Source organism: Tachyglossus aculeatus, chromosome 3 (genome assembly GCF_015852505.1).
Source record: "Tachyglossus aculeatus isolate mTacAcu1 chromosome 3, mTacAcu1.pri, whole genome shotgun sequence".
Lineage (NCBI taxonomy): Eukaryota > Metazoa > Chordata > Mammalia > Monotremata > Tachyglossidae > Tachyglossus > Tachyglossus aculeatus.
Window position 1 is genome coordinate 18851336 of NC_052068.1, and position 255239 is coordinate 19106574.

General features: G+C 45.5%; 1 protein-coding gene and 1 non-coding gene across 5 annotated transcripts; both read left to right on the forward strand.

The window, feature by feature from the left end:
* Window positions 1-6707: 6707 nt before the first annotated feature.
* On the forward strand, window positions 6708-238640 carry MARCHF8 (membrane associated ring-CH-type finger 8). 4 transcript variants are annotated; one of them, XM_038743686.1, is made up of 9 exons: window positions 6708-6795; window positions 38603-38679; window positions 74187-74363; window positions 177950-178000; window positions 199984-200063; window positions 200335-201153; window positions 207620-207800; window positions 213376-213523; window positions 234903-238640. In XM_038743686.1, exons 3-9 carry the CDS (start codon window positions 74262-74264, stop codon window positions 235205-235207), a joined length of 1686 nt encoding a protein of 561 aa, XP_038599614.1. In that variant the 5' UTR covers window positions 6708-6795; window positions 38603-38679; window positions 74187-74261; the 3' UTR covers window positions 235208-238640. The 4 variants fall into 4 exon arrangements, with proteins under 4 accessions (XP_038599614.1, XP_038599617.1, XP_038599615.1 ...); XM_038743689.1 differs by lacking the exon at window positions 200335-201153; XM_038743687.1 differs by lacking the exon at window positions 38603-38679 and having other exon boundaries at window positions 6733-6795.
* On the forward strand, window positions 121473-121609 carry LOC119926428. Its single transcript, XR_005450304.1, has one exon. It is a non-coding gene; the product is annotated as a small nucleolar RNA SNORA7 (small nucleolar RNA).
* Window positions 238641-255239: the final 16599 nt, after the last annotated feature.

The following is a 255239-nucleotide window of genomic DNA, read 5'->3' on the forward strand; positions in this document are numbered from 1 at the left end:
GGGTTCTAATCCCGGCTCCGCCACATGTCCGCCACAGAGAAGCAGCGTGGCTCAGTGGAAAGAGCACAGGCTTAGGAGTCAGAGGTCAGGGGTTCAAATCCTGGCTCCGCCAATTGTCAGCTGTGTGACTTTGGGCAAGTCACTTAACTTCTCTGTGCCTCAGTTACCTCATCTGCAAAATGGGGGTTAAGATTGTGAACCCCACGTGGGACAACCTGATCTCCTTGTATCCCCCAGTGCTTAGAACAGTGCTTTGCACATATTAAGCGCTTAACAAATATCATCATTATTACTATTATTATATCTGCTGTGTGACCTTGGGCAAGTCACTTAACTTCCCTACCTCCTTCCCCTCCCCACAGCACTTGTATATATTTGTACAGATTTTTTACTCTATTTATTTTACTTGTATATATTTACTACTTTATTTTGTTAACGATGTGCATATAGCTATAATTCTATTTTATTCTGACGGTTTTAACACCTGTCTACATGTTTTGTTTTGTTGTCTGTCTCCCTCTTCTAGACTGTGAGCCCATTGTTGGGTAGGGACCGTCTCTAGATGTTGCCGACTTGGACTTCCCAAGCGCTTAGTACAGCGCTCTGCACAGAGTAAGCACTCAATAAATACGATTGAATGAATGAATGAATGAATTCTCTGAGCCTCAGTTACCTTATCTGTAAAATGGGGATTAAGACTGTGTCCTATGTGGGACAACCTGATCACCTTATATACTTCCCAAGTGCTTAGTACAGCGCTCTGCACAGAGTAAGCACTCAATAAATACGATTGAATGAATGAATGAATGGATGAATTCTCTGAGCCTCAGTTACCTTATCTGTAAAATGGGGATTAAGACTGTGTCCTATGTGGGACAACCTGATCACCTTATATCCCTCCCAGTGCTTAGAACAGTGCTTTGCACATAGTAAGCACTTAACAAATGCCATTATTATTATTATTATTATTATTATTAAACAGGTTTAGGGAGAGTTCAGCTGCATGACCTTCTCTCTGTGAAGGAGGGGGGACTGTGAGCCTGTTGTTGGGTAGGGATATGTTGCCAACTTGTACTTCCCAAGCGCTTAGTACAGTGCTCTGCACACAGTAAGTGCTCAATAAATACGACTGAATGAATGAATGAATGAATGAATTGTCTCTGTTGCCGAATTGTACTTTACAAGCGCTTAGTATAGTGTTCTGCACACACTAAGGGCTCAGTAATTACGATTGATTGAATGAATGAATGAAATGCTTTGCATTAACAAATTTGCATAACAATTTGCTTAACAAATTTGCTTAACAAATGCCATCATTATTATTATTATTTTTATTGGGGGCTGGGAGGAATCTGTGCTAGCTGAGAACCAGAGAGGGGTCAGGATCGCTTCACTCCAGACGAAGCATCATGGCCTAGTGGATAGCCCACGGGTCCGGGGGTGAGGAAGGTCATGGGTTCTAATCCCGGCTCTGCCACTTGTCTGCTTTGTGACCTCGGACAAGTCACTTCACTTCTCTGGGCCTCCTTTATCTCATCCATAAAATGGGGATTGAGTCCATGAATCCCATGTGGGACAGGGACTGTGTCCGACCCGATTTGCTTGTATCCACCCCAGTACAGTGCCTGGCACATAGGAAGTGCTTAGCAAATACCGACTTGTACTTCCCAAGCGCTTAGTACAGTGCTCTGCACACAGTAAGCACTCAATAAATACGATTGAATGAATGAATGAAATACCACAATCATTATTATTATTATTATACCAGGGGTGAAGTGGGGTGGGGAGAGTCTCAGAGTTGAAAGGCTACAATTGAAGCCCTGCCCCGGACTCAGAGTCACCAACCAATCAATCCATTGTATTTATTGAGTGCTTACTGGGTGTAGAGCACTGTACTAAGCGCTTGGGAGAGTACAACAGAACAGAGGTGATAGACAGGTTCCCTGCTCACAACAAGCTCACAGTCTAGAGTGGGGAGAACTACCTAGAGAAGAAGTGTGGCTTAGTGGAAAGAACGTGGCCTTGGGTATCAGAAGTCATGGGTTCTAATCCCAGCTCCGCCACTTATCGGCTGTATGACTTTGGGCAAGTCACTTAACTTCCAATGACCTCCTGCTTGCCAAATCCAATGGCTCCTACTCTATCCTAATCCTCCTCGACCATCCAAACTGCTACCCTGCTCGTTCAAGCTCTCATCCTATCCCGCCTGGACTACTGCATCAGCCTTCTCTCTGATCTCCCATCCTCGTGTCTCTCCCCACTTCAATCCATACTTCATGCTGCTGCCCGGATCGTCTTTGTCCAGAAACGCTCTGGGCATGTTACTCCCCTCCTCAAAAATCTCCGGTGGCTCCCAATCAATCTGCGCATCAGGCAGAAACTCCTCACCCTGGGCTTCAAGGAAGTCCATCACCTCGCCCCCTCCTACTTCACCTCCCTTCTCTCCTTCTCCAGCCCAGCCCGCACCCTCCGCTCCTCTTCCACTAACCCCCTCACCTTGCCTCGTTCTCGCCTGTCCCGCCATCGACCCCCGGCCCACGTCATCCCCCGGGCCTGGAATGCCCTCCCTCTGCCCATCCGCCAAGCTAGCTGTCTTCCTCCCTTCAAGGCCCTACAGAGAGCTCACCTCCTCCAGGAGGCCTTCCCAGACTGAGCCCCTTCCTTCCTCTCCCCCTCGTCCCCCTCTCCATCCCCCCCATCTTACCTCCTTCCCTTCCCCCACAGCACCTGTATATATGTTTGTACATATTTATTACTCTATTTATTTTACTTGTACATATCTATTCTATTTATTTTATTTTGTTAGTATGTTTGGTTTTGTTCTCTGTCTCCCCCTTTTAGACTGTGAGCTCACTGTTGGGTAGGGACTGTCTCTATATGTTGCCAACTTGTACTTCCCAAGCGCTTAGTACAGTGCTCTGCACACAGTAAGCGCTCAAATAAATACGATTGATGATGATGATGATGACCTCTCAGCTGCCTTCGACACTGTGGCCCACCCTCTTCTCCTCAACACGCTATCCAACCTTGGCTTCACAGACTCCGTCCTCTCCTGGTTCTCCTCTTATCTCTCCGGTCGTTCATTCTCAGTCTCTTTTTGCAGGCTCCTCCTCCCCCTCCCATCCTCTTACTGTGGGGGTTCCCCAAGGTTCAGTGCTCGGTCCCCTTCTGTTCTCGATCTACATTCACTCCCTTGGTGACCTCATTCACTCCCACGGCTTCAACTATCATCTCTACGCTGATGACACCCAAATCTACATCTCTGCCCCTGCTCTCTCCCCCTCTCTCCAGGCTCGCATCTCCTCCTGCCTTCGGGACACCTCCATCTGGATGTCTGCCCGCCACCTAAAGCTCAACATGTCGAAGACTGAACTCCTTGTCTTCCCTCCCAAACCTTGTCCTCTCCCTGACTTTCCCATCTCTGTTGACGGCACTACCATCCTTCCCGTCTCACAAGCCCGCAACCTTGGTGTCATCCTCGACTCCGCTCTCTCATTCACCCCTCACATCCAAGCCGTCACCAAAACCTGCCGGTCTCAGCTCCACAACATTGCCAAGATCCACCCTTTCTTCTCCATCCAAACCGCTACCGTGCTCGTTCAAGCTCTCATCCTATCCCGTCTGGACTACTGCATCAGCCTCCTCTCTGATCTCCCATCCTCGTGTCCCTCCCCACTTCAATCCATACTTCACGCCGCTGCCCAGATTGTCTTTGTCCAGAAACGCTCTGGGCATGTTACTCCCCTCCTCAAAAATCTCCAGTGGCTACCAATCAACCTATGCATCAGGCAGAAACTCCTCACCCTCAGGTTGTCCCCTGTGGGGCTCACAGTCTTAATCCCCATTTTACAGATGAGGTCACTGAGGCACAGAGAAGTGAAATGACTTGCCCAAAGTCACACAGCTAAGTGGTGGAGCTGGGATTAGAACCCACGACCTCTGACTCCCTAAACCCGGGCTCTTTCCACTAAACCATGCTGCTTCTCAGTAATAATAATAATGATTAATTACAATAATTAATAATAATAATTCTTAATAATAATAACGGTGGTTTTTGTTAAGCTGTGCCAGGCACTGTATTGAACGTGGGACAGGGACTGTGTCCAACCCCATTTGCTTGTATCCACCCCAGCGCTTAGTACAGTGCCTGGCACATAGTAAGCGCTTAACCAATACAGCAATTCTTATTTTCCACTGGGGTAACTGAGGCTCAGAGAAGTGAAGTGACTCGGCCAAGGTCACACAGCAGACGAGCGACGGGATTAATAATAATAATAATTAATAATAATGTTGGCATTCCTTCTAGACTGTGAGCCCACTGTTGGGTAGGGACCGTCTCTATATGTTGCCCACTTGTACTTCCCAAGTGCTTAGTACAGTGCTCTGCACACAGTAAGCGCTCAATAAATACGATTGAATGAATGAATGAATGAATTAAGCGCTTACTATGTGCAAAACACTGTTCTAAGCACTGGGGAGATTACAAGGTGATGAGGTTGTCCTACGTGGGGCTCACAGTCTTAATCCCCATTTTACAGATGAGGGAACTGAGGCCCAGAGAAGTGAAGTGACTTGCCCAAGGTCTCACAGAGCTGACAAGTGACAGAGCCGGGATTCGAACCCATGACCTCTGACCCCAAAGCCTGGGCTCTTTCCACTGAGCCAGTTGTGTCTCCTCTGCCCGGCCTCTAGCTACTTGGTCGGCATTGGCACCTGGCACATAGTAAGTGCTTAACAACGACCATTATTATTAGCAGCGTGGCTCAGTGGAAAAGAGCCCGGGCTTTGGAGTCAGAGGTCATGGGTTCAAATCCCGGCTCCGCCACTTGTCAGCTGTGTGACCTTGGGCAAGTCATTTCACTTCCCTGGCCCTCAGTGACCTCACCTGTAAAATGGGGATGAAGACTGTGAGCCCCATGTGGGACAACCTGATCACCTTGTAACCTCCCCAGGGCTTAGAACAGTGCTTTGCACATAGTAAGCGCTTAATAAATGCCATCATTATCATTATTATTACTATAATTAGTTGGTCTCCAGGATTGATCTGAGGAGGGGGCATGACTCGGGCTCCGGGTTCCAGGCTCCGGCTCTGGCTCCGTGTCCCGGGCTTTAATAATAATAAATAATAATGGTATTTGTTAAGTGCTTGCTATGTGCTGAGCACTGTTGTAAGCGATGGGGTGGATATGAGGTCATCAGATTGTCCCACGTGGGGCTCACAGCCTCAATCCCCATTTTACAGATGAGGGAACTGAGTCCCAGAGAAGTTCAGGCTCCAGCTCCGTATGCCGGGCTCCGGGTTTTAGGCTCGGGGTTCCAGGCTCCAGCTCCGAGCTCTGGGTTCCTAGTTCCGGGCTTTGGGTTCCGGGCTAAGGACTCTGGGCTCCGGCTCCGTGTTCCAGGCTCCGGGTTTTAGGCTCGGGGTTCCAGGCTCCAGCTCCGAGCTCTGGGTTCCGAGTTCCGGGCTTTGGGTTCCGGGCTAAGGACTCTGGGCTCCGGCTCCGGGCTTTAGGCTCCGGGCTCCGGGTTTTAGGCTCGGGGTTCCAGGCTCCAGCTCCGAGCTCTGGGTTCCGAGTTCCGGGCTTTGGGCTCCGGGCTAAGGACTCTGGGCTCCGGCTCCGGAATCCGGGCTCCGGCTTTTAGGCTCCGGGTTCTGGGCTCCGAGTTCCGGGCTTTGGGCTCCGGGCTAAGGACTCTGGGCTCCGGCTCCGGAATCCAGGCTCCGGACTCCGAGTTACGGGCTTTGGGCTCCGGGCTAAGGACTCTGGGCTCCGGCTCCCAAATCCGGGCTCCGGGTTTTAGGCTCCGGGTTCCAGGCTCCGGACTCCGAGTTCCGGGCTTTGGGCTCCGGCTCCCGAATCCGGGCTCCGGGTTTTAGGCTCCGGGTTCCAGGCTCCGGACTCCTAGTTCCGGGCTTTGGGCTCCGGCTCCGGGTTTTAGGCTCCGGGTTCCAGGCTCCGACTCCGGGTTCCGGGCTCCGGCTCCGGGTTCCAGGCTCCAGCTCCGGGCTCTCGGCTCCAAGCTCCGGCCTTTGGGCTAAGGATGCTGGGCTCCGGCTCCGAATTCCGGGCTCCGGGCTTTGGGCTCCTGGCTAAGGACTCGGAGCTCCGGCTCCGAACTCCGGGTTTTGGGCTCCTGGCTAAGGACTCGTAGCTCCGGCTCCGAACTCCGGGTTTTGGGCTCCGGCTCCGAATTCCGGGTTTTAGGCTCCGGCTCCGTACTCCGAGTTCCGGCTTTGGGCTCCGGCTCCGGGTTCCAGGCTCCGGGTTTTAGGCTCCCGCTCCGGCTCCGGGTTTTGGACTCCGGCTCCGGACTCCGAGTTCCTGGCTCCGGTCTAAGGCCTCTGGGCTCCGGCTCCGGGTTTTAGGCTCCGCTCATTCATTCATTCATCCAGTCGTATTTATTGAGCGCTTACGGTGTGCAGAGCGCTGTACCGAGCGCTTGGGAAGTCCAAGTCGGCTCCGGATTCCGGTGTCCGGGCTTTGGGCCGCGGCTTTCAGAGTCCGGCTCCGCGGAGTCCGGGCTCCGGGCTCGGGCCGAAAGCTGCCGTTGCCCAGGCGACCGTCCTCCCCCTCCGATTGGGCCGCCCCCTCGGCCCCGCCCCTTCGGGGCCCGCGGATTGGCCGGGCGCGGGGCACGTGACGCCAGTCACGTGACGGGACGAGGACCAGGGCGGGCCCCCCCCCACCGGGGCCAACGGACCCGCCGCCTCCGGGCGGGCTGCCGGGCTACCTACCTCCGTCCGTCCGTCCGAGCAGGAGGAAGAAGGGATTGGGTGCGGTGCGGTGCTGTGCGGTACGTTGCGGTCATCATCATCATCATCATCATCAGTCGTATTTATTGAGCGCTTACTGTGTGCAGAGCACTGCCCGGAGGGCGGCCAAGCCCTGCCCTGAGCGCTTCGCACAGGGCCGCGCGTCGGGGCTCTGTATTGAGCGCTTCTTCCCGTGTGTGCGGAGCGCTGCGCTAAGCGCCCCAGAGAGGGCCGCGCCTCGGGGCTCTTTATTGAGCGCTTACTAGTCATTCATTCAGCCGTACTGAGCGCTTCTTCCCGTGTGTGCGGAGCGCTGCGCAAAGCGCCCCGGAGAGGGCCGCGCATCGGGGCTCTGTACTGAGCGCTTACTCCTCATTCATTCATTCATTCCGTCGTACTGAGCGCTCACTGTGTACGAAGCACCGGAATGAGCGGTTGGGAGAGGGCCGCGCATCGGGGCTCTGTACTGAGCGCTTACTAGTCATTCATTCATTCGGTCGTACTGAGCGCTTACTGGCCATTCATTCATTCAGTCGTACTGAGCGCTCACTGTGTACGAAGCACCGGAATGAGCGGTTGGGAGAGGGCCGCGCGTCGGGGCTCTGTACTGAGCGCTTACTAGTCATTCATTCATTCAGGCGTATTGAGCGCTTACTGGTCATTCATTCATTCCGTCGTACTGAGCGCTTACTGTGTCCGAAGCACCGGACTGAGCGGTTGGGAGAGGGCCGCGCATCGGGGCTCTTTACTGAGCGCTTCTTCCCCGGTGTGCGGAGGACTGCGCTCCGGGCTCCTTATTGAGCGCTTCCCGTGTGTGCGGAGCACTGCGTTAAGCGCTCCGGTGAGGGCCGTGCATCGGGGCTCTTTACTGAGCGCTTCCCGTGTGTGCGGAGCACTGCGTTAAGCGCCCTGGAGAGGGCCGCGCATCGGGGCTCTGTACTGAGCGCTTACTACTCATTCATTCATTCGGTCGTACTGAGCGCTTACTAGCCATTCATTCATTCAGTCGTACTGAGCGCTCACTGTGTACGAAGCACCGGAATGAGCGGTTGGGAGAGGGCCGCGCATCGGGGCTCTGTACTGAGCGCTTCTTCCCCGGTGTGCGGAGCGCTGCGCTAAGCGCCCCGGAGAGGGCCGCGCCTCGGGGCTCTTTATTGAGCGCTTACTATTCATTCATTCAGCCGTACTGAGCGCTTCTTCCCATGTGTGCGGAGCGCTGCGCAAAGCGCCCCGGAGAGGGCCGCGCATCGGGGCTCTGTACTGAGCGCTTACTCCTCATTCATTCATTCATTCCGTCGTACTGAGCGCTCACTGTGTACGAAGCACCGGACTGAGCGGTTGGGAGAGGGCCGCGCGTCGGGGCTCTTTACTGAGCGCTTACTAGTCATTCATTCATTCAGGCGTATTGAGCGCTTACTGGTCATTCATTCATTCCGTCGTACTGAGCGCTCACTGTGTACGAAGCACCGGACTGAGCGGTTGGGAGAGGGCCGCGCGTCGGGGCTCTTTACTGAGCGCTTACTAGTCATTCATTCATTCAGTCGTATTGAGCGCTTACTGGTCATTCATTCATTCCGTCGTACTGAGCGCTCACTGTGTACGAAGCACCGGAATGAGCGGTTGGGAGAGGGCCGCGCATCGGGGCTCTTTACTGAGCGCTTACTAGTCATTCATTCATTCAGGCGTATTGAGCGCTTACTGGTCATTCATTCATTCCGTCGTACTGAGCGCTCACTGTGTACGAAGCACCGGAGTGAGCGGTTGGGAGAGGGCCGCGCGTCGTGGCTCTGTACTGAGCGCTTACTAGTCGTCATTCATTCATTCCGTCGTACTGAGCGCTCACTGTGTACGAAGCACCGGAATGAGCGGTTGGGAGAGGGCCGCGCGTCGGGGCTCTTTACTGAGCGCTTACTAGTCATTCATTCATTCAGTCGTATTGAGCGCTCACTGGTCATTCATTCATTCCGTCGTACTGAGCGCTTACTGTGTACGAAGCACCGGACTGAGCGGTTGGGAGAGGGCCGCGCGTCGGGGCTCTTTACTGAGCGCTTACTAGTCATTCATTCATTCAGGCGTATTGAGCGCTCACTGGTCATTCATTCATTCCGTCGTACTGAGCGCTTACTGTGTACGAAGCACCGGACTGAGCGGTTGGGAGAGGGCCGCGCGTCGGGGCTCTTTACTGAGCGCTTACTAGTCATTCATTCATTCAGTCGTATTGAGCGCTTACTGGTCATTCATTCATTCCGTCGTACTGAGCGCTCACTGTGTACGAAGCACCGGACTGAGCGGTTGGGAGAGGGCCGCGCGTCGGGGCTCTTTACTGAGCGCTTACTAGTCATTCATTCATTCAGGCGTATTGAGCGCTTACTGGTCATTCATTCATTCCGTCGTATTGAGCGCTCACTGTGTACGAAGCACCGGACTGAGCGGTTGGGAGAGGGCCGCGCGTCGGGGCTGTGTACTGAGCGCTTCTTCCCCGGTGTGCGGAGGACTGCGTTCCGGGCTCTTTATTGAGCGCTTCCCGTGTGTGCGGAGCACTGCGTTAAGCGCTCCGGTGAGGGCCGTGCATCGGGGCTCTTTACTGAGCGCTTCTTCCCGTGTGTGCGGAGCACTGCGTTAAGCGCCCTGGAGAGGGCCGCGCATCGGGGCTCTGTACTGAGCGCTTACTACTCATTCATTCATTCGGTCGTACTGAGCGCTTACTGTGTCCGAAGCACCGGACTAAGCGGCTGGGAGAGGGCCGCGCATCGGGGCTCTTTATTGAGCGCTTCTTCCTCTGTGTGCGGAGCACTGCGCTAAGCGCTGCTGACAGGGCCGCGCATCGGGGCTCTGTACTGAGCGCTTCTTCCCCGGTGTGCGGAGCGCTGCGCTAAGCGCTCCGGAGAGGGCCGCGCATCGGGGCTCTTTACTGAGCGCTTACTAGTCATTCAGTCGTACTGAGCGCTTACTGTGTACACAGCACCGGACTGAGCGGTTGGGAGAGGGCCGGGCATCGGGGCTCTTCACTGAGCGCTTCTTCCCGTGTGTGCGGAGCACTGCGCTAAGCGCCCCGGAGAGGGCCGCGCATCGGGGCTCTTTATTGAGCGCTTACTAGTCATTCATTCAGTCGCATTGAGCGCTTACTGTGTCCAAAGCACCGGACTGAGCGGTTGGGAGAGGGCCGCGCATCGGGGCTCTTTACTGAGCGCTTACTAGTCATTCATTCATTCAGTCGTACTGAGCGCCTACTGTGTCCAAAGCACCGGACTAAGCGGTTGGGAGGGGGCCGCGCATCGGGGCTCTTTACTGAGCGCTTCTTCCCGGGTGTGCGAAGCACTGCACTAAGCGCTGCTGAGAGGGCCGCGCATCGGGGCTCTTGAGCGCTTACTATTCAAATATTCAATCCTGTTGTGCGCTTACTATGTACAAAGCACCGGACTAAGCGGTTGGGAGAGGGCCGCGCATCGGGGCTCTTTATTGGGCGCTTACAATGTGTGCAGAGCCGCGCATCAGGGCTCTTTATTGAGCGCTTCTTCCCGTGTGTGCGGAGCACTGCACTAAGCGCTGCTGACAGGGCCGCGCATCGGGGCTGTTTACTGAGCGCTTCTTCCCGTGTGTGCGGAGCACTGCGCTAAGCGCCTCGGAGAGGGCCGGGCATCGGAGGTCTTTATTGAGCGCTTACTAGTCATTCATTCAGTCAGTCGTATTGAGCACTCACTGTGTACGAAGCACCGGACTAAGTGGTTGGGAGAGGGCCAGGCCTCGGGGCTCTGTATTGAGCGCTTCTTCCCGTGTGTGCGGAGCACTGCGTTAAGCGCTCCAGTGAGGGCCGTGCATCGGGGCTCTTTATTGAGCGCTTCTTCCCGTGTGTGCGGAGCACTGCACTGAGCGCTTCGGAGAGGGCCGCGCATCGGGGCTCCTTACTGAGCGCTTACAATGTGTGCGGAGCACTGCGCTAAGCGCCCCAGAGAGGGCCGCGCATCGGGGCTCTTTATTGACCGCTTACCATGTGCGCGGAGCCCTGCGCTAAGCGCTTCGGAGAGGGCCGCGCGCGCATCGGGGCTCTCTATTGAGCGCTTCCCGTGTGTGCGGAGCACTGCACTGAGCGCCCCGGAGACGGCTGCGCATCGGGGCTCCTTATTGAACGCTTACTAGTCATTCATTCAGTCGCATTGAGCACTTACTGTGTACAAAGCACTGGACTAAGCAGTTGGGAGAGGACCAGGCCTCAGGGCTCTGTATTGAGCGCTTCTTCCCGTGTGTGCAGAGCACTGCGCCAAGTGCTCCGGAGAGGGCCGCACATCGGGGCTCTTTATTGAGCGCTTCCCGTGTGTGCGGAGCACTACACTACTCTTCTAGACTGTGAGCCCACTGTTGGGTAGCGAGCGTCTCTATATGTTGCCAACTTGGACTTTCCAAGCGTTTAGTCCAGTGCTCTGCACATAGTAAGCGCTCAATAAGTGCGATTGAACGAATGAATGAACACACTAAGCGCTTCTGACAGGGCCACGCATCGGGGCTCTTTATTGAGTGCTTCCCGTGTGTGCGGAGCACTACACTAAGCGCTTCGGAGAGGGCCGCAAATCAGGGCTCTTTATTGAGCGCTTCCCATGTGAGCCCTGCACTAATAATAATAATAATGATGGCATTTGTTAAGCGCTTACTATGTGCAGAGCACTATTCTAAGCGCTGGGGAGGATACAAGGTGATCAGGTTGTCCCAAGTGGGGCTCGCAGTCTTAATCCCCATTTTACAGATGGGGGAACTGAGGCACAAAGAAGTGAAGTGACTTGCCCAAAGTCACACAGCTGACAAGTGGTGGAGGTGGGATTTGAACCCATGACCTCTGACTCCAAAGCCCGGGCTCTTTCCGCTAAGCACCGTGGAGAGGGCCAGGCATCACGGCTTTTTATTGAGCGCTTACCATTCATTCATTCATTCAGTCGTATTTATTGAGCGCTTACTGTGTGCAGAGCACTGGACTAAGCGCTTTTCTGTGCGGAGCACCGGACTAAGTCGCTGGGAGAGGGCCAGGCATCAGGGCTCTTTATTGAGCGCTTACAATGTGTGCAGAGCACTGCGCTATGATTCGGAGAGGGCCAGGCATCAGGGTTCTTTATTGAGCGCTTACTGTGTGTGTTGAGCACTGCACTAAGCGCCCCGGAGAGGGCCGCACATCAGGGCTCTTTATTGAGCGCTTAAAATGTGTGTGGAGCCCTGCACTAAGCGCCCCGGAGAGGGCTGCGCATCAGGGCTGTTTATTGAGCGCTTAGAGAAGCAGCGTGGCTCAGTGGAAAGAGCCCGGGCTTTGGAGTCAGAGGTCATGGGTTCGAATCCCGGCTCCGCCACATGTCTGCTGTGTGACCTTGGGTAAGTCACTTAACTTCTCTGAGCCTCAGTTACCTCATCTGTAAAATGGGGATTAAGACTGTGAGCCCCACGTGGGACAACCTGATCACTCTGTATCCCCCCCAGCGCTTAGAGCAGTGCTTTGCACATAGTAAGCGCTTAACAAATGCCAACATTATTATTATTATCACCATTCATTCATTCATTCATTCAATCGTGTTTATTGAGCGCTTACTGTGTGCAGAGCACTGGACTAAGCGCTTTTCTGTGCGGAGCACTGGACTAAGCCGTTGGGAGAGGGTCAGGCATCAGGGCTCTTTATTGAGCACTTCCCGTGTGCGCGGAGCACTGCACTAAGCGCCCCGGAGAGGGCCGCGCATCGGGGCTCTTTAATGAGCGCTTACAGTTTGTGCGGAGCACTGTGCTAAGCGCTTCAGAGAGGGCCGCGTATCAGGGCTCTTTATTGAGCGCGTGCACTGTGTGCGGAGCACTGATCTAAGCGATTCAGAGAGCGCCAGGTACCAGGGCTCTTTATTGAGCGCTTCCCCTGTGTGCGGAGCACTGCACTAAGCGCCCCGGAGAGGGCCGCGCATCAGGGCTCTTTGAGCTATTGCCGTGGGCAGAGCAGGGGACTCATTCATTCAGTCGTATTTCTTCATTCATTCATTCAGTAGTATTTAAGTGCTTACTGCGTGCAGAGCACTGTAGTAAGCGCCTGGAAAGTGCAATTCGGCAACAGAGAGACAATCCCTGCTTAAAACGGGCCCAACAGTCTAGAATAATAATAATAATGGTGGCATTTGTTTAGTGCTTACTATGTGCCAAGGACTGTTCTATTCATTCATTCATTCAGTGGTATTTATTGAGCGCTTACTGTGTTCAGAGCACTGTACTAAGCGCTTGGGAAGTCCAAGTTGGCAACATCTAGAGACGGTCCCTACCCAACAGCGGATTCACAGTCTAGAAGGGGGAGACAGAGAACAAAACATATTAACGAAATAAAATAAATAGAATAAATATGTACAAGTAAAATAAATAGAATAAATAGAATAAATATGTACAAGTAAAATAAATAGAGTAATAAATATGTACAAACATATACATATGTATATGTATACATATACACAATGTATATACATACATATATACATGTATATATGCAGGGCTTAGTGTAGGGCTCCACACACATTGTAAGCGCTCAATAAAGAGTCCTGATGGGTGGCCCTCTCTGGGGCGCTTAGTGTAGGGCTCCACACACATTGTAAATACATATATATATATATATATATATATATATATATATATGGGCATATATACATATATGTGTATACATACATACATGCACATATGTACATATATATGTATATATACATATACATATATTTGTATATATACATATACATACATGTGTATATATACATATACATATATGTGTATATATACATATGTGTGTATATACACATATACACTCATGCGTGTTTATATGCATATGCGTATACGCATACATACATATATGCATATGTATATATACATATACACATACGTATATATGTACACATACATATATGTGCATATATGTACACATGCATATATGTGCACACATATATATGTACACACATATATATGTATATGTATATCTACACAGGAAGCAACGTGGCTCAGTGGAAAGAGCCTGGGCTTTGGAGTCAGAGGTTATGAGTTCAAATGCCAGCTCCGCCGCTTGTCAGCTGTGTGACTTCAGGCAAGTCACTTCACTTCTCTGGGCCTCAGTTACGTCATCTGTAAAATGGGGATTAAGACTGTGAGCCCTTCGTGGGACAACCTGATCACTTTGTAACCTCCCCAGCGCTTAGAACAGTGCTTTGCACATAGTAAGCGCTTAACAAATACCAAAATTATATATATATATATAATTTTGGTATATATATATACAGGTGCTGTGGGGAGGGGAAGAAGGTAAGGCAGGGGGATGGGGGGAGGAGAGGGACAGGAAGGAGGGGGCTCAGTCTGGGAAGGCCTCATTCATTCATTCATTCAGTCATATTTATTGAGCACTTACTGGGTGCAGAGCACTGGACTAAGCGCTTGGGAAGTCCAAGTTGGCAACATATAGAGTCGGTCCCTACCCAGCAGCAGGCTCACAGTCTAGAAGGGGGAGACAGACAACAAAACAAAACATATTAACAAAATAATATAAACGGAATAAATATGTACAAGTAAAATAAATAGAGTAATAAATATGTACAAACATACATATAGGTGCTGTGGGGAGGGGAAGGAGGTAAGGCTGGGGGGGAGGGTGTTCTTAGCCATGGAGACTCACCGCTTGGGAGAGGACCATTCATTCAGTCTTATTTATTGAGTACTTACTGTGTGCAGAGGACTATACTAAGCGCTTGGGAAGAACAAGTTGGCAACATATAGAGACGGTCCCAACCCAAAAATAGGTTCACAGTCTAGAAGGACCAGGCATCAGGGCCCTTTATCGAGCGCTTACTATGTGTGCCAAGCACTTCACTAAGCGCTTCTGAGGGGACCAGTTATCAGTGGTATTTTCTGAGTACTTACTATGCATGGAGCACTGTACTAAATGCTTGGGAGAATACCATGACACGGAACTGGCAGGCACATTCCCTGCACACACCAAGTAAACAGTGCAGAGTGGGAGGCAGGCATTATTCATTCATTCATTCATTCAATTGTATTTATTGAGCGCTTACTGTGTGCAGATCACTGGACTAAGCGCTTGGAAAGTACAACTCGGCAACATATAGAGCCGGTCCCTACCCAACAACGGGCTCACAGTCTAGAAGGGGGAGACAGGCAACAAAACAAAACATGTGGACAGGTGTCAAATCATCGGAATAAATAGAAATAAAGCTAGATGCACATCATTAACAAAATAGAATAGTAAATATGTACAAGTAAAATAGAGTAATAAATCTGTACAAACATATATACAGGTGCTGTGGGGAGGGGAAGCTGGTAGGGTGAGGGGGATGGGGAGGAGGAGAGGAAAAAGGGGGCTCAGTGTGGGAAGGCCTCCTGGAGGAGGTGAGCTCTCACCAGGGCTTTGAAGGGAGGAAGAGAGCGAGCTTGGCGGATGGGCAGAGGGATTGGGGGCATTCCAGGCCGGGGGGAGGACGTGAGCCGGGGGTTTAATAACGATGGTATTTGTTAGGCACTTACTATGTGCCAAGCACTGTTGTAAGTGCTGGGGTAGATACAAGGTCATCAGGTTGTTCCACATAGGGCTTACCGTCTTAATCCCCATTTTACAAGATGAGGGAACTGAGGCACAGACAAGTGACTATAGATTGTTAAGCAAACTGTGGGGGGGGCGCACCCCAAATTCGGACTGGAAGCTCCTTGTGGACAGGGAATGTGTCTACCAACTCTGGTGTGTTGGGCTCTCCCAAGTGCTTAGTGCAGTGATCTGCACACTGTAAGGGCTCAGTAAGTACCCTCGATTAATTAATGAATTGGTTGGTTGATTTCCCCGGCATCCGGCCACTGCCCAAGCTGGGGGAAACCACAGTTTGTAGCATGCTGTGGGCAGGGAATGTGTCTGTTTAATAATAATAATAATAATAATAATAATAATGGCATCTGTTAAGCACTTACTATATGCCAAGCACTGTTCTAAGCGCTGGGGAGGACACAAGGTGATCAGGTTGTCCCACGTGGGGCTCACAGTCTTAACCCCCATTTTACAGATGAGGGAACTGAGGCACAGAGAAGTGAAGTGACTTGCCCAAAGTCACACAGTTGACAATTGGCGGAGCTGGGATTTGAACCCATGACCAGGGACTCCCAAGCCCGTGCTCTGTCCATTGAGCCACGCTGCTTCTCTTTACTGTTCTCTTTTCTCTTTACTGTTCGATTGTACTCTCCCAAGCGTTTAGTACAGTGCCCTGCTCACAGTAAGCACTCAGTAAGTACAAACGAATGAATGTGCATTGACACTTTGGGGTTGGGTGCTCAGACCTTTCCAGAGGGCCCGATTTGACCCCCCCAAACCACGACAAAGCTTGTCCATCGTTTTGAATCCCTTCCCAGGGAGGCCGCGTCAGGAGAGGTAGGTCATGGGCAGGGAGTGTGGCCGTCCATTCTGTTCGATTTTATTCGGCGCATCCATCAGTCGCATTTATTGAGCACCTATTATGTGCAGCACACTGTACTCAGCGCTCGGGAGAGTACAGTGCAACAGAATTAGTGGACACCTTCCCAGCCCCTAATGAGCTTACAGTCTGGAGGGAGAGACAGACGTTAATATAAAGAAATAATATTTAATATATCATTTAAAGACACCTACATAAGGGGTGTGGAATTGGGGTTCAGGGGGTGAATATCAAGTATCCATAGGTCACAGATCCATTCAGTCATATATAAAGGTTTATATATACATATATATATATATATACATATGTATATGTATATATGTATATATGTTTGTACATATTACTCTATTTATTTTACTTGTACATATCTATTCTATTTATTTTGTTTTGTTAGTATGTTTGGTTTTGTTCTCTGTCTCCCCCTTTTAGACTGTGAGCCCACTGTTGGGTAGGGACTGTCTCTATATGTTGCCAATTTGTACTTCCCAAGCGCTTAGTACAGTGCTCTGCACACAGTAAGCGCTCAATAAATACGATTGATGATGATGATTATTCATTCAATCGTTTTTATTTAGTGCTTATTGTGTGCAGAGCACTGAACTAAGCACTTGGAAAGTACAATTCGGCAACAGGTAGAGGCAATCCCTACCCAATAACGGGCTCACAGTCTAGAGGGGGAGCCAAGTGGATTCATTCTTCCAAGCGTTTAGTACAGTGCACTGCACATAGTAAGCGAGCTTACAGTCCAGAGGGGAAGGCGGGCATCGATATAAATAAATAATTTCTAATATATATCTTAAACACATGTATATAAGTGGTGTGAAAAGGGGAGGGGGGTGTAAATATCAAGTGTCCAAAGGTCACAGATCCAAGTGGACTCATTCTTCCAAGAGCTAGGTACAGTGCTCTGCACAGAGTAAGCACTCAGTAAATGATGATGATGATGGCATCTGTTAAGCGCTTACTCTGTGCAAAGCACTGTTCTAAGCGCTGGGGAGGATGCAAGGTGATCAGATTGTCCCACATGGGGCGCTCAGCCTTAATCCCCATTTTACAGGTGAGGTAACTGAGGCCCAGAGAAGTTAAGTGACTCGCCCAAAGTCACACAGCTGACAAGTGGCAGAGCTGGGATTTGAACCCATGACCTATGACTCCCAAGCCGGGGCTGTTTCCATTGAGCCACTCCATCGACTGGTTGAAGTCTGGATTCCCAGACTGAGCCCCCTCCTTCCTCTCTCCCTTCTCCCCCTCCCCATCCCCCGGCCTTACCTCCTTCCCCTCCCCACAGCACCTGTATATATGTTTGTTTGTATTTACTACTCTATTTTATTTGTACATATTGATTCTCTTTATTTTATTTAGTTAATAAGTTTTGTTTTGTTGTCTGTCTCCCGCTTCTAGACTGTGAGCCCGTGGTTGGGTAGGGGCCGTCTCTATATGTTGCCAACTTGTACTTCCCAAGCGCTTAGTCCAGTGCTCTGCACACAGTAAGCGCTCAATAGATACGATTGAATGAATGAATGAATGAAGTCGACCCGAGGGCGGCCTAATGTTAAGGCAGGAAGTTGAATAAGTCGTCCAACTCTTTGGGACCAACGGGTGGCAGAATAATAATAATAATAATAATGATGGTATTTATTAAGCGCTTACTATGTGCAAGGCACTGTCCTAAGCACTGGGGAGGTTACAAGGTGATCAGGTTGTCCCCCAGGGGGCTCACAGTTAATCCCCATTTTACAGATGAGGTAACTGAGGCCCAAAGTCACACAGCTGAGAATTGGCAGAGCCGGGATTTGAACCCATGACCACTGACTCCAAAGCCCGGGCTCTTTCCACTGAGCCATGCCGCTTCAAGCCCAGGAAAGGGGCCGGGGGTGGGTGAACCCCTGAAAAGCAAACGCAGCAGGTTAGTTTAGTGTTTAGTGGAGTTAGCTTGGTTGGTGGGGCAGTGCTTCTTCTCGGGGCAGGCCGAATAATCTCGCTCCTTTGAAGGGCCAAATGCCAGTTTATCTGGAAATTTTCGAGCAGCAGTTATTAGAGGCCGATGGCTGGTAAACAAGAAGGTCATTGCAGGGGAAGAAGGTGAACGATTTTGTGCAGCGGAGAGACCCAGGGGACGTCGCCTAGGAACAAACCCATGAAGTTGAAGGAAATCTAAGGCCACAGAAATGCACTGGGTCCGTTTCTCTCTCCAAATTATATCTGGGGGCAGGAGTTAATGAGATGGCCAGATAGTAGTGTGACTCTCTAGATATTGGTATTTTTTTTAATTGTTGTTGTTGTTGTCTCAGAAGCTTAAATGAGGATTCTTTGCTCGAGTCAACCTGTATTTGCTGACTCCTGAAATCAGACCCAATATTGAATGTACCATTCTCCTGTTTAAAAATTAAAATGCTTTCCTCTTTATGTGCAGTGCACACGAAAAGAGGAGCTTGCAGAGTAAATGCAGCTTTGGGGTGAGCCAGTGGGTGCCCCTCCAAATTGCCCTGGAGGTACAGCTTCACTGGGGTGATGATAATAATAATAATAATGATAATAGTAATTGTGGTGTTTAGGTGCTTAATATGTGCCAAGCACTGGGGTAGATACAAAGTGATCAGGTCCCACTTGAGGCTCACTGGGGTGATAATAATAATAGTAATGATAATAGTAATTGTGGTGTTTAGGTGCTTAATATGTGCCAAGCACTGGGGTAGATACAAAGTGATCAGGTCCCACTTGAGGCTCACAATCTAAGTACGGGGTATTGAAAAGCCATTTTACAGATGAGGGAAGTGAGGCACAGAGATGTTAAATGACTTGCCCGAAGTCACATGGGAGGTAAGCGGCGGAGCCGGGATTAGAACCCATGACCTTCTAGAGAAGCAGCGTGGCTCAGTGGAAAGAGCATGGGCTTGGAGTCAGAGGTCATGGGTTCAAATCCTGGCTCCGGCAATTGTCAGCTGTGTGACTTTGGGCAAGTCACTTCACTTCTCTGGGCCTCAGTTCCCTCATCTGTAAAATGGGGAGTAAGACTGTGAGCCCCTCCGTGGGACAACCGGATCGCCTTGTAACCTCCCCAGTGCTTAGAACAGTGCTTTGCACGTAGTAAGCACTTAATAAATGCCATTATTATTGTTATTATTATTATTATTATATTATTATTATTATCATTCTGACTCCCTGTTGTTGGGGGAGAGATGCAGGGAGCCCTAGGGGTGGTGGAGAGGGACAGAAAGAGAGACCAAGCAGGGATGGGAGAGGTTAGGAAGAGCTACAGGGAGACAGCTAGGAGGAAGTGAAGAAAGGACAGACAGTGGGGAAACCCCAAAATCAATCAGTGGTATTTATTGAATGCTTACTGTGTGCAAAGGAGTTTACAATTTAGTGGGGCAGACAGATAATAAGATTAGAGAGGCAGCATGGTTCAGTGGAAAGAGCCCGGGCTTGGGAGTTGGAGGTCATGGATTTGAATCCCGGTTCTGCCACTTGTCACCTGTGTGACTTTGGGCAAGTCACTTCGCTTCTCTGGGCCTCAGTTCCCTCATCTGGAAATTGGGGATGAAGACTGTGAGCCCCACGTGGGGCAATCTGATTACCTCGTATCCCCCCAGCCCTTAGAACAGTGCTTGGCACATAGTAAGCGCTCAATAAATGCCATTAAAAAAAGGATTAGTTATAGCTGGGTGAAGCAGCAGAGTAGAAGAATGGACATAAATGCTGAGGGAATTGGAGACGGGTGCGTATCGAAGCGCTTAAGGGGAAGAGGCCCCAGTGCCAAGGTGATGTGGAAGGGAGAGCTAATAGGGGAAATGAGGGCTTAGGGAAGGCCTCTTGGAGGAGATGAGCTTTGATCATCATCATCAATTGTATTTATTGAGCGCTTACTGTGTGCAGAGCACTGTACTAAGCGCTTGGGAAGTACAAGTTGGCAACATATAGAGACAGTCCCTACCCAACAGTGAGCTCACAGTCTAAAATGATGATGGAGAGGGGTGGCCTGTTGGATGTGAAGGGGGAGAAAATTCCAAAACTTCTAAGTGGGAGTACTTGGGCAAGGTGTTGGCAACAAGATAGATGAGATCGAGGTACAGTGAGTATGTTGGTGTTAGAGGAGCAAGGTGTTCACCTCCCTGTATACCTCATTCCCCTAACTGGGCTTCATTCTCGCCTATCCCGCCGTCGACCCCCGGCCCACGTCCTCCCCCTGGCCTGGAATGCCCTCCCTCCACACATCAGCCAAGCTAGCTCTCTTCTTCCCTTCAAACCCCTACTGAGAGCTCACCTCTTCCAGGAGGCCTTCCCAGACTGAGCCCCCTTTTTCCTCTCCTCCTTCCCATCCCCCCTGCCCTACCTCCTTCCCCTCCCCACAGCACCTGTATATATGTTTGTACAGCTTTATTACTCTATTTATTTTACTTGTACATATTTACTATTCTATTTATTTTGTTAATGATGTGCATCTAGCTTTACTTCTATTTATTCTGATGACTTGACACCTGTTCGTGTGTTTTGTTTTGTTGTCTGTCTCCCCCTTCTAGACTGTGAGCCCATTGTTGGGAAGGGATTGTCTCTATCTGTTGCCGAGTTGTACTTTCCAAGCGCTTAGTATAGTGCTCTGCACACAGTAAGTGCTCAATAAATACGATTGAATGAATGAATGAATGTTGGGTAGGGACCATCTCTATATGTTGCCAACTTGTACTTCCCAAGCGCTTAGTGCAGTGCTCTGCACACAGTAAGCGCTCAATAAATACGATTGAGAGAATGAATGTTCACGTTGGATTAGGGTAAGAAGTTCCCGTTTGATTCAGAGATGGATAAGTAACCACTAGACACATTTGAGTAGTCAGTCAATTGTATTTATTGAATGCTAATGGTCTACAGAGCACTAAATAATAATAATAATAATAATGGTGGTATTTGTTAAGCGCTTACTATGTGCCAAGCACTGGGGTAGATGCAAGGTCATCTGGTTGTCCACTGTGGAGGTCACAGTCATAATCCCCGTTTTACAGATGAGGGAACTGAGGCCCTGAGAAGTGAATGGACTTGCCCAAGGTCACAGAGCAGACAAGCAGTGGAGCCGGAATTAGAACCAAGACTTCTGACTCCCAAGCCTGTGCTTTTTCCACAGAGCCACGCTGCTTCCCCAAACTAACTCTATATGTTGCCAACTTGTACTTCCCAAGCGCTTAGTACAGTGCTCTGCACACAGTAAGCGCTCAATAAATACGACTGAATGAATGAATGAATGAACGTAACAGAATCGGGATTAGGGCCCAGTTCCCCCGACTCCGAGACCTGTACTATTTTCACTAGACCACGTATTTAAGGAATAATACCCTTTTCATGTTTTTGGTACAAAAATCTTAGAAACTCTATGCCAACACTCTTTTCCACATAAAACCAGCCAGGCTATGTCGCCGTCTGATGTGGCCTTGGTCTTTCAGCAGGTGTTATGTTTGAACCCATAACACTCAAATAGCAGGCATTGCAGCGGGGGAATTGGGCTTGCAAAGATCGGCGGAATGGGGTTTCAGGCGGTACCGTCGTGCTTTGGGTGGGACATAGCGTGACTGGAGAGAAAGGCCGTCTCTGAAGGAGATGACCGGCCCAACCTGGAAACTGTAGTGGATTGCTAAAACCTGCTACTGTTTGGGTAACTCTGGAGAGAAGCAGATTGAGGAATAGGCAGAAACAGAACTGAGGCTTCCTGCAAAGTCAGTCTTTTTTTTTTGGTTTCCGACCTGGTAGAAAGCGGCAGCTGTTGATGATTTTCCAGGGCCCGAGTGGGCCACCTTAGCATGTGGTTTTGTTTTTGGGCACCGTAAATATACAGCCTGTAGAACTAATCAATCATATTTATTGAGCACTTACTATGTGCAAAGCACTGTACTAAGCGCTTGGGAAGTACAAGTTGGCAACATATAGAGACGGTCCCTACCCAACAGTGGGCTCACAGTCTAGAAGGGGGAGACAGAGAACAAAACAAAACATACTAACAAAATAAAATAAATAGAATAGATATGAAATAGAGTAATAAGTACATACAAACATATATACATATATACAGGTGCTGTGGGGAAGGGAAGGAGGCAAGGCGGGGGGGATGGAGAGGGGAAGGAGGGGGAGAGGAAAGAGGGGGCTGAGTCTGGGAAGGCCTCCCGGAGGAGGTGAGCTCTCAGTAGGGCCTTGAAGGGAGGAAGAGAGCTAGCTTGGCGGATGTGGGGAGGGAATTAACCCTAGAATTAGAATTAACCCTAACAGTGGTTGTAGGTGAACAAAGGTAATTACTGTTTGCTCGGGTAGTATTCCTTCAGCTACCAAACTAGAATCACAACTTCATTTCCCTCTATGAATAATTCTGAGGCTTAGTAGTAAAGCAGATGAGTGAAAAGAGATTACTGAGAGAATATATTGTCCAACGAGTGCTGAAAAACATTTAGGGGGTGCTTGGCTCCTTGTCTGGTATTTAGAAAAGAGGATCATAAGTAGTAGCAGCAGCAGCAGCAGTGCTCAGTGGAAAGAGCAAGGGCTTGGGAGTCAGAGGTCATGGATTCTAATCCCTGCTCTGCCACTTGTCAGCTGTGTGACTTTGGGCAAGTCACTTCACTTCTCTGTGACTCAGTTACCTCATCTGTAAAGTGGGAATTAAGACTGTGAGCCCCACGTGGGACAAGCTGATCACCTTGTATCCCCCCAGCGCTTAACAGTGCTTTGCACATAGTAAGCACTTAGCAAATACCATTATTAGTAGTAGTAGCAACATTCACTGATTTCCCATTTCTATAGAAAGCACTTGGGAAGTAAAGAATAAAGTGACAGGATTCCTATCCACAAAGAGCTTATACTCTAATGGAGGCGGTAAACATGAAAATATCTACAGCTAGAGTGGTCAAAATGAACAACTGAAGAAACGTGTGTGTGTGTGTGTGTGTGTGTGTGTATTCAAACATATATATTTTTAAATGGTATTAAGCATTTACTGTGTGCCAGGCACTGTACTAAGTACTGAGCTGGTTACAAGCAAATCGAGTTGGACACAGTCCCTGACCCTCATGGGGTTTGCGGTCTTAATCCTCATTTTTGAAATGAGGGAAGTGGGGCACAGAGAAGTGAAGTGATTTGCCCAAGGTTGCACAGCAGACAAGTGGCAGAATTGGGATTAGAACTCAGGTCCTTCTGACTTCCAGGACTATGATAAAGTCACATAGCCAACAATTGGTGGGGCTGGGAATAGAACCTAGGTCCTTCGGACTCCCAGCTCCTTCCTTTGTCCATTAGGCCAAGCTGCATTGTATATATACTTCATCATCATCATCATCAGTCGTATTTATACTTATATCATTCTGCGTATCAATCAAAAAATTCTCACTTAAAAGCTCTCCATCACCTTTCCCCCTCCTACCTCCCCTCCCTTCTGTCCTTCTCCAGCCCAGCCCGCACCCTCCACTCCTCTGCCGCCACTAACCTCCTCACTGGCCCTCGTTCTCACCTCATTCTCGTAGTAAGCACAGGGGTGGATACAAGCAAATCGGATTGAACACAGTCGCTGTCCCACATGGGGTTCACAGTCTTAATTCCCATTTTATAAATGAGGTCACTGAGGCACAGAGTGAAATGATTTGCCCAAGGCCACACAGCAGACAGGGGGCAGAGCTGGGATTAGAACCCGTGAAATTCTGACTCGCAGCGCAGAGAAGTAAAGCGACTTGCTGAAGGTCATACAGCAGACAAATGGCAGAGGCAGGATTAGAACCCAGGTCCTTCCGACTTCTAGGCCCATGCTCTATCCACTAGGCCACACTGTGTGGATCTTCTTTATAAATGCTGACTTTCTCCAACCCCCTTTCAGGATCTTCCCCTACCTCAGCTCCTTAGCCACAGTGTTGCTTTGGGGTTAGCACCAGCAATTCAATAACACAAGAAGAGAGCGAGACAAAAGACAAGCAGAGGTGAGGCCAAAAACGATTTTGCAAGAAAATGAAATGCAAAATTTCGGGTATAAATGGTATGCAGGGTGTTAGAAACACTTGTGAAAAATGACTTTTCCCCGCAGACTGAGACCCTGGAGTCTGTGCTCGTTGTAAAATTTTAATTGGTTTATTTATAAGGAGCCGTAGTTATTAAAATATTAATGATCATAGCTCTCTGATGGCCACTTAGTGTATGGGCAGCGAGTTACTTGTCTTGGGTAATGCCAATTCCTGTTCCGTACATTAGAGTGTTCCTTTATTGATAGGTTGCCTAGAAATGTTCAAGAGGGAAGAGTTATTGAAACAAAATTACCATTTCCTAGAAGGGGTTTCCCTTTTCTAGGTTGGAACATGAACTGAGGTCGGGGTGGGGTAAACCGGATTCGTGCTGGAGTCCCCAGGTTACACAGTCCTACTTGCTTTCCACTAGTGAAACACACACACCCAGAAATCCCCAGAAAGGCCTACTTGACACCGAAAAGGAAGCTCCCTTCCCTTCCCTTCCCTTCCCTTCCCTTCCCTTCCCTTCCCTTCCCTTCCCTTCCCTTCCCTTCCCTTCCCTTCCCTTCCCTTCCCTTCCCTTCCCTTCCCTTCCCTTCCCTTCCCTTCCCTTCCCTTCCCTTCCCTTCCCTTCCCTTCCCTTCCCTTCCCTTCCCTTCCCTTCCCTTCCCTTCCCTTCCCTTCCCTTCCCTTCCCTTCCCTTCCCTTCCCTTCCCTTCCCTTCCCTTCCCTTCCCTTCCCTTCCCTTCCCTTCCCTTCCCTTCCCTTCCCTTCCCTTCCCTTCCCTTCCCTTCCCTTCCCTTCCCTTCCCTTCCCTTCCCTTCCCTTCCCTTCCCTTCCCTTCCCATTTATTGAGCACTTACTGTGCAAAGAGCACTGTTCTAATCGCTTGGGAGAGTATAATATAACAATAAACAGACACATTCCCTGCCCACAATGAGCTAACACTGTACTAAACACTGGGCTAGATATGAGACAGTCAGGTCTCGTATGAGAAGCAGTATGGCCCAGTGGATAGAGCACGGGCCTGGGAGTAAGGAGGACCTGAGTTCTAATGCCGACTCCACCCCTTGTCTGCTGTGTGACCTTGGGAAAGTCGCTTCACTTCTCTGTGCCTTATGTCATCTGGAAAATTCATTCATTCAGTCAGTCGTATTTATTGAGTGCTTACTGTGCGCAGAGCACTGTTCTAAGCACTTGGGAGGTACAAGTTGGCAACATATAGAGATGGTCCCTACCCAACAAAGGGCTCGCAGTCTAGAAGGGGGAGACAGACTACCAAACAAAACATGTGGACAGCTGTCAAGTCGTCAGAACAAATAGAATTAAAGCTAAATGTACATCATTAACAAAATAAATAAGATGGTAAATATGTACAAGTAAAATAGAGTAATAGATCTGTACAAACATATACAGGTGCTGTGGGGAGAGGAAGGGGGTAGGGCGAGGGGGGAAGAGGAGAGGAAAAAGGGGGCTCAGTCTGGGAAGGCCTCCTGGAGGAGGTGAGCTCTCAATAGGGCTTTGAAGGGAGAAAGAGCTAGCTTGGCGGATGTGCGGAGGGAGGGCATTCTAGGCCTGGGGGAGAATGTGGGCTGGGGGTCGACGGCGGGACCGGAGAGAATGAGGTTCGGTGAGGTGGTTAGCAGCAGAGGAGTGGAAGGTGTGGGCTGGGCTGGAGAAGGAGAGAAGGGAGGTGAGGTAGGAGGGGGCGAGGGGATGGACAGCCTTGAAGCCGAGAGTGAGGAGTTTTTGCTTGATGCGTAGGTTGATGGGCGGCCACTGGAGATTTTTGAGGAGGGGAGTAACATGCCCAGAGCGTTTCTGCACAAAGATGATCCGGGCAGCAGCGTGAAGTATAGACTGAAGTGGGGACAGACAGGAAGGTGGGAGATCAGAGAGGAGGCCGATGCGGTAATCCAGTCGGGATAGGATGAGAGATCGAACCAGCACGGTAGCGGTTTGGATGGAGAGGAAAGGGCGGATCTTGGTGATGTTGTGGAGGTGAGACAGGCAGGGTTTGGTGACGGACTGGATGTGAGGGGTGAACGAGAGAGCAGAGTTGAGGATGCCACCAAGGTTGTGGGCTTGTGCGATAGGAAGGATGGTAGTGCCGTCTACAGTGATGGGAAAGTCAGGGAGAGGACAGGGTTTGGGAGGGAAGCTAAGGAGTTCAGTCTTGGACATATTAAGTTTTAGATGGTGGGCAGACATTCAGATGGAGATGTCTTGAAGGCAGGAGGAGACACGAGTCTTAAGGGAGGGAGAGAGAGCAGGGGCAGAGATGTAGATCTGGGTGTCATCAGCGTAGAGATGATAGTTGAAGCCGTGGGAGCGATTGAGGTCATCAAGGGAGTGAGTGTAGACCGAGAACAGAAGGGGACCAAGAACTGACCCTTGAGGAACCCCGACAGTAAGGGGATGGGAGGGGGAGGAAGAGCCTGCAAAGGAGACTGAGAATGAACGGCCGGAGAGATAAGAGGAGAATCAGGAGAGGACGGAGTCTGTGAAGCCAAGGTCAGATAGCGTGTTGTGGAGAAGGGGGTGGGCCACAGTGTCGAAGGCAGCTGAGAGGTCGAGGAGCTTTAGGAAAGAGTAGGAAAATGGAGATTAAGACTGTGAGCCCCAAGTGGGACAACCTGTTAACCTTGTATCTACCCCAGCGCTTAGAACAGTGCTTGGCACATAATAAGAGCTTAACAAATACCATTATTGTTATTATTATGATTATTATTATTAGAAGCAGTGTGACAGCGGAAAGAGCACGGGCTTGGGAGTCAGAGGTCATGGGTTTGAATCCCTGATCCACCACTTGTCAGCTGTGTGACCTTGGGCAAGCCGCTTCACTTCTCTCGGCCTCAGTTCCCTCATCTGGAAAATGGGGATTAAGACCGTGAGCCCCTCAGGGGACAACCTGGTGACCTTTTATCTACCCCAGTACCTAGAACAGTGCTTGACACATAGTAAGTGCTTAACAAATGCCATTATTATGATTACTATCATAATAATTATTATGATGAATTGTACTTTCCAAGCGCTTAGTACAGTGCTCTGCACACAGTAAGCACTCAATAAAAACGTTCATATTACTATCATCATTATTAATAAAAATAATTAGCATTATTAATATTTTTATTATTACTGCCCTATATTATTACAATATTTTATGTATTATATATTATATCATGACACATTTAATATTATATATGGATATATAACATTATATATCATAATGCATAATATTACATAGGCATATATCATAATATATATGCATACATACTGTAAATCATATATTATTATGATTATTATTAATATATGCATATATACTGTATAGCAGCATGGCTCAGTGGAAAGAGCCCAGGCTTGGGAGACAGAGGTCACAGGTTCAAATCCCAGCTCTGCCAATTGTCAGCTGTGTGACTGGGCAAAAGTCACTTCACTTCTCTGGGCCTCAGTTCCCTCATCTGTAAAATGGGGATGAAGACTGTGAGCCCCCCGTGGGACAGCCTGATCACCTCGTAGCCTCCCCTGTGCTTAGAACAGTGCTTGGCACGTAGTAAGTGCTTAACAAATGCCATTATTATGCTTATATATACTGTATATCATATATGGGTTCAAAGCCCAGCTCTGCCAGTTGTCAGCTGTGTGACTTTGGGCAAGTCACTTCACTTCTCTGTGCCTCAGTTAACTTATCTGTACAATGGGGATTAAGACTGTGAGCCCCACGTGGGACAACTTGATCACCTTGTAACCTCCCCAGCACTTAGAACAGTGCTTGGCACATAGTAAACACTTAATAAATGCTATTATTATTATTATAACTGTGTCAATTTAGTTAGCTCATATGTATCCCAGCACTTAGGACAGTGCCTGGCACATAGTAACGCTTAACAACTACCATTTTTAAAAAAATGGTCCTCTGTCCTATACAGGGTTCACTGTCTAAGGGGGAGGGAGAACATGGCTCTTATCCCCATTTTCCAGATGAGGAAACTGAGGCACAGAGAAATGAAGTGACTTGCCTTAGGTCACACAGCAGAGCAAGTAGCTGAGCTCGGATTAAAACTCGGGTCCTCTCACTCTCAGGCCGTTGCTCTTTCCACTGGGCCACGATTCTTCCCAATCAGGTTAATTTTTCCAGAATATCTTTTATCAGACAATAGTATTTATTGAGCCCTAGCTCTCGGCAGAGCAGTGCACTAAGGTCTTGGGAAAATTTGTAGGATTTCTCTCTTGTACTTTTCCTCTCAGAAATGATCATACTGCCTACTGAAACGTGAAAAAGAATTATTGAAAAATATGTTTATTTCCCAAGGGGGCAGAGGATACAACTTTTTACGTAGCCCAATTGAATGAGCATTTTATTCTTAATGCCCTTTGCTCTCGTCAGTCTTAGTTCTCAGCTTCCCTGGCCTTGCTGAAGTATAAAGTGAGTTATTAAAACGTCTGAGAACACTGTCTTCTCGAATGATTCACTAGGTAAGCAGTCCGGGACGACCCTTGGTTCACTGACTCCAATTCTGTTGCAATGCTGACAGGTTTCTTAGGGTTGAAAATCTCAACTTCCCATCTCAATGTAACCTGTTACTACATTTTAGAAGTGACTTTTAGTTAGCTGTTGGTAAAGTCACTTCCTTGTGCCGCAGTTCCCTCATCTGTAAAATTCATTCATTCATTCGATTGTTTTTATTGAGCGCTTACTGTGTGCAGAGCACTGGACTAAGCACTTGGAAAGTACAGTTCGGCAACAAATGGAGACAATCCCTACCCAACAACGGGCTCACAGTCTAGAAGGGGGTAAACAGACAACAAACAAGTGGACAGGTAGCAGTAGCATAATTGTACTTTCCAAGCGCTTAGTTTAGTGCTTTGCACACAGTAAATGCTCAGTAAATATGATTTGAGTGAATGAGTAATGGGAACTCAATACCTGTTCTCCCTCCTACTGAGTTTGTGAACCGCTTGAGGGACAGGGATTGTGTCCAACCCATTTATCTTGTGTCAACCCTAGTGCTTAACAAATACACTCTTACTATTATTATTGCTATTATTGTTATTATCGTTAGTTCTTTTTTGAAATCTTATGTATATGTGGCAGTTCCTAACTGGTGTATTTGAGGAAGAGAAAGGAAAATTCATTCATTCATCCATTCAATCGTATTTATTGAGCGCTTACTATATGTGGCAGTTCCTAACTGGTGTATCTGAGGAAGAGAAAAGAAAAATTCATTCATTCATTCATTCAATCATATTTATTGAGCGCTTACTGTATGCAGAGCACTGCACTAAACTCTTGGGAAGTACAAGTTGGCAACATGTAGAGACTGTCCCTACCCAACAGCGGGCTCACAGTCTAGAAGAAAAATGTATCTCTTCCACTTCCGAGGCTGGTCCTTGTGGGCTTTGACTAGGTTTTCCAGTGGGTTAGAGCAGGGGCTGGGACATGTGGTTTCGGTTCTAAGATGGGCAATTAAATTTGTAACCCAGATGTGGCTTGGTGCCCACACACTTCCCTTGAGCTCTGGCCACTCTGCAAAATTTTGATAATATTATCTCCTTCCCAGTGGTGCTGGGTGGCTCGGTTTACACCCTGAGGTGAAGAAGCTTAAAAACAGAAAATATTCTTATCACCAGCATTCATTCCTAATTATGCAAAGTCAGGACTTGTTTTTGCCTTTTCAAATAATAATAATAATAATAATGATGGTATTTAAGAGCTTATTATGTGCCAGACACTGTTCTAAGCGCTGGGGTGGATAATAATAATAATAATAATAATGACGGTATTTATTAAGCGCTTACTATGTGCAAAGCACTGTTCCAAGCGCTGGGGAGGTCACAAGGTGATCGGGTTGTCCCACGGGGGGCTCACAGTCTTAATCCCCATTTTACAGATGAGGGAACTGAGGCCCAGAGAAGTGAGTGACTCGCCCAAAGTCACACAGCGGGCAATTGGCGGAGCCGGGATTTGAACCCATGACCTCTGACTCCAAAGCCCGGGCTCTTTCCACTGAGCCACGCTGCTTCCCTGATACAAGCAAGTGGGGGTGGACACAGTCCCTATCTCATGTGGGGCTCACAGTCTCAATCCCCATTTTCCAGATGAGGTAACTGAGGCCAAGAGAAGTGAAGTGACTTGCCCAAGGTCACCCAGCAGACTGGTGGCAGAGCTGGGATTAGAACCCACAATCTTCTCACTCCCAGGCCCCAGCTGTATCCACTACACCATGCTAATCCTTACTAATTTACCAGTCAATAATATATGTGTATATATGATGACTTTTGTAAATTTTATATTGGATCTAAATGTAGGTGTTTGGTTTTTTTTTGTTAGGATAGCTTTCATATTGAAAAGCTTTCACAGTCTGGAGGTGTGAAGGATTTGTTCACTCTTAATTGAGCAGAGTCAGCCCTGTCACTAATCTTGAGTCTGCATATATGACTGAGGTCTTCAGCCTCTCTAAGAACCTCAGCAGGCAGTGATGCTGTGCCTTCTTGATATAGAGGAACTGAAAGTCTTAGAGCCGGTGCCTTGCCTGTGAATTCTGGAATCGTCAGTGTGTTTTGATAGAGTGTGCCTTCCTTGAATGATAGTACAGGAGACAAGTTCTTCCTTTTTTTTTTTTTTTTTTTTTTAGAGAGGCGATGGAAGGAAGTTGGTTTAATCTTGAACAATTAGCTCAAGGTTTGTTTTCAGAATAGGCTAACATTGATTTAGTGCGGCTACGTTGCTTTTCTGAATGAGTCTTTCCTGTAATGAGCACGCTTTTCAGCTTCCCTCTAGGGGGGACGTTCAATCCTCATGATACTGATGATAATAATTGTGATATTTGTTTAGCAATTACTATGTGCCAAGTGCTGGGGTCGATTCAAGCTAATCTCAGTCCTTACTTGGGGCTCACAGTCTGAGTAAGAGGGAGTAAGTAAGAGTAAGTAAGAGGGCCTGGAATGCCCTCCCTCTGCCCATCCGCCAAGCTAGCTCTCTTCCTCCCTTCAAGGCCCTGCTGAGAGCTCCCCTCCTCCAGGAGGCCTTCCCAAACTGAGCCCCTTCCTTCCTCTCCCTCTCGTCCCCTTCTCCATCCTCCCCATCTTACCTCCTTCCCTTCCCCACAGCACCTGTATATATGTATATGTGTTTGTATATATTTATTACTCTATTTATTATTTATTTTACTTGTACATATCTATTCTATTAATTTTATTTTGTTAGTATGTTTGGTTTTGTTCTCCGTCTCCCCCTTTTAGACTGTGGGCCCACTGTTGGTTAGGGACTGTCTCTATATGTTGCCAACTTGTACTTCCCAAGCGCTTAGTACAGTGCTCTGCACACAGTAAGCGCTCAATAAATACGATTGATTGATTGAGTACAGTCATTGAATCCCCATTTTCCAGATGAGGAAACCAAGGCCCAGAGCTGTTAACGTGATTAGCTCTCGGAAGGTCAGATTTGGTCCTGGGTCATTCCCATCCGTGGGATTTTTAGGTGGCCAGTTGGGTTCCTGAGTCACATGGGGGTTACAGAGTGACTTCTGGGGGCCCGGATAGGTTTGAGCCCGTGGAGCCAACTAGGATGGAGTAGGAGCTGGCCAGGGGAAAGCCCCCAATTAACCCAACCTCCCATTAGCCCCCTGGTCTGGAGGAGAAAGCCAGAGCTAAGCCCTCCCCTCCAAACCTCCCCTAGAAAGGTTGTATTCCCCAGGGCCTTCCCCAGAACTAGGCAGGAACACTCTCTAGACTTTACCTCACCCAAAGAGTGCTTTAAAACCATGGCAAATGCTCAGCGTGACTGTCCTGTGATCCTATTGTATGTTCTTGACGTGCTAGCCCACGGTTACTGATGTAGTGACAGATCCCTACACGAGGAAAGAGTCAGGGGTTGTGGGTTCTAATGCCGGCTCTGCCATTGATCAGCTGTGTGACTTTGACTTATCTGAGCCTTACCTGTGTCACTTGACTTATCTGAGCCTCAGTTCCCTCATCTGTAAAATGGGGATGAAGACTGTGAACCCCACCTGGGACAACCTGATGACCTTGTATCTACCCCAGCACTTAGATCAGTGCTCGGCACATAGTAAGCGCTTAACAAATGCCATCATCATCATCATCCGAACTCTAGAGGCTTCGCCACCCGGCCCCGAGCCCAGTGAAGTCGGTGATGAGGTTCGCTCTTCAGGGAACCCCGTTTGAACGGGGTTCATGGCCCCAGATCCGCTGAGGTGATCGGTCCCCATTCCGTCTCGGTGATTCCTGAAGGGGTGGAGGCAAAAGCAGCAGCAACCTGCCATCCAGAACAGCTCATGGCCACGGATGGGCTGGGCTGCCTGGATTCCCCGTGAAAAGACAACCTCCCACTCATCTTTTCCTAGACTCTTTTTTTCTTGCTTTGTTTTTAGTGCGGCTTAGTGCAAACAGCCTGGAACTGCCTAAGCTTTTAATTCCCCCACCTGCCATCCCTTCTGCCTCCATTGTATACTTGGCTGTGTAGCCCTTCAGCACCTGGATACCCACCCCAACCCAATGGCACCTTCATCCATATCCTTAGGCTCTACTATTTCCAGAATCTGGAATTGAGAAGCGGAGTAGCCTAGGAGTCAGAAGGACCTGGGTTCTAATTCCGTCCCCGCCACTTGTCTGCTGTGTGACCTTGGGCAAGTCACCTCACTTCTCTGTTACCTCATCTGTAATAATAATGATGGTATTTATTAAGTGCTTACTATATGCAAAGCACTGTTCTGTATAATGGAGATTGAGGCTGTGAGCCCCATATGGGCTGTGACTGTGTGACCTGATTGGCTTGCATCCACCACAGTGCTTAGTACAGTGCCTGGCATAGAGTAAGCGCTTAACAAATGCTACAGTTATTGTTATTATTAGTAGTATTATTTTAATGTCTGTCTCTCCCTTTAGACTTCTTGTGGGCAAGGATGGTGTCTACCAGCTCTGTTGAATTGCACTTCCTTAAACGCTTAGTTCAGTGCTCCGCACCGATTAAGCACTCAGTAAATACCAGTGATTGGTTGATTGAGTCAGGAGACCTGGGTCCAGTGCTTAGAACAGTGCTTTGCACATAGGAAGTGCTTAATAAATGCATTATTATTATTATTATTCTAATACTATCACTGTCACTTACCTGCTGTTTTATCTTGGTAAAGTCACTCAACTTTTTTTATGGTATTTGTTAAGCACTTAGTGTGTTCCAGGCACTGCTCTAAGCACTGGGGAAGATACAAACTAACCAGGTTGGACACAGTCCCTGTCCCACATGAGGCTCACAGTCTTAATCCCCATTTTCCAGATGAGGTAACTGAGGCACAGAGAAGCAAAGTGACTTGCCCAAGGTCACCCAGCAGAAAAGTGGCAGCGCTAGAATTACAACCCAGGTCTTCCTGACTCCCAAGTCTGTGCTCTATCCACTAGCCCACACTGCTTCTCCGTGCCTGTTTCCTCATTAGTAAAATTGAGAATAGTAATAATAATAATGATGGCATTTATTAGAGAAGCAGTGTGGCTCAATGGAAAGAGCCCGGGCTTTGGAGTCAGAGGCCATGGGTTCAAATCCCGGCTCCGCCACTTGTCAGCTGTGTGACTTTGGGCAAGTCACTTCACTTCTCTGTGCCTCAGTGACTTCATCTGTAAAATGGGGATTAAGACTGTGAGCCCCCCGTGGGACAACCTGATCACTTTGTAACCTCCCCGGCGCTTAAAACAGTGCTTTGCACATAGTAAGCGCTTAATAAATGCCATTATTATTATTATTATCATCATCATCATTATTATTATTATTATTATTATTATTATTATTAAGCATTTACGTTGTGCAAGGCACTGTTCTAAGCGCTGGGAAGATACCTGTTCTCTCTCCCCCGTAGATTGTGAGCCCCACATGGGACAGGGATTGTCTGATCTGCTTATGGTGTATCAATCAATCTTATTGAGCCCTTACAGAGTGCAAAGCTCTGTACTAAGCATTTGGGAGAGTACAACATAACAGAGTTGGTAGACACATTCCCTACCCACAGTGAGCTTTCATCTACCCTAGAGCGTGGCGGAGAGTCAGTGCTTAACAAATCCACTTGTTATGATTGTCTTGTCTTATGCTGTTGTCGTCTCCGACCCGTGAACAAATACCACTTGTTATTGTTGTCTTGTCTTATGCCGTTATTGTCTCCAACCCGTGGAGACTCCATGGACACATCTCTCCCAGAACAGCCCATCTCCATCTGCCGTCATTCTGGTGGGGGATCCATAGAACTTGCTTGGTCACAATACGGAGGAGCACGGGCTTGGGAGTCAGAAGTCGTGGGTTCAAATCCTGGCTCCACCGCTTGTCAGCTGTGTGACTTCGTGCAAGTCACTTAACTTCTCTGAGCCTCAGTTACCTCATCTGTAAATTGGGGATTAAGACTGTGAGTCCCACGTGGGACAACCTGATCACCTTGTATCCTCCCCAGTGCTTAGAACAGTGCTTTGCACATAGTAAGTGCTTAACAAATGCCATTACTATTAATACGGAAGTGGTTTACCATTGCATTCTTCCTCAGAGTTAACTTTAAGTATCCGCCCTTGACTCTCGCCCAGGTCGCTGCTGCCCAGCAGCGCAGGTGAGTTTTGACTTGTAGCAGATTGCCTTGCCCTTTTAGACTGTGAGCCCACTGTTGGGTAGGGACTGTCTCTATATGTTGCCAACTTGTACTTCCCAAGCGCTTAGTACAGTGCTCTGCACACAGTAAGTGCTCAATAAATGCGATTGATTGATTGATTGCCGTCGCTAGCCACTGCCCAAACTAGGAATGGAGTGGGTGGGCCTCTGCTTGACTCTTCCTTGTATAGTCAAGACTGGTAGAGTCTTGGAGACACTCCAGGTGTGATCCTGAGAGGTGAACTTATTACTGCTATTATCATCATCATCATTATTATTATTTGCAACTAGGACTCATCAGTTGCATTTTCTTTAGCCTAGCGAATTGTGGCTTTTTTTTCCCCCTTCCAATTATGATTTCCTTAAACTGAGTCACACAGAAAATAACAAATGATGCTTTGTTTGGTGATCTCCACCTTGGAGAATCGGAGCAGTCAGTCAGCTGGCTCAGTTCTGTGCTAATGAGCATCTGCTGAATTGTCAAGGAGCTGGGCGAGACCTGCCCTAGGCTTATGCTGCTCTGAGCACCTTCGCCAAACGTCTCCATCATAATGATGGCATTTAGTAAGCGCTTACTATGTGCCAAGCCCTCTTCTAAGTGCTGGGGTAGAGACAGTATTATCGATTTGGACACACTCCCTATCCCACTTGGGGCTCACAGTTTAGGTAGGAGGGAGTGAGATTTAATCCTCATTTTTACAGATGAGGAAACTGACGGACAGAAAATAATAATAATGATTGTGGTACTTGTTAAGTGTTTACTGTGTGCCAGCGCTGGAGGAGATACAAGTTAATCAGGTTGGACCATGGTAAAAATGCAGTTAATCAGGTTGAGGCTCACACTCTTAATCCCCATTTTGCAGTTGAGGCCCAGGGAAGTAAAGGACTTACCTAAGGTCACACGGAAGGCAAGTGGTGGAGCTGGGATTGGAAAGCAACAATGGAGAGCCCTTTCTCGATGATGATAATAATAATAATAATAATAGCATTTATTAAGCGCTTACTATGTGCAAAGCACTGTTCTAAGCGCTGGGGGGGATACAAGATGATCAGGTTGTCCCACGTGGGGCTCACAGTCTTAATCCCCATTTTATAGATGAGGTAACTGAGGCACAGAGAAGTGAAGTGACTTGCCCAAAATCACACAGCTGACAAGTGGCGGAGCTGGGATTTGAACCCATGACCTCTGACTCCAAAGCCCGTTCTCTTTCCACTGAGCCACTCTGTCTGTTGACCTTATAGGCCATTTAACCCCTTTTAAAAGACTGTTGAATCGGTTTAGAGCCCACACAGGCTCATACTGGGGAATGAGAATCTGTAGGGATCCCCCACAAATGCTCAAGAGGGAAATAGTGTCTTTGAGCTCTTTATCCCATTTATGTCTTCAAGCTCTTGAATTGTTTGTGCAGAAATAACCAGCCCTCCTTGCACTTGGGAGGTAAGGCATGAATAAAAGTTGAGACATTCCTTCGAATCTCTGAACAGTGCAGTTCTCGAATCCCCTCTTCCCCTCACCCCCACCCTGTGGAACCAGTAATGAAACTTAACGATCTGTATCTGCTTTTAAAGAGAAGCAAACCTGTTTTCTCACTACTTAGAAAACAGAAGCGGGCTGCAGTGGTGACTGTGGTGGCTTTAAATTTCCCAGGATGTTGACCCTCTGATTAAAAAGTGACAAACCCGGATTGCATTCTTGGAATCCTTGGGGTCACTGGGAAAGGAAATGCACATCCCACTTCTCCAGACATATTTAAGGGAGATCTTAATCTCCCGGACTCCAAAGCTACTTGTTTAGAAATGATCTTAATGCCTTAGTCTGCAACTGCACAGTTGTCTGAGGGAGTGCCTTGTGAAAGATGAGGCTATGATTGTTATGTTTACTGATATTTGAGAGAGATGTAGAGCAGTGAGAAAGCAAGAATGTGTTTTGTGAAACGCTTAAACTGTTCCGGTATTTAGTTGGCCTTTCGTACATCATACTTGCACTGCAAAGTCAAGTGAATAATGAGGACTGAAGTTGTGCAGGAAGTGTTTCCTACTCTAGTAACCATTTTAAAGTAACACCTGACTCCTCCTTTTTCTGGTTGATTGGAAGAGAACTGGCTTTTTAATCTATATAATGATAATAATTCTGGTATTTGTTAAAGTGCTCACTGTGTGCCAGGCACTGTACTAAGCGCTGGGGTGGATACAAGCAAATCGGGTTGGACACAGCCCCCATCCCACGTGGGGCTCACGGTCTTAATCCCCATTTTTCAGATGAGGAAACTGAGGCCCAGTGAAGTGACTTGCCCAAGGTCATACAGCAGACGAGTAGCGGAGCAAGGATTAGAACCCATGACCTTCTGACTCCGTCTTGATCCACTATGCCGAGCTGCTTCCCTATATCTACAGCTACACCTCTGATAGCAAAATTCTTGTGTGTTTGTGTCTCTGTGTGTATAAGAAGAGGCCAATGTGGGATCCAGAGTCTCAGCCACATATTGGGTACACAAAAAAGTTGTCCCTTTTGTGTTGTGCTTTATGTTTGCCATTCCTGTTTTCTCTTTTTCCTCCTTGTCTCTGTGTCTCATTACCTGTGAATAAAAGAGTAATATGTATTTTTTTTTATTCTAAGAGTTCCTGAAGTTTTTTGGGATAGTTTGGTCTTTTATGAGGTTTGGGCTCCTGCTCATCTCTTTGTCTTTTCCCTAGGAGAAGAGTAAATGCGATCTCTGCTACGTTTGGTATTCAGTTCTGTGACGAGCATTCAGTATAGAGTAGTTTGAATTAGAGCTCAGCCGTAGTCCCGTATTTTAATCCTTAGATCTCCTAGCAAAGTATTAAAGTGTTTGCTTTTTTTTATTCTAAGAGTTCCTGAAGATTTTTGGGATAGTTTGGTCTTTTATGAGGTTTGGGCTCCTGCTCATCTCTTTGTTTTTTTCCCTAGGAGAAGAGTAAATGCGATCTCTGCTACGTTTGGTATTCAGTTCTGTGACGAGCATTCAGTATAGAGTAGTTTGAATCAGAGCTAAGCCGTAGTCCTGTATTTTAATCCTTAGATCTCCTAGCAAAGTATTAAAGTGTTTGCTTTTTTTATTCTAAGAGTTCCTGAAGATTTTTGGGATAGTTTGGTCTTTTATGAGGTTTGGGCTCCTGCTCATCTCTTTGTTTTTTCCCTAGGAGAAGAGTAAATGCTATCTCTGCTACGTTTGGTATTCAGTTCTGTGACGAGCATTCAGTATAGAGTAGTTTGAATCAGAGCTAAACCGTAGTCCCGTATTTTAATCCTTAGATCTCCTAGCAAAGTATTAAAGTGTTTGCTCACCTTTGAACAGAGAAAACTGTTTAATGTAAAAGTCAGTTTTAGTTTCTGATTCTTCTAGAGATCAGGGGCAAAGTTGAATTTGACGTACGATATTTGCAAGAGAAATGTTTGTGAATCAAAAGTGGAAAAGCTGGGCAAAGTTGTTTATAACTGGGCTGAAGGATGCTGCGCAGATACAGGGATACAGTCAGTCCAGCCTGATTATTTTGTATCTACCCCAGTGCCCTGTATAGTGCTTGGCACATAGTAAGTGCTTAACAAACATCAAAATTATTATTATCATTAATCTCTCTTGAGGTTGGGGGAAGGGATTGTCACAGTTTATTGCTGTATTGTTCTTTCCCACGCGCTTAGTACAGTGCTCTGCACACAGTAAGTGCTTAGTAAATGCGACTGAATGAATGAATTTGTTGCACCGCTGACCAATGCACAACCGTGCACTAAGCCCTTGGGAGAGGATACTTCAGGTCAGAGACATCATCTTTGTCTTCACAGGGTTTACGGTCTTCAGGGGGACAGAAATGTTAAAGGAAGAGCTGAAGTCCAGTCTCCTGATCAATGGGAGGAGTTGTGTACGTATCCTTTCATTTGCCATAATAGTAATAATGATAAAAATAGTAATTGTGGTCTTCGTTAAGCCTGGTATAGATACAAGATAATCAGGCCTCAACTGGGGCTCACAGTCTAAATAGGAAGGAGAACAGGGTATTGCATACCCATTTTGAAGATGAGGGAACTGAGACACAGAGAAGTTGTCAATCAGTCGTGGTTATTGAGCCCTTACTGTGTGCAGAGTAAAGCACTAAACTTGGGAAGGTGAAGCCCAACAGAGTTGGGAGACACATTCCCTGCCCACAGTGAGCTTACAGTTTAGAGGAGGAAAGAGACATTAAGATAAACAAATAAATTACAGATATGTATATAAGTGCTGTGGGGTTGGGGAAGAGGTAAAAAGTTTGCAAATCCCAGTGCAAGGTCGATGTAAAAAGGAGAGGGAGAGGAAAGGACGGCTTAGTCCGGGAAGGCCCCTTGGAGGAGATAAGCTTTTAATGAGGTTTTTGAAAGTGGGGAGAGTGATCATTGTCGGATATGAAGAGGGAGGGCGTTCCAGGCCAGAGGCAGGGCGTGGGCCAGAGGTCGGCAGCGAGGTAAAGAAGATAGAGGTGCTTTGAGCAGGTTGGCATTAGAAGAGTGAAGTGTGTGGGCTGGGTTGTAATAGTATAGTAAGCTCATTGCAGGCAGGAAATGTGTCTGTTGATTGTTGTATCATAGTCTCCCAAGCGCTTACTACAGTGTTCTGCACCCAGCAAGCGCTCAGTAAATACGATTGAATGAATGAATGAAGGAGAGCGGCAAGGTAAGGAGGAGGAAACCAGGTGACTGAGTGCTTTAAAGCCGGTGGTAAGGAGTTTCTGTTGGAGGTGGAAATGGATGGGCAGCCACTGGAGGTTCTTGAGGAGTGGGGAAACCCGGACTGGATGTTCTTGTAGAAAAATGATCTGGGCAGCAGAGTGAAGTATGGACTGGTGTGGGGCGAGACAGGAATCTGGGAGGTCAGCAAGGAGGCTGATGCAGTAATCAAGGCTGGATAGGATAAGTGCTTGGATTAATTGGTAGCAGTTTGGATGGTGAAAAAAGGGTGGATTTTAGCGATGTTGTGAAGGTCGAACCGACAGGATGTGGTGGCAGATTGAATCCTTGGGTTGAACGAGAGTAACGAGTTTGGGATAACGGCCAAGGCGACGTGCTCGTTAGACGGGGAGGATGGTAGTGCTGTCCACAGCGATGGGAAAGTCAAGGGGAGGACAGGGTTTGGTTGGGAAATAAAGAGTTCCGTTTTGGACACGACTTGTTCAAGTTCACCCAGCAGACAAGTGGCGGTCCTGGGAGTTGAACACGGGTCTTCTGACTCTGAGGCCCGTGCTGTTTTCCCTTGGTCACGCTGTTTCCTAAGAGTAATTAGGCAGAGGTGCAGCACATTGTGAAATGCGTGTGCTGGCTTTGCTCATGTTAACCTGCTCCAAGCAGAGCAAGGACTGGAATCCAAGTCTCCTACTTCAAGGCAGGGGCCTTTCCATGGCTCCAACAGCAGGGCTGCTTCATGGGGCGCTCGGCTATCTCCTACGTGGAGAACAAGATTATACTAGTAGCATTTCTATCTCCCCAGCCCAGACGTTTTTCTTAGGTCTTCGAGCTTCAGACTGTTGGCTACTGGGTATGATCAAATGCGAGCTTGGGCACCGAGCGTAATTTGGCAGGAACCATACGTCCTGTTTTTCTGTCGGAGAAGGAAAGCACTTCTCTCCAAAAAAAATTAGAATAACAGTTGGAGCAGCCGCGAGAAACACTGTTTCCTCAAGTCTTCCCTGATCTCTGGGTGCTGCTAGGTCATGGAATCTACTTGGGCAAGCAACTAGTGTTCCCTGTGGTAAATAACCTCCCGAAGAATACTTTTTCCTAATTGCCTTAGTTCGTAAAGTGTTCTTCCAAACTATTGATGATGTATCATGGTCATGTTCATCTTTGCTTTCTTGGAAAGAATTGCTTGGGGAAATTAATGGGTCTGTGTGTTTCCTAAAATCTAAAGCTGCACGATCCATTTAATTCATTCAGTTGTATTTCTTGAGTGCGTACTGTGTGCAGAGCACTGTACTAAGCAGAAAGGAGGCGTGAGAAGCAGTATTGCCTTGGTGAAAAGAGTAATAATAATAATGGTATTTGTTAAGGGCTTACTGTGTGCCAAGCACTGGTCTAAGTGTTGGGGGAGTACAAGGTAATCAGGTTGTCCCGCGTGGGGTTCACAGTCTTCATCGCCATTTTACAGATGAGGTAACTGAGGCACAGAGAAGTGAAGTGGCTTGCCCAAAGTCACACAGCTGACAAGTTGTGGAGCCAGAATTAGAACCCACCACCTCTGACTCCCAAGCATGGGCTCTTTCCACTATGCCACACTGCTTCTCCAATACAGTACAGGACTGGGAGAAATGAGTCCTTATCCCACCTCTGCCCCTCTGCCACTTACCTGCTGGATGCCCTTGAGCAAGGCAGCTAACTTCTCTGTTCCTCAGTTTTCTCATCTGGAAAATGGGGGATGAAATGCCTCTTCTCCCTCCTAATTAGACTGTAAGCCCCATGTGGCATAGGGACTGTATCCTATCTGGTTATTGCTTATAGACCATTCACTTAGAACAAAGTATGGGGCACAAACACCTATTATACACTGTTGTTAATAATCAATCAGTGGTATTTATTCAGTCAGTCAATCGTATTTATTGGGTGCTTACCGTGTGCAGAGCACTGTACTAAGCACTTGGGAAAGTACAATACAGCAGTATTCATTCATTCAGTCATCTTTATTGAGTGCTTACTGTGTGCAGAGCAGTGTACTAAGCGCTTGGAAAGTACAATTCAGTAATAAAGAGAGACAGTCCCTGCCCACACCGGGTTTGCAGCCTTCGAAGTGGGGGGACAGACATTAAAAGAAGTGAGCAGGTATCAATATAAATAAATAGAATTATAGATATATACACATCAAAAGAGTGTGAGCCCACTGTTGGGTAGGGACTGTCTCTATATGTTGCCAATTTGTACTTCCCAAGAGCTTAGTACAGTGCTCTGCACATAGTAAGCGCTCAATAAATACGATTGATGATGATCAAAATAAGTAAGCAGGCATCAATATAAATAGAATTATAGATACGTATACGCATACACAAGTGCTGTGGGGCAGGGACGGGGGGGGTAGAGCAAAGGGAGGGAGTCGGGGCGATGGGGAGGGGGAACTGAGGAAAAGCAGGCTTTAGTTTGGGAAGGCCTCTTGGAGGAGGTGAGCCTTCAGTGGGGATTTGAAGGGGGAAAATTGGTGAATTTGAGGAGGCAGGGTGTTCCAGGTCAGAGGTAGGATGCGGGCCAGGGGTCGACGGCGGGACAGGCGAGAACGAGGCCCAGTGAGGGAGTGAGCGGTGGCAGAGGAGCGGAGGGTGCGGGCTGGGCTGGAGAAGGAAAGAAGGCAGGCAAGTCGAGAGTGAGGAGTTTTTGATTCATGTGAAGGTTGATAGGCAACCACTGGAGATTTAGTATATACATTAATACAATATTAATTCATATTAACATACTAATATAACAGACACATTTTCTGCCCACAATGAAGTTACAGCAGAAGTGGATGGGCAAGCACTGGAGGTTCTTGAGGAGTGAGGAAACACGGACTGAACATTTTTGTGGAAAACTCATCTGGGCAGCAGGGTGACGTATGGACTGGAGCGGGGAGAGACAGGAGGCAGGGAGGGCAGCGAGGAGGGTGGATTTGGTGACCGACTTAATACGCGGGTTGAATGAGAGAGACGAGTTGAGGAGATCTGTTGTCTGTCTCCCCCTTCTAGACTGTGAGCCCGCTGTTGGGTAGGGACCGTCTCTGTATGTTGCCAACTAGTACTTCCCAAGTGCATAGTACAGTGCTCTGCGCACAGTAAGTGCTCAATAAATGCGATTGAATGCATGAATGAAAACAGTCAAGGATATATGCTTGTGAGACAGACAGGGTGGCGGTGCTGTCTACAGTGATGGGAAAGTCACAGGGAGGACAGGGTTTGCGTGGGAGGATAAATTAATATAAATAAATTACTGAGCACTTACTGCACATCCCCCCCATCTTACCTCCTTCCCTTCCCCACAGCACCTGTATATATGTATATATGTTCGTACATATTTATTACTCTATCTATTTATTTACTCTATTTTACTTGTACATATCTATTCTATTTATTTTATTTTGTTAGTATGTTTGGCTTTGTTCTCCGTCTCCCCCTTTTAGACTGTGAGCCCACTGTTGGGTAGGGACCGTCTCTATATGTTGCCAACTTGTACTTCCCAAGCACTTAGTACAGTGCTCTGCACACAGTAAGTGCTCAGTAAATACGATTGATTGATATAGAGCAGTTATATGATTAATGTAATGTGTATATCTAAAATAGTACAGTGCTAAATGCTTAGTACAGTGCTTAGCACACAGTAAGTGCTCAAATATGATTGAATGAAATAGATAATAGGAATTTGGGGCAGGTGTGATGTATTTAGTACCACTGGAGTGAGTTTTCATCAGGTGAGGGCTGAGGGAGGGAGTGCAAGAGGGGGCTGACGGGGGTAATAATAATCATAATGATTATGGTATTTAAGCCGTTACTATGTGCCAGGTACTGTACTAAGCGTTGAGGTGGAGACAAGCAAATAGGGTTGGACACAGTCCCAGTCCCACATGGGGCTCACAGTCTCACTCCCCATTTTCCAGATGAGGTAACTGAGGCCCAGAGAAGTGAAGTGACTTGCCTGAGGCCACACAGCAGACAAGTGGTGGAGTCAGGATTAGAACCCATGAGGTTCAAACTCCCCGGCGTGTGCTCTGTCCATTAGGCCATGCTGCCTCTAGGTAAGAAGGGATGGAAGGGAGAGATGAGCCACTCCAAGCTGTTTCCTGGCCAGCCCCCTTAGCCGCCTCACTTCCCTCCTTGTCCCCAACTGAGGCACTGAGCTCAGACCCCTGAGAAGTTCCTCCGGAGAAACAGGCTAAGAGCAGCCATCCATGATTTTCCCATAATTCCTGCTCTACTGCCGCCCCTCTCCCAGTGGTACTTAATAATAATAATGATAATAATAATAATAATAATAATGGCATTTATTAAGGGCTTACTCATCATCATCATCATCAATCATATTTATTGAGTGCTTACTGTGTGCAGAGCACTGTACTAAGCGCTTGGGAAGTACAAGTTGGCAACATATAGAGACAGTCCCTACCCAACAGTGGGCTCACAGTCTAAAAGGGGGAGACAGAGAACAAAACCAAACATACTAACAAAATAAAATAAATAGAATAGATATGTAAAGTAAAATAAATAAATAGAGTAACAAATATGTACAAAAATACGTACATATATACAGGTGCTGTGGGGAAGGGAAGGAGGTAAGATGGGGGGATGGAGAGGGGGACGAGGGGGAGAGGAAGGAAGGGGCTCAGTCTGGGAAGGCCTCCTGGAGGAGGTGAGCTCTCAGCAGGGCCTTGAAGGGAGGAAGAGAGCTAGCTTGGCGGATGGGCAGAGGGAGGGCATTCCAGGCCCGGGGAAGGACGTGGGCCAGGGGGTCGACGGCGGGACAGGCGAGAACGAGGCCTAACGGTGAGGAGATTAGCGGCAGAGGAGCGGAGGGTGCGGGCTGGGCTGGAGAAGGACAGAATGGAGGTGAGGTAGGAGGGGGCGAGGTGATGGACGGCCTTGAAGCCCAGGGTGAGGAGTTTCTGCCTGATGTGCAGATTGATTGGTAGCCACTGGATTGATTGGTAGCCACTGGTACCATTGGTAGCACTTATTAAGCACTTACTATGTACAAAGCACTGTTCTAAACGCTGGGGAGTTTACAGGGTGATCAGGTTGTCCCACAGGGGGCTCACAGTCTTAATCCCCATTTTACAGATGAGGTAACTGAGGCCCAGAGAAGTGAAGTGACTTGCCCAAAGTCACACAGCTGACAAGTGGCGGAGCCGGGATTTGAACCCATGACCTCTGACTCCAAAGCCCGCACTCTTTCCACTGAGCCACACTGCTTCTCTGTTGGCAGGGGTCAGACCAGCATCCCAGAGCTGTACTAAGCTCCACCGGTTTTAACCTGGTACCGTGGCAATCAATCAATCAATCAATCGTATTTATTGAGCACTTACTGTGTGCAGAGCACTGTACTAAGCGCTTGGGAAGTACAAGTTGGCAACATATAGAGACGGTCCCTACCCAACAGTGGGCTCACAGTCTAGAGCAACCCAGCTTCCCCCCTCCTGCCACCCCCCGACCTCAGTGCCCCACACCACCGGGCCGTATCCCCAGCCAGGCCCCAGGTGGAAGTAATTGATGGTATTTATTATTATTATCAATACTACTACTACTACTAATAACATTAATTGTGGTATTTGTTAAGTGCTTTCTATGTGCCAGGCACTGTTCTAAGCGCTGGGGTGGATACAGGCAGATGGGGTTGGACACAGTCCCTGTCCCACATGGGGCTCACAGTCTCAATCCCCATTTTACAGATGAGGTCACTGAGGCCCAGAGAAGTGCAATGACTTGCTCAAGGTCACCCAACAGACAAGTGGCAGAGCTGGGATTTGAACCCATGGCTTCCGACTGTCAGGCCCGTGCTCTGTTCATTTATTCAATCGTATTTGTTGAGCGCTTACTGTGTGCACAGCACTGTACTAAGCGCTTGGGAAGTACAAGTCAGCAACATATAGAGACGGCCCCTACCCAACAACAGGCTCACAGTCCAGAATCCAAAATCTTGGTTTGCAAGAAGATAAGCTTGCTTCTTGAGCAGACTCAATATGGACTGGTTAAGTTTTTCTGGTTCTCCCCTGCCCCCAGATGTCTGCAGTACATCCAACGTCCATAATTCATTTTTCTCCACGCTATTAATAAGTACATGAGTTCTGATGTAAACAACTTTTGTGTCACAATTTTGGCAGATCCCTTCAAAATATGGAATTAAATATGTTTCATAACTCATCTTCTACAGGTCTGACCAATTACATGCCACTCCCTTTCACATCTAACAACAAGGAAAGCATTTTGAAAAAGATGCCCAAAATCTGAACTTTCACCTACTGGATTCCACCAGAATGGAAACCACTATGTTTTCCCAATTCCATATAACCTTGCGCATACTATCTATGCCATTACTACTATATTTGCTATGTGTTTACTATATACTGAGCATTCTTCTAAGCGCTAATGAAGATACAAGGTAATCACGTTGGACACAGTCTCTGTCTCACGTGGGGCTCACGGACCTAATTCCCATTTTACAGATGAGGTAACCGAGGCACAGAGAATTGAAGCGACTTGCCCAAGGTCACAGAGCAGACATGTGGCAGAGCCAGGATTAGAACTCAGGTCCTTTCTGCCAGGCCTGTGCTCTTTCCACCAGGCCATGCTGCTTCATTTGGACTGTGAGCCCACTGTTGGGTAGGGATTGTCTCTATATGTTGCCAAGTTGTACTTCCCAAGCGCTTAGTACAGTGCTCTGCACACAGTAAGCGCTCAATAAATACGATTGATTGATTGATTGATTTGGAGTCAGAGGTCATGGATTCAAATCCTGCCTCTGCCAATTGTCAACTGTGTGACTTTGGGCAAGTCATTTAACTAGAAGCAGCGTGGCTCGGTGGAAAGAGCCCGGGCTTTGGAGTCAGAGGTCATGGGTTCGAATCCCAGCTCCTCCACTTGTCTGCTGTGTGACCTTGGGCAAGTCACTTAACTTCTCTGCGCCTCAGTTACCTCATCTGTAAAATGGGGATTAAGACTGTGAGCCCCACGTGGGACAACCTGATCACCTTGCATCCCCCCAGCGCTTAGAACAGTGCTTTGCACATAGTAAGCGCTTAACAAATGCCATCATTATTATTATTAACTTCTCTGGGCCTCAGTTCCCTCCTCTGTAAAATGGGGATTAAGACTGTGAGCCCCCGTGGGACAACCAGATCACCTCATAACCTCCCCAGCGCTGAGAATGGTGCTTTGCACATAGTAAGCACTTAATAAATGCCATTATTATTATTATTTAGCACTTACTGTATTTAGAGCACTGTACTAAGCACTCAAGAGAGTAGAATATGACAGAATTAACAGACACATTCTGTTCCCGTAACGAGCTTACAGTCTGGGGTTAAAGGAGAGGCCACGGCATTCCCGAACTGCTGAGGGCCGTGAGGAATCAGAACCGTGTCTTAGCCGTCCTTCATCATCATCAATTGCATTTATTGAGCGCTTACTATGTGCAGAGCACTGTACTAAGCGCTTGGGAGGTACAAATCGGCAACATACAGAGACAGTCCCTACCCAACAGTGGGCTCACCGTCCTTGCTTTCGGTAGCCGGGCCCCGAGAGTGGCTGAAATGACTGAGACTTGGGACGTTTTCAAGAAGACACTGATCTGTACTGTGTGGGGAAAGAAGCCATGGATTGATTGGAAATGCAAACATGCTTTGGCTGTGTTTCATTCTTCTGTAGCAACTTTTGGGTGCGGGAGCCGGATAAGCAGCACTTTGTCTTGGGATTGAGACACGTCTCAGTTCCTTATTTTCTTACGGTTGAAGTACATAGGGAGCCAAGAGCTAGTCAGAATGCCACGAATGTTTCCACGCTCTTACTTGGAAGAATAAGCCTTTAATAAAAGAGAGATGAGTTCAGGGCTTCTGGTACGTGTTGGTGTCAGCCTTGGCTTCTGCGGTTTGAGCTCGAAAGGCACACGCTATTTAACAGCTCTTTGTGCGAGTATTTCATATTATTAAAATCACATAAAAAAGCTTTTGAGCTTGGAAAAGAATGCCAACCTTTTTTTTAATCTTTGCTTAAAATATTTTATGTAAAGGACCACAAAGAAGCGTGTTGGTTACAACAACTCTAAGGAAAAATTAATTCCGCGTGGCGTGTACTTTGGCGTTGACTTTTACTGCGTCTTTTTGCTTTTTCATTTTTCTCTTTAATGCTGTAAAGGGCAGGGGGCAGGAACACTGGGTCCTTTTTTCAGAGTTTGGAACTTGGGTTCGCTGCGCATCTGAACATCACGTTGTAGCCACTCTGTCCATCCACTTGCATTTTCATTAGTCTTTCAGAATGCCATGCGACAGGGACAAAGAGTCTCTCTGGATGGAATATGCTGTAGATGTAGAATATATGTTGCGTGAATATGGGTATGGTCACAGTGAAACCAAGCGCATGATAGTGCAGGTTTTCCTTACTGCACAGTTGGTTGGGATCAACTGATCGATCAGTGGTATTTATTGGGCGCTTACTACGTGCAGAGCAGTCAGTCGTATTTATTGAGCCCTTACTGTGTGCAAGAAAACTGAACTAAGCACTTGGGGGAGGACAGTAAAACAGACACATTGTAATTCATCTATTTATGTATGTATATTAATGGCTCTCTCCCCCTCTACACTGTGGGCTTGTGGGCAGGAAATTTTTCTGTTTATTGTTATCATCATCATCATCATCATCATCAATCGTATTTATTGAGTGCTTACTGTGTGCAGAGCACTGTACTAAGCTCTTGGGAAGTACGAGTTGGCAACATATACAGTCCCTACCCAACAGTGGGCTCACAGTCTAAACATATAACATTTGTTATAATGTACTCTCTCAAGCACTTTGCACACAGTAAGTGCTCAGTAAATTAGATCGAATGAATTGAGGAGCATTCCCTGCCCACAACGAGCTTACAATGTAAAAGGGGAGAAAAACTTTGATATAAATTAATAAAATTACATGTATGTACATAATTGCTGTAGGGCTGGGAGGGGCAGGAATAAAGGGAGCAAGTCAGGGTGACACAGAAGGGAGTGGGAGAAGAGGAAAGGTGGGCATAGTCAGGGAAGGCCTCTTGGAGGAGATGGGCCTTCAACAAAGCTTTGAAGCAGGGGGCGAGTCATTGTCTGGCAGATATGAAGAGGGAGGGCATTCCAGGCAGGATGTGAAGTACTTTTCTAAGCCTTTGAAAGAGTACAATACAATATAAGATAGTTAGTAGAAACGTTCCCTGCCCATAATGAGCTTACGGTCTAGAGGGGGAGACAGACATTAAGATGAATAAATACTTTATAATAAATACCGCATAACCCTTGTGTTATAGGAGAACTGTAATGTATTCCCATTAGGACCTAGCAATCTTACGATTTCCCAGTGCTGGATAACCCCATCAGGTGTCACCTGACACTGGAGAGCCCTTGAGTCTCATGGTGATGAACATAAACATATGTAAGTGCTTACTATGTGCCAAGCATTGTACTAAACACTGGGGTAGGTACAGGTTAATCAGACCAGACAACGTCCCTGGGGCATGTAGTCTAAATGGCAAAACAGCTAATAATAATAATAATGGCATTTATTAAGCGCTTCCTATGTGCAAAGCACTGTTCTAAGCACTGGGGAGGTTACAAGGTGATCAGGTTGTCCACGTGGGGCTCACGGTCTTAATCCCCATTTTGCAGATGAGGTAACTGAGGCACAGAGAAGTTAAGTGACTGGCCCAAAGTCACACAGCTGACATGTGTGTGTATTTGAGTATTATGCTGAGTATTATTTTATTATGATTGTTATTAAGACTCTGGTCCCCGCTGCCGAGACTCCCTTGAGTCCCCAGTCTGGTGCCGGCTTTGGTGAAGGGGTCGATCCCCCTTCTAGACTGTGAGCCCACTGTTGGGTAGGGACCGTTTCTATGTGTTGCCAACTTGTACTTCCCAAGCGCTTAGTACAGTGCTCTGCACGCAGTAAGCGCTCAATAAATACGATTGATTGATTGATTGAAGTGGTGGCCATGACCTCTGACTCCAAAGCCCAGGCTCTTTCCACTAAGCCATGCTGCTTCTCTAATGATCCCCATTAAATGCTAAATACCTTGTGGGTTGGGACTGTGTCTTCTACCCCTATTGTTCTCTCCCATGTGCTTAGTACAGTGCCCCGCACACAGTAGGTGCTCAATAAATGCCCATGATAGCAATAATACTTACTGTGGGATCTGCCAAGCAGCATGTGTCAAGTACTGTACTAATCACTGGAGTGGGTCCAAAGTAATCAGGTTAGAAATAGTCCCTGTCCCACATGGAGCTCACCTTCTAAGGGAGGGATGGAGACCAGCTATTTAATTCCCATTGTACAGATGAAGAATTTGAGCCACAGAGAAACTGTGATATGCCCAGTGCCACACAGCAGGCCAGAAGGTAGAGCCCACATGTTCTGGGAGGCCTGGGCTCTTTCCACTAAGCCACACTGCTTCTCTGATGGGCATTGACTTGGAGGTATCCCAAGTAGTAATAATAATAGTAATCATAATGGTATTTGTTGGGTACTTAATAATAATAATAATAATAATGGCATTGATTAAGCGCTTACTATGTACAAAGCACTTTGCTAAGTGCTGGGGAGGTTACAAGGTGATCAGGTTGTCCTACGTGGGGCTCACAGAGTTAATCCCCATTTTACAGATGAAGGAACTCAGGCCCAGAGGAGTTAAGTGACTCACCCAAAGTCACACCACTGACCAGTGGCGGAGGCGGAATTTGAACCCATGACCTCTGACTCCAAAGCCCGGGCTTTTTCCACCGAGCCACGCTGCTTCTCTTACTTGGTGCCGAGCACTGTACTAAGTGCTGTGGTTACAAGCAAATCGAGTTGGAAACACGTGGGGCCCACAGTCTCGATCCCCATTTTACAGATGAGGTCCAGAGAAGTGAAGCGACTCGCCCAGGGTCACACAGCAGACAAGCGGCGGAGCAGGATTAGAACCCGTGACCTTCTGAGTCTTAGGCCCGTGCTCTATCCGCCACGCCAACAGTGCCAGCTTGTACTTCCCAAGCGCTTAGTGCAGTGCTCTGCACACAGTAAGCGCTTAATAAATACGATTGAATGAATGAATGCCAGTGGGGCTTGGGGCACCGACTCCTGACTCAATGAGTCCTGGAGACTTCTCTGTTGGCCAGGGCAGGTTTGGGGATCTCCATGTGAGTCATTCAATAAATCAGTGGTATTCATTGAGCACTTAGCATGTGCAGAGCACTGTGCTGAGCACTTGGGAAAGTCCAGTACAACAGAATTAGCAGACGTGTTCCCTGCCCATGTCACCTGGAGTTGTTCCAGGCTCTCCCGGATTTCAGCTAGTCCTGGTTGGGTCCGGAGTGCCTGGGTTCCTTATCCGGTCATAACCGCTCAAAAGAAACTGCTTTAGTTTCTGTTGGGCATTTCGTCATGGAGCCGTTTCCACTAGGAGCGACCCCCACTTCATCTTGCCTTGTCTTAGGCTGTCGAGTCAATCAATCAATCAATCGTATTTATTGAGCGCTTACTATGTGCAGAGCACTGTACTAAGCGCTTGGGAAGTACAAATTGGCAACACATAGAGACAGTCCCTACCCGACAGTGGGCTCACAGTCTAAAAGGGGGAGACAGAGAACAAAACCAAACATACCAACAAAATAAAATAAATAGGATAGATATGTACAAGCAAAATAAATAAATAAATAGAGTAATAAATATGTACAACCATATATACATATATACAGGTGCTGTGGGGAAGGGAAGGAGGTAAGATGGGGGGGATGGAGAGGGGGACGAGGGGGTCCCTCGTCGAAGTCGTCTCCGACCCATAGCGATTCCATGGACACACCTCTCCCAGAGCATCCCACCTCCATCTGCAGTCATTCTGGTTGTATATTCGTAGAGTAATGAATTTCCACGCGGTAAAATTGAGTCTCCATCACTGACTCTCTCCCATGATGCTGCTGCCTGCCCAACACAGGTGAGTTTTGACGTGTAGCACATTGCCTTCCACTCACTAGCCACTGCCCAAGCTAGGAATGGAATGGGTAGGCTTCTGTTTGACCGTCCCTCCCGTAGTCATGACTGGTAGAGGACTGGAAACTCGCCAGGTGCCATCCTGAGAGGGGCCCACCTCATTGGGCATTTTTATATTAGCGAATTTGGCACGTAGGATTACCTCAGCAGTAACATATGGCAAGTCATGGCTTAGTGGATAGAGCTCTGGCCTGGGCGTCATAAGGTCATGGGTTCTAATTCAGGCTCTGCTGAGCCCCTTCCTTCCTCTCCCCCTCGTCCCCCTCTCCATCCCCCTCATTTTTCCTCCTTCCCTTCCCCACAGCACCTGTATGTATGTATATATGTTTGTACATATTTATTACTCTATTTATTTATTTATTTATTTTACTTGTACATATCTATTCATTTTATTTTGTTAGTATGTTGGGTTTTATTTTGTTAGTATGTTGGGTTTTGTCCCCCCCCTTTTAGACTATTTATTTTATTTTGTTAGTATGTTGGGTTTTATTTTGTTAGTATGTTGGGTTTTGTCCCCCCCCTTTTAGACTGTGAGCCCACTATTGGGTAGGGACTGTCTCTATATGTTGCCAACTTGTACTTCCCAAGCGCTTAGTACAGTGCTCTGCACACAGTAAGCGCTCAATAAATATGATTGATGATGATTTGTCTGCTTTGTGACCTTGGGCAAGCCAACTTCACTTCTCTGTGCCTCAGTTCCTTCATCAGGAGAATGGGGATTGAGACCGTGAGCCCCACGTGGGACAGGGACCGTGTCCAGCCCGATTTGCTTGTATCCACCCCAGCGCTCAGTACAGTGCCTGGCACATAGTAACTGCTTAACAAATATGATAATTACATAGCAAGTAACATTTAGCCTGAAACAAATACTTTAAAAAAAGATAAGGATTTTCCCCCTCCCTCCACCAAGTTCTGGCCCGCTCATCTGTCCGTCAGTTACTACTTGGATTAGTCTTGTCTCATACAAGGAGAGACTGTACAACTCTCTCTTCTTTCACTTTTTCCATGTTTTTTTCCTGAATTTATTATTCTTCTAGACTGTGAGCCCACTGTTGGGTAGGGACCGTCTCTGTATGTTGCCAACTTGTACTTCCCAAGCTCTTAGTACAGTGCTCTGCACACAGTAAGCGCTCAATAAATACAATTGATTGATTCGCTGTATGCTATTCAGTGGTATTTTGCCTCATACCCTTATTTCGAGGGCAGTAAATGTTCCTGTAGCAATTTGTCAGGTGGATCCTTGACCTTGGTTCATTTTATGACCCAGAGGTTGGGGTTTTACCTCTGAGAATCTCCAAATCCTAGTTGACTCTCTTGTTTTGTTGTCTGTCTTCCCCTTTTAGACTGTGAGCCCGTTGTTGGGTAGGGACCGTCTCTATATGTTGCTGACTTGTACTTCCCAAGCGTTTAGTACAGTGCTCTGAACACAGTAAGTGCTCAATAAATACGATTGAATGAATGAATGAATATTTTATTCTTGCTGAGCAGTAGGTTCTTAGGACTTTGGATTTATATTCTGTCTCATGCAATAAAGGTTCATATCTCTCCTCCAGTGGAGCCATTTTACAATCGATCACTAACTGGCCCCAGTTGGCAAACGTTGGACAAGAGTTTACAGAGCATGTGGGCAGGAAACGGTTCTGTCAACTCCGCCCATCTAGTGCCAGCTTACTCGCTGTGCCCCAATCTTGCCTATAATAATAATAATGATGGCATTTATTAAGTGCCTACTATGTGCAAAGCACTGTTCTAAGCACTGGGCAGGTTACAAGGTGATCAGGTTGCCCCACATGGGGCTCACAGTCTTCCTCCCCATTTTACAGATGAGGTAACTGAGGCACAGAGAGATGAAGTGACTTGCCCAAAGTCACACAGCTGACAGTTGGCGGAGCCGGGATTTGAACCCGTGAACTCTGATTCCAAAGCCCGTGCTCTTTCCAGTGAGCCACGCTGCTTCTCCTTACCAGCCCCTTTCCCACGTCCTCCCCCTACCCTGAAACTCTCTTTCCCTCCATATCTTCCAGACCACCACTCTCTCCACCTTCAAAGCATTACTACAATTACATCTTCTCCAAGAGGCCTTCTTCAATCAAGCCATCTTTTCCCTGGCTCCGTCTCACTTCTGCGTCGTCTATGCACTTTAATCTGTGTCCTTTGGACGTTTGATAGTTGCCCAAACCCACAGAACGTCTGTACATATCTTTTGAATTGGGTATTATAAGTTACTTCTCTTCCCACTCCTCAAGAAACTCCGGTGGTTGCCCATCTACCTCCACATCAAACAGAAACTCCTCACCATTGGCTTTAAAGCTCTCAATCACCTTTCCCCCTCCTACCTCACCTCGCTACTCTCCTTCTACAACCCAGCCTGCACACTTCGCTTCTCTAACGCTAACCTTTTCACTGTACCTCGATCTCATCTGTCTTGCCGCCAACCTCTTGCCTACATACTACTTCTGGCCTGGAATGCCCTCCCTCCTTGTATCTGACAGACATTTACTTTTCCCCCCTCAAAACCTTATAGAAGGCACATCTCCTCCAAGAGGTCTTCCCTGACTAAGCCTTCCTCTCCCTTCTGCGTCTCCCTGATTTGCTCCCTTCATTCATCTCCCGCCCACCAGCCCCGCAGTACTTATGTACATATCTGTCATTTATTTCTTTATACTAATGTTTGTCTTCCCTTCTAGACTGTAAGCTCTTTGTAGGCAGGGAACACATCTGTTTATTGTTGTCTTCCCAAGCTCTTTGTACAGTGCTCTGCACACAGTGAGCGCTCAGTAAATACGATTATAATGAGTGAAGGAATATTAATGTGTTTCCCACCCTCTAGACTGTAAATTTGTTATGGGCTGGGAATATGTCTGCTAATTCTATTGTACTCTTCCAAGTGCTTAGTAGAGTCCATTGTTTAATTGCTCTGCACATAGCAGGTGCCCAATAAATTGATTGATTGATTAATGCTTTTTGAGAGGAACTCAGTAAACATCTGTGATATGTCTAGACTCACCCCACATTTCCTTTGAGCCTCCCATTGCCACTGTTGGAGACCAAATAAAGGGCAAGATGAACCACAGGATGGGCCAGTAATACCTCTTCCTATATTATAAACATGGCGGCCACCAATGGTAATTTTTCAAAAGATACATTTTAAGGACTGACTTCTCCTTTAGACTGTAAGCTCGTTGTGGGCAGGGAACATATCTACCAACTCTTTTGTACTGCACTCTCCCTGGCACTTAATATAGTACTCTAAACACAGTAAGTGCTCAGTAAATACCATTAATTGACTCACGTTTCCCTTCAACCCCACTCTTCAGAACACGAACCGATCGCACGGCTCAGGCAATGACATGCTCCTTGAGCCTTCAAAATACTGGAAGATTTTAAAGAATCCCGTTGATAGCTTTTTTGTTCCTGTGGGTTAGAAAGTGTTACCATCTGCTCTACTGAAAATAATGAATGCATGCCAAATTGTACTTTCCAAGTGCTTAGTACAGTGCTCTGCACACAGTAAGCGTTCAATAAATGCGATTGAATGAATGACTTTCCTAAAAGGACATCATTGTCAATCGTGTGCCGGCCAGAGTTTTCCATTGTCTGTGGTGACAATGTCTGCTGCTTTTCTTTTGAGTAAATAGTTCTAATTAGAGGACATTTAGTGAACAAAAACTTTATCAGACATTTAGTTTTTGTGTTACAGTTTTGGAAGGAGGTGAAGCAAAAACCAACCAGCAACCTCAAGGACCTATGCAGTTATATAAGCTAGAGGATAGTCACTTGAATTTTCAAGTAATAATAAAAATAGTAACAATAGCAGTATTTAAGTGCTTTCTATGTGCCAGACACTGTGCTAAGCACTGGGGTGGATGCAAGCATTGGTTTGGACACAGTCCATGTCCCACGTGGGGCTCACAGTCTTCACTCCCATTTTACAGTTGAGGTAACTGAGGCATAGAGAAGTGAAGTGACTTGCCCAAGGTCACAAAGCAGACAAGGGGCGGAGCCAGGATTAGAACCCATGATCTTTTGACTCCAAGGCCTGTGTTCTATCCACCACCCCATTTCTATGTCTGTCTCCCCCCATTAAAGTGTAAACTCTTTGCAGGCAGGGGCTGTGTCATTTGTTTTGTACTTTCCAGCTGCTTAGGAGAGTGTATTGCCCACTGTGAGTGCCCAGTCAGTCAATCAGGCATATTTATTGAGTGCTTACTCTGTGCAGAGCACTGTACTAAGTGCTGGGGAAAGTTCAGCACAACAGAGGCGGTAGACAGGTTCCCTGCCCACAGTGAGCTTATTCATTCATTCATTCATTCATTCATTCAATGTATTTATTGAGCGCTTACTGTGTGCAGAGCACTGTACCAAGTACTTGGGAATTACAGTTCAGCAACAGAGACAATCCCTGCCCATAACGGGCTCACAGTCTAGAAATGAGTTCTAGATGGGGAAACAGACATGAATAGGAATAAAAAAGTTATTGGTATAACGTCCCCCTCGTCCCCCTCTCCATCCCCCCCATCTTACCTCCTTCCCTTCCCCACAGCACCTGTATATATGTATATATGTTTGTACATATTTATTACTCTATTTATTTTACTTGTACATATCTATTCTATTTATTTTATTTTGTTAGTATTTTTGGTTTTGTTCTCTGTCTCCCCCTTTTAGACTGTGAGCCCAATGTTGGGTAGGGACTGTCTCTATATGTTGCCAATTTGTACTTCCCAAGCGCTTAGTACAGTGCCCTGCACATAGTAAGAGCTCAATAAATACGACTGATTGATTGGTATGTACATAGTTCTGTGGGGGGGAGGGAAGTATGGTTAAAAGGGAGCAAATCCAAGAGGAAGGGCAACGCACAAGGGAGTGGGAAAAGAGGAAATGAGAGCTTTACTTTGGGAAACCCTTTAGGAGGAGGTGTGCTTTTGAGAAGGTTTTGAAGGAGGGAGAGTGATTGTCTGTCACATATGAAGAGGGAGGGTGTCTCAAGCCAGAAGCAGGACGTGGGCGAGAGGTGGGTGGCAAGATAGATGAGATCAAGGTACGTTGAGTAGGGTGGCATTAGAGGAGTGAAGTTTGCAGGCTGGGCTATAATGAGAGGTAAGGCAGAAGGAGGCAAGGCGATTGAGCACTTTCAAGCCGATGGTAAGGAGTTTCTGTTGGATGTGGAGTCAACCTCCTCTCTGATCTCCCATCCTCCTGTCTCTCCGCACTTCGTCTATACTTCACTCTGCTGCCTGGATCATCTTTGTACAGAAACGCTCTGGGCACGTCCATCGCCTTAACCACTCGGCCACCTTGTCCCAGGCTATAATACTAGTGGCATTTATTAAGCACTTACTATGTGCAAAGCACTGTTCGAAGCGCTGGGAATGTTACAAGGTGATCAGGTTGTCCCACATGGGGCTCACAGTCTTAATCCCCATTTTACAGATGAGGGAACTGAGGCCCAGAGAAGTGAAGTGACTTGCCCAAAGCCACACCGCTGATAATTGGCAGAGCTGGGATTTGAACCCATGACTTCTGACTCCAAAGTCCGTGCTCTTTTTCACTGAGCCACGCTGCTTCTCTTTTATTATATTTTTAATGATTTATATTTTATTATATATAATCTTATATATTTTATTATGATGATATTGTATCTATTATATGCCTACCACGTGGAGGAGCTAAGAAAGGAGAAGGCGTATGTGCTGATTAGGAACTCTACCTTTACTGTTTAATTTGAATTTACAATGAGGCATCCAGTCTGAGCTGTCTTGTGGACTGCACATGGGATTCAGTGCCTGTTCTCCCTACTTAGACTGTTAGTCCCATGTGGGATGGAGTCTGAGTCGGACCTGATTAATAATAAAAATAATAATAATGGTATTTGTTCATTCGTTCATTCAATCTTATTTATTGAGCGCTTACTGTGTGCAGAGCACTGTACTAAGCGCTTGGGAGGTACAAGCTGGCAACATGAAAAGACGGTCCATACCCAGAAACGGACTCACAGTCTAGAAGGGGGAGACAGGCAACAAAACAGAACATGTAGACAGGTGTCAAAGTCGTCAGAACAAATAGAATTAAAAGCTATATGCACATCATTAACAAAATAAACAGAATAGTAAATATGTACAAGTAAAATAGAGTAATAAATCTGTACAAATATATATACAAGTGATGGGAGGGGAAGGAGGCAGGGTGGGGGGGTGATGGGGAGGAGGAGAGGAAAAAGGGGGGCTCAGTCTGGGAAGCCCTTACTATGTGCAAAGCACTGTTCTGTGATTAACTTGTATCTACCTATACATAGATACTTGTATCTATGTATATATGTTTGTATGTATTTATTACTCTATTTTATTTGTACATATTCTATTTATTTTATTTTGTTAATATGTTTTGTTTTGTTCTCTGTCTCCCCCTTCTAGACTGTGAGCCCACTGTTGGGTAGGGACCATCTCTATATGTTGCCAACTTGTACTTCCCAAGCGCTTAGTACAGTGCTCTGCACACAGTAAGTGCTCAATAAATACGATCGAATGAATGGATGAATGAATCTACCCCAGGGCTTAGAACAGTGCTTCTCATGTAGTAAGAGCTTCATGGATACCATCATGATACCATGATATGGATACCAATAATAGCAGGGAGTTGTGTGTGAGAGATTCAGGTTGTAGAATCATATTATTGGTGGGCAAGATGCTGAAGGTTGAAGTGTTTTTCCACTTTTTAATTTCCACATCCTGGTTTTTAGTTTGGTTTTTTTTGGTCCGTTCATGCATTTAGCTAAAGCCTCCATCCTCTGAGACTCTCCCTTTTGCTTTCTCTTGGAATATTGTTGTAGTCCAAAACTGGATTACATCCAGACCTGGGATCCGTATTTTAGAATCAATCAATCAATCAATCGTATTTATTGAGCGCTTACTGTGTGCAGAGCACTGTACTAAGCGCTTGGGAAGTACAAGTTGGCAACATATAGAGACAGTCCCTACCCAACAGTGGGCTCACAGTCTGAAAGGGGGAGACAGAGAACAAAACCAAACATACTAACAAAATAAAATAGAGTAGTTATGTACAAGTAAAATAGAGTAATAAATATATACAAACATATATGCAGGTGCTGTGGGGAAGGGAAGGAGGTAAGATGGGGGGGATGGAGAGGGGGACGGAGAATCAACATCTGTCATCTCCAGAAAAGGATTATTTTCAGCATTATTCGAGAGGGCCAAAGCTGGCCGAAAAGAAAATGTTCTAAACTGAAGTAACAACATCTGTCCAGCCGCAGTTGGAGTTTTCCGAAAGGCCGGAGAAATAAGGCAGAGTATAATTCAACCCGCAGGGTTAAGCAGGCAAGCGTATCTTTTCCAGGGTTCAGTAGGAGGGGTGAAATGCTTATCTGCTCTGAAAATATGTGGAGATTAATTTTTGAAATTCCTAACTTGCTTTCTTCTATTATTTATTTATTTTACTTGTACATATCTATTCTATTTATTTTATTAGTATGTTTGGTTTTGTTCTCTGTCTCCCCCTTTTAGACTGAGCCCACCGTTGGGTAGGGACTGTCTGTATATGTTGCCAATTTGTACTTCCCAAGCGCTTAGTACAGTGCTCTGCACATAGTAAGCGCTCAATAAATACAATTGATCATCAATCATATTTATTGAGCGCTTACTATGTGCAGAGCACTGTACTAAGCTCTTGGGAAGTCAGCGTAGGGACAGGCTGCACCTTTTGCGTTGCAGTTCCTCATTGCTTCGTTGCGGGCGTCTAGGCAGCTGTGGGTGAGGGCGCCATCTTTGGATCCTTGGAGGAGACCGTTCAGTGAGAACGCCATCTTTGAATCCTCCGAGGCAGCTGTTGGGTGAGGGGGCCATTTTTGAATCCTCTGAGGCAGTTGTTCGGTGAGAACACCATCTTTGAATTCTCCAAGGCAGCTGGTGGGTGAGGGCGCCATCTTTAAGTCCTTTGAGGCAGCTGTTCAGCGAGGGTGCCATTTTTGAATCCTCTGAGGCAGCTGGTGGATGAGGGTGCCATTTTTGAATCCTCTGAGGCAGCTGTTCGGTGAGGGCACCATTTTTGAATCCTCCGAGGCTCCATATTTGAATCTTCCCAGGCAGCCGCTCGGTGAGGGTGCCATTTTTGAATCCTCTGAGGCAGCTGGTGGGTGAGGGCGCCATTTTTGGATCCTCTGAGGCTCCATACTTGAATCTTCCCAGGCAGCCGTTCGGTGAGGGTGCCATTTTTGAATCCTCTGAGGCAGCTTTCGGGTGAGGGCGCCATCTTTTAATCCTTTGAGGCAGCTGTTCAGTGAGGGCGCCATTTTTCAATCCTCTGAGGCAGCTGCTTGGTGAGAACGCCATTTTTGAATCCTCCGAGGCAGCTGTTGGGTGAGGGCGCCATATTTTAATCCTTTGAGGCAGCTGATGGGCGAGGGTCCCATTTTTGAATCCTCTGAGGCAGCTGTTGGGTGAGGGCGCCATATTTTAATCCTTTGAGGCAGCTGATCAGCGAGGGTGCCATTTTTGAATCCTCTGAGGCAGCCGTTGGGTGAGGGTGCCATTTTTGAATCCTCTGAGGCAGCTGTTGGGTGAGGGCGCCATCTTTTAATCCTTTGAGGCAGCTGTTCAGTGAGGGCACTGTTTTTGAACCCTCTGAGGCAGCTCTTCAGTGAGAACATCATCTTTGAATCCTCTGAGGCAGCTGTTTGGTGAGAACGCCATCTTTGAATCCTCCGAGGCAGCTGTTGGGTAAGGGCATCTTCTTTTAATCCTTTGAGGCAGCTGTTTGGCGAGGGCGCCATTTTTGAATCCTTTGAGGTGGCTGTTTGGTGAGGGCGCTGCTTTTGAATCCTCTGAAGTAGCTGTTTGGTGAGGGTGCCATTTTTTAATCCTCTGAGGCATCTGTTCAGTGAGAACCCCATATTTGAATCCTCCCAGGCAGCCGTTCGGTGAGGGTGCCATTTTTGAATCCTCTGAGGCAGCTGTTGGGGGAGGGCGCCATCTTTGAATCCTCCGAGGCAGCTGTTCAGTGAGAACGTCATCTTTGAATCTTCTGAGGTAGCTGTTCGGTGAGAACGCCACCTTTGAATCCTCCGAGGCAGCTGTTGGGTAAGGGCACCATTTTTGAATCCTCTGAGGCAACTTTTAGGTGAGGGTGCCATTTTGGAATCCTCTGAGGCAGCTGTTCGGTGAGAACTCTCTTTGAATCCTCTGAGGCAGCTCCCGGGTGAGGGCGCCATTTTTAAATCCTCCGAGGCAGCTGTTGAGTGAGGGGGCCATTTTTGAATCCTCCGAGGCAGCTGTTCAGTGAGAACACCATCTTTGAATCCTCCAAGGCAGCTGTTGAGTGAGGGTGCCATCTTTGAATCATTTGAGGAAGCTGTTCGGTGAGAACGCCTTCTTGGAATCCTCTGAGGCAAATGTTCAAAGAGGACAGTATTCGATGAGGGTGCCATCTTTGAATCCTCAGGGGAAGCTTCATTTGTGACTGAGAAACACCCCTGACTCTCCAGATTTTTTCTGGGTCAGAATCCAGCCAGACCTATACTAAGCTCCTTAATAATAATGGCATTTATTAAGCACTTACTATTCTGTTCTGCATTGTTCTAAACACTGGGGAGGTTACAAGGTGATCAGGTTGTCCCATGTGGGGCACTCAGTCTTAATCCCCATTTTACAGATGAGGTAACTGAGGCACAGAAAAGTTAAGAGACTTTCCCAAAGTCACACAGCTGACAAGTGGCGAGCTAGGATTTGAACCCATGACTTCTGACTCCAAAGCCCGTGCTCCTTCCACTGAGCCACGCTGCTTCTCACAGGCTCCTTGCGGGCAGGGATCATGTCTACCCACTCTGTTGTAGTGTACTCTCTCAAGTGCTTAGTTCAGTGCTTAGCACACAGTAAGCGCCCAATAAATGCCATTGATTAATTGATTGAGCCACCTTGTGATCTGTCCCCAACTGCACTCCTTAGTTGAGGGGTGAAAGAGTTCAAGCTTACTTACGGAACTCTATAAATCTGGACTTGCTTATTAAATAGTTTCAAGTAGCCTATGGATTATGATCAATTTCTTAATTTTTTTTTCTTCCTACCCGTGATTTCTAAGGATAAGAATCTTGGCTCTTCTTTTGTGTAGTATTCCCTAAATTTGCCTTGGGTCTAGGAGGAACTTTCTCCTCCGCAGTAAGTATAATCCAACATTTTCTTTCTTGAATTCCTCAGTGAACCCATATCAAGAAATCATAGAAATGGGAAACATAAGAGAGCAGTTTCATTTCAAACAGAGACTGAGAGTAATAGTGAGAGCTCCTAGGAGTGGAATTCTCTCCTTCCTGGATTTCAGCAAATCTTCAGCTTTTTCATTCATTCAGTCGTATTTATTGAGCGCTTACTGTGTGCAGAGCACTGTACTAAGCGCTTGGGAAGTACAAATTGACAACGTATAGAGACAGTCCCTACCCAACAGTGGGCTCACAGTCTAGAAGGGGGAGACAGACAACAAAGCAAAACATATTAACAAAATAAAATAAATAGAATAGTAAATATGTACAATTAGAATAGAGTAATAACTATGTACAAACATATATACATATATACAGGTGCTGTGGGGAGGGGAAGGAGGTAAGGCGGTGGGGATGAGGAGGGGGAGAGGAAGGAGGGGGCTCAGTGTGGGAAGGCCTCCTGGAGGAGGTGAGCTCTCAGTAGGGCTTTGAAGGGAGGAAGAGAGCTAGCTTGGCGGATGTGCGGAGGGAGGGCATTCCAGGCCAGGGGGAGGACGTGGGCTGGGCGAGAACGGGGCCCGGTGAGGAGATTAGTGGCAGAGGAGCAGAGGGTGTGGGCTGGGCTGGAGAAGGAGAGAAGGGAGTCACTAGAACAGGGACAAATAGGTGGCCTGAACAGGACCTCTAATGGGAGTCCAAAGGAGCATGGCCTATAGCTCGGGCCCGGGAGTTACAGCGACCTGGGTTCTAATCCCGGCTCCACCACTTGTCTGCTCTGTGACCTCAGGCAAGTCACTTCCCTTCCCTGTGCCTCAATTACCTCATCTGTCAAATGGGGATTAAGACTGTGAGCCCCACATGGAACAGGGATTGTGTCCAAGGCGAGGTGATGGTGCTTATGGGGATAGCAGAGCCATGTCCTAGGAATCCAAAGACCACCAGACTCACCTTCATCATGCCAGTGCTGGGTTTTAGGGTAGCAAACTATATTCCACCTTTAGAAAGCAGTGTTGGTTATTTTCATGATAAGGTCATTATGGTCAGGAAACTTGTCTACCAACTGTGTTATATTGCACTCTCCCTAGCGCTTAGTGTAGTGCTTTGCACACTATAAGCGCTCAGTAAGTACCATTGATTGATATTGCATGGCTTGAAAACTCACTCTGTGGGTCAAGTGCTGTTCTAAGCAAAGGGGTAGAGCACTTGAGCCCGCTGTTGGGTAGGGACCGTCTCTATATGTTGCCAACTTGTACTTCCCAAGCGCTTAGTACAGTGATCTGCACCCAGTAAGTGCTCAGTAAATACGAATGAATGAATGAATGCACAAATCTGTAGTTTTATTTATCCCTTTGCTCTTCCCCCCTCCCAGCCCCAAAGCACTTTTCATTCATTCATTCAGTCATATGTATTGAGCGCTTACTGTGTGCAGAGCACTGTACTAAGCACTTGGGAAGTACAAGTTGGCAAGATATAGAGATGGTCCCTACCCAACAGTGGGCTCACAGTCTAGAAGGGGGAGACAGAGAACAAAACAAAACATATTAACAGAATAAAATAAATAGAATAAATATGTACAAGTAAAATAAATAAATATTTATATTCTATACATATACATACATATACATTCTATACATAGCTGTACTTTTATTTATTTGTATTCATGTCTGTCTCCCCCACTCTGGACTGTGAGCTCTTTATGGGCAGGGAATGTCCCTGTTTATTGTTGTATTGTAATTTCTTAAGCACTTAGTTCAGTGCTGTGCTCACAGTAAGTGCTCAGTAAATATGATTGAATGAGTGAATTGAAAATGATCAGGATGGACCCTGTCCCAGATTGGGCTCCCAGTCTAAGTAGGAGGGAGAACAGGTATTTAATACCCATTTTACAGTTGGGGAAACTGAAGCCCAGAGAAGTGAAGTGACTTGTCCAAGATCACACAGCAGACAAGTAGCAGATCAGGGATTAGAACTCAAGTCCTCTGACTCCCAGGCCTGGACTTCTTCTGGTAGGCTGTGCCGCTCTTTAATTGATCGGATTATTTGGAATCACACAGATGGCAATTTCAAGTAGTGTCTCAATTCTGGTGCTTCAGATTCTTACAGAAAGTTCGCATATTTTGCTAGAGAAGGTAAGTAACCATAGTCACCTCTCTCCCACTGACTCTTCCCGGAGCAAATCACTCAAGTCTCTTATTTACACAGCAATAAGAGCATTACTTGCCTCTCATCCATCTTAGATGTTGAGTGTGAATGAAGTCTGTAAAACTCGTGAAGTTGGTCAATAAGAGCTCTAGAGATGAAAGACATAAGATTAAAAAAAAATGAAAATATGCCCAGACACTGAGAAGAGTAAAATTGCTATTTTAAGAGCTTTCTATTTTTACATCATTAGTATTCTGCAATACAATCAATCAATCAATTATATATATTGAGTGGACAGAGCATTGTACTAAGCACATGGGAGAGGACAATAGAGTTAGAAGACCCAATCTCTGTGACCTCCAGGAACTTAGAGTGAGCCCACTGTTGGGTAGGGACTGTCTCTATATGTTGCCAACTTGTACTTCCCAAGCGCTTAGTACAGTGCTCTGGACACAATAAGCGCTCAATAAATACGATTGATTGATTGATTAGAGTGTAGCTTCGGAGACAGATATACTGTACCTAGAATGTAATCTCATTGTGGACGGGAATGTGTCTGTTTATGGTTGTACTGTACACTTCCCAGGGCTTAGTACAGTGCTCTGCACACAGGTAAGCACTCAGTAAATACGATTGAATGAATGCTATGCACACGGTGAGTGCTTGATAAATACTATTACTACTACTACTGATAGCACGAGTTTGGAAGCTCTGAGCCAAAGGGCAGCCCAGGTCCTCTACCCCTTGATTAGCTACACTGATTTGAACATTTTTCAAGTTCCACTAATGAGTGATGATATAATCTGTGAGGTAGTACTGTTTAAACTTTGGGTTGAACCCTGATGTCCGCTTGGTATTTGGGAGTGAAAGGCAAAGTGGGTAATTATGAGCTGATGTTTGGCACTCCGGTCATGTGCTCGTGCTGTGGAGGACTGCTGGGCGGAGGTCCGGCCACCTGGCTGACCCCGACCACCTGAAACTCATCTTCACCTGCAATAACACTGCCCAGCAGTCAATCACCTTGCCCCCTCCTACCTCACCACGCTACTCTCTTACTATAACGCAGCCCACAGACTTCAATTCTCTAGTGCTAAACTTCTCACTGTCCCTCAACTTCATCTGTCTCACCGCTGACCTCTCGCCCATGCCCTGCCTCTGGCCTGGAATGCCCTCCCTCCCTCATATCACCTGTATATATGTTTATATGTTTGTACATATTACTCTATTTTACTTGTACATATCTGTTCTATTCATTTTATTTTGTTAGTATGTTTGGTTTTGTCCTCTGTCTCCCCCTTTTAGACTGTGAGCCCACTGTTGGGTAGGGACTGTCTCCATATGTTGCCAACTTGTACTTCCCAAGCGCTTAGTACAATGCTCTGCACACAGTAAGTGCTCAATAAATACGATTGATTGATTGAAAGAGCACAGACTTGGGAGTCAGAAAGACCTGGGTTCTAATGCTGGATCTGCCACTTGTCTGCTGTGAGCCCACTGTTGGGTAGGGACTGTCTCTATATATTGCTAACTTGTACTTCCCAAGCGCTTAGTACAGTGCTCTGCACACAGTAAGCTCTCAATAAATATGATTGATTGATATCAGACAGATAATTGCTCTCCCCACCTTTAAAGCCATATTGAAGGCACATTTCCTTCGATTCCTTCCCTGACAAAGCCCTCCTCTCCTCTCCTCCCACTCCCTTCTGCGTCACCCTGACTTGCTCCCTTCATTCATTCTCCCTCCCAGCCCCACAGCACATATGTAAATATTTGTTATTTATTTATGTATATTAATGTCTGTCTACCACTCTAGAATGTGAACTCACTGTGGGCTGGGAGTGTGTCTGTTGTAGGGTACATAACAATTGTATATATTGAGTGGGCAGAGCATTGTACTAAGCACATGAGAGAGGACAATAGAGTTAGAAGACCCAATCGTTTAGTGCAGTGCTTTGCAGATAGTAAGCACTCAATAAATATGATGGAATGAATGAATGAAAATACCATTATTATTACTATTAGAATGGATGGGGCAGAAGCAATCAATCAATCAATCATATTTATTGACCGCTTACTGTGTGCAGAGCACTGTACTAAGCGCTTGGGAAGTACAAGTTGGCGGCATATAGAGACGGTCCCTACCCAACAGTGGGCTCACAGTCTAGAAGGGGGAGACAGAGAACAAAACAAAACATATTAACAAAATAAAATAAATAGAATAGATATGTACAAGCAAGAGCATAGATAGTCAAAGGAGGGAGATGAAGACAGCCGGGGTACAAACCGTGCTTGAGAGTTGGGAGAGGAATAGTTGGAGATGCGTTTGGGTGATGTAGTGGGGATGAGAGAGGTTTTTTTTTCTTAGGGCTTGGGACACATGGTTATGTATTAAGGCACAGGAGAAGGGACCGTCAACAAAATTCATTCAATCGTATTTATTGAGTGCTTACTGTGTGCAGAGCACTGTACTAAGTGCTTGAAAAGTACAATTCAGCAATAAAGAGACAATCACTGCCCATAACGGGCTTTCAGTCTAGAAATGGGCTGGCAGTCTGGAAGAGTGATAATAGTATTTATCAAGTGCTTACTTCGTGCAGAGCAGTACTAAGCATTGGGGTACGCGGGTGAAAATGAGTGAGAGGTTGAAGACAGCGATCGGGAATGGAAGAAGAATGGTCACAATTGATTTTTAAAGGTGTGAAGGGATTGAATCAGAGGTGCAACCAGGAGATATCCTCTTGAGAGATGATAAGGCAGAAACACCTCCTTCCTTTCCATGACTACTCAAGGTGGAAGTCAGTGCAATTTAGGGGTCCAAATAGAAACGTCTGTTGCCACTTTCTTGGGCTTCTCCTCAGTAGACTGGAAGCCCCTTGAGAGCAGGGATTTTGTGTACCAGCTCTTTTGTGTTATACTCACTTGAGTATTTAGTGAAGTGCTCTGCACACAGTAAGCACTCAGTAAATAATCATTGACTGATTTATTGACGGAGGGACACATGGCCTAGTAGAGAGCACAGGCTTATGAGTCAGAAAAACCTGGGTTCTAATCCTGGATCTGCCATTTTTTCTGCTGTGTGATGGTGGGCAGGTCGCATAACTTCTCTGTGCCTCATCTGTAAAATGGGGATTGAGACTGAGTCCCACATGAGACATGGACTGCATCCAACCTGATTATAATAATAATAATCGTGGTATTTAAGTGCTTACTATGTGCCAGGCATTGTACTAAGTGTATCTCCTTCAGTCGTTAGTACAATGGCCTGGCCACTTAGTAGCCTCCTAACAAATACCATTAAAAAAAGAGGGGGGAAGTAAGGACAACCTAAGAGCCCTGTGACTTCTGACCCATTTCAGGGAATCCTGTAAAGATTTGGGAGGAGTGCATTTTAAATTCTGGCTGAAACCCCAGGACATGTTCATCTGTTATAGTGGAATGCTCTATATGTTGTTGTTGTTATTTATTTTAGTAGTATTTGTTAAGTAATTATTTTGTTCCAAGCACTGTAGTAAGCACTGGGGTAGATACAGAATAATCGGGGGGGACGGACACAGTAATGCATGGAGCTCACAAATCTTAATTCCCATTTTGCAGATGAGGTAACTGAGGCACAAGGAAGTGAAGGGACTTGCCCAAGGCCACACAGAAGACAGGTGGCGAGCTGGGATTTCTTGGCTTTAAGTGCCTTCATGGAGGGATGTTTGAAGAAGGAATTTCCCTTCCTCATGTGTGGATGTGTGTTTGGTTTACCTTTTAAGGTTGAGTGAGCAGAAATGGATTCTTTTCCCAGTAATTTTGGGCAACACCTTGGGCACCTGGTTGCTCAGTATTATTTGATTCGTTCAAGGCACATGTATTAGGTTTGGATGGTGTCCCTGAAAGCTTTCTCAGATTATCATCTTCAAGGACTAGTTCCCTCTTGTCCATTTAAGAAGGAAAAAAGGAAGAAAAGACATGGAAAAAAATATGAGGTCAATGCTCCTGACTGCTTTATCTGAAGGATCACAATACTGGGAATCATGGGTGCAATAAAATATACGAAAAGTTATTTCAGCATTAATTAGTGTTTATTATGTGCCAAGCCCTGGGCTTAAGTGCTGGGGTAAATACAGATTAATCAGATTGCATCCAGTGCTTATTGAGACTCACTATCTGAGTAGAAGGAAGAACAGATATTGAATGCCCATTTTACAGAGAAGAAAACTGAGGCCCAGAGAAGTGATGTGCCCAACATCACACAGGAGACAAATGGCAGAACTAGAACCCAGGACCCTTGACTCCAAGGCTCATGGCTTGCTACCTCTCAAGGATGTATAGCAGAGGTTAGTGGAGAGAGCATAAACCTGGGAGTCAGAAGGTCATGGGTTCTAATCCCGGCTCCGCCACTTGTCAGCTGTGTGACCTTGGGCAAACCGATTCACATCTCTGGGCCTCAGTTACCTCATCTGTAAAATGAGGATTATGACTATTAGCCCCCTGTGGGACAGGGAATGTGTCCAACCCAATCACAGTCCTGTAGACTGTGAGCTTGTTGTGGGCAGGGAATCTGTCCATTCTTGTATTATACTCTCCCAAGTACTTAGTACAGTGCTGTGCACACAGTAATAGCTCAATAAATGCAGTTGAATGAATGAATGACCCTTGTATCTCCCCCAGTGCTTAGTACAGTGCCTGGCACCTACTAGGAGTTTAACAACTACCACAATTATTGTTATTGTTATTATTAATAATAATGTGATTACCATTATTCTTAATAATATGGCATCCCTTTTAAAAATATAGGATGGACTTTCCCTGGATTTAATCTAGATTGTAAGCTTCTTGTGGGCAGAGAACATGTCCAGGAACTCTGTAGTATACTCTCCCAATCACTTAGTACAGTGCTGTGCACACAGTCGGTGCTCAATAAATCCCAGTGACCAAATGATTCATTCTCAGAATACCAGTCGTTGAGTTGTCAAACGGGTACAACCTTGTTCAAAGCAGGAAAGGTTTCTGCCTAATAACATTGAGCCTTCTAACCTCGACACAAAGGGCCCTTCACACAGGAGACGAAAGGTCAGCTTTCTTCCCTTTTTCCCAGAGACAGATGCAGTGGTTGGATTCACTTGCGCTTTGGGCGAGATCTCTAATTTATCTCAGGCCTTTGGTGACAGTGACTCTCCCTGATTGCCGTCGGCCAGGGAAATAGGAGTCATTCGATGACTGTTCACCCACTGATTTATCAATTCCTACCTTAGATCATGTTTGGCTGAGGAAGAGCCGCCGGTTTTGGCACAGAGACGTTAGGAGCAGGAGAAAAGCTTAGATGTATGGTGTTCCTGTTTCCTGTTACCTGTTATACGTGCTTGGAAAAAAAGACTCCCCAGTGGCTGGGTGTCAGATGTCTTTACTGGGCTCTCTTTGAAGAGTCATTAACCGCAATCCTCCACTAGTATGTATTTATTGAGTGGGGAAGGGGTGTTTGGTTAATAGGGGAAGCCCAGTTATCTGAAACGATACAACCACTGGCTCTCTGGAGTTACAGGGTGATGGTGCCGTCATTCACTCGTCACCCTCCGAAAGACAGAAGTCTGGTAGAAGAGAAGGATCTGGGGCCCGGACCCAGGTCCGGGCTTGTATGTTCGCTTGAGGTTGACAGCCCATCATCATCAATTGTATTTATTGAGCGCTTACTGTGTGCAGAGCACTGTGCTAAGCGCTCGGGAAGTACAAATTGGCAACATATAGAGACAGTCCCTACCCAACAGTGGGCTCACCGTCTAAAAGCTCAGCCCATGAGCTCTGAGGGTTGGTTCAAAGCCCTCTTAAGCGGGTTGTTATTTTTTTTTTATAGTACTTGGTAAGTGCCTACTGTGTGCCAAGCACCAAACTAAGCGCTGGGGTAGATACAAGATCTTGTTGGATGCACGTTCCATGTGGGGTTCACAGTCCAAGTAGGAGAGAGGAGGATTCAATCCCAGTGTGAAGATGAAGAAACGGAATGTAGGTCCTCTGACTTCCAGACTTCGTTTCAGATAACTGGGCTTCCCCTATTAATGACTCTCCTTACTTTCCTAATGGTTAAGACATTTGTGGCTTAGTGGCTAGAGCACGGGCTTGGAAGTCAGAAGGACCTGGTTTCTAATCCCGGCTTGGCCACGTGTCTGCTGTGTGACCTTGGGCAAGTCACTTCACTTCTCTGGGCCTCAGTTACCTCATCTGGATAAAGGGGGTTAAGCGTGTGAGCCCCATGTGGGACGGGGATTGTATCCAACCTGATTAACTTGTATCTCACCCGATGCTTAGAAAAGTTCTTGGCACAGAGTAGGCGATTTACAAGTACCCTAATTATTCCTATTATGAGTCTGTGAGTGAAAGGGAGGGGTAGTAGTGGTTGTATTGGGTCAATGGTATATATTGAGCGCTTACTGTGTGCAGAGTACTGTACTACTACATGCTTGGTAAGAAGCAGCATGACATAGTGCATTCCCCCGGGCCTGGAATGCCCTCCCTCTGCCCTTCCGCCAAGCTAGCTCTCTTCCTCCCTTCAAGGCCCTGCTGAGAGCTCACCTCCTCCAGGAGGCCTTCCCAGACTGAGCCCCTTCCTTCCTTTCCCCCTCATCCCCCTCTCCATCCCCCCATCTTACCTCCTTCCCTTCCTCTCAGCACCTATATATATATATATGTATATATGTTTGTACATATTTATTACTCTATTTATTTATTTATTTATTTATTTTACTTGTACATATCTATTCCATTTATTTTATTTTTTTAGTATGTTTGGTTTTGTTCTCTGTCTCCCCCTTTTAGACTGTGAGCCCACTGTTGGGTAGGGACTGTCTCCATATGTTGCCAATTTGTACTTCCCAAGCGCTTAGTACAGTGCTCTGCACATAGTAAGCGCTCAATAAATACGATTGATGATGACAGTGGATAGGCCACGGGCCTGGGAATCAGAAGGTGCGGGTTCCAATCCCGGCTCCACCTCTTGTCTGCTGTGTGACTTTGGACAGATCTATGGCCTGTCTGTTCTGGGATGGGGGGAGTTCCAAGCCAGGCGGGAAAGCCTGAGCTGGGGAGGGCGGAGGCAGAAGAGTCCAGAGCAAAGTACAGTCAGAAGGGTTGGTTTGGGTGTAGCCATGCTGTCGTGGCAGGCCATGGCGGGCAGGTGAAGAGAGTGGAAAGGTAAGGTGGGCCCAGAGATGGTGGTCTTGTAGCCAGTCTTGAAGAAACTTCTTTGGATTCCAAGACACATGGGGAACCAGAAATGTGGGTCCAACTGTTCTTCATAGAGGGGTCCTGTGCAGCAGTGTGGAAGGTGGGGGAGAAGGAAAGCATTTGGAGGCCGGGAGAAGGGCGAGGTGGCTAATGCAGTAATCTAACCAGGCCGAGGCCATAGCTTTAACCAGGGTGGCAGCCGGGTGGGAAGATCCAGGAGATGTTATGTGGAAAGAACTGGCAGGATTTGGTAGTAGACTGAAAGGGAGATTTGGAAGATGGTGGTTGTCGAGGATGACACCAAGATGGCAGGCTCTGGGAGGTGGAGGGTGGAATGTTATGGAGAGAAATGGGCTTAGGGGGAAGGAAAGATGAGTTTTGTTTCAGGCATGGATTTTGTCATTTTCAGTTACTCAGTGTGAAGCTAATTTTTACCCACTCTTCACAGCCAGGGATCGCCACTAACATTTGGCCTTAACTTATTATGTGCCATCATATTGAGGAAGTTGGAAGCAGTAGTCTTAATTGTCCTCTATAGGCAGAATTTTCTGTGTCAGATCAGATTACTGTGACATGAGCAGTTGAGAGGTCCACTAAGAAGCCTGTGTGTGATGTCCCTTTCTTTCCCATACCACCCACTTGTAGTGGGGGATCCAGGTTGCTTGACCTTTCAAGCCCTCCAAGAGATCCTCACCCTTGGCTGAGGAGACCACCCAGGGCTTAGGGACAATGAGCAAGGTGGGCAGGGGAGTTTTCTTCTTTTTTTAAAACTGCATTCCTTATCATGGCTGAAAATTGGTTAGGGCAATTGGCTGATGTCTTAAGGCAGTCCTGACACTTCAGAAATACCTTAGATGCTCTTCAGAATTGGCTTATCCTGCTGTCATAAGTCAGTCCTTCCACTACAGAAATATTTTCCATGCCATACAGAATTGGTCAATCCTGATGTTGTAAACCAGCCCTTACATTCCCAAAATATCTCAGATGCTCTATAGGTTTGGTTTATCACAAAGATTCCCTTGATAGAAAGGCCCTTTAACTTGAACAACAATAATAATAATAATGATACTGGTATTTGTGTGCCAAGCACAGTTCTCAGCACTGGGGTACGTACAAGTTGAGCAGGTTGAACACAGTTCTTGTCCCACTTGGGGCTCACAGCCCAAGTATAAGGGAGAACAGATAGCGAACCCCCATTTCAACATTGATTAGAAAATGATCAGGTTGTATTCTGGTTAATGCAGCTTGGTAGATAAATAGATGCATTTATTGGATTTGTGGTCATACTTTTTCTTTTATCATCTCCATTATGAAGCTGTTGACCCACCTAACAAGCATTCAAACAGACCGAGGCTTCTTTGTTGTAGCTTTCTTTCCACCTGCTGCTCAACTTCATTCTTCTTGCATAATTATGTAAATGGAATCACCTGTTTTTCAAGTGGCATATGGTAATAATGGGGAAAACAGTTACCTTTCCAGAGAATCGAATCTCATTTTCATTAGGGAGATACCAAATTTAAACTACTGGTGCTGAAATCTTTAATAAAGTCTTTGTCCTATTTATTTCAATTGTTCATATCGTCAGTGGGGGGCCTGCTAAGGAGTGATGCAACTGAAATCTGAACAAGTAGATGCCAAAATTACCCCCTTCATTTATGTTTTTTTCTGGTATTTTTGAAGTGTTTTCTATGTGCCAGGTCCTGTACTAAGTGCTGAACAAGTTAATCAGGGTGGACACAGTCCATCTCCCACATGGGGCCCACAGTCTCAATTCATTCATTCAATCGTATTTTTTTTTTAATGGCATTTATTAAGCACTTACTATGTGCAAAGCACTGTTCTTGAGCGCATACAGTGTGCAGGGCACTGTACTAAGCGCTTGGAAAGTACAATTCCTGTGAGCTCTTGGGCAGGAATGTGTCTGTTGGCATGTTGTAATCTCCCAAGCGCTTAGTGCAGTGCTTTGCACACAGTAAGCGCTCAATAAATGATTGAATGAATGAATCCCCCATTTTACAGATGAGGTAACTGAGGTACAGAGAAATGAAGTGGCTTTCCCATGATCACACAGCAGAGAAGAGATGGAGTTGGGATTAGAACCCAGGTCCCAGGCTCTATCTACCAGGTCATGCTGCTTCTCTGGGGTTCTAGATTAACTCCAAATAAAATCTTAGTAATAATGATAATAATTGTAGTATTTATTAAGCACATACTATGTGCAAAGCACTGCTCTAAGCGCTGGGGGGGATACAGCTTGATCAGGTTGTCCCATGTGGGGCTCACAGTCTTAATCCCCATTTTACAGATGAGATAACTAAGGCACAGAGAAGTTAAGTGGCTTGCCCAAGGTTACACAGCTAAGTAGCTGAGCTGAGATTCGAACCCATAACCTCTGACGCCCAAGCCTGCGCTCTTTCCACTGAGCCACGCTGCTTCTCTGCACTAGGGCCAAAGTTTCACTATTGTGTATTTACCTGCGACAGGGTCTGTCCCAAAAACATGACTGAAATTTACACTTGTCCCTCTGACAAAAAAGCATCTGCTGAGTTCTGAATCATGAGTCATATTAAGTGCTTACTATAGGTCAAGCTCTGTGCTAAACACTGGGATAGAGACATGATAATCGGTTCAAGCACAGACCCTATCGCACATGGGGTGTATAATTAAGAAGCAGCATGATGTAATGGATAGAGCAAGGCCTGGGCGTCATGGGCTCTAATCCTGGCTCTGCCACTTGTCTGCTGTGTGACCTTGGGTAAGTCCCTTCACTTCTCTGGGCCTCGGTTATGTCATCTGTAAAATGGGGATTGAGACTATGAGCCCCACATGGGACAGGGACTGTGTCCAACCCGATCTGCTTGTATCCACCTCAGTGCTTACTACAGTTCCTGGAACATAGTAAACGCTTAACAAATACTATAATTATTCTTGTTATAATTTCAGTGGTAGGGCTAAGTAATTTACTGGAAATGGAGCTAACTACTTATGATGCGTAAACCTGATCTCTTGCCTCTTTTGGAGGATGCCTTATTAAAGATAAGGTCAGTCTTCCAGCTTCATCTAGCCTTCAAACATACTCGCTTTAAAGTTTGAAAACTATCTGAATTAAGCCTGATTTTTTTTTCTGTTTCTTTTCCCCCCACAGCTCTGCAGCCACTGCGCAAAATGCATCCTTTGCAGACTCTCTGTCTTCACTAAGGAGACCAAATAGAAGGCTGTAATGAACACGCCACTGCATCAGATCTCTGTCATTCCAGCCCGAGACATTTCCGCTGTCAGAGGCTCCAGGAGTAAGACCAAAGAAAAAGAGCGGGAAGAACAGGTAGGCCGAGATTGTTGTTTGAGTTGGCTGGGAGTTTTCAAAACAGGTTTCTAACCACTGAGTCATAATGCCTACTTAAGATTCAGGTGGTGTTATGGCTTCAGAGAAGATGGAATTTTCATGATTGCTTATAAACTAGTTATTGTTGTGCAGGACGTAGCATCTTACCTAAAATACAGTGAAGATTTGGAGTGATAATTAAGTGCCTTGTGTTTACAGTTCATTGGTCTCTAGAGGCTGGATTGGTGAAATTTTCTGAGTAAACCAACAGAATATTTACCCAAGTTTGGTTTCATTCATTGCATCTCTTTTTGTTGGTTTTGACTACTAACTAGGTGGGGGACCAAAGATGGAAATTCTCTTTATTATCTTTTGACCCCCCAGTTTTGAGAAGGTATGCAGAGAGCTGCAGTTTTTGATTCTAGTTAACTCTTGGTATATCAGTGCAAAAAGATTCAAAGGAAGAATTCTACATTTCAGGAGAGTGAACCACCAAATGTGTTTCATTCACTCACTTTACTTTGCTTTATAATTGTTTTTCTTTGGGATGGCCCTATATCCGAAGGCACATCTTCTCCAAAAGGTCTCCCCAGACTAAGCCCCACTTTTCCTCATCTTCCACTCCCTTCTGCGTCGCCCTGGCTTTCTCCCTTTGCTCTTCTCTCTCTCCCATCAGCATAGCACTTATGTGTATATCTGCCATTTTATTTATTTGTACTGATGTCTGTCTCCCCCCTCTAGACTGTAATATCATTTTGGGCAGGGACTGTCACTCTTTATTGTTGTATTTTACTTTACCAAGTGCTTAGTACAGTGTTCTGCACAGGCTAAGCACTTAATAAATACAACTGAATGAATGAATATGGCATTATTGTATCCATCCAGCTACTAGTCCTTACCCTTCTCATTTTTATTTTTATGGTATTTAATTCATTCATTCAGTTGTATTTATTGAGTGCTTATCAAGTGCAGAGCACTGTACTGAGTGCTTGGAAGAGTACAGTACAACAGTAAACAAACACATTGCCTGCTCACAACGAGCTTATAGTCTAGAAGGGAGAGATAATGAATAAAATAAATTACAGATGTGTACATAAGTGCTGTGGGGCTGGGAGGAGGAATGAATAAAGGGAGCAAGTCGGGGTGATGCAGAAGGGAGTGGCAGAAGAGGAAATGTGGGACACTTAGGAAAGTCTCCTTGGAAGAGGTGTGCCTTCAGTAAGCCTTTGAATGATAGGGGAGTAATTGTCTGTATTTAAGAGCTTACTGTGTGTCAGGCACTGTAATAATAATAATGATAATTATGGTATTTGTTAAGTGTTTACCAAGTGCCCAGCACTGTTCTAAGAGCTGGGATAAATACAAGATAATCAGGTTGTCCCACGAGGGGCTGACGGTCTTAATCCCCATTTTACAGATGAGGTAACTGAGGCCCAGAGAAGTTAAGTGGCTTGCCCAAGGTCACAGAGCAGACAAGTGGCGAAGCTGGGATTAGGACTCTTGTCCTTTGTCTCTCAAGCCCGGCCTCTTTGCACTAAGCCAAGCTGCTTCTCCACTGTACTGTACAGTGGGATAGATAGAAGATCATTAGGTTGGATACAGTTCATGTCCCACAAAGGGCTCTGCAGTCTTAATCCCCATTTTCTTGATCAGGTAACTGAGTCTCAGAAGAAGTTGTGAGGTGCCCAAGGTCACACGGCAGGCAGGTGGTGGAGTCAGGATTAGAACCCAGGTCCATTAATCAATCAGCTGTATGTAGTGAGTGCTTACTGTGTGCAGAGCATTGTATTGAGCATTTGGGAGAGTACAGTATTACAGGGTTGGTAGACATATTCCCTGCCCACAACAAGCTAACAGTCTAGATGATACAAAGACATAAATTACGGGTATGTACGTAAGTGCTTTGGGGCTGAGGAAGGGGTGAATAAAGGGGGCAAATTGTGATGCAAGGGTGTCACAGAATGGAGTGGGAGAAGAGGAAATGAAGGCCCATTTGGGGAAGGTCTCTTGGAAAAGATATGCTTTTAATAAAGCTTAGAGAAGCACCATGGCTCAGCGGCAAGAGCCCCATCTGTAAAATGGGGATGAAGACTGTGAGCCCCATGTGGGACAACCTGATCACCTTGTATCCCCCCCAGTGCTTAGAACAATGCTTTGCACATAGTAAGCGCTTAAATGCCGTCATCATTATTATTAAGATGAGGAGAGGGATGGTCTGCCGGATAGGAACGGAGAGAGCATTCCAAGCCAGAGGTAGGACCTGGGCGAGAAGTCCGTGGTGAGATAGGTGAGATGGAAGTACGGTGACTGTGAGCCCACTGTTGGGTAGGGACTGTCTCTACATGTTGCCAATTTGTACTTCCCAAGCGCTTAGTACAGTGCTCTGCACATAGTAAGCGCTCAATAAATACGATCGATGATGAGCGGGTTGGCATCAGAAGAGCGAAGTCGTCAGGCTGGGTTGGAATAGGAAAGCAGTGAGGTGAGGTAGGAGGGGCCAAGGTGATTCAGTGCTTTAAAGCTGATGGTAAGAAGTTTCCTTTTGATGCAGAGGTAGATTGGCAACCACTGGAGTTTCTGTAAGCACTTAGTACAGTGCTCTGCACACAGTAAACACTCAATAAATACGACTGAACGAATGGAGGAGTGGGGAAACGTGAACTGAATGGTTTAAAAAAAAATGATCCGTGCCACAGAGTGAAGTATATTTTGGAGCGGGGAGAGACAGGAGACAGATCAGTGAGGAGGCTGATACAGTAATCAAGGCAGGATAGGATAAATGCTTGAATTAACATGTTTGCCATTTGGGTCCTTCTGACGCCCAGGCCTGTGCTGTATCCACCAGGCCGTGTTGCTTCTGTTAATTATTTTCAAAGTGCTTTGGGAATATTAGCTAATTAGGTCTCAGCATTCCCTCTTATAAATGTGGAAATGAAAACAGTCTGGGAAAATGACACGTTCAGAGATGCACTATTAATCAGTTGTGGTCTTGGTAGGCCTTTGTCTCATATTTTGGTCACAGCAATGGACTGGACATTTCCTTTTCCAGGATTTTAGGGTCAGGATATTTTGGAAAGAGATGTAATCTCTTTGGGTTTCTCATTCCCAGTATGACAGGAAGTTTGTTTATAAGAGCTTTTGCAAAGTATTTTTGGCATAACAGTGAAGTCTCCCATTTCCCAAGAAGTGCCAAGTGTAAGCGTGATGTGCTGAATGTAAAAAAAAAAATGGAAATCAGTTAATTAGCGAATATTCAAAATCACTCTAGCTGTTTTCCCTCCCTTTTGCATCACCCAAGAGCTTGAGCTCTTACCTCCTAAGCACTTCTGTTACCCACCCCACACTTGCACAAAACTTAGGTACATGAATTTATACTCGATTCCTACTCCTACCTGTAATTCATTTTTGTGACTTTCTCCCCTGCTAGAGTTTAAGCTTTTTGAGTGCAGGGATTGTGTCGACTTACTCATTTGTACTCTCCTGTGTGCTTAGTACAGGGCTCTTCACAGAGTCGGCACTCAATAAATTTCATTGATTGATTCCTTTTAGATTTTAGTAGGATAAACGTTTGACTTCATCGATAAAGATCTCCCCGCAATCTTACCTGCTGTCAACACTATGGACTTTCCCTTCCCTTGGAAACATGATCTGATCTCGGTTTCACTGACACAGGCCTCTCCTGGTTTTCCTCCTACCTCTCAGTCTCTTTCACACGCCCCTCCTCTGCCTCTTGTCACTCTTTATTGTTGTATTGTACTTTCCCAAGTGCTTAGTACAGTGCTCTGCGCACAGTAATCACTTAACAAATGCATATAATAATAATAATGTTGGTATTTGTTAAGCGTATATGAATGTGAGTGAATGAATGAATGACTGCCTCCCATCCCCTGAGGCCCAGAGAAGTGAAGTGATTTGGCCAAGGTCACACAGCAGACATCTGGCTGAAGTGGGATTAGAACCCAGGTCCTTTTCATTCATTGTCGTACAGTTGAGCTCGTACTGTGTGCAAAGCATTGTAGTAAGCCCTTGGAAAGTGCAATTTGGCAACAGAGACAATCCCTACCCCACAACGGGCTCACAGTCTAGAAAGGGGAGACAGACAACAAAACAAGTAGACAGGCATCAATAGCATCAAAATAGATAAATAGAATTATAAGTATATACGCTCCCAAGCCCATGATCTATCTAGTCCGCCATACCACTTCACAAGCACATCTTATTAAAAGATAGGCTTATTAACAGTACCTCTTCTCTCAGATTCTGTCCCTGACCAGGCCCCCATTTCCTCTTCTCCCACTTCCTTCTGCGTTACCCTTGCACTTGGATTTGCATCCTTAATTCACCCTTCCCTCATCCTCACAGCACTTATGTGTACCTAGCCATAATGATTGATTTATATTAACGTCTGTCTCCCCCTCTAGACTGTTATCTCCTTCCGAGCAGGGAACTTGTCTACCAACTCTGTTAAATTGTACTCTCCCAGGTGCTTTGTATAGTTCTCTGCACTATAAATGTTAAGCCCTCAATAAATATTATTGATTGAGGAATTACCCATTATATGGAAATGTGCCAACTTGTACTTCCCAAGCACTTACTTAGTACAGTGCTCTGCACACGGTAAGTGCTCAATACATACGATTGAATGAATGAATAAGCCGATCACTTAAACTCTATACCTTTTTCTGAAATTAATCATGATCTTCACAGAGAAGCAGCATGGCGTAGTGGATAGAGCACAGGCTTGAGAGTCAGAAGGTTCTGAATTCTCATCCTGGATCTGCCACTTATCTGCCGTGGGCAAGTCCCTTCACTTCTCTGTGCCTCAGTTACCTCATCTGTAAAATGGGGAATAAGACTGTGAGCCCTAGGCGGAACAGAAACTGTGTCCAACCTGATTTGCTTGTATCCGCCCAGCACTTAGTTCAGTGCCCGGCACATAATAAGTTGCCAACTTGTACTTCCCAAGCACTTAGTACAGTACTCTGCACACAGTAAGCGCTCAGTAAATACGATTGAATGAATAATAAGTGCTTAACAAATGCTGTAATTGTTATTATACATTTGATGGCACCTGGAAACTGTAGTTCTATTGATTTTTATTTTTATTTTTATTTCTTTTCCCCTTGAGAAATGGGAATTAGCTTTGGGTTAGGGGAAATTCCATGCTGTACTTCTGTGGGGCTTCATTTGATGAATATCTGTCACACATTCTCTTCAAGTGAACGGACTTGGGGTTTCCACGTAGGCAGTTTGATGTGACATTAACAGTCAAGAAGCAACAAATAAAACCAGTTAGATCTTGGTGCTTTGGCTGAAACCCCTTGGCTACATGGTAGCAACCTTGTCCTTGAAGACCTAGATGAGAATCCCTGTTAACCGTGCAGAGAAGCAGTGTGCCCTAGTGGAAAGAGCACAGGCCTGGGAATCAGAGAACCTGGCTCTAATTCCGGCTCCACTACTTACCTACTAAGTGACCTTAGGCAAGCCATTTAACTCCTTGGTGCCTCAGTTTCCTCATCTGTAAAATGGGAATTAAATCCTCCCTCCTACTTATACCGTGAGCCCTATGTGGGCCCAGCACTTTGTCCAGCTTGATTATGTCATTGTTTTTATTATCCCTTACTAAACAGTGCTTGACACATAGTAAGCATTCATTCAATTCTTTCAATCATATTTATTGAGCATTTACTACTACTACTACTAATAATAATGATGGCATTTATTAAGCGCTTACTATGTGCAAAGCACTGTTCTAAGCACTGGAGAGGTTACAAGGTGAACAGTTTGTCCCATGGGGGGCTCACAGTCAATCCCCATTTTACAGATGAGGGAACTGAGGCATAGAGAAGTGACTTGCCCAACGTCACACAGCTGACAATTGGCGGAGCCGGGATTTGAACCCATGACCTGTGATTCCAAAGCCCGGGCTCCTTCCACTGAGCCACACTGCTTCTGCATTTACTATATGCAGAACACTGTACTAAGCATTTGGAAAATACAATTCAGCATCAGAGACAATCCCTACCCCCCAAAGGGCTCACAGTCTAGAAGTGGGGAGACAGACATCAAAACAAGTGCTTACCAAGTACCGTAATTAATAAATTAGATAACCCGACACAGAACTTTAGTTATAATTCTGTGACCCAGATGCAGGGGGTGATATTTATAGAGAGCCTTTCTACCCATAGCAAACTCTTTCCCTGTAGGATGCATTGATCCAAGCTGAAATTTTAATCACACTTATTTGACCGTGGAGCCAGGGTAGATTGACAGATTTTTGAGAGGCATGAAGGCAGCCCCTTCTAAGGTTCTTATTGGCAGAACTTCTAGACTTCATATGGACGCCAAATGCCATTTCATAACAGGACAAGACTGAATGAATGGGATCCTGGGCTGAATGCACGATAGGCAAAGTTTTTTATTTTGAGTCATACCTTAAAAGATTAAAAAGCAAAATATGCCATCTAGCCATCAGTGAAAGAAGTAACTTCAAAGCACCTCTTGTTTTTTTCTGAAAAGCAGTTTTATGGTTTCAAGGCCAGTATAAACTTTTGAAAATAATCACAACCCCTATCTAAATCAAATAGATACAGCCAAATATAGTAATCCAGAATGGAATATCCCTGAAGGTTACGTGAAGGGAACTCTTGTTTTCCTATTTTTCTTACTGACAGTGATTTTATTGACATATTGAAAAAAAAATCATGCGACTGTAACAGACTACCAGTAGTTTTTTTCATTTGTACGCCAGACTTTGCCTGTATTAATGGTTAATCAATCAATCAATCAATCGTATTTATTGAGCGCTTACTGTGTGCAGAGCACTGTACTAAGCGCTTGGGAAGTACAAGTTGGCAACATATAGAGACAGTCCCTACCCAACAGTGGGCTCACAGTCTAGAAGACTGTTAAGCAAGATTATTTCAAGAAAATAGCTAGCTGTGCTTCCATTTGTCTTCCTGAGATTGAAGTACATGAGTACATATCTAAATTTACGTTCCGCTTATTTAAAATCGAGAAGATTATTATTCATCTTTATTTTTCTGTCAGAAGCATTTTTGCTCCTATTTGCTTATAATTATTATGACTTCCAATTATACGTTGATGAGCTGGTCATAAAAAAGTCTTTTTCTTGGCACCTAGCAGTCTTTGTAATCAGAATTCATTTTATTGGATCTTTATTTTTATTTTGACTGCTTGTTCACATTTATGACTAGTGTGTGGTAGATTGATATAGAAATTTGTAGTTAATTATTTGAGCTGTGTGCAAGCCAACTAAAACTTACAGACCTTTCATTAAGTTGGATCTGTAGTCACCACTCCGGCTTATTAACACATAATCAAATCTGTCCAGCCTGAATTATTTATACAGTTGTCTGGAACAAATTGGAATGTAAAATTTAAAAATATTTGCAACTCAGCCTTTTCAAAAGAGGGCATGTAATGTGAGTTTTACAGTGTGAATCCTTGAATTTCTAAAATCCTAATACCAAAGAGCCTTCCTAGAGCTCATATGTAGTTGTTAATCCAGTAAAGATTCCTTCCCACTTGCCATATTTTGTTATTATTCCTGCGGGAAAGATGAGGAATCTTAGGCATATTTGGAACCTGTTACTTGCCCAAGGTCTTTCAATAAGTGACTTACGGGGTCTGGCATAGTCTCCGTCTCTCGACTTTGCTCTCTTAGGTCTTGTTGCCTTATAGGTAGCTATTTTTCATAATTCCAGTTTTCTTGAGGTTTATTCAGATGTGAACAAATTGCCCCATAAAGATCAACAACTGTTTTATTCCCATTTTGGTAATGCTCCTTAATGTCACTTAACAGCCTCCTAAAAATGTGGTTGTAGAATTTTATTTCATTCATTCAGTCGTATTTATTGAGCGCTTACTGTATGCAGAGCACTGGACTAAGCACCAGGGAAATACAAGTTGGTAACATATAGAGACAGTTCCTACTCAACAACGGGCATTTCTCTAATAGATCAACCTTTTGGGAAGACCTGATGTATTTTTTGTTTCACTTTAATAATAATAATAATGATATTTGTTAAGCACTTTCTATGTGCCAAGCACTGTTCTAAGCACTAGGGTAGATATGAGGTAATCAGGTTGTCCCACATGGGGGTCACAGTCTTAGTCCCCATTTTACAGTTGAGGTAACTGAGGCTCAGAAAAATTAAGTGACTTGCCCAAAGTCACACAGTTGATAAGTGGAGGAGCTGCGATTAGAACCCACGATCTCTGAGTCCCAAGCCTGGGCTCTTTCCACCAAGTCATACTGCCTAGACTGTAAGTTTCTTGTGGGCAGGGAATGTGTATACCAACTCTGTTATATTGTACTCTCTCAAGTGCTTAGTACAGTGCTCTGCACATAGTAAGTGTTCAGTAAGTACCATTGATTGATTTTTATAAGGGCCCCACTGGACCAGATGTTATGCCGCACTTGCTTACATATCTTTTTACTCGGTTGTTTTCCCTACCTGTAAATTTTTTTAATGTCTGTCTTCCTCACTAGAATGTAGGCTTCATGAGGGCAGGGGTCATATTTACTTAATGTTTTGTATTCTCTTAAGCACTTAGTATAGTACTCTGCACTTAATAAATACCATTGATTGACTGATTGGGGAATCAGACGCATAGTCAAATTCGGCAGAGAGGCAGCAAGATCCAGTGGATAGAGTACGGACCCGGATTCAAATGCCGGCTCCGCCGTTTGTCTGCTTTGTGACCTACGGCAAGTCACTTCACTTCTCTCTTCCTCATCTGAAAAGTGGGGACTAAGACTGTGAGCCCCACATGGGGCAGGACTATTCCCAACCAATTTGCTTTTGTATCCATCCCAGCGCTTACTACAGAGCTTGGCACATAGTATGCACATAAGAAATACCACAATTATTATTAGCTCCTCGATCAATAAACAGTATTTATGAATCACTTTGTGTAGAGCACTGTACTCAGTGTTTTTTGGGGGGTACAATAGTTTTGAACAAGAATAAAATAGTGGAAAGAGCATGGGTCTGGGACTCAGAGGACCCGAGTTGTAATACCAGCTCTGACACTTGTCTGCTTGTGTGACTTTGGGCATGTCACTTAAGTTCTTTGGGCTTCAGTTTCCTCACTTTTAAAATAGGGGTTCAGTACCTGTTCTCCCGCCTACCTAGACTGAGAGCCCCGTGCGGCACAGGGACTGTGTCCCGCCTGATTATCTTCTTTCTACCCCGGCAACTAGAGCTGTGCTTAGCACATAGTAAGAGCTTAAGAAATATAGCAGTTATTATTATTGCAATGGAACTAGTAGACCCGATCCCTGCCCTCTTGGATAGTACAGTCTCCTGGCACTTGCGCTATCCTGAAATAAATGGATATTTGTCTTCTCGTTTGACTCTCCAAATAATGCTTCTTTTCTAAGCCAGCTTTCACTTGGGGGACTTTGTCTGCGTGGCTATTCTCACCACCTCCTGGCCCCTGGAGGCTGATTTTCTCTCACCTAGAAACAAATGTTGACCGTGTTTACCTTCACCAGGTCCTAGGAGCATTCCACCCAGGACTGATTTGAAGCCTTTTTTTCAAGCGCCGTAGTTTACTCTGCCCCCGGAAAGTAGAGACAGACATTTTCAGGCAGAGAGCAAAGCAAGATATTTTTCACTCTTTTAGAGAAGTGATTCTGATAGCTCTATTACAGTCTCACATTCCGCCTCGTAGATGATCATTTTCTTTGTGCATTCGGATCTAAAGGTTGGCATTTCCAAGCAGTAAAATGAGGATCCTCAATTGTGATTTTGTCCCCCGGGAGGCTTTTGAGCTTTGCATTAGAAGTGCTGGTATTTATTTTGCTTTCCTTCAGTTTGAAGCCAGTGTATCCCTAAATCTTTGTGCGTGGCCAGTTCCCTGGAGTCAGTAGTCATGTGTTCTAAGTTAGTACTAAGAAATGTGTTGTAATATTTTAAAATAAAAAAGTATTTTATTGCTTATGAACTGCCTGGGAAAATGAGTGAGCTAGTCAATCTGTGTGCAACGTGGTTTTCCTTTAGTTCCTATCTGCTGGGGTTTGGGGATGGAAAAATGCCCCAATATGTAGAGACATGGAATAGTAATAATAATAATTGTGGTATTTGTTAAGCACTTGGTGTGTGCCAGACAGTGTACTAAGCACTGGGGTGGATGCAAGCAAATCGGGTTGGACACAGTCCTTGTCCCACATGGGGCGTACAGTGTCAGTCCCCCATTTTACAGATGAGGTAACTGAGGCTCAGTGGCTTAGTGCAAAGGGCATGGGCTTGGGAGTCAGAGGTCTTGGGTTCTAATCCCAGCTCTGCCACTTGTCTGCTGTGTGACCTTGGGCAAATCACTTCAGTTCTCTGGGCCTCAGTTACCTCATCTTTAAAATGGGGATTAAGATTGTGAGCCCCACGTGGGACAACCTGATTAGCTTGTATCTACCCTAGTGCTTAGAACAGTTCTTGGCACATAGTAAGCACTTAACAAATACTATTATTATGAGTATTATTATTATTATTATTATTATTATATGAAGTGACTTGCCCACGGTCACACAGCAGATGAGCAGCAGAGCTGGGATTAGAACCAGGATTTCGTGTGCCCCATGGAGGGCAGGGACAGGCGGGCACAAAGCCAGCCAAAGCTGGGTGCTTTGTTTGGCTCTTTGGTTTGGCCATGACAACCAGAAGGTGGAAAGTAAGCTCCCACAGCTCCGTGGGGCTGTCCACTGCCCTGGAACACCCTCCTTCCTCATATCCCACAGACAGTGACTCCCCCCCCTCGCTTCAAGGCCTTATTGAAAGCACATGTCCTCAAAGAAGCCTTCCCTGACTAACCCTCTTTTCCTCTTTACCCACTCCCTTCTGCATCACCCAGACTTGCTCCCTTTATTCATCTCCCCTCCCAGCCACATAGCACTTACTTGCTTATCTGTAATTGATTTATTTACATAAATTACCCTCTAGACTATAAGCTCATTGTGGGCAGGGAATGTGTCTGTTGTTATTTTGTACTCTGTCAAGCATTTGGTGCAGTGCTCTGCACACAGTAATAATAATAATAATGATAGCATTTATTAAGCACTTACTATGTGCAAAGCACTGTTCTAAGCACTAGGGAGGTTATAAGGTGATCAGGTTGTCCCACGGGGGACTCACAGTCTTCATCCCCATTTTACAGATGAGGGAACTGAGGCCCAGAGAAGTGAAGTGACTTGCCCAAAGTCACACAGCTGACAAGTGGTGGAGCCGGGATTTGAACCCATGACCTCTGACTCCAAAGCCCGGGCTCTTTCCACTGAGCCACGCTGCTTCTCCGTGGTGCTTGAGTAAGCGCTCAATAAATAATAAAAATAATGGTAATATTATTATTATGGTATTTTTAAACGCTTACTGTGTTCCAGGCACTGTACTAAGTGCTGGGGTGGATACAGGCAAATCAGGTTGGGCATAGTCCCTCTCCCTTGTGGGGCTCACAGTGTCAGTGCCCTTTTTACAGATGAGGTAACTGAGGCCCAGAGAAGTGAAGTGACTTTCCCAAGGTCACATAGCAGACAAATGGAGGAGTCAGGATTAGAACCCATGACCTTCCGGCTCCTAGGCCTGTGCTCTGTCCGACTGACTGGAATAATAAACTCCAGGGACCACTACAATGATGCCCAAATACTAGGCCTGTGCACATTGGCCCCATCTAGAAGGGGTGGGGAGAGGAGAGGGAGAGAGAGAAGAGTGTGTGTGTGTGTGTGTGTGTGTGTGTGTGTGTGTGTGTGTGTGTGTGTGTGTGTGTTTGGGAGGATGAGGGGTGTGTTTGTGGTGAGGGGTGGTTTGGGAGGGGAGTGGGGCCCTCAAACGTCCTCCAGGCTGGACTCAAACTAATCCATGCTGATCATACAAGCGGGAGGAGCATGGCACTGCCTGGTGATGTTTGTAAATATAGTAAATCCTTAAGGGGTTGGGTGTGACCTTTGTAAACCTAGGAAACATGCACATATGTAACCCTTAAACCTCCTTGGGTTAAGTTGCCCTAACCTTACTGTGACTTGGACATTTGGCTGGCCAGAAACCAGGAACTGTATTTGGAGGCTTGAATAATGCACCCTCAATGGATTTTACACAGATTGTACTGTACTAAGCGTTTGGGAGAGTACAGCATGACAGAATTAGTAGATATATCCAATATTTCTTCTCCTTTCAATCTTCTCAAGGAAATTGCTTCAGCATTATCCAGGATTTGTGTGGGGGCATTTTTTTTTTTTTCCACAGCTGCTTCAACAAAACCCACGTAATACCAAGCTGAAGCCTGTTTTGGTGGAAAGAGCACAGGCCTGGGAGTAATAATAATAATAATAATAATGTTGGCATTTGTTAAGCGCTTACTATGTGCAAAGCACTGTTCTAAGCGCTTGGGGGGATACAAAGTGATCAGGTTGTCCCACGTGGGGCTGACAGTCTTAATCCCCGTTTTACAGATGAGGTCACTGAGGCTCAGAGAAGTGAAGTGACTTGCCCAAGGTCACACAGCAGACATGCGGCGGAGCCGGGATTCGAACCCATGACCCCTGACTCCAAAGCCCGTGCTCTTTCCACTGAGCCACGCTGAATCAGAGGACCAGTGCTGCAATATGCTTGCTGTGGGACCTTGAGCAAATCACTTAATTTCTCTGTTCCTCAGTTCTCCACTTCTCCCTCCTTCTTAGACTGTGAGCCCTACATGGGACAGGGACCGTGTCCAACCTAATTTACTTGTATCTATACCAGTGCTTAGAACAGTGTTTGACACATTGTAAGTGCTTAACAAATATAAAAAAAATCCCGTACTGTGCCATAGGCAGAGAAGACAAGGGTGTGGGATTATAAGGAGGTCCTCACACTCTATGTAAACCTGGTCGGTGCAATTGGAAGGAAATTATAATCACAGCCACTATGTCACAAGAACCCAGGCTACTAATAGGAGTCAGTCATGAGCTAATTAAGGTGTAGTTGGATTGCTTCAGTAGTTCATTAGCAGGATTTGAGCCACACCTGGGTTTCTTGTTGATGCTAGATGACAGAAGACCTGTGGTTCTACCACACTTCTTAGCCTGCCTCATCAGGGTTAACGTCTCTTTTTTGAGAGCAAAATGATGTCCCTATATATTAAGGCAGGACAATGGCCATAAACTTGGCAATATTCTTGGTGCCCCTCTCTGTTTCAACTGAGAAGCATCTTGGCCTAGTGGGCAGAGCATAGGCCCGGGTGTCAGAAGGAAACTGCAGTGGGAGTCTGCCTTTATATTAAGACAGGTTAATGGCCATAAACTGGGCAGTGTTCTTAGTGCCTCTGTTTCAACTGAGAAGCAGCGTGGTCCAGTTGACAGAGCCTGGAAGTCAGAAAGACCTGGGTTTGCAGTTCTGGTTCCTCTTTGCTGTGTGACCTTGGGTAAGTCACTTCACTTCATCTGGGAAATGGTGATGGAGATTGTGAGCCTCATGTGGGGTAGCGACTCTGTCCAATCTGATCAGCTTATATCTACCCCAGCACTTAGTACAGTACCTGGCACACAGTAAGTGGTTAACAAATACCATTAAAAAAATCAAAAACCTTACATATTCAGTCAGTTACCAAGCCATGTCAGTTCTTTCTTCACATCGTCTCTGAGTCTGCTTCTTCCTCTCCAGCCACTGTTTGTTCATTCATTCCATCATATTTATTGAGTGCTTACTGTGTGTAGAACACTGTACTAAGCACTCGGGAAAATGCAATATAGCAATAGTGACAATCCCTGCCCACAAGGAGCTCACAGTCTAGGCGGAGGGAGACAGACAACAATACAGATAAACAGACATCAATATAAGTAAATAAAATTACAGATCTGTGCATAAGTGTTGTGGGGCAGGGAGGCGGGGAAGAGCAAAGGGAGCAAGTCAGGGCGATGCAGAAGGGAATGGGAGATGAGGAAAAGTGGGACTTAGTCTGGGAAGGCCTCTGGGAGGAGATGGGCCTTCAGTAAGGCTTTGAAGGGGGGCAGAGAGAAAATATCTCTCAGGTTTGAGGAGGGAGGGTGTTCCAAGGCCAGAGGTAGGAAGTGGGCTAGGGGTCGGCCGTGAGACGGGCGAGATGGAGGCCCATTGAGAAGGTTAGCACTGGAGGAGCGGAGGGTGCGGGCTGGGTTGTGGAAGGAGAGAAAGGAGGTGAGGTAGGAGGAGGAGAGGTGATGGAGAGCTTTGAAGCCAGTAGTGAGGCGTTTTTGTTTATGAAGGTTGGATAGGCACTGCAGACTGCCGTCATGCTGGCCAAACTGGACTTGACTGTTCATTCATTCAGTCATATTTATTGAGCGCTTACTGTGTGCAGAGCACTGTACTAAGCACTTATAATGACGGCATTTGTTAAGCGCTTACTATTGCAAAGCACTGTTCTAAGTGCTGGGGAGGATACAAGGTGATCAGGTTGTCCCACCTGGGGCTCACAGTCTTCATCCCCATTTTACAGATGAGGGAACTGAGGCCCAGAGAAGTGAACTGAGTTGCCCAAAGTCACACAGCTGACAAGTGGCGAGCCGGGATTTGAACCCATGACCCCTGACTCCCAAGCCCGTGCTCTTTCCGTTGAGCCACGCTATGTATGTGTATTCATGTCTGTCCCCTCCTCTAGACTGTGAGCTTGTTGCGGGTAGGGAATGTGTGTATCTGTTGTTGTACTCTCCCAAATGCTTGTACAGTGCTTTACACACAGTAAGGGCACAATAAATATGATTGAATGAATGAATGACTACTGTGTTGGTTTCCTCTCTGGTTTCCCTGCCTCCAGGATCTTATTCCCCAAATGGACTTGTCCTTAAAAACTCGTTAAAAAGGATTTGAGCAACTCCCTGGTGTAGAAGGGGCATAGGAGAGCTGGATGGACCAAGTAGTGTACAGCAGAAGCAGTGTTGCCTGGTGGATAGAGCATGGGTCTAGGAATCAGGACCTGGGTTCCAAATCCAGCTCTGCCACTCGCCTGCTGTGTGACCTCGGGAAAATCACTTCGCTTCTCTGTGCCTCAGTGACCTCATCTGTAAAGTGGGAATTAAGACTGTGAGCCTCACGTGGGCCATGGACTGTGTCCAGCCTGAGCTTATATCTACCCCAGCTGACACATAGTAAGCATTTAATACCATTTTTAGAAAATGGTGTGAGAGGTCCTGTTCATAAATATCTTTGAATTCAAACAGCAGGGTTATGAAAGCAGGGTGGCTTAATGCCTTCTCTTGGAGCCTGTGCCTGGAAGTCAAAGGATCTGGCTTCTAAACCCTGTTCCACTACTTGCCTCCTGTGTGACATGGAGCTAGCCACTTAACTTCTTGTGGCCTCAGTTTTCATAAGGAAAACTTTATGGATTATACTACCCAAATGATTGCAGATGGAGGTGGGGCGTTCTGGGAGAGATGCGTCTATGGAGTCGCTGTGGCACAGAGATGACCGAGAGCGTAAAACAAGACAAAAGTGGGGATTCAGTCTCTGTTCTTCCTCCTATTTAGACTGTCAGCCCCAAGTGGGACAGAGTCTGTGTGTGACTTGATTATTTTGTATCTACCCCAGCACTTAGTACATTGTTTGGCACATAGTGAGAGTTTAACAAATATCATAATAATAAAAACTTTGGTCATCATCAACATCAGGGAAGAAGAGTTTGAGTCCCGACATGCTCAAGATCCCATGGCAGGCCTGGGGTAGACTGGGCCTCAGTTCTGTCAGATCATGTGTTTTCCCTACATTTTGGATAGAAAGTGTCAGCAGAGTTTGTAGGGTTTTTTTTTTTAATAGTATTTGTTAAATGCTAACAATGTCCCAGGCACTGTACTAATCCCTGGGGTAGATACAAGATAAATTGGTCATAGTCCGTGTCCTATGGGGGGATCACAGTCTTAATCCCCATTTTGCAGATGAGGAAGCTGAGGCGCAGAGAAGTTAAGTGATGTGCCCAAGGTCACACAACAGACAAGTGGCTGAGCTGGGATTATTCATTCATTCATTCAGTCGTATTTATTGAGTGTTTACTGTGTGCAGAGCACTGTACTAAGTGCTTGGGAAGTACAAGTCGGCAACATATAGAGACGGCCCCTACCCAACAGCGGGCTCACAGTCTAGAAGGGGGAGACAGAGAACAAAACAAAACATATAAACTAAATAAAATAAATAGAATAAATATGTACAAGTAAAATAGAGTAATAAATATGTACAAACATATACATATATACAGGTGCTGTGAGGAGGGGAAGGAGGTAAGGCGGAGGGGATGGGGAGGGAGAGTAGGGGGAGAGGAAGAAGGGGGCTCAGTCTAGAACCCTAGACTAGAACCCAGACCCTTCTGACTCCTAAGCCCGTGCTCTTTCCATTACGCCACGCCGATTCTCCGAACATCCTGCGTGTGCCTGGTTCTGTTGTGATACGGTTTCTGACGGAACAGCTTTTTCCATGTACTTGGTGTAGGAGATGGACTGAGAACTGTGAAGCCAGTGTTCTTTCACCCCCACTTGGACCACTGGGTGAACAAGAAAGCATTTGCGATGCTTTCTGCTTCAATCAGTGGTATTCATTGAGTGTTTACCATGTGCAGAACACTGTACTAAGTACTTTGACTTCATGGGAAAATGCAGGCTCTTTGCCGCCTGAATTATTTTGATCAGGAGCACCTTACAGGGGCTTTATATTTAATCACTCCACTGTAATGCTTTGATTCAAAATAGTGAATTTGTCATTTCTGAGGAGATAGAACTAATGTCTTTCAATCTGCTGGCTGCTTCTGAATCATGGGGGGATGATTTATTCTTTTGTTCTTCAGTTCAATTATCTATAACGTGGGGTTAACAATCCAGCCAACCTCTTAGTGTGCTGTAAGGCTTAATTAATGTTTGTTTAGGGATTTGAGATTTACAGGTGAATTTAAACGTGATTATTCCTTAAGGCCCCCGAGAGAAGCCTGTTGAGCCAAACACCTTAATAGATGTTCTGCTGTCAGAGAAAACTACTAGCGCACCCTTTTTAGAAATTGAATTGTGTACTAGATTGCAGATATTATTATGATGGTATTTTTAAGCACTTAATATGTGCCTTGAAGGCACTGTTCTCCCTGGCTTCAAGACTGTGAGCCCGTTTTGGGCAGGGATTGTCTCTATTTGTTGCTGAATTGTACTTTGCAAGCGCAAGCGCTTAGTACAGTGCTCTGCACACAGTAAGCGCTCAATAAATGCAATTGAATGAAAGAATGCTCTGCACGCAGCAATAATTATGATTGAACGGATTAAATGAATGAATGAGTGTTCTAAGTGCTGGGGTGGATACAAGCAAATTGGGTTGGATACAGTCCCTGTCCCACGTGGGGCTTACAGTCTCAATCCCCATTTTACACATGAGGTAACTGAGGCATGGAGAAGTGAAAAGACTTGCTGGAGGTCACATAGCAGACAAGTAGCGGAGGTGGGTTTAGAACCCAGGTCCTCTAACTCTCAGGCCTGTGCTCTTTCTGCTACGCCATGCTTCTGCTAGATCACCATTGTGTTTGGGGCATTTTTCTATCACCTCTCAAAGCATTGGAATGGATATTCAGTACTAACCATCATGCTTAAATCAGTGCATAATAATAATAATTGTGGTATTCGTTAAGGGCTTACTGTGTGACAGGCACTGTACTCAGCACTGGGGTCGATAGAAGATGATTGGGTTGGACGCAGTCCCTGTCCCACATGGGACTCACAGTCTTAATCCTTATTTTACAGATGAGGCAAATGAGGCCCAGAGAAGTGAAGTGATTTAAGGTCCCACAGCAGACAAGTGGTGGAGCTGCGATTGGAACCCAGGCCTATGCTCTATCTACTACTACTACTACTACTACTACTCCTACTAATAATAATGATGGTATTTTTTAAGCACTTACTATGTGCAAAGCACTGTTCTAAGCACTGGGGGGGGATACAAGGTGATCAGGTTGTCGCAAGTGGGGCTCACAGTCTTAATCCCCATTTTACAGATGAGGTAGCCGAGGCACAGAGAAGTTAAGTGACTTGCCCAAAGTCACACAGCTGACAAATGACGGAGCCGGGATTTGAACCAGTGACTTCTGACTCCAAAGCCCAGGCTCTTTCCACTGAGCCACACTGCTTCTCTAACTGCTTCTCATCCATTACATAAGAACTACATTCGGAGGCTGGGACAGCTCTCCAGGCGTCACAGCTCGCTGGAAGCCCAGCATTCACACTTTACATTTTCCACATTATTTTTTTTAGCTTTTACCGTTTCTTTCCCAGCGGAATTCTAAAGAATGAAACGTATGCATATGCATATCCATATGATTCCTCATAAAATGAAACAATAAAGAGATATGCTTAAAAGCCTACTGAAGCCTGATTGATTTTATTGTTTTATTGGTGTTTCAGGCCTGTAGGAAAGACTGATATCGACCATCCAGGTTTAAATAAGTAGAGAAAGAGAAGCAAGGTTGCTTAGTGGAAGGAGCCATGGGCCTGGGAGTGTGAGTTTATGGGTTCTAATCTCAGCTCTGGCACTTGCCTGCAGGGGAAACTTGAGTAATTCACTTCTTTGGGCCTTAATTTCTGATTGATTGAAAATAGGATTGATTTCCTCATCTGTAAAATGGCAATTCAGTACCTTACTTAGACTGTAAGCACTGTGTGGGAGAGGTACTGTGTTCATTATTCTTAATAATAATTATGGCCTCAGCACTTAAGTACATATCTGTAATTTATTTATTTGTTAATAATAATAATAAAATAATGGCATTTATTTAAACGCTTACTACATATTTATTACTCTATCTTGTACATATCTATTCTATTTATTTTATTTTGTTAGTATGTTTGGTTTTGTTCTCTGTCTCCCCCTTCTAGACTGTGAGCCCGCTGTTGGGTAGGGACTGTCTGTATGTGTTGCCGACTTGTACTTCCCAAGCGCTTAGTACAGTGCTCTGCACACAGTAAGCGCTCAATAAATATGATTGATTGATTGATTACTATGTGCAAAGCACTGTTCTAAGCGCTGGATAAGGTCTGTCTCTAGACTGTAAGCTCGTTGTGGACAGGGAACGTGTCTGTTTATTGTTGTATTGTACTCTCCCAAGCACTCAGTACAGTGCTCTGCCCACAGTATGCACTCAATAAATATGAAGGAATGAATGAATTTAAAAAATGCCATCATTATTATGATCATCATCATCAATCATATTTATTGAGCGCTTACTGTGTGCAGAGCACTGTACTAAGCACTTGGGAAGTACAAGTTGGCAACATATAGAGACAGTCCCTACCCAGCACTTCTTAAGTGCTTACAATGTGTCAAGCACCGGTAGATTCAAGTTAATCAGGTTGGGCACAGTCGTGGACCACATGGGGTTCACACTCTTAATCCCCATTTTACAGATGAGGTAACTGACACCAAGAGAAGTGAAGTGACTTGCCCAAGGTCACACAGCAGTCTGGTGGCGGAGTCAGGATTAGAACCCAGATCAGTCAATCATCAATCAATTGTATTTATTGAGTGCTTACTGTGTGCAGAGCACTGTACTAAGCGCTTGGGAAGTACAAGTTGGCAACATATAGAGATGGTCCCTACCCAACAGTGGGCTCACAGTCTAGAAGCCTTCTGACTCTCAGGCACATGTGCTATCCACTACCTGATTATTTTATATCTATCCACCCTAGCTTTGTGGCACAGTGATTGTTATTATGGCCCTGGCAGGGTTTCCTTTAGGGTCTCCCCCTTGCAGGACTGTACCCCTTTTGGGAGGGGTGGAGGGGATGGTCTTTTAGAGGACACCCCTCCAGATGGGCCACCCCAGGGACTTCCAGCTTGATTTGCCCACTGTTGGGTAGGGACCGTCTCTATATGTTGCCAAATTGTACTTCCCAAGCGCTTAGTACAGTGCTCTGCACACAGTAAACGCTCAATAAATACGATTGATTGATTGATTTGGCCCTAGAGCTGGCTGTGCCATGACTGCCGGAGAAGCATCCCGGCGTAGTGTATAGAGCATGTCTGGGAGTCAAGGGACTTGGGTTCTAATCCTGGCTTCACCGCATGTCTGCTATGGGACCTTAGACAAGTCTCTTCACTTCCCTGGACCTCAGTTACCTCATCTGGAAAGTGGGGACTGTGAGCCCCATGTGGGACATTGGCTGTGTCCACCTAGATGATCTTGTATCTTTTAGACTGTGAGCCCACTGTTGGGTAGGGACCGTCTCTATATGTTGCCAGCTTGTCCTTCCCAAGCGCTCAGTACAGTGCTCTGCACACAGTAAGCGCTCAATAAATACGATTGATTGATTGTATCTGGTCCAGTACTTAGTACAGTGCCTGGCACATAATGAGTGCTTAACAAATACCATTAAAAGCAAAAAGAAGGCCGAGAACAAATAGCTGAGGCTCTCCCGCTTCTATTTTTCTCAGAGGCTGGGAACATTGTGCATATTGTACATATTTATTCTATTTATTTTATTTTGTTAATATGTTTTGTCTTGTTTTCTGTCTCCCCTTTCTAGACTGTGAGCCCACTGTTGGGTAGGGACCATCTCTGTATGTTGCCAACTAGTACTTCCCAAGCGCTTAGTACAGTGCTCTCCACACAGTAAGCGCTCAATAAATATGAATGAATGAATGAATATTCCTCTTAACTTCTCTGTGCCTCAGTTACCTCATCTGTAAAATGGAAATTAAGACTGTGAGCCGCACATGGGACAACCTGATCACCTTGTATCCCCCAGCACTTAGAACAGTGCTTCGTACATGGTAAGCACTTAACAAATACCATTATTATTACTATTATTCCCAAGCACTTAGTACAGTGCTCTGCACACAGTAAGTGCTCAATAAATACGACTGAATGAATGAATGAATGAATGAAGTCAGAGGCCCTGCCAGTTGCCTGCAAAGTGATCTTGGGCAATCCATTCATTCAGTTGTATTTACAGAGCGCTTACTGTATGCTTTGCTAAAGCACTGTACTAAAATGCTTGGGAGAGAACAACAATAAGCAGACACATTCCCTGCCCATAACGAGTTTTCTCTGTGCCGTAGTTTCCTTATGAGAAGCAGCGTGGCTCAGTGGAAAGGGCCCGGGCTTTGGAGTCAGAGTTCATGGGTTCAAATTCCCGGCTCCGCCAACTGTCAGCTGTGTGACTTTGGGCAAGTCACTTCACTTCTGTGGGCCTCAGTTCTCTCATCTGTAAATTGGGGATGAAGACTGTGAGCCCCCCCCCCCCCCCCCCCCCCCCCATGGGACAACCTGATCACCTTGTAACCTCCCCAGTGCTTGGCACATAGTAAGCGCTTAATAAATGCCATTATTATTACTATTATTATTATATGCAAAATGGGCATTCGGTGCCTGTTCTTTTTCTTCCTTCAAAGCCCTACTGAGAGCTCACCTCCTCCAGGAGACCTTTCCAGAGTGAGCCCCCTCCTTCCTCTCCCCCTCCTCCCCCTCCCCCCGCCTTACCTCTTTCCCCTCCCCACAGCACCTGTATATATGTATATATGTTTGTACTTATTTATTACTCTATTTATTTATTTTATTTGTGAGCCCGCTGTTGGGTAGGGACTGTCTCTATGTGTTGCCAACTTGTACTTCCCAAGCTCTTAGTACGGTGCTCTGCGCACAGTAAGCGCTCGATAAATACGATTGAATGAATAAATGAATGAAAATCCCTCTGCTCGTAGTAATGGTGTCAGCTGTGTGACTTTGGGCAAGTCACTTCACTTCTCTGGGCCTCAGTTACCTCATCTGTAAAATGGGGATTAAGACTGTGAGTCCCCCATGGACAACCTGATCACCTTGTAACCTCCCCAGTGCTTAGAACAGCGCTTTGCACATAGTAAGCGCTTAATAAAATGCCATCATTATTATTATTATTATGAACCTCTCTGAGCTAATGAGTCCGTTCACTAAAAGAGTTGAGTATATTAGCCTAAGGATCGGAGGCTGTAGCAGATATCCATTCCATCATCACTGGTGTCATCATTGTTATCATTGTTTCAGTGGGATGTGTTGAGCTCTTACAATGCACAAAGAATGTTCCGTGTGAGTCAGTGGGAGAATAATAATAATAATAATGGCATTTATTAAGCGCTTACTATGTGCAAAGCACTGTTCTAAGCACTGGGGAGATTACAAGGTGAGAATATTCAGAAGGAGAGAGCATGTTCCTTGTCAGTCAGTCAGTGGTATTCTTTGAGTGCTTACTGTGTGCAGGGCACTGTATTAAACCCTTGGGAGAGTACAAAACTTTGTCCTTAAGCAGTTTTCTATCTAATGGGGAAGAGAAGTGCCCAGTAGAAAATGAACATACAGCAGACCATCCAGATAATAATAATAATAATAATGGCATTTATTAAGCTCTTACTACGTGCAAAGCACTGTTCTAAGCACTGGGGAGGTTACAAGGTGATCAGGGTGTCCCACGTGGGGCTCACAGTCTTCATCCCTATTTTACAGATTAGGTAACTTAGGCACAGAGAAGTGAAGTGACTTGCCCAGAGTCACACAGCTGACGAGTGGTGGAGCTGGGATTTGAACCCATGACCTCTGACTCCAAAGCCCATGCTCTTTCCACTGAGCCACACCGCTTCTCTATGAACAAGGAATAGAGAAGGAGAAACCGCATGGCCTAGTTGATAGAGCGTGGGCCTGAGAGTCAGCTCTGCCAGTTGCTTGCTAGGGGACATTGGGCGAGTCACTTAACTCCTCTGTGCCTCAGTTTCCTCAACCGTAAAATGGGATTCATTTCCTGTTCTCCCTCCCGTGTAGACTGTGAGCCCCATGTGGGACAAGGACTATGTCCCCAGCTGATAAACTCGTATCTACCATGGCTTAGTGGAAAAAGCACGGGCTTGGAAGTCAGAGGACAGGGGTTCTAATTCCGGCTCCACCAGTTGTCTGCTGTGTGACCGTAACTTCTCTGTGCTGCGGTTACCTCATCTGGAAAGTGGGGATTAAGACTGTGAGCCCCAGGTGGGACAGCCTGATTACATTGTATCTATCCCAGCACTTAGAACAGTGCTTGGCACATAATAAGCACTTAAATACGAATGCAATTATTATTATTACCACAGTGTTTGACAGATTTTGTCTGTTTTGAGTCATCTCCAATCCATAGCGACACCATGGACAATTCTCTCCCAGAACACCCCACCTCCATCTGCAATCGATCTGGTAGTGGATCCACAGAGCAAGGTCTTAAGTGCCCACAGATCTTATGATCATAGCACTTACGTGCATATCTATAATTTATTTATATTAATGTTTGTACCCCACCACCCCACCCCAGACTGTAAGCTCATTGTGGGTAAGGAACGTTTCTTGTTTTATCATACTCTCCCAAGCACTTAGTAGGGTGCTCTGCACACAGTAAGCGCTCAATAAATATGATTGAATGAATGAATTAACAAATACCGTAAAAACAGTTAGGGGAACGTGAGACTAGGTAAAAATAGCAGGCGCAAGATTTTTGAAGTTACAAATTAATAATCGAGGACATAAAGTGAACCACGATCACCGCTGGGTTAATCGGGGATGGCACATTGAGAAGGTGACTGTGTCTCAGGTTTGAAACGCATCGGTGTTGGTTTTCTAGCCGGAGCCTCCTTTATGATTCTAGTTCTGGAAATGTGGGAGTTGAAGGGGAGTTGAAGGTACATGAGAGCAGAGAGGGAAGGGAAAGTAATGGAAGAATGTTTAAATTGGGCTGTTGGAGATGATGTTGCCAATTTTCTAGACCAAAATAATTACAATTAATCTTCCAGTTAGTGGTACTTATTATATTCCTACTATATTGTAGTATATTGTATACAGTATTATAGTATGTAGTATACTGTTGTATATTCCTACTATATATTGTCTCCACAAATTGTCAGCTGTGTGACTTTGGACAAGTCACTTCACTTCTCTGGGCCTCAGCTCTGGGCCTCAGTTCCCTCATCTGTAAAATGGGGATGAAGACTTTGAGCCCCCCGTGGGACAACCTGACCACCTTGTAGCCTCCCCAGCGCTTAGAACAGTGCTTTGCACATAGTAAGTGCTTAATAAATGCCATCATCATTATTATTATATGCTTGGGAAAGTACCGTACATTAGAGTTGGAAGACACGATCTCCATTCATTCAATCGTATTGAGTGCTTACTGCGTGCAGAGCACTGTACTAACTGCTTGGAAAGTACAGTTCAGCAACAGAGACAATCCCTGCCCACAACAGGCTCACAGTCTAGAAAGGGGAGACAGACAATAAGACAAAGGAAGTGGACAGGCATCAATTGCATCAACGTAAATAAATAGAATTATAGATATGTACATATATACACAAGTGCGGTGGTAAAGCAAAGGGAGCAAGTCGGAGCGAGGGGGGAAGGGAGGGGGAACTGAGGAAAGGGGGTGCTTATTCTGGGATCCGTACCCATGAGAAACTTGCAGGATACAGTCTATGTTTAGTAAAGATTTGGGGAAATACTTCAGAGAAATTGTAAAATGTGAGTAGCATTGAAGAATGGCTCCGCATTTAACTCCTCATATTATGAGACTTGGTTACAAGTCTTGTATTGATTGTTGCTCTCCAAATTGAGTATTATTTTTATATATTCATAGACAGAGTGGCCCATTAAGAAGCTTGTTCTCGAAGGAACAGGCACAGTACATACATTTTTTAATCTTAGGTGCTTTCCGTGCCAGTGAACTACCTTTTGTTACAAAAGGACAGAAAGCATATTTGCCTCCCAAGACCAGGTATTTCACCTCTGCCTCTCTGTGGGAGTTTGACATCAGGGGCCAGGACAGTGGGATGTTGTGGAGATAGGGATATTCTGAAAGGGTGAAAATGTAGTTACGGGCCCAGTGTGATACGCTAAGCTGATACTAGTGAAACAAATGTAGCACAGATGTTCCCGGGTGGGAGATAAATCCCCACCGCAAGGCGACTGCGTTTTGTCTCTGTTGCCGAATTGTACTTTCCAAGTGCTTAGTACAGTGCTGTGCACACAGTAAGCACTCAATAAATATTGTTGAATGAACTTCAGTTCTCTGGGCCTCAGTTACTGCATATGTAAAAGGTGGATTAAGACTGTGGCCCATGAGGAAGGCCTGGGGTGCGGGGCTTGTCTCCGGTCCTCAGGGCAGCTGCTAACAGCCCGCCCTCATGCCAGCCCAGTTGATGGTCAGGTTGCCAAGCGCCCATGCTCTGCTGGGCCCGCAGCATAGGTCGATGATGCTATGGGCGTTCTCTTCCTGAAGTTGGCCACTTTGGTGCACACCTAGAATGTTTCTTCTGGGGTCTCTGAACCCAAGGTGCCTCCACGCTTACTTCAGAGCCAGCGCGATTTCCCCCTCCCAGGTCAGAGTGAGGTCCGGCCCATTGCCTGAGCCACAGAAACTTGGGGACTGGAATCTGGGTGGAGGGAAGCTTGACACTGAAAATAAAAAAAAAAGCAGGAATTGTCTCTCTCTATCGCTGAATTGTACTTTCCAAGCACTTAGTACAGTGCTCTGCACACAGTGAGCTATTGAGTGAATGAGTTGTATTCTCTGGGCCTCAGTTACCTCATCTGGAAAACAAGAGATTAAGATTGTGAGCCCTATGTGGGACAGGGACTGTGTTCAAACTGATTGGCTTGTTTGTACCTCAGAATTTAGTACAGTGCTTGACACATAAGTAAGCACTTAACAGATACCTTAAAAAATTTTTGGTTGGAGGCTGAGCAAGGGGGAAGAGTCTGACTGACCCTGGGTCCACCTTGGGCCATAGAGTCCCCTGATGACTAATAGTAGTAGTACTGATGAAATGCTCACTGTGTGCAGAGCACTGTTCTAAGGCTGAGTAGGCAATAATAATAATAATAGTATTTGATATGCGCTTACTGTATGTCAAGGACTGATCTAAGCACCGCACACAGTAAGCGCTCAATAAATACAATTGAATGAATGAACTGAATGAATAAGCCCTGGGGTAGATTCAGTCTAATCAGTTTGGACACAGTCCCCTTTCCCAAGTGGAGCTCACAGTCTCAATCCCCATTTTATTCATTCAGTCTTATTTGTTGAGCGCTTGCTTTGTGCAGAGCACTGTACTAAGCACTTGGAGAGTGCTTAGTTTGGCAACCAATAGAGGCAATCCCTACCCAACAATGGGCTCACAGTCTAGGCCCAGATAATTGAACTGACTTGCTGAAGGTCACCCAGGGGACGAGGAGCAGGGCTGGGATTAGAACCCAGGTCTTTCTGACTCTCAGGCCTGTGCTTTATCCACTAGGCCACGCTTTGGAAAAGTCCCTGTCCCTCATGCGGTCCCAGCCTAAGTAGGCAGGTGACAGGTATCTACTTTGTTGAACTCTTTCAGGTTGTCAAATCAGAAAAGCTTTTCTCAGGTGAGGGCTGGCGAGCCATAAGCAGGCATCCCCCAGGGGATACAATCCATCGTGCTTGGTGCCGTAACCCAAACATAATCCACTGGGGCTGAGATTAAGCAGTCAACAAATAATGCAATCGGCACCTTGGAGGAAGTTCTGCCTACTTGTTTTGGGCAGATTTTCAAGGTTTCGTAGAGACCATCAAGCGGATAACTAAACAAGTTGTCGAACTGGAGAGGCAGTTTCATTTAGAAATGTATGGGGCAGGTTTCCATGAATTAATTGGATCCCCTTCAGAGGAATTGTCCGACGACCTCATTGAATGCCCATAACAAGCCACGGCGTATCATTGCAGGATGCCAAAACAGATCAATTGGTGGTATTTATTGAGAGCCTACTGTGTACCGAGCACCGTACTTAGCTCTTGGAAGAGTACAATACGACAGATGAAAACTTGATTTTAGGATTAAAAAGTCTTGCTTCAGTTTTCAAGAAAGTGAGTGAAAGTATGTGATATGTTTGAAGCATCAATCACTCCGTGGAATTTATTGAGCGCTTACCGTGTGTGCGGGTGTGTGTTTGTGTGTGTGTGTGTGTGCATACTGTAAGGTCCTGATGGAGAAAAGACTGTGGGCCCCTTGTGGGTATAGACTGCGTGTACCAACTCTGTATTGTAATTTCCCAAACACTTAGTACAGACCTCTGTACCCAGTAAGCACTCACTAAATAACCTCGATTGATGGATTGATTGAAGAGTTCAGAGGGACTCATTTGTGTTCAAGTAGAGGTCACCTGCTACAATTTGGTTTAAGAAGAAACAAAGATGATTTCCCTTCAACCCAAGTTGGACAAGTTCTCCACAAAAGATCTCATCCTCTCCTGCCTAGATTACTGCATCAGCCTCCTTTCTGACCTCCCAGCCTCCTGCCTTTCCCCACTTCAGCCCATGCTTCACTCCACTGCCCGGATTATCTTTCTACAGAAACGTTCAGGGCATGTCACCCCTCTCCTCAGAAATCTCCAGTGGTTGCCTGTCCATCTCCGTATCAAAGAAAAACTCTTCACCATTGGTTTTAAAGCTCTCCATCACCTCACCCCCTCCCACTTCACCTTGCCTCACTCCTTCTACAACCCAGCGCACACACTTCACTCTTCTGGTACGAACCTTCTCACTGTGCCTCCATCTTGCCTGTCTCTGGCCCACATCTTACCTCTGGCCCGGAATGCCCTGCATCCTCAAATCCGCCAGACAATCACTCTTCCCTCTGTTCAAAGCCCTACTGAAGGCACACCTCCTCCAAAAGGCCTTCCCAGACTAAGCCCCACTTTTCCTCAGCTTCCCCTCCCTTCCATGTCACCCTGACTCGCTCCTTTTGGTCTTCCCCTCTCTCCTCGCCCCAAAATACTTATGTATGTATGTATGTGTATATATATGTATATATACACACATGTATACACTATATATACACTATATATGTATATAGTATGTATATATATGTATATAGTGTATATATATAGTGTATATATATGTATATATACACTATATATATATATATAGTTCTATTTATTTATATTGATGCCTGATTACATGTATTGATGCCCGTCTCCCCCCGCCCCCACACTGTAAGCCCATTGTGGGCAGTGATTGTTCTCTTTATTGCCGTATTGTGCTTTCCAAGCTCTCAGTACAGTGCTCTGCACACAGTAAGCACTCAGTAAATACTATTGAATGAATGAATGAATGAAAAGATGACAAACTGCAGTCAGTGAGATGAGCTTCTGTTTAATTAGTTCAGTTGTATTTAATTGAGCGCCTACCGTGTGCAAAGCACTGTACTAAGCACTTGGGAAAGTACAGCAGCAAACAGCTTCTGCAGGAACCTATAAAGTATTTTTAGTATTTATTGAGCACTTTCTCAATGTGCTCACCATTCATTCATTCATTCAATCATATTTATTGAGCACTTACTGTGTGCAGAGCACTGTACTAAGTGCTTGGGAAGTACAAGTTGGCAACATATAGAGATGGTCCCTACCCAACAAAGGGCTCACCATCTAGAAGACTACCATGTGCGAACCACTGTACTAAGCGCTTGGGAGAGTGCAATACAGAAGCAAACAGCTTCTACTGATGCCTTTAAAGTGTTATTAGTCTTTATCAGGCACTTTCTCAGTGCATTGTACTAGGTGCTTGGGAAGTACTAATAAAGGAAGTGGTAAATTCCCTGCGCATGAAGAGTTTACTCTCTAATTCCTGAGACAGACGTAACATTATTTGCAGGCATAGAAAAGACAAATAATTGAATGTACATTTAAATGAACATTTACACAAGAGGGCTGAATATGGGTATAAATATGTTTATAAATAGTGGAGTTTTTTGAAAGTTCTGGGAAATTAACCGGCAAAGGCATGTTCCAGGAAGAGGGTTGTTAGGAGAGCAAATGAGGGCCATGACTCATAATCCTATTATATTGTTATCTGATAACTCATTTAATATTGTGAAATGATGCTTTGAATTACTTAAAGGTTAAACAACAGTTTAGTGACATTCAGCATCACAGTGGGAGTATATCATGTAAAGGAATTTCATATTCTTTTTCTTGTGGTTCTGGAACAGTTTCCCAATGGATGCCATGTAAATCTATGGAAAAATTCATTCATTCAGTCGTATTTATGAGTGCTTACTTTGTGCAGAACACTGTACTGAGCGCTGGGGAAGTACAAGTCGGCAACATATAGAGACGGTCCCTACCCAACAATGGGCTCACAGTCTAGAAGGGGAAGACAGACAACAAAACAAAGCAAGTAGACAGGTGTCATATCCCCTTCATCCCACGATGCAGCACATCCCATGAGTCGTGAACTGGTCTGTGGGGTAATGCCAGTGTGGGGTAAGGCCAAATTTTGTTCGCTGCAACAACCATGATTTTCTGCTGTCAGATTGTGTTTGAGAGAAATTCACGTAGAAATTGGTAGAAAAATCCATGATGGTGTCTTCAGGATATTAAAAGTTTTTTTTGTTTTTTAAAAATAATATTTAAGTGCTGACTGTGTCAGGCACTGTACTAAGCAGTGGAGTCCACATCCCACATGGGGCTCACAGTCTTAGTCCTCATTTTCCAGTTGAGGTAACTGAGGCCCAGAGAAGTGAACTGATTCACCCAAGGTCAGCCAGCGGGCAGGTGGCAGAGCCAGAATTAGAACCCATGGCCTCTGTGTCCCAGGCCCATGTTCTTTCCACTGGGCCAAGGGTCTTCTCTTGATACCTGGTCAAGGTGGGTTTACGAATGCCACCCCGTCAGCCAGATCCTGCCTGGGATCTCCAGGCTTGAGAGGGGCCCGCTGTGGCTTGAGCGCTGACGCGATGCCCATCTTCCACTCCAATCTGGGCAGCAGCCTCTTCCCGGGCATTTGTAAATTCCCAAGTCTGCAGAAGAGCAATTAGGAATCCCTTTTTGAATCAGATGATGCCCAATAGAGGGAGAGCCAGGCCTTTAATATTCGGAACACAGATCTAAGCAGCTAGTTATGAGGGTGAGAGGCCGCGTCGCCTGGTGGGACGAATACAGGCCTGGACGTCAGAAGGCTCTGGGTCACTCGTCTGCAGTGTCACCTAGGGCGAGTCACTTCACTTCTCTGGGCCTCAGTTACCTCATGTGTAAAAGGGGGATTAAAGCTGTGAGCTCCGTGTGGGACATGGACTGTATCCAAGTCCTGTTAGCTCTTCTCTATCCAAATTCATTCAGTCGTATTTATTGAGCGCTTACTGTGTGCAGAGCACTGTACTAAGCGCTTGGGAAGTACAAGTGGGCAACATATAGAGACGGTCCCTACCCAACAGTGGGCTCACAGTCTAGAAAGGTTTAGTACAGTGCCTGGCACATGGTAATCAATCAATCATATTTATTGAGCGCTTACTGTGTACTAAGCGCTTGGGAAGTACAAGCTGGCAACATATAGAGACAGTCCCTACCTAACAGTGGGCTCACAGTCTAGAAGGGGGAGACAGACCAAACATACTAACAAAATAAAATAAATAGAATAGGTATGTACAAGTAAAATAAATAAATAAATAAATAAGTAGAGTAAAAGGGCTTAGTAAATACCACAAAAAAAGTCACTTACCTTCTCTGTGCCTCAGTTACCTCATCTGTAAAATAGGGATTAAGACTGTGAGCCCCATATGGGACATGGGCTGTATTCAGCCTGATTATTTTTTTTAATGGCTTTTGTTAAGCTCTTATTATGTGCCAGACCCTGCACTAAGCATCGATTAGCTCGTATCTACCCCCGCACTTAGTACAGTGCCTGGCACATAATAAGTGATTAACAAATACCATGAAAAAGTCAAAAAAGGCTGTGGAAAAATGCTCTGTGAAGCAAGTCAGGCCTGAAATCTGGGTCTAATAAAAGTTTCCGATTGACGTTACCCCGATTCCGGGGAAACTGCAGGTCTGATGCAATAAAGGTGGAGACGTGTTTGTCTATGAAATGAAATGCCCTGGAGGCAGCCAGTGATGCCAAAAGAAGACATTCATTACTCCCACTTAATTTCATTTCCAGGAAACCAGCATTTTTCATGTCATTTTCTTTGCCAAATCCAACCACCATTTTTCTTCAGATTGAAGGAGTAAATTTAAGAACAATGCAGCAGTAATTGATTTTTAAAAAATTAAGCTAAAGTTTTGCAGATCTCATTGATTGATCCCTTCACTTCAACCTTCGAAAGCTCTATAATAATAATAATAATGATGATGGCATTTAAGTGCTTACTGTGTGCCAAGCTCTGTTCTAAGCGCTGGGCTAGACACAAGGTAATCAGCTTGTCCTGCGTGGGGCTCACAGTCTTAATCCCCATTTTACAGATGAGGTAAATGAGGCACAGAGAAGTGAAGTGACTCGCCCAAAGTCACACAGCTGATAAGTGGCGGAGCCAGGATTAGAATCCGTGACCTCTGATTCCCAAGCTTGTGCTCTTTCCACTAAGTCATGCTGAACCCTGAGCTGTGAACAGTAAACTCATTCTGGGCGGGGAATGTGGCTGCTAATTCTACTGTGCTGACCTCTCCCAAATGCTTAGTACAGTGCTGTGCACATAGGAAGCTCTGCACTGCTACCATGTTAGTACAGTCACTCATCATCTACTGACTGATTTACTGCATCAGCCTCCTTTCTGATCTCCCAACCTCCTGTCTCTCCCTGCTTCAGTCTGTACTTCACTCTGCTGCCCGGATTATCTTTTTACAGAAATGCTCTGGGCATGTCATCCCCCTCCTCAAAAATCTCCAGTGGTTACTTATCAACCTTCACATGAAGCAAAAGCTCCTCACTCTTGGCTTCAAGGCTGTCCATCCCCTTGCCCCCTCCTACCTCACCTCCCTTCTCTCCTTCTCCATCCCAGCCTGCACCCTCCGCTCCTCTGCCGCCACTAACCTCCTCAATGGGCCTCGTTCTCGTCTGTCCCGCCGTTGACCCCCTGGCCCGGAATCCCCTCCCTCCTCACATCAATCAATCAATCAATCGTATTTATTGAGCGCTTACTGTGTGCAGAGCACTGTACTAAGCGCTTGGGAAGTACAAGTTGGCAACATATAGAGACAGTCCCTACCCAACAGTGGGCTCACAGTCTAAAAGGGGGAGACAGAGAACAAAACCAAACATACTAACAAAATAAAATAGAATAGATATGTACAAGTAAAATAAATAAATAAATAGAGTAATAAATATGTACAAACATATATACATATATACAGATGCCATCCGCCAAACTAGCTCTCTTCCTCCCTTCAAAGCCCAACTGAGAGCTCACCTCCTCCAGGAGGCCTTCCCAGACTGAGCCCCCTTTTTTCTTCTGCTTCTCCTCCCCTCCCCATCGACCCTACTCCCTCCCCCTGCTCTACCCCCATCCCTGCCCCACAGTACTTTTCTATATATGTACATATTTATTATTCTATTTATTTTATTAATAATGTGTATATATCTATAATTCTGCTTATTTACTTTGATGCTATTGATGCCTGTCTACTTGGTTTTTTTGTTGTCTGTCTCCCCCCCTTCTAGACTCTGAGCCCGTTGTTGGGTAGGGACCGTCTCTATCTGTTGCCGAATTGTACTTTCCAAGTGCTTAGTCCAGTGCTCTGCACACAGTAAGCACTCAGTGAAAATGATTTAATGAATATTAAGGGCTCAGTACACACAATTGATTTAAAAACAAGTCACTCCTATGAGGTGTTAACCCAAGTTTGATTAATATTGGAATCTTTATGGTCTCTCTGAGCTAGAGTGATAATAATAAAAATAACAATGATAATAATGGTGGCGTTTGTTAAACGTTTGCTATGTGCCAAGCACTCTTCAAAGCACTGGGGTAGAAACAAGGTAATCAGGTTGGATACAGTCCTTGTCCCGCTTGAGGCTCAGAGTCTTAGTCCCCATTTTACAGAAGAGGTAACTGAGGCCTAGTGAAGTGACTTGCCCAACATCACACAACAGACAAGTGGTGGAGCTGAGATTAGAACCCACCACCTTCTGACTCCCAGGCTGAGGCTCTATCCACCATGCCATGGTGCTGTAGTGCTTGCTGTGGATTTCACAGCTGTGATAACCAGTTTTAGTTTCCTTATCTTTTTTTTCTTAAGCCCTTACTTTTACCTCATAGATCCCTCTCTTTAGTAACCTTTTCGAAAGGTTTGAACTCTCTTCAAGCCATTTTGAGATGTCAGATCCAGAACTGGAATCATTATTCTCATAAAAGTCGAATCTCTGGGGAATACAAGAGAATTGTTTTAGTGGTCCTGCATGTTATACCCCAGTGAATGCATTGTGGTATTATACTCCCTAGATTGTGAACTCCTAGAGAGCAGGGATCGTGCCTACTGACTCTTTTCATTCAGTCGGATTTATTGAGCGCTTACAGTGTGCAGAGCACTGTACTAAGCCTTAGGGAAATTAAAATACAGCAATAGACACGTTCTCTGCCAGCATCAAGCTTACAGTCTAGAGGGTATTCTCCCAAGCACTTAATACAGTTAGTGCTCAGTAAATACCATCGACTGCTTGATGAATTTTCAAGGTTTTTAAAAAGAAAGTGCATTGCTCACTCACGTTTAGTTTAATTATCCATATTGAATTCACTTATGGTATTTATTAAGCTTACTGTGTGGGTAAATACAAGATAATCAATCAATCAATCGTATTTATTGAGCGCTTACTGTGTGCAGAGCACTGTACTAAGCGCTTGGGAAGTACAAGTTGGCAACATGTAGAGACAGTCCCTACCCAACAGTGGGCTCACAGTCTAGAAGGGGGAGATAGAGAACAAAACCAAACATATTAACAAAATAAAAGAAATAGAATGGATATGTAAGTACTCTGGTAGGTACCGGGAATCAGGTTGGGCACAGCCCTGTCTAATATAGGGCTCACGGTCTTAATCCCCATTTTACAGATGAGGTGACTGAGGCACAGAGAAGTTAAGTGACTTACTCAAGATCACACAGCAGACAAGTGGCGGAGAGGGAATTAGAACCCAGGTCCTCCGGTTCCCAGGCCCGTGCTCTATCCACTGGGCAACAATGCTTCTTTACATGGGGCGTCCACTTTTACAAAACTGGCTCTGACTGAGACCCCAAGGCTGAGTCCCATGTAGGACAGGGACCGTGTCCAATCTGTTTATCTTATAGCTACCTCAGTGCTTAATAGAGTGCTTGGTGCATAATAAGCACTTAACAAATGCCACAATTATTATTCAGACCCCAGATGGGGTCCCTCAGGACTATATCCCATCTGATTATCTTATATCTACTCCAGCGCTTAGCTGGAGAATAACAATAATTGTGGCATTTGTTAAGCGTGCAACACTAAGCGCTAGGGCAGATACAAGCACATCCGGTTGGACGCGGTCCCTGTCCCCCGTGGGGCTCCGTCTTCAGCTCCGTTTTAAAGAGGGGGTAACTGAGGCACAGAGAAGCAAAATCACTCGCCCGAAGCCACACAGCCGACAAGCGGCGGGGCTGGGATTAGAACCCAGATCCTTCTGAATCCCAGGCCCCCGCTCCAGCCACACCAGTTGTTAGGCCACACCGCCTGCTGTGGCCCCGTCCCATGACGCTCCAGTTGGTCAGAGCGTGGCAGCTTCTTATGAAGCATAACCACCCAAGACATCAATATCCAGTCACATACGGGACAAAATGATTTCCTCCTCAAAGGGTTTTAATAGTCACCCATAAGGAATCACATACTATCAATCAATCGTATTTATCTGGCATCAGATCTGGCATAGTCTCTATCCCACCTGGTGCTCACAGCTTAAGCAGTGGAAGGAGACAGGTATCTTCTTCCTGGTTTTCAGGTCAGGAAACTGAGGCCCAGAGAGGTTAAATGATTTGCCCAAGCAGGTCAGTGAACGAGAATCCAGGCCTCCTGACATCCAGTTCCATTCTCTCTCACTAGGCCACAGAATGAAAGTTTGTGCTCCACCCTCGGCAAATCTTAAACGCTTCATTTTCAGAAATAGCTCTGACATTTAGCAGGGTAGGCTTTTCTACAAACAGGAGGGAAAAAAAGTACTATCCGGAGATTCATTTATGTAATTTCTTTATATTAATGTCTGTCTCCTGCCCTGTGAGCTCGTTATGGGCAGGGAATGTGTCTGTTTATTGTTGTATTGTACTCTCCCAAGCACTTAATATACTGCTCTGCACACGGGCTGTGCTCAATAAATATGGTTGCGTGAGTGAGTGAATTCATTAAAAGGTTATTTATTGTATACTAAGACTTGTTTGGTGGCTCAAGTTGGAGCAAGGAACATACCCAAAGGAATACGTTCCATTTTTACAGAACCTTAAGTGCCAACACCAGTTGTAAATCTCCGCAGTGGGCTTTGCTTGCATCAGGCCTGTTTTTACCCCACGAGCTGTATCAGCGATGTCTGCCAAGCCAGCAGGAGCAGACACACCTCTGGTCGTCTAGTCCCTTTTTACCTCGAATTTCCCCCCTTGTAGGTAGTTTGTCTTGTTATGTTCTCCCCCATCACAACTCTTTTCCTCACAAGCTCCTAGAAAGCAGGGATCATGCCTGACAAACTCTTTTACATTCTCCCAAACGCTAAATGCAATGTTCTGCACATGGTAAGTGCTCAGTAAATAACCATAAACTGCTGGATTGATTTTCACCCACATTTAACTGTGCATTTTGAATTTAATTATGGTATATATTAAGTTTATTATCTGAGTAAATACAAGATAATCAGATCTGGAGAAGAGAGAATAGCAGTGTGGCGTAGTGGCAAGAGCCTGGGCTTGGGAGTCAGAGGACGTGGGTTCTAATCCCGGCTCTGCCTCTTGTCTGCTGTGTGACCTTGGGCAAGCTACTTCACTTCTCTGAGCCTCAGTTACCTCATCTGTAAAATGGGGATTAAGACTGTGAGCCACATGTGGAACAACCTGATTACCTTGTATCTTCATCAGTGCTTAGAACTGTGCTTAGCACATAGTAAGTGCGTAACAAATACCATAATTATTGTTATTAGTGGAGATATGAGGATATGTTGGTAATGGGAAAAATAGAGGGAGAGAAAGGGGGCATGAGAAGGAGAGAGGGGTGGTGGAGAAGGGGAGGGGCTCACCATAGGGAGAGAGGGACTGGGAGGAGAATAATAATAATAATGATGGCATTTATTAAGCACTTACTATGTGCAAAGCACTGTTCTAGGCGCTGGGGAGGCTACAAGGTGATCAGGTTGTCCCGGGGGGCTCACAATCTTAATCCCCATTTTACAGATGATGGAACTGAGGCCCAGAGAAGTGAAGTGACTTGCCCAAAGTCACACAGCTGACAATTGTCGGAGCCGGGATTTGAACCCATGACCTCTGACTCCAAAGCCTGTGCTCTTTCCACTGAGCCACGCCGCTTCTCTTAAGAGACGTGAGGGAGAGTGGCAGAGACAGCGCAAAGAAATAAAATAGTGTCCTCAAACATGGTAGTTATGAAAAATGTCCCCTTCAAAAACTCACGGTAGGCTTCAAGGTTGTGTGCCGCCTGGCCCAACTGTATCTCCCTGCTCCCTTCACTGGTAAATCCTGAGCTTCCTGAGTTTGTCCCTCCTAAGCCCACCTTCTCATCCTGCCTCACTTACCACTCTCTTGCCTCCAAGCCCTCGCTCATAGTGTTCCTGCCGTTTGGCACCTCCCCAAATCTGACAGCCCACACCGCTCCCCACATGCAAATCACTCTCCCAATCCCTCCTCCAACAAGCCTTTCCCGATCCATTTCCCACCACCCTAGGCCAACTCATCCCTCTGGCCAGTAATAATAATAATAATAATAATAATAATAATAATAGACATTTATTAAGCGCTTACTATGTGCAGAGCACTGTTCTAAGCGCTGGGGAGGTTACAGGATGATCAGGTTGTCCCACAGGGGACTCACAGTCTTCATCCCCATTTTACAGATGAGGTAACGGAGGCTCAGAGAAGTGAAATGACTTGCCCAAATGTGAAGTTGTATTTAGTACGTCTCTGTAATTTATTTATTTGTACCTCTAGACTGTAAGCATGTCGTGGAGAGGGAATATGTCTGTTTATTGTTCTGTTGTACTCTGCACACAGCAGGCGTCCAATAAATACGATTGATTAAAAGAATGAAGGAATTTAATGCAATTTTAGTACTGGACTCAGCCATCAGTGGCAAGAGATCAATCAATCAATCATATTTATTGAGCGCTTACTATGTGCAGAGCACTGTACTAAGCGCTTGGGAAGTACAAGATGGCAACATATAGAGACAGTCCCTACCCAACAGTGGGCTCACAGTCTAAAAGGGGGAGACAGAGAACAAAACCAAACATGCTAACAAAATAAAATAGATAGAATAGATATGTACAAGTAAAATAAATAAATTAATAGAGTAATAAATATGTACAAACATATATCCATATATACAGGTGCTGTGGGGAATGGAAGGAGGTAAGATGGGGGGGATGGAGAGGGGGACGAGGGGGAGAGGAGTGCTGTTTCACCGAGAATCCTGAGGTGATGGAAGCCGTGAATGGATGTGGTCATCAAAGCACTTCCAGCTGCAGTTGGCCCAGTGGTAACTCAATTAGGCAAGGAATAATGCGAGTGGGGCCTGGCAAACGCATCCATCACATGGCCTAGTGGAAAGAGCACGGGCTTGGGAATCAGAGAATGTGGGTTCTAATTCCGGCTCCACCACATGTCTGCTGCTTGACTTTGGGCAAATCACTTCACTTCACTGCTCCGTGCCTCAGTTATCTCCTCTGTAAAGTGGGAATTAAGACTGTGAGCCCCACGTAGGATAGGGATTGTTTGCAACCTTATTATATTGTGTCTACCCCAGTGCTTAGTAGTAGTAGTAATAATAATAATCAATCAATAAATCAATCGTATTTATTGAGCGCTTACTGTGTGCAGAGCACTGTACTAAGCGCTTGGGAAGTACAAGTTGGCAACATATAGAGACAGTCCCTGCCCAACAGTGGGCTCACAGTCTAAATAATAATAATTGCGGTATTTGTTAAGCGCTTACTATATGCCAAGCACTACTTTAAGCACTGGGGTAAGCACTGTACTGTACTAAGCGCTTGGGAAGTACAAGATGGCAACATATAGAGACAGTCCCTACCCAACAGTGGGCTCACCGTCTAAAAGGGGGAGACAGAGAACAAAACCAAACATACTAACAAAATAAAATAGATAGAATAGATATGTACAAGTAAAATAAATAAATTAATAGAGTAATAAATATGTACAAACATATATACATATATACAGGTGCTGTGGGGAAGGGAAGGAGGTAAGATGGGGGGGATGGAGATGGGCAATCAGGTTGTCCCACATGGGGCTCACAGTCTTAATCCCCGTTTTACAGATGAGGTAACTGAGGCACAGAGAAGTTAAGTGACTTGCCCAAGATCATCCAGCAGACAAGTGGCAAAGCCAGGATTAGAACCCACATCCTCTGACTCCCAAGCCCATGCTCTTTCCACTAAGCCATGCCGCTTCTCTGTGCAGTACAGTGCCCTGGCCCACAGTAAGTGCTTATGGCTAGAGCATGGGCCTGGGAGTTCACTCATTCATTCAGTCGTATTTATTGAGTGCTTACTGTATGCAGAGCACTATACTAAGCGCTTGGGAAGTACAATTTGGGAACATATAGGGACGGTCCCTACCCAACAGCGGACTCACAGTCTAGAAGGGGGAGACAGACAACAGAACCAAACATATTAACAAAATAAAATAAATAGAATAAATATGTACAAATAAAATAGAGTAATAAATGCATACAAACATATATACATATATACAGGTGCCGTGGGAAGGGGAAGGAGGTAAGTCGGGGGTGGGTGGGGAGGGGGAGATGAAGGAGGGGGCTCAGTCTTGGGTTTTAGTCCCAGCACATTCATTCATTCGTTCATTCAATCGTATTTATTGAGCGCTTACTTTGTGCAGAGCACTGTACTAAGCGCTTGGGAAGTACAAGTTGGCAACACATAGAGATGGTCCCTACCCAACAGTGGGCTCACAGTCTAGTAGGGGGAGGCAAACAACATAACAAAACATATTAACAAAATAAAATAAATAGAATAAATATGTAAAAATAAAGTAGAGAAATAAATACGTACAAACATATATACATATATACAGGTGCTTTGGGGAGGGGAAGGAGGTAAGGCGCAGGGGAGGGGGAGAGGAAGGAGGGGGCTCAGTCTGGGAAGGCCTCCTGGAGGAGGCTCTACCACTTGTCTGCTGTGTGACCTTCGGCAAGTAACGTCACTCCTCTGGGCCTCAATTCCCAAGTAACTTCATTTCTCTGGGCCTCCGTTCCCTTATCTATAAAATGGGGATCGAGACTTTGAGCCCCACGTAGGACAGGGACTGTGTCCAACCCAATTTGCTTGTATCCACCCCACTGCTCAGTGCAGTGTCTGGCACGTAGTAAGCGTTTAACAGATATCATCATCATCATAGTGGGGAATAAATGACTGCCTCTCCCTTCTACTTATGCTGTATTGAAGTCAGACACAGTCCCTCGACTGTGTCTGACTTCAATATCTTGTAGCTGCCTCAGCACTTAGTACTTTCCTTGGCACATAGTAAGCACTTAGCCCATACCACTATTATTATTATCACTACTATGTGTGGAACATTGTACTAAACGCTTGTGAGAGTACAATAGGGTGAGCAGACATGATTGCTATAATGCTCTGCACACAGTAAGCGCTCAGTAAATATGATTGAATGAATGAATCATCAGTTCTTTGAAACCAAGACAAAGCCTCCTGTCATTCATTCATTCATTCAATCATATTTATTGAGCGCTTACTGTGTGCAGAGCACGGTACTAAGTGCTTGGGAAGTACAAGATGGCAACATATAGAGACGGTCCCTACCCAGCAACAGGCTCACAGTCTAGAAGGGGGAGACAGACAACAAAACAAATCACTTGGGAGAGTACAACACAGTCAGGACATCTCCATCTGGATGTCTGCCCGCCACCTAAAACTCAACATGTCGAAGACTGAACTCCTTGTCTTCCCTCCCAAACCCTGCCCTCTCCCTGACTTTCCCATCACTGTTGACGGCACTACCATCCTTCCCGTCTCACAAGCCCGCAACCTTGGTGTCATCCTCAACTCCACTGTCTCGTTCACCCCTCACATCCAAGCTGTCACCAAAACCTGCCGGTCTCAGCTCTGCAACAGTGCCAAGATGCACCCTTTCCTCTCCATCCAAACCGCCACCCTGCTTGTTCAAGCTCTCATCCTATCCTGTCTGGACTACTGTATCAGCCTCCTCTCTGATCTCCCATCCTCTTGTCTCTCCCCACTTCAATCCATACTTCACGCCGCTGCCCGGATTGTCTTTGTCCAGAAACGCACTGGGCATGTTACTCCCCTCCTCAAAAATCTCCAGTGGCTACCAATCAACCTACACATCAGGCAGAAACTCCTCACCCTGGGCTTCAAGGCTGTCCATCACCACGCCCCCTCCTACCTCACCTCCCTTCTCTCCTTCTCCAGCCCAGCCCGCACCCTTGGCTCCTCTGCCGCTAATCTCCTCACCATGCCGCGTTCTCGCCTGTCCCGCCATCGACCCCCGGCCCACGTCCTCCTCCTGGCCTGGAATGCCCTCCCTCTGCCCGTCCGCCAAGCTAGCTCTCTTCCTCCCTTCAAGGCCCTATTGAGAGCTCACCTCCTCCAGGAGGCCTTCCCAGACTGAGCCCCCTCCTTCCTCTCCCCCTTCTCCCCCCTCCATCCCTCCCATCGTACCTCCTTCCCTTCACCACAGCACCTGTATATATATATATATATATATAAATATATATATATGTTTGTACGTATTTATTACTCTATTTTACTTGTACATATCTATTCTATTTATTTTATTTTGTTAATATATTTTGTTTTGTTCTCTGTCTCCCCCTTCTAGACTGGGAGCCCACTGTTGGGTAGGGACCGTCTCTATATGTTGCCAATTTGTACTTCCCAAGGGCTTAGTACAGTGCTCTGCACACAGTAAGCACTCAATAAATACGATTGATTGATTGATTAATAAACAGATGCATTCCCTGTCTCTCCAACCATCCAGAAACCAGGAATTTTGAATATTTAAAATGATTAAATGTCCCTAACAATGGGGCATAAACTTTTTACCTAGACACTTGCATAGATCCATCAATGGAATGTACTGAGTGCTTACTGTGTGCAGAGCACCATACTAAGCATTTCAATATAGATATATCCCAGGTGCAATCTACTAACCAATTGTGATATTTGTCAAGCATTTAGTATGTGTCAAACATTGCGCTAAGTGCCGGCATAGTTATGGTTTAATCATCCCATCCCATATGGGGCTCACAGTCTAAGTAGGAGGGAGAACAGGTGTTAAATTCCCATTTTCCAGATGAGAAATCTGAGGGCCATTGAAGTGAAGTGACCTGCCCAAGGTCGTACAGCAGGCAAGAGACAGAACAGGTTTTAGAACCCAGATCCTCTTCCTCTCAGGTCCCTGCTCTTTCCATTAGGCCTCACTGCCTCTCCTCCTAGAATGATCTGATTTGTCTTTAAATCTCTGAATACTGCATCGTGTTCCCTGTCTGCTTCTCCCTGTTTCATCCCACCTTTATTATTGACTGACAGTTCATTTCACTTCCCTGGCAAAGAAGAATGGGATTGAAATGTATTGCGGAAACACCGGATCCCTGCAGCCCAGTGTGTACATTAACCTTTTGGCTTTGGTTTTCTGGGTTTAAAGGAGGCAGACCTGATGATTTACGTATTTCTCATGATTGTGTCACACCCTCGGGGTTTAACGTTCCATTAGGAAATAAAATGTCTTAACTTGTACGGAGAGGCGGAGTGTTTAAGATCTACACAAGTAGCATTTTGAGAAGTTTTAAGTTGTGCCAAAGTGTATAGCCTGGCTTTTTTTTAAAAAAAAAACAAAAAGTGAAGTTGGTAACTTATAGCTGGGAAAATCAGGGAAATTCCTCCCCTTGAGACCATCTGTTACCTGGCATAAACAGCAAATATTGCTTTTTCTCCTCTTCTCCTTCCTCTCCCTACCCCAACTTGAAAAATTCTACCAGACACTTTTTTTGTGGTCTGTAGGCTCCCAATTCATCTCTAGTCTCTAAGCCCCTGGTGGGCTGGGATCATGTCTACCCTACTCTGTTGGATTGTACTCTTACGAGCATTTAGTACAGTGCTCTGCACACAGTAAGCGCTCAATAAATGCCAGTGATTGGTTGATGATTTCTTAAACAGTTGATTTGACTCTCTAGCTTTTTGCTTGCCTTCCTCTCTTCCTTTAGGAAATTCATACGTATTGCTGCCCAAGTGATTTTATTAATAGCGTTGTATTTTAGTGGGAAAAAAACAGCAAACAGGAAGCATCTCCTCTGTAGCTGTATTTCAGAGGGGAATGAATACATTAGACTAACATGTAATAATTGTATTATTTGTTAAGCGCTTGCCACACGTCCAGCACTTTACTAAGTGTTGGGGTAGATGCAAGTTAATCGGGTCCCACATGGGAGGGAGAACAGGTAGTGAGTCCCCATTTTGCAGGTGAGGGAACTGAACTTCAGAGAAATGAAATGACTTACCCAAGGTCACACAATTTACAAGTGGCTAGAACCCAGGACCTTCGACTCCTGGTCTTGGGGTCTTTCCATTAGGCCACACTGCTTCTCTTAAGAGCGGAGTGTGGCTCCCAAAACCTATCATTCATTCATTGTTGTATTTTTTGAGCGCTTACTGTGTGCAAAGCACTGTATTAAGAGCTTGGGAGAGTACAACAACAAACTGACACATTCCGTGCCCATAAGGAACCACGGTCTAGAGGGGGAGACAGACATTAATATACATAAGTAAATAAATTACAGATATATATATGTATACACACACACACACACACTCACATATGTGCTGTGGGGATGGGAGGGAGGTTGAATGAAGAGAGCATCCTTTATTCTATCCTCCTCCTGCCTAGAGTGTTGTGAGCTCTTCTGGATTTCTTGGATGTTCGGGAGCATGGTTTGGGATCTGTACATTTGGGAACTGTACTAAGCTCTGAGTTGGATACAAGCAAATTGGGTTGGACACAGTCCCTGTCCCACATAAGGTTTACAGTCTTCATCCCCTCAGAGGCAGTGTGGCTTAGTGGAAAGAGCACGGCCTTGGGAGTCAGAAGTTGTGGGTTCTAATGCCGGCTCCACCACTTGCCTGCAGTGTGACCTTGGGCAACCCTCTTAATTTTTCTGTGCCTCAGTTCCCTAATCTGCTCAGTGGGGGTTAAGACTGTGAGCCCCACGTGGGACCACCTGATTACCTCAGTGCTTTAAACAGCTCTTGGGAGCGAGTAAGCACTTAATAAATACCACAATCATTATTATTGTTATTGCAGAGGAGGCAATTGGGGCCCATTGAAGTGACTTGCCTAAAGTCACGCAGCGGTGGAGTCGGGATTAGAACCCAGGTCCTTCAGACTCCCAGACCTGTGGCAGACTGCTGTTGAGGGTTTGCAGGAGGTGAAGGAGTAGATGGGGGCCGGAATGAGCTGATGATGAATTATTCATTCACTGCCACTTTCAGCTGGAACCAGTTGGAGGAAGCAGTTAGTTCAGTTTGATCACAATCAATCAATCGTATTTATTGAGCACTTACTGTGTGCAGAGCACTGTACTAAGCGCTTGGGAAGTACAAGTTGGCAACATATAGAGACAGTCCCTACCCAACAGTAGGCTCACACTAGTGGGCTACTTGGGACCTTCCTCCGGCAAGCCCAAACGAGCAGACCACCAACTTCCTTGCTTCAGCTGCAGGCCAGTGAAGGGCAGACACCAGAGCTCATACAAAACTACCAGCGCCTTAGTCTGGATTACAGGAGTCACGTAACCAGGGAAGTCTTCGATCAGAATAGACAGATGCATTTGTGCTGGGAAATGAAGCTTCAGGTAGGAGAGAATGCATTGTCAGCCAAGTATTGTAGTTTCACATTTAGCAATAATAATAATGATGATGGTATTTGTTAAATGATTACTATGTGCCAAGCACTGTCCTAAGCGCTGAGGTAGATACAGGGTAATCAGGTTATCCCACTTGGGGCTCACAGTCTTCATCCCCATTTTACAGATGACGTAACTGAGGCACAGAGAAGTGAAGTGACTTGCCCAAAGTCACACAGCTGACGTGGAGGAGCCGGGATTGGAACCCATAAACTCTGATTCCCAAGCCCGGGCTTTTTCCACTGAGGCATGCTGCTTCTCCCCCTCGTCCCCCTCTCCATCCCCCCATCTTACCTCCTTCCCTTCCCCACAGCACCTGTATATATGTATATATGGTTGTACATATTTATTACTCTATTTATTTATTTATTTATTTATCTATTTATTTTACTTGTACATTTCTATCCTATTTATTTTATTCTGTTGGTATGTTTGGTTCTGTTCTCTGTCTCCCCCTTTTAGACTGTGAGCCCACTGTTGGGTAGGGACTGTCTCTATGTGTTGCCAATTTGTACTTCCCAAGCGCTTAGTACAGTGCTCTGCACATAGTAAGCGCTCAATAAATACAATTGATTGATTGATTGATTCTCTTAGGGGATGCCTTTAAGCGGTGCCTGGTAACTTGTTTCGATGTCTGTCTCCCTCCACTCTAGACTGTAAGCCCGTGGTGGGCAGGGATTGACTCTCCTTATTGCTGTATTATACTTTCCAAGCACTTAGTACAGTGCTCTGCACTCAGTAAGCACTCAGTAAATACGATTGAATGGATGAATGAAAGAATGAAGTGGTGCTGAATAGGTAGGGGTAAGGCTGATCCTTTTAGCAGGTTTGGTCCACTATAGATTAGAGAAACAGCAGCCTAATTTCATTTCCAGTGTGTATTTTGGTGTCTCTCTTTCTAGCAAAGCTGCTTTTCTAAGTTGGGTTTCAATATGCACTTGTGGGGAGTAGCCCTATAAAATAAAAATGATACTGTATGATTTTTAGTAATCAGTGGTATTTATTGAGTGCTTCCTATGGGTAGAGCACTGTATTAGCTGCATGGGCAGTGTAGCGCAATAGAATCGGTAGAGATGAATCCATTGGCACAAAAAAGGTGTGTACTTCCTGACAACTGAATTTTTGCCCAAATATTTTTAAACCGAGCTTAAAAATCAAATGGAAAGTGAATAATAATAATAATAATAATATTAATGGCATTTGTTAAGTGCTTACTATGTGCAAAGCACTGTTCTAAGCTCTGGGGAGGATACAAGTGAATAATTTTACAGCTAAAGTCAAGACTGTGAGAACAGCCCCAGGCTCCTTCCAGAGTTTGTATCTGTTTTCAGGCTTCCACACCTAGCTTAATGTATCTCTATCTGAGCATCAGTGTGTGTATTAATTCTGTGAGGATCAGCCAGGTCCAGTGGGAATAGAGATTGGATAAAAGTTGGAACAAGAACAGTGGGTCTTTGTTTTCTTTCATAGTACTTGCAGCTCTGTGGAGTTCTCTGGTCGAAGAATGGCTTGTAATTTAATGTAGTAATAATAATAAAAATAATAATGGTATTTAAATGCCCACTATGTGTCAGATGTCCCGGATCCACCAATTGTCAGCTGTATGACTGTGGGCAAGTCATATAACTTCTCTGTGCCTCAGTTATCTCATCTGTAAAATGGGGATGAAGTCTTTGAGCCCCTGATCACCCTGTACCCTTCCTAGCGCTTTGAACAGTGCTTTGCACATAATAAGCGCTTAATAAATGCCATCATTATTATTATTAATGCTGATCTAAGTGCTCGCTGGGAGAGGTTCAAGATTATCAGGTTGGACACAGTCCATGTCCCACATGAGGCTCACAGTCTTAATCCCCATTTAATAGATGAGGTAACTGAGGCCCGGAGAAGTTTAATGATTTGCCCAAGGTCACACGGCAGGCAAGTGGCAGAGCCAGGATTGGAACCCAGGTCCTTCCGACTCCCAGGCCGTGCTGTAGCCACTAGCCCGTGCTGCTTCTCCTGTTTCTATTTGCTCTGCCTGTTTAACAACTGTTGCTGCTTCTTGCGCTAATTTTGCTGGAATCATAATATGTTCCTGAAAGGTCTGAGAACCAAAGTCAAAATGCCATCGTGTTGTGCTCTTTCATCTAGTGTATTATTCTATGTTTAGCAGATTTAGCGTTTGGAAGAGTAAGTGCTGTATTTTTTTTAAATGTCTGTTTGCTAAAGAAATGGTGAGCTTTATTTGAAATTCCAGAAGAGATTAATGATTCCATGACACACTCCGGTTTATGTATTAAATGCATCCCCATGTCCTTTCTGAAAATATGCTTTATTCATGCAGTATTAACCATTTTCTATGGTATTTGTTAAGTTCTTACTATATGCCAGGCAGTATTCCAAGTGCTGGGGTAGGTAGAGCTAATCACGTTGGGCACAGTCCAAGGCCTATGGCTCACAGTTTTAATCAATCAATCAGTCGTATTTATTGAGCGCTTAATAATAATCCCCATTAATCCCCTTAATCCCCATTTTACAGATGAGACAGCTGAGACATAGAGAAGAAAAGTGACTTACCCAAGAGCACACAGCAGAAACGGCAGGTCAGGAATTTAGATCCAGGTCCTTTTGACTCCCAAGCCTGTGCTCTATCCACTGGGCAACATTGCTTCTCTTGAACCCTTTCTATGGCTATTGAATTCTATAACACAAACCCTCTCTGATTTATTGGAGAATGTTTTATTTTCAGCAGAGGGTCATTTTTGAATCATTGGATATGTGGGGACCCAGAAGCAATTGAAATAAGTATCTGCTTCTCCTTTGCAGCTGTTTATGGTACTTTATGGCCCAATGTCAACAGTGAAAGCAGTAGGTTCATAGTGAATTATTACTTAGAGTGTTACAGATCATGATCATGGTCATAAAATGATCAAGACCCAAATATTTCATTGAGCGAATTTGGAACAACTATTTTCCCACATATATCACCAGAACTGTTATGTTCTCAGTTAAAAGTCATCTCCATGCAACAGTTTAAAATTATTTAACAGAACTGAGTCAAAAAGAGATCAACCAATTGAAACCTGACGACTTCTGACTGTGTTTAAGAATACTGTGAGTTGCAGTACTCGACGGGAAATGATCATATAAGATTTCCGTAATGTAGTAGGTCGTCGCTGCCTTGGGTTCTCTAGTTTTAAAGCAATGATAATATAAATAATAGTAGTGGTATTTGTCCCCTCTCGGATTGCATCTAGAGAATTTCAAGGACTCTACCAATCTTGGCTACGGGAGGGAGAGTCGAGCAGAGGCCTACCCATTCCATTCCTAGCTTGGGCAGTGGCTAGCGAGTGGAAGGCAATCTGCTACAAGTCAAAACTCACCTGAGCTGGGCAGCAGTGGCATGAGAGAGGATTGAGGGCGGAGACTCAAACTGAGTGCGTGGAAGAAGGCAGTGGTAAGCCCCTTCCGTCTATTTACCAAGTAAACTATGGCTACACTACCAGAACGATTGCAGATGGAGGTGGGGACTTCTGGGAAACATTCATTCCTTCAATGGTATTTATTGAGCACTTCCTGTGTGGAGAGCACTGTACTAAGCGCTTGGGCAGTACGAGTTGGCAACATATAGAGACGGTCCCTACCCAACAAACGGGCTCACAGTCTAGAAGGAGGAGACAGACAACAAAACAAAACATGTGGACAGGTGTCAAAGTCATCAGAACAAATAGAATTAAAGCTAAATGTACATCATTAACAAAATAAATAGAATAGTAAATATGTGCAAGTAAAATAAAGTAATAAATCTGTACGAACATATATACAGGTGCTGTGGGGAGGGGAAGGAGGTTGGGGGGGATGGGGAGGAGGAGAGGAAAAAGGGGGCTCAGTCTGGGAAGGCCTCTTGGAGGAGGTGAGCTCTCAGTAGGGCTTTGAAGGGAGGAAGAGAGCTAGCTTGGCGGATGTGTGGAGGGAGGGCATTCCAGGCCAGGGGGGAGGACGTGGGCCGGGAGTCGACGGCGGGACAGGTGAGAATGAGGTACAGTGAGGAGGTTAGCGGCAGAGGAGTGGAGGGTGCAGGCTGGGCTGTAGAAGGAGAGAAGGGAGGTGAGGTAGGAGGGGGCGAGGGGATGGACAGCCTTGAACCCGAGAGTGAGGAGTTTTTGCTTGATGCATAGGCTGACAGGCAGCCACTGGAGATTTTCGAGGAGGGGAGTAACATGCCCAGAGCGTTTCTGCACAAAGATGATCCGGGCAGCAGTGTAAAGTATAGACTGAAGTGGGGAGAGACAGGAGGTTGGGAGATCAGAGAGGACGCTGATGCAGTAGTCCAGTTGGGATAGGATGAGAGATTGAACCAGAAAGGTAGCGGTTTGGATGGAGAGGAAAGGGCAGAACTTGGCGATGTTGTGGAGGTGAGACTGTCAGGTTTTGGTGATGGATTGGATGTGTGGGGTGAACGAGGGAGCGGAGTTGAGGATGACACCAGGGTTGCAAGGCTTGTGAGACGGGAAGGATGGTAGTGCCGTCAACAGTGATGGGAAAGTCAGGGACAGGACAGGGTTTAGGAGGGAAGATAAGGAGTTCAGTCTTGGACATATTGAATTTTAGATAGCAAGCAGACATCCAGATGGAGATGTCCTGAAGGAGGAGGAGACCCGAGTCTGAAGGGAGGGAGAGAGAGCAGGGGCAGAGATGTAGCACATAGCAAGCACTTAATAAATACCACAATTATGTATATCGTGTATTATATAATATTGTCCCTTTTAGTTGAAGATGGTATCATCAAGGGTGGATTGCTCCTATGTATTTTAATACTATTTCCAGAATCTGCTTCTCCTTCTCTATTCAAGTGGCTACCACACTTGTCCAAGTGCTGTCATTCTGACTTGATGTCAGCATCAGCCTCCTCACTCACCTCCCTGCCTCCAGTCTCTTCCCTCTCTAATCCATTCTTCACTCTGCTGCCCAGATCATTTTGCTAAGATGTTATTTTTGAAAGGTATTGTTTAAGCGCTTACTATGTGCCAAGCACTGTACTGCAAATCAGGTTCTGCATAAGTCTTTGAACCCCTCAGAAACCTCCAATGATTGTCTATCCATTTCGCCATTGGCTTTGAGGAACTTAATCAACTCTCTACCTCCTTTCTTACCCCCTCTTCTCCCATTACAACCCAGTTCATAGTCTTCCTTTCTTTCCAGCAAACCTACTGACTGTCCCTTGTTCTCATCTTTCCTGCCTCCTAATCATCCCCTAACCGTACTCCTGCCGGGAATTCCCCCTCCCTTCATCAGGGCCACTCTTCTAGGAGGTCTTCCTCGATTGATTCCTATTCACCGAGCAGAGTGCAGTGTTCTGTGAACACAAGTAAGTGCTCGAAAAATACTAAAAACAGTAGCAGCTTGACCTAATGCATAGAGCCCGGACCTGGGAATAAGAAGGAACTGGGTTCTGATCCCAGCTGTGCCGCTTGTCTGCTGTGTGACGTTGGGCAAATCACTTCACGTCTCTGGGCCTTGATTACTCTATCTGTAAAACGGGTTGAGACTGTGAGCCCCCTGTTCTTTTTAGTATTGCATATTCATTCCTCCTGTTTCCATTGTAATCAGTTAGTGCTTACTGTGTACAGAGCATTGAACTACCAACCGAATTTGCTCGTTTGCGTAGTACAATGTGTGGCACATAGTGCTTGACAAATACCACAATTATTATTATTATTACTGTTTTTACTATTGATTGAATAGCAGCCAGTGTGATTCAACAGTGCAAAGGAGTGGGGGGTTGGGAGAGGGTGGCCATCTGAAGGGGGTAAGTGCCCATCGGTTCATTCAGTCATATTTATTGAGCACCTACTGTGTGCAGAGCACTGTACCAAGCACTTGGGAGAGTACTCCCCCTTGTCCCCCTCTCCATCCCCCTCATCTTACCTCCTTCCCTTCCCCACAGCACCTGTATATATGTGTATATGTTTGTACATATTTATTACTCTATTTATTTATTTATTTTACTTGTACATATCTATTCTATTTATTTTATTTTGTTAGTATGTTTGGTTTTGTTCTCTGTCTCCCCCTTTTAGACTGTGAGCCCACTGTTGGGTAGGGACTGTCTCTATATGTTGCCAACTTGTACTTCCCAAGCGCTTAGTACAGTGCTCTGCACACAGTAAGCGCTCAATAAATGCGATTGATTGATTACAGTACAACAATAAACAGATGTATTCCCTGCTCACAATGAGCTTACAGTCTAGAGGAGTGAGGGTGGAGTGGTGTCTATTCACCCCTCACCATGCTTTCTGCTAATAACTAATAAAAATGATGGTATATGTATACTTACTATTTGCCAAGCACTGTTCTAAGCGCTGGGCACTTTGCTAGCCACAAGGCTCAGCGGCAGGATGGTTTGCGGGCAGCAGCAGGGTGGAGGATTTCTGATTTCTGGTCTTCCGAGCCACCCCTGTTGGCTGCCATTCTTGTGGGTATGAGCAGGGTTGGAGTTTTTGATAGGACCAAGGACGTTGGTGAGGGGTAGGAGGCAGGGGAGACAAGAGCTAGCCTCAATGGTCATTTTAGCCTTAAAGGAACTAAAAGGGCAAGCCGGGCTTTCAAAAAACTGGGCAGTTTGGGTCTCTTCAGCATGACTACTGTACTACTGTACTTGTACTTCCCCAGCGCTTAGTACAGTGCTCTGCACACAGTAAGCATTCAATAAATACGATTGATTGACTACTGGATGAGTCAAACAGCCCAGCTGTTCGTAATTTGTCTTCACAAGGAAAAAACCCTACATGGTTGAGGTTCACTTGGCCTCTTTTCTTAATAATTTAATTTTATAAAGTATTTCATTCATTGAATACCCACGCCAGCCCCACAGCGCTTATATCATTATACTTTACTATTTCTCCTAGCTGTCAGCGGTGTGGTCTAGTGGAAAGAACAGAGGACTGGGAATCAGGGGACCTGAGTTCTAAACCCAAACCGCCAACTGTCTGTTGTGTTACCTTGGGCAAATCACTAAACTCAGTGCCTCAGTGCCCTCGTCTGTAAAATGGGGACTGGATACCTGTTCTTCCTTCTGTTTAGACTTTGAGCCCCACGTGGAGCAGAGACAGCGTCTTAAACCTAGCCCAGGACTTAGAAAAATGCTGGAGCCCCCCCTTTTCCTCTGCTCCTCCTCCCCTCCCCATCACCCCTACTCCCTCCCTCTGCTCTACCCCCTCCCCGCCCCTCAGCACTTGTGAATATATCTGCGTATTTATTATTCTATTCATTTTATTAATGATGTGTATGTATTTACAATTCTATTTATTTATATTGATGCCTGTCTACTTGTTTTGTTGTCTGTCTCCCCACTTCTATACTCTGAGTCCGTTGTTGGGTAGGGATTGGCTCTATTTGTTGCCTAATTGTACTTTCCAAGCGCTGAGTACAGTGCTCTGCACACAGTAGGTGCTCAATAAATGCAATTGAATGAATGAAGGAATGAATAGTAAGCTCTAGCAAATACCATTTATTATTATTATTATATTCCCCTATTCTTTTTAGCACTGCATATTCATTCCTCCCCTTTCCGTTGTAATCAGTCAATGGAATTTAGTGCTTACAGAGCATTGAACTAAGCACTTGTAAGCTCTTCAAGGATGGGGTTCAATTTCTGCTGCTGTGCAGCTCCCAAAAACCCAACACAGTGAGCTCTGTCCTATGGGAGACAGCTGGGGAATGGCCAGAATGGCCAAGCATTATCTCCCGCTGACCCCCTCGACCCCAGGGACGGTCTTGTCGCGGGCAGGCCGGGGCATAATACCGACATGGTTTCTCCCGGGGCGGAGTTCTCCTGTTCCTGTCACTGACATCGTTGAAGATCCAGGGAGAGAGGTTGACGTGAGCCCCCTTCAACGCCCTCAGATGCCCACTTTAAGGGACCTCATTATTTGCCTGATGAGAATCTGAGTACTATTGTTTGAGTGGATAATAAGGCGATGTGTTCCAACTTCATCCACCATCCATACATATATTCATGGAATTGATGAATGCTTTTTTATACCATAATGCCGCTTCTGGGGGATCTGTATACTGAATCCCAGTTCTGTACTGTAAGGCACAAACCATTCGGAGAAATCCACCCCCTCACTATTCAGACATCATAAGCATCTGGGGGTGAGTGCCCTTCTCCCCCACATACAGCCCCTCACCCCCACAGTCCGTATGTGCACATCCCAGTGTGGCCCAGTGGAAAGAGCATGGGCTTTGGAGTCAGAGGTCAGGGGTTCAGATCGCGGCTCTGCCAATTGTCAGCTGTGTGACTTTGGGCAAGTCACTTAACTTCTCTGTGCCTCTGTTACCTCATCTGTAAAATGGGGATTAAGACTGTGAGCCCCCCATGGGACAATCTGATCCCCTTGTAACCTCCCCAGCACTTAGAACAGTGCTTTACATGTAGTAAGTGCGTAATAAATGCCATTATTATTATTATTATTATTCCCTATAGTCTGTTGCTTTGGTTTTGCTTTGGGGCTCATGCCCTTATTCCATCCCTTTGGAGGGAAAAAGATGAAAAAGTTACAGGAATCTGAGTTTGTTCTATTCAGATTAGTTTCCTCTGCCTAATTTCTGAATCATCCAATTGAGAAGAAGAATTTTAAATTCTTTCCTTCCCCCTTTTGCTAAAAAAATGACTTTCAATTACTAGGAGGTTGATGGTTTAATGGTAAATTGCAGGAATATAGATATAAGGAAGAGGGGGTTGTTGCAGTGGTTTAAGAGTAAGTACCTGTTTTAGCTCATTGTAATGTAGGACACTCGGCAGGGTACTTGGAATTTTTTTTGATGGTATTTCTTAGGTGCCTACTATGTGCCAAGAACTTTACTAGTTGCTGGCTAATCAGGATTGACATAGTCCCTGTCCCATATGGGGCTCAGTCTTAATCCCCATTTTACAGATGGGGTAACTGAAGCACAGACAATAATAATAATTATTATGGTATTTGTTAAGCACTTACTATATGCCAGGCAGTGTACTAAGCTCTGGGGTGGGGACAAGCAAATCGGGTTGGACACAGTCCCTGTCCCACATGGGGGTCACAGGATTAAAACCCATTTTACAGAGGAATCAAGTGACTTGCCCAAGGCCACAGAGCAGACAAGTGGCAGAGCCGGGATTAAAATCCATGACCTTTTGACCCCCCAGGCCCATCCTCTCTCCACTTTGCTATGCTGCTTCCTAAGCAAGTGACTTGCCCAAGGTCACTCAGCAGGCAAGTGGCAGAGCCGATTAGAACTCAAGTCCTTCAGGGATGGGGGGAAGGCTTACTCTCCTTCCGTTTTTTATGTGTTAACTATAAGCAGAAGGAAAGTTGAATTAATAGAAGCATGGCTTTTCTTGAACCCACTTTTATCTTGATTTAACTTTGAGATGGTTAAAAGAAAAAAAACCCTTAGGATTAGTAATAATAATATTCTATTCATTCTATTTATTTTGTTTTGTTAATATGTTTGGTTTTGTTCCCTGTCTCCCTCTTCTAGACTGTGAGCCTGCTGTTGGGTAGGGACCGTCTCTAGATGTTGCCAACTTGGACTTCCCAAGCGCTTAGTACAGTGCTGTGCACACAGTAAGCGCTTAATAAATACGATTGAATGAATGAATGAATTCTCTAAGACTGTGAGCCCCCTGTGGGACAATCTTGTACAATCTTGTACATATTCTATTTATTCTTGTACAAATTCTATTTATTTTATTTTGTTAATATGTTTGGTTTTGTTCCCTGTCTCCCCCTTCTGGACTGTGAGCCCGCTTTTGGGTAGGGGCCGTCTCTATATGTTGCCAACTTGTACTTCCCAAGCGCTTAGTACAGTGCTCTGCACACAGTAAGCGCTCAATAAATACGATTGAATGAATGAATAATAATGATGGTATTTGTTAAGTACTCACTATGTGCAAAGCACCGTTCTAAGCTCTGGGGAGGTTACAAGGCGATCACATTGTCCCATGGGGGGCTCATAGTTTTAATCCCTATTTTACAGATGAGGTAACTGAGGCACTGAAGTTAAGTGACTTGCCCAAAGTCACACAGCGGACAGTTGGTGGAGCCGGGATTTCAACCCACAGCCTCCGACTCCAAAACCCGGGCTCTTCCCCCGAGCCACGCTGCTTCTAAGAAGTGGTCTTAACTTTTTTATTTTTTAAATAAAGCAGATGCACTAATGAATCTGGCAGCAGCACTGGGGATAATTTTTCATTTTTCATGTCTGGATCTGGCCCAGAATGTTGAACTGAATACCCAAAATGATAATCATCCAACTAGCAAGCTGCCTGTTGCCGAGTTGAAGATGTTTGGTTTTGAGTGAAGCAGATCAGGCAAGTCTCTGACAGAAGGAGAAAATTCAGAAGTAAAGTATTGGTTTTGCAGTGATTGGGTTTGGTAGTGGAGTATTACGAAGTCTAGTGAGCCCCTTTCTTTATTCCTATCTTCAAGTAATAATAATAATAATAATAATAATAATAATAATGATATTTGTTAAGCGCTTACTATGTGCAAAGCACTGTTCTAAGCACTGGGGGATACAAGGTGATCAGGTTGTCCCACGTAGGGTTCATAGTCTTAATCCCCATTTTACAGATGAGGGAACTGAGGCACAGAGAAGTTAAGTGACTTGCCCAAAGTCACATAGCTGAAGTAATAGTAGCACTCCCCAATGCCGCTTTCACCCCATTCCACCTCCCCCATCCCTTTCTTTCCCTTCCTTTGAGGACCATATCTTCCACCTCTTCCATCCACTCCATATACTAGTCCTGGTATCTACCGCCCCCAAGGCCCCGCCTCCAACTATTTGAACTGTTTTGATCCCTTTCTCACATTCCTTCTCTCTTACACCATCCCTACTTAGTCCTTGGGGTCTTCACCATCCCCATATCCCCCAGCGAAGCAGCGTGGCTCAGTGGAAAGGGCCCGGGCTTGGGAGCCAGAGGTCATGGGTTCTAATCCCAGCTTTAGGCAAGTCACTGAACTTCTCTGGGCCTCAGTTACCTCATTTGTAAAATGGGGATGAAGACTGTGAGCCCCACGTGGGACAACCTGATCACCTTGTATCCCGCCCCAGCTCTAAGAACAGTGCTTTGCACATAGTAAGCGCTTAACAAATGCCATTATTATTATTATATCCACAGATGTTCCTGACGACCCTTCCGCTACCCGCTTTCTGTCACTCCTCAACTCCGGCGACCTCCTGCTCCACCCCTCCTCACCCACTTACCAACCTGGACTCACTCTTGGTCTCATCATCTCTAGTCACTGTACAATCTCTGCCCTCACCAACTCTGAAGTTGTGGTGTGATTCTGACACAATCTCCTCACTTGCCTTCTCTCCCACACACCTCCTCCCCACAGATAGGTTCTGTCCCCCCCCCCCCCCCCAGAGACCTCTGAACTTTTGACACCTTCCAGTTTTCTCAAGTCTCCTGCCTCATTTAGTCTCCATACCCAAACTACCTTCTCTTGATGATCAAATTGGCAATCAGCACCACGCTCTGAACTCTCTGAACTTGCTCCCCTATCTCTCCGCCGATCTCATACCACTAACCCACAGCCCTGGATCACCTCCCCAGCCCTGTTTCTTCGCTGCCGGGCATGAGCGTAGAGTGCTGCTGGCAGAAATCTAGATACCAGGCCGACCTCGTCCACCTCAAGTTCGTTCTTGCTGGCTTTAACTCTACACTGTCCTCTGCCCAGCAAAATGATTTCTCCATCCTATTGACACCTATGCCCATCACCCTCACCAGTCGTTCCAGGTGTTTTAGCTTCCTCCTCAAACCCCCTGCCCCCTGGCATCCCCCTTCCCTTGCCCCTAAAGACCTGACTACCTATTTTATTGAAAAAATTGAAACCATCAGGCATGATCTCCCTGAAATCGCCCTTGCTCCTCTCCAGTCCTGGCCCTTTTTCAACTCTCCCATTCTTCCCAGCAGGATCTCAGTAGATCTCCTGCTTTCTTTCAAATCCACCCCCTTCACCTGCACATCCAACCCCATCCCTTCACACCTTATCAATACACTTGTCCTCCCTGATAGCCATCTTCAACTGTTTGCTCTCCAGTGGTTTCTTCCCCACTGCTTTCACTCCTATCCTAAATACACCCTCCTTTGACCCCATGGCTCCCCCCAGTTATCTCCCCATCTCCCTCCTACCATTCCTCTCCAAACTCCTTGAGCAAGCTGTCTACACCCCTGTCTTAAGTTGCTCCTTGTGGGCAGGGAATGTGTCTGTTATATTGTTTTGTTGTATTCTCCCAATCGCTTAGTACTGTGCCCTGCAAACAGTAAGCACTCACTAGATACGATTGATTGATTATTGGGCATCCACAGTGTGATGCACTGTACTAAGCACTTACACAAGCCCAGGAAGGAATGTGTTCCCTGTCCACAAGGGGCTTATTCTCTAACAGGGGACATAGACTTCAAAATACTTGTTTTGACTCCAAGGAAGAATTAGCATGGGGATTTACAAGGCGATTCTCTTCAGGTCATTTTAGCAGTCACTGCCTACATGTTCTATGGGAATTAGTCCGTCCCTGAGCTGTCAGACTCTGAATTAGAGAAGTACCATGGTGCCTGGCATTGTACACTCATTTCAAAAATACAGAATTACCTGGGATTTAGCGTAAGTGACTTTCCTGGGACAAATATGCATTTATATCCCTCTACCACGTGGGGATTTGAAATGAAAATTTGGGATTCCAGAGATCAATTAAGCCACCAATCAGTGGTACTATGAGAAGCACGGCCTAGTGGAAAGAGCACAGGCCTGCCTAGTCAGAGGACCTGGGTTCTAATTCCAACACTGCCTTGTGCCTGCTGTGTGATCTTGGGCAAGTCACTTCCCTTCTCTGTGCCTCAGTCAAATGAAGATTCAGTACCTGTTCTCCCTCCTATTTAGACTGTGAGTCTGTGTAGGACAAGACTGTGTCTAACCTGATCATCTTGTATCTTCCCCAGCGTTTAGAACAGTTTTTCTCACATAGTAAGCAATTAACAAATACTACAATTATTATTATTATTTATTGTGTGCAGAGCACTGTACTAAGCACTCAGAAGAGTATACTGCAACAGAGTTGGTAGGCATGTTCCCTGCTTGCAGTGTGCTTTCAGTCTGAAGAGAGCTAGATAATAAGAAAGGGTAAGCCCCGTGGAAATAGAGGCAATGCCTTTCATGTATTCTGCCTGATGTCCTGGTAATGATAAAAATAATAATTATGGTGTTTAAGCACTTTATATGTGCCATGGGGTAGTTACAAGGTAATTGGCTTGGACAGGCCCTGCCCCACATTGGGCTCTCAGTCTTAATCCCCGTTTTCCAGATGAGGTAACTGAGGCCCAGGGAAGTTAAAGTTGAGAAGCAGTGAGGCTTGGTGGAAAGAGCACGGGCTTGGGAGTCAGAGGTCGTGGGTTCTCATCCCGCTCCGCCACTTGTCTGCTGTGTGACCTTGGGCAAGTCACTTACGTTCTCTGTGCCTCAGTTTCCTCATCTGGAAAATGGGGATTAAGACTGTGAGCCCCACTTGGGACAACCTGATTACTTTGTATCTATGCCCCAGTGCTTAGAACAGTGCTTGGCACATAGTAAGCGCTTAACAAAGCCCATCATTATTATCGTTATTATTATTAAATGACTTAACCAAGGTCAAAAAGCAGAGAAGTGGTGGAGCTGGGATTAGAACCCTGGTCCTTCTGACTCCCAGCCCCTGCTCTGTTCACTAGGCTATGCTGCTTCTGGTCGGAAGGCGATAGTCTACCCAAAAGTATGCTGATGGTAAACCTTCCAAAGATGCTATTGTTGAGAACAGAGTTGAGGATATTTTGCGATAATCTGGTGGGCCAGACCGAAGCTAGCTTGGTTGTCTCTACTAACCATGTTCTGACTTGGGAACAGTTATCCGAACTGTGAATATTTAAGTTTATACAAACCACCAGATATTGGTGTTCTTTTGTGATAAATCAATTGATTGTGTTTATCGAGCCCTGAGAAGAGCAGTCATCATCATCATCAATCATATTTATTGATCGCTTACTATGTGCAGAGCACTGTACTAAGCGCTTGTACTAAGTCGGTAGTGTTTATTCAATCAATCAATGGCATTGATTGAGCACTTACACGGCGCAAAACACTGTACTGAGTGCTTGGGAGAGTACAATGTAACAGCTCATTCATCCAGTCATATTTATTAAGTGCTTACTGTGTGCAGAGCACTATACTAAGCGTTACGTAGCTTAGTGGAAAGAGCATGGACTTGGGAGTCGGACGGCATGGGTTTTGATCCCGGCTCCGCCACCAATCTGCTGTGTGATTTTGGGCAAGTCACTTGACTTCTCTGTGCCTCAGTTACCTCATCTGTAAAATGGGGATTCATTCATTTATTCAATCGTTTTTATTGAGCGCTTACTGTGTGCTGAGCACTGTACTAAGTGCTTGACAGTTAAGACTGTGAGCCCCACGTGGGACAACCTGATAACCTTGTATCTACCCCAGCACTTAGAACAGTGCTTGGCACATAGTAAGCACTTAACAAATGTCATCATCAACATCATTATGTTCCTTGCTCACAAGAAACAGGAGACAGTCGCTAGTACAATCTAGGAGGATAGAGGCATTAAAATAAATTATGGATACGAACGTTAGTGCTGTGGCTTACTGTTTTCAGAACACAGTACTAGGGTGCCTGGAACAGTAATAATTGTTGTATTTATTAAGCACTTACTGTGTGCCAAGCACCACATTGTGCTGGGGTATATGCAAGATAATCAGGTCGGACACAGACTTACACTGCGCTATTGATGAACCCGTGGTTCTGGTATTCATTGTAGTTACAGTAAATCTGATTTTTAACTCTCTGTTTATCCTCCCTGCTCAAAGGCCAATCCACCTGTCTCAGCATAATAAACTGTGGTATTTATTCAGCTCTGGTTCCGTGATTTTTCACCCTTTGGACTCTTAATGCCGTAGGATTGGTAGGTGTGAAATCTATGGGTTTTAATTGTTTGTTTGTTTTTTTGGTCTTCATTAAAGAGTTTATGAGAGAGGCCCAGCCTCTTCAAATAGTGCAGAATGCTGGTCTGGTCTTCACGTTGACCCAGACCTTCCCATTTTCTTTTATCCCCTTTTTGAACATCCTCAGGGTTTTGTATTAAACGCTTAGTATGCTTTGAGCTCTGGGGATTTAAAATAATATGGCCAGTCAAGGTCTCTGGTATAGCTTTAGCTCTGTATTCATCTATCTCTCAAGATCTGGGGAGTCAGAAGGACTTAATCCCAGCTCTGCCACTTGTCTGCTGTGTGACCGTGGGCAGGTCATACTTCAATTCTCTGTGCCTCTTGTTATAGACAGGGAATGTCCCTGCTAATTCTATTGTATTGTAATAATAATGACGGCATTTGTTAAGCGCTTACTATGTGCCAAGCGTTGTTCTAAGTGCTGGGGGAGAACAAGGTGATCAGGTTGTCCCACGCGGGGCTCACAGTCCTAATCCCCATTTTACGGATGAGGTCACTGAGGCCCAGAGAAGTGAAGTGACTTGCCCAAAGTCACACAGCTGACAAGCGGCAGAGCTGGGATTAGAACCCATGACCTCTGACTCCCAAGCCCAGGCTCTTTCCACTGAGCCACGCTGCTTCTCTGACCAAGCACCTAATACAGTGTTCTGCCCATAGTAAGCATTCAGTAAATGAAATTAATTGATTGCCTGCCTCAGTAACCTCATCTGAAAAACAGGGATTAAGACTGTGAGCTTTTTGTGGGACATGATCTGTGCCCCATCTGATTAGTTTTTATGTACCTAGTGTTTAGTACAGTGCCCACACATAGTAAGCACTTAACCAATGTCCTAACAAAAAAGAAACCTGGGGATAAAAATGTGTCCTCTTCAAAGGTCTTTAATTGGGTATTCACTATTCATGTTGTGTCCGGAGAAACCACTCGAATCGCGTTTTAGGAGAACTTCCTACTGCTTTTTCCTCGAGTACAGGGATTGGCAACGTTTTTGGGCTGATGAGCCAACCGAAATGAAACCTCTGCGCAAGACGTGCACAAAGAGCCAATTATGCCAATTAAACACATACTAATGTACTTTATTTCAGTGTGCAGTTAATGGTTTAAAAGTGCTTTTTTGCCCACCCCGTCCTAGACAGCTCCAAGATCAAATTAGCAGCTCCCTCAGCCCCAATCTGGGACCCAGGGCTCTTTGGTTTTTTGGGGTCACCATGTGACATCAGTTCATCATCTTGCAGGTGGCACGGGGCGCTGATGTCATTGTGTCCTGCGGCTGCTTCTAGCAACAAACCGTCCATAGCAACAGTGGTTGCTGCCAGCAGGAAAGGAGGGAAAAGCAGAGAAGCCGCGGCGTGGCTTAGAGGATAGAGCCCAGAGCTGGGAGTCAGAAGGTCACGGGTTCTAACCCGGCTCCATCGCTTGTCTGCTGTGTGGCCTCGGGCAACTCACTTCACTTCTCTGTGCCTGTTCCCTCATCTGTAAAATGGGGATTAAGACTATGAGCTCCATGCGGGACAGGGGACTGCTGTCCAACCCAATTTGCTTGTAATAATAATAATAATAATAATGATGATGGCATTTATTAAGCACTTACTATATGCAAAGCACTGTTCTAAGCCCCGGGGAGGTTACAAGGTAATCAGGTTGTCCCACGGGGGGCTCACAGTCTTAATTCCCATTTTACAGATGAGGTAACTGAGGCGCAGAGAAGTTAAGTGACTTGCCCAAAGTCACAGCTGACAATTGGCAGAGCCGGGATTTGAATCCATGACCTCTGACTCCAAAGCCCGGGCTCTTTCCACTGAGCCATGCTGACCCCAGCACTTAGTACAGTGCCAGGCACATAGTAAGAGCTTAACAAATACCACAATTGTTATTATTATTATTATTATTATAGAAGAAGGCTGGGAGCAGTGGCTTGTCTCTTCCTCCTTCCCTTAATTCCTTCCTCCCCACCCCACAGCACTTATGGACATAGCTGTAATTTATTTATTTATATTGATGTCTGCCTCCCCTGCTCTAGACTCTAAGGTTGTTGTGAGCAGGGAACGTGTCTGTTCATTGTTATATTGTACTTTCCCAAGCACTTAGTACAGTGCTGTTCACATAGTAAGTGCTTAATAAATACAAGTGAATAAAGGAATGGAACTTGTCTGGCAACACTATGGGATTGAACACTCCCAAATGCTTAGTACAGTGCTCTGCACAGAGTAAGAGCTCAATAAATACCACTGATTGATCGATTGATTACCCCGGGCACTTTATAGTAAAACAGCCCTGAGAAGATTAACAGTCACCAAAGGGATCAGCAAGGAAATTCATTCATTCATTCATTCAGTCGTGTTTATTGAGAGCTTACTGAATGCAGAGCACTGTACTAATAATAATAATAATAATGGCATTTATTAAGCGCTTACTATGTGCAAAGCACTGTTCTAAGCGCTGAAAAGCGCTTGGAAAGTACAAGTCGGCAAAATGTAGAGACGGTCCCTACCCAACAATGGGCTCACAATCTAGAAGGGGAAGACAGACAACAGAACAAGAGAGTCAACTAGGATTTGGAAATTCTCAGAGGAAAAACCCCAACCTCTGGGTCATAAAATGAACCAAGGCCAAGAATCCACCTGACAAATTGCTACAGTGGGAATGAGCATAAATCTGAGTCAATTGTTTTAAAAAGCATGAATTCTGAACTCATGTGGTCAGGTAATATGGCATAAACTCTGTGGTATCGCCCTCTCCCAAGCACTTAGTACAAGGCTCTACGCACAGTAAGCTCACCACTGATTGATTCAAGATTAAAAGCAACATCACCTGTCTACATGTGTTGTTCTGTTGTCTGTCTCCCCCTTCTAGACTGGGAGCCCGTTGTTGGGTAGGGACCGTCTCTATATGTTGCTGACTTGTACTTCCCAAGTGCTTAGTACAGTGCCCTGCACACAGTAAGCGCTCAATAAATACGATTGAATGAATGAATGAATACAGTGACTTCCAACTAGTTATTCTTTAGAGAGTGTCCTTGCTCAAAGCTTTTAACTGCAAAGGATCACCCTGATCTCTTTCCCAATATTAAGCAGAGGGAGAAGAGCCGTCTCGGCCTCTTTGCTTCACTACCAATACTGACGACGCTCACCAGATCGAATTCTATTGGATGTCTTCTCTGATTTATTTACTACCTGTTTCCTTTTTATTTTTGCTGCAGAAATAAGACATTTCTGTAGCTAAATAGTGGAATTTTTAAAGAGCTAACTACATGCCAAGTACTGCACTAAGTGCTTCGTTCCTACATGGGGCTCACAATCTAATTAGGAGGGAGAACAGGTATTGAACCCCCATTTTGCAGGTGAGGGGACTGAGGCGCAGAGAAGTTAAGTGACTTGCCCAAGACGGGATTAGAACCTAGGTTCTCTGGCTCTCAGGCCGGTGCTCTCTCCACTAGGCCACGCTGCTTCCCATAGGTAGGGGCCGTGGAAGCAGCACGACGTAGTGGGTAGAGCACAGGCTTTGGAATCAGAAGGTCATGAGTTCTAATCCTGGCTCCATCACTTGTCTGCTGTGTGGTCTTGGGCAGGTCATTTCACTTCTCTGTGCCTCTGTTACTTCATCTGGAAAATGGGGATTAAGACTGTTAGTCCCATGCAGGACAGGGACTCTGTCCAACCCGATTTACTTGTACCCACCCCAATGCTTAGTACAGTGCTTGGCACATGTTAAGCGCTTAACAAAAACCATTAGTGTTATCATTATTATTATTAATACTAGTAATAATAAAAATTGCTGCTGCAACCATTATTCAGAGAAGCTAGCCTTTTATTTCAACTAGTTTTACTTTGGTTACCAGTGGGTGGCTTCCCCTTTCTACCATATGACTCTCCTTATTCATTCAGTCGTGTTTATTGAGTACTTACTGGGTGCGGAGCACTGTATTTAGCACGTGGGGGAGTACAATACAACAATAAACCAACACATTCCTTTCCCATATCATCTCTGACTCCAGTAGAGTTTTACCCATCACTTTGCCCTCTTCACATCCGTCCCCACATTTGTGTATGTTTTTTTTTTAATGGTATTTGTTAAGTACTTATCATTATCATCAATCGTATTTATTGAGCGCTTACTATGTGCAGAGCACTGTACTAAGCGCTTGGGAAGTACAAATTGGCAACATATAGAGACAGTCCCTACCCAACAGTGGGCTCACAGTCTAAAAGGGGGAGACAGAGAACAAATCCAAACATACTAACAAAATAAAATAAATAGAATAGATATGTACAAGTAAAATAAATAAATAAATGAATAAATAGAGTAATAAATATGTACAAACATATATATATATATATATATATATATATATATATATATATATACAGGTGCTGTGGGGAAGGGAAGGAGGTAAGATGGGGGGGATGGAGAGGGGGAGAGGGGGAGAGGAAGGAAGGGGCTCAGTCTGGGAAGGCCTCCTGGAGGAGGTGAGCTCTCAGCAGGTCCTTGAAGGGAGGAAGAGAGCTAGCTTGGCGGATGGGCAGAGGGAGGGCATTCCAGGCTCGGAGGCATAACGTGGGCCGGGGGTCGATGGCGGGACAGGCGAGAACGAGGTACGGTGAGGAGATTAGCGGCGGAGGAGCAGAGGGTGCGGGCTGGGCTGGAGAAGGAGAGAAGGGAGGTGAGGTAGGAGGGGGCGAGGTGATGGACAGCCTTGAAGCCCAGGGTGAGGAGTTTCTGCCTGATGCGCAGATTGATTGGTATTATTATGTGTCAAACTGTTCTAAGCGCTGGGATAGAAAGAAGTTAGATAGGGTGGACACAGTCCCTGTCCTCCATTGGGTATACAGTCTAAGTAGGAGGGAGCGTAAGAGAACCGAGGAACAGAGAAGTTAAGTGACTTGCCCAAGGTCACACATCAAGCACTTGTCAGAGTGGAGATTAGAACCCAGGTCCTCTGACACCCAGGCCTGTGCTCTTTCCACTAGGTCATGCTTCTCCGTGTTTCCCCCCTTTAATACTTCTGCATTTAGTGTTCTTATAGCCCTCTCTCCTGCAGTTCTGAAATTGGAAGCAAGCTTCTCGACTTTTAGCTAGAGATACCCAATTCACCAGTATAGGACAGAATCTATGTCAAGCGCACTACCTATTCTGAATTGATTTATTTAGCCTGTAAATCTAGTGCAGAAACATAGGATAGGGGCTGTTGAGCCTTTTTTGTCTTAGTCTCAGGAGAGGTTCAGTTTCACCTGAATAATCTTTATTCTTCCCCTGAGTTTCCTTAATCTACTCAGTTGGCAGTATTTCCCCAATCCAGACGTGGAAACTTTCACTCTCAAAGGGTCATTTGTGAAAGGCCAAATCAATCTTCTCAAGTAATAGCTGCCACAGGAATGGAACTTCCCCAAGTGAAATAGAAAGCTGTTATTATATTCCTCCCTTTGATTTTGTGAGTTTGAATTCATGGGTCTCCAGTGGCTACCAATCAATCTGTGCATCAGGCAGAAACTCCTCACCCTCGGCTTCAAGACTCTCCATCACCTCGCCCCCGCATCTTACCTCCTTCCCTTCCCCACAGCACCTGTATATGTGTATATATGTTTGTACATATTTATTACTCTATTTATTTATTTTACTTGTACATATCTATTCTATTAATTTTGTTTTGTTAATATGTTTGGCTTTGTTCTCTGTCTCCCCCTTCTAGACTGTGAGCCCACTGTTGGGTAGGGACTGTCCCTATATGTTGCCAACTTGTACTTCCCAAGCACTTAGTACAGTGCTATGCACACAGTAAGCGCTCAATAAATACAATTGATTGATTGATGGGTCTCCTCTTTCTCAGGTGCCAAACTTCACTTAGTTGTTTTGGAACTTAGACTGTTTTTTGATCTAGGAGGATCCCAAGATGTCCTTATCAAATATTTACTTATCAAGGGGCTTATATTAGTCACTAAGCCAGATGTCTGCTGTCTGCGGTTGTAAGGGAACAGTTCCCCTAGTCCTAGAGATGACAGTTTCCCAATCATGGAGCCTGTTTTTGTGGATTTTAGGTGTTGAGTTGCTTAAACTTCCCAAGTGCTTAGTACAGTGCTCTGCACACAGGAAGCGCTCAATAAATACGATTGATTGATTAAGCACTAAAATTCTGCTCTACCATCTTATCTGTTTTTTTTTTTTTAACCTTAATTTGGGAGTCATTCCCATTCTTCACTGTTCCTGAAGTCTTTGGCTTTCAGTTCTTTATCAAATTTGCACCCTTTTGAGATTTTCTATCTGGACACATCAGGGAATTAGAAGTTAATGCAGTGTCCTTGGTGGAGATTGGAAAAACAAAAGAAGTCTTTTAAGTTTTCATTTGACCCGTTTCTCATTAAATTTCCATTTGATTCCCAGACGGCACTTCCTAATTCTTACTGGATGGAACTGCTGTAATCAATCATACTTATCGAGCTCTTTCAATGTGCAGAGCACTTCACTGAGCGCTTGGGAGAGTACAATTCAGCAGAATTAGAATTAGTCTAGAGGGGGAGACTGACACTAATATGAATAAATAAGTCATTTATGATGTATAATTTAAAGATATGAACATATGATGGTGATGATGATGGCATTTGTTAAGCGCTTACTATGTGCCAAGTGTTGTGGGGTTGGAGGTGAATCTACAGGGAGGCATCTATAACTGCACACTTAGTTATGGGTGAATTCCCACTAAAGCGAGAGCAGCAGCCAAGAAATGAACACTAGTCATGTTCACTGCCACCGTAGCAGTGAGCCAGAAGGAGGTTTTCACTATAGACCATTGTTTCTCTATTAATAATAATTGTATTTGTAAATACTTACTCTGTGCCAGGCACTGCATTAAGTGCTGGGGTGGCTACAAGCAAATCGGGTCGGACATAGTCCCTGTCCCAGGTGGGGCTCAGAGTCTCAATACCCATATTACAGATGAGGTAACTGAAGTCCAGAAAAGTGAAGTGACTTGCCCAAGGCCACACAGCAGACAAGTGGCGGAGCCGGGATTAGAACCCATGACCTTCTGACTCCCAGCCCCGTGGTCTATCCACTACACCATGTCACTTATATAAATATTTTACCCCTTTGGCTGGGTGACCAAAAGTGACAAAGTCTGGGTGTTTGATAGGATGGGTGAATCGTAACCATTTTCCACTTGCTAACTTTGTTTTATTCTATGTAAAATATATGACATAACAAATAATATTATACATTAAGAATACTCAGTATTGATCATTAATATTACATATACGACATGTGTGTATTCATTCATTCAATCGTATTTATTGAGCGCTTACTGTGTGCAGTGCACTGTACTAAGCGCTTGGGAAGTACAAGTTGGCATGTGTGTATGTACATGTAGTTGTCTTTCATAGTTGAAAAAGTTGAGCAGCAGCATGGCATAGTGGATAGTGCACAGGCCTGGGGGTCAGAAGGTCACGGGTTCTAATCTCGGCTCACGCCACTTGTCTGCTGTGTGACCTTGGGCAAGTCACTTCGCTTCTCTGTATTTCTGTAGAATACGCTAAATTCCTGCGGCATTATCCACCACCAGGAAATAACAAGACGGGCCAGAGAGAGGGTGTGGAAGAAATAACTAGAGAAAACTGGCTCTAAGGTGCTGGAGAGATGTAGACAAGAAAGCCAGTGACAGACTGACCCTAGGGAAGCTCTGTGATCTCAGCCTCCCCCAGCCCCCTGAGCTGACTCCCTCCTTATGGCCAGGACCTCCTTCCTCACCATGCTTGTCTCCGACTACAACACACTCCGCTCCTCTCATGCTAACCTTCTCACTGTGCCTCCATCTCACCACTGACCCCCGACTCAAGTCCTGCCTCTGGTCTGGAATGCCCTCCCTTCTCAAACTCATTCATTCATTCAGTCGTATTTATTGAGCACTTACTGGGTGCAGAGCATTGTACTAAGCGCTTGGGAAGTACAAGTCGGCACCAGATAGAGACAGTCCCTACCCAACAACGGGCTCACAGTCTAGAAAGGGGAGAAAGGCAACAAAACGAAACATGTGGACAGGTGTCAAGTCATCAGAATAAATAGCAGTAAAGCTAAATGCACATCATTAATTGGAAAGTAATTTGTACTTCCCAAGCGCTTAGTACAGTGCTCTGCACACAGTAAGCGCTCAAGAAATACGATTGATGATGATCATTAACAAAATAAATAGAATAGTAAATATGTACAAGTAAAATAGAGTAATAAATCTGTACAAACAGTAGTAAATCTGTACAAATAAATCCAGCAAACGATTACTCTCCCTCACTTCAGAGCTTTACTGAAGGCACATCTCCTCCAAGAGGCCTTCCCAGACTAAGCCCCCTTTGTCTCAGCTCCCACTCCCTTCTGTGTCGCCCTAACTTGCTCCCTTTGCTCTCCCCCTCACAAGCCCCACAACACTTATGTACATATCTATCATTTTATTTAATTGTTTTAATGTCTGGCTCCCCCACGTTAGACTGTGAACTCGTTGTGGGTAGGGAATGTCACTGTTTATTATTATTAATAATAACAATGGCATTTATTAAGTGCTTACTATGTGCAAAGCACTGTTATAAGCGGTGGGGAGGTTACAAGGTGATCAGATTGTCCCATGGGGGGGCTCACAGTCTTAATCCCCATTTTACAGATGAGGGTACTGAGGCCCAGAGAAGTGAAGTGACATGCCCAAAGTCACACAGCTGACAATTGGTGGAGCCAGTATTCGAACCCATGACCTCTGACTCCAAAGCCCGGGCTCTTTCCACTGAGCCACGCTGCTTCTCTATTGTTCATTGTTTTATTAAACTTTCCCAAGCTCTTAGTACAGTGCTGTGCACACAGTAAGCACTCAATAAATGTGATTGAATGAATAGTCCTTGATCGGAAATTCTTTTACCATGTGCAAAAGGTTCCAATGACAAACTACCACCTTGGCTGCATTATGATAAGAGGTACGCATCCATCAATCATCAAGTGATATCTATTGAGTGCTTACCATGTGCAGACCACTGTGCTAAGCCCTTGGGGGAGAGTACATCTAAGAATACTTTAAAAACTCAAGATGAAAATGTATCCCATCCTATCTAATTGGTCCTCAGAACATCTTCCTGAGGTTACGGTCTCATTCCTAGCATGGCTTAGTGGAAGAAGCCTAGGCCTGGGGTCAGAGGCCATGGGTTCTAATCCTGGCTCTGCTACTTATCAACTGTGTGACTTAGGGCAAGTCACTTCACTTCTCTGTGCCTCAGTTACCTCATCTCAAAAATGAGGATTAAGATTGTGAGCCCCATGTGGGACAACCTGATTACCTTGTATCTACCCCAGCTTTTAGAACAGTACTTAACAAATACCATCATCGTTATCATCCCCATTTTTCCACCTGGGAAACTGAGGCGAAGGGCAGTGAACAATCTTGCCGACAGCCCCAACGGTTTAAGATTAGAACAAAAGAGACTTCCATTTCCTTGCTTCACACCTTTTTCCCTCCCATTTTTCCAGGGCGGGCTGGAAAGGGAATTATCTTGTCTTTAACTGCAAGCATCAGGATTCTGATCCTGGTATTCCAAGCTGTCTACTTCCCAGAGAGGAACAGTGTGTTCCAGCAGCTAACTAACTGTTGAAGCAACCAGTAAATATCATAAGACTCAAATGGAAATTGTAACGCTCCTTTTCAAAGTAATCGAATAAGCATTAAGGAAAAGAATACAGTGGATTTCGGTGTAAAGCCTGTTTTACTGGAAGGGGTGACCTTGTCGAGCTTCCTTCCTCTCTCTCCTAAAATATCCGGGGCAAGAATTTTAATTTCCACAGTATTAAACCTGGCTGTTTCTTGCCTTGTAGGGCAGAATGTCCAGGAGAGTCAGGGGCTGGCTTATCCACTTGTTGTTTCTTCACCTCTCTTTACTTTTTGGGTCTTTTGGGATTCCATTTACAAGGGCTTTATTTCTGAATTTCCATGCGAGGTGGCAGAAGTGAGATTCTTATCCATTCGCTGAGGATTAGCATTTGATGAGAATGAAATGGTAAATGTTTTGACAGCAGCCGCCAAATATATTTTTGTTGGAACACCCTCCGTTACAGAACCGATCAATCAAACTAGAGAAGCAGCGTGGCCTAGTGATTAGAGCACAGGCCTGGGAGCCACAGGGGCCTGGGTTCCAATCCCGGCTTTGCCAATTGTCTGCGATGTGACATTGGGCAAATCACTTCCCTTTTCTGGGCCTCTTTTACCTCATCTATAAAATTGGGAATTAAGACTCTGGGTCCCATGTGGGACATGGACTCTGTCCACCCTGATTAGCTTGTGTTTTATCCAAGAGCTTAATACAGTATCTGGCACATAGTAAAGCACTCAACAAACACCGTTTAAAAAAAATCAGATCACCTAGCCAGTTAATAGTTAATTTTAAGTTCACTAGGGTCAAGCTGATTTCCTATGTCCTCGATTCAATCGGTCGTAAACTGTCAGTGGCTGAAATAGGGCCCAAAATCCAGGGAAGCTTTTTGGCTACACTGAATTCTCCTTAGAGACTGGGGTAAGGCCCTAGAAATTAGGACTGGGATCTTGATAAGGCGTAGAACTAAAGCCCACTAGAATCACATCTTTTATTTTTAAAGTATGGAAGGCACATCTCCTCCAAGAGGCCTTTCTTAACTAAACCCTCATTTCCCCTTCTCCATCTCTTCTGCATCTGCACCCTTGCACTGGGATTTGTACCCTTTCTTCACCCCACCCTCAGCCCCGTAGTTCTTTTGTGCATCTCTAGACTGTAAGCTCGTTGTGGGCAGGGAATATGTCTGCCAACTCTGTTGCATGGCACTCTCACAAGGACTTAGTGCTCAGCTCATAGTAAGTGCTTAATAAATATGATTGATTGATTGCTGGACTTTTGGTGTCCCTTGGTTTTGCTCAGTGGATATTAGGTCAGGGTGCACCATTAGGGACAGTATTGGGGAATCTGTATATATCTGTAATTTATTATTCATTTATTTATTTATCTATATATTTATATTAACACCTGTCTGCCCCTCTGGACTGTGAGCTCGTTGTGGGCAGGGAATTTCCCTGATGTTATATTGTGCTCTCCCAAGCACTTAGTACAGTGGTTTGCACAGAGTAAGTGCTCAGTAAATACAGTTGAATGAGTGACTTTCCCAACCTCTACCAACATCTTTTGGAACGGTACAAACTCTTTGTTACATTTATGCCAAATGAAAATGATGCTAATAATGATGATCATAAAATTGTGGTATTTGTTAAGCCCTTGGTGTACTAAGCACTGAGGTAGAAACAAGATAAGCAGGTCAGAGAGGGCCCCTGTCCTTCTTGTGGTTAACAGTCAAAGCAGGAGGGCCAACAGGCATTGAATTCCCACTTTAAAGAAAAGGGAACTGAGGCACATAGAAGTGACTTAGCCAAGGTCATACAGCAGCCAAGTGGCAGAGTTGGAATTAAAACCCAGTCTGTCAGTCGTATTTGAGTGCTTACTGTGTGCAGAACACTGTACTAAGCACTTGAAAGAGTACAATATAACAGACACGTTCCCTGCCTACAACGAACTTACGGTCTACAGGGGGAGACAGGCATGAATATAACTAAATAAAAAGACAGATAATAATAATAATAATGGCATTTATTAAGTGCTGACTATGTGCAAAGCACTGTTCTTACGGTCTACAGGGGGAGACAGACGTGAATATAACTAAATAAAAAGACAGATAATAATAGTACTAATGGCATTTATTAAGCGCTTACTGTGTGCAAAGCACTATTCTGATATGTCCCTAAGTGGTGTGGGGCTGGGAGCGGAGATAATAAAGGGAGCATGTCAGCGAGATGCAGAAGGAAGAGAGAAGAGAGGAAAGGAGGGATTAGTCTGAAGGCCTCATGGAGGAGATGTACCTTCAATAAGCCTTGTCTCCCAGGTCCATTCATTCATTCATTCATTCAATCGTATTTATTGAGCGCTTACTGTGTGCAGAGCACTGTACTAAGCGCTTGGGATGTACAAGTTGGCAACATATAGAGACGGTCCCTACCCAACAGTGGGCTCACAGTCTAGAAGGGGGAGACAGAGAACAAAACAAAACATATTAACAGAATAAAATAAATAGAATAAATATGTACAAGTAAAATAGAGTAATAAATATGTACAAACATATATACATATATACAGGTGCTCTGGGGAAGGGAAGGAGGTAAGGCGGGGGGATGCAGAAGGGGAGGAGGGGGAGAGGAAGGAGGGGGCTCAGTGTGGGAACGTCTCCTGGAGGAGGTGAGCTCTCAGCAGGGCCTTGAAGGGAGGAAGAGAGCTAGCTTGGCGGATGGGCAGAGGGAGGGCATTCCAGGCCCGGGGGATGACGTGGGCCGGTGGTCGATGGCGGGACAGGCGAGAGCGAGGTACGGTGAGGAGATTAGTGGTGGAGGAGCGGAGGGTGCGGGCTGGGCTGGAGAAGGAGAGAAGGGAGGTGAGGTAGGAGGGGGCAAGGTGATGGACAGCCTTGAAGCCGAGAGTGAGGAGTTTCTGCCTGATGCCTAGGTTGATTGGTAGCCACTGGAGATTTTTGAGGAGGGGAGTAACATGCCCAGAGTGTTTCTGGACAAAGGCAATCCGGGCAGCGGCGTGAAGTATGGATTGAAGTGGGGCGAGACAGGAGGATGGGAGATCAGAGAGGAGGCTGATACAGTAATCCAGATGGGATGGGATGAGAGCTTGAACGAGCTGGGTAGCTGTTTGGATGGAGAGGAAAGGGCGGATCTTGGCGATGTTGCGGAGCTGAGACCGGCAGGTTTTGGTGACAGCTTGGATGTGAGGGGTGAACGAGAGAGTGGAGTCGAGGATGAAACCGAGGTTGCGGGCTTGTGAGACGGGAAGGATGGTAGTGCCATCAACAGTGATGGGAAAGTCAGGGAGAGGGCAGGGTTTGGGAGGGAAGACAAGGAGTTCAGTCTTGGACATGTTGAGTTTTAGATGGCGGGCAGACATCCAGATGGAGATGTCCTGAAGGCAGGAGGAGATGCGAGCCTGGAGGAAGGGAGAGAGAGCAGGGGCAGAGATGTAGATTTGGGTGCTGAAAGCAGCTCTATCTGCATTTAGAGCTGCAGACCTTGCTAATTGGGAAACTGGAATTTTGTGGTGATTCTTAACCCCTCATTTCCCCATTTCCCCAACCTCTTTGGACTCTTCCCCTCTGTGTTGTCTGTACATTTATGTCTAGTTGATTCTCACTCCAGCCCCGAGAACTTGTGAACATGTACTTTGTCGCTTCTCCTGCCTGTACTTTATTTGAACGCGCATCTCCCCTACTGTGTTGTGAGCTCCTTGAGGGCAGGGATTATGTCTACCAGCTCTGTTGTACTGTCCCAAGTGCTTAGCACAGTGCTCTGCACCCAGTAGGTACTCAAACATCATTGATTGATTGAATATAATGTTTCTGTCCCCCACCCCACATTATTGTTGTTACATAAATCTGAATTTAATAGCAGACATTTACATAGCTCCCTCAAAATGCTGTATTATCACTGGATTTCACTGAAAGACCTGGTTACGTATGTTCAAATCATTAACGATATTTCTTGAGTTCCTGTTATGTTCAGAGCACAAATGAGACCTAAACCCTGGATGAACTGTATTCTCTGCTGTTAGCCAAATTATCCTTTCTTGATTCCATAACAATGATCTTGAAAACTAAACTGGAATGTTGAAAGTCAAAAGCAAGTGAAGCCTCTGCCCTGAGGGTTACCTGGCATCTTCTTTGGATCAACCCATTAATCAGTGGTATTTATTGGGCGCTTATTATGTGCAGAGCACTGTACTAAGTGCTCAGGAGAGCACAATAAAAAGGAATTAGCAGACATATTTCCTGCCATAATGAACTCACAGTCTAGAGCTGAAATCAGGAGAATGCGCAAGTGCGTTGCTCTTTCAGGGTGTTACAGATGATAAAGATTCAGGGTTCAGGCCCTGAACTTGTTCATTCTCAAGAACTTGTCACTATCAACTATAGCCCCCCTTTTCCTCTTCTCCCACTGCATTCTGCGTCGCCCTAACTTGCTCCCTTCGTTCTTCCCCCCTCCCAGCCCCACAGCACTTTTGTACATATCTGTCATTTATATATTCGTATTGGTATCTGTCTCTCCACTCCCACGTCTGTAAGCTTGTTATGGGCAGGGAATATGTCTGTTTATTGTTATTTTACTCTCCCAAGCGTTTAGTACAGTGCTGCACACAATAAGTGCTCAGTAAATACAGTTGAATGAATGAATGACTCCAGTAGTGCTCAACAAAAAAACATTTTCCGGTGGCAGATTTTAGGGAGAAAGTTCAGTGTACCTGTCATCTCCCTCCCCCTTCGTCTGGGTCTTCTATGTGGGACAGGAACTGTGTCCCACTTGATTAACTTTCATCCATCCCAATGCTTTTTGTAGTTCTTGGCACACAGCAAACACTTAACAGATATAATAATAATAGTAATGATGGTATTTGTTAAGCGCTTACTATGTGCAAAACACTGTTCTAAGTGCTGGGGGGGATACAAGGTGATCAGGTTGTCCTGCGTGGGACTCACAGTCTTCATCCCCATTTTACAGGTGAGGTCACTGAGGCACAGAGAAGTGAAGTGACTTGTCCAAAGTCACACAGCTGACAAGTGGCAGAGCCGGGATTAGAACCCATGACCTCTGGTTCCCAAGCCCGGGCTCTTTCCACTGAGCCACACTACTTCTTTAGCAGCATAATAGCAGCAACAATAATGATAACGGTAATAATTTACTCCCCAGAGTGCTTAGGGAGAAAGATAAAAGTTAAAATATTTTTTACCATTATTAATAATTATCATCATTATTATTATTCATCTGACTTTATGCTGTCTACTTATGCACTTTAGGGATCAAATGCCTTATAATCAGTCAGCTTTCACATTGGTGAGTATTTATCTTTAAATGTCTGCACATATGTTCAAAAAAGAGAACAGATGTCTTAGCTTGCTTACCTGAAGGACGAAACAGCTACAATCTCAACTTAGTGACGGTCAAATGTCTGATTGAAATAGGTCGTCATTGGCTTTTGAAATGCAGAAGGAGAAGTTAGGGAGAACCAGCTTCTGGTTTCAAGAGTCGATATTATTGATGATTATGAACACTCCCCCTGCCCGACATGGGGCTTGTAGTCAAAAGTTCAGGGAAATTTTCAGACTCTGCTGTGGACAGGGAATGTATCTGTTATATTGTTGTGTTGTATTCCCCAGCACTTAGTACAGTGTTCTACACAGAAGAAACTCCCAATAAGTACGATTGAATGACTGCAATAATGAAAAGGGCATTAGCATATGCCAAAGGGGAAACATTCATTCAGTTGTATTTATTGAGCACTTACTGTGTGCAAAGCACTGTAATAAGTGCTTGGGAGAGTATAATATAGCAATAAATAGACACATTCCTGCCCATAATGAGCTCATAGTCTAGAGAGGAAGACAGATGTTAATATAAATAAATGAATAAATTACAGATATGTATTTATGTACTATGGCGATGGGAGGGAAGATGAATGAAGGAGCAAGTAAGAGCAGCACAGAAGGGAGGGGGAGAAGAGGAGAGGAGGGCTTAGTTAGGGAAGGCTTCTTGGAGGAGGTGTACCTTCAAGCACTGTGGCCTAATGGATAGAGCACCACCCTGGGAGTCAGAAGGATCTGGGTTCTAATCCTGCTCTGCCACTTGTCTCCTCTTTGACGTTGGGAAAGTCACTTTACTTCTTTGTGCATAAATTACCTCATCTGTAAAATGGGGACAAAGATTGTGAGCCTAATGTTTGGTCAGGGGCTGTGTCCAAGCTGATTAGCGTGTATCTATTCCAGCTCTTAGAACAGTGCTGGACACGTAGTAAGTGCTTAACAAATATCATCATTATTATTACTATATGCAGATAGAACCTGATATAACAATTGGGTACACAGATTAGTACATTTGCTTTGCTTTTGACATGACATGACGAGAAGCAGCGTGACTTAGTGGAAAGAGCCCGGGCTTGGGAGGCAGAAATAGTGGGTTGTAATCCCAGCTCCGCCACCTGTCAGCTGTGTGAATTGGGCAAGTCACTGAACTTCTCTGTGCCTCAGGTACCTCATCTGTAAAATGGGGATTAAGACTGTGAGCCCCACGTGGGACAACCTAATTACCGCGTGTCTACCCCAGTGCTTAGAACAGTGTTAGGTACCAAGTAAATGCTTAACAAATACCATTATCATCATCATGTGAACAAAACCAAAGGCCCACCTTTTTTCAGTCAATAGTAAGAATAGCAATAACAATAATAATAATATAATTAGCTATTTGTTAAGTGCTTAATTGGTACCAAACACTGTAGTACGTGATGGAGTAGATAGAGGATGATCAGATCAGGCAGTCCCTGTTGCACAGGGAGCTCACACCCCTAAATGGGAGAAGGAACAGGTCATTTTTCCCACTTTACAGATGGGAGAAACTCAAGCATAAATCAGTTAAGTGATCTAAGCGCTTAGTACAGTGCTCTGCACACAGTAAGCAATCAATAAATATAATTGATTGATTGATTGATTTATACAAGGTCACTCAAGTAAGAGGCACAGCTGGGATTAGAACTCAGGTCCCCTGACTCCCAATCTTGCTGGCTTTCCACTAGCCATGCTGCTTCATTAACCTTCTCTTGCTTCCCAGAGGGATAAAAGAACAGCTGGATTAAGCTTGTAATAATAATAATAATAATAATAACACTGACAGTAATGGCATTTATTAAATGCTTCCTCTGTTCTAAGCATTGTACTAAGTGCTGGGGTAGATACAAGATGATTAGGTGGGACACAGGCTGGCGAAGAAGTTGGTGTTTTAGGAGGGCTTGTGTGGAAAAAACCCTTTCAAAATAGAACGTTAGGGTCTACCTTATCAGTCAATCAGTGTTTTGTTTTGGTTTTTTGAGCAATCACTGAATGCAGAGCACTGTACAGAGCTCTTGAGAAAATACAATACAATAGAGGTGGTAGAAGCTCTCTCTACCCACAAGGAACTTGCAGGGGGAGACAGATGTTAAAATAAATGACAGATGGGGAAATAGAGTATAAGGATATCTACATGATTAGTACAGTGCGCACACAGTAAGTGCTCAATAAATACCATCGATAGATGATGTTTCATTTTTGTGGCTGCTTTATTTATATTAATGTCTGCCCCTCTAGACTGCAAGCTCATTGTGGTCAGGGAATGTTATCCGTTTATTGTTGTATTGTACGCTCCCAAGTGCTTAGTACAGTACTTTGCACATAGCAAGCGCTCAATAAATACGATTGAGTCATTGAATGCTTGGATTGGAAGGGGCTGAACTTTCACCTGATTATCATTGGAATGAGATAACTGAGTATTGTACTTGCCTCTGTTCTGTCATGAGACCTGGCGTCCATGAATGAAGCTCTACTCTTCTGCTTCCATATATCAGTCAATCAGACATAATTATAGAGCACTTATTCTGTGCAAAGCACTGTACCAGGCACTCAGGAGAGTACAGTATAGCCGAGTTGGCTGACATGCTCCCTGCCTGTAACAAGCTTGCAGTCTAAATGGGGAGACAGAGGTTAATATAAATCAATATGCTACAGATTTGGACATCTGTGCTGTGGGACTGAGGGAGGGGTGACTAAAGGGAGTAAATCAGGGTCATGCAGGAGGGAGAGGGAGAAGAGGAAATGAGGGTTTAATAATAATAATAATAATGATGATGACATTTGTTAAGCATTTACTATGTGCAAAGCAATGTTGTAAGCACTGGGGGGGATACAAGGAGACCAGGTTATCCCATGTGGGGCTCACAGTCTTAATCCCCATTTTACAGATGAGGTAACTGAGGCTCAGAGAAGTGAAGTGACTTGCCGAAAGTCACACAGCTGACAAGTGGCGAAGCCGGGATTAGAAACCATGACCTCTGATTCCCAAGCCCATACTCTTTCCACTGAGCCACGCTGCTTCTCAGCATTTAGTCAGGGAAGGTCTCTTGGAGGAGATGTGCCTTTAATACGGCTTTCATTGTGGGGAGAGGGATGGTCATTTTGTATCATCCGGCTGAATTTGGGGAGCCCTTGCCTTCCCACCTTGTCAGTGCATCTCAACTTCCCTCCAACTGGGTGTCTCCCCATGGCATCTTGTTTGCTGTAGGCTTCCCTTTCCCCCTGCCAAGTTTCATCCTCAGATACCTTGTAAGGATGCCCCTTGTTTGTGAGAAAGTCATAATAATAATACAAGTGCTGGTATTTAAACGCTTGCTATATGTCAAGAACCATACTAAGCACTGGGGTAGATAGACGCTAATCAGGTTGGGCACCACCGCTGTCCCACATGGGGCTCACAGTCTCAGTCCTCATTTTACAGATGAGGTGACTGAGCACCAGAGAAATTAAGTGACTTGCCCAAGGTTACACAGAAGACAAGTGGCGGAGCCAGAATTAGAACCCAGGTCCTCTGAGTCCCAGGTCCAGGCTCTACCCACTAGGCAACACTCCCAATTCCTTTTACCACCAGATCTTTTTATCTCAGTGCCATTTGTCACTCAGGCTGGCTGCGTCTATGTTTGTGATCAGTCAGTCATTTATTTTCAAGCATTTATTGAATGCTTACTTTGTGCTGAGCACGGCACTGAATTCTTGGGAGAGTATAACATAGCAGTGTTGGTGGACATGTTCTCTGCCCACAAGAAACTTACAGTCTAACTACTGCCATGTGGAATCCGCCACTGAGCCACTGAGCAGCGTGGCTCAGTGGGAAAGAGCCCGGGCTTTGGAGTCAGAGGTCATGGGTTCAAATCCCGGCTCCGGCACTTGTCAGCTGTGTGACTTTGGGCAAGTCACTTCACTTCTCTGGGCCTCAGTTCCCTCATCTGTAAAATGGGGATGAAGACTGTGAGCTCCACGTGGGACAACCTGATCACCTTGTATCCTCCCAGCTTTTAGAACAGTGCTTTGCACATAGTAAGTGCTTAATAAATGCCATCATTATTATTATTATTATTATTATTATTCCCTCTGACTTTTTTTTTCTTTAAATGGTGCTTGTAGAGCACTTACTATGTGCCAGGCACTGTACTAAGCGCTGGGGTAGCTAGAAGCTAATCAGGTTGACCCTCATCTCAAATTGTCTTAGAGGGAGGAGGATTTAATCCCCAGTTTCCAGATGAGGTAACCGAGGCCCAGAAAAGTGAAGCGACTTCCCCAAGGATACACAGCAGTCAGGAGTCGGAGCCGGGATTAGAACCCAAGTCCTCTCCCAGGCCTGTGCTCTTTCCACTGGGCCACCCTGCTTCTCGTTGTGCCTGCGCTGCTTCCCCCACCCCACAGCCCTTCCGTCCTCGCTCCCTGAGATGTTAGCTATGGGCCCTTATGTGAGACCACCAGCTTTTCACGCTTCCATTCAACTCTCCCAAGTGTTTAGTACAGTGCTGTGCGCAGCCTTCAAAATACCCGGATTGGCCGCTGGAGTTTGAAACATTTCCACGCGCATCAGTTTGGGTAACGAGGTCCTCTCTTAGATGATTTAAAAGAAAATAGCACTTAGCCAAAGAAAGCCATTAAAGCGTCTAGTTTTCTGGGCTTTCAGGTTTGTTCATTATGGGTTGCCGACTTGTACTTCCCAAGTGCTTAGTACGGTGCTCTGCACACAGTAAGCACTCAATAAGTACGATTGATTGATTGATTGATTAGAAGTCTGTCAAGTAATTGCACTGATGAACAGTAAAAAACCTTCCATAAAGCTGTGGACCATTTTTCTCAACCAGCCTCACCAGACCAGCTGAAAGTGACCGACTGACAAAGGTGATGGAGAGATGGGAGGTTTTCCAATGCATTGAATGAATCTTCCCTCTTCTCTCTTGTCCCGAGAATGGGGATTTAGAAAATGCTCTGTCAGTTTAGACGGGTGAATTAAGTCTTGTGACAGAGAGGTCAGCGCCCTGTCTGACAGCCCCAGTTTATGTTGAAGAATAAATAAATGAGCCAAACAGAAGAGGCCCACTAAGTTAATTGCTAAATTCCACGAACTTAATATTGGCATCTGTGAAGTAATTCACCTAGGTCTCAGTTTAAATGTGAAAGCAAATCAAATGAAATTGGTTGCAATGAAACCAGCGACAGTTAAAAGGGGATAACGAAGGAGAAATGCCGACAAAATAAAGCTGCCCAAAATACTGAGCTAGTTCTGTAGCCCACCCCTCCATCTCCCAGTGACCCTAGAAAAGCCAGTGTGGCGGCACCGGGGTGAATCCGAGCCCACTGGATCCGGTCTGGCCCGGCCTGAACCTGCCTTTGGCCCCAGAGCCTTCAGGACAAACGGGGGTCTCTGCACGGTTCCAGAGTGGAGGTCTGAAGTTTTCAGCCCGAAGATTTAAGTTTGGGGGCCCCAGTTTTAAGCCTAAGAGAAGTTGCACAGGGGCCAGTTAATGAATGTTTTCTCTTGACCAGAAATCTTGATTAAGATGGGATCATCCCAAAGTCACAAGCATCTTTTTCTCGGTTTAAGTTGAAATGTTTAAGTATGAGCTTTTTTTCAAGTTCGTTTTAATTTTTAAGTTTTGGGGTTTTAAGCCTAAGAAAAGTTGCACAGGCCAATTAATGGGTGTCATCTCTTCACCAAAAGTCTTGATACGGATGGGATGAGCACTTAGAACAGTGTCCGGCGCATAGTAAGCACTTAACAAATACCAGTATTGTTATTATTATCAATCCACAGTGGCACTCATTTTTTTTTAATGGTATTTGTTAAGTGCTTACTAAGAGCCAGGCACTGTCCTAAGCACTGGGGTAGATACAAGCTAATCAGGTTGGATACGGTCAATGGCCCACATGGGGATCCCAGTTTTAATCCTCATTTTACAGGTAACCGGGGCCCAGACAAGTGAAGGGATTTGCGCAAGGTCACCTGGCAGACAAGTGACGAAGCTGGGATTAGAACCCAGGTCCTTTTGACTTCTAGGCCCCAGGCTCCAGCCACTAGGCCACGCTGCTTCTCATACGTCCCCTCCACCCTACAGACCAAAAGGGGGTCTTTGTACGGGTCTTATCTTCGGTTGCAATGGGGGTGGGTCTGGGGACAGGCATGAGAGTTGCACACGCAGTGAGATTAACGTCACCTGGTCACACAGGAAGCTCTTTCTCCCACCCGGAGAGCCGGTTCCGATGACGCCCTGCGATTGGATTTTGTCCAACAGTATTTAGAGTAGGAAATCCTGAAGGATGTGAAAGCCAATTTGCCAGACGAGATAACTACACTGAAGGACTCCCTGGAGAATGCCATGTGTTCATTCAGTTCTGTTTATTGAGCACTTACTGTGTGCAAAGCACTGTGCTTAGCGCTTGGGAGAGTACAGTACAACAACAGACACATTCCCTGCCCACGACGAGCTCACAGCACTCCAAACAGAAGTTTGTGGGAATTTGCCGTAGACAAGGTTAAGTATGGTTTCCTGGTTACATTTCAGGACCAGGGGACTGGAGACTTCACAGTTACACCACGCTTCATTCAGTGCTCTGCACACAGTAAGCAATAATAAATACAATTGCTACTGCTAATCGGTCGATGGTATTTATTGAGCGCTTACCAAGTGCAGAAAACTGTCCTAAGCGCTTTGGAAAGTACAACACAACAGAATTAGCAGACACGTTCCCTGCCCACTACAAGCTTACTGTCTAGAAACAAGCTTGCTAATGAGAATAATAATAATTATGGTATTTAAGTGCTTACTGTGTGCCAGGTGCTGTACAAAGCACTGGGGTGAATACAAGCAAATCGGGTTGGCCACGGTCCCTGTCCCACATGGGGCTCACAGTCGAAATCCCCTTTTTCCAGATGAGGTAACTGAGGCCCAGAGAAGTGAAGTAACTTGCCCAAGGGGTGAATACAAGCAAATCGGGTTGGCCATGGTCCCTGTCCCACATGGGGCTCACAGTCGAAACCCCCTTTTTCCAGGTGAGGTAACTGAGGCCCAGAGAAGTGAAGTAACCTGCCCAAGGTCACACAGCAGATGTGTGGCAGAGTCAGAGTTAGAACCCAGGTCCTTTGACTCCCGGGCCCATGCTGTGGTCCTTTGACACCAGGCCGTGAGACCGTGCTCCCAAGTGTAGCTAGCGTGCCTCATGTTTGACGCCGTTTATACTCGATCTGCCTCCTGCTGATTTTAGTGTTCCAAGTGAGGCTGTTATGGTCCCAAGTTCACCCTGCCTTGCTCCCTTTGCTCTTCCCCCCCTTCCCATCCCCACAGTACTTATGTCCACATCTGTCATATATTTATTTGTATTGATGTCTGTCTCCACCCGCTAGACTGTGAGCTCATTGTGGGCAGGGACTGTGTCTGTTTATTATTGTATTGTACTCTCCCAAACGCTTAGTACAGTGCTGTGCACACAGTAAGCGCTCAATAAATATGATTGAATGCTGCTCTCTGACCATTGTCCTGCAGCCCAAAGGGCTGAGTACTGAACTGGAGTCTTCACGTGCAAAAAAGCTCAATGCACCAGCTTTGGTTTTGGCTATCGAAACCATTACCAAAACCATTCCGTTAAGCCAGGGTGCTTCTCGGTTTCTGTCCGAATCATCTTGGTCCTAAGCCCCCTCGGCACTAAGAGAAGCAGCATGGCTCAGTGGAAAGAGCCCGGGCTTTGGAGTCAGAGGTCATGGGTTCAAATCCCGGCTCTGCCAGTTGTTGGCTGTGTGACTTTGGGCAAGTCACTTCACTTCTCTGGGCCTCAGTTACCTCATCTGTAAAATGGGGATTAAGACTGTGAGCCCACCGTGGGACAACCTGATCACCTTGTAACCTCCCCAGTGCTTAAAACAGTGCTTGGCACAGAGTAAGCACTTAATAAATGCTATCATTATTATTATTAATCAATCCTTGTTGTTTTCTCTGAAGGCAGACAGCCTTGGGTCTTTCTCCTTCTGCTGGGCATTCGCTCCAGAGCTGTTCAGTCAGTTAATCAATCAATGGCATTTATTGAGCACTTACTGTGCAATCAGTCAGTCAGCCAGTTATTTATTGAGCAATTCCTGTGTGCCGAGCACTGTACTAAGCACTTGGGAGAGTACAGTATAACAATATAACAGACTTGTTCCCCGCCCTTTTAGACTGTGAGCCCACTGTTGGGTAGGGCTGTCTCTATATGTTGCCAACTTGTACTTCCCAAGCGCTTAGTACAGTGCTCTGCACACAGTAAGCGCTCAATAAATACGATTGATTGATTGAGCTAACAGTCTAGGCACTTTGGTGAGTACAATATAACATCATCATCACCATCATCAGTGGCATTTATTGAGTGCTTACTGTGTGCAGAGCACTGTACTAAGCACTTGGAAGAGTACAGTGCAACAGAGTTGGTAGTCATATTCCCTGCCCACAGGGAGCTTCCAGTCTAGAGCGGCATGGCATAGAGGATAGAGCCCGGGCCTGGGAGACAGAAGGATCAGTTTTTTCATCCCGGCTCTGCCATTAGTCTGCTGTGTGGCCTTGGGCAAGTGACTTGACTTCTCTGTGCCTCGGTTCCCTCATTTGTAAACTGGGGATTAAAACACTGAGCCCCATGTGGGACAGGGAATGTGTCCCACCCGATTTGCTTGTATCCATCCCAGCACTTGGAAGAGTGCCTCTCACATAGTAAGCACTTAAATAGTAGGGACCGTCTCTATATGTTGCCAACTTGTACTTCCCAAGCGCTTAGTACAGTGCTGTGCACACAGTAAGCGCTCAATAAATACGATTGAATAAATGAGTGTCTACTGTGTGCCAAGTACTGTGCTAAGCACTGGGCCAGATATGATACAATCATATGAGACGCAGTCGGTGTTACACCTGGTGCTCCTCCTTGACAGGAAAAGCAGCGTGGCTTAGTGGATACAGCCCGGGCTTGGGAGTCAGAAGGTCATGAGTTCTAATTCCAGCTCCGCCACACAGTTACTTGTGTGGCCTTGGGGAAGTCACTTCACTTCTTTGGGCCTCAGTTACCTCAGCCATAAAACGGGGACTAAGAATGTGAGCTCTGTGTGGGACAGGAACTATGTCCAACCTGACTAGCTTGAATCTACCCCAGTGCTCAGAACAGTGCTTGGCACATAGTAAACACTTAACAAGTATCATAATTATTTATTATTATTATTATTATTACTACTACAGAGAAGCAGTGTGGCTTAGTGGAAGGAGCACGAGTTTGGGAGTCAGAGGTCATGGGTTCCCATCTTGGCTCTGCCACTTCTGTGCTCTGTGACCTTGGGCAAACCACTTAACTTCTCTGTGCCTCTGCTACCTCATCTGTAAAATGGGGATTAAGATTATGAACCCCACGTGGGACAACCTGATAACATTTTATCTACCCCAGTGCTGGACTGTGATCCCGTTGTTGGGTAGGGAACATCTCTATATGTTGCCGATTTGTACTTCCCAAGCGCTTAGTACAGTGCTCTGCACACAGTAAGCGCTCAATAAATACGATTGAATAAATGAATGAATAAACAGAGCTTGGCACATTTTAGTTCTTAACAAATACCATCATTATTATCATTATTATTATTATTATTAGAGGAGAGGGAGAAGCAGTGTTTAATCTCCATTTTACAGATGAGGAAACAAAGGCATAGAGAAGTTAAATGACATGCCCAAGGTCACACACAGCAGGCACCAGGGCCAGCAGAAGTTAAACATAATTGCCACTATATCTTTATTGTCCTGAGAGATAAAGGGCAGTTTGCTTTGCTCAGGCACACGAACCCACTCAGCTGTAGTCTGAGTCTCAAAGCAGCTAGTGAAAACTTGACGGAGGAGTTTCTGTAATTTAGGGGGTTTTGGGTAATGGACCTCCTAATCCATTTTCACGTCTAGAGCAGTAACTTCGGTGGTTCTGAGTATATAATGCCTTTCTTAGATTTCACTTTTGGCCGGTGACTGCTGCTTTGGGAGCCTCAGATTTCTCTACTTGGAAAACCAATGGCATTTGGCCAGGTTCCGAGCTAAGAATTTCTAACAGAAGGATGCAGCTGTTCTGAGCAGGGTGGGCTTGGCACGCAAGTTAATATAGAAATTCTCCTTTCCTTCTGCACAGTGGTCTAATGGAGAAGCATATGAGACACAAGGTTTTATCTTGGGCTTTCCCTGTCATTTTGCAGTGTGATTTTACAAAAATCACTTAACCTCTCTGAGGTTAATCTCTTCACATATCCTACCTCACCTCACTTCTCTCCTTCTACAGTCCAGCCCGCACACTTTGCTCCTCTATTGCCGCTAACCTTCTCACTGTGCCCCGATCTCACTTGTCTCGCCACCCACTCCGGGACACGTCCTGCCTCTGGCTTGAAACACCCTCCCTCCTCAACTCCGCCAGACAATTACTTTCTCCATTTCAAACCTTATTGAAGGCGCATCTCCTCCAAGAGACTGTCCCAGATTAAGCCCCACATTTCCTCATCTCCCGCTCCCTTCTGCATCACCCTGACTTTGCTCTCCCTTTGTGCTTAGTACAATGCTCTGCACGCAGTAAGCACTTAGTAAATACAATTGAATGAATTTAAATCTGGGGATTTGATAGCTGTCCACCTTACGTGCTGTTGCTTTCGTGAGCTTAATAAATTTAAAGTTTTTGCAGAATAGTTGCAGTTTGTCATAAATGATTTGCAGGCAAAATGGCAGAACTTTTATCATTTTAATTATTTAGCCAAGTAACTTTTTGCATAGACATCTTTCCCATCAACCTACAGAGATCTGCGGTGGAAAATCCCGCCACGTTTTCTCCCCGACAGGTGGATATGGTGATCACAGGATTGCCAAGTGAAGCTGGAAGGGTGGAACTTTTGATAAGTTTATTTGTTAAGCGTTTGTTGTGTGTCATCAATCAATTGTACTTATTGAGCACTTTGTGCAGAGTACTGTACTAAGCACTTGGGAGAATGCAATATAACAATTTAACAGGCACATTCCCTGTCTACAATGGCTTTACAGTCTGGAAGGAGAGACAGACATAATATAAATAAATATTATGGATATGTACATAAGTGCTGTGGGGCTGGGAAGGAGTATGAATAAGGGGAGCCAGTCAGGGAGATGCAGAAAGGAGTGGAAAAAAAGTAAAGAGGGCTTAGTCAGGGAAGGCCTTTTGGGAGGCTATATAACTTCAGTAAGGCTTTGAAGGTGGGGAGAGTAATTGTCTGGACGTATATGAAGAAGGAGAGCATTCCAGGCCAGAGGCACGGCATGGATGAGAGGTTGGTGGCTCTGCCACGTGTCTGCTTTGTGTACTTGGACAAGTCACCTCACTTCTCTGAGCCTCAGTTACCTCATCTGTAAAATGGGGATTGAGACTATGAGCCTCACACGGGACAGGGACTGTAACCAACTGGATTTTCTTGTATCCACCCCAGAGCTTAGTACGGTGCCTGGCACATAATAAGTACTTAACAAATACTATCATTAGTGAATGCTTTAAAGCCAATGGTGAGGAGTTTTTGTTTGATGTGGAGGTGGCTGGGCAACCACTGGAGGTTCTTGAGGAGTGCGGCAGCATAGACTAAATGTTTTTGTAGAGAAATGATCCAAGCAGCTGAGTGAAATATGGGCTGGAATGGGGGAGAGACAGAAGGCAGAGAGGTCAGCAAGGAGCCTGATCCAGTAATCAAGGCGGGATAGGATAAATGCTTGTATTAACGTGGTAGTGGTTTGGATGGAGAGGAAAGGGCTTGTTTTAGCAATGTTGTGAAGATTGAACCAACAAGATTTAGTGACAGATTGAATATGTGGGTTGAATGAGAGAGAAGAGTCAAGGTTACAGGCTTGTGAGACAGGAAGGATGGTGGTGCCATCTACAGTGATGGGAAAGTCAGGGGGGAGGACAGGGTTTGGGTGGGAAGATAAGGAGTTCTGTTTTGGAGATAAGTTTGAGGTGTCGGCAGAATATCCGAGTAGAGATGTCTTTAAGGCAGAAGGAAATGTGAGTGCAGAGAGGGAGAGGGAGAAGGGTTGGAGATGTAGAATTGGAAATCATCCACATAGGGGGGGTAGTTGAAGCCATGTGAGCAAATGAGTTCTCCAGGGGAGAGGGTGTACATGGAGAATAGAAGGGGACCCAGAACTGTGTCAAGCACTGTTCTAAGCACTGGAGAAAATTCAAATAATCATGTAAGACAGAATTTCTGTCCCACATAGCACTCACAGTCTAATTAGGAAGGTGAACAGGTAGCGAATCCCGTTTCCACAGATGAGGTAATGGAGGCACAGAGAAGGCAAGTGATTTGCCCAAGGTCACCCAGCAGGCACTTAGCAGAGCTGGGATTAGAACCCAGGTCCTCTAACTCCCAGGCCTGGGCTCTTTCCATTGAGTCATGCGGCTCCTGATGCATTAGATACATGGATAGTCAAGACCCAAGGTCTAGTTTTATTAGCCTGACTGAAAAATTCTTTCCAAAGTATGTGCTGGCATCGTTCAGATATATCCAGAGACTGAGGAGTTGTAGTTCTCTTTCCTGGCTGTGCCGTTCCCTCCACCATCTTAGCACACTCACATGTATGTCCATTATTCATATTTTTGATCATTTGTATCTATTTCCTTTTGTTGTCTTCAATCTCTTTAGCCTTTAACACAGATTTATTTTGTCACATGTAGAGGTTTTTTGTATCTGGTGTGCTGGATCTCTGGACTTTAAGCCAGTCGTGGGCAGGAAACATGTCTACCAGCTCTGTTATATTGAACTCTCCCAAGGACTTAGTGCAATGCTCTGCACATAGTAAGCGATCCATAAATATGATTGATTAATTGATTGCTAATATTAGGGGAATGGGTGATGCCAGTTCGTGATGCCAGACTGGCGATGAGCAACGGGGGCATTGCTTAATGTCATGGCTTTATGATGAGACACAGATGAGTGATTTGAAGAGTGGTCACTGATCGGATTGGAAGAAGGGGATCTGAAGCTATCATTAGGGATCAGAAAGGACCGTTTGCTGTGCATCTGAAGATAGCCGTGCGTAGAAGCCCCCAAGGGAGCCCCCTGATTGTCCTCTGAGCAAAATGATGATGATGGTATTTGTTAAGCGCTTACTACATGCCGAGCACTGTTCTGAGCGCTGGTGGGGGGAGTACAAGGTGATCAGGTTGTCCCACATGGGGCTCACAGTCTTAATTCCTATTTTACAGATGAGGTAACTGAAGCACAGAGAAATGAAGTGACTTGGCCAAGGTCACACAGCGGACAAGTGGTGGAAGCGGGATTAGATCCCACATCCTTTGACTCCCAAGCCCTTGCTGTTTGCTAATCAGGCAAAGATAACAGTATAAGACCAAACCAGTATAAAGTCCTTTTCCACAAAGGCTGAGTTTGACATGTACAAGGGATAGCAGATGGGTAGAGTATTCTCATGATTAAGGTTCCAGCTTAATCCTTCCTTTTCTCCCTTTCTCCAATCTTTAACGACTCACGTATTCCTTGAGCTTTCAAAAAATAGCGAGTGGCTCTGCAGTAGTGTTTGCTAATTCCTCGAGTACTCTAAGGGGTATGTCATCAGACAGTTTAACTCATTCATTCAATCATATTTATTGAGCGCTTACTGTGTGCAGAGCACTGTACTAAGCGGTTGGTTTTTATAAGAATACCTTTTTCTCTATTCAGGTTTGGCTTTCCAAAGTTTCTGGTTCATTTTAGTGACACTTCCTTTTCAGATTTCACTTTTCTAATCTTATCTCTGATTCTTTTTTAGCTTTGCCCCAGTTTATTCTTTCATAAAAAATGCCCATCTGCATGAGGAGTTATTGCCCTAAAAATTAGGGCTCTCTGTTGCCCTTTGCTCTTCAGTGCACTCAGGTATTTGTTTTTTCATATTAATGTCTGTCTCCCCTTCTAGACCGAAAGCTCATTATGGGCAGGGAAGATGTCTGCTAATTCTGTTGTATCATACTCTTACAAGTGCTAGTACAATGCCCTGCACATAGTAAGGGCTTAATAAATATGACTAATTGTTTATGCCCACCCTAAGCATTTATATGTGTAGTTATAGTTGCTATTTCTGTCTGGCTCCCTTGTTAAAGTATAAGCTGCTTGTGGGCAGGGAATGTGTCATGCTTCTCTTGGACCTCCCAGGCACTTGGCCTGGTGGAAAAACACAGGATTAGGAGTCAGGAGATCTGGGTTCTAATCCCAATTCTGCCACTTGTTTGCTGTGTGACCATGGGCAAGTCACTTAACTACTCTGTATCTGTTTTGTCATCTGTAAAATAGGGATTAAATTCCTTTTCTCCCTCCCCCTTAGACTGTGAGCTTCATGTAGAACAGGAACTGCATCCCATCTGATTGTCTTGTATTCATCACAGTGCCTGGCAGCTAGTAACCACTTAACAAATACCGCATAGTAAGCATTTAACATACACCACAATTATTATTACTATTATTATTACAAAGTACAGTGCGTTGCATCAGTAGTTGCTCGATTAATGCCATTACCACTATTACACTTCCCATCTCTCCCCTTCTGTGGGGCTTAGTTTTTCCTGCTTTGCATAAAGAAAGATGTCTCTTTATGAAAAGCAACCGGCATCCTAGAGTTCATGGACCTCATAGACTTGCCAGCGGATCTGTCTTTCTGAGGCTGAAATCTTGTTTGTGTACATTTTGGGAAATATTTTTCTTTGTGTTAGTGCTCATAAGACCTCGGAACTGGTACGATTCTCATTGCCCCCACCAAAATCTCTATCCACCTTGAGTTCCTCAACTGAGTCTTTCTGGCTAGAAGGGATTAAATTATGAAGGCCTAAGGAAGCATGTACTCTAGAGATATCATAATCAGTAAGTCAATTAATGGTATTTATTGAACACTTACTGTGTTCAGAGCATTGAACTGAGCACTTGGGAGAATACAGTACAAGTTGGTAGACAGATTCCGTGTCCACAGGGAGCGTACAGTCTGGAGTGGGAGGCAGGCATTAAAATAAATTACAGATTTGTACATAAATGCTGTGGGGCTGAGAGTGGATGAATAGCAAGTGCTTAGAGAAGCAGTGTGGTCCAGTGGAAAGAGCATGGGCCTGGGAACCAGAGGACCTGAGTTCTAATCTCAGCTCTGCCACTTACCTGCTGTGTGACCTTTGGCAAGTCACTTCACTTCTTTTTGCCTCAGTTCTCTCCTCTGCAAAATGGAGATTTAGTCCTCCCTCCTACATAGAATGTGAGCCCCATGTGGGACCTGATTATCTTGTAACTACCCCAGCGCTTAAGATAGTGTTTGGCACATAGCACTTAACAAATATCCTTTTTCCTTCTTACTTCTTTCATCTTCTTCTTCTTTCCTCCTCCTCCTCCTCCTTCCAAGGGCATAGGCAATACAGAAGGGAGAGGGAGTAGGGGAATGAGGGCTTAGTCAGGGAAGGCCTCTCGGAGGGGATACGATTTAAGGGAAAGGAGCCCCAGGCCAGAGGGAAGATGTGAGCAAGGGATCGGCAGTGAGATAGATGAGATGGTGGTACAGTGAGTAGGTTGGCATTGGAGGAGCGAAGTGTGAGGGCTGGGTTTGACAGGAGAGCAGCCAGGGGACTTGGGAAGGGGCAAAGTGATTGAGTGCTTAAAAGCCAATGGTCAGGAGTTTCTGTTTGATACAGAGGTTGATGGGCAACCATTCGAGGTTCTTGAGGAATGGACTTGGACTGAAAAATGATCTGGGCAGCCGTGTGAAATAAGGACTGGAGTGGGGAGAGACAGGAGGCAGGGAGGTCCGCAAGGAGGGAAATGATCCTGTCTAGCACAGGCCAAAAACCTATCACCATCTGTATAACAAGTCCAGGCTCATAAATTCAGAGTGTAAAAAAAAATCAAACATTTGTCCTAATGAGACCTGGGCTTCTCCTGTGTAATCCCCTTTTCAGTGATTTTTATTAGAATCTCTTCGGGGAAACTGCTAGGTTCATTTACTTCAAGCAGATTCTTAGTTGACTTTAGCCAGCTGGAAGGGAGTCCAGGATAATTGGTGGTGAAATGGAGAGAGGTTACATTCATAAATATTGGCTGAATTCTTGAAAATTTTGTACATCAAAGATCAGTTTTTTCCAACATAATTATATTTGAAAACTTCTTGTAAGACTGATGGAGAGGTGCCAGGAGTAGGGTGGGTGTTTTGATGTTGCCTTCTGTTCTTTTCCTTTTCCTTTTTTTTTATTTTTTGAAGAAAATTTGGGACACCATGTGGACTTTTAAATAGTGATGATAATAATAATAATTGTGGTATTTGAGCACTTACTGTGTCCTAAGCACTGGGGTAGATACAAGATAATCAGGGTAGACAGTCCCCTAAGTGGGAGGGGCAACAGTTATTTAACCCTCAGGTGAGAAAACTGAGACCCAGAGAAGCTAAATGAGTTGTCCAAGGAATCACAGCAAGCACGTGGGATTAGAGTTGGGATTAGAGCCCAGATCCCCTGACAACCTTGCCCAGGCTTTTTCCACTAAGGCATTCTCCTTCCCATTGCTAGATCGGACTTTGAGCCCCATGTGGGATGACATGATGACCTTGTATCTACCCCAACGCTTAGAGCAGTGCTTGACACATTGTAAGCTCTTAACAAATTCCACCATTATTATTATTGGGAAATTTGAGTGACACAACTCTTCCGTAGTAAGGGGAATTCTTGTACGAGGGGAACTTTAAAATTGAGGAGGCAGATGATTTACTGTTGGAGGGCTGCCCGAAATATTTGAGTCTGCATGGGGGTTAGGATGGCGTCATCTGGCTTCCATTCTAAATCGCTATTTAATGGGCCATATTTTAGAGGATTTGGGCAAAACTTGGGGTGGTGACAAAGGCTTTGGAGGCCATGGGTTCAAATCCCAGCTCCCCCAACTGTCAGCTGTGTGATTTTGGGCAAGTCACTTAACTTCTCTCAGTTACCTCATCTGTAAAATGGGGATGAAAACTGTGAGCCCCCGTGGGACAACCTGATCACCTTGTAACCTCTCCAGCGCTTAGAACAGTGCTTTGCACATAGTAAGCGCTTAACAAATACCATCATTACTGTTATATTAAGGTCAGGCCAGGCCTGTAAATTCCATGATGGTTGGAACCAAGTCTACCAACTCTATTGTATTATACTCTCCCAAACCCCTAGTCGTAGCTCATGGCTTATTCATTCATTCATTTCATTCAATCGTATTTATTGAGCAATTACTGTGTGCAAAACACTCTACTGAGTGCTTGAGAGAGTACAGTATAACAACAAACAGGCACATTCCTGCCCACAATGAGCTCAGTCTAGAGATAGCGGACAAAACCCAAGCCTGGGAGTCAGAAAGACTTGGGTTCTCATCCTGATTCATTCATTCATTCATTCAGTCATATTTATTGAGCGCTTACTGTATGCAGAGCACTGTACTAAGTGCTTGGGAAGTCCAAGTTGGCAACAGATAGAGACGGTCCCAACCCAACAGCAGGCTCACAGTCTAGAAGGGGGAGACAGATAACAAAACAAAACATATTAACAAAATAAAATAAATAGAATAAATATGTACAAATAAAATAAATAAATAGAGTAGTAAATACGTACAAACATATATACATATATACAGGTGCTGTGGGGAGGGGAAGGAGGTAAGGCGGGGGGATGGGGAGGGAAAGGATGGGGAGAAGAAGGAGGGGGTGCTCAGTCTGGGAAGGCCTCCTGGAGGAGGTGAGCTCTCAGTAGGGCCCTGAAGGGAGGAAGAGAGCTAGCTTGGCGGATGAGCAGAGGGAGGGCATTCCAGGCCCGGGGGATGACGTGGGCCGGGGGTCGATGGCGGGACAGGCGAGAACGAGGTACGGTGAGGAGATTTGCAGCAGAGGAGCAGAGGGTGTGGGCTGGGCTGGAGAAGGAGAGAAGGGAGGTGAGGTAGGAGGGGGCGAGGAGATGGACAGCATTGAAGCCCAGGGTGAGGAGTTTCTGCCTGATTCGCAGATTGATTGGTAGCCACTGGAGATTTGTGAGAAGGGGAGTGATATGCCCAGAGCGTTTCTGGACAAAGATAATCCGGGCAGCAGCATGAAGTATGGATTGAAGTGGAGAGAGACACGAGGATGGGAGATCAGAGAGAAGGCTGATGCAGTAGTCCAGACGGGATAGGATGAGAGCTTGAATGAGCAGGGTAGCGGCATGGATGGAGAGGAAAGGGCGGATCTTGGCAATGTTGCGGAGCTGAGACCGGCAGGTTTTGGTGACGGCTTGGATGTGAGGGGTGAACGAAAGAGCGGAGCCGAGGATGTCACCGAGGTTGCGGGCTTGTGAGACGGGAAGGATGGTAGTGCCGTCAACAGAGATGGGAAAGTCAGGGAGAGGGCAGGGTTTGGGAGGGAAGGCAAGGAGTTGTCTTGGACATGTTGAGTTTTAGGTGGCGGGCGGACATCCAGATGGAGATGTCCTGAAGGCAGGAGGAGATGCGAGCCTGGAGAGAGGGAGAGAGAGCAGAGGCAGAGATTGAGATTTGGGTGTCATCAGCGTAGAGATGATAGTTGAAGCTGTGGGAGCGAATGAGGTCACCAAGGGAGTGCACGTAGATCCAGACTGTGAGCCTGTTGTTGGGTAGGGACCGTCTCTATATGTTTCCAGCTTGTACTTGTCAAGCACCTATTACAGTGCTCTGCACACAGTAAGCGCTTAATACGATTGAATGAGTGAATGAATGAATGAATGGCAAACATAGCTCACGCTGACCGCCCCGTTTGAGGGATTGTTTAATGAAGCCTGTTGCAAACGGGTCTCCTGGGGGTTTTGAGGGTTTGTGTATAGCTGTCACCCTTTGATAGTTGCTGATAGGCCTCTGAGAATTCTTGTCTGATTTGAACGGATGAGTTACCATTTCATAAACTTTTTCATGAATGCTCAGTAATGAGTGAAATGCTAACTGCAGTTTTGCAGGTGGCTACTGAAAGAACTTTAATAAAGCTTGGAGCATCAAACTAGAAAAGCAGATGCTAATCCCATTGTCCATCCCGGGAATTCTGCCCAGTTTTCAATGTCTGCACATACTGATCAAGGCTAGCAAATAATAATGGTAATAATCATGATGGCATTTGTTAAGTACTCACTATGGGCAAAGCACTGTTCTAAGCGCTGGGCACTGTTTTAAGCGCTGGATGTAATGATGATAACTGCCTCCCCAGCTGCTCTTTCTTCATTCCGTCATTCATTCAATCACATTTATTGAGCACTTACTGTGTGCGAAGTACTGTACTAAGTGCTTGGGAGAATACACTACAACAGTAAACCAGCATATTCCCTACCCACAATGAGTTTACAATCTAGAGGTGGGGAGACAGATATCAATACTAATAAATAAATTAGAGATATGTACATAAGTGCTGTGGGGCTGGGAAGGGGGAGAACAAAGGGAGCAAATCAGGGTGACACAGAAGGGAGTGGAAGAAGAGGAAAGGAGGGGTTTAGTCTGGGAAGGTCTCTTCGAGGAGATGCGTGCTCAGTAGGGCTTTGAAGAGGGAGCAGAGTCATTGTGTCTTGAGGATGGGAGTCTCCCCATTTATCCCTATTTAGGAGCAATGTGGCTTAGTAGAAAGAGCACGGGCTTGGTAGTCAGAGGTCGTGAGTTCCAATCCCTGCTCTGCCACTTCTCAACTGTGTGACTTTGGGCAAGTCACTTAACTTCTCCGTGCTTCATTTACCTCATCTGTAAAATGGGGATTAAGACTGTGAGCCCCATGTGGGACAATCTGACTACCTTATATCTACCCCAGCGCTTAGAACAGTGCCTGTCACATATCTGCGCATCAGGCAGAAACTCCTCACCCCTGGCTTCAAGTCTGTCCATCCCCTCGCCCCCTCCTACCTCCCTTCTCTCCTTCTACAGCGCACCCCGCACCCTCTGCTCCTCTGCCGCTAATCTCCTCACCGTACCTCGTTCTCGCCTGTCCCGCCGTCGACCCCCGGCCCACGTCATCCCCCGGGCCTGGAATGCCCTCCCTCTGCCCATCCGCCAAGCTAGCTCTCTTCCTCCCTTCAAGGCCCTACTGAGAGCTCACCTCCTCCAGGAGGCCTTCCCAGACTGAGCCCTTTCCTTCCTCTCCCCCTCGTCCCCCTCTCCATCCCCCCATCTCACCTCCTTCCCTTCCCCACAGCCCCTGTATATATGTATATATGCTTGTACATATTTATTACTCTATTTATTTATTTATTTATTTTACTTGTACATATCTATTCTATTTATTTTATTTTGTTAGTATGTTTGGTTTTGTTCTCTGTCTCCCCCTTTTAGACTGTGAGCCCACTGTTGGGTAGGGACTGTCTCTATATGTTACCAACTTGTACTTCCCAAGCGCTTAGTACAGTGCTCTGCACACAGTAAGCGCTCAATAAATACGATTGATGATGATGATGATGATAGTAAGCGCTAAACAAATACGATCATCATCATCATCATTTCGCACTCTACCTCTTGGGAGAAGAGGGAGGACTCAGATTGCTCTTTGTTCCCTCAAAGCTACTTTACATCAGTTAATGATAGTGATTGAGAGCTTACTGTGTGCAGAGCACTGTACTAGGCGCTTGGGAGACTTCAGGATAACAGTTGGAAGTCACTCTCCCTCGCCCCTTGAGTTTCCAGGACTCTACCAGTCTCAGCTACAGGAGGGAGAGTCAAGCAGAGGCCTACCCATTCCATTCCTAGCTTGGCCAGTGGCTAGCGAGTGGCAGGCAATCTGCTACAAGTCAAACCTCACCCGTGCTGGGCAGCAGCGGCATGGGGGAGAGTTGAGGTCGGAGACTCGAGTTTACTGCACGGAAGGAAGCAATGGTAAATCGCTTCCGTATTTTGACCAAGAAAACTCTATCGATACACTGCCAGAACAATGGCTGATAGAGGTGGGGCGTTCTGGGAGAGATGTGTCCGTGACATCGCTATGGGTCAGAGGAGACTCGAAAGCGTAAGACAGGACAAGTCACATTCCCTACCCACAAGGAGCTACCCGCTGCGAACTTCACCGTGTCATCCTTGGAAACCCAACTTCTGCCCCCTCCCCAACCCATCTCTTCTCTCGCCCAGTCCATCTTTCCCTACCCACAAGGAGCTACCCGCTGCGAACTTCACCGCGTCATCCTTGGAAACCCAACTTCTGCCCCCTCCCCAACCCATCTCTTCTCTCACCCAGTCCATCTTTTCTCTCACCCAGTCCACCTCCCCAGCAACCCATCTCCACCCCTGCACCATCTCTTCTTTCCCTACTGCAACTGCTAGGGGCTGTCATCTGTCACTGTCCTGCTAACTCCTCTGATTTTCTGAGCCGTTTTGATCATTTTTTCAGCGACCTTCTCTCATTCTCCTCCCCTACACTGGTTCTCAAGGACTAGTTATCACCCTTGGTTATTTTACCATTCCAATTGTCAGCTGTGGGATTTTGGGCAGGTCACTTAACTTCTCTGTGCCTCAGTTGCCTCGTCTGTAAAATGGGGATTAAGACTGTGAGCACCCCCCCCTGCCATGGGACAACCTTGATCACCTTGTAACCTCCCCAGCACTTAGAACAGTGCTTTGCACATAGTAAGCACTTAATAAATGCCATTATTATTATTATTATTATTACTCACCTACCCCAAATTGCCCCATAGCCAGCCTTCTCTCCCATACCTCACTACCCTGCAAATTCAGTCAATCAGTTCTATTTATTTAGTGTTTCTTGTGTGCACAACACTGTACTAAGTGCTTGGGAGTGTATAATAGAGTAGGTTGACATGAACCCTGCCCTCAAGGAATTTACAGCGTAGCAAAATTGTTCTCTACCTCCATCAAGAGCCCTGATCTATTACTCTATTTATTTATTTATTTATTTTACTTGTACATATCTATCCTATTTATTTTATTTTGTTAGTATGTTTGGTTTTGTTCTCTGTCTCCCCCTTTTAGACTGTGAGCCCACTGTTGGGTAGGGACTGTCTCTATATGTTGCCAATTTGTGCTTCCCAAGTGCTTAGTACAGTGCTCTGCACATAGTAAGCGCTCAATAAATACGATTGATGATGATGATGATGATGATGATCTCGAGTGATTCATTCAATCATATTTATTGAGCGCTTACTGTCTGCAGAGCACTGTACTGAGCTCTTGGGAAGTACAAGTTGTCAACATATAGAGACGGTCCCTACCCAACAGTGGGCTCACAGTCTAAAAGGGGGAGACAGAGAACAAAACCAAGCATAGTAACAAAATAAAATAAATAGAATAGATATGTACAAGTAAAATAAATAAAGAAATAGAGTAATAAATATGTACAAACATATAAACAAATATACAGGTGCTGTGGGGAAGGGAAGGAGGTAAGATGGGGGGATGGAGAGGGGGACGAGGGGGAGAGGAAGGAAGGGGTTCAGTCTGGGAAGGCCTCCTGGAGGAGGTGAGCTCTCAGTAGGGCCTTGAAAAATACGGAACGCTTCACGAATTTGCATGTCATCCTTGCGCAGGGATGCACAAGGGATATTGCGCGTAATAGTACAATAATTTTGGTATTTGTTAAGCATTTACTATGTGCCATGCATTGTACTAAGTGCTGGGGTGAACACAAGCAAATTGGGTTGGAAACAGTCCCTGTCCACATAGGGTTTACGGTCCCAATCCCTATTTTATAGATGAGATAACTGAGGCAGAGAGAAGTGAAAGTCTCACAGAAGTGACAGAGCCAGGATTAGAACCCATGACCTACTGACTCTCAGGCCTGTGTTCTATCTAATCCACCATGCTGCTTCTGCTGATTCTGCTGATCTCCAGAAGAACACGGACTTGGGAGTCAGAGGACGTGGGTTCTAATCCCGGCTCCGCCACTTGTCTGCTGTTTGACCTTGGGAAGCCACTTAACTTTTCTGTGCCTCGGTTACCTCATCTGTAAAATGAAAATTAAGACTGTGAGCCCCACGAGGGACAAACTGATTACCTTGTGTCTACCCCAGCACTTAAAACAGTGCTTGGCACATAGTAAGCACGTAATGAATACCATAATTATCATTATCCTCTGGACTTATTATTCTTTCCTAGGTTGTCATGCCCCACTAGAATAATAATAATGTTGGTATTTGTTGAGCGCTTACTATGTGCCGAGCACTGTTCTAAGCGCTGGAGTAGATACAAAGTAATCAGATTGTTCCACATGGGGCTCACGGTCTTCATCCCCATTTTCCAGATGAGGGAACTGAGGCACAGAGAAGTTAAGTGACTTGCCCAAAGTCACACAGCTAACAAATGGCGGAGCTGGGATTTGAACCCATGACCTCCAACTCCCAAGCCCGGGATCTTTCCACTGAGCCATGCTGCTTCTCTAGAACCCCAGTTGCCCCTCTCGAGGCACAAATCCATGTGCTCAACCCCACCCTCTCTGCTGAACTCAACTCCTTCATATCCCTGCCGCTCCAACAATCCCATCGTATAGACTCCCAGCCCTGGGTCACCTCCTCCCTTCTTTTATAATGGCATTTATTAAGCGCTTACTATGTGCAAAGCACTGTTCTAAGCGCTGGAGCACTCCCTTCACTTCCTCTGCCCCTGAACATCTTATAATAATAATCATCATTGTAGTATTTGTTCTGCATAGTTTACTATGTGCCAGGCACTGTACTAAGTGCTGGGGTAGATACATGCTAATCGGGTTGGACCTAGTCCCTGTCCCATATAGTGCTCAGAGTCTCTATCCTCTGTTTACAGCTGAGGAAACTGAGGCATAGAAAAATGAAGTGACTTGCCCAGGGTCACACAGCAGACAAGTGGTGGAGCTGATATTAGAACCCACCACCTTCCGATTCCCAGGCCTGGGCTCTATCCACTGTGCCACCGCTGCTGTGCTGCCTGTAGTGCTGTAGAAGTAATGTCTCTGGATTTCACAGCTGTGACAACTAATTTTAGTCTCCTTATCTTTTTTTTTTCTTAAGCCCTTAGTTTTACCTCTTAGATCCCCCTCTTTAATAACCTTTTCGAAAGGATCCCATTCTTTAATAAGCTTTGTGACTCCTGTTTGAACTCTCTTCAAGCCATTTTGAGATGTCAAACCCAGACCTGGATACACTATTCTGATAAAAGTCGAATCTCTGGGGAATACAAGAGAATTGTTTTAGTGGTCCTGCCCATTATACCCCAGTGAATGCATTTTGGTATTATACTGTCTAGAATGTAAACTCCTAGAGAGCAGGGATCGTACCTACCAATTCTTTTCATTCAGTCGGATTTATTGAGCGCTTGCTGTGTGCTGAGCACTGTGTAGTAAGCGCTTGGGAAAGTACAGTACAGCAATAGACACACTCCCTGCCCACAACAAGTTTTCAGTCTAGAGGGTATTTTCCCAAGCACTTATTACAGTTACTGCTCAGAAAACACCATTGACTGCTTGATTGATTTTTCAAGGCTTTTAAAAAAGAAACAGTGCATTGCTCTCCCACGTTTAGTTTAATTATCCATATTGAATTCAGTTATGGTATTTATTAAGCTTACTGTGTGGGTAAATATAAGATAAACAGATCTGGCATAGTCTCTATCCCACCTGGTGCTCACAACTTAAGTGTAGGGGGAGGCAGGTATCTTCCTCCTGTTTTTCAGGTCAGGAAACTGAGGCCCAGAGAGGTTAAATGATTTTTCCAAGCAGGTCAGTGGCTAAGGTGGAATGAGAATCCAGGCCTCCTGACATCCAGTTCCATTCTCTTTCCACTAGGCCACTAAATGAGAGAAGGTTTGTGCTCCACCCTTGCAAATCTTAAACCCTTCATTTGGAAAAATAGCTCTCACATTGAGCAGGGTAGGCTTTTCTACACACAGGAGGGGAAAATAATAATATCTGAGATTCATTTATGTGATTTCTTTTCTATTAATGTCTGTCTTCCTCCCTCTAGACTGGGAGCTCGTTGTGGGCAGGAAATGTGCCTGTTTGTTGTTATATTGTGCTCTCCCAAGCACTTAGTACAATGCTCCGCTCACAGTAAGTGCTCAGTAAATATGAGTGAATGAATAAGTGAATTCATTAAAAGAAAAGGTTATTTATTTTATACCAAGACTTGCTTGGTGGCTCAAGTTGGAGCAAGGAGCATACCCAAAGGAATACATTGCATTTTTACAGAAACTAAAGTGCTAACACCAGTTGTAAATCTCCACAGAGGGCTCGCTTGCATCAGGCCTATATTTACCCCAAGAGGTTTATAATAATAATAATGATGGTATTTGTTAAGCATTTACTATGGGCAAAGCACTGATCTAAGTGCTGGGGAGGTTACAAGGTGATCAGGTTGTCCCATGGGGGGCTCACAGTTTTTAATCCCCATTTTTCAGATGAGGTAACTGAGGAACAGAGAAGTTAAGTGACTTGCCCAAAGTCACACGCTGACGGTTGGCAGAGCTGGAATTTGAACCCATGACTTCTGACTCCAAAGCCTGGGCTCTTTCCACCGAGCCACGCTGCTTATCAGCAATATCCACCAAGCCATCAGCAGCAGCAGCAGCAGCAGCCGTACCCCTGGTCATCTACTGAATTGTAATTTCCAAGCGCTTAGTACAGTGCTCCACACACAGGAAGCGCTCAATAAATATGATTGAGTGAATGAACCCAGGTCTTTCTTACTCCCAGGCCCGTACTCTGTCCACTAGGCCATGCAGCTGCTGTCTTTCAGCCTCCTCCCGCGTAGCCTTTTAGGCTAGTTCCTCTTCCACCTTTTGCAACTTAACAGCGAGTGTCCCTCAGGACTCCATTCTGGCTCCCTTTCTTCACTCCTTTAAAAAGTTTGTCCATTCCCAGGGCTTCAACTCTGCAGATGTTGCCCAAATCTACCACGCTAGCCCTGATCTCCCTCCTTCTCAACAATCCAGCTTCTCCAGCTTTTTTTTAAAATGGTATTTGTTGAGCACAGACTATGTGCCAGGCACTGTTCTAAGCGCAGGGGTAGATACAAAGTTGATCACAGTCTTTGCCCCACATGGGGCTCACAGTCTTCATCCCCACGTTATGGGTGAGGGAACTGAAGCTCAAGGAAGTGAAGTGACTTGTCCAGGATCACACAGCAGACGAGTGGTAAGATAGGACAAGATGAGAGCAGGAAGAAAAGATTCATTTTAATAAATCTCTAATCTTGAGACATCGAAGGACATTGTTAGAGCCCATTGGTTCGTGTCCACCTTCTGAGAACCGTGCACTACAAGAACTGTAGTCGATTCCGTAAATTAGTTTTTCCAGAGTCGGTCCTGTGCCCTAGGAATGCATTAGCTGATTGGGTATTAGGAAATCACTGCAGGACTGTTAGTCCCTTGCTTCGAGAGTGAGAGAGTTAGAGTGTGTGTGTTTGGATTCCTTTATTTTCTTTTTTCCCTTGTCTTTTCATCATTAAGAGTGTTCTCATTGGCAGAATGCATTGTCCCCATTCATCTCTGTGCTTTTCAGACTCACTGCCAATCCATAGCCCTGTGTGGATTCTGCAATCTCATCATAATTATCCCTTTGGAGTTACCAAATGTATTGGGAAAATTTCTGTGGTGCTCATAGCCTGTCAGTTAACAGAATTTCTTGGTGCTTCAGACATTTTGCCATCGGCTTCTAGGACTCTCATGGCCACAAAAGTGCTGCAGATTAGAATAAATTGGCCAGGACTGTGCTAATGTCTGGTATGTAGTGACTTAATAACAACATCACGCCCGTGACCCCTCCTTTTATCCATCCTGTGTTGACACCCATATCTACATACAGATTCACTTCTTCCTCCTTGTCTCTGGAGACTTCATCCTCTTCTTTCCAAAATATTGCAACCCTGCCTTTTTTTAAAATGAACACTATCTTGCCTTTGTATCCCCCTGATATTTTTTAGTAGTTGTATAGTAATCGTTTTTTCCAAGTCCTTACTGTTTGTAGAACATTGCATTAAGCACTGGGAAAGAATACATGGGTGGATATTAGACACTGTCCCTAACAACTAATAATTATGGTACTTGGTATTTATTTATTTATTTTACTTGTGCATATCTATTCTATTTATTTTGTTTTGTTAGTATGTTTGGTTTTGTTCTCTGTCTCCCCCTTTTAGACTGTGAGCCCACTGTTGGGTAGGGACTGTCTCTATATGTTGCCAACTTGTACTTCCCAAGCGCTTAGTACAGTGCTCTGCACACAGTAAGCGCTCAATAAATACGATTGATTGATTGATTGATTGATTGATTGATTACCATGTGCAAAGCACTGTTCTAAGTGCCGGAGCACTATTCCCTCAAAGGACTTGAGGGCAACAGATACAGAAGGAGCAATGAAATAATTTAAAAAAATATATAAGAGATAAGGACAGATTCAAATGAAAACATAAATCAGTAGGGTACTGCAGTTGGAGAAAAGAACTCCCTTTCCTTACTCGCTTGTGGCGATTTTTTTTCTTGGAACTTCGGTAACTTGGATGAGGAAGACTGTTTCCCACTGCAGTGTACTGTAGTTGCAATAGTATGCTGAAATTTGAATCTTAGCTAGTCACCCACTCAAGTTGCATATTATTAAATTGAGAGCAGTTGGCATCTGTGCTAAGGTGAAGCAATATCTTTTGGAAAATATGCTGCTAGCATTTTCGGTGTTTCAAAAATAATCTGTATACCTTCAGAACCTGGATTAGATGTGATCACTTGAAAATTAAGATTCATTCTTTACCCTAAGGGTTAGCGGATTTGGGATAGATTGATTGAGTTAGGAAAACATCCCCAGTCTGTTACCTAGAGAAGTAGCTAGAGTAGTAGTATGGCTCAGTGGAAAGAGCCCGGGTTTGGGAGTCAGAGGTCATGGGTTCGAATGCCGACTCTGCCACTTAGCCGTGTGACTTTAGGCAAGTCGCTTAACTTCTCTGTGCCTCAGTTACCTCATCTGTAAAATGGGGATTAAGACAGTGAGCCCCACGTGGGACAACCTGATCACTTTGTATATGCCCCAGCACTTAGAACAGTGCTTCGCACATAGTAAGCGCCTAACAAATGCCATTATTATTATTACGTACAAATTAACATTTGGGAATCATTAGAAGCTGCCTTGTATACCACAACTATCCTGACAGGTCATTGGGAGAGAGGTCATCCTCATGGTAGCAAAGATCCCTACCATAAAGTGGGCATTGGTGTCCCCCTAGACTGTAAGCTCACTGAAATACCAAATTCTAGAGAAGCAGCGTGGCTCAGTGGAAAGAGCACGGGCTTTGGAGTCAGGTCATGGGTTCGAATGCCGGCTCTGCCACATGTCTGCTGTGTGACCTTGGGCAAGTCACTTAACTTCTCTGAGCCTCAGTTACTTCATCTGTAAAATGGAGATTAAGACTGTGAGCCCCATGTGGGACAACTTGATCACCTTGTATCCCCCCCAGCGCTTAGAACAGTGCCTGGCACATAGTCTGTGCTCAACAAATGCCATTATTATTATTATTGGCAGGGTGCATTTCTACCAGTTATTTTGTACTCTCCCAAATGCTTAGTACAGTGTTCTGCTCTCAGTAAGTGCTTAATAAATATCAGTCAGATGTATTCATTGAAGGATTACTGGGTGCAGAGCACTGTACTAAGCTCAAGAGAGGGTACAGTATAATTAAGTTGGTAAACACATTCCCTTCCCATGTCGAACTAATAGTCTAGAGGAAATATCACCGATGATAATGCCCAAGAAAAATAGAATCGGCACAGGCCTCTACATTTGTCTTTTGTCCCTGCCGTTTAAGAATGTGAATATTCATATTTCATTCATTCAGTCATATTTATTGAGCGCTGTGTGCAGAGCACTGTACTATGCGCTTGGTTCGTTCATACAGTTGAGAGGAATGGAATGTTTCCTTTTTAACAGTATAGAAGTTTATTTATTTTAATAAATATTTTACCACCCTAAGGCTAATTTTCTAGTGTCACAATTCAAAGTCCGCCTAGTGTTTTTACCATTTCAGTAGAGGTACTTACTGAACACCGACTGAGTGCTAGCTTGTAAGGTCCCTGTGAGCAGGAATCGGGTTTACCCACTCTGTTGTACTCTCCCCAGTGCTTAGTGTGATATACTGCACACAGGAATCACTCAATAAATACCATTGATTGACTGACTGACAAATACTAAGTATTTGTGAGAGGACTCCAAAAGCACGAATCTCGCAGAGAAGCAGTGTGGCCTAGTGGAAAGAGCACAGGGCTCAGAGTGAGAGGACATATGTTTTAATCCCAGCTCTGCCACGTACATTTTGTGTGACTTGGACAAGTCACTTAACTTCTCTATGCCTCAGTTCCTTCAACTGTAAAAACGAGGATTCAGTATGGATTTTCCACAGTACTTAAACTTTGAGCCCTCTGTGGGACCTGATGTTCTTGTAGTTGCCCCAAGTGCTCAGTACATAGTAAGTGCTTAACAGATGTCGTAATGTAAGCTCATTGTAGGCCTGGAATGTCCGTTATATTGTTATATTCTCTCCCAAGTGCTTAGTAACAGTGCTCTGCACACAATAAGCTCTCAATAAATACGATTGATTGGACTGTACAGTACACGCATCCCTTGACCCCCAGGATCTTACAATCCAATGAGGGAGGTAGATGGACAAAAATATTTGAAAATCATTTGCCAAGATGTTATTGTTATAATGAGATATCATTGTGTTTTTGTCATGGTGATTTGATAACTCACCTGTTTGGTTTAACCCTCTACGAAATACTCAGAAGTAACACTTAAATTTTGTTCTTTTACAGAACGAGAAAGCCCTGGGGCATTCCTTAAGCCGTTCCAGTAACATTTCTAAGGTAATGTAGGTAGTATATTAGCTACTCCCTTTTATAGTTCTGTGATGTCTTAGTTGTTGTGTTTTGTTGTCTGTTCCCAAAGCCTTTATTTCAGAGAACACAAAGCATCGTTTGCTTCCTTCTCAACAAATCCCTGTAAAGCGTCTAAGAATTTCATTGTCTCCCCTCTGCAGTTAGAGATTTAAGGCACAAAATGTTAGTGATCTTTCTAAAATTACCTGGTGAGTCAGAATGATCCAGCAGCACGGAGTTAGTAAGCTCCATTTGGAACTCAGTGCTCTTTCAAAAGTGCAATAACATCAATATGTTTGAATTCTGGCAGCCGCTAAAGGAATTTACTCAGACGGTGGGTTTGCGGAGACAGAAACAGCAGCAGCACGGCCTAGTGGAAAGAGGACAAAGCTGGAAGTCAGGAAAACTGGGCTCTAATCCCAGCTCTCCTACTTGCCTGGGGTGGGACTTTGAGCCAGTCCTTTCACTTCCCTGTGCCTGAGTTTCCTCATCTTTAAAATGTAATACCTGCCCTTCCTTTAGGAGTGTAGGCCCCTTGTAGGACTGCACTGTTTCTGATATAATTATCCTGTGTCTATCCCAGCATTTAGAAGCGCTTGGGCCAAACAGTCTTCTAGACTGTGAGCCCGTTGTTGGGTACGGACCGCCTCTATATGTTGCCGACTTGTACTTCCCAAGCGCTTAGTACAATGCTCAATAAATACGATTGAACGAATAAACAAATGTTATCATTATTATTTGTTGTGATTGTTAGTATTTCCCCTCTGCCCTCCATGGTAGAAGTCAACATTTAGAAGTGAGCCCCCGTCTCGAATACTCTCCCCTACCTATCAAGGGAGTGGCACCAGGAGAAAGGCCTAGTGGAAAACGAGTTCAAACTGATGAATTTACCTATTTACAATTCTGTTTATCTATTTTGATGCTGTTGATGCCTGTCTACTTGTTTTGTTTAGTTGTCTGTCTCCCCCTTCTAGACTGTGAGCCTGTTGTTGGGTAGGGATTGTCTCGATCTGTTGCTAAATTGCACTTTCCAAGCACTTAGTACAGTGCTGTGCACACAGTAAGCGCTTAATAAATGCAATTGAATGAATGAATCTCTCTCCTGCCACTTGGCATTCCACTCCTCTAGTGCCAGTGTACTTCCTGTGTCTTGATCTCATCTATCCCCCCATCAATCCCTTGCCCACGGAATGCCCTCCCCCTTATATGTTATCTGACAGGCCACCGCTTTGCATTTTCTCCCCTTCCTCTCCCCCTCGTCCCCCTCTCCATCCCCCCGGCCTTACCTCCTTCCCTTCCCCACAGCACCTGTATATATGTAAATATGTTTGTACATATTTATTACTCTATTTATTTATTTTACTTGTACATATCTATTCTGTTTATTTTATTTTGTTAACATGTTTTGTTCTCTGTGTCCCCCTTCTAGACTGTGAGCCCACTGTTGGGTAGGGACCGTCTCTATATGTTGCCAACTTGTACTTCCCAAGTGCTTAGTACAGTGCTGTGCCCACAGTAAGCGCTCAATAAATACAATTGATTGATTGATTTTCAAAGTCCTATCGAGACCGTGAGCCCCACATGGGGCAGGGGCTGTGTCCAACCCCGTTAGCTTGTATCCATTTTGTATAGTGCCTGGTACACATTAAGTGCTTAACAATACAAGAATAATAATAATAATAATAATAATAATAATAATAATATCTCCTTGAAGAGTCCTGACTAAGCCCTCATTTCACCTATTCACCTGCCCTTCTGCATGGGATATGCACTTGGGATTGTTCCCCTTAAGGTCTCCAATAGTCACTCCTCCCCCAGCCCCTCAGCACTTATTTACACAGCCTTACACTCTGCCATTTCCCCTATCTATTTTGTTTTTGATGTCTTTTCATTTAATGGCTAGAGAGAGCAAGGTTTAGTTGCAAGAACACAGGCTTGGGAGTCAGAGAATGTGGGTTCTAATGCCAGACCTGCCACTTGTCTGCTGTGTGACCTTGGGCAAGTCACTTCATTTCTTTGTGCCTCAGTTACTTCATCTGGAAAATGGGGATTAAAAGTGTGAGCCCCACGTGGGACAAGCTGATTGCCCTGTATGTACCCCAATGCTTAGAACAGTGCTTGGCACATAATAGGTACTTAACAAATACCATTATTATTAATATTAGTATTACCTGGATACTGTAAGCTCTTTGTGGGAGGTCGTGTCTACTAACGGTTTGGTATTGTCCTCTCCCAAGAGCTTAGTACAGTACTCTGCACTCAGTAAGTACTCAATAAATACCATTGATTAATTGCCAGATGAAGGCCAAGAGAAATTAAGGCACTTGCCCCCAGCTCACACCCGAACAAAGTAAATGGAGAAGCTGGGATTAGACCCCAAGTAGTGACTGGAGCCCAAGCCTGGGATCCAGAAGGTCGTGGGTTCCAATCCCAGCTCTAACACTTGTCTGCTGTGTGACCTTGGGCAAGTCACTTCACTTCTCTGGGCCTCCGTTATCTCATCTGGAAAATGGGGATAAAGACTGTGAGCCCCACGTGAGGGACAGGGACCGTGTCCAACCCAATTTGTTTATATCCACCCCAGCTCTCAGCACAGTGCCTGGCACACAGTAGGCGCTTAACAAATACCTCGGTTATTATTATTATTGCTTCCAGTCACTGGCTCTTTCCCAAATAGAGTCACTGACTCTATTTAATCGAACTGTGCTCAGGCCCGTGACAAAAAGCCTGGAAACTAGTGTCAAAATTCATACTGTTGGGATTCCAGATTAGTGTCAGAAGCCCCGTGACATAGCTTCAGCATTCCACATGTTGAAAAATAGCCCATGCGGGCACATAAGCCGTAATTCCTTCCTTATTCATAGGATTTTTCAGAATGTCATCAGATATGGGCGTTTCACCAGTCTTCACTTCTAATAAGCCAAAGCAGTGGTTTGAAATGGAAATAATGTAATATGGAATTCAATTTAGAAAGCAGTGGACATTAGTCTAAAGGGCCTGAATTGTTATATTTCACATCCTTGTCTCCACCGTGTATATATTTACAATTGTAAATGGTCGATTTTAAATAATTGCCATTCTTAGCATATTTGGGACATTTCATTCATGCCACTGCTCCCTCACGAGCAAGCACTGACCAAAAGCTGTCCGATAAGATTGCAGCAAGAGAATATTTATTTATATATAAATATATATTTTATAATGCTGTCATTGTTTCCCCAGGGCCACATTAGTATTAAGTAGCAAAGTCATTCAAACTGAATTCATTCATTCAATCGTATTTATTGAGTGCTTACTGGGTGCAGAGCACTGTACTAAGCACTTGGGAAGTACAAGCTGGCAACATATAGAGACGGTCCCTACCCAACAGCGGGCTCAAAGTCTTCAGAATCAGACTACAAACTGTGGCATTCAGACCCTAGCCATCTTTAATTTAGCGTCACTGTAAAAAATGTCCTTTTATCATACTTCATCAATCGCATTTATTGAGCGCTTACTGTGTGCAGAGCACTGTACTAAGCGCTTGTACTTACTAAGCGCTCATACTTCATTGTTAGAGAGTTGCATTGAACCGACTGTGAACAAGACCTCAAGAATAGTCAGCGAGCTGTGTGTCTGATCCCTGGAGGATGAGCCGTAAACTTTAGTGAGATTAAGAGCAGGCCTGCATCTTTACACTCCACCCAACTCTCTTCTCTCATTTGTTTTTGAGCAGAAAAGCCCCAACGTGCATTCCGAACTTAAATTTTCCCATTCTAGGTAGTATTTTTGGCCTGTACTCAATTTTTTTTTAAGTAACATTTCAGAGTATTTAGTTTTTTGATTGAGTTGAATTTCCTTACTCTGGATAGCCACAGGAGAGTTTCAAATCTGTGCCTCCACCTAGGGTTTTTGCATTCTTCACGGAGTCCATAAGACTCGGTAGTGTGCCCCCAGATTCTTCCCTGACTTGGAAAACTCTTCTAGCAAGATGCATTTTTAGGTACGTGGGCACACTGAGGAGATGGGGAAGCACGTTCTCCGTCCTGAATAGGGAAGGCATTGTACACGTAAATGTACACTAAGGGTCCAAGTATGGATTTCCCCTCTAGGTCGTTATGGGCAGGGCAAGTGTCTGCTAAGTCTCTTGTAATAGTAATAATAACAATGATAATAACAATGGCATTTATTAAGCGCTTACTATGTGCAAAGCACTGTTCTAAGCTGCTGGGGAGGTTACAAGGTGATCAGGTTGTCCCACAGGGGGCTCACAGTCTTAATCCAGCGTAGCTCAGTGGAGAGAGCCCAGGCTTTGGAGTCAGAGATCATAGGTTCGAATCCCGGCTCCGCTACGTGTCTGTTGTGTGACCTTGGGTAAGTCACTAAACTTCTCTGAGCCTCAGTTACCTCATCTGTAAAATGGGGATTAAGACTGTGAGCCCCACATGGGACAGCCTCATTACCTTGTTTCCCCTCCCCAGTGCTTAGAACAGTGCTTTGCACATAGTAAGCGCTTAACAAATGCCATTATTATTATTATTATTATTAATCCCCATTTTACAGATGAGGTAACTGAGGCACAGAGAAGTTAAATGACTTGCCCACAGTCACACAGCTGACAATTGGCAGAGCTGGGATTTGAACCCATGCCCTCCTTCCACTGAACCACGCTGCTTCTTGTACTCTCCCAAGCACTTAGTACGTTGCTCTGTGCATAGTAAGCACTCAATAAATACCATGGATCGATTGATATGGGGAGGAAATGGAGGATTGGGGAGGGGGGGGCGGTTGTCCAGAGGAAAAAGCAGGGGCCTGGTCAAAGGACTTGGGTTCCTATCCCAGTGCTGACGTTTGCCTGCTTGTGACCTCGGGCAAGTCACTTAATTTCTCTGTGCCTCAGTTCCCTCATCTAAAATGGGGGTTCAATACTTATTCCCTCTCCCCCTTAAATTATGAACCCCTTATGGTTCAGGGACTGTGTTCCATCTAGCTGCAGGGGATCTATCCCAGCGCTTAGTACAGCGCTTGGAGCGCCGTGCCGCCTCTGCTACTTTGAACAGAGGGCAGCGGGATGAGGGGAGCAGGTGTCCAGCTGTGGAGCTCCATCCTTCAGGCCACAGGGAAGGGGAGATGAGCAGAGCTAGCATGGTGAGAAACAACATGCTGTAGTGGATAGAGCAGCACAGGCCTGGGATTCAGAGGTCTTGAGTTCTAATCCTAGCCCCACCACTTGTCCACCGTGTGACCTTGGGCAAGTCACTTCACTTCTCTGCACCCCAGTTACCTCATCTATAAAATGGGGATTAAGAGTGTGGGCCCAATGAGGGACAGGGACTGTGTCCAACCCGAATAACTTGTATCTATCCATCTATATGTGTATATATCTATAATTCTTTTCATTTATTTTTTGTTACTATTGACGCCTGTCTACTGGTTTTGTTGCCTGTCTCCCCCTTTCTAGACTGTGAGTCGGTTGTTGGGCAGGGATTTTCTCTATTGGTTGCCGAATTTTACTTTCCAAGTGCATAGTACAGTGTTCTACACACAGTAAGTGCTCAGTAAATGCAATTGAATGAATATCTGCCCCAGCGCTTAGAACACTGCTTGGCCCATATTAAGCGCTTAACAAATACCATAATTATTATTATTTATTTATGTAGACACGTAATAATTATGATACTCGTTAAGCACTTACTATGGGCCGAGCACTGTTCTAAACGCTTTTGTGCTGCCATTTGTTCTGATGGAGAGGCAAAGCAGACAGTGGCCTAGGGTGGGTAGGAATAGAGGCCAAGTGTCAGTTCTTAGACTGTGAGCCCACTGTTGGGTAGGGACTGTCTCTATATGTTGCCAACTTGTACTTCCCAAGCGCTTAGTACAGTGCTCTGCACACAGTAAGCGCTCAATAAATACGATTGATGATGATGATGATGGGCAGGGGGCACCTGCCCCCACCCAGGACATGCTCTCCCCTGCTGCTTTCCTCTGCCATCATTAAGAGAAGCAGCGTGGCTCAATGGAAAGAGCACGGGCTTGGGAGTCAGAGGTCACGGGTTCAAATTCCGGCTCCACCAATTGTCAGCTATGTGACCTTAGACAAGTCACTTCACTTCTCTGTGCCTCAGTTACCTCATCTGTAAAATGGGGATTAAGACTGTGAGCCCCCCGTGGGACAACCTGATCACCTTGTATCCTCCCCAGCACTTAGAACAGTGCTTTGCACATAGTAAGCACTTAAGAAATGCTATCATTATTATTATTATATTATTATCTCTTCTAATTGGGGTATTTGTTAAGCACTTTTCATTTATCCATTCATTCTTATTTATTGAGTGCCTACCATGTGCAAAACACTGTATTAAGCTCTTGGACGAGTACAATATAACAATAAAGAACCATTCCCTGCCCAAAAAGAACTTACCATCTTGGTGGGGGGCAGGGAACAGACATTAATATAAATAAATTACAGGTGTGTACATACATGCTTTGGGGCTGAAAGGGGGGATGAATAAAGGGAGCAAGTCAGGGTGACATAGAAGGAAATGGGAGAAGAGGAAAGGAGGGCTTATTTTATTTTGTTAGTATGTTTGGGTTTGTTCTCTGTCTCCCCCTTTTAGACTGTGAGCCCACTGTTGGGTAGGGACTGTCTCTATATGTTGCCAACTTGTACTTCCCAAGCGCTTAGTACAGTGCTCTGCACACAGTAAGCGCTCAATAAATACGATTGATGATGATGATGAGATGGGCCTTCAATAAGACGTTGAAGGCATACCAAACACTGTACTAAACATTGGGTTGAGCATAGTTCCTGTCCCACATGGGGTTCACAGTCTTAATCCCCATTTCACAGATGAGGTAACTAAGGAGTGAAGTGACTTGCCCAAGGTCACACAGCAGACAAGTGGCAGAGCCGGGAGCTCTGAATTCCGAGCCTGTTCTCTATCCACTAGGCCACACTGCTTCTCTTTTCAAGCAGGGGCTCTTCCCTTTACCAGAAATCACCAGATCATGGATTTCCCAGGGCAAAAATGAGTCCTCTCTGGGGCAGGAGGGTTGCTGCCATTAATCTGATATTTAATTAGGGGAATTGGTCTCCATAGCAGCCTTAGGGCCAGCGACAGCGGAGCCCAGAGACTCTAGCCATAAATCAATCAGCCAGGATCAGCCTTTGATGTCCATTTTCAACTGTTTCATTAACGTAATGGCTTAGGGAGAAGGCCTGCCCTGTTGAAGATTGAGTTCAGGGTGGGAGGGGAAGACAGACTGATTGATGAGGAACAAATATGTTCCTTGATGCGCTATGTGGCCCTAATTTTTTTTGTCTTTATGTTGTCTTAATTAATCAATCAGTCAGTGGTGTTTATTGAGTGTCTACTGTGTGCAGAGCACTGTACTTTCCCAAGTGCTTTATTCTCCCCCTTCTAGACTTGTGAGCCCACTGTTGGGTAGGGACTGTCTCTATATGTTGCCAACTTGTACTTCCCAAGCGCTTAGTACAGTGCTCTGCACACAGTAAGCGCTCAATAAATGCGATTGATTGATTGATCGTGGTGGATAACTCACAGGCTTGGGAGTCAGAATGTCATGGGTTTTAATCCTGGCTCTGTGACTGCTGTGTGGCCTTGGGCAAGTCGCTTCACTTCTCTGTCCCTCAGTTGCCTCATCTATAAAATAGAGACTAATCAATCAATCAGTCGTATTTATTGAGCGCTTACTGCGCTTGGGAAGTACAAGCTGACAACATATAGAGACAGTCCCTACCCAACAGTGGGCTCACAGTCTAGAAGGGGGAGACAGAGAACAAAACCAAACATACTAACAAAATAAAATAAATAGAATAGATAGGTACAAGTAAAATAAATAAATAAATAGGGTAATAAATATGTACAAACATATTTATATGACATAGGACTAGGAGCCCTAAGTGGGACAGGGACTGTGTCCAACCCGATTTGCTTGGATCCACCCCAGCGCTTAGTACGGTGCCTGGCACATAGTAAGCGCTTAACAGATACCATAATTATTATTAGAATTGGTAGACATGATCCCTGCCCAAGAGGAGCTCATGGTCTACAGGGAGAGACATTCGCTCAAGTAAATCGCAATAGCAGAGGGTGGGAGTTGAAGCTGTGGGAGTGAATGAGTCTTCTGAGGGAGTGGGTGGAGGTGGAGAAGAGAACTCCAGAACTGAGCCTTGAGGAATCCACAAGGTTAGCAGGCGGGAGATAAGAGGAGGGGCTTGTGAAAGGACTGAGAAAGAACGGCAGAGAACACCTACTAGGAGAGGGGGTTTATTACTCTATTCATTCATTTATTTATTTATTTGTTTATTTATTTATTTTACTTGTACATATCTATTCTATTTATTTTATTTTGTTAGTATGTTTGGTTTCTTTTTTTTCTCTGTCTCCCCCTTTTAGACTGTGAGCCCAATGTTGGGTAGGGACTGTCTCTATATGTTGCCAATTTGTACTTCTCAAGCGCTTAGTACAGTGCTCTGCACATAGTAAGCGCTCAATAAATATGATTGATTGATTGATTGAGAGGACAGAGTTGGTGAAGCTAAGGTTCGATAGTATGTTTTTGTTTCATCTCTCATTATGAGTGCGTTACTAGTCTCTTCTCCCCCCAACTCTTGTAATTTTAGATTGTGAGCCCCAGGAATCGTGTCTTATTCCCACCTGTGGCTCCCTTCCCAATGTTTAGCACAGCGCTCTGCTCACAGTAAATAATAAATACTGCTACTACTACTTGTTTTTGTGAAGGCAGGCTGAAATTAAGGGGATAATTGGTCAGTTAAGATAGTACCTGTAGAAGTGGAAACATGACATGCTTAGGTTGACGTAGGCTACTTAAGAAGGTTTTATGATGTGGAAAACCATGGTGATTTATCTGGAGATAAATCACTAGATAAATCTCTAGATAAATTTATCTGGAGAAGCAGCGTGGCTCAGTGGAAAGAGCCCGGGCTTTGGAGTCAGAGGTCATGGGTTCAAATCCCAGCTCTGCCATTTGGCAACTGTGTGACTTTGGGCAAGTCACTCAACTTCTCTGTGCCTCAGTTCCCTCATCTGTAAAATGGGGGTGAAGACTGTGCGCCCCCCGTGGGACAACCTGATCACCTTATAACCTCCCCAGTGCTTAGAACAGTGCTTTGCATGTAGTAAGCGCTTAATAAATGCCATTATTATTATTATTATTATTATTATTATTACCTGCAAGTAGTAGAGTACACTGCTAAGCCAAAAAAATCTGCATTCCCTACCTATACTTCCTTCCCACTAGATTGTAACCTCCTTGTGTGCAGCGAACACATCTACCAACTCTGTTATGCTCTCCGAAGTTTTTAGTTCAGTGCTCAGCACACGATGCTCAATAAATACGACTGACTGATTTCTTCTGTAATTAGGAGTCACTTTGATAGTGTGACCAGGCAAAAAACCCGTTTGTATTCACCACCAGTGGAGCGCCGTGCAGTTTTGTGGCATTCGATAACACCTGACCAATCCTCATTGCTAGCATTCATTCATATTTATTGAGCGCTTATTGTGTGCGAAGCACTATACTAAGCGCTTGGGAGAGTACAATATAACAGACACATTCCTGCCCACATTGAGCTCACAGTCTAACATGTCAGTGACTGCCTCTGTGAGCTGTGTTTGGGTCCAGTGTGGCAACTAATTAATCAATCAATCAGTGTTATTTAATGCTTACAGTGTGCCGAGCTCTTTTCTAAACACTTGGGAAAGTACTATATGATTTTTTTTTTGTTTTCTCAAAAAGTCTTCTCTCTACCTTGATTTATTTTCTCATTTAAAGATTTATGTTCAAAGCTCTGAGCGGGCTGGAATGAAAAATGTCCCTATTATTGCAGTAATCCAGATGAACTTCTCCATGCATTCTCCACTCTGCTGGGCAGTCAATAATAATAATGAGAATTATGGTATTTATTAAGCGCTTACAATGTGCCAAGCACTGTTCTGGGCACTGGGGTAGATGCAGGGTAATCCGGTTGGACACAGTCCCTGTCCCACATGACGCTCATGCTCTTGATCCCCATTTTACAGTTGTGGTAACTGAGGCACAGAAGCCCAGGGTCACGCAGCAGACAAGCGGCAGAGGCAGGATTAGAACCCAGGACCTCTGACTCCCAAGCCCGGGCTCTTGTCACTAGGCCATGCTGCATCAGACCTATACATACACTGCCAGTCCTGGTCCTACACCTTGAAGAATCCTACACCTAGCATCATCATCATCATCATCAATCGTATTTATTGAGCGCTTACTATGTGCAGAGCACTGTACTAAGCGCTTGGGAAGTACAATTTGGCAACATATAGAGACAGTCCCTACCCAACAGTGGGCTCACAGTCTAAAAGGGGGAAACAGAGAACAAAACCAAACATACTAACAAAATAAAATAAATAGAATAGATATGTACAAGTAAAATAAATAAATAAATAGAGTAATAAATATGTACAGACATATATACATATATACTAGCAGCGTGGCTCAGTGGAAAGAGCACAGGCTTTGGAGTCAGAGGTCATGGGTTCAGATTCAGGCTCTGCCAATTGTCAGCTGTGTTACTTTGGGCAAGTCACTTAACTTCTCTGTGCCTCAGTTACCTTATCTGTAAAATGGGGATTAAGACTGTGAGGCCCCCGTGGGGCAACCTGAACACCGTGTAACCTCCCCACCGCTTAGAATAGTGCTTTGCACCTAGTAAGTTCCTAATAAATGCCATTAAAAAAAAATCCCAGACATGGATTTGTATAAAGCTCAACTTAGGGGAAGACAGGACAGATTTCAGAGTTTTCCTGTGCCTGACTCCACCGATCTGTTCTCCTTATTGCCCCAAGAGTGCAAGGGAAAAGACTGTAGAGGGAGAGACATGATTGAACAATCCCTTTATCATCAGTCGTATTTATTGAGCGCTTACTTGATGATAAGGACAAGGGACCTTGCTTCTGTGAGGACTCCATTTATTAAAACATTAAAATAATTGCCTTTCCAGAGCAGCCCTGAAAGGTCTCCCGGTGACGTTTTGACAGTTGACAGTTTCCCCATCCCATTGAAAGCCCCACTTTAAATACCATGAAAGCTTTGTCAGCCTTTTTTTCCGTTAAAAGGTTTACTTTTGATATAAACATCATGGGAGTAAACGCCCCAATCAGCAGCATCTTAAGTTGGGTTAGATCAGCTGGCCTTTTCTGAAAAATTCTCCTCTGCTAGCCTAAAACTTATACACAATTGCCCTTCAGTTTTGAATTTGAATTTTTTTGTGATAATTCACCCCTTCAGTTGTGTAATCAGATAGTTTCCTCTCTTGCCCACAGGCTTATTTTTGCACCTCCCTCTCTCTGTTAAGTTGTGCATTTTACAGGTGGCTAGAGCCACAATGAGAAGCAAGAAAGGTTACTCTGTTGTAGCATTCACTGCAATGGCAGAGAAATTACTGCGTGTACAATTGGAAGATTCTTGCAGCAGTCATGAAGACTTCAAAACAGAAATAATACCAAAATATAAATAAATATGGCAGTAAGATCTTGAAAAATTGGTTTCATCAGGTCAGGGAGAGAAAATGATGGAGTCGCCCCTTGTGAGTAAGTAAAGAAGCAGCATGGCAGCTTGGATGAAAGGCTTGGGAGTCACAGGACCTGATTTCTAATCCTGGCTCCGCCACTTGCCTGATTGTGTGACCTTGGGTGGGTCACTTAATTTCCCTGTGCCTCGGTTGCCTCATTTATAAAATGGAGCTTAGGACTGCGAGCCCTCTGTGTGACATGGACTGTGTCCAACCCGATTTTCTTGTGTCCACCCCAGCACTTGGTACAGTGCTTGGCACCTCGAAAGCGCTTAAACAAATGCCACAGTTATTGTGCCTGTAAAACAGGAGATGCCACGGGGCCGTATGTCAATCCTTCCACAGTAATTACAGAGGATCTCCTACAATAATGATGGTATTTGTTAATCACTTACTATGTGCCAGTCACTGTTCTAAGCGGGGGTGTAGATACAAGGTCATCAGGTTGTCCCACTGGGGCTCAAAGTCTTAATCTCCATTTTACAGATGAGGTAACAGGCCCAGAGAAGGGAAGTGATTTGCCAAAGTCCCGCAGCTGACAAGTGGCAGAACCAGGATTAGAACCCACAGCCTCCGACGCCCAAGTCTGTGCTCTTTCCACTAAGCCATGCTGCTTCTCCAATAATAAAGGTGGTATTTTTTAAGCACTTACTAAGTGCCAAGCACTCTCCCCCTTTTAGACTGTGAGCCCACTATTGGGTAGGGACTGTCTCTATATGTTGCCAACTTGTACTTCCCAAGTGCTTAGTACAGTGCTCTGCACACAGTAAGCGCTCAGTAAATACGATTGATGATGATGATGAAGCACTGTTCTAAGCACTGGGGTAGATACAAGGTCATCAGGTTGTCCCACGTGGGGCTCACAGTCTTATTCCCCATTTTACAGATGAGGGAACTGAGGCACAGAGAAGTGAAGTGAATTGCCCCAAGTCACACAACTGACAAGTGGTGGAGCCGGGATTAGAACCCAAGACCTCCGACTGTCAAGCCCGGGCTCTTACCACTAAACAGTGCTGCTTCCCTATGTCCAGAGGACAGTGCTAAGGGAAAAAGAGAGTGCAGTAGAAGTGATAACCGCCATCCCTCCCCTGCAGGATCTCATCTACTCAGTCGATCATATTTATTGAGCGCTTACTGTGTATGGAGCACTGTACTAAGCTCTTGGGAGAGTACAATACAACAAGCAACAGACATATTTCCTGTCCACAAGCTTCCAGTCTAGAAGGGGAGATGAACCCCTTGCTTTTTCATGTCCTTTCACGGCATCCTTTCATTTCCACTTCCCACTTGCAGCCCCCAATGAGAGGCTCTCGAGGAGGCGATGTTAAATGGAAACCTGATCTCTGGAGTGAAATGGCAAAAAATGCTGTCGTCAGGCAGAACCCTGGCGAAACGCTCGCATACGCACAGGGTGATGTAAGTTGGACGGGCTTGTGCCGCAGATCTACGTTGGCATTGAATAAGGAGAAGAAGCACAAAGGCATTGAATAAGGAGAAAGAGCACAAAGAACAGGCATTTATTTTTAGAAGATACCAGAACGGTGAAGTCACAGTAGAACACTACCCCAGACGAAGCAAAACCTGGACAAAGTGTGAAGCAGTTGACGTTTTTAGCATTGCTTCCTTCGCGAACCAAACATTTGCTCGTTTTGTGACATTCCTTGTATGATGATGGGACGTATTTTCCATCAGAGACATTTTCCCCGAAGATTAGGAGGGTATTTTAGAAAACGGTATGATTCCAGATGAGTGTGACTGAAATTTATGTTTATTAATTAATTAGGCATCTACGCCTAAAGTTGAGTTTTCGCTGGTGTCCACACTTTGCTACTCATTGGCGGAAGGCCCGTTCCACTGAATCGATTCATGGTATTTATTGAGGGCATACTGTGTATAGAGCACCCCATCCAGTGCTCTTCCTCCCTCTCTTCCCTCTTGCCCCATCTCCCTCTCTTTCTCCCTCTCTCCCCTCCTTGTCGTTCCCTCTGTGCTTCCCTCCCTTTCCCTCTTTCTCATTCCCTCTCTTTGCTTTCCTCCCTCTCTCTTCTTCTCCATCCCTCTCCCTCTCTCTTCCTCCTGTCTCTGTCTGTGATGGCTCAGGTGATTGGCAGGCTCAGGGAATAGGTCATTTCTTACCACTCCCTAAAAGTCTCCAGCCTCCTTCCCTCTAAGTCAGAGTTCCCCCAAACCCTCCCCCCAAACTGAAAACCCCTACCCCTCCATCTGCCCATGACAAGAAGCAGCATGGTGTAGTAATAATAATAATAATGGTATTTGTTAAGCACTTAATATGTGCAGAGCATTGTTCTGAGCACTGGGGGATACAAGGTGATCAGGTTGTCATTCATTCATTCATTCAATCGTATTTATTGAGCGCTTACTGTGTGCAGAGCACTGTACTAAGCACTTGGGAAGTACAAGTTGGCAACTTATAGAGACAGTCCCTACCCAACAGTGGGCTCACAGTCTAGAAGGGGGAGACAGACAACAAAACAAAGCATGTAGACAGGTGTCAAAATCGTCAGAATAAAGAGAATTAAAGATATATGCACATCACTAACAAAATAAATTGAATAGTAAATATGTACAAGTAAAATATATAGTCCCACGTGGGGCTCACAGTCTTAATCCCCATTTTACAGATGAGGGAACTGAGGCACAAAGAAGTTAAGTGACTTGCCCAAAGTCACACAGCTGACAAGCAGCAGAGCCAGTATTAGAACCCATGACCTCTGACTCCCAAGCCCGGGCTCTTTCCACTGAACCACGCTGCTTCTCTAGTATTTATTCATTCAATCGTATTTATTGAGCACTTACTGTGTGCAGAGCACTGTACTAAGCGCTTGGGAAATACAAGTTGGCAACATATAGAGACAGTCCCTACCCAACAGTGGGCTCACAGTCTCTAGTAGCGGATAGAGCACAGCCCTGGGAGACAAAAGTCGTGGGTTCTAATCCCGGCCCTGCCACTATCTGCTGTGTGGCCTGGGGCAAGTCATTTCACTATCCTTTGCCTCAGTTACCTTATCTGTAAAATGGGATTGAGACTGTGAGCCCCAACATGAGACAGGGACTGTATCCAACTCAATTTGTTTGTATCCACCCCAGCACTTAATACACAGTAGTAATGATGATAATAATAAAAATTATGGTATTTGTTAAGGGCTTACTATGTGCCAAGCACTGTTCTAAGCGCTGGGGTAGATACAAGGTAATCAGGTTGTCCCACAAGGGGCTCACAATCTTAATCCCCATTTTACAGGAGGTCACTAAGGCCCAGAGAAGTGACGTGACTTGCCCAAGGTCACACAGCATGCGTGCATTCATTCAATCGTATTTATTGAGCACCTACTGTGTGCAGAGCACTGTACTAAGCGCTTGGGAAGTACAAGTTGGCAACATATAGAGACAGTCCGTACCCAACAGCGGGCTCACAGAAGACAAGTGGCAGATCCAGGATTAGAACCCAGGTCTTTCTGACTCCCAAGCCCGGGCTCTTTCCACTAAGCCTCACTACCAACCCTCACTCTTGCTAGGAAACAGTGTAATGATGATGATGGTATTTGTTAAACGCTTACTATATGTCAGGCACTGTAGCAAGCGCTGGGGTGGATCCATGCAAAGCAAGCTGGACACAGTCCCTGTCCCATTTGGGGGCTCACAGTCTTAATCCTCATTTTACAGATGAGATAACTGAGGCCCACGGAAGTGAAGTGACTTGCCCAAGGTCACACAGCAGACATGTGGTGGATCCGGGATTAGAACCCATGACCTTCTGACTTCCTTGGAGAAAAGTTGGGGACACTTCCCAAAAACACTAACCACATGAGGAGGGTACTACATTATGTAATTTCATTTCCAAGGAATAAAAGTTATTGGAGTTAATCTTAACGAAAGAGTTTTCTTTCAGTCTCTGCACTAGTAGGGGAAAATGGTTCTTGGATTTTTTATGAGGGACAGAGATTTTGACAGCCAATGGATCAATTCTGAAAAGAAAAATTGGTAGGGGAATGGACTAAAGTAAATTTTTTCCAGACTTATGATTCTATAATGTGATTTTAATGTAAACCAGCAAAGATAACACTGATTATCAGAAAACCCTGCAAATTCAAAGGAAGTCATTTGTACCCAACCCATTAACAATTCTCCTATTCCTCAGCTGAGGTCTCTCCCTGTGCCCAATAGATCGAGATAATTTTTCTACATCTCAAAGAAAATCATCAAAGACTTGTCATACTAACAAAACGTAAAGAAAGTCTGAACTAAGCATTCAGGATTCCAGGTTTCTGTATTTTTTAAAGCAATAGTTTTATCCTGTTAGTATGAGCACATAGTAAGTGCTTAACAAATACCATTATTATTATGTCAAAAGCCCCTATATCCTCTTCCTGCCCCTTTCTTCCCCCCGGGCTTCCTCCTTGTGGTAAAGGCCTCCTTGGTGCTTCTTCCCCAAATTGGAGTGTTCCTTCTCAATCAATCAGTAATATTTATTGAGGCCTTACTGAGTGCTCAGCATTGTACTAAGTGCTTGGGAGAGTACAGAATATATGTATATATGTTTGTACATATTTATTACTCTATTTTACTTGTATGTATTTATTCTATTTATTTTATTTTGTTAATATGTTTTGTTTTGTTGTTTGTCTCCCCCTTCTAGACTGTGAGCCTGCTGTTGGGTAGGGACTGTCTCTATATGTGCCCACCTGTACTTCCCAAGTGCTTAGTACAGTGCTCTGCACACAGTAAGCGCTCAATAAATACGATTGAATGAATGAATGCAGTATAAACAGGTTGGTAGTCAAGTTCACTGTGCGGAAGGAGGCAGTGGTAAAACGCTTCCATATTTTGATCAAGAAAACTCTATGGATACACTCCCGAAACGATTGCAAGTGGAGGTGAGGCATTCTGGGAGAGATGTTTCCGTGTCGTCTCAGTGGTTCGGAGATGATTCGACAGCATAAGACAGTACAATAATAATAATAATAATAATGGCATTTATTAAGCGCTTACTATGTGCAAAGCACTGTTCTAAGCGCTGGGGAGGTTACAAGGTGATCAGATTGTCCCACAGGGGGCTCACAGTCTTAATCCCCATTTTACAGATGAGGGAACTGAGGCCCAGAGAAGTTAAGTGACTTGCCCAAAGTCACCCAGCTGACAACTGGCAGAGCCGGGATTCGAACGCATGACCTCTGACTCCCAAGCCCGGGCTCTTTCCACTGAGCCACGCTGGAAAGGGACGAGACATGTTCCCTTCCAGCCTCGTTTCCCCATCCTCCTTTCCTTCTGTCCACTTACACCACGTAACCATCTCACTGTAAACTCTTCATCATCATCATCATCATCAATCGTATTTATTGAGCGCTTACTATGTGCAGAGCACTGTACTAAGCGCTTGGGAAGTACAAATTGGCAACATATACAGTCCCTACCCAACAATGGGCTCACAGTCTAAAAGGGGGAGACAGAGAACAAAACCAAGCATACTAATAAAATAAAATAAATAGAATAGATTTGTATTGTGTATATTGTATACACAATTGTATATTGTGTACACAATGTATATTCATTGTGGGAAGGGAGTGTGTCTGCTTATTGTTGTAGCGTACTCTCCCAGGGGCTTTAGTTCAGTGCTGCGCACACAGTAAGCGCTCAATAAATACGATTGATTGGATGAATGAGTGAATCTTATTTCCTGCTTAAGTTTCCTAATTCCTAGGTGGGTAGGGACTGTCTCTATATGTTGCCAATTTGTACTTCCCAAGCGCTTAGTACAGTGCTCTGCACATAGTAAGCGCTCAATAAATACGATTGATGATGATGATGATGATACATGTTTATTACTCTATTTATTTATTTATTTATTTATTTTACTTGTGCCTGTCTATTCTATTTATTTTATTTTGTTAGTATGTTTGGTTTTGTTCTCTGTCTCCCCCTTTTAGACTGTGAGCCCACTGTTGGGTAGGGACTGTCTCTATATGTTGCCAATTTGTACTTCCCAAGCGCTTAGTCCAGTGCTGTGCACATAGTAAGCGCTCAATAAATACGATTGATGATGATGATACCTATTTATTACTCTATTTATTTATTTATTTATTTTACTTGTACCTATCTATTCTATTTATTTTATTTTGTTAGTATGTTTGGTTTTGTTCTCTGTCTCCCCTTTCTAGACTGTGAGCCCACTGTTGGGTAGGGACTGTCTCTATATGTTGCCAGCTTGTACTTCCCAAGCGCTTAGTACAGTGCTCTGCACACAGTAAGCGCTCAATAAATACGATAGATGGATTGATTGATTGCCACATGCATCTGTGCATCTCTGCGGGTGTGAGTGTGTGTCTGTGAATGATCTATCTGTAATGTCTTCTAGTGTCTGTCACCCCTGCTAGATTATAAGCAGCCTGGCATAGCGGATAGAGCACAGGCCTCGGAGTCAGAAGGTCATGCCTTCTAATCCCGGCTCCACCACGTGTCTGCTGTGTGACCTGGGGAAAGTCACTTCACTTCTCTGTGCCTCAGTTACCTCATTTGTAAGCTGGCAATCGAGACTGTGAGCCCCCTGTGGGATAGGGACTGCGTCCAACCCGATTTGCTTGTATCTACCCCAGCACTTAGTTCAGTGCTTGGCACATAGTAAGCGCTTAACAAATACCATAATTATTAAGTGTTATTATTCTTGTTATAAGCTGCTTGAGGGAAGCCATCAGCCCTACTAATTCTGTTAGACTCTCCCAAGTACTTAGTACTATGCTCTGCCCTCAGAATGTGTTCAGTAATGATTGATGGTGATGATAATCAGTAATAATGGTATTTGTTAAGTGCTTACTGTGTGCCTCACACTGAACTAAGTGCTAAGGTCGATAGAAGATAATTAGTCGTGCCCGATCCCTTTCCTTCATGAGCTCACAACTGAGGAGGGCAGAGAACAAGTAGTGAATCGCCATTTTACAGAGGAGGAAATGGAGGCTCAGAGAAGTCATGAAGCAGGCGAGGGAAATCAATCAATCAATCAATCATATTTATTGAGCGCTTATTGTGTGCAGAGCACTGTACTAAGCGCTTGGGAAGTACAAGTTGGCCACATATAGAGACAGTCCCTACCCAACAGTGGGCTCACAGTCTAAAAGGGGGAGACAGAGAACAAAATCAAGCATATTAACAAAATAAAATAAATAGAATAGATATGTACAAGTGAAATAAATAAATAGAGTAATAAATATGTACAAACATATATACAGGTGCTGTGGGGAAGGGAAGGAGGTAAGATGGGGGGGATGGAGAGGGGGACGAGGGGGAAAGAGCAGAGATTAGCTCTGTCCAAGCCCCTAGATGCCCAGGCGCTTTCCATTAAGCCAGGGTGCACCTCAGTCATTTAATTGATTGATTGGCTATTCACCTGCATGTCCACCCAACTATGGGTAAATCCGAATATTCTGCTAGTCGTGAATAAACAGAAACTCCCGACAGTTGGCTTCCTGGCTCTCCATCAGCTGACTTCCCTTTACCTGTCTTTTCCCTTTTTCTAATAATAATAGTAATGATTATGGTATTCGTTCAGTGCTTACTATGTGCCAGGCACTAAGCACTGGGCTAGAGAAGCAGTGTGGCTCAGTGGAAAGAGCCCGGGCTTTGGAGTCAGAGGTCATGGGTTCAGATCACAGCTCCACCAATTGTCAGCTGTGTGACTTTGGGCAAGTCACTGAACTTCTCTGGGCCTCAGTTCCCTCATCTGTAAAATGGGGGTGAAGACTGTGAGCCCCCCGTGGGACAACCTGATCACCTTATAACCTCCCCAGCGCTTAGAACAGTGCTTTGCACATAGTAAGCGCTTAATAAATACCATCATTATTATTATTATTATACAAGAAAATCGGGTTGGACACAGTCCCTTTCCCACATAGGGTTCACAGTCTTAACCCCCATTTTACAGATGAGGGAACTGAGGCCCAGAGAGGTTCAGTGACTTGCCCCAGGTCACACGATGGACAAGTAGCAGAGCCGGGCTTAGAACACCGACCTTCTGATTCCCAGGCTTGAGCTCTATCCCACTAGGCCCTGCTGCTTCAGGCCATGCAGCTTTTTCTGTTACTGTGACCCTCCTTCTCCCCTCTCTGGTCTGTCTGTCTGGCCCGCATTGGCCCAGCATCCTCTTTATTTAGCTGCCCCCTCTCCTCCGTCTCCTCCACCCTACCCTATTACTCTATTTATTTATTATTACTCTATTTATTTATTTATTCATTTTACTTGTACCTATCTATTCTATTTATTTTATTTTCTTAGTATGTTTGGTTTTGTTCTCTGTCTCCCCCTTCTAGACTGTGAGCCCACTGTTGGGTAGGGACTGTCTCTATATGTTGCCAGCTTGTACTTCCCAAGCGCTTAGTACAGTGCTCTGCACACAGTAAGCGCTCAATAAATACGATTGATTGATTACTCCTCCATATCTGGTCTCCAGTGCCTTCTTCCTTTCTACCTGCGCCTTGCCTTTCTAGTACGTGTGCGAATAGCCCTCTTTTCCCTTTCTTCGGCTCCCTTTATGTTGCCCTGACTTGCTCCCTTTGCCTATCCCCTCCTCCCAGCCCCACAGCACTTATGTACATACCAGTAGTTTATTTCTTTATATTAATGCCTGTCTCCCCCTCTAGACTGTAAACTCGTTGTGGGCAGGGAATTTGTTCTGTTGTACTCTCCCAAATGCTCCATACACAGTAAGCCCTCAATAAATGCAATTCATTTGGGCGTATTTATTGAGTGCTTACTGTGTGCAAAGCACTGTACCTTAGTACAGCGCATCCAATCCCACAACAGACACATTTCCTGCCCACAACGACTGACTAATATCCTTCTTTCACCGTTCCCTGCTCCCTTCCAAAGAGACTGGCGGACAGGGCCGAGGGAGGCCGGGAGGACCACAAGACTAAGATGAGGTGTTCCAGGTGGCCGTCCCCACCAACCCCTCCCTCCCGGTCCCTCGGCTCTGCCTTGACTCTACTCTGTGGTGAAGCAGCTTGGCCTAGTGGAGAGAGCACGGGCCCGGGGGCCCACAGGACCTGGGTTCAAATCCCAGGTTTGCCATTTGTCTGCCATGTGTCTGCCAGTCACTTCACATCTCTATAAAATGGGGATACCTGTTCTTCCTCCTGCTTAGATTGTGAGCCCCAGGCGATGTCTCCCCCCACTGTAAACCCATTTTGGGCCGGGATTGACTCTCTTTTTTGCTGTATTGTACTTTCCAAGTGCTTAGTACAGTGCCCTACACACAGTAAGCGCTCAGGTATGATTGAATGAATGATGTGTCTGACCTAATTAATTTTTTACCTACACCAGTGCTCAGAACGGCGTATGACATATAGTAAGTGCTTAACAAATACCATAAAAAAGCATTGTTAGTAGTATATGATAGACTTGAAACCTTGAGCTGGAGGAGTGAGAGTGAGCAGAGAAACAGCAGTAGTTAGAGCTTTCACCATTCATGATGAAGAGGAGGCATGCTCTCCCTTCCCCCTACCCTATTTCCTTCCATCTTCCTTGCTTTTGTCCCCTGCCTCCCTCAACTTGTCCCCTCTGCCTCTTCCTTTCTTTCTTCCTCTAGACTGTAAGCTCATTGTAATAATAATAATAATGGTATTTGTTAAGCATTTACTATGTGCAAAGCACTGTTCTAAGCACTGGGGGTGATACAAGGTGATCAGGTTGTCCCACATGGGGCTCACAGTCTTAATCCCCATTTTACAGATGAGGGAACTGAGGCACAGAGAAGTTAAGTGACTTGTCCAAAGTCACACAGCTGACAAGCAGCAGAGTCAGGATTAGAACCCATGACCTCCGACTCCCAAGCCCGGGCTCTTTTCCACTGAGCCACGCTGCGTGTAGACATGGAAGCTGTCTACCAACTCGGTCGTATTCTCTCAAGCACTTAACACAGTGCTCCTCACACATTCATTCATGCATTCATTCAATCGCATTGAGCGCTTACTGTGTGCAGAGCACTGTACTAAGCGCTTGGGAAGTACAAGTTGGCAACATACAGAGACGGTCCCTACCCAACAGTGGGCTCACAGTCGTAAGCACTCACTAAATCATCATCAATCGTATTTATTGAGCGCTTACTGTGTGCAGAGCACTGAGTGATTGGTTCACCGATAACCGTCCCCCCCGCCACGACTCTCAGCCTCAGTCTTTCTTTACCGTAACTCTGTCGGTCCTCCCCCAGCGCTGTCATCCTTCCGTCTCTCTAGCCCCACGCCCCAGGCTGTGTTCCCTAAAACGTGGACCTCTCATGCCATTCCCTCAAGCGCTTAGTCCAGTCCTCCGCACACAGGAAGCGCTCAGTAAATACGATTGAATGAATTCCCTCGGTCGGTGGCAGGATTTCGAACTAACCCAAGCTCCGTTGTTTCAGGCTGGAAGCCCGACGTCGCCGTCCGCTCCTCACAGCTTCCCTCGGACGTCGGTGACACCGTCCAACCAGGACATCTGCAGGTAAAGCTTCCAGGGAGGCAGATCGAAAGGCCGATCTGGCGGACGCGCATCCGGAAAAGTAAACGTCCTTGTGCTTTGATTCCCGATTTTCCCGTTCTCGATCAGCGTTCCCTCGACCGCCAACGATATCGCTGACTGATTCCACCCCCTGTCAGCTCACACTGTTGCTCGCCGTGTTCCCGCATTGTCTCATTTCTCCACTTGAATATGTCCGCGCTCTTTTTTAATCGTTTTTACTTTCTGTGCTTTTATTCCACTGTTCTGCATGCAGTTCCAGTGCAGTGTTTTCTGAGTGTTGTCATCACAGTCCCGTGCAGTCTGCTGTTGTCTTGAAATCTCCTCACTACCAGAGTTCTCTGACCCAAGGGGTCACAGTGACGGTTTTCCGTCAGGACCCGTTAAGGGCCTCTAAAGCCGGGAATCCCGAAGCCGGCAGACTCCTCAAGTTCTCCAGATCCCTCAACGATGTGGACGAGAGGGCCCGGGCCCTGACGGGCCGTTTGGATCCCGGAGAGAGGGCCTCCTCCGAAGGCAAGTTAGGGCCCCCGCCGGAGCGGGGCCTGAGGATGAACCCCCCTCACGGCCGAGATGGAAGCACCGGCGACCCCCCGAAGCCACCCCCGCCGGGCCGCCTTCCGAACCTCCCCGCGGCGCTTCTTTCCGTCCGCCCTCCAAGCAGCTCCGGAGCGAGAACGCAGCAGGGCGGCATCCGCCTGCCGCTCCTCGAGGAGAAAGTCCATCCCGACTCGGCGCCCAAGAGCAAGCGACTGCTCCGCTACCTGTTGGCCTTTTCCCGCAGCCCCAGTTCCAGCAGCCTGCACCGGTTCCACGAACTGGAGCACGGGCCGGCCCCCCATAGGAAAGACAAGGCCTGCAGCGGGCCCGCTGGGAGCCCGGGCTTCCGTTGGGAAGAGCCAGGCGACGACGACGATGACGTCTTCGAGGACGCCGCCTCCTCGAAGCTGCAGCCCAAGGAGCCCCGGGCACCTCTCTGCTCCGTTGAGAAGGATAGCGACCTGGATTGCCCTTCTCCCCTTTCTGAAAAGGTCCCCCCGCTCTCCCCTCTGTCCGTGTCTGGGGATGCTTGCAGGTTGGTTGGCCGAAAAACACTCCTCCCCACCTTCCCCCCACCGACACCTCCTTTAGGGAGCCATCAGTGGGCTTTCCTGCTCCACTCACTCATATTTATTGAGTGCTTACTGTGTGCAAAGGACTGTACTAAGCACTTGGGAGAGTACAGTATAACAGTAAACAGACCCATTCCGTTGCTCTTCTGCCTGCTCTCCTCTGTAGCCTCTCCTGGCTTTAATATGTGAAGCTTAGGGATGAAAGTCTCAAGTCATTTGGAGGATAATGGGTTTCTCAAAAAGTATAGAAGGATATGGACTCAATTTTCGTTTTAAAACCTCAGATTCCTTTTTTTTTCATCCAAGTTTGAGCCCCAAGGTGCCTTCAGGTACTAAAGCAAAAAAAAAAAAATAAGGCTACACATATTAAAGACCAAATTGGCGCTCTTAACTTAGAGTGCAGTGTACCTTACTGACAGAAATGATGGGCCACCAGAGCTGCTGCTTTCGGTGTAATTTCATAACTCTTAATTTTCGAGTCTAGCTTGGGTTTTTATTTTTATTCATGTCGTCTTCTGTCTTTAGCCTTGAAGTTTGTTAAGCAAATATTTTCCATGATTTCCTTTTCTCTCAGTTTTTGTTGCTTGCCAGTGTCCTTTATTCTTCCCCAAGTCCCACATCTGCCAACTGTCTTTAACGTCCAAAGTGCTCTTTCTTTGCCCCTGCCTTCTTTAGATCTTGTCTCCTCCCTCCCCGCCCCCCACCATTGACCAGACCTTTCTTCTCCATTGCCACCCATGTCCCAGTTTGGGTTTTATCGCTAGTCACCTTTCTCCACCTTCATCATCATCATCATCATCAATCGTATTTATTGAGCGCTTACTATGTGCAGAGCACTGTACTAAGCGCTTGGGAAGTACAAATTGGCAACACACAGAGACAGTCCCTACCCAACAGTGGGCTCACAGTCTAAAAGGGGGAGACAGAGAACAAAACCAAACATACCAACAAAATAAAATAAATAGGATAGATATGTACAAGTAAAATAAATAAATAAATAAATAGAGTAATAAATATGTACAACCATATATACATATATACAGGTGCTGTGGGGAAGGGAAGGAGGTAAGATGGGGAGATGGAGAGGGGGACGAGGGGGAGAGGAAGGAAGGGGCTCAGTCTGGGAAGGCCTCCTGGAGGAGGTGAGCTCTCAGCAGGGCCTTGAAGGGAGGAAGAGAGCTAGCTTGGCGGAGGGGCAGAGGGAGGGCATTCCAGGCCCGGGGGATGACGTGGGCCGGGGGTCGATGGCGGGACGGGCGAGAACGAGGCACGGTGAGGAGATTAGCGGTGGAGGAGCGGAGGGTGCGGGCTGGGCTGGAGAAGGAGAGAAGGGAGGTGAGGTAGGAGGGGGCGAGGTGATGGACAGCCTTGAAGCCCAGGGTGAGGAGTTTCTGCCTGATGCGCAGATTGATTGGTACCCATTGGAGGTTTTTGAGGAGGGGAGTAATATGCCCAGAGTGTTTCTGGACAAAGATAATCCGGGCAGCAGCATGAAGTATGGATTGAAGTGGAGAGAGACACGAGGATGGGAGATCAGAGAGAAGGCTGGTGCAGTAGTCCAGACGGGATAGGATGAGAGCTTGAATGAGCAGGGTAGCAGTTTGGATGGAGAGGAAAGGGCGGATCTTGGCAATGTTGCGGAGCTGAGACCGGCAGGTTTTGGTGACGGCTTGGATGTGAGGGGTGAATGAGAGAGCGGAGTCGAGGATGACACCAAGGTTGTGGGCTTGTGAGACGGGAAGGACGGTAGTGCCGTCAACAGAGATGGGAAAGTCAGGGAGAGGACAAGGTTTGGGAGGGAAGACAAGGAGTTCAGTCTTGGACATGTTGAGCTTTAGGTGGCGGGCAGACATCCAGATGGAGATGTCCTGAAGGCAGGAGGAGATGCGAGCCTGGAGAGAGGGGGAGAGAGCAGGGGCAGAGATGGAGATCTGGGTGTCATCAGCGTAGAGATGATAGTTGAAGCCGTGGGAGCGAATGAGGTCACCAAGGGAGTGCGTGTAGATTGAGAACAGAAGGGGACCAAGCACTGAACCTTGGGAAACCCCCACAGTAAGAGGATGGGAGGGGGAGGAGGAGCCTGCAAAAGAGACTGAGAAAGAACCACCAGAGAGATAAGAGGAGAACCAGGAGAGGACGGAGTCTGTGAAGCCAAGGTCAGGTAGCGTGTTGAGGAGAAGGGGGTGGTCCACAGTGTCAAAGGCAGCTGAGAGGTCGAGGAGGATTAGGACAGAGTATGAGCCGCTGGATTTGGCAAGCAGGAGGTCATTGGTGACCTTTGAGAGGGCAGTTTCCGTGGAATGAAGGGGACGGAAACCAGACTGGAGGGGGTCGAGGAGAGTGTTGTTGTTGAGGAATTCGAGGCAGCGTGTGTAGACAACTCGTTCAAGGAGTTTGGGAAGGAATGGTAGGAGGGATATGGGACGATAACTAGAAGGTGAGGTGGGGTCAAGAGAGGGTTTTTTTAGGATGGGAGAGACATGGGCATGTTTGAAGGCAGAGGGGAAGGAACCAGTGGAGAGTGAGTGGTTGAAGATGGAAGTTAAGGAGGGGAGAAAGGATGGAGCGAGAGATTTCATGAGATGAGAGGGAATGGGGTCAGAAGCACAGGTGGCCGGAGTAGCAGTTGAGAGGAGGGAGGAGAGCTCCTCTGAGGATACCGCTGGGAAGGATGGGAGAGTAGCAGAGAGTGTTGAGAGCCGGGGGGTTGGAGAAAGGGGGGAAGAGACTTTGGGGAGGTTGGACCTGATGGATTTAATTTTGTTAATGAAGTAGGAGGCCAGATCGTTGGGGGTGAGGGAAGGAGGACGGGGAGGAACCGGGGGCCTGAGAAGGGAGTTGAATGTACGGGACCTTCAACTACGACCGGAGTCCCGAACCAGAATCAGAGGGACAGGAGGCCAGAGTGCCAAAGTGAGATCCATTTCACTTCATTGCTAGAATATTTCCCTCTGCCATAAAGAAGCCTATTAAACTGTCTACTTTCCTTGATGTCAGTGAGGTTGCTTGATGGAGGTAGAGTTAAAAGTTTGAAGAACAGGTCCACCTCGTACTGAGTGTCACTGAAAAGAAACTGGCCCTGTAGCCACTTCTAGGGGCGAGGGAGGCCACCGCGACAAAGTCAGTCAATCAGTCATTCAATTGTATTTATTGAACGCTTGCTGTGTGCAGAGCACTGCTCTAAGTGCAAGGGAGAGTACAATATAATAAACTCTAGACTGTGAGCTTGCTGTGGGCAGGGAATGTATTTCTTGTCATATTGTGCCCTCCCAAGTGCTTAGTATAGTGCTTTTGCACACAGTAAGTGCTCAATGAATACAATTGAATGAAGGAATAAACAGACACATTCCTTGCCTGTGACAAGCCTGCGGTCTAGAGGTGGAGAGAGACCGTAATATAAAGAAATAAATTACAGATATGGACATAAGCGATTCATTCATTCATTCAATCGTATTTATTGAGCACTTACTGTGTGCAGAGCACTGTACTAAGCGCTTGGGAAGTACAAGTTGGCAACATACAGAGACGGTCCCTACCCAACAGTGGGCTCACAGTCTAGAAGGTGGAGACAGAGAACAAACCAAAACATATTAACAAAATAAAATAAATAGAATTGATATGTACAAGTAAAATAAAGAAATAGAGTAATAAATATGTACAAACATATATACATATTTACAGGTGCTGTGGGGAAGGGAAGGAGGTATGACGGGGATGGAGAGGGGGACAGGGAGAGGAAGGAAGGGGCTCAGTGTGGGAAGGCCTCCTGGAAGAGGTGAGCTCTCAGTAGGGCCTTGAAGAGAGGAAGAGAGTTAGCTTGGCGGATGTTGGGAGGGAGGGCATTCCAGGCCAGGGGGATGACGTGGGCCGGGGGTCGACGGTGGGACAGGTGAGAACAAGGCACGGTGAGGAGATTAGCGGCAGAGGAGCGGAGGGTGCAGGTTGGGCTGTAGAAGGAGAGAAGGGAGGTGAGGGAGGAAGGGGCGAGGTGATGGACAGCCTTGAAGCCAGGGCTGAGGAATTTCTGCCTGATGCGCAGATTGATTGGTAGCCACTGGAGATTTTTGAAGAGGGGAGTAACATGCCAAGAGCGTTTCTGGACAAAGACAATCCGGGCAGTGGCATGAAGTATGGATTGAAGTGGGGAGTGACAGGAGGATGGGAGATCGGAGAGGAGGGTGATATAGTAATCCAGATGTGATAGGATGAGCGCTTGAACAAGCAGAGTAGCGGTTTGGATGGAGAGGAAAGGGCGGATCTTGGCAATGTTGCGGAGGTGAGACTGGCAGGTTTTGGTGACGGCTGTGGGGCTGGGAGGGGGGATGAATAAAGGGAGCAAGTCAGGGCAATGCAGAAGGAAGTGGGAGAAGAGGAAAGGGAAGACATAGTCAGAGAAGGCCTCTTTGAGGAGATGTGCCTTCAATAAGGTTTTGAAGGCGGAGAGAGTAATCATCTGTCAGATATGACGAGGGAGGGAGGGCATTCCAGGCCCGAGGCAGGACGTGGGCGAGAGGTTGGCGGCAAGATAGACGAGGTGGAGGGACAGCGAGAAGGTTAGCGTTAGAGGAACAAAATGTGCGAGCTGGGTTGTAGTAGGAGAGTAGGTGGCTGGTTCTTGCCTGATGTTTTCTGACCCAGTGAAGTCAGCCAGTAGCATTTATTGAGCACTTACTATGTGTGGTGTACTGTACTGAGCACTTGGAAGAGTACAGCACAACAGAGTTGGCAGACACATTCCCTGCCCACAACAGGATCACAGTTTAGAGGGGGAGACGGACACTAATATGAATGTTATGAATCTATACCTCTACTCTTTAGGTTCTGGTCAAGGCTAGCTGTTTTCAAGGATTCCCTTGAGGGAATGTAGGGTTGACGGTGAGTGGCTATGGAGGAAGAGATGCTCCCAGTCAGAGGACTCTAAGAGACCCCACCCCCAGACCTCTATTCTCCAGGCCAGCTGCGGTGGGCTGGGACTGTAGACACTTCTACTGGCACTTTTGGTTGCATAGTTGTTTTGGCTATCACCTGAAGCTCGGTGGTTGTCTTCCCCATTATAGGAGCTAGAACCCAGGAAGGGAGTTTTGCACCCTCTCATCCGGTTAACAGTCAGGATCGTGATTCATGGTACCAGATTTCCTTCGTGGTCTCCTTAATTTCCTTCTAGAAACTTTAATCTGGACCCTTTGGGGGAGTCTGGAACCATTCATTCAATCGTATTTATTGAGCGCTTACTGTGTGCAGAGCACTCTCTGTCACCCCTGGGGTACCAAGATGTCCTGGACCAGTCCAGAAAATAATCACAATAATTGTGCTCTTTCTTAAGTGCTTAATCTTCTAGACTGTGAGCCCACTGTTGGGTAGGGACCGTCTCTATATGTTGCCAACTTGTACTTCCCAAGCGCTTAGTACGGTACTCTGCACACAGTAAGCGCTCAATAAATACGATTGAATGAATGAATGAATATGTGCCAGACACTCTACTAAGCGTTGGGGTGGATACAAGCAAATCGGGTTGGACAAAGTCCCTGCCCCTTATGGGGCTCAGAGTCTTAATCCCCGTTTTTTAGATGAGGTCACTGAAGTACAGAGAAGTGAAGTGAGTTGCCCAAAATCACACAGCAGACAAGTAGCCGAGCCGGGATTAGAACCCAGGTCCTCATCGCTCCCAGGCCTGTGTTCCATCTACTAGGCCGTGCTGCTTCTCTATGAGGTCCACAGCCCTCTGGAGTGGAGCCAGCCAGTGAGCCCTGAGCTTGTCTGCTTCCAATCTAAATCCCCTTGCCATCACTGAGAGAGAAACAGAAGCCAAATATCACTCATCCTTCTCCTTCCAGCCTCCGGTCAGCCATTGACCTTCAGTTACCCATTGACTGAGCAGCTAAACAGTAGCTGATGGGACTTTTTCTGTGCTAAGATAACTCAAGCTACATTGGTTTGGGGACCCTGAGGCCCTCACATCCACTTTTTCAAGTTGGTGGAGTGGTGGTTTCATTTTTAAGTCACACTGTTTACTAGATATGTCATCTGGAATGTGCTCTCCGTGTGGCTTTAAATGCCTCTCTCAGTGAAGTACTACTGTCTTATTAAAAATGTCACTGCAGTTTCTCAATCCATTCATTCCCTGTCTATTGCCAGATGTCTTACAGACTTTTCATGCTGCTGTTTTAACCTCGAAAGAAGATTTGTAGTTTACCGTATTTTTGTCCCTCGGTGCCTGTGAATGTATAAAGCAGTAGTATCAGATTTTTTGCTGTGACCAAGATCAACTTTTTTTTCGATGGGGGCCGGTGAACAATGGGGGGGAAGAGTTCTGTTGGGATTCACTGTATATAGTATCAAATCTAACAGGCCGCATAGATTTTTCTTCTCTGATTTCCAGTTGTCCGTCAGTTCACTCACCGTGTTTTAAATGGATTTGCTTTGATATAGGATATGTCACTGTGAAGGAGATGACGAGAGTCCTCTGATTACGCCCTGTCACTGCACAGGAAGTCTTCATTTTGTGCACCAAGGCTGCCTGCAGCAGTGGATCAAAAGCTCAGACACCCGTTGCTGTGAACTCTGCAAATATGAATTCATAATGGAGACCAAATTAAAGCCTTTAAGAAAAGTAGGTGTGAGGACATTCCTCAAAGTCTTTCATTGCTAGAGGGCAAAGAGATTTCCTGAAGCCAATGAGCACATAGAAGGGATAGCTTTGGTATTCATCTTTTCAAAGAAGCAAGTTTTTGTACCCGAGGAGAGTGTAGCATTGTGCCTAAGTGTGGATTAGCTTAGACTCACCATCTGTTTTGCTCAGATAAAAATAATAATAATAATAATAATAATAATGGCATTTATTAAGCGCTTACTATGTGCAAAGCACTGTTCTAAGCGCTGGGGAGGTTACAAGGTGATCAGGTTGTCCCACGGGAGGCTCACAGTCTTCATCCCCATTTTACAGATGAGGGAACTGAGGCCCAGAGAAGTTAAGTGACTTGCCCAGAGTCACACAGCTGACAAGTGGCGGGGCTGGGATTTGAACCCATGACCTGACTCCAAAGCCCGGGCTCTTTTCCACTGAGCCACGGTGCTTCTCTGTCTCTGTCATATTCAGTGTGACAGCCAACAGCAAGCAAACGTAAAATCTCATTGATTCTATTTCACACCTTTAAAACCCAAAACGGTGTTTGAACAGCTTAAGAAAGTTAATTATTGGTTTGTTCAGAAATTTCCTCTTTTAATAATAGTTGAGGTATTTGTTAAGAGCTTATTATGTACTAAGCACTTGGCTGGCTAAGCATTAGGGTAGCTACAATAATGGTATCTGTTAGTAATGGTATTTGATAAACACTTACCGTGTGCCAGGCACTGTACTAAGCACTGGGGTGGATATAAGCAAATAGGGTTGGACACAGTCCGTGTCCCACATGGGGCTCACAGTCTCGATCCCCATTCTGCAGATGAGGTGACTGAGGCACAGAGAAGTGAAGTGGCTTGCCCAAAGTCACACAGCAGACAAGTACAAGCAGCATGGCTCAGTGGAAAGAGCACGGGCTTTGGAGTCAGAGGTCATGGGTTCGAATTCCGGCTCCACCAACATGTCTGCTGTGTGACCTTGGGCAAGTCACTTAACTTCTGGGCGCCTCAGTTACCTCGTCTGTAAAACAGGAATGATGACTGTGAGCCCCACGCGGGACAACCTGATTACCTTGTATCCCCCCAGCGCTTAGAACAGTGCTTTGCACATAGTAAGCGCTTCACAAATGCTATTATTATTATTATTATTATTATTATTATTAAGTAGCCGAGCGGGGATTAGAACCCATGCCCTTCTTACTCCCAGGCCTGTGGTCTATCAGCTACTCTGTGCTGCTTCTAGGTCAGGCCCCGTTCCTGTCCTGTGTGGGGCTGGCTCACTGTGTAAGGAGGAAAGAATGCAGGTATTTAGTTCCTGTTAAACAGATGAGGAAACTGAGGCACAGAGAAGATAACAGTGCTTCATCGAGTTCACACTGAAGGCAAGTGGCAGAACTGAAATTAGAGCCCAGGTCCTCTGACTCCCAAGCCCGATCTCTTTCCGCGAGGCCGCACTGAGATCCTCTCATTAATGTTCCGTTCCACCCAGTGCCCTGTTTAAGCACCTGCCAAAGGGATCACTTCTCAACAATGTTACAGTTATCACTAACTCTGCCTTATAATGAGTCGTCGTGTCCTTCCTATGCTGGCCTTTTCCCTCCTTTATTCTGGGGGATTCCCCAGAGATGCGCCTCCATCACTGACTTTGTGGTCCTTGGCCTTTTCAGCCCTCAGATGCGTACCGTACTTTACTGAGCTGGCCGTGACTCTTGGGTCTCCTACCGTTTTCCTATACTAACAAGTCAGTGGGAAACAGCCCCTGTCATAGTAATAATAATTATGACACTTGTTAAGCTCTTACTTTACACCAAGCACCGTTGTGAGGGCTGGGGTAGATGCAGGTTAACCAAGTTGGACACGGGCCCTGCCCCACTTGGGGCTCACAGTCTTAATTCCCATTTTACAGATGAGGGAACTGAAGCTCAGAGAAGTGAAGTGACTTGCCCAGGGTCACACAGCAAGATGTGTGACGGAGCTGGGTTTAGAACCCAGCACCTTCCGACTCCCAGGCCTGTGCTGTATCCACTAAACCACTCTGCTTCTCAGGGCATCACATAGCAGCAATCCAGTCTGATGTACTTCAAAAGAACAGTGGGAAGAAGAGAGGAGGAAAAAGAAACAAGGGCCATAAAATACAATTTTAGTGAAAACTCCCGCTCTCCGATCCTAGCAAACACGATCGTGTGACATTTATAAAAATACCATGTCGCAGAAAAGAACAAAGCATATATAGCAGTTTTAAAGTATAAACAAGGTGACCCTAAGGGGAAAGAAAGTGGCTTGGGAAAACTGGGGGAGAGGGTATCAGCTGGCCATTATTTCATTTTTTTTCCCCAGGCGGGTCTCATGACCTGGGCTCTTCATCCTGACTTCTGTTTTTATTGAAATGAAATTCAAAAAAAACAACAAAAAAAAAACCCAACTGTCAGCCACTCATTTGTTGCCATGGGGACAGGTTCTTTTTTTTTTCCTCTTCTTTTTTTTGAGGTGCTACGTAGTCACCCAGTTTTCCTCATCTTTGGTCGCAGTTAGGCAGGAAGCCAAACAAAAAGCTCCAGTCACCCTGGGAGCTCTGGCCTAGCCATGCCTGAGGGTGTGACCAACCGGCTATCCATGCTGGAGTGCAGGCATGTAAAATCTGTCCTCTGTCGCCTTTTAACTGCACTGAAACCTGGTGAGAACATCCCCTGTGAGACTATAGGCCACACAGGCCGCAATTCTAGTCAGTTCCACTTTGACGTTTATAACCTCAGAAAAAAGCCTCCCTGGTTCTCCCTTACCTGCCCTCCTCAACCTGTCTGCCTTGAAAAGCAGCCACTCAGTGAATCAATGGTATTTATTGAGCACTTACTGTGTGCTGAGCAGTGTAGTAAGCACTTGGGTAATTACAGTATTTACTGGAGTTGGTAGACACTTTTTACTGGAATTCGTAGTCATTTTCCCTGCCTGACCTCAGGAAAGAGAGCATGTTTACTACCATCCTGTTAGTAAGCGATTGCGGCATCCCGGAGGAAGCAGTCAGAGAGGTTTTTCTCCTTCACCTCAGGAGAAATGTCAAGAGGACTCCTGGCGGAATCTAAACAGGAGAGGGAAACAGATCATTACTTGCAAAATAATTTCCAAATGATACTCAAGTTCTGTGGTAGCTCTGAAGATAGTTAATAAGAACAGGACAAAAATCTGCCCGCCCAAAGTTTACTTGGTTTTACTACTCTCTTCCGCCAATCAATCAGTGGTATTTATCCAGAGCTTCCTGAACTAAGCTCTTGGAGGAGTGCCATAGAGTAAATAGGCATGATTCCTGCCCTCAAAATGTTTATAATATAACAACGTTTATCATCAGTGGTATTTATTGAGCACTTACTCTTTGCAGAGCACCGTACTAAGCACTTGCGGGAGTAACTGTAACAGAGTGGGTAGACATGTTCCTGGCCTCAAAGGAGCTTACAGTCTAGAGGGAGACAAACATTGATTTAAAAAATATATAATATATAATCCATAGATTATGTACCTATTTTAGAAATAGGTTTCTAATTTATAGCTATATTCTTGGCTATGTTAGATATGTACATTTATGGTAACACAAATCTCTTGTACCCTGAGTATCAAGTTGAGCCCAAGCTTTGGAGTCAGAAATCCCAGCTCCGCCAAGTGTCAGCCGTGTGACTTTGGGCAAGTCACTTAACTTCTCTGTGCCTCAGTTACTTCATCTGTAAAATGGGGATTAAGACTGTGAGCCCCCCATGGGACAACCTGATCACCTTGTAACCTCCCCAGCGCTTAGAACAGTGCTTGGCACAAAGTAAGCGCTTAATAAATCCCATTATTACATCATCTGTAATGACCAGTACATTTTCTCATATTGCCCTGAGATGAAGGCAAAAGGACAAAGCTGAAACACCTGTTCAAAATGAGTAGTAGATATCCATAGGCAATTAAAGTTTGGCCTTACTGACTGCATACTCTGACTTCTTTAAATACCTGATTGCAATGTATCTTCTTACATGACAAATTTAGAAGCAAAGTAATAGAGAGATAATAAATTCACAAGTAATGTGTGATAGGAAAGGCCTTTAGGGCTCATCCCTATGGCTCAGTGGAAAGAGCATGGGCTTTAGAGTCAGAGGTCATGGGTTCAAATCCCCGCTCCGCCAATTGTCAGCTGTGTGACTTTGGGCAAGTCACTTAACTTCTCTGGGCCTCAGTTACCTCATCTGTAAAATGGGGATGAAGACTGTGAGCCCCCCGTGGGACAACGTGATCACCTTGTAATCTCCCCAGTGCTTAGAACAGTGCTCTGCACATAGTAAGTGCTTAATAAATGCCATCATTATTATTATTATTATTATTATTATCCCTTGCTCCATCTTCAACCTCTTGGCTTCTCTGACCCCTTCCTCCCTTTAATACCAATAGTATGAGGCCGGAGGGTCTATTGCTTAGGTGAGAGAACCAACGGAGAAATGTAACAGATGTAATAAAAGCCTGCTGAATCAAGAAAGAGGTGGAAAGGAAAGTCAGGCAGACATTCTTAAGAAAACCATTTCCCTCAGCAAAATTGAGGGAGTAGTACACAACCCCAACTTCTGTGCCAATGAAGTTGGACCCCTGACTCAACTTCTCGGAGCCCTGGTCATGTAAGGGATAAGAGGAAGAGGAGGGTGAACTGATGGGTAGAGCATCGATACCATTTTCCTCTTCCCCAGAGTTCACAAGTCAGTAAGCGAAAAAGAATCCAGACTGTCGAGTCTCAGAAAAAAAAAAATGTAAATTTAGAACTGAAAAACAGCTTGTCCAATGGAAAGATGCCCGGGAGTCAGAGTCTAATCCTCGCTGTGACACTTGTCTGCTGTTTGACCTGAGCAAGGCACTTAACTCCTCCGAGCCTCAGTTTCTTCATCTGTAAAATGGGGGTTAAATACCTGTTCTTCCTCCTACTTGGAATGTGAGCCCCATGTGGTATAAGGGACTGCATCCAACCTGATTATCAGGTATCTACCACAATGCTTTGTACAGTGCTTGGCACACAGCGCTTAACAAGTACCATAAAAAAATTGAGCTCCTAAAAAGAAAGATTGGATTGGAAAATACTGAAGTGACAGATTCATTCAGAGGAATTATCAGCAGCTCCACATTCAAACTTTATAAATAGCAAGGAATGAACGGCAGCACTTTCCAAGCGTCACTTTCACTGAGAATGGCCCATCCGTGGAGGAATCATTGGGCAAAATTGAGGGACTTGGCGAAATACAGACCTCAATTTCTGAAAAACCAGTCAGAGAGCGTGATCTAGTTGTCCATTTAAGTTCAGTTTCCTGGAGCATTGCTTTGCTGGTCAGGGATTTATCGAATTTGTACCGCGATACGTATCCTCATCACAATCCCATCTCATCAAGCCTGCTCTCCGGCCCAGAAATGCCCGCCTAGGCCTGCCGTGCGCTCCTAGGTGTATGTAGTGTGTCCAAGAAAGGGAAACAAAATGATCTGCCAATGAGTGCCCCAAATGATTTGCATCCATGCCTAAGAAAAAACCCTAATGTCATACTGTTTCTGTTATTTCTTGCCAGTGGGAGAAATTGCAGATGACAGCCAGTGAGCGGAGAAAGATCATGTGCTCTGTAACATTCCATATCATTGCTATCACCTGTGTGGTATGGTCCTTATATGTCCTCATAGACCGGACTGCTGAGGAGATTAAGCAGGGACAAACTACTGGTATGTTCACGTGATGATTTGTGTTCTGTTTAGGCTGTAAACTTTAAGATAAAGTAAATGGCTTAGAGAAGATACACTGTGTTTTTAAGATGTCAACTTTGTTCGGATTCCATTTCCCTTCAGCAGTAGACGGCACAAGAGCATCTTCCCCCGACAACGTGCTTTTCAGCCGTGATCTTGGAGTATTTTAAGCGACAAGTTCTCGGACCCATGAAGTCCACTCTGAGAGCGACCTTGCGGGTTAACAGACAGTGGGTTAGTCCTCAGTCCCGCAGTGCGGTTAGCTAATCGGGGTTTTTTAATGAGGGCTTACTACTGTGCTGGGCCCTGGCAAAGATACAGGATGGTCAGAGCAGATACAGTCCCTGCTCCACACAGAGTTCACAGTCGAGCAGGGGATGTGTCTGTTTACTGTTATAGTGTAATAATAATAAATAATAATTATGGTATTTGTTAAGCGCTTACTATGTGCCAAGCACTGTTCTAAGCGCTGGGGCAGATACAAAGTGGGAGAGTACGGTTGTCATTCATTCAGTCGTATTTATTGAGCGCTTACTATGTGCAGAACACTGTACTAAGTGCTTGGGAAGTACAAGTTGGCAACAAATAGAGACGGTCCCTACCCAACAGCGGGCTCACAGTCTAGAAGGGGGATACAGAGAACAAAACATATTAACCAAATAAAATAAATAGAATAGATATGTACAAATAAAATAGAGTAATAAATGCGTGCAAACATATATACATATATACAGGTACTGTGGGGAGGGGAAGGAGGTAAGGCTGGGGGGATGGGGAGGGGGAGGACGGGGATGTTGTCCCACGTGGGGCTTAGTCTTCATCCCATTTTACAGATGAGGTAACTGAGGCCCAGAGATGTTAACTGCTTGCCCAGAGTTACACAGCTGACAAGTGGTGGAGCGACTGCGATTGAATGACTGAATGAATGAATTCCCATTTTGCAGATCAGTCAATCTATCAGTCCCACTGCCTTTTGCACTTGCACTTGGATTTCAGTCGTATTTATTGAGCACTTACTGTCTGCAAAGCCCTTTACTAAGCTCTTGGGAGATTACAGAACAACAAAAACAGACACATTCCGTGCCCACAACGAGCTCACAGTCTAAAGTGGGAGACAGACATTTATATACCGTGGCTCAGTGGAAGGAGCCCAGGCTTGGGAGTCAGAGGTTATGGGTTCAAATCCCAGCTCCACCAAGTTGTGTGACTTTGGGCAAATCACTTAACTTCTCTGTACCTCAGTTCCTCATCTGTAAAATGGGGATTAAGACTGTGAGCCCCCTGTGGGACAACCTGATCACCTTGTCACCTCCCCAGCGCTTAGAACAGTGCTTTGCACATAGTAAGCGCTTAATAAATGTCATCATTATTATATAAATAAATAGATATATAAGACATATACATTTGTGCTTTGGGGATGGGAGGGAGGATGTATGAAGGAGTAAGTAAGAATGGCACAGAAGGGACTGGGAGAAGAGGAGGGGAAGGCTTCTCAGAGGAGTAGCCTTATTCCATCATATGAAGCCATTTGCATCATTTATTCACCCCTCCCTCAGCCCCACAGGATTAAAATGTACACATCTGTAATTTATTTATTTATCAATCAATATATGATATTTATGGAGGCTTACTGTGTGCAGAGCACTGTACTAAGTGCTTGGGAAAGTACAATACAACAGAATTAGCAGACACATTCCCTGCCCATAACAAGCTTACAGTCTAGAGGGGGAGACAGGCATTAACATAAAAAATAATTTATATATGCAATTTAAAGATATATACGTAAGAGCTTTGGGACTTATAGTAATGAGACACAGACATTAATATAGGCACTTATGTTCTCTGAGACTTGAATTAATGTCTGTCTCCCCTTCTAGACTGTAATCTCACTGTGGGCATTGCGTGTCTCCCACCTCTGTTACATTGAATTTTCCCAAGTGTTTAGTACAATGCTCTGTGCACATTAAGTGCTCAATAAATATCATCATCATCAATCGTATTTATTGAGTGCTTACTATGTGCAGTGCACTGTACTAAGCGCTTGGGAAGTACAAATTGGCAACATATAGAGACAGTCCCTACCCAACAGTGGGCTCACAGTCTAAAAGATTTATTAATTATTATTTAGTAATTTATTAATTAAATCATAAATTATATGATTTTTTAAATCAGTTAATCAATGGTATTGATTGAGCTCTTACTGTTTGCAGAGCGCTGTACTAAATGCTTGGGGGAGTATAGTAGAGTTGGTGGATATTTACTCTATTTATTACTCCATTTATTTTACTTGTACATACCTATTCTATTTATTTTATTTTGTTAATATGTTTTGTTTTGTTCTCTGTCTCCCCCTTCTAGACTGTGATCCCACTGTTGGGTAGGGACCGTCTCTGTCGCCGACTTGTACTTCCCAAGCACTTAGTACAGTGCTCTGCACACAGCGCTCAATAAATATGATTGATTGATTGATTGATATCCCTGCCCTCAAGGAGCTTACAATATAGTTGGGTAGTTAGACATTAAAATAAGTTACAGGTAGGGGACGATGAGGAAACTGAAGGCCAGAGAGGTCACACAGCAGTTCAGGGAAAAGACTGGGACGAGAAGCCAGGTTTTCTGAATTCCAGGCTCATGTATTTTCCTCTAGGCCTCCCTGCCTCTCTTCTGGAAGCCTAACTGGAAATACTGGCTCAGTGTTATATTCTGAACAGTATGTTTTCAGTCACTCAATCAGTGATATTTATTGAGTGCTTACTCTGTACAGAACACTATACCAAGCACTTGGGAGAGTACAGTATAACAAGAGTTGGTAGGCATGTTCCCTGCCCACAAGTGTAAGCATACAACATAAATTAAGATTTTGGGTTTACCCCATGCCAGGGAAAGCAGCAGGGTCTAAACTAAGAGTTCTAGATTGAAGCGGAATCGGAAAGTTCAGTTGGCAGGCAGACTCTTCAGCTCAGTAAGCTTAAGAAGTTGAAATTGGCATCTCACTGGCACGGACCTTCTGCTGGTCGCTACCTTTGTCATTTCAAGGGCCCCGAGGACTTTGTCAAATAGTTGACCACGTGAGCCCATGCTCAGCCTGCCTTTTCTCCCCTTTCATCTCGTCTGCAGTAGGAGCACTAGATGGAGAGCCAAATGCCCTAGCCCTAGTTATATTTTGGTCATTTAATGGGTGCTAAGTCACCCATTAATACCTGCCTTTAATACCTAAACTTTTATGTCCATAGGAAAAAAAAATGATGACATTTGTTAAGTGCTTTCTATGTGCAAAGCACTGTTCTAAGCGCTGGGGAGGCTACAAGGTGATCAGGTTGTCCCACGGGGGCTCACAGTCAGTCCCCATTTTACAGATGAGGTAACTGAGGCACAGAGAAGTTAAGTGACTTGCCCAAAGTCACACAGCTGACAATTGGCAGAGCCGGGATTTGAACCCATAGAAGAAAAACTGGCGCAAATTAGAAGTGCAGAATGGCATCAAACTCCCCCATTCACTATTTGCCTTAGCCCTAGTTATGTTCTGTCATTCATTCATTTATTCAGTAATATTTATTAAGCGCTTACTGTGTGCAGAGCATTGTACTAAGCATTTAGAAAGTACAGTTCGGCAACAGAGACAATCCCTACCCAACAACGGGCTCACAGTCTACAAGGGGAGAGACAGACAACAAAACAAGTAGACCGGCATCAGTAGCATCAGAATAGATTAATAGAATTATAGATGTATACACATCATTAATAAAATGTGTAGGATAAGAAATACGTACAAATATACACACAAGTGCTGTGGGGTGGAGAGGGGGGAAGAGCAGAGAGAGGGAGTAGGGGCGATGGGGAGGGGAGAAGGAGCAGAGGAAAAGGGGGGCTCAGTCTGGGAAGGCCTCCTGGAGGAGGTGAGCTCTCAGTAGGGCCTTGAAGGGAGGAAGAGAGCTAGCTTGGCGGATGTTGGAAGGGAGGGCATTCCAGGCCCGGGGGAGGACGTGGGCCGGGGGTCGATGGCGGGACAGGCGAGAACGAGGCACGGTGAGGAGGTTAGCGGGGGCAGAGGAGTGGAGGGTGTGGACTGGGCTGGAGAGGGACAGAAGGGAGGTGAGGTAGGAGGGGGCGAGGGGATGGACAGCTTTGAAGCCAATAATGAGGGGTTTTTGCTTCATGCGAAGGTTGATAGGCAACCACCAGAGATTTTTGAGGAGGGGAGTGACATGCCCAGAGCATCTTTGTAGAAAGATAATCTGGGCAGCAGAGTGAAGTACAGACTGAAGCATTTAATGGGCTCTGTCGCTTGGACTTTATATCTAAACTTAACTGTCTGTAGAAGAAAAAGTGACAGTAATCAGAACTGCAGGATAGCATCAAACCATCCTATTCACCTTTTGCCCTGTCCCAATTTATGCTTCTGTCAGTCTCTCCCCTCTCAGGATCTCACCTGGAGAGTTTCTAGTACTCTACCAGTCTCGGCTATGGGAGGGAGAGTCAAGCAGAGGCCTACCCATTCCATTCCTAGCTTGGGCAGTGGCCAGAAAGTAAAATCTGCTACAAGTCAAAACTCACCTATGCTAGGCAAGTAGAAACATGGGAGAGAGTAGAGGGCAGAGACTCAAGTTTGCTGCGTGAAAGAAGGCAATGGTAAGCCACTTCCATATTTTTACCAAGAAAACTCTAGGAATACACTACCAGAACGACTGCAGATAAAGTGGGGCGTTCTGGGAGAGATGTGCCCCTGAAGTCACTGTAGGTCGGAAATCATCATCATCAATCATATTTATTGAGCACTTACTATGTGCAGAGCACTGTACTAAGCGCTTGGGAAGTACAAATTGGCAACATATAGAGACAGTCCCTACCCAACAGTGGGCTCACAGTCTAAAAGGGGGAGACAGAGAACAAAACCAAACATACTAACAAAATAAAATAAATAGAATAGATATGTACAAGTAAAATAAATAAATAAATAGAGTAATAAATATGTACAAACATATATCCATATATACAGGTGCTGTGGGGAAGGGAAGGAGTTAAGATGGGGGGGATGGAGAGGGGGACGAGGGGGAGAGGAAGGAAGGGGCTCAGTCTGGGAAGGCCTCCTGGAGGAGACTCGACTCGACAGCATAAGACAAGTCACCCTCTGCCTTTATTCCTAAAATTACCTGTCCAAAGAAGACAAGGTGACGCTAATCAGAATTGCAAAATGATGAAACTGTCCTATTCACCATGTATGTGAAATCCAATTGGCAGAGGAAAAATGTGTCTTTCATCCATAAACGTTTGCCCTGTCGGAAGGGGGCCGGAAGAGAGAATTTTGGAGGAAAATTTGTCATTAGCCAAGAAAAAACTGAACTTTCCCAGGCAGCAGGGTTGAGTTTATGTGAGAATGAGCAGATCCAGACAGAGGACGGGGCTACAGTGTGCAAAGCACTGTACTAAAGGTTTGGGAGAATACAATAGAGTTGGTAGATATGATCCCTGCCCTCAAGGAGCTTACATTCTAGTTGGGTAGAAAGACATCAAAATAAGTTCCAGATAGGGGAAGATAAGGAAATTGAAGGACTCCGAAGAAGCATTTAGTTCTCCATTGTGTTTCAAATCGAAAACTATAAGGGGGTTGTCTTTGTTGAGCAAATCCCAGAAGGTTTTTTGAGGTGAAGGAAATCCATGACGTGGATTCCGAAGTTGGGAAGTGGAATTGAGCTGTTCTCCAGTGGTTCTTTTTCCTCCTTTTTTCTTACCGGTTCTGAACAAAGACTGCCATGTGAAACGACTCAAACAAAGATTACAGTGGAAAGTAAAAATGGATCAAATTGTTGTGATTCCGGCAGGAGGAAAGGATGCCCAAACCTAAATCGAAAAGACAAAAAATCATTGCAAACCAGATCCGATTTGAGGAGGGACTGAGCGATGCCCCGCAAGTCATTCCCAGCTCAGGGCCCAGGATGGGAGAATAAAATGCTCCCCTTAATAACGGAGTCCCCGGGGGATGGAGATAATAATGATAATGATGGCATTTATTAAGCTCTTACTATGTGCAAAGCACTGTTCTAAGCGCTGGGGGGGGGGGACACAAGGTGATCAAGTTGTCCCACGTGGGGCTCACAATCTTAATCCCCTTTTTACAGATGAGGTAACTGAGGCTCAGAGAAGTTAAGTGACTTGCCCAGGGTAACACAGCAGACATGTGGCAGAGTCGAGATTCAAACCCATAACCACTGACTCCAAAGCCCCTGCTCTTTCCTGCTCCCCTTAATAACGGAGTCCCCGGGGGATGGAGATAGTAATAATAATGTTGGTATTTGTTAAGTGCTTACTATGTGCCAAGCACTGTTCTAAGCACTGGGGAGGTTACAAGGTGATCAGGTTGTCCCACGGGAGGCTCACAGTATTAATCCCCATTTACAGATGAGGTCACTGAGGCTCAGAGAAGTTGAGTGGCTTTCCCAAAATCACACAGCTGACAAGTGGTGGAGCCGGGATTTGAACCCATGACCTCTGACTCCAAAGCCCAGCCTCTTTCCACTGAGCCATGCTGCTTACTCCAGGGTGAGGACTGAGGAGCAGGTTGCCCTCAGTGTCCTCCTCCTCCTCCTCCATGCTGTTTGTGTGGCCATGGGAAAAGGAATAACGGCCTAGCCGGAGCTGTAGGGATTTCTGAGAACAAACATGGTTCCACACATGACAGGAGACCCCCCCCCCTCAGTTGGGTTTTTATGGCAAGAAATAATAATAACAATTAATGGTATTTGTTAAGTGCTTACTACGTGCCAGGCACTATACTAAGCGCTGGGGTGGATACAAGCCAATTGGGCTGGGCACAGCCCCTTTCCCACATGGGGCTCACAGTCTCGATCCCCATTTTACAGATGAGCTAACTGAGGCCCAGAGAAGTGCAGTGACTTGCCCAAGGTCCCACAGCAGACAAGTGGCAGAGCCAGGATTAGAACCCATGACCTGAGTCCAAGGCCCGTGCTCTGTCCAGTACACCATGGTGCTTCTCAACTGCACCCTATCTCTTTCACCTCTCAAGAGGGAATTGCCAAGAGCCTAGGAGAGAGGGGGGTGCGGTTGGGCCTAATGGGAAGAGCACAAGCCTGGCAATCAGAAGACCCGAATTCTAATCGTGGCTTCATCAGTTGCCTGCTGTGTGACTTTGGACAAGTCACTTAACTTCTCTGGGCCTCAGTTTCCTCATTGGTGAAAAGGGGATTCAACCCTTGTTCTCTCTCCTACCTTAACTAGGAGCCCCATCTGGGACAGGGTCAGTGACCGACCCGTTGAACTTGTATCTGTCCCAGTGCTGAGGATAGTGCTTCATGCCTAATAAGTGCTTTTCTACCATAATCCTTATTAATCTTATTATTATGGCACCTTCTGCTGCCCAAGAAGAATCACTGCATACCTTTCGGCACTGCAAGAATAAAAAACCCATTTCTCATGCAGTAAGATTCGTGTAGTTCTCAGATCTGTTAGATCAAGCAGAGTGTGCATTCAGCAGGCTCAATCTGGCACCTATCTGGTTGTAATAATTCCAGCGTGGCTCAGTGGAAAGAGCACAGGCTTTGGAGTCAGAGGTCGTGGGTTCAAATCCCAGCCACTTGTCAGCTGTGTGACATTGGACAAGTCACTTAACTTCTCTGAGCTTCAGTTCCCTCATCTGTAAAACAGGGATTAAGACTGCGAGCCCCCTGTAGGACAACCTGATCACCTTGTAACCTCCCCAGCGCTTAGAACAGTGCTTTGCACATAGTAAGCGCTTAATAAATACCATTATTATTATTATTGCCTCTAATGGTTATCCAGGACTGCTTTCAGAATTTATTTTTTGGGGTGTGATTTCAGACCTCTAGAAGACAGTCCTAGTGGAAAGAGCCCGGTCTTGGGAGTCAGAGGACGTGGGTTCTAATCCTGGCTCCGCCACTCTTCTGCTGTTTGACTTTGGGCAAGTCACTTCATTTCTCTGCGCCTCAGTTACCTCATCTGGAAAATGGGGATTAAAACTGTGAGCCCCACGTGGGACAACCTGATTACCTTGTATCTACCCCAGTGGTTAGAAAAGTGCTCGGCACATAGTAAGTGCTTAGCAAATTCCGTCATTATTATCATTATATCTGTCTTACAACGATCAGCCCTGGGATTGTGCTGAAGTCTATGTATCCTACCTCTTTTGTCATCCTCATCCCTCTATCCCCAGCCAAAGCTAAACAAACACACACACACATATCCATTCATTTATTCATTCATTTAATTGTATTTATTGAGCGCTTACTGTGTACAGGGCGCACACACACACACAAACACACACACAAACGCACGAGAAGGACAACATATGGCACATACATACATGAGAAGCAGCGTGACCGTGGAAAGAGCCCGGGCTTGGGAGTCAGAGGTCATGGGTTTTAATCCCGGCTCCGCCACTTGTCAGCTGTGTGACTTTGGGCAAATCACTTAACATCTCTGTGCCTCAGATACCTCATCTGTAAAATGGGAATGAAGATTGTGAGCCCCACGTGGGATAACCTGATCCTCTTGTATACTCCCCAGTGCTTTGCACATAGTAAGTGCTTAACAAATGCCATCATCCTCATCATATGCACACACCCTTTGCCCACCAAAGGAATCTTAAACTGAGCCTGTGGCCTAGTTTCCAAACTCCTGGGAGACAAACAGGAAGGAGACCCCGCAAACCACAGCTTGGATCTAGCCCTTTCCCATGGTCAAGTAAAAAAACTGAGTCATCCCACATTCATTCATTCATTCAGTCGTATTTATTGAGCGCTTACTGTGTGCAGAGCACTGAACTAAGCGCTTGGGAAGTACAAGCTGGCAACATATAGAGACGGTCCCTACCCAACAGTGGGCTCACGGTCTAGAAGGGGGAGACAGACAACAAAACAAAACATATAAACCAAATAAAATAAATAGAATAAATATGTACAAGTAAAATAGAGTAATAAATATGTACAAACATGCATATATATATATATATATATGTATATATATATATATATATATATACACAACAGGTGCTGGGGCAGGGGAAGGAGGTAAGGCGGGGGGGGATGGGGAGGGGATTTGTACTTCCAAGCACTTAATACAGTGCTCTGCACACAGTAAGCGCTCAATAAAGACGATTGAATGAATAAATAGCACAGCACTTGTGTCTATTTGTACATACTTATTCCTGTATTTATTTTATTAATGATGTGTATATATCTATAATTGTATTTATTTACATTGATGGTATTGACGCCTGTCTACTTGTTTGGTTTTGTGGTTTCTGCTAAGCTCTTACTATATGCCAGGCACTGTACTAAGCGCTGGGGTGGAGGCAGGGATGGGGAAAGGGGAAAAGGGAAAAGAATGTGACCTGCCATTCCTGAGAGGGCTAATAGGAAAAGAAGAATTTTGGCAGGCAGCAAATTATCCGAGGAATAAAACCCAGGGGGGTTCCTTGGGCCCTACTACAGTAGCGGGAGATACCAATGTGCCCAGCTTCAATTTGTAGTGATAAGTAGTGCCTTGGGGACTCCAGGATGACTCTTTGGACAGATCCCAGTTGCGTCCCAATATGATCGGACAATGATTTAGTGACTCCGTTGTCCTTGACCAAACCACCCTTCCTCTCCTTATTTCCTTTACTTATGCTGGGCGGATCCTAAGTCGTGATGACAAGACAGCTGTTCTGTTACTCTGTTTTTGTGCCTTGAGATAATAATAATAATAAAAATGATGGCAACTATTAAGTGCTTCCTATGTGCAAAACACTGTTCTGAGCGCTGGGGAGGTGACAAGGTGATCAGGTTGTCCCACAGCGGGCTCACAGTCTTAATCCCCATTTTACAGATGAGGTCACAGAGGCACAGAGAAGTTAAGTGACTTACCCAAATTCACACAGCTGACAATTGGAGGAGTTGGCATTTGAACCCATGACCTCCGACTCCAAAGCCCGGGCTCTTTCCACCGAGCCACGCTGCTTCTCTAGACCTTTTTGTTCAAACCAGCTAAAGTAGTGGGAAGCAAGGAAGAAAGAAGCTGCCCTGCTTTGGCCAGCCATTGAGGAGTCCAGTTGGGAAATCCAGAAAGAGATTTGGTCGCGCTGTAGGATGAGTTGCAAGTGAGCAAGGAACTTGATCAGCTCCTACGCTTTAAGAAAAAAAAATCTTGTTAGGGAACACTAAATGAATGACGTCAGTCTTGGCAAAATGTGAGAGGAATCGGGGACTACTTGGCAATGTTCTCTGGGCCTTGTACAGTCCAATTTGTGGTGAGGGAAAGCAAAATACTTGGAAAATATTCATTCGTTCATTCAGTTGTATTGGGTGCTGACTGTGTGCAGAGCACTGGAAAGTACAATTCAGCAATAAAGACAGTCCTTCCCAAATATCTGTTCCCCCAATAGATTGTGGGTTCTGCTTTTGTTGTATTCTCCCAGGCATTTAGAACAGTGCTTTGCATGTAGTAGGTGCTTAAATAAATGTCGTTGTTTGTTTAAAGACTCTGTAAGCAACCCTTGCAGCTTCGCAGCACGTAGGTATCCTTAGAATCTACTATTTCCCCATCTGTAATTTATTTGACTAGCTGTCTCGCCTTGTAGGCTGTAAACTCCTTGCGGGCAGGTCTCTTTTCTCCTGATTTTATTATAATGTACTCTCCCAAACACTTAGTCAGTCAGTTGTATTTATTGAGCGCTCACTGTGTGCAGAGCAAGGTACTAAGCCTTTAGGAGAGTAAAGTATAACAATAAATGGACGTATACTCTGCCCACAACCAACTTACAGTCTAGAGGACTTAGTATGGGAAGTAGCATGGCGTAGTGGATAGAGCATGGGCCTGGGATTCAGAGGGTCATGGGTTCCAATCCCGGCTCTGCCACTTGTCTGCTGTGTGGCCTCGGGCAAGTCACTCAACTTCTCTGTGCCTCAGTTATCTCATCTGTAAAATGGGGATTAAGACTGTGAGCCCCATGCGGGAAAGGGACAGTGTCCAATCCAATTTGCTTGTATCCACTCCAGCACTTAGTACAATGCCTGGCACATAGCGCTTAACAAATACCATTATTATTCTTATTATTCTAGTGCTCCACATACAGTAAGCGCTCAACAAGTACCTTTGAGTAACTGATTGATCGAAAATCAGCCCCAGAGAAGTCACAGAGCACTTGATCCAGATTCTTTGTACTGTTCTGTCCCTGTTCACCAACCATCCTCCAGCTGGCTCTGTGATGGGCCGAGTTCCTCTGCTGCAGATGGAGTGGGTGTGCTTGAAGGGAGCTGGGCATTTGAACAAGAATTTGTCTTTTAGCTAGACAGAGCCAAAGTCAGCAGAGGGAGTACAAATCTTCTCCAAGCTTCAAAGACATTTGTTTTAGCCTTAAGGGCCTCAGGGGGTGCCTGTTATGAAGTCATTTCAATCCATCGGTAGCATTTATTGAGCACTTACTGTATGCAGGGCAATGTACCAACGCGTTTGGGAGAGTACAGTATAACAGACATGTTCCCCCCCACCAGTCTGGAGGGGAAGACAGATATTCAAGTACATTAGGGATATGTACGTAAGTGCTGAGGGAGGAGGGAATATCAGGTGTTCAAAGGGTACAGATCCAAATGCATAGGTTAGTCGATTTTATTTATTGAGCACTCACAGTTTACAGAGCACTGTACTAAGTGCTTGGGAGACTATAATACAGCAATAATCAGTCACATTCCCTGGCCACAGCGAGCTTAGTCTGACGGGGGAGACAGACATTAATAGAAATAATAAATTATGGCTATAAGCATAAGTGCTGTGGGGCTGGGAGGAAGGATGAATAAAGGGAACAAATTTGGGTGATGCAGAAGGGAGCGGGAGAAGAGGAAATAAGGGCTTAATGTGAGAAGGCCTCTTGGAGGAGATGAACCTTCAATAAGACGTGGAAGGTGGGGAGAGTAATTGTCGGATACGTGGAAGGTGATGCCAGAGGTAGAGTGAATAAGGTAAATAAGGGTTTCGTTGTGGAAGTCCTCTTTGAGGAGATGTGATTTTAGTAAGGCTTCGAAGGTGGGGAGAATGGTGGCCTGAAACATTCTTTAGCCTCCTTAGACATCTTTTTTGCCAAAATTGAGGCTATCAGCAGTCTTCTGAGTTTCCTTAAACTCTCTGACCTCAAAAAGTAATGGATGCATCACATTGATCGTTCTGAGCAGCAGCTCCCTCTTCAGTTATTTTGGCAGGGGAAATAATGATGTTGTGTTCATTTAGATTGGATAAGTCTTTGTTGTAGATATCACAAGCAAGTGGCAAAACCATATAAAGAGCAGAGGATGTGGAAACTCAAGCCTGACTGTAGCTGAATTAGAAATCCAAGGGGCAGGAAATTTTGTCACTCAATCAGTGGTATTTATTGAGCACTTACTGTATGCAGAGCACCGTACTCAGTGCCTGGGAGGGTATAGTACAACAGAGTTAGTGGCCCACATTCCCTGCCCACAAGGAGCTTGCAGTCTAGAGGAGGAGACAGATGTTCAAATAAAATACGGATGATAATAATAATTGTGGTATTTAAGCGCTTACTATGTGCTTAACACTGTTCTAAGCGCTGCAGTAGGTGCAAAATAATCAGATTGGACACGGTCCTTGTCCCACATGGGGCTCACAGTTTCCAGATGAGGGAACTGAGGCCCAGAGAAATGAAGTGACTTGCCAGAGGTCACAGAGCAGGCAAGTGGTGGAGCCGGGATTAGAACCCACGCCTTTTTGGCTCCCGGGCCCGGGCTCTGTCCACTAGGTCTTGCCGCTTCACAGATATCTACATCAGTGCTGTGGGGCTGCGGGGTGGGGCGGATATCAAGTGCTTGAAGGGTACAGATCCAAGTGCCTAGGTGACACAGAGGAGAGAGGGAGTAGGGGAAATGAGGGCTTAGTCAGGGAAGGCCTTTTGGAGGAGTTGGGATTTTAATGATGGTTTGAAGTTAGGGAGGGTGGTGGTCTTTGGAAGGAGGGGAGTTCCAGGCCAGAAGGACGATGTGGGCAAACAATCACACTTCCCCCCTTCAAAGCCCTACTGAAGGCTCACCTCCTCCAGGAGGCCTTCCCAGACTAAGCCCCCCCTTTCCTCTTCTCCCCCCCCCCCTCCCCATCGCCTCGACTCCCTCCTTTTGCACTAACCCCCCTCCCCGCCCCACAGCACTTGTGTATATATGTACATATTTCTAATTCTATTTATATTAATAATGTGTATGTATCTATAATTCTATTTATATTGATGCTATTGATGCCTGTTTACTTGTTTTGGTGCCCGTCCTCCCCTTCTAGACTGTGAGTCTGTTGTGGGCAGGGATTGTCTCTGTTGCTGAATTGTACTTTCCGAGCGCTTAGTCATCTGTCATTTTATTTATTTGTAGTGATGTCTCTCTCTTCATCATCTTCACATGGTGATGTGCTCTGCACACGGTAGCACACTGTTAATATGATTGAGTGAATGCATTGGAGCAAAGGGAGTGAATTGGGTTGTAATAGGAAATAAGCGAGGTAGGGAAAGAGGGGCAAGCTGACTGAGTGCTTTAAAGTAAGGATTTAAGTAAGGAGTTTCTGTTTGATGGGGAGGTGAATGGGCAATGCCTGGAGGTTCTTGAGGAGTGGGGAGACATGGGCCAAAAGGTATTTCAGAAAGATCATCCGAACAGCTAAGTATGGACTGGAGTAAGGAGAGAGAGCAGTCGGAGGGGAGCGAGGAGGCTACCGCAGTAGTCGACATGAGTTTTGATAAGGGCTTCGATCAGGCTAATAGTTTGGATGGACTGTGAGCCCACTGTTGGGTAGGGACTGTCTCTATATGTTGCCAATTTGTACTTCCCAAGTGCTTAGTACAGTGCTCTGCACATAGTAAGCGCTCAGTAAATACGATTGATGATGATGATGATGATGGAGAGGAAAGGGTCGATTTTAGCAATGTTGTGGAGGTAGAAACCGCAGGCCAGAGAGCAGGGGGAGGCAGGATGAGAAAGGGGCTTGTTTGTTCTGAGTGAGTCCTTCATTCATTCAATCATATTTATTGAGAGCTTACTGTGTGCAGAGCACTGTACTAAGCGCTTGGGAAGTACAGGTTGGCAACATATAGAAACCGTCCCTACCCAACAACGGGCTCACAGTCTAGAAGGGGGAGACAGACAACAAAACAAAACATGTGGACAGGTATCAAGTTGTCAGAACAAATAGAATTAAAGCTAAATGCACATCATTAACAAAGTAAATGGAATAGTGAACATGTACAAGTAAACCGATTCCTGCCCAAGCTTTAGGACCTACTAGGTAGTGGTGGTTCTTGAAGGAAAAGAATTGCCAAAGCTGCGGGCTGGGGCTTAGCTCTCCTGCCTCCGCCTCTTCATACCTTTCCGCCCCCCGCCAGTCCCCGTCTCATGCCCTAGGCCCTAGAACTGACCTGTTCAAATTCAGTGAGAATTCAGACCTAGGCCTGACTTTGGACCCAGAGGTTGGCAGAGAGTGTAAACGTTTAAAATGATGGATTGAAGTTTCCCCAGTTGTCTTAGTGAGGCCCCTGTGGGGGCGGAAGTTGAATGAGAAGTCTCCATCTCCTCAGTTTCTGCCCACATCTACTCTTGAGGAAATGATTCATCTGAAACTAAAAACGTTAGAGGCCGGTCGCTGGAGCACTGAGCTGGGGAGGTAACTTCCCACACTTTTCCAGTGAGCATCTTTTTGGAATCCATCACCAGCTTTGTGACTTTTAATTTGTACTTGGACCCATCTCCACCTCCTTTTTGGCATTTAAAACTCGATAATAATAATTGCGGTATTTGCGAAACACTTACTGCGTGCCAGGCACTTTACTAAGCGTCGGGGTGGATCCAAGCAAATCGGGTGGGACACATTCCCTGTCCCACTTAGGGCTCCCAGTTTTAGTTCCCGTTTTACAGATGAGGTCACTGAGGCCCAGAGAACTGAAGTGACTTTGTCCAAGGTCACAGAGCAGACAAGTGGTGGAATCGGAATTTGACTTCTAACTCCCAGTCCCATGCTCTATCCACGAGGCAATGCCACCTTCTCTACAAAGTCAATAAAATTCTGGGTTGATTCATTCAGTGGTATTTATTGAACGCTTTGTGGTCAGGAGTGCAGGAGTGTTGGGATCCAAGTTGGAACGGAGCTTATACGAGGGGGTAGTACCCCGGGGGGTGGCAGAAGGAGAGCTTGATTTCAACTCCTCTCTTCCCTCACCCCATCCACCAGGGGCCCAATGACTGGCCCAGGGTCTGATCCCTGTCTCTCCCCACCCCAGTCCTTACTTCATTCTGCTGCCTGGATCATTTTGCTACAAAAGCATTCCAGGCATGTTGCCCCCCTCCTCAGAAAACTTCAGTGGTGGCCCATCCACCTCTGTATCAAACAAAAACTCCTCTCCACTGGTTAAAGCACTCCATCACCTTGCCCCCTCCTACCTCAACTCGTTTCTCTCCTTCTACATCCCAACCCGCAAACTTCGCTCCTCCAGTGCTAACCTTCTCACTGGGCCTCGATCTCACCTGTCTCGCTGCCAACCCCTAGCCCACGTCCTGCCTCTGGCCTGGAATGCCCTCCCTCTTCAAATCCTACAGACAATAACTCTCCCCTGCCTTCAAAAGTTTACTGAAGGCACATCCCCTCCAAGAGGCCTTCCCAGAACAAGCCCGACTTTTCCTCATCTCCCTTGACCCTCCGCATCACCCCGACTTGCCCTCTTTGCTCTTCCCCACTCCCAGCCCCACAGCACTTATGTCCATATCTGTCATTTTAATTTATTTGTATCAATGCCTTCCGCTTCATCATCTTCACATGGTGATGTGAAAGGAATGGGGAGGGAGAACAAGGCGGCGTTTTAGCGGCCGAGTTCCAAGCCCGTGGACTCCGAAACTATTGCAGAACTGTAACATTGGGATCACCAAACTGGTTCTGTGCTCACTGAGGAGATGTGAGCCTCAGTTAATAATAATAATGATAGCATTTATTAAGCGTTTACTATGTGCAAAGCACTGTTCTAAGCGCTGGGGCAGTTAACAAGGTGATCAGGTTGTCCCACGGGGGGCTCACAGTCTTCATTCCCATTTTACAGATGAGGTAACTGAGGCACAGAGAAGTTAAGTGACTTGCCCAGAGTCACACAGCTGATAAGTGGTGGAGCCGGGATTTGAACCCATGACCTCTGACTCCAAAGCCCGGGCTCTTTCCACTGAGCCACGCTGCTTCTCACTTCTTAGATTGATGTCGCAAATTTGCATGGCAAACAAGCAACTCAATTGAGAACACTCAGTCACGTCACCCACACAAGGGCTGTTGTAGCAGGATGAATCATATTTGTAAGCAAACGTCCATGTTCAGTTCATGATTTCCTAACTTCAGAAGGGGAAATTAGACAGGAATCGGTGTAACTACTGAGCAAATATCAAGAAGGAACTGGCTCTTTTAGGGGCAAAGGATTTGTAAGGAATGACAAAGAAGCGGAAGAGAAAACATTGAACAGAACACAACATACGATGCGTTCTGTGTGTACAGTGAGGTTGGGTCAAGCGCTTAGTACAGTGCTCTGCACACAGTAAGCGCTCAATAAATACGATTGAATGAAAGAATGAATGAATGACTATGGGTCTCATTTTGGCTTTTTGAGCCATGCACTTCAAATATGAGAAGCAGCATGGCGTAGTACAAACAGCACAGGCCCTTTAGTCCCAGGTACTGGCTTCTAAGGTCGACTCTGCCTCTTGTCTGCTGTATGAACTTAGGCAAGTCAGTTACCTCATCTGTAAAATGGGGATTAAGACTGTGAGCCCCAAGTGAGACAGTGTCCAACCTGATTAACTTATATCTACTCCAGCGCTTAGTATAGTGCATGGCATAATAATACTAATAATAATAATAATGGCATTTATTAAGTGCTTGCTGTGTGCTAAGCACTGTTCTAAGAGTTGGGGAGGTTACAAGGTGATGAGGTTGTCCCACGTGGGGCTCACAGACTTAATCCCCATTTTATAGATGAGGTAACTGAGGCACAGAAAAGTTAAGTGACTTGCCCAAAGTCACACAAATAAGTGCTAATTCATTTGTACTTCCTAAGCGCTTGGTACAGTGCTCTACATGCGGTAAGCGCTCAATAAATACGAATATACGAAATATGAATGAATTCATTCATTCAATCATATTTATTGAGCGCTTACCGCATGCAGAGCACTGTACCAAGCGCTTGGGAAGTACAAGTTGGGTAATAATGGCATTTATTAAGCACTTACTATGTGCAAAGCACTGCTCTAAGCGCTGGGGAGATTACAAGGTGATCATGTTGCCCCATGGGGGGCTCACAGTCTTACTCCCCATTTTATAGATGAGGGAACTGCGGCACAGAGAAGTTAAGTGACTTGCCCAAAGTCACCCAGCTGACAACTGGTGGAGCCGGGATTTGAACCCTTGACCTCTGACTCCAAAGCCCAGGCTCTTTCCACTGAGCCACACATAGTTCTTAACGAATACCATAAAAATATAAAGGACAACTCTTTGTTATGTACATATACGCATCTGGGAAGAGAGAGAGAGAATGAAAAAGAGAAGGTCCATGCAGAAACAGCATGGTCTAGTAGATAGAGCACAGGACTGGGACTCAGAAGGACCTGAGTTCTAATCCAGGCTCCTGTACTTGTCTACTGTGTGACCTCGGACAAATCACTTAACCTCTCTGTGCTTCAGTTTCCTCATCATTAAAATGGAAATTAAGATTGAGCCCCATGTGGGACATGGATGGGGTCCAACCTTTTATCCTCCACAGCGCTTAATACAATGCCTGGCATATATTAAGCACTTAACAAATAGCAAAAACTAAGGGTGGAGGAAGAGATCAATTACAATAACAGATGAAAAGTCACATAGCTGATGCAGAAACCTGCCCAGTTGAATTAACTAGTGCATTTTCCGTAACCCACTGCATACCCAAGTGATCCACTGTCTCTGCTTTGGAGTCATTTGGCAAAGGATCAAGTTTCAGCATCAGGATGCATGACCAACTCTGCATCGGAAATTCAATCAATCAGTGGTATTTACTGAGCTCTTACTATTTGCAGAGCACTGTACTAAGCACTTAGGAGAGTACAGTACAACAGAGCTGACAGTACAACACATTCCCTGCCCACAGTGAGCTTACAGAGGAATTACTGAATCCTGAGCTTGCAGGTTTCAGGCCTACATCTCCTCGTTACCCTACGTGGCAACAGCGTTTTTCACCCTAGCTATGACAAATCAACAAAGCTCAGGAGATCATTCTTTTGAAGTTACAGTATTACCTATTATAGCAGTTTAAAATGAGAGGGCAGAATATTTTTAACACTAGAAAACAAAATGTCCTAATAATAATAATAGTAATAAATGCCATCATCATTATTATTATTAGAACATTTTGTTTTCTAGTGTTAAAAAATCGAAGGTACTGTATCCCTCCACATACCTTAGATCACTTTTTTCCAGGCCCTGGTTATGATAGGTTATGTGGGATCATCATTATCATCAGTGGTCATTATTGACCATTTTCTATAGGCACAGCCCTGACCTAAACGTTTGGGTGAGTATTCCGAAGCTAAAGAGACAGCCCCTGAATCAAGGCTGTCTTAAATTATCCATATATAGTAGCAGCAGGAGGAAGCACAAGGATATTTGGGGAGTAGGGCAAATATGTCAGTGTGAGTTGAATGCTAACTTAATTTTGCAGTTGGGAACATATCAATCAATCAATCAATCGTATTTCTTGAGCGCTTACTATGTGCAGAGCACTGTACTAAGCGCTTGGGAAGTACAAATTGGCAACATATAGAGACAGTCCCTACCCAACACTGGGCTCACAGTCTAAAAGGGGGAGACAGAGAACAAAACCAAACATACTAACAAATTAAAATAAATAGAATAAATATGTACGAGTAAAATAAATAAATAAATAGAGTAATAAATATGTACAAACATATATACATATATACAGGTGCTGTGGGGAAGGGAAGGAGGTAAGATGTGGGGATGGAGAGGGGGACGAGGGGGAGAGGAAGGAAGGGGCTCAGTCTGGGAACACATATGCATAAGTGCTGAGAAGAGTAGGGTACTCAATTTCCAAGGGTAGCAGATAGTTTGATATGGCTGGGGTGATGGGGAAATTAATCAAGGAGGAGATGGACTTTCTCAGGAGGGCTTTGAAGATGGGGAGAGCTGTGGTCTGGACTGTTTGAAAGGGAAGGGAGATGAGGCAGGGGTGGTGGTAGTGTGATCAGGCCTCCGTCTCGCCCCCAAACCACCCACCTGATTTTTTGGAAGCGAGATGGGCGCCTCCCTTCCTGCCCCTCACTGTGCTCTCGGGCTGCCCACCAGGCCGTCTGGCCAGGCTGGGGATGAGGACCCCCCCCACCTCATTCCGGACCATCCTTCGCGGCTGCCAGGGACCAATCCGGGATGAAGCTATGGGCATCGGGAGCCTCTGCCCTGGCTCATGCTGGGTCAGGCGGGCAGCCAGTTTAATCAGTGGTGTTTATTGAGCATTTCATTCACTCATTCAATCGTATTTACTGAGCACTTACTGTGTGAAGAGTACTGTATTAAGTGCTTGGGAGTGTACAGTGTAACACTAAAAATTCCCTGCACAAACGAGCTTACAGTCTAGAGGGGCACTTACAGTCTATGCACAGAGCACTATGTGCAGAGCACTGTACTAGCACTTGCGAAAGTACAATATAACAGAGTCGGTACTCACTTTCTGTGCCCACAATGAGCTTACAATCTAGACAGACATTAATATAAAAGCACTCTGTAGGAGAATGTCAGTGTTGCCCCATGACAGCGACTTTGTAAGGGCGACAGAGTAAAATTTGCAGGTAAGAGAAAAGTTATGCTCGACTGACTCTTGAGTTCATGTAAGCGCTTAGGACAATGCGCTACACTCAGTGAGCGCTCAATAAATTATGATTGATGTAAGCTCAGACTTCTAGTAGTTCAGAGGGCAGCCTGTCAATCTGTCAGTCGTATTTACTGAGTGCTTACTGTGTGCGCTGTACTAAGTGCTTGGGAGGGTACACTATAACAATAAACAGGCACAGTCCCTGCCCACAGCAAGCTTACACTCTAGCTGGGGAGACAGACATTGACGCAGATAAATAAATGACAGAGCTGTCCAGGAGTACTGTGGGGCTGGGAAGGGGGATGAATAAAGGGAGCAAGTCAGGGCGACGCAGAAGGGAGTGGGTAACACGAACCCCGAAAGGAGACTGGTACTTCACAGGAGAAGATGAGGAGGGAGAAGGGAGTCAGACCTGAGGCGCCGAAAGGACAGAGAGGCTGGAGGAAGTTTTAAGAAGTGTTCCCACTAGATTGCAAATTCGTTGAGGGCAAACGCTTAGAGCAGTGCGCAGCACATAGTAAGCACTTAACAAATACCATTATTACTTACTCCATCATGCTCTCCCGAGCACTAAGTACAGCACAGTGTGCTTACCTCCTTCCCTTCCCCACAGCACCTGTATATATGTATATATGTTTGTATGTATTTATTACTCTATTTATCTTGAACATATCTATTCTATTTATTTTATTTTGTTAGTATGTTTGGTTTTGTTCTCTGTCTCCCCCTTCTAGACCGTGAGCCCACTGTTGGGTAGGGACTGTCTCTGTGTGTTGCCGACTTGTATTATCATCATCATCATCATCAATCGGATTTATTAAGCGCTTACTGTGTGCAGAGCACTGTACTAAGCGCTTGGGAAGTACAAATTGGCAACATATAGAGACAGTCCCTACCCAACAGTGGGCTCACAGTCTAAAAGGGGGAGACAGAGAACAAAACCAAACATACTAACAAAATAAAATAAATAGAATAGATATGTACAAATAAAATAAATAAATAAATAGAGTAATAAATATGTACAAACATATATACATATATACAGGTGCTGTGGGGAAGGGAAGGAGGTAAGATGGGGGGGATGGAGAGGGGGACGAGGGGGAGAGGAAGGAAGGGGCTCAGTCTGGGAAGGCCTCCTGGAGGAGGTGAGCTCTCAGCAGGGCCTTGAAGGGAGGAAGAGAGCGAGCTTGGCGGATGGGCAGAGGGAGGGCATTCCAGGCCCGGGGGATGACGTGGGCTGGGGGTCGATGGCGGGACAGGCGAGAGCGAGGTACGGTGAGGAGATTAGCACTTGTACTTCCCAAGCGCTTAGTACAGTGCTCTGCACACAGTTAGCGTTCAATAAATACGATTGATTGATTGATTGTGCACTTCAATCACTCCATAAATACCACCAGTTGATTTTCACGCGCTGAAACGGCGATCGTTCAGTGAAGATTTGTCAACATGTGCTAACTCCATTCTCTGTTTCTCCAGGGATTCTAGAGTGGCCATTTTGGACTAAGTTGGTGGTCGTGGCTATTGGCTTCACAGGAGGACTGCTCTTCATGTACGTGCAGTGCAAAGTGTACATGCAGCTATGGAAGAGACTTAAGGCTTATAACAGAGTCATCTATGTCCAAAACTGTCCCGAGACAAGCAAAAAGACCATTTTTGAAAAACCCACGCTAATGGAGTCCAACTTTGGAAGTAAGGATGCGCGTGGAGTTCACCGTTCTGAGATAAGCTCTTCCCGTTACACAGAACCCGATGACTGTGGATTGGAAGTTTTCCAAGTCTGATTAGCGGGTGTCGCCTATTTTCACCTGGATGTTTACTGCAAAGATTGTGCTTCGGTCGTGTGGGGATGGAACTCAGCTCACAGCTTAGACTGGGCCGTTACACCTTTTTTATTACATTCTGGGTTTTTTAAGTCCTCCCTTGACATATCTTTTAGTACACGACCATAGTCGTAGGCCTCTCGACGCTCCCTCGCTTTGTTGAGCTTGCACTCCCAAACGGGATGAGCAGAAGGTGGAAAACGTCCGCTACAGCCGCACCGAAATGAGCCGAAGGAAAGGGAGATGTGAAATTCACGTGAGCCGTGGCCGATGCGGATTTCGGAGATACCATTCCATTTAAGCACTAACCGACCCTAGAAGCTTTTTGGGGACATTCACTGTATCGGTGAGACAGCATCTCCGTCTACCAAGGAGACGTTGATAGACAACTGGTAGCCTTTCTGTCTAAAGCCTGATTTTTCCGCTAATGCTGCCACTAACATCTCTCTTGGGCAACCAGTTGAAGATTTATGCTTTACTTATTGTGATAACTTAGAAAGCAAATGGCACTTTTAAATTTTTTTTTTATTTTGTAATATATGCGTCCAATGGGACTGAAACTTGAAAGAATGCCTCACTTCAAAAGATTCCTTTCAAAACACTCGGCTCCTTCGTGTCCTAAAGCCTTCTTGCCTTATGAAAGTAGGTGACTTCCAACATAACACCCGCAGATTGATTTCCCCTGCGTTAACTCCACACACTCTGCCTCGGAGCTATTTCACGAGCTGCTTCTAAGGACTCTTGCACTCGTGATGGGTAGTTCCTGGGTGTTCGCCGTTTGTACTTAGGGATCCTATGGAATGTGTTGTCTTTGAGGAAGATTCCTTACATGGCAGGTGGGCCCTTCCCAGTTTCCAGCCCTAGCTATCGAGCTGGAAAGACGTGGGCGCTCCCAGCAGGATCTCGAGATTTTGGTCTCTTTGGTTCCGCTTTTCTATTCAGTTCCCTCCAACTTGTGAAAGGAAGAGGAGATTTGACAATAAGGAATAAATACGTGCCATCCTCTGGTCAGGTGAGGGAGGGATGTGTGTGTGTGAGCGTTTGTGTGCGCCGGGTGGGTGGATGTATGTCTGTGGGTGTGTCAGTGCACACACGGGCATGTCCTTCCTCCAGAAGAAGGGGAAAAGTACTTCTCCGAGTCTCTGGTGGATGGTTGCGCATATTGGGGCGACCAGTGAGTTGATCAGGTGATTTGTCCTTAGCAGTGGAGATTGTTTTCTCAATCCCCCTTCAGCTAATGGTAGTAAGAGTAACAGTAGCAGTTGTCGTTGGCATAGTTAGCATTTACTGAGCACCCACTGGGTGCAGCGCACTGTACTAAGTGCCCGGAAAGTACAAGACGAAGAAGCGAGGCTTTCCTACCCACACGGAGCTGACGCTCTAACTGGGGAGAGGCGAATAAAATATATTCGCCGCTCATTAAGAGTCAAGGCTGGCTCAGTCCCTTTTGGACTGACTCCAAGAGAACCATTAAAGGCACCAAAGCCCCTCCGATTTCTAACCTGTTCCTATTCGGGGAGAAAAAAGACTCCAAAGTGGCCTTGACACCTTAGTTCATTAGGAAGACAGATTTCTGCTGCCACCCCTTGAAGCAATCTGTTGAAAACAGTTCCTCATGGGGGGCACTGGAGCACGGTAACAACATAGGAAAGGGAGATTGTGAAGAGAAAGGGGGTAATTTTAAATAGATAACTTAATGAGCTCCAATATTGAAGTCCACCTGGGTTTCTCTGGAGATAAGGAGGAGAAAGGAGGAGGCTTTAAATTTCAAAAGTGACTCTGTGTGTGTGTGTGTGTGTGTGTGTGTGTGTGTTGCATTGCAAGGTTTTCAATTTTCGGTCTATTCTCATAGAATTCCACTTTCTCTGTGGATTTAAGTGGCCCAGTCGCACTGGCGGAAGAATTCCTCTGGCTGGAGGGTGCCATGCTGTTGTTAGGGAGAGCGTGAAATGTTCCCTTCTCACCCCCATGCCTCTGCCTGCTGAGCATTCGAAAGTGCAATTATTTGGACCCCCCCACCACCCTTAACTCCGATCCCTTGGTCAGTAATATCTGTTCCAAGAGTCCAGAGACCCAGGCCATGTCCACAGACAGCTATTTGGAGGTAAAGCAAGTCTACTCAGGTGAGTTCCGTACCAGGTCTTACATCCCTTCAGTCACTTAAGAAATTCGTCTGCATATAAGGTTGCTAGAATGATCTCTACATAGCACAGGTAGCTCCTTTCAACGCCTCCCACCACTTTGGAATTGTTGATATTGGCAAGCAGAGTTAACATTTCTTTTGGGTTGGCGAGCTTGTGCCAGGACAGCCAGATGTTTGGAGGATTCGTTGAATAGTCTGAGGTCTCTTCCTTCCCTCACCCGCCACCCAACTCCAAATCCCTGTGGCATCATAGAATAGATTTAAGGAAGAAATTCAAGTTTTCTGCCCCACTGTAGCGTTTAGCGGACAAAAGTAGGCCAATCCTTAGGCCACTCGCGTCTCGGATCCTCTGGATTGCCAAAAGAGGTTTCTTTGTATATCTGATATTATTTCCTTTTTCCGCATTTCACACCTTTTTGCTATTCTCCAGTGCTCATGGAGTCCCCAAAGAAAAGGTCTGCCATGTAGTGGTGGAAGCAACGCTGAGTGGTGTTAGCTTCCTTCTTTATCTGTTTGTAAATTGGAGTGTTGTGGACTGATTCTCACTTTGGAGTAGCATCTTGTCGTCCTCTTTACTTCCTGAGCTTTCAGGTGAAACAGCCTTTCCTCATCAAATCTTCGTCCTAAATGACCATCTCATTAGAGCCACCAGACATCAAAGATCACACTACAGGCCATAAATATATATTAGCGGGAGTAGCATTGCTGTGGAAGAAATCGCAGTGCAAAATTCTAAATCGTCCCTTCCCTAACACCTCCATCCTCCCAAAAAAATTCCTAATTAGGCCAAGAGGACACATTCCCGGGGTCTTCACGCTTCTTTCTTTAGAAGGGGGAATCTGCTTTCAGAGCCTTATAGCACTCTTGGGAGTCCCGGGATTCTTTTGGGGTACTTTAAGAGGGATGGGATTAGAAAGGGAAGGAAGAGAAGAGGATTTGTGAAAAGGGAAATTAAAATCTAAAACGCAGTCCTACATTCTGATATCCACTATCACTAAAGGGTGAATTCAAAAGCAAAGATGTGTACTGTTTTATAGATGTGCAAATCTGAATTTGAACTACAGTTTTCCTTTTTGTTTTAGTTTGACCTATTGCAGCACCTGTGTGACCCAAGGTAGTACTGAAAAGTAGAAAGCTGCACTTGTCTTGGTTTAGAAAACAATTGGTCAAATTTTGCAGCTGATCTCCTATTTTGAGAAACTATTTGTTGATGGGTAACTGTGCTCTGTTAATAAAGTTGACTTGACCCTGGCACGTGTTATGTGGTTTATACAAGACACGTCACATTCTGCAAAGTTTTTTTTTAGTTCCGTAACAAATTTCCAATAATTTAAATGTATAGTTTTGTATCCTTTTATGTATGTGGATCTTTTCTCAGTATTACCACTTGCGGAATATTTTTTTAGTTTCTTAAACCGTAAATTGGTTATTTGTGCTGTGACATGCGGGATTATTGACTGCAGCAATAAAGCATTTCTAGAAAAAGGAGTGACTTTGTTTTACTGGAAAGAAATAGCATTTTTCCTGTATAATTATTGCTCAGTACTTCTCATCCCCTAAACCACTCTGACACAGAGTTTCCCCCTAGACTGTAAACTCGTGGTAGGCAGGAAATGTGTCTGTCAATTCTATCATATTGTGCTCTCTCAAGTGCTTAGTAGTGCTCTGCACGTAGTAAGGCTCGGTAAATACCACTGACTGATTTCCAAGAGTTCACCATTCTGGACCTCTGACTGACAGTTGATTGTGGGGCCCTGCTTCTCAAAGGGACCTGGGTTCTAATCCTGCCTCCAACACACATGTGCTGGGTGACCTTGGGCATGGCACTTAACATCTCTGGACCTCAGTTACCTCATCTGTAAACAGGGGATTAAGAGAGTGTGAGCCCTATGTGGGACAGGGACTGTGTCCATCTTGATTAACTTGTATCTACCCCTAGCTCAGTACAGTGCTTCATTCAATCATATTTATTGAGCGCTTACTGTGTGCAGAGCACTGTACTAAGCGCTTGACACATAGAGGAGGAGCGTGGCTCAGTGGAAAGAGCCCGGGCTTTGGAGTCAGAGGTCATGGATTCTAACCCCGGCTCCACCATTTATCAGCTGTGTGACTTTGGACAAGTCACTTAACTTTTCTGAGCCTCAATTACCTCAACTGTAAAATGGGGCCTCATAGTACAGTGCCTGGCACAGAGCAAGTGCTTAACAAATGCCATTATGATAATTATTATTGTATGCCCCCATGTGCTTAGTACAGTGCTTGGCACAAATACCATCAGCGTGGCTCAGTGGAGAGAGCCTGGGCTTTGGAGTTGGAGGTCATCGGTTCAAATCCTGGCTCCGCCACTTGTCAGCTGTGTGACTTTGGGCAAGTCACTTAACTTCTCTGTGCCTCAGTTACCTCATCTGTAAAATGGGGATTAAGACTGTGAGCCCCCCCATGGGACAATCTGATCACCTTGTAAACTCCCCAGCACTTAGAACAGTGCTTTGCACATAGTAAGCACTTAATAAATGCCATTATTATTATTATTATTATTAGTAGTAGTAGTAGTAGTAGTAGTAGTAGTAGTAGTACAGTGCTCTGCACACAGTAAGTGCTCAATAAATACTATTGTTTGATTCATTGAGAATGGATGAGGAGACTGAGGAAAGGCATCTGTAGGATCTGGTCAGCTACAGAGTGACTTCCCAGACATGGAATCAAAATAATAATAACCATTGTGGTATTTGTTATGCCCTTACTACATGTCAAGCACTGTACTAAGTGTGGGTAGATTACCAAGTGTGGGGCAGATACAAGATAATCAGCCAAGACACAGTCCCTGTCCTACATGGGACTCAAAATGGCAGGGGTAGGGAGAATGGGTATTTCACCCCCATTTTACATATGACGGAACTGAGGCCCAGAGAAGTGATGCGCCTTCCCCAAGGTGATACAGCAGGACAGTGGCAGAGCTGGAATTAGAACTCAGGTCCTCCGACTCCCGGGCTGTGCTCTTGAAGCAGCGTCGCTCAGTGGAAAGAGCCCGGGCTTTGGAGTCAGAGGTCATGGGTTCAAACCCCGGCTCTGCCAATTGTCAGCTGTGTGACTTTGGGCCAGTCACTTAACTTCTCTGGGCCTCAGTTCCCTCATCTGGAAAATGGGGAATAAGACTGGGAGCCCTCCGTGGGACAGCCTGATCACCTTGTAACCTCCCCAGCGCTTAGAACAGTGCTTTGCACATAGTAAGCGCTTAATAAATGCCATTATTATTATTATTATTATTATTTCCTCACAGGGCCGTGCTGTTGACAGGTGTCACTTTGGAATCCCAGAAAGGGGGCTGATCTGCGCATCCCCACTTTCCTTCGACAGATGAGGGGGACAACTGAGTCCAACCCCGTCCCTCCCTTCTTCCCCCACTCCCACCGGGGTCTGTGCATCATAATATGCTCCCTAGAGACTCCTGGGCTGCTTGGGTCTGGCCACCACCGCCGCTCTGAGCTGAGCCATGTTCCCCCAGCTCAATGTGCCCAGACCACTGGACTTCCAAGGAGGCAGACGCCCACCCGTCCAGGGAGGGGGAGAGATCCGCTCCCGTCCGATGAAGGCGGTGGAAACGCTGACCACTGCCCTGACTGACCCATCTCCGGTTGGATGCTGCCTGGAACAAAGGGACCAGATTTCACGGCCAATGGAGAGGTACTGCCCCAAAGATCTAGGGCTGGGGCCCAGAGACAAGCCAAACTAGCTCTCTTCCCCTCTTCAAAGCCCTACTGAGAGCTCACCTCCTCCAGGAGGCCTTCCCAGACCGAGCCCCCGCTCCTCCTCCCCTCCCCACTGCCCCTTCTCTCTCCATCTGCTCTACGCCCTTCCCCTCCCCACAGCCCTTGTGTATACTTGTCTCCCCCTTTTAATAATAATAATGTTGGTATTTGTTAAGCGCTTACTATGTGCAAAGCACTGTTCTAAGCGCTGGGGTAGACACAAGGTAATCTGGTTGTCCCATGAGGGGCTCACAGTCTTCATCCCCATTTTGCAGATGAGGGAACTGAGGCCCAGAGAAGTGAAGTGACTTGCCCCAAGTCACACAGCTGACAATTGGCGGAGGCAGGATTCGAACCCACGACCTCTGACTCCGAAGCCCGGGCTCTTTCCACTGAGCTACGCTGCTTTTATACTGTGAGCCCACTGTTGCGTAGGGCCTGTCTCTATATGTTGCCAACTTGTACTTCCCAAGCGCTTAGTACAGTGCTCTGCACACAGTAAGCGCTCACTAAATATGATTGATTGATTGATTGTACATATTTATTACTCTATTCATTTTAGTAACAATGTGTATAGAGGTCATAGGTTCAAGTCCCAGCTCCGCCACTTGTCAGCTGTGTGACTTTGGGTAAGTCACTTAACTTCTCTTGGCCTCCGTTACCTCATCTGTAAAATGGGACTGTGAACCCACCGTGGGACAACCCGATCACCTTGTAACCTCCCCAGCGCTTAGAACAGTGCTTTGCACGTAATAAGCGCTTAATAAATGCCATTATTAATATTATTATTATCTATAATTCTATTTATTTTGATGGTATTGATGCCTGTCTACTTGTTTTGTTTAGTTGCCTGTCTCCCCCTTCTAGACTGTGAGTCCGTTGTTGGGTCAGGACCGTCTCTGTTGCCGAATTGTACTTTCCAAGTGCTCTGCACACAGTAAGTACTCAATAAATACAATTGAATGAACGAATGTCTGAGCCGTGAAATGGGATCTGAGATATTGGGGGCAAGGAGCAGAGTTGGGGTGGGGAAGAAAAGGAAAGGAAGTGTAGTGGAAGCCCCTGAGTGTGGGACTCCAGGGACGTCTGTAGGTTTGCAAGACTCCTGTGGCTTCTCAGGTTAGAGATGAGGCAAGTCCAGGGGAAGCAGAGCGGCCTAGTGAACAGAGCCAGGACTTGGGAGTTCCAAGGACCTGGGTCCTAATCAATCAATCGTATTTATTGAGCGCTTACTGTGTGCAGAGCACTGTACTAAGCGCTTGGGAAGTACAAGTTGGCAACATATCGAGACGGTCCCTACCCAACAGCGGGCTCACAGTCTGAAAGGGGGAGACAGACAACAAAACAAAACATATGGACAGGTGTCAAGTCATCAGAATCAATACAGATAAAGCTAGATGCACATCATCAACAAAATAGAATATGTACAATCAATCAATCAATCATATTTATTGAGCACTTACTGTGTGCAGAGCACTGTACTAAGTGCTTGGGAAGTACAAGTTGGCAACATATAGAGACGGTCCCTACCCAACAGCGGGCTCACAGTCTAGAAGGGGGAGACAGACAACAAAACAAAACCTAGGGACAGGTGTCAAGTCATCAGCATCAATAGACATAAAGCTAGATGCACATCATCAACAAAATAGAATATGTACAATCAATCAATCAATCGTATTTATTGAGCGCTTACTGTGTGCAGAGCACTGTACTAAGTGCTTGGGAAGTACAAGTTGGCAACATATCGAGACGGTCCCTACCCAACAGCGGGCTCACAGTCTAGAAGGGGGAGACAGACAACAAAACAAAACATATGGACAGGTGTCAAGTCATCAGAATAAATAGAGATAAAGCTAGATGCACATCATCAACAAAATAAATAGAATATGTACAATCAATCAATCATATTTATTGAGCGCTTACTGTGTGCAGAGCACTGTACTAAGCGCTTGGGAAGTACAAGTTGGCAACATATAGAGACGGTCCCTACCCAACAGCGGGCTCACAGTCTAGAAGGGGGAGACAGACAATAAAACAAAACATATGGACAGGTGTCAAGTCATCAGAATCAATAGAGATAAAGCTAGATGCACATCATCAACAAAATAAATAGAATATGTACAAGTAAAGTGAATAGAGTAATAAATCTGTACAAAGATATATACGGGTGCTGTGGGGAGGGGAAGGAGGTAGGGTGTGTCCTTGGGCATGTCACTTCACTTCTCTGTGCCTCTGTTCCCTCACCAGTAAAATGGGGATTGAGAGTGTGAGCCCCATATGGGACAGGGACTGGGTCCAACCCAATAATAATGATGGTATTTGTTAAGTGCTTACTAAGTGTCAAGCACTATTCTAAGCACTGGGGTAGATACAAGGTCATCAGGTTGTCCCACATGGGGCTCACAGTCTTCATCCCCATTTTACAGATGAGAGAACTGAGACCTAGAGAAGTTAATTGCCTTGCCCAAGGTCACACAGCAGGCAACTGGCAGAGCAGGAATTAGAACCCATGACCTCTGACTTCCAAGCCCGGGCTTTTTCCACTAAGCCACGCTGCTTATGCTTGTATTCTCCTCAGTGCTTAGTACAGTGTTTGGCACATAGTAACTGCTTAAATATCACAAATGTTATTATTAATAGTAGTGGTAGTAATAATAATAATGATGGCATTTATTAAGCACTTACTATGTGCAAAGCACTGTTCCAAGCACTGGGGCGGTTACAAGGTGATCAGGTTGTCCCAAGGGGGGTTCACAGTCTTAGTTCCCATTTTACAGATGAGGTAACTGAGGCCCAGAGAAGTTAAGTGGCTTGCCCAAAGTCACACAGCTGACAAGTGGCGGAGCTGGGACTTGAGCCTTGAAAACTTGTAGGGTTTTCCGTCTAGTAAATGTAATAGGAGAGAGTTCTACACTGTCCTTATAAAAGAGGCTGAATGGGGTTATGATGATGATGGCATTTATTAAGCGCTTACTATGTGCAAAGCACTGTTATGAGGTAGGATGATATACATCGAGACGGTCCCTACCCAACAGTGGGCTCACAGTCAGCCTAAAGGCTGAAAGGAAAGGACAAGTCTTCTTTGTCCTGCTCCTTACAAGGCAGGGCCACTTCTCTTCAAATCTCTTGGGCAGTAGATATGTACAAGTAAAATAAATAGAGTAATAAACCTGTACAAACATCATCATCATCATCATCAATCGTATTTATTGAGCGCTTACTGTGTGCAGAGCACTGGACTAAGCGCTTGGGAAGTACAAGTTGGCAACGTATAGAGACAGTCCCTACCCAACAGTGGGCTCACAGTCTAAAAGGGGGAGACAGAGAACCAAACCAAACATACTAACAAAATAAAATAAATAGAATAGATATGTGCAAGTAAAATAAATACATAAATAGAGTAATAAATATGTATAAAACATATATACATATGTACAGGTAAACATATATACAGGTGCTGTGGGGAGGCGAAGGAGGTAGGGCGGGGGGGGTGGGGAGGAGGAGGAGAGGAAAAAGGGGGCTCGACACATAATGTACAGTAAATAAATGAACGAATGAATACATAAATATTCCCCTCGCCCCCCTCTCCATCCCCCCATCTTACCTCCTTCCCTTCCCCACAGCACCTGTATATATGTATATATGTTTGTACATATTTATTACTCTATTTATTTTACTTGTACATATCTATTCTATTTATTTTATTTTGTTAGTATGTTTGGTTTTGTTCTCTGTCTCCCCCATCTAGACTGTGAGCCCACTGTTGGGTAGGGACTGTCTCTATATGTTGCCAATTTGTACTTCCCAAGTGCTTAGTACAGTGCTCTGCACATAGTAAGCGCTCAATAACTACGATTGATGATGATGATGATAAATAAATATCATTGATTTAAAAGCCGCAACGGGATTTGCAGGGAAGAAAAGACTAGGGGTGGACGCTACGTTCACTTCTGGGTGGTTGTTTTTTGGATTTGTTTCTTTTTAAATGGTATTTCTTCCACACTTACTACGTGCCGGGCAGTTTTCTAAGCGTTGGGGTGGGCACAGGCTTATCAGACCCAATCCCTGCCCTGCATGGGGCTCTCAGCTTTTAATCCCCATTTTGCAGCGGAGGGGACTGAAGCACAGAGAATAATCATAATAATAATGGCATTTATTGAGCACTTACTATATGCAAAGCACTGTTCCAAGCTCTGGGGAGGCTATGAGGTGATCAGGTTGTCCCACGGTGGGGGGGAGGGGGGGGGGAGGGCTCCCAGTCAATCCCCATTTTCCAGATGAGGGAACTGAGGCCCAGAGAAGTGAAGTGACCACATGACTGCTGTGTGATCTTGGGTAAGTCACTTAACTTCTCTAGGCCTCAGTTCCCTCATCTGTAAAATGGGGATTAAGACCTTGAGCCCCACGTGGGACAACCTGATCACCTTATATCCTGAGCCCCACGTGGGACAACCTGATCACCTTGTATCCCCCCCAGCTCTTAGAACAGTGCTTTGCACATAGTAAGGGCTTAACAAATGCCATTATTATTATTATTATTATTATTATTATTATTATTATTATTATTATTATTAAGTGCTTGCTATGTACCAGGCACTGTACTAAGCATTGGAAGTAGAAGAGAAGCAGCATGGCTCAGTGGAAAGAGCACAGGCTTGGGAGTCAAGGTCATGAGCTCGAATCCCAGCTCCGCCACTTGTCAGCTGTGTGACTTTGGGCACGTCACTTCACTTCTCTGTGCCTCAGTTCACTCATCTGGAAAATGGGGATTAAGACTGTGAGCCCCCCGTGGGACAACCTGATTACCTTGTATCCCCTCAATGCCTAGAACAGTGCTTGGCACGTAGCAAGCACTTAACAAATGCCATCATCATCATTATTATTACCTGCTGTGTGACCTTTATTTCTCCATTCCTCAGTTTCCTCATCTTTAAAGTAAAATACTTGGTCTGCCTCCCCTCTAAATGGTAAGCTCCATGTGGGACAAGGACTGTGTCTGATATCTATCTACCGAAATATGTAGCAGAGTGCCTGAGCACATAGTAATTGCTTATTATTATTACTAATGTAATACACTATAGCCTATAATACTTAGTACCAATATATAATAATATAATACAATCATACTACAATAATGATTATAATAATAGTAATGACTGTTGCATTTATTAAGCATTTATTACATGCCAAGTACTGTGTTAAGTCACTGGGGTAGACATGGGGTTCAAAGAGTAAGTAGGAGGGAGAGTAGATATTGAACCGGCGTGGCTCAGTGGGAAGAGCCCGGGCTTTGGAGTCAGAGGTCATGGGTTCGAATCCTGGCTCCGCCACATGTCTGCTGTGTGACCTTGGGCAAGTGACTTCACTTCTCTGAGCCTCAGTGACCTCATCTGTAAAATGGGGATGAAGACTGGGAGCCCCACATGGGACAACCTGATCACCTTGTGTCCCCCCCCAGCGCTTAGAACAGTGCTTTGCACATAGTAAGCGCTCAAGAAATACGATTGAATGAATGAATGAATGAACCCCCATTCTGCAGATGAGAGAATGAGCCACAGAGAAGTTAAGTGACGATGAGGATGATGAGGACGATGGCATTTGTTAAGCGCTTACTATGTGCAACCCACTGTTCTAAGCACTGGGGAGGATACAAGGTGATCAGGTTGTCCCACGGGGGGCTCACAGTCGTCATCCCCATTTTCCAGATGAGGTCACTGAGGCTCAGAGAAGTGAAATGGCTTGTCCAAAGTCACACAGCTGACCATTGGCGGAGCCGGGATTTGAACCCATGACCTCTGACTCCTAAGCCCGGGCTCTTTCCATTGAGCCACGCTGCTCCTCTTGCCAATGATCACACAGCAAGCAGGTAAGCGGGTGGAGCTGGAATTAAAACCTAGGGCCTTTAAATCCCAGCCCCGTGCTCTTTCCACTAGGCCGTACTGCCTCCCTCTGAGTATCTCCAGGGCTCCAGGGGATAAACAATGAACCAACACCTTGCTTCACGGTTCCAAACACTTTAATTCTTATTTTTTGCAACTTTCTTCCCTCAGACAGTCCTGGTTTACTGCTGGGCCCAGAACAGGAAAAAGAGACTTTCGTGGATGGTAAGACAAAAATTTTAAAATCATGAACTCTTCGGGGGGATGGGGGAAGAAAGGAAACCCACCACAGCCCAGTGATAATAATGATAATAATAATTATGGCATTTGTTAAACACTTCTAGACTGTGAGCCCACTGTTGGGTAGGGACCGTCTCTATCTGTTGCCAACTTGTACTTCCCAAGCGCTTAGTACAGTGCTCTGCACACACTAAGGGCTCAATAAATACGATTGAATGAATGAATGAATGAAAGTGGCAGAGTGGGGATTCGAACCCATGACCTCTGACTCCCAAGCCCGTGCTCTTTCCACTGAGCCACGCTGCTTCTCAGTGGTCAGTGCATAGTAAGTGCTCAATAAATACCTTGATTGATTGACTTACAGGAGCAGGGTTCCAACAAGCGCTTAGTACAGTGCTCTGCACACAGTAAGCACTCAATAAATACGATTGAATGAGAAATGAAGAGAACAAATGACTGTGCTCAGAAATTATCAGACCTTGGAGGGGGGTCTGAGTTAGCAGGGCAGAGTGGCTGTGTGAGCCATGACTTTGGCTGAAACAGTCGATCAGTAAATCGTATTTATCGAGCACTTACTATGTGTAGAGCACTGTACTCAGTGCTTGGGAGAGTACAATCAATCAGCCAATCAATCAATCAATTGTATTTATTGAGCGCTTACTGTGTGCAGAGCACTGTACTAAGCGCTTGGAAAGTACAAGTTGGCAACATATAGAGACAGTCCCTACCCAGGGCTCACAGTCTAGAAGGGAATACAATACAGTACAATATAACAATAATAATAATAATGGCATTTGTTATATCATTTAAGTGCTTTTCATGTGCCTGGCACCGTACTAAGGGCTGGGGTAATAATAATAAATAATAATAATGGCATTTATTAAGCGCTTACTATGTGCAAAGCAGTGTTCTAAGCGCTGGGAAGGTTACAAGGTGATCAGGACGTGCCACGGGGGGCTCACAGTCTTCATCCCCATTTCACAGATGAGGGAACTGAGGCCCAGAGAAGTTAAGTGACTTGCCCAAAGTCACACAGCTGGCAATTGGCAGAGCCGGGATTTGAACCCATGACCTCTTGACTATCTGTCGTCTACAGTGTGGCTTAGTGGAAAGAGCCCGGGTTTGGGAGTCAGAGGTCATGGGTTATCATCCCGGCTCGGCCACTTGTCAGCTGTGTGACTTTGGGCCAGTCAATTCACTTCTCTGTGCCTCAGTGACCTCATCTGTCAAATGCGGACTAAGACTGTGAGCCCCACGTGGGACAACCTGATTAGTGTGTATCTACTGCAGCGCTTAGAACAGTGCTTGGTAATAATAATAATAATAATAGTGGTATTTCTTAAGTGCTTACTATGTGCCAAGCACTGTTCTAAGCACTGGGGGAGATACAAGGTAATGAGGTTGTCCCACATGAGGCTTACAGTCTTAATCCCCATTTTCCAGATGAGGGAACTGAGGCCCAGAGAAGTTAAGTGACTTGCCCAAGGTCACACAGCAGACAAGTGGCGGAGCCAGGATTAGAACCCACAACCTCTGACTCCCAAGCCCGGGCTCTTTTCACTGAGCCAGCTGCTTCTAGTACTTAGTAAGCGCTTAACAAATACCATTATCATTATTAGAAGTAGCGTGGCTAAGTGGAAAAAGCCCGGGCTTGGGAGTCAGAGGTCATGGGTTTGAATCCCGTGCTGCCACGTGTCAGTTGTGTGACTTTGGGCAAGTCACTTCACTTTTTAGACTGTGAGCCCACTGTTGGGTAGGGACTGTCTCTATATGTTGCCAACTTGTACTTCCCAGTGCTCTGCACACAGTAAGCGCTCAATAAATACGATTGATTGATTGATTGATTGATTTTCTCTGTCTCAGTTCCCTCATCTGTAAAATGGGGATGAAGACTTTGAGCCCCACGTGGGACAACCTGATTACCATGTATCTACCCCAGCGCTTAGAACAGTGCTTGGCACATAGTAAGCACTTAACAAATTCCATCATCATTATTATTATTATTTTATTATTATTACCTGTCAGCTCGCTGTGGGCTACCTGTCACCTCACCGTTGGCTTCCTGTTGGCTATCGGCTCATTGTCGGCTAACTGCTGGTTCGCCATTAGCTTGCCATCGGCAATCTGTCGGTTCAGTGCAGCTCCCTGTAGCTCGCTGTCAATCAATCAATCAATCAATCAATCATATTTATTGAGCGCTTACTGTGTGCAGAGCACTGTACTAAGCGCTTGGGAAGTACAACTTGGCAACATAAAGAGACTGTCCCTACCCAACAGTGGGCTCACAGTCTAGAAGGGGGAGACAGAGAACAAAACAAAACATATTAACAAAATAAAATAAATAGAATAGATATGTACAAGTAAAATAAATAAATAGAGTAATAAATACGTACAAACACATATACGTATGTGCAGGTGCTGTGGGGAAGGGAAGGAGGTAAGGCAGAGGGGATGGAGAGGGGGAGGAGGGGGAGAGGAAGGAGGGGGCTCAGTCTGGGAAGGCCTCCTGGAGGAGGTGAGCTCTCAGTAGGGCCTTGAAGGGAGGAAGAGAGCAAGACGGCTTATTGCGGTTCCCTGTCAGCTCACCGTGGGCTCACTGTTAGTTTACTCTCATTTCACGAGAAGCAGCGTGGCTCAATGGAAAGAGCCCGGGCTTCGGAGCCAGAGGTCATGGGTTCTAATCCCAGCTCCTCCACTTTTCAGCCGTGTGACTTTAGACAAGTCACTTCACTTCTCTGTGCCTCAGTTACCTCCTCACTAAAACGGGGATTAAGACTGGGAGCCTCACGTGGGACAACCTGATCACCTTGTATCCCCTCCAGCGCTTAGAACAGTGCTTTGCACATAGTAAGCGCTTAGCAAATGCCATCACTATTATTAGAGAAGCAGCATGGCTCAGTGGAAAGAGCAAGGGCTTGGGAGTCAAAGGATGTGGGTTCTAATCCTGCTTCCGCTGCTTGTCAGCTGTGTGACCTCTTTTATGTCTAATGGGAGGACACTTGGATCCTTACCCACTAAGCACTTGATTTTTACCCCAACTGCTGAGCGCTTGATAATTCACTCCACAGCACTTTTGCATCTATCTGTACACTCTCCTATTTGCCCTATCTGGAATTTATTTTAATGTTGGTCTCTCTCTGTAAGCTCCTTGTGGGCAGGAAACATGTACCAACTCTGTATTGTGATCTCCCAAGCACTTAATTCAGTGCTCTGCATACAGCAAGCGCTCAATCAATACCATTGACTGATACTGTTGTATTGTATTTTCCCAAATACTTAATACGGTTCTCTGCACCCAGTGCCATTGATTGATCATTCTTATTGTAGGTATTTGTAGCCAGGCACTGAGGAATATTAGATTCAGAGAATATCTGATTCTTGGAAAAGAAAAAAGCAGCTTGCCAATCTTTCTCAACTGAAATAATAATTGTAATAAATATTAATGTCTGCTACAGGCTAAGCCTTGGGGAGATACAGAACAATCCAGCTGGGCACTGTCTGTATCCCACACAGGCCTCACAATCTAAGAGGTAGTGCTTATATACTTAGTGATATATAGCCCCATTTTTCAGATGAGGAAATGTAGGAAGAGAGAGACTTGCCCAAGGTCATTCAGCTGATCAGGAGCAGAGCTGGGATTCAAACCCAAATCTTGCCACCCAGTTCTGTGTTCTCTTTATATTTCTCTTCACCTTCTGGCAAATCCACTGGAAGGGAATAAGAATCTATTTGGACCTCGTCCAAATAGGAGAAGCAGCGTGGCTCCGTGGAAAGAGCCCAGGGTTCGGAGTCAGAGGTCATGGGTTCAAATCCCGGCTCTGCCAACTGTCAGCTGTGTGACTTTGGGTAAGTCACTTCACTTCTCTGGGCCTCAGTTCCCTCATCTGTAAAATGGGGATTAAAACTGTGAGCCCCCCCGTGGGACAACCTGATCACCTTGTAAGCTCCCCAGCGCTTAGAACAGTGCTTTGCACCTAGTAAGCACTTAACAAATACCATTATTATTATTATTTCCTAGGTGGATATTTTTAAATTTGCACCGTCTCTATATGTTGCTGACTTGTACTTCCCAAAGGCTTAGTACAGTGCTCTGCACACAGTAAGTGCTCGATAAATACAATTGAATGAATGAATGAATGAATGAATGACCTTGGGCAAGCCACTTAACTTCTCTGTGCCTCAGTTCCCTCATCTGTAAAACGGGGATGAAGCCTGTGAGCCCCCCGTGGAACTATCTGATTACCTTGTATCTACTCCAGCGCTTAGAACGGTGCCTGGCACATAGTAAGCACTTAACAAATACCGTCATTATTATTACGGTATTATTACGGTATTATTACGACATCAACATGTCCAAGACTGAACTCCTTGTCTTCCCTCCCAAACCTTGCCCTCTCCCTGACTTTCCCATCTCTGTTGACGGCACTACCATCCTTCCCGTCTCACAAGCCCGCAACCTTGGTGTCAATCAATCAATCATATTTATTGAGCACTGTACTAAGCGCTTGGGAAGTACAAATTGGCATCACATAGAGACAGTCCCTACCCAACAGTGGGCTCACAGTCTAAAAGGGGGAGACAGAGAACAGAACCAAACATACCAACAAAATAAAATAAGTAGGATAGAAATGTACAAGTAAAATAAATAAATAAATAGATAAATAGAGTAATAAATATGTACAACCATATATACATATATGCAGGTGCTGTGGGGAAGGGAAGGAGGTAAGACGGGAGGATGGAGAGGGGGGCGAGGGGGAGAGGAAAGAAGGGGCTCAGTCTGGGAAGGCCTCCTGGAGGAGGTGAGCTCTCAGCAGGGCCTTGAAGGGAGGAAGAGAGCGAGCTTGGCGGATGGGCAGAGGGAGGGCATTCCAGGCCCAGGGGATGACGTGGGCCGGGGGTCGATGGCGGGACAGGCGAGAGCGAGGTACAGTGAGGAGATTAGTGGTGGAGGAGCGGAGGGTGCGGGCTGGGCATCCTCGACTCCGCTCTCTCATTCACCCCTCACATCCAAGCCGTCACCAAAACCTGCCGGTCTCAGCTCCACAACATTGCCAAGATCCGCCCTTTCCTCTCCATCCCAACCGCTACCCTGCTCATTCAAGCTCTCATCCTATCCCGTCTGGACTACTGCATCAGCCTTCTCTCTGATCTCCCATCCTCGTGTCTCTCCCCACTTCAATCCATACTTCATGCTGCTGCCCGGATTATCTTTGTCCAGAAACGCTCTGGGCATATCACTCCCCTCCTCAAAAATCTCCAGTGGCTACCAATCAATCTGCGCATCAGGCAGAAACTCCTCACCCTGGGCTTCAAGGCTGTCCATCCCCTCGCCCCCTCCTACCTCACCTCCCTTCTCTCCTTCTCCAGCCCAGCCCGCACCCTCCGCTCTTCCACTGCTGATCTCCTCACCGTACCTCGCTCTCGCCTGTCCCGCCATCGACCCCCGGCCCACGTCATCCCCTGGGCCTGGAATGCCCTCCCTCTGCCCATCCGCCAAGCTAGCTCTCTTCCTCCCTTCAAGGCCCTGCTGAGAGCTCACCTCCTCCAGGAGGCCTTCCCAGACTGAGCCCCTTCCTTCCTCTCCCCCTCGTCCCCTTCTCCATCCCCCCCATCTTACCTCCTTCCCTTCCCCACAGCACCTGTATATATGTATATATGTTTGTACATATTTTTTACTCTATTTATTTATTTATCTATTTTATTTGTACATATCTATTCTGTTTATTTTATTTTGTTAGTATGTTTGGTTTTGTTCTCTGTCTCCCCCTTTTAGACTGTGAGCCCACTGTTGGGTAGGGACTGTCTCTATATGTTGCCAATTTGTACTTCCCAAGCGCTTAGTACAGTGCTCTGCACATAGTAAGCGCTCAATAAATACGATTGATGATGATGATGATGATGATGATTATTATTATTATTTCAGGAGCAGGTCCTGTCCTTTTCGGAAAGGCTGCTGAGCCTGGCAGAGAGCTGCTACCCAGACCCTGAGAGGCTGGCCTGCTGCATCCTGGAGACGTCACCAAGGTCTGTATTCTGTAACCTCACCGAGAGGATGGATGCTTTGCCGGCTGACCGGTGAAATTCACAAATCCAGAGGGTCTGGGGGGTGAGAAAGGGGGCCGGGGTGGGGGGTGAGGGAGAGGGGCTGACCCCTCAACTCATTAAAAAGGATTGACTGCAAGCGGCCAAGGCCTGCTTCTGTATTTGTGGAAGAAAATGGCCCAAGATCCGATTTGGGCCCCGGCCTGGGTGTTGGCCCGGGGTCATTCTACCCCGCTTCAGTGGTCACTGACATGACAACTGAGGCCCAGAGAGGTGAAGTGGCTTGCCCGGGGTCACACCACAGACAAGTGGAAGAGCCGGGATTGGAACCCATGACCTTCTGATTCCCAGGCTCATGCGCTATCTATTACACCATGCTGCTCACCTCCATCCTGTTGCTGCGATTCCTGGCCCCAATGGGGTGGCTTTTGAATTTGTTTTTTATGGTATTTATTAAGCGCTTACTATGTACCACTCATAGTACTCGTCATATTCATATTAGTCATAGTCGTATTAAGGCGCGCTTACAGCGTGCAGAGCAGTGTACTAAGCACTTGTTCTACTGTCCTCTCACAATAAACAGACACATTTCCTGCCCACAGTGAGGCACTGTACTAAGCGCTAGGGTAGATCCAAGCTAATCGGGTCAGACCCAGTCCACGCCTCGCTTAGGGCTCACAGTCTTAATCCCCATTTTACAGCCAGGGGAACTGAGGCATGGAGAATTTGGCGCTCCACGTTTTTGCTTCTTTGAGAAGCAGTGTGGACTAGTGGATAGAGCACGGGCCTGGGTGTTAGAGGACTTGGGTTCTAATCCCAGCTCCGCCCCTTCTCTACTCTATTTATTTTACTTGTACATATTTACTATTCCATTTATTTTATTTTGTTAATATGTTTTGTTCACAGTCCTTTTAGACTGTGAGCCCACTGTTGGGTAGGGACTGTCTCTATATGTTGCCAACTTGTACTTCCCAAGTGCTTAGTACAGTGCTCTGCACACAGTAAGCGCTCCATAAATACGATTGATTGATTGATTGATTGACTGACAAGGGCCCAGCCTTGGTCTGGGGCCGCCTACTCTCAATCTGCACACAGTAAGCGCTCAATAAATACGATTGATTGATTGATTGACTGACAGGGGCCCAGCCTTGGTCTGGGGCCGCCTACTCTCAATCAGTCAATCAATCAATCATATTATTGAGCTCTTACTGTGTGCAGAGCACTGTACTAAGCGCTTGGGAAGTACAAGTTGGCAACATATAGAGACAGTCCCTACCCAACACCCAAGCTCTTAGTACAGTGCTTCGCACACAGTGAGCACTCAATAAATACAATTGACTGAATGAATGCTGTGCACCTACAGGCTCAGGGAGACATGGGTACAAAACACCAGCAAACAGCACTTACGTAATATCTGCAATTTATTTATTTTTACTAATGTCTGTCTCCCCCTCTAAACTGTAAGCTCACTGTGGGCAGGGAATGGGTCTGTTTATTGTTGTATTGTGCTCTCCCGAGCACTTAGTACAGTACTCTGTACTAATAAGTTCAGCGGCGTAGAGAGGCAGTGTGGCTCAGTGGAAAGAGCCCGGGCTTTGGAATCAGTGGTCATGGGTTCAAACCCTGGCTCTGCCAATTGTCAGCTGTGTGACTTTGGGCGAGTCAAATTCTCTGTGCCTCAGTTACCTCATCTGTAAAATCAATCAATCAATCATATTGAGTGCTTACTGTGTGCAGAGCACTGTACTAAGCGCTTGGAAAGTACAAGTTGGCAACATATAGAGACGGTCCCTACCCAACAGTGGGCTCACAGTCTAGAAGGGGGAGACAGACAACAAAACAAAACACGTGAACAGGGGATTAAGACTGTGAGCCCCCCGTGGGCCAACCTGATCACCTTGTAACCTCCCCATCGCTTAGAACAGTGCTTTGCACAT

Bases quoted from the DNA above. Each gene is read 5' to 3' on its own strand.
- MARCHF8 (XM_038743686.1), top strand. From the start codon at position 74,262: ATGAACACGCCACTGCATCAGATCTCTGTCATTCCAGCCCGAGACATT. The intron at 178,001-199,983 runs GTAATGTAGGTA...CCGTTGTTTCAG, and splicing joins GTTCCAGTAACATTTCTAAG to GCTGGAAGCCCGACGTCGCC. The intron at 213,524-234,902 runs GTATGTTCACGT...CTGTTTCTCCAG, and splicing joins TAAGCAGGGACAAACTACTG to GGATTCTAGAGTGGCCATTT.